This window comes from Tyto alba, unplaced genomic scaffold (assembly GCF_018691265.1).
Source record: "Tyto alba isolate M040663 unplaced genomic scaffold, T.alba_DEE_v4.0 Super-Scaffold_14, whole genome shotgun sequence".
Classification (NCBI taxonomy): domain Eukaryota; kingdom Metazoa; phylum Chordata; class Aves; order Strigiformes; family Tytonidae; genus Tyto; species Tyto alba.
In genome coordinates, this window is record NW_024881276.1 from 52,831,597 (window position 1) to 53,052,102 (window position 220,506).

Genomic DNA, 220,506 nt, shown 5'->3' on the forward strand with positions numbered 1-220,506 from the left:
TTTACTGATTTGCCTGTGGTTTGCATGAGAATTTATGTCTGCGGTAGCAGAGGAGGTAACTGGTTGCTCTGCACTGTTAAAGCAGATTGGTGGCCGCATATTCATGGCCAGTGTGCCACCTGGAATACAACTTGGGAGTCTCCTTGCCAGCCATAGACCTCGGATACTTGAGCAAGAACTGGCTCACCATTCAGCTGTGTCTGTTCCACCTGTATCTATCCCCGTCTTTTAAATTATTCAGCAAGTTTGATCCCTGCACTAGAGGGCAGTCAGAGTCAGCTGCACCAGCTGGTAGGTATGTCACACCAGCCCAGGAAAAGTGGGAAAACCTGTGAGCAGATGGGGCTGCCAAGTCTCAGGACCTGTCTTTTAGTCCTTCAGCCCCTTACTATTAGCCCTTTGCCAGGGCCAGGAATGAGCAGCACGGGCATGGACGTTTCTCATCATGAGTGAGAAACTGAAGTGCAGTGGCTGCTGGATCCCTCTCCATAAGGCATTCACACAAGTTGATCCCTCTTCCTTGGCTATTCTTAACCCCAACTTTGCATGTATTGGGTATTTTCTGGGCCCACCTCATAAACTTTTAGTGTTGATAAATCAAAAGGAAAATAACTGCTTATGAATGAAATGCTGAAAAAAATTGCTGAATTACATGATTCTAGTTGGACAGGACTTGGACAGATGTCATTGATATCACTAGACATTTTAGTGGCTGGGTTTGTCTGGAAAATCAGGTGTGATATGTTTACATAGTCCCTTACACCATTGTAGAAGCCATTAAAGCATTTCTGTCTCCTGCAAAGCTTTGCGCTATTCACAAGTCCAGTCAACGTGCTCCACATCACCTTCATGAAGGGCTACATTCACTTATTTGGAAGGTCTTGCAACGTGTCAAATCCTGTTTGAATTGTAAGACACTAGGAGTGTCCCTCCCCTCCCCTGCTTTCTCCCCAGGGTGGCTGAACATGCCTGGCTTCTGGCTGCAGTTTGGTGTGGACTGTTGGGCTGTGCCCTGTGGCATATGGGATGCCGAGGGCAAGGGATTTGGTAGATCCTTCTAGAAAGAGTGTGGGCTCCCTTGAGACAGAGTTTGCCTGACATTTGGAAAGGAAAGATGTTATGTGATTGGGGAAGTGTATGTGAAGCACAAAGCAGAGGAGAAAATTGAGTTTAATGGCAATAGGTCTGGGACACTGGTTAGCTGATTTATTTAGGAGAAAGGAATTTTTCTCCCTCATAGCTAGCACTGCACCATCCATGGCATTCTGAATTTTCCTCTTAAGAAGCAGGCATTGCCTGATGCCTCAGACAAAATATTAGACTTGGTGGTTGCTAATGCGACCTGGCCTAGCAGACCCTGTGGTGTGTTGAAGGGAGAACCCTGGCAACCATCTATTTGGAAATTCCTGCCCTTGTGTGCAGCCAGATTTACAGCACCACAAGCATGAGGAAAGCTCATTATGTGAGGAGCCTCACATAAATACCATGCTGTTGAGTGAATGGCAGCTTTTCATAAAGAGCGGTTGTCTTTGCAGACCATGCCCAAACAGATTTGGGGTTAGAGCTGTTCTTTTTCCATCAAAAAGCTGACGAAAGGCAGAGAAACAGACGGCTTTTTTATCAGCTCTGGTTGTGGGCCCATGCCACCAAACCATCTTGATGAATCCTCCTCCTCCCCTTGCACCTCACAGGCACTGCTCAGGGCTGTCTGTAGCCCATGAGCTGCCAAACCTGGTTTTCCACCATCTGCATTAGACAACCTTTTCTTTTGGCTTGCTGCTGCTGTTCATGGCTCTGGCAGTCTGAATGGCAAACATGGGTACAAGTGTTACCAAAAGCAAAGCCCCATGTGGAGGTGACTGTGCATCTGGAACTGGTCCAAATCAAGTAAGTCTTCATTCTTCCTTCACGTGCTTAAGCAGGAACCAGGAAATATCTTCAAGGGATTTTTTTTTTTTTTTTTTTCTAATTCCTGCTTATTCTATTCATAAAGGTCTGGCAATTTGTAAACATCCCCAAAGCATAAGGTGTGCTCTGAGCTTTTGCTTTCTCACATTTCATGTCTGTTTACACTACAATAAGGCTAAATAAATGAAGGGCAATAGTAGCATCTCTTTGGTTTGTTTTCTGGCTGGCATTTCTAGTCTGGTCTGGAACAGCTGAACCCAGGAAGGGATTCCCACTGTTGTCAAAGGGCTCTACATGAATATGTCCAGGGCCAGTCCTACATTTCTTTTATTCTGCATGCTCTAAACTCCCACCAGTTTCACTGGGTCCTGACACTTTTTGCCAACGGCAGCATCAGATCCCCCAGCAGGGATCTCCTGTGTTGAGGCTAGAAGAGATTTATGTCTCATTTCCCTGGACTGTGTGTAATCGCTTTGCTGCAGCATAAGGACATAGGGAGTACAAGGTCCTGCCAATGTGATTTCATAGTATTTCGCAACACCTTTGTACTCTCTTCTTTTCTGTAGGGGACTGCATGTGATGCAGGGTAGTGAGAAGGATTGCTAGGGCCTTGAGAAGTGTTTGTCCTGATCTCTGAGACTTACTAGCTCTTGAGCATGAACAAATTAATCCAAAGAAAATAAACCAAATCCTTCTTTAAAACGTCAAACTCTTTTCCTTTTCCTCCTTTCCCTTTCTCTTTCCCTTTCCCTTTCCTTCTTCTTTTTTTCCTTTCATTTTCTTCTTCCTTCCTTTCATTTTCTTCTTCCTTTCTTCTTTTTTTTTTTTTTTTTTTTCACTTTTTTCCTTCTCCTTTTCTAATTTCCAATGAGCACCAAAATTTCTTTTAACCTTCTCTTCTAAATTTTCAGACCGCTCTGGCCTCAAACAGGAGCTGATGTACCAAAACCCCTTGAGAGAGGTCTATTCTTGCTGTATTTCTGGCCTATTTTTGCTACGAAGAGAGATGGATGTCCTCTGAATCTTAGAATGGTGTCTGGAGTTTTGGATGCTTCCCCTGACACTGTGGCACTTGTCCATCACTGGTCCAGAATGCATACTCTCTTGTCTGTAAAACACTTATCTGCTTACAAGGGGAAGAAAAGGTCACTACAGAGGTGAACTGTTGTGAGTTTGGAGAGCGGAAGGGTAGGAAATGTCACTCTGTCTTTTGTGGGGAAAAAAAGTGGGAGAGCATATCATAAAATGAGCACTTGAAAGGCAGTAAGAGTAAAGGACAAAAGGACAGAACTTGCTCACATTTCATGTCAGCTAGGTGCCAGATTTTCCCCCATCCAAGGTACATTACTTGTTTCAAGCATTTTTCTTCACAGCAGTGTTAGTAGGCAGGGTATTTGATTTATGAGTAAGAAACTGAAAGACAGAGAGATATTTTGCTCCATAACACAAGGGTGGGGCTATTCCCAGGGAGAAAATGGTGGCTCATAGAGATGGACCTAAGCCACTTTTAGATGAGGCAGCAAGGTACTCAGTAGTACAATTCCATCAGCCTGGTGCTTACTTGGGCACTGACAATAAGTCCTCAGGTAGCTATGCCTTTGTCTGTAGCTCTGTTAACCAGTTTCAAACTAGCTTGTTTGTGTCTGTGCAGGCTGAGGTTGAAAACGTGACTTGGTTTGTGAAATAAATGGCAGACCAGAGACTGAACAACACTCCCGGGTGCTCCACACCATCTCCCTTCCCTGTGTTATCTAGCGCTGCATCTTGTGGGGCAGGAAGAAAGGAGGAGCCCCTTTGCACTGCACTGTGCCTGGCCCCACGGGCCGGCAGAGCTTTCCTCTGCCAGAGCTCACAGTCTGTCACCTTGTGCCAAAACTAACATCACGTCAGATTGATTTCTGGGATATCACTTTGGGAGCACAGCCGCATTGGCCTCTGTCACTGAATTTTATATAAAAATGAAAAGTATCTTATTTACAAAAAAAGATGGTCCTACAGTCCTCTAAACCCCTTAGTGGATCTGAACCATGTCTTCTACTTGAACCTTCTTAAAGGCTCTGCAGGTCAAATCCTGCCTCCTTGATGCTTTTTCCCATAAGTTATGGTGGGCCTCAGATGCTGTGGCTGATTTGGGAGGCAAACACCGTAGTCATGATGCCCAAGGAGGGAATTGCATTATATTGCCTTCATGGTGCAGAATAAATGCAGGCAAGGGCAGAATGGATGAGGGAGTGACAAACCCTACTGCATTTCACTGAAGTGAGAAGAGTTGCTGGAGAACCATTTCCATGGCAGCAGTTCTGTTGAGTTAGTAGTACTTTTGCATAACAGTTTATCAGAGTAGAACTGTAATTCCAAAGAAAAAAATGCTTATTAATAATTCCTGGATTTAAAGTAAGATGTATTTCACCTTTGTTGTCTCTTCTTCTTTCCTTTGGAAAAATGCCTAATGGAAACCATATGTGTCACTTGTAAACAGTAGTATATAAAATGAGAAAACTTTTCAGAAATTTTTCTCCTTTTGTTTTAGAAATCAATTCAGGCTTGTAAACTGATGCATTCTTCCCTGCATTAGCAGTTTATTCCGTTTTTAATCAGCCACATGATGCTATCCAAATATCATTTAACCTATAATCGTCTTTTGTCCAGAAGCCCAAATATTTGTATCGCTAGTAAGAACTCATTCAGGTGGCACTCAGATTTTTTTTTTTGTCCCCTGAATGCTGCCAAGTAGTTAAGTTATAATATGTTCAGATATTTGAAAGTCTGCAGTCTGAGTACTCTCCCTAGTTATAAAATTGCTATTCTAGGAACTAACTGTCCAATTGGTAGAATTACAATTGCTGTTTTCAGCAACAGCAGGTCCAGCCTGGTTCAAAGGTAAAATAACTGGTGATGTGTAATATTACAGTCTATATGGAAGTTCCTTTCTGAGGACAACTACGATCACCTTGAAGCAAGTACATTAAAAATCCTTGAAGATCTGTACTGTACATGGTGTAGAAATGTTGTATGCTGTTGTAGCATGCTGTACATTGCTAGAAATGCTGCTTTTCTTAAATTCTAATCTTTCATTTAAGCAAAAAGTTAGCAGGCTTTTTTTCTTCACTAATAGATTGTGGCACAGTGTAGGGCAAAGCCAGGTGAGTTCTAAAATGTCTGACTTAGCAGAGCTGAAGGGAAAGCCAGGAAGAACATGTGCCATGCATGGTAATCTGGAATTGTTCGCATTAGCAAATACTCTGGTACCATGGACATTTCAGATCTGAAATATGTGTGCAGCCTTTAGATCAAAGGATCCCTAAGTGTTTTATTATGCTGATCTATCTAATAGTATTGTGCAAACTCCAAAGTACCAGTATTTGGTAAACATTCACTTACCCACCTGTGATATGGAGCAATTGCAGGAATCAATCATAGTTACTGTCTAACATGATGCAACAAACTAAGCTCAAATTTGTGGCAAGAGGAAAGGAAGCTCCTACTCATGTGAAATGCCATGACAAATTCTTGTAGCTGATGCCCTTGCTGTAGTTTTATGTGTACATACCTCAGTCTCTCCAAAGGAGCTGAAGAGACTGAATGCCAGGTTAGGGGCAAGGTCTTGAGTTCTGCTCGGCTGTGGGGATTACCCTGGGGGTTCACATGGCAGGGGTGCACAAGCACAGGGAGACCAGAAGCAACTGAGATCTCCTTGAGGATATACAGAGCTGATGAAGAGTGACTGGGGGAGTGAACTGGGGAAATGGACCTTCAGCGGTGGGTGGGTGGGTTCAGGGAAGGGGAGAAGGGGAGGGTGAAGGAGCCTGAGTGTTTGCAAGATGATGTCTCTTTGCCCCAGGTCTGTCTGGTGCTGCACAGGTGGCTGTGCAGGCAGCTGTGGGGACTTCAGCACTTCTATCAGGTTTCTGTGAGTTTCAGCTACTGAGGGCACACTCAAATGGCTGGCACCGGGTCTGTGCACAGTGCCAATTGTTATTCAGGCTGGGAAGTGGTATCAGCGGTGTCAAATGGACCTGGCCTAGAAATGTCACTGCTGGGTTAGCCACTATTGACTATATTAAGACACAGGGTAGTGCAGCAAATGGCTATACGCTTGTCACAGCAGGTGATTGCAGAAGACTAGGAAGGGCAGCAGGATCACTAAAGGACAGGGCAGCTTGGTCTTAGGAAGGCAGAGAAATGGCATGAAACTGGTAGAGGAAGAGAAGGAAACACCCATCCCATATTTGTTGAAATCCCACTGGCTCCTCATTCATAAGGCTTAGTGGTATTGCCCTGCTTTTCTGAATTAGAATTGTGAAAGGTTCAAATGATGTTTTCCTGTGGTCAGCCAGAATACTGCAAATCAGCCAGAATTGCCTGGTTTTTTTTTTTTTCTCTGCCAGTAGGACAGAGAAGAATCAATTCTTCCTATTGAAAAAAAAGGAGTTAAGCTGTTAGAGCCAGGGTGATCTTTTTTCTAGGTGTGGCTGAGTTTAGGCTGGTTGCTTTTCCTCCATACTAAGCCTTTTCAGGTCTGTATTATTTTAGTTAGAACATGTTACTATTTTAATCTCTCATCAGCCCAAACCAGTGACCTACTACGTCTTCTAAGATAAAATGCATTATTTGATACAGGAAAATTTGTGTCAGTTTAAAAAAAAAAATTGCATGCTCACCAGTGACAGAGAGCCCTTAAGGATCAGGTCTCAGGTTCTGATTTGCAAATGAGTGCTGATTCAGGTAATTTGTTTTTTCACAAGCTAGTCAGCACCCCACAATGTCACACTGAGGCCCAAAATACATTTAATGCAGCTGTGTGCTAAGATCATGCATGTGCCCACCTATTTGTTTACAGAACTATCCTAAATACAAGGTCAAAACTTCACTGTAATTTAGCTAAGATTCTGAAAAGAAAGAAAATCCAGTATGCTTTCCTTCTTGATTTCAGTATATTATGTGTTAATTTTAAACTTTGCCATTGTCGTGGAGAGCAAGAAGTGAACTTGGCTAGAGGCAAGTAGTGAAGACAAAGACTCTGAATTGTTCTGACCCTGCAAAGAGAAAATCCCAAGCACACAAATCAATGCTACTAACAGAAAAATAAATCAAGTCCTTAACATTCTCACAGCTGTATCTGAGTCATGGCATTTTAATAACACCACTAAGAATGCTATTGCAGATTTTCTAATTATTCAATGAAGAAATTCCCCAGCCTAGGCTTTCTACCAAATCTCTTTTCACCATTGCTGGAGGATTGCTTCTGAGAAAGGCTGGCCTTACACTGGCAGAACCCTTGTGGAAGTCTGTGGGAGTTTGCTTTCACTGTGAGCTGCAGGAAACAGTTGGTGAAAAACTAAGTCTGATGGTAAGCGCTGTCAGGCAAATGGCCAAGTCCAAGAAGGAATACAGGCACCTAAACTCACTGATTTCTGTGGCAGGCTGTGGCTTACATTTCTTCAGGTGGCTTGTGCTGTATCTTCTTTTGTCTTTGAAGATTAACATACCAAAGTTCAAAAACCTGCTTATTTTCACAAAGAATAAGGAAGTGGTGTGTTTTCAAGAGCCGTAGGCAAACCGGGCAGCAGTGCAGAAAGGAGAGTCCTGGCGAGGACAGTGAAAAAGCCAGGGGCGATCTTACATTCCCTGACATGCAGATGAGTTATGCGGAATGTACAGTCCTTTGGCCATGCTGCATCGCTGGACAGAGGACGGCAATGAATGCTGGAGTATATGCAGTGATGCCTTGGAGCTCACTGATGGCAGCTGTGCCAGTGATGCAACAGGTACACCCAAGAGATGAACTAGTCCCAGGGCAAAGGCAGCCAGTGCACTGGTGGCTCCAGGTGTCTTATACAAGCATCCTAGGTGCCCCAGGTTTCCTAAAGAAAACTAGGGCATGGAAGGAATGAAATACCAGGGAGAGTCATACCCTCCAGTTATTTTGCATCTTTGCAGAAGTTCTCAGAGGCCACAAACCAAGTGCACATCCCTCACAATCTTTGAGGTAAGAAAATACAACCTGGCTGAAAAGGCTTTCCCTTTACAGAGATCTAGGAATGCATCCAGTCTAAGCATGGGTGCTCTACTGAATTGCAGCATATATAGCTTTGATTTAGGAGTCGACAAGCCAAGTCTCCATCAGTATCCACCACACATTCAGAGTTCCCCAAGAGCTGTGTGGCCTTTACAGGCCATGCCTCTTCAAGGTGTCACCACTGTCCTCACAGACACTGCAGCTTATTGCAGGGGACATACATACCATGCAAGCAAAATCCTCATATAGCACCTTCTTTGCTGTGCTTTTGCTTCTGTACTCTGTGTGGGAGGTCTATCAGACCAACACTCAGGTAAGGAAAAACACTGCACAAGAAACTAATCTTTCCCTGGTCAGGCACAGAGCAAAGAGGATTTGTTCCAAAACCTCTTCAGAAATCTAGAAGGTTAGTCTTCATGGCGATGCCACCTGAGACCTGCTCTTTCCCTAATCCCACCTTTTGTGATCCACAGTGCACTTTGTATTGCTTTGATACACAAAGCAGGCCTCCAGGGTTGGGCCAGCAACCAGCCCTCCCGGCTCACAGGAACACAGCCCTCAATAAAGTCAGCAGTTTTGCCTCCTGACTCAACACAAGCCTTCACTTCACTTGTGGCTCCTGAGAAACAACTTGGCTGTGAACCTAGCTAGGCAGGTTGAGCAGAAGTTTTGCTGTAGTGAGATTAGCAAGTTCAAGCCTTGATTAATATCTAACTTCCGGAAGTGGATGAGCTCTAAGGAGAAGACACCTAAGTGTTAGTTTTCTTTGTGAGAAGGTACAATAATATTTAATTCATTGTAACATGTCAGGATTTCTATTAGAATGAGAAGATTGAAGAGGAGTACATGCCTTTTTGAGAGAGGGAGACAAAAAACAGAAATACAAAGAACCATCACATATGTACAGCTACCGCAAACAAAAACAAAAACAAAAAAACCAAACCAAACCAAACCAAAAAAACCCCAAACCCTACTGCACACACACAACAGAGACTGTATCAGTTAAAAATTTTTAAGTGCAGCACTCATGTCTGAGGTGACCAATTACCCATCTTCTTTTTATGTCTTAGGGAAAAGTATTATAGTAATTGCAGGCTTTGATCAGTGGTAGATGAGTCATTTAATGATAAAACTGTGGCAAAGAGTCCAAACCTTTAAATTCAAGTACATTTTAATCTCCAGTCCTGTTTAATTATCCAGTTATGGCAACTTGGAGAGTGATAGACTGTGCACATCAAGTGACTTAAATTCCAGATTTTATTTGTAAACTATCAGTGAAGAGGGTGGTACGTAGGACTAGATCCTGACCTCTCCTGAGTGGTATTGCACTTATTTAACCCAGATGAAGAGTGTGGTGAGAAAGTGAAAAGGAGTTCAGTAAAACTTCAGTGAAACTGGAGAGTCATCACACTTTAAAAGGCAGAAAGAGGAATATCTGACAGCTTGCATTATGACCTAGAAACTCAGTCACTCCATTTTTATAACACTTCCGCACTAAAACCAGAAACATAGCCCTGTCCTGCTCCAGAAATTATAACTTCCAGTCATACAGTTTGTATGGAAAATACAAGTGTTCTCTGAACTTACTGTAGGCCATTGTTTTGCTTTACTTTTTATCTGCCTTGTTTTTCCTAGTCTTTGGTCTTCTGTGTTTGCTAAAGCTATTCAAGAACGCAGTGCCAAACAACACCCTATTACTGCTCTGCAACTTTTATATGAGAAGGTGACCTCTCAAATGTACCCATCCTAGGCAGTGACAGCTACCTTCACCCACAGTTAAGGTGGCACAATCATTTTCATTACAAGAGTCTTTTTTTTTTTTTTTTTTTTTTCAAAAATTACTTGCAACTTTACTAAACTCTATCATTCAGGCTGAAATTTTCCATGCCGAGTGTCTACCTCAGGCCTCTTCTCTTTAATGTAAAACAAAACAACTTAAATATCACCCATTTCTGAGAACAAGATGATGCAAAATGTGTACATCTACCCACATTAGAAATCTTACTGTCAACTGAGAAGCTCTGGTGCATTCACTCCTTCGCCTTACTTGGAGGTCAATACAAGGCTGCCCTGCTTTTTAGAAGTGCCTTTGTCATTACTGTGGTATTTCTTGAAATCTGAAAAAAGCGTAGGACTGAAGCACTTGGGCTGCGCCTGTTTAGAATGGACCTAGAGTTTGGAAACTAAATTCTGTAAAAATGTGCCAGCCTTCCCTGTGGAAACCAGTGTAAGCCTGAGTGTCACAGCAGTGGCAGCACCTGCCTGGCCTCAGGCAAAGAGTACAGGCACCAGAGAGAAGAGGGTCAGCCACGGGCAGAGGATTTTCCTCTCCAGATCTAGAACTTAGGCCTGGGTGTGTTGTTCGTGTTCAGCACATAATTTTGAAATTCCCTGGCAAACTAGAAACGTGGGAGTTCTTCTTAGGGTAAGCCTACAGATATGAGTTTTCCATCATGAGTAGTTTCTCTGTTATCCCAGGTGAGGAAAGACTGATGAGGAGCTGATGTTTCAGCTATATGATAAACCTTGTGAGAACTAAGGTGAAATTTTGATGTTGCCGTTGTTTAGTTTTCTTTTAATACTTCAGAAGCACTGTGGAATGTAATTCACACACCACCATTAACATTGCAGCCATTCAGAAGCCATGACTGTCCTTGCAACCATATTCAGCCCCCCTTTACGGCATAAGAATGGTGTGGAGAAATTATGATGTCAAGGTGACCAACTGGAGAGCTACATCCACCTCCGGACTCTGCTCATTAAACTGTCTCCTCTGGGACTTACGTCTCTTCCTTAAGAAACTTCAAAGTATTTCCATTTTCTTTATGTCAGGCTTCTTCCTCTCATCCCCTCTCCCTCTAGCTTACGTTAATGAAAGTACTACTGCACTGTGAATAAAGAACAAGGGCTAAAACTACACTGTGGCTAAAAGCAAGGGTTATGACGAGATATCAGGCCTTTCGTTGTAATAACCAGGTGTCAGAAAGAAAAGGCAAATGTGGGGTTTTTTGAGATGCATATATGGTTTTATCTACATTTTTCCACTTCTGACAGAAGCTGTAGGAGCAGGTCTGTGATACTGCCACAAGTCCAGAGCAGCTAGAGACACATCTACTGCAAGCACAGACAACGCTGGTCTGCCTGGGGCAGCAGACTGCTACGGGCTGCAAAGTGATGATTGCTAGCCACAGTGCCTGCTTGGCCAGTACAAGAAACTTGGGCTACTGCTGGAGCTGTTGCTGTTGCAGAAGGGGCCAGGGTCTTTCCCTGGAAGCTGCCATAGTCCCCAATGCATGAGGACAGGGTCTCAGCAGATTTGGTCCCTGTTCTCCTGCTTTTCCTTCCCTCCTTCTGCCCTGATTCCCTCCTCTCCTCTCCAAGCAGCAAGGGTAACCTTGCCTGTACTTCTCATTTAATTTGTTCTGTAAGAGAAGGTGGGGTTACTGCTGAAGCAATACTAGAATAAGATTGTTGAAAAAGACTTCAATTATTTAAAAATATTTAAGAGTTTTTCCTCTAAAATGCAAAACACCGAGCTCTAGAAATGAACTACATACCTGACTGAGAGTTTGCCACTCATGAGTGATGCAGTCATGTCAACCTCAAGCCATCTCATAAGTCTCACACCATCGTACATGCTCTTCAATTGTCTCCCCAACACACTTATATAAAAAAAAAGATGAAACATACAGAGACAAATGATGTCAAGAAATAATATACTTCTAACTTTTTTTAAGTATGTGGACAAAACCAGCGGGACAGTTTTCCGTATTTTCTAGTCAAGTTTGCTCTTTGGATAAATATTAAAAGACGGATAACCCCAGCAGCTTCAAATTTGACTTGTTTTCTTGACTACATCAGGATTGATCATCAAAGCAAGATCACAAGGCAGATCTTCAGCTGCACTCAACTTACAAAACTTGCAATGGGTTCATGAAGCTGGAAGTGTATGTGTTTGAGAAATCTGCAGTGCTAGTGTGGCTGTAATACAGGATCTCTGATACCGTGTTGATGTTGCTTAACTCTTAGTACTGATGAGTTTTAAGTGGCTTAGTTATCTTAAACTGCTCTAAAGGCTTAGACTGATTTAAGCAGTTTAGCTTATAGTAGTACCAGTCATGGTTCATAGGGTTGAGGGATCCTGATTGAATCAGTGTATGGTCAGGAAGTGTCAAGACATATAGTTCAGCTCTGATTAATGTTCAACATTTTGAAAAGGTCATAATTTTCAGTCTTTTTTCCTGATTTTTCTTGTAAGTAGAGGACTATCACATGTAAAAATAGAGGCTTTGCAGCATCGAGGTTCAGGGCAGACATGAATCTCCTAACAGTTCCCAAATATTAACTCTGGAACTAAGAGTTAATCTGAAAATCTGAAATGATATTTCAGTGCTCTTCAGCATCAGTAATTTGACATGTTACTTATTTTTGATTTTTCACTGGTGTCTTAGGATTTTTCCCTAGGAGTATATAATTGAAATAATGCCTAGCTCTGAAGTAGTGCCTCTCATCTGCTCATTGAAGTAGCTGTTCACATTGCTTGCTCCAATTTGAAGAAAGGCAAAACAAAAATTACAGAGGTTTGCAACACCTACTTTGTTTTCACCCTGACATAGTAAGAAGACACCAGTGCCACTCCTGTCCCCTTGGGGAGGGAACTCACTATTCCCATGAAACAAGACTGAACCAAGGCCTGAATCTAGAAAACCCAGCAGACTAGCAGTCGGCCTGGAAGCGTTTGTCTAAGAGGCAAAGGTGGGTGACCACCCTTTGCATCAGGAAGAGGCTCAGGGCACATGGAAGAGAAAGGGCAGCAAAGACCTGGGTTGGGCAGGGAACACAGAGGTCCCCAGATTTGGTGACACTGAGCACGAGCCCTGTAGCTGTGCGTTGGAACGTGTTAGCTCTGCTAATTGTCATCTGTATAGCCTAGCTTTTGCCAGCACCAATTGATTATAATTATATTCTGCATTAGCACTGTTTTACTGAAAGGCTTTCTGGAGCTCCAGCTACAAAGGAGGATGGCAGCCCTGTGTTTCTTGTCTAGTGTTGAAGGGGTCCACGGCTGGATGATTGGCCTCATCTTCCTATCACAACTCCTCACTCCTGCTGAGATTTTATTTGCTCATTGGCAGCGAGCTCCTCCAAGGAGTGATTGCTCTGCCATTGATTCAGTTGGAAAAGTAAGAATGGGCCTTGCCGAGTGAATATTTATGTCTGGAAGATGCTTAACATGCTTGGCACGCTGCTAGGAATACATCACTAATAATAACAGTAATACTGTCTCTCTAGTAAAGATCTTTACAAACACAGAAGAGAAGAAAAGCAAGAGAAGTAAAATACTACAGCTGTCTGTTCATCCTGGGGCATTTTCAGGAAAATCCTCCACCTGGGACAACTTTGAATTAAAAAATCCTTTATGATAGTGCCACAAGCTCTAACTGGTGAAAAGAAAGGGTCTGTGTGCATTTGTGCTGAAGAGATAATGATTATGTGTTCCTAATTTTTAGATAATACCACAGAAACACTTAAGAGGTTAAGAAATACAGCTGAATAACAAAGAATAAGACAATGTCAGTTGTGTTCCCGTGGCCTTTAGTTTAGTTTTTAGAGCATATCAGGCAGAGACACATTAGTCATAGGCACACATGATGTGTCCTTTGGGCTCTGCCTCGCTTCTGTCACTTTAGGATGAGCCTGGGAACATTTCCCTGCTCCCCTTTCTACCAGTCATTCCAGGTCCTTCAGCACCATCATCACTTCACATTAGAAACACTTTAGCAACTGCCTTGTGAGGAAAAAGACTGCTATTGTACCCATGTGATTCATGGGAAAATGAATGACAAGAGTATCAAGTGGTTTATCCAAGGATACACTGAAAATCTGGGCAAGTTAGGGAGCTGTACCGCTATCTTGCAAGTTCCAGCCTTTCATTAAGGCCGCTCACTGGAGCTGGCAGAGGATGCCTGAACTCTCCTAACAAGCTTGTCAACACACCTACTGAAAATCTTCAGAATAAATGCACATGCAGAAACCTGATCCTTTGTGTTAGATCAGAATTTAGAAGAAAAGACATTAACTCTTTAAATCTCAAATGATAATCGTTGCCTTTGGATAGCCACACTTTATTGCCAAAAGCTCTATGTTGCATATCCAAGTTTACCTGACATAAATGTGCAATCATTTCTGAAACACAGTGCAGTAGCAATCTTAGGGCATCCAGCAATTTTGTAAGAAATCACAGAACAGCTTATAAAAAGGACAGCAATGAGAGAATTTGTGTATTTGTAGCCTAGCTCAAGCTTTTCTAAAGAGCTAATGGGTGAGAGGGACCAGAAATTCAACCTACCTACCCTGTTCTTCTGGTTCTTAATTGTCCCAGCAAGATCCCTTAATTATGAGAAGTTGTGCAGAAAGCAAACAAAGGCACACAAAAAATCATATCTGGAATTGCAGAACAAAAGTGGAAAGCACACTGGGAATGCAGAGAAAAATATCTGTGCAATTAATGTGGAAGAAGAAATTGAAAAGCTCAGAAAAGGTTTTTCTGCTCTGCCGTTTGAGACAATAGGGATTTAGTAAAGAATTAGTCTCCATATAAAGGTGAAGGAGTAAGACTGCTGTCAAAGAGGAAAAACATGTCAGAACCAGACTCTTCACTTGGTCTGTGATGCCAACCTGTCTTTATAAAGCTGGGATGTCAGTGATGAGGTCAGCACAGTGTCTGGGTGACAGGTAAGACTTGGTTTTCTTTCACAGAAGAGCCTGAAGAAAGCAGGAGGATCAAGGCTGGCTGTGCAAAGGTGGTGGTCTCCTGAACTACCTCTCTTGCCACCAAGAGAAAAGATGGAGAAAAACAGGCAATGTAAAAGGCAGTAATGCTGGAAGGAAAAAGGGAAGTCAAAATTAGGTCCAGCAGACAGGGGAGCCCAGGAGGAGATTTGAGGATTTATCCCAGTGCTGGAACAAATTCTTGTGAACATGAATATATAGTAATCGTTCTTGGGCTGAAAAAGTGGATCCTGGAATAATTCTCTGAGGAAAAGAAGGTGATCTCAGAGTCAAAAGGGTTTTTTAATTGAAACTTGGGCTAAGACGAGACAGAAGTGCAGACTTGTTCTTAGCTTGACCTCAGCTTGTGATTGAGGAGGAGATTCAAAAGATGACTGAAGATACTTTTTAAGGGTTATTCAAGTTCAAAGAATGAATGGAGCTTGAAATAATTTGCTAAATATAAATACAGAAGGCTTATAGGTCAGGAGGGTACTTTCAGTCCATGTCTGCATCCGCAACTAGATGATTTCTCTCATTAAACCTTTGCTTCTCCTTTGCAGAGACTGGATGATAACCCTCACCTCTTGAAGCTGAAGTAAAGGACAGCATCTTCCAGAGTGAGCTGTATTCTGCCTTCACAGCTATTGGCCTTCAGTCATTTTAAGTCTCACATGGGAATTGGAAGAGAGAGACTGGCTGTGATTTCCATGAAGTAAATCTCCTTTCTAGAAAGTATACTTACTAATTCTCAAGGCATCCCTTGGATTTCTTCTCTCCCTGCAGACATCAGGCAGGACTTCTCTCTGAGCCTCGTGGGTGAATTCTGAATGCAGATTTATCCTCTGTTATTTGCAGATACATACCAGCAGGTTAATGGGGAGCTATGGAGAGGAAAGGACACACTATCTAATGGAGACAAGAGTGCCAGGGACTAGTCCCACAGTGAGCTGTGAAAAATCTATGCCACAAATCATGTCAAAAGAAGCAAAAGCTAATGTTTACCTCCTCTTCAGTTTAATGCTCTCAGCTGCAGAGAAACAAAGCAGAGGAGCAATCAGAAATAAAATCCAATCAGCCACCTGCTGTCAAATGGTTTCACCTGCTCCTGGGAGCACAAGTTGGCACAGCTGTGAGACACAGCCCCTACCACTGTCCTAGTCTGACAAAAGAATTGTGTCAGAGGGACAAGCATTACTGACAGGGGTTTTATGCCAGCTAAATAGGTAAGTGAAGTTATAATGGACTACGGTGTTTGTTTTTATTTTCTTAAGGAATTCCACTTTGTGGAAGATTACAAATTGTATTGATTGACCAGTTTTATTGAATGGAGAAAGACTGAAAAAAAATAATTTCCTTTAGATCTTAGACTGGCCAGCCAGAAAGAGTTAGAGTTTGTCATTTCTAAGACTCAATCCTACATGTGCAAAGCAGGGTTAATATCCTTTCCCCACCATCTCTCAGAGTTGGTTTGAGGATATGGCTGTTAATGGTAACAGAGCAAAAGTGTGCTTTCATGGCACGACGTAAGGCTACTCAGCTGGCAATAGCATGGCTATAGGACACATACATTGTTCAGAGCTGGCCCCAATAAGTTGGCCTAGGACTTCATTGTGCCATGGAGACCTGCAGCATGATACTGTGCTGGGAATACCGGGGAAGAAATACGTGCAGGGAAAATACCAGTTGTGTGTTTGTCACAGGATAGAAGTTGTGGAGATTCATGTAGAATGAGGACAGTAAGGATGAGCATGTTTGTTTATTTGATCCATGACTGTATGAGATGGTAAGTCCAATTCTAGGACCAGAGCAAATGAACCATGGCCGCATGATGCACAGTGCTGAAACAGTACATACTTACTCTGCTGTGTCAAATGCTTTTTAAAGAAGTGAAGGGACGCTCTGTTCTGGCAGATTGTATATCATGCACAGTCTGTGCTTCACTGACTTCATGATGAATCAAGTATGGTCTGCCCTTCCACAGCTGGTGTAAGTCCCCTATATGAATATAAAGCTTCCTAAATGCCAACTTGTGAGCTTTGGCTGAAATGATTATTAAAATGTGATTGTATGCATGCATCTGGTCCAGATGAAATTTGTCATGTGGTGACCCAGTAGTGTGCAGGCCACATATTGATGACTGTAGTGTCACTGTTCAGGTTCTTCAGTTCCCTGTGCAGAGCCTGGTGTGGGTTCCTCAGACAAAACAGCTTGTGATCCTGCGATTGGAGATTATATCACAGTGCCTTACCTCCAACAGGGAACAAAGGTTTCATAGGCAGTCCTAATCCTGGCATTTCCTACCTGTGAGTGCATGATTTTGTGCCCTTGGTGATGTTCTTTTTGTGTGTCATATGATCATAAGTCTGTGCTTGTGAGCATTTTCCGTGCACTACTTGGATATTTTGTCTATAACTCTTTAACAGTGTGCTTTTGTGTCTTCCTTTGCAGAACTTTTGCTACTGATCTGTTTGTGATCTTTAGTGATCAATTCTGCTATGAAACAAAGCAGCCTAAGACATGATTGCTTAAGCACCTACGATAATGAGACTAAATGTTTTGGCATTGAGGAGCTGCTGTAAACAGAGCTTCTTTTGTGATGGGTTCCTACTGGAAGTTATTGAAATCTCGTATCAGTATTTTTTGTTAAGTTTTGAAACATACTGCTTCCTTTATTACCTGCATCCCTAGCAATTCTCTTTGTCATTCAACAACTTAATAACACAGCTGTGTTAGGAGCCAGTTTTGCATCTGAACTTGAGGGTGACTTTCACCAGAATGCAATTCAGCTACGAATTGTGCCAGGTGCCAGGTGCTGGGGCCAACCTGAAGCAAATACTGAGCTGGTTTGTTACAGGGCTCTTGGAAGTGAGACTACTTCCATGACTCTGCCAGGAAGGGATGAGCAGCCTTCCTTGCTGTGAGGCTGCTCCCTACATCTCTAACCAGAGGCTGCTGGTGGCCATTGTACCATTAGAAGCTACAGCAGCTAGTCTGATTTTCAAATGGGAGCTTGCCCTTGGTAAGATCAAAAACCTTCTTGCTGCAAATTGAGTGCACTTTTAAATAAATGCAGTATCTCTCCAGAGCAGTGTCAGGTTTTCCAGTGCCATAGCAAAAGTGAATTTAGCTGCTGTAGGTATGAGGCACAGATACTGAGATCTACTCCTATGACAGAAAAGGGAAGGAAGGGATGGAGTATGGAGGGGGGGAGCAGTAGTGATTACCCTGCATAGAGATCAGAGGAGTGAGGATAGATTATGCTGCTCGCCCCGATGCTGGAAACAGCAACTGTCTGCGTACTCTGAATCCAGTCAACCAGAGGTGGTGGCAGCAGAAGACACTCTGGCTCTCCAGCACCCTGAAACAGGCAAAATAGGCCGCTGGGTCATAGCTGTTTTGTGTGCTTTGATTTCCTGCTCTGGGAAATGAAATGCTTTATTGATTCCTAGAGCCAGCCCTGCACCTGTCTAGACATGGCCTCTGTTATTTCTATTTGTTTGCATTGCACTGCTTTTCCCCTCTCACTGCTAAAAACCTGCCCATTCTTGTGTGTGGTCCGTTGAGAGGGAAAGTCCTTACCAGCACTTTTGTAACAAAGATGCTCTTTTAATTCAAATGGTAGCAGTCTCTGTGGTTGTACTGAACATCTTTGCTTCCATCTCCTGCTGCCTACTGCTGCAGGGTGGGCTCCTGCACACATTTCAGGTCTAGCAGTAAGATGATGGATTGTTTCAAAGCAGACATGGCTGAAGCATATGAAAGGGCAATAAGCATTCCCCCAAATTGCCAGTGAGGGTAGATATTAGCTTCGTTAGTGGGGATTTCTCTCTTTTTCAAGCCAGCAGGTCATTTCAGTGTTTCAACAGCATCTTTAGTTCTTGTCTGCAAACTGCTGAGGCAGTGCTGACTGGGAAACTACCCACATGCCTGAATCCAGGAGAGCAAGGGGAGAATTTTCCCCTGTGTTGCATCCAAACCCACTTTCTTCCAGCGCAGCACAAGCCTGATACACAAGCTTCATGCTAGAAGTGTTAAGAGAAGGGGATGGCAGACTCGGGAAAGATGGAAGCATGGCCAGACAGCTGGTGCCTCCGGTACCCCTGGTATGGAAGCTGCAGCTATCTTTCAATGGCAGCAGCAAAGCACAAGAAAAGTGAGCAGCATCTCTCTTGTCCCTAGCAGCAGACCAGCACCGACTTTAATCCCGATGATGTGATAGGGGGGCAGCCACAGTTAGAAGGGTTAGAAAGAGTATTAGGCTTAACAAGTACAGCAATAAAGTAGGGAAGCCAAGACAGCTCTCAGAGTAAAAACCAAGACATGGTTTAACTATATCATAGGCTTGCACAGAATTGCTTACTAAGTTGCTAGGCCTTGCTGTTGAATATGAGTTGCAAAGCTTTAAAATGCAGCTTCTTATTCTCTTCCCATTTTCTGATACACAAAGCACATACAGCAGGCTTATTTGGATCTCATAAAAGGCTGGAGGGGTGTTTCTGTTCCTCTGGAAGAACAACAGCAAGAAGTTGCCCACAGTGAGTTGTGGGCAGGTTGGATTGGAGCAGTGCCCCTGCTGCTCCCATGCACCCTGCTGTCCAAGCAGCCTCCCACACAGAGGGAACCGTGTGCTTGCACGCAGGGAGTGAGTGTGGAATAGCTTGGGTACTGCAGATTATTCCCTCCATCTTCATACATACAGGCTTTCATCACAGAAAGCTGAGCATCCACACAGACCAGAGATTGTGCACTACTGAGTTTCCCTAACCTGAAAGAGCCCTCTGAAAACTAAGAGGTGGTTACCCAGCCCTTTGCACTGGTTTAAAACTAATCCTTAAAAATTACTTAAAAATTTATTCTTAAAATCAATTTTAAACTTAAGTGGTGCAATTTTCTTGTGGTAACAGAGAAGAAAGGAAGGGAAGAGGACAGAGGTGGACCACCTCTGTGTGTATGTGCATGCTGCCTTCAAAAACAAGGCCTGGCTCAGGCATTTGGATGTCACTGTTCCTTTTCTCCTTAGGAACCAGTTTAGAAACTTTTATGAGCTGCTGACTATTGATAATATACCTGGGTGGGACAGCCTCGGTTTGCATTAGCACTAGTTACCTTCTCACTGTGATTTCAAACAAGACCAGCAGGGCAGAAGCATGCCTGGAGTTGAGAGAGGGGATAAACAGGTGTCAGCAACTCTTAAATTATGCTCTCTGCCAGTAACTTGCTCTTTTCCTGCGGACAAGTCATTTAGATTCTCTGTGCCTGGGATGGTGGCTTGATGACACAGAGTCTTCTTTGGTAATACAGGCTTCAGGTAGTGCTACTTTGCTGCCCAACATCACCATCCTCTCCTTCGCTTTCTCCTTCCTCCACAACTCATTCTTTCTCCCGTGCCACTGCATGTTACTGCCGTGTTCATCATCAGTCGGCATTTTCCCAGGAGGATTACCAGTCTGATAACTGCTGAGACCATACAATACAACAGCAACAACAACAAAGCATTGTTTTTTAGTTTTTCAGTCAGAATAGTTATACCATCTGGTTTATGGACTAGCGCACAGTTGAGGGTCGGCCTGTTGGGAGGTGGCAATGGCACAAGGAAGGAGTGAGGAAGAGGCAGAAGCAGCAGTCGCTGAAGACCTTGCTGCCACCACATTCTTCATATTGACGAACTACGGCCTCCGCCTCCATTTCAGCATTAAACAGCAACAAGAGAAAGTGCTGTGAGTCATCACTAAAGGATGTTTGCAGAGTGTTTTGAGATCCTTACAGATACCTTTCAGAGAAATGTCCTTGAAGAACAGACATATCTGTTCTTGCCCTACAAGATTTTCTAGGTGGACAGTAATAAACAAGACTTGTTGCAGGTCCTGGCTAGCCTTAGAGTGTGAACTCCCACTTGGGAAGAAGACACCTGTATCATGTAAGAATCGCATGTTTTGGGAAAAAGGAGGGAGGATGGGTTGTTAGGTTGCAGATACTTTTATGTTGTCTTATTACAGAAAGGTGGAGAAGAGACTTAAAGCTACGGGTCAGACTTTTGACCCTGTTCAGTATGCAGTGGGCTGAGCAACTTCTGTCTAGCAGTCTGCAGCTGTTGAGAGCAGTAAGGTTGTAATTTGCAGTTAGCAGCTTAAATGTTGTAATTCTCCCATTCCACCATTGTTGATTGTTGTCATTCTTCTCCCCCAACTCAGTTCTCCTGTCTGTGGTGCTGGCGTGAGCATTTATGTCATAGTGCTGTGAACCAGATAGCCATTTTGAGGGGAATGTTATTCTACATCCTGAGCTAATGCAGCAGCCAGGTGCATAAACACTGGGGTCAGCTCAAGCAAGAGTGAGGTGTAGGCAAATGAATGAATGATTAAAGGTGAAGAACACCAGGGCTTTTTAAGCCAAGTTAAGCAGCAGTGGTGTCTCAGTTCAACCAGAGAGAAAAAGGGAAATGAGCTCTTGCCTATCTTCTGGAAGTCTTAGCTTTTGCCTTTTTAAAAGGTGAATGAACAGAAAATATGCACCAAGACTTGACAGTGAGTTACAGCCAGGAGAGAAAAGGAGAAAGGGAAAACATAAACAAGTTGAGCAGAAAGATCTTATGAAGGCATTTTCTGTTGCAGAAATCTGTTTATAAAGGAACATACAGAATCAGCCCTCTTTCAGTCGGTGCCCTGATTTGCCTGCAAGCTCACTGCTCTCATAAAGTTCTCTATCCCCCGCTAAAGTACTGGAGAAATTCACCAACCGCTGCATAGCCCTGCTGCCACTTTGGGTCACCCAGCAAGCTGGATCCCCTTCCTAATCTGGTTGAAAACTTACTCAGCAGAAATCACTAAATCTAGCACAAAAGACGGGCTTGAATCGTGCAGCAGCCCAGGGGCTGAGGAGGTTAAGCTGACTGTGAAATGGCCAGGGCAGATCAGACACCTGCATTTCCCCATCCCATAGGATACCTAACGTGGGGGCCAGAAGATAGTGTTTAGTGAACACATTTGGCCATATCGTGCGCTATACATTATATTAGGCAGATGGTTACAACCAAGCTAGAGAAACACCAAGTTCAGGGTATTGTTGCATTAAATGTTTTTTACGTGAGACCAAAGTAGAGTGTCTCTGCTCTGAAAAGCCTCTAAGGCTTCCAAAACCAGCTCCGATGTGGCAGGAAGGGTTGTCATCTGCAAGGGACCATTCAGCATCCAGCAGGTAACGACTCCTCTGCAGTGACGTTGGTGCTGTTTTGGGGGGGATTTGAAATGGGAACTCAGTGAGGAAAGAGTTGCTTTCATGACTAGAAGGAGTTGGGGAAGAATAAGGACAAAAAAGGGAAGAGAAGTGAGAATCAGTTGTGGAAGGAGGTTGGTCTGAGGGGATCAGAAAGGAGGATGTAAGAGCAAACTTCTATTCAAGAAGAAATGCCTAATTTAAAATTGTAGAGACTGTGGATGTCATTGTGAGTACAGCTTTGAGCTTGCTAATGTGATTCTGTGTCTGTTCCTGCCAGCCTCCAATAAAATGACCTGTGCACCTGGCTCTTTGCAATATGTATTTTATCTTTTCTTTCCTCTTTTTTAACCACGCAAGCCTGTATGGCTCTAGGGTAGAAGACTCCCCATGGCTCTCTAAAGGGAGTCAGTCTTGTATAGTTACTGGGGTATGTGAGGAATATTTATTTTTAGGGGAGCTTTTGGAAGTGGAGGGACAAAAGAAGGGAGGACCTGTGCAACAGCAAAAATCCCTTGTTTTTTTTTTTTTTTTTTCATTTTATTTTACTTGTATGCTGCTGCTGTACACTGCTAACCTGTTATCCCAAATACGGCTGTGTTTCAGGAGCGGGAAAAGTCCTTGTAACACCCTGTGGGATCCCATGGGGTGGGATGCACTAGGCCAATGTGAATATTGTGCAGCACTTGTCCTTTAATTGCCAGCTTTGTCCTTGCTCATGGAGTCAGCATGCTCTTCTGACTGGTCTCCCCATAGGCTTTTTGCCAGCCCAGTTCTGTAGAAATTCTGCATCATTTTGTATGGTGGTGGCTTTGTGTGGCACAGCTTTAAACACTGCAGGGTGGTTCACATTTTTTTTCTTTATTGCTTGCTTGCTTTTATTTTGCCCTTTGTTTCTTCCACCGTATTGTTCATTTATTTGCACTCCCTTTGTGCCTTGTCTCAAGGCTGTGAGCGACATCTCAGTGCAGGGAATTCATTGCACTGCCACGTCGTATTGGAAAGAGCTCCCGTTCAGAGTTCTGAGCACAGGGAGTACTTTTTTAAAGGGGAAACCATGTTATCCACAGCTTCATTTTTGTACAGTGCAATGTACAAAGGCTGTCCCCTTTGGCACGACTTTATCTCCTACTGTTTATGACAAAGTATGAATTGAGGAAGAGAGAAATTATGACAGAGGAGCAAGTTGGAGCCTGTTGAAGGGGAGAGAGGGCAAACGGTGAATGTCCAATGCCACAGGCCATGGAGGGTCCCCATGGAGTGTAGCTGTGATTTGGTGCAAGACTTATAAACAAGTGGGTGGGAGCAGAGAGCAGGGTCTACTCCACTGTGTGAGATACCACATTTCTGCTCCTTAGCTGCTGCAGTTTACAGACAAATGCATTCGGTTGGATTTGATGATCTTAAGGGTCTTTTCCCACCTAAATAATTCTATGATTCTGATAACCTGGAGCTCATCTCAGTTTAAACTTGCACTCAGATGTTCATCTGTGAAATGCAGCAGCTGAAACACAGGTACATACCCCCTACTTCTGAGTGGTGGGAGCAGACAGTGAAGTGGTATAACTGTCAGACAGCTCTGCCAAATTTGTCCCTGAATATAAGTTATTGCCTGGGGTTTCCATGTGAGGTTCAAGGCAGTGGGGCCACTGGAGGAGCGAGCCATGTCAGCAGTGAGAAGATTAACTCCAATGGATATGATAAAACAAGGGCTAAATGAAAGAAAAAGCTCACCGCTATCAGAGTTAAAAAATATGAACAGGGATGCTTGGGAGGGAAGAAATAGGGATGCTTAGTTAGCTCTGCAGCAGTGCATTGGAAGTATGGTACGTTTCTGAGCCCAGACTGCCAGGTGGGTGATACAAGTCCCATTGGTACTTGCTGTAGTAGCTTAGAGCTGCACTGAGTTTGGTCTACTGGGGCTTCATGGAGAAACAGAAGGTGGTGGTGGAAAATGCAATGGAGCTGATGCCTATGGGGAAGGAAATTGAAGGAAAGGTCCTGAAACTAGGCAGAGTCATAGTCTAAAAAGCTTTATAAGCAAGGACCTGGATTCCATGTTGCTTTCTGTAGGTTCTTCTGCTGATACTGGTGTGCGGTCTCTGGCTCGGGTAGTACTCCCTCAGCCAGCAGCACATGTTGGAAGACAGGAAGGGGGGGTGGTTTGAGCTGGTGCCCTGTAGTGAAAGGAGAACTCGCAGACTTGTTTAATACAAGTAGAGTTTCATGAAAATGCAGCTTCCTATCTGCGCTCCCCCCATACAAGTACTTAGCAGTAACTGGCTGGCACTGCGACTTGGTATTGGTCCTTGGCAAGACTGGGGCCCTACAGCTGCTCTGGTGTAAATTCACCTGCTGACATTCACACCTGAACACTTAGATCTGGTTTCCAAGCACTGGTGCTGAAATGTGTAACGCACTGAAAGAAGCTGCGTGCAAATACCTGTTCCTTGTACCGGAATGAGCTTTTCGTGTTTGTTCTTCAGATGGTGGTTATTCTTTGCATATTATGAGATTCATAGCCTCCATTTTGGAGATCAGTGTGACTTCTAATAAGCAATTAAGTCCATGTCAAGTCAGTCACTCTATAATTAGCTCCAATCTGTGTTCCTATTAACTGCAACATCCTTTACCTGCCATTGAGCAGCCAGCAGTAAAAGGTGTGAAAATCCTTGTGACCTTGGAAACGAATCCAAAAAACTGAAGCAATCCCCTCTAGCCAGATACTTGCAGACTACTGAGAACACATAGCAAGAGTTGTCTGTTGGAAAAATACTGCTGAGGGAATCCTCAACTGTGGTATTTAGTAAAGCTTAGTTCTTTTTATTAGTCTTGAGAAACTATGACAGGTAATTTAACTGATGGGAAAGTAAAGATAAACAGTCCCCATTAAGGCACTTTTTCTCTGGATGTGTGTCAGCTTTGAAATAGCTCCAGCTTTACAGGCAGGACCAGATTTTTTGAAAACCATATAGTGATGTAAAGACACAGACACTTAATAGAATTTTAAGCTGCTACCAGGCACTGCAGGGAAGATAGATACCTTACTCCCACTAAATTCTTAGTTAGATATTGCATGAAGCAGCTTGCAGCTTGGGTTTGGTTCTCCCAGTGCTGTGCCTTTATGTATCAGTTACTTTGAATGGATCCTATCCAGTGTTTCTTTAATATGCCACAACAGAGGGATAAACTTGGAAGCTAGTTATTCTTCCCAGTAGTATTCTCTTGCTTTTTTTAATCATCTGATGGTATTTTCCATCAGAGGCAAAAGACTACTAAATGTGCATTGCCACAGAATAAATAGCTCTCCCGTGTTCCAGTTACCAGGTACCTCCTAGAGTGTGAGCAAAGCTAGACAGGCAGGATTGAGAAGGAAGGGTGTTCCTCATCAGTGCTTCTCCCCAGTGGTCAAAATTGCCACAGACAGAAAGACATTAACAGTGAATAGTCTGGACAGCCCATCAAAACCATTCAGGAGGTCTATACAGAGCATGGGTATCTATAATCAGCTCATTTTTAACTCTGTGACTCAATCAACTGTGTGCTGATAGCAGCATTATCCTAATAAGAGAAAAGCTGTTCCTCTACAGAGGTCCTTGGCTTCCTAAGTTGTCCTCCTTTGCATCCAGCTGCTGGCCCTGCTGGAAGCCACGTACCTCACCCTGGTTTGTGTGTTTCTGTCTCTGAGGCAACACAGGCTGCTTGTGCCAGAGCAAAGGGCCATCATGAAAAGGGGCAGAGGTTAAATGTGCATGGGGGAGACCTTACAGGCATGGTAGGAAGATTCATATGGAAAAGGTGCTGAGTGGGCATCTAGCATTATACCAAAGAGCAGCATACTTGTGAAGGGAAAGACTTCTGTGACAGTAACCTTTTACTAAAGCTGGGGCAAGGAGAGTAAAAAAAAAATTAATTTTATTCTGCAATAATTTTATTTTTGTGTGCGGTTTTTAGACAGAACCATAATGTTTTCCATAAAGTACAATTCTTCAAATGTGTTATTTAGGTTCACCAGGAGCATTCAGAGTGGCTCAGGGTGCTTTTCCTTATCACTGTTGACCTTTTGCTTCATAGAAAGTTTAAAACTGGAAAATTCTCTTTTTCTATTCTGGTAGACACAATGCCATTGTTGTCAGCATGTGCTCTTGCAGAGAGAGCAGAATTTTACCTTGTATTTTCCCAAGAAAAACATTTTGCTGAAATATGTTTAGGACTTTGCTGTGAATGGCTCATGCACACCCTGTGAAAGTTTTCATTGTATTATGGGGAGCTGGAAGGGTCAAGAGGAGCCTGCGATAGTTCCCCATGCAACAAGCAGTTTTCTGGGGAGATTTCTTGTGACTTAATTTACTGCATTCTCCTAGAGAACCCCCTCCTTTAATTTGCTGTCTCTTCCCAGAGAAACAGATGCGTTAGGGCCTAGACAAGTGGTCAGTGCGGTGGGTGCGGAACTGGCCGACCGGCCGCACCCAGAGGGTGGTGGGAGATGGGTCCTTGTCAAACTGGGCCGCCTGTCACAATTGGGGTCCCCCAGGGATCAATATTGGACCCAGTGCTGCTTAATATCTTCATAAGTGATCTGGATGATGGGATCAAGCGTACCCTGATGAAGTTTGCTGACGATACCAAACTGAGTGGGGAAGTGGACATTTTGGAAGGGAGAGACACCCTGCAGGAAGACCTGGACAGGCTGGAAGCGTGGGCTAATGAGACCCTTATGAAGTCCAAGAAGGACAGGTGTAAGGTCTTGCACCAGGGAAAACATAATCCAGGAGTGCGGCACAGGCTGGAATCTTCCTGGCTGGGGACCTGAGGGTCCTGGTGGGCAACAAGCTCAGTAGGAGTGAGCAGTGTGCTGCAGCGGCAAAGCAAGCCAACGGGGTGCTGGGTTGCATCGACAGGGGCATAAAAAAATCATTATCCCACTCGGCGCTTGTCGGGCCACACCTGGAACACTGTGTTCAGTTTTGGTCCCCACCATACAAAAAAAGATGTGGACGGGCTGGAGAGGGCCCAGAGAAGGGCCACAAAGATGATCAAGGGAATGGGAATCCTGCCATGGGAGGAAAGGCTGGGAGAATTGGGTTTGCTTAGCCTTAAGAAGAGAAGGCTTAGGGGAGACCTTATCACGATGTTCCAGTATTTAAAGGGTGGCTACAAAGAAGATGGAGACTCCCCTTGTACACAGAGTCACATGGAGAAGATGAGGGGTAATGGGCACAAGTTACTCCTGGGGAGATTCTGATGGGACACGAGGAAGATTTTTCACAATGAGAACTATCAGCCACTGGAATAATCTCCCCAGGGAAGTGGTAGATTCTCCAACACTGGACACTTTTAAGATTCAGCTGGACAGAGTGCTGGGCCATCTTGTCTAGACCGTGCTTTTGCCCAGAAAGGTTGGACCAGATGATCCTTGAGGTCCCTTCCAGCCTGGTATTCTATGGTTCTGTGATTCCATGATTCTGGCACTGGCTTAAAATGACCCAAAGGAAAGCTTGCCATTCACGTGGGGTGTCTCATCCAAGCATGAAATAAGGAATAGCTGCTGCCTCCTCAGGGCACCCCTAGCTGTTTCACAAATACTGCTCTTCATAGAGAGGTGCTAACTAGGCACTGCAACTGTTACAACTTGTCAGAGTTCCTCAGCAGTTCCCCAAAATTTCATGCGTCAGGGAACATGTCATATCTCATTACACCAGACAAACGGTTTTCAACCTTCTTGCAATTTGCCAGCCACTAAAAATTGCAGCAGAGGTGTAGGCTCCTATGGGGAGAGTAGCTTTGCTTTTCTTGGGTTTTATCCACGGACTCCTTAAAAATAATTCACAGACCCCTGGGATCTCACATACTGTGGGTTGAAAACTACAGTGCTAGATCAGTAAACAGATCCACTGGTGAAATGAACAGATCTATTCCTGGATGCAAGTAGTGCAGAAGTAGGGTGCGAAGTGAGTTCTGTTTCATTTGTTTGTTGTTAGGCAATGTGTTCTTGTGGATAAAGCACTGGTCTGGCAGTCAGGAGATTGGGTAGCAGACAGGACCTATAGTTGTGCAACATGCTCTGCAAAGCAGAAAGCATGGTTGATGCTTGTGGAGCGATGAGAGAGGTACTCAGCCCAATATTTTAGAGCTGTAGAAGAAATATTGGATAGAAAACTCGCTTCAGAAAAGAGCAAGTAATGAAGCATGGTTGTTGGACGGGAGAAGTTCTGAAAAAGACCTTTCCTGAGATACTGTGTTACTACAGAAAAACATTTTTGTGGGACATTAACAAAAGCAGACTTCCTAGAATGATGACAGTAGTAATAGTGCTGAAGATTTTGTGTTTCCATGTCCCAGTGCCACTAGAACAAATATTTCCTCTTCAGTGTGTAGAAGACCTGTTTCTCCTGTTTTACGGGAGGCAGTAGGAGCATAGTACTTCATTGAGAATTTGAGTATGTCTCCAGTTAAAACTGCATGAGCTGGCTGCAGTTCAGCCATTTAAAAATGCCATCAACCTTTTCACTTTGCCAGCAGGCTTCAGAAGAGCATCACATTCAGCTAATAAAATACAAGGGCTAAATTTTCCATTCTCCTTCCAAATTGCTGTCTGAATGCAACCTGCTGGTAGGACATTGTTACCACATCTTGCACCTCCTAAGTAAGCCACAGAGCTGATGAAGCTACCTGTAAGAGGTCATGAAAGTTTTTGCAAGGGTTTTGTGGAGAAGTGAATATCCAGGAGTAGGAGAAAGTCTCATCTTCCTACTAAACATGCCTTCAGCCTGATGGATAGAAATTCAGGAACCAGCTGGATATTGTTTTTCTAAGCTGGGATAGGTAAATGAGGGCTGCTCCCTTGCTGTTTGGATATGCCTCAAAATGCTGAACAGGATCCTGCGAAGCTGCTGTTAAGTCTTCATATCTCACAATGCCAGAATGTTTTAAGTGGTTCTTGTTGCTGTCCCGAACAGCCAGTGCTTGCAGCTGAGTGTTTGGAAAGCAGAGAGTTTGTTATTAGTGATCAGTCTTAACTGTGGACTTAACAAAGGTTTGTCCCAGAAGGGAAGACAGTATAAGAAAATCTTAAACCATTTTTATGGTTGGAAATGAAAGCTTCCAAACCTCTTCAGAAAGGACTTTCTGAAAGAGAAGATACAAGGAGGAAAGGACTATGTTCTATCATCTCTCCAAGGAATCAGTCCTACTGTGGTGGATGAAGAGAACGCCATGGTTGAGATTTAGTCTGTGTGAGGTCCAGAAGTAAGGGATGCAGGAGCATTGCTTCTTTTGTAAGTGCACTGAGTATTTCAAACGTGATGTCTGCTTTCTGGCTGTCCTGGACCAGAACGAATCCAGATTCTTTCCACTGCAGACGGAGAGACAGAACATCCTGCAGTTTACAGCTGAATCTTCATGTTTGGAGGCAATCGGGAACAATCCCAAACAAACCCGTGACCCGCTGCACTTGTATGCAGTTTTTATTCTACTTCACATCCATTCCATGTATCTGCTAAGTACTGCAGATGTCACACTGAGTCCTAGGACTTGCAAGTGGAGAGTACTCGTCTAATAATCTTGTAACTCCTGGAAGGCTTTTCAGGAGCAGGATGTTCGGGTCTGATATTGCCTTTAGTGTCTCTGGCCCCACCTCTCATCAGACATACTCATGGCATTAGAGAGCTGCCTCATAGCCTCTCCTCTGCTGGCATTCTGGTGTAGGTCCCTGCTTTTTGTTATGGAAACCAAATACAGTGACACTTGGCATTTACAAAACCATGTAGCCTATGCAGAGAATTGTCCAGATATGAAGCTGCTGACCCACATGCCATCTGCACGAATTAGGTCATCCTGGCTGTGTTTTGTCTTCATTGCACAGATAAGGGAAATAACTTATCCCTCTGGAAAGTGGGCTGGAAGTCAGTACAAGGATTTTAGTCCCAGCAGGACTCATGCTGCTTTATTTACCAGCCCTAAGTGGGGATAATAAAAACAAAGGGAGGGAAAAAAAATCATAAAATGAAAGGTGCACATTGTGCCCTAGAGAGAGGCTGTCGTGTATGAGCCAAGGCACTGCCTCTAAACAGAAGTCAGTATTATTTGTGATGATACTGGGAGATCCCAGCGAGAGGCAAGCCTTACTTTACTGATCTGCAAGTTAAATGCATAGGAACAGACCATTCATGCCCCACAGGCATTACCTTACATTTGCTGGGAGGAAAGCAGGAATAGGATTCAGCCCATGGAGAGCTGAGAGGAGGTATGACTTTTCCCAAGTTGTATTAAAACTTGTGGCAGAGCCAAGACTTAAACCCCTTCCCCCTTTCAGTGTTTAACCATCCCCTTTCCAAATGTCCCTCCGTGGCTGTGCCTGCAAAGCTGTCGCTCTGGAGAGCGTTAGGATCTGCCTCTGAAGTGACTTCAGTGCAGCTTCTCTCTTTCTCACCCCCGCACCCCCTCTCATTAGCTTGAAAACTCCTATTTATAAACCCGCTCAAGCTTGCTTGTTCAGGGAGGAGGAGCCAAAACGCTCAGCACACAGACTAGAAGACTCAGCAGAGATGCAGGCAGAGCTACTTCTCACTCAAAGGGTAATAAGCAGATGGAACAAGTCAGCAGGAAGAGTGCCTGAAATGTCACAGAAATGAGATCAAGCAACAGCTAGAGCTTTGTGTCTGCAGGCAGAAGGGGGAGAATCACAGGATCTCAGGAAAGAGTAAGAAAGAAGGGCTGAGTGGAAGCAAAATATTTAAGTGGATAAGCACATTGAACTAAATAGCCTAATCGTCTCCCCCGACCATCACACTTCCATTACACATTTTTGACTCTCTCTCCCAGCCCCTCTGACAATGATGAATGGGAGGCCTGTAAAGCTGGCTTGCTGTGAAAAAGTGTGCCAGGCCACTGACTGTGGAGTGACTTGTCACCTCTGTTGTTAAACAGCTCGCTTGCCTCCCCGAATCCCGCTGAGATGCTGTTTGTAAGCACAACACTTGTTAAACTAGGGCTTGCCTGCAATTTCTGTAGCACCTGGTGATTTTGTCCTGGCAAGCTAGAAAACAGGTTGATGACAACTTGAACCCCTGTGAGGGGAGAAGTGAGTACCTAAATAGCTGTCCTACATTGTATGGCACTATATACAACAGCCTGACTTCCCTTAGCTTTCCTCCTGACTATATTTCATGGTAATGATCCAGACATGACCCAGCTAACTCTGATTTTCTGAAGAACCGCAGGACAATTATGAAATACCAGACAAGCTCATCTGCTATGAAGAAAAAAAAAACAAAAACAAAAACAAAAACAAAAAACCACAAACAAACAAAAAAAGCCAAAACAAAAAACCCCAGTTCTTAAGTTTTACGCAAAGAATAAACAAAACTGCAGTAAACCATAAGGAGTTACATTCATGGGGAGAAACAGAATCACATTGTTCAGAAAATCAGAGGAGAACAAAGAGGTTCAATGAGAATCCAAGACCAAAGCCATTTCTGCTAAGGGGCCTGCATCCGCGTGCTGAACATAACCTCACCTCTTCCCCTTCCCTCTTACCAAGTGATTTCATGGAGCTCTTGGTGCTGGTGCGCAGGCACCTCCCTGAGCCGCCTCCCGTCCCTGGGCTTCTGAGCCAGCGGAGGGCAAAGGACCTGCTGGCCCGAGTGCTCTGCTCTTCTCCAGTCTGAATTCCTCCCGTTAGTCTCACTAATACCAGATTAATTCAACATCTATGCTCTTAGGTGCTTTGTCATCTGATACATTATTGTGTTACTTAAAAAAAAAAAACCAAAAAAAACCAGTTTAATGCCCACAGTCTTACCAGGCTGAAGTCCCCATGTATTAAGACAGTTCACAGACCTAGTGAAAGACAGTCATTCCCACAAAACGCTCACAAGGTGTCAAAGATGAGACACAACTGGTGAATGAAACAGGTGGATTGAGGGGTTGAGACCAATAGTTAGGGTAACAACAGTAATGTGATGGGCACAATTGTGGCATTTTTGTTCTGATTATTTTAATGATGGTGTGCTGAATGTATCAGAGCGCTGGGAAACTCTCATGATAATGTCAAAACATTCCTAAAGTGAAAGTTACTGAATTTGCCTATATGTAATTGCTCTCTTTGCTGGAGAAAACCTGATCCAGTTTATGGCATCATCTGACATATCTTAGGTATTTAAGAAGCTCTCTGCTAACATCAGAGAAAAAAAAAAAAATCAGCCTATCTAGAGCATGTCTCTGTGTTAGGCACAGACTGAAGTGGGTTTAGAAGTGAGCGATGAAAACTGTCACAGGTCTAGAAAACCTGGCCAAAGCAGAATGGTTGAATAAATTGGGTTTGCTGGGTTTAGGAAAAAGAAAAATGAGGGGGAACATGGAAAACTGTCTTCTAATGGAGCTATCAAAAGAACAGGGATTGATTGTTCTCTGTTTCTGTGGCAGAAGGAGTATGCAACAAATAGTGACCAGCTTTGTTTGCATAAACAAAGATTTTGGTTAAGTATCAGAAGTAGATTTATTCTGAAAATAGGAAGAGAGAAGCAGTGGGGCAGCCTTGAAGGCTGTGAAGTCTCTGTTTATGGAGTCCTTTAAGAACAAAGCTTTGTTAGTCAATGATGGTCTAGTGATGTTTACTTTGTTGTACAGAAGACAGCTCTGAGGTTCTTCCAGCCCAATATTTCTATGATTTCTACTGAGTCTACAGGTCTAACAGCAAGGCTGCAAGCTATAATCTCATTATATAAATAAAGATAAATGGAAATCTCCATTGGGTTCCCAATGACCAACCCTGAAAAGGGAAACAGGAGGTTTGGGGAAAGCAAATGCCACAAGAACCTTTTAAAGATTTATAGGTGTAATTTGACCCTGTAGTTTCAGGAGCATCTGTGAAGAGGGGCCTGGGTTGAGTGGGCTAAAGGGAGGTAAAAACCACACCATTCCTTGTCCTTAGTTTTGTGAAGGGGCAATCTGGAGGAGATGGGCTTGTCCTGTGTTTAAACAGGGGGCTTCAGGGCTGGCAGTGGGATCCAGCCTGCATTGCAGTAACTACACTCACAAATGTAGAAATAAGAGAACTTACAATAAAAAAAATGTTATTGATGGAAATACCCTGACATAGCTGAAGTAGTTCACTATTTGAGATCTGGAACAGAGAAAAAACTGTGAGATTAAGATGCCTATATTCCTTGTCCAGAGTCAGGGGAAAAGCTAAACAGCACACAGGTAAAATAGATGGATTTTAAATTGTGTTATCAGTAACCTATGGTATAAGCACTACATTTAGTGTTGTTGAATATTTTTAAACAGCATCCGCTGGGCTTGAGCTGAAACATTAGATTTACTTGAGTATGAGTCCTCCTAGTTAACAAAACTAGATATGAGTTGCCACTGTATATGTGAAAATCTAGTACGCTTGCTTTGAGTTAATTTCATTTTCTTTTTTCATCACAAGTTACTTCCTGATTGTTCACATTTCTGTGGTCTCAATATTTTTGGTTTTGCCCTTTTTTTTAAAAAAAGAGTTTTCTGTGTCAAATATAGAGGTTTCTAAACAGTCATAGACCATGACTGATGGTTCTACCTTAAGGTCTCAAGTATATGCATAAGACTTGAAACGCTGTGGGCTTAACTCTGGAAGATAAGAACTGTGGCTCCAGTCCAACTGTATTTATCCTGGGCATAGTCTGATTCAGCTGGACTACTTGCATGCTCCATTACATGCACCATGAAGGAAAGCAGTTAAATCAGGACCTGTTGGGATGAAGAGAAGCAGTTCAGTTCTCTTTGTAGCAATGAACTGCAGCCCCTTGTCTTTGGTGCAGTTGCTCTGATGTGTGCAAGAGTAAGTGAAACTGGATCTGGATCCATAAGATCCTTTCTTGCTTTAGACTCCAGCCTTCAACATGATCTCTCTCACTTGAAATAACATCAGATAATTGATAGTAGATACTGATCACTGGTTTATGACAGAAAGAAGTTGCTCAGGTTCTGTAAAAATTATTTATCTTTGTCTTAACAGAACCTAGTTAACATATCTCCTTCAGGAATATTAAGCTTGCAGTATCTAAAAGTCCTGTCTGAAGTCCACAGTGGTGAAAGGAGCAGGCCCTGTCATGCTCCTGTTGTTAATGGCTTGGAAGGAAGAACTGTTCAGTGGTGTGAATTGGTAAGTCTTGGTCCAGCTCGTGACAGACTATGGTTGGTCTCACAGCTGCTCCAGGTGAACATCCTTGCTGAGTGAGGGACTGGTTCTGGAAACCTTCTCAAACTGGAAGACTTAAAACTGAGGCAGTGTGCTAAGGCTGCTGTCCTGCTAAGGATTACAACTTTCATTCCAGACTCTGGGCATCCTGTGTTGTTACGTTAACAGAAAGATGATATTTTTCTAGGAGTACCCTGAGATACAGCAGGTTGATGTGACTTCTTAGCTGTAAAGGCATCGTGAGGAAAGTGCTTCATAAGCGCATTCATCAGATGTTCTTAGCCCGGGTATAACTATTGTAAGGATAAGCTATGTTGCTATTTATCTTTAGATGACATTTACTGTTATTCTTGCTCCCTGCTACCTGGTATCTCTTTTGTTTTTTCCATCCTGCCCCCCCTTCCCTATTCAACTCAGATCTGAAAGCAGTATGTTGTGACCCAGCAGTGGATAGAAGTAGCAGTACCACATCCACATTTAAACTGGGTGCGTCAGCGCAGCAGCGTGCTGCGGGGATCTGCGATGGAGCCCTGGCTCAGCTCGGCCCTGCCACGAGCATCTCTGTCCCATTCTCCACTGTGCAGTGCAGGGAAGCCCAAAACCTGACGGGACATCCACAGACCAAACTGTTTCAGAGTTCAGATCCATCCTAAGGTCGAGGTGTTTGTTGCCACTTCTCTGCACTTTGTTCAGTGTGGCCAGAAATGAATAATGCAAAAGACTATTTGAATCATGAGGCCTCTGCTTGCTCTCAAGTTTCTTGGATGAGTGGTAGTTTACTGCAATATGCTGCAGGACCACAAATGCATCTAGGACTTTTCTTGCTTCAGAGTATCAGGGCTTGGACCACTGAAAAAGCTGAATGAAAATGCAGAACAGCATTAAGTCCAGAGCGCCTGGCTTAGAGCAATGGACACTTTCTGTTTCCTGCCTTTTCCATGAAAGCTGCATAGCCTGGATCTAAAAGCTGGTTAGCCAGCCTTGCTGGAGGTCAGCTTTTGCAGTTAATCAATCCAAAAAGACCTGGCTTGGTGCACAGCTATAAGGCCACATACAGATGGTTACTCAGTAGTGCCTATTGTATGTTGACTCAAGAAGGTGGAAAAAAAAAAAAACAAAACAACCCCCCCCCCCAACAACTAACACGAGGTTGTTACAAACTGCAAAGTAAGAAGGAAAACCACTGTTCTTTCACACACCCTTACAGTTCTCCACTATTTACTGATATTTATTGCTGATCTCTGCTCCTTCCATTGTCTCCCATTGTGTAAAATAATCATCCTTACATTGCATAACTTACAGTGTTGATGTCACTGTGGAATTTGGTGCTTGGCTATTGGATTTTTTTTAATTAGATGTAGTGATTAGAATCTAAGCAGCGACTGTAGCTTTTATACTTCTATAAATATGTACTTGTTTCCAGTGGGATTTTCTTTGTATTTGTTACATATCTGCCTGATTCAGAACATTTATCATGACTTGGTAGAATGAGTGTTGTATGGAGAAGCATGGCAGGGGAGGTTTGGATTTAAAAGCCCAGTCAGATGGCTTAAGGGCAGCAAATTTGTGCTGTAGCATAAGATGCTTTATTTCTTAGGATACTGCCAACTGGAAAATAGCTTCCAGAAAAAACAGAAGATCTCAGAAATATTGGTAAGGAGGTATGATGTGTCTTTTCATTGCATTGGTGAACCAAAGTTAGCCCAAAGCCAGTCCAAAGCCAGTGAGAACTACTCCTGTTGAACTTGCTGGGAACTGTGGAAAAGGAGTTTAAATTCCAGTGCCTAGGTTCCCAAACACCAGGTCACCAGCAAAGGATTGGGCACCAGTGTCCACCTTTTCTTTACCTATGTGAGATGAGGACAGGTCCCAGGAAGAGGAACAAGGAAACTGCACTTCAAGTGAATTCATTTCTGTACATCTGATTCACCTCCTTACATGGGGATGAATTGGGGTATCCCACTGATGACAGTAGGCCAGGTCACAAACCTGTCCTTCTGTATGTATTTGATTTGTTCGGTTTTGGGTGGCAGTATCAAAACCACATGCCACAGGAAGGACAGTCTTGAAAGACCTAATTTTTCCACTAGGTTAAAATAGTGTTTTGCATATTTCATTCTGGTGTCACCTTTCCTTGGCACGTCTGGCTAGTTATTCCAGAAAAAGGAGGGCCTTTTTCTGGTTTAAGATAAGCCACTTCTGTACTAGGTTATAGGTGCTGTTCAGTGTTACCTTGGCCAGTGTCTCCAGTACTGTTCGCTCTCCTTTTTTATGACCACCTTGTCTCTTCTGGTCTTTTCTCTAGCTCTCTGCCTATATAGTCCTTGGAAGAGCCTCTTAGATGAGAAAAAGAAAGGGTTTTTTTTTGATATTTTCCAGCATGTGTTCCTGGGCACATGCAGCAGGTATGTCCTTGGGAGCTATCACCTCAGAGTCTGTGTTTCAAAATGTGTTCTGGGACACATTGTTCACTCTGGAGAAATCATCCACAGGTATTTCTGAGACACCTACACCTCGTTTATCAGTTCAATGTCATTTGACATTTTCTCTCATCCTTTCACCAGAAGAAAAAAAAAAAAAAACAAAAAAACCCCAAAAACGAGTGCACACAAAAGGGTCAATATTTTTGAAAGGTCAGTAATTCCAGATGAAATGCAAACCTAAGACTTTAAAAAAAAAATCTCCATTAAGCAATAAAGCACTTGGAGTTTGACTTTATTACGCAAGAGAGAAACTTTCCAGCTGGCTGGCAGCGGTTCCGAAGGGTGTCTAGATGGTTATTGATTAATTAAGTCTATTGTTACTCACTTCTTTCATTAATCCAAGTGTTTTCTCTTCACTTGTGTCCCTGCACAACCTTGTTTTAAAGACTTGGAATCTGTCAGAGACAACTGCTTTGAATATCAGGTTGCTTATTTGAAATGCTAATCTCTTCCTGTGTCGGAAATTTCTAGGTGTGGCATTTTAGACCTCAGAAAAATTAGAAAGCTGCTTAAAGTTGGAGGTGTCTCCAGCCTCATGTGCAGACCTGGAACTCCGTGTCCATGCATAACAGAGAGGAGGGCGCAAAAGGCTGGACCAGAGAGGTGGCTCCTCTGCTTTCTGAAGGTCTGTGCTCAGCTCCAGTGCCAAAACTCAAACCTGCTGAGGTGAGAGGCAGACACTTCTAGCGGGTTGACACTTGCTGTTTGGGATTATAAATCTCTGATGGAGTTGTGTGGAGGGTGGGATAGCGGTATCAGCAAGCCAGCAGTACTGTTTTGCTTCTCTGTATGCCCACCTCAACCCTAATGACAATTTCCAAGTAGCCTTATACCTACACAGTCCTCTGCTTATGGTCCCAATAACCAGAAACCCTGAACAACACCGCTGCCCTGGCAGGAGGGGGCTGGGTCTAAAAGCCCAGAGAAGAGCCCAGCTTTTGCTAAGACACCCGGTCCCTGGCATCCCTGTTTGCTGTACTGAGGGTACTTTGTTCGCTGGTCCCTGGCCCAGCGCCACTGACTCATGTCACACAGGCAGCTGAACCCCTGCCAGCCGGGGACCGCTTCTGGTCACCATCTCCAGCCATCGGGGCTCGATCGGAGCCTGCTAACCAGGCTCCTGACCTGCCAGCCTTGCAGGTCCCAGGCACCTGCTTTCCCTTTTGAGCCCTTGAGATAGCACAGCCTGTCCTGCTGGGATGAATGCAGTTAGGAAACGGCCAATACGAACTAAGCTCCGCTGGGTGCTTGGGAATTTTTAGCTGCAAGACTTCAATCCCAACTAGAAACATTTGCCAGAAACTAGGACGGACTGAGTTCAAGCCCAAGAGCAGGGCAGACCTCCTTGATAAAACTTCCCCACGGCAGCAACGCTCATTAAGAGATTCTTTATCGCAGCAGCCACAAGTCACTCCTGCTTCCTTCCTGCTGTATACCAGCATTATTTCCAGTGAAATACAGGGGTCATTTCAAGGGTAAATCTGCAGCCATCAGTCAGGTCAAAAGAGCACAATCTCCACCTTTCTGAAGCAGGGAAAGGGAGGAGACACCTTCAGTTTGTGACTATTTGGCTGCTTTATAGTTTTGTTTGGTAGAACATAAAAGAGACCTGGAAATTTCAGAGAGCTATTTTAGGAAATCCTTTGCAAGTTCCTTCAGGAGATGGGTTTTACCTTAACAATTCAACTAATTACAAATAGCCATTTGATCCTGAAAGCAGAAGGAAATTGTATCGTGCGTATTTCTTACAGGATTCTGTTTTTTAGCTCTCTGGCACCTGCTGTTAGTCCTTTTGCCTGTAATTTCAGCTGGCAATACCGATGCCTTTGTATGAGAGAAGTGGGCTTCCTCTTCTGAAGAGCTGAACAATAGTGTCTGCTGGCAAGCTCAGTTCTTGTAGAAGTTAGATGCAAACAAAATACATGTGGGTTGTTCTTTCAGTCCAGTCAGATATGCAGAAAAGATTTGTGCCTGGGGATGTCCATTTTCCCCCAACTGTATCGGTAGGTATCCAAGGATTACCCTGCTGACAACAGTAGATTGCCCTGGTTATAGCAGCATTGTTAATAAATGCTGCAGTAAACCTTCATGCAACATAGTACCAGGAAGGCACCTTACTTTCCCTAAAGCATTTAAAACTGGGGCTTCTTGACCATTTCCTAGCCGCAGCGATGTGTTGGCCGCTGTGAGGGTCCCTCCAGGGGAGCTGAGAGCTCGGAGGGGGGCTGGCACAGCAGATGGGGAGGAGCAGCTGGTGACGGCGTGCTTGCTTAGCAGCATAAATGTGTTGAGCACTGAGGAAAGTTGCAGTCAGTTTGGTGTAAACAAAATAATATATTTCAGCATAATTGCAGTAATTACGTGGGGCTGCTGCTTTTAACTAAACAGCTGTTACCTTTTTCTGATTGAATTATATAGTTATAAGCCTCCGAGGCTTGCTATTACTCTCTCTTCCTTTCTTGCTTAAATCTCTTCTCCTGTTGTCTGTTGTATCAATCAGTGATTATATCTAAGGATTTTGTAGTGTCTCTCTGGTCAGATTAGAAATGTTTGTGGTGTCCTCTCCAAAGCCTTGCACATGCAGGGCAATTTTCCTAGAGAAGTTCCTCGGCAGCCTCCGAAGTGCCATTGTGCCAGCAGCCGCCTGCGCTGCTCCGCTGCTGACCCCACCTCTGTGGAAGGGACTAATCCTGGAAATAAGTTGGTCCTGATCTGAATAAGCCTGTCAGCAGAAGCCGACGATGCTTTGCTACTCATAAAGCAGTCTCTCACACGTGGGAACGAAGGCTCAGCGTTTCCCGGAATTAGGGTGGTGCTTCACCTGCTTTTGCATTTGTGTTAGAGCCGCGTAAGGTGCTATGACCAAAGCAGATTTAGGCAAAACCATTTAACTGTACTCTATCAGACGAAGAATTTGACTGTTAGCGTCTGCCACCTGAAAAGCCACCACAAGCAGTGTGATGGGTGGTAACATTTACAAAGTGCCTGATAGCAGGGCAGTAGCAGGAGTGACTCTTCCAGCCTTGCGTCCCTTCAGATCACTTTCCATCGCTTTCTCGTCATCTTATCCTCTCTTGCCCTCAGTGTTTTCCTCACTGCACTCTTCAAATATTTCTTTGTCAGTGCTTCGGGTCACCTTAGTGAAGCTGGGAGAAAAACTACTTTTGAAAGAGCAACAGTGATAGTCAGCTCAGCAGCACAACTCCCGTGCATTCAACCCTGCTAGGTTCCCTCAAAGGCAAGTGCCTGGCCCCACCTGCCCTGTGGCCCCCCCACTCTCCTGTCTTTGTATTGGCCCAAATTTGCTGCAAACAGGTCACCCTATCTAAGAAACACCGTAAGAAAAGAATCCCAAACATTTTAATTCGCAGGCATTTCTGAACTGGCAATACCCTTGGACAGTGCAGGGTAGAGGTTATAAATAGCACTTGGAGTGGCCCCTGATGTCACAAGCCACAAGAGCGTCCGACTTGTGATTTACTACATCAGATCCTGGCTTGTTCATAGACTTGTAACCTGCAGCTTATTTACAGTCAGTACACCTACTATTATTCTTAAGCCAACCCAGTGTTGAGCAGATACATAAATGCTGCCTGGAATTGAAAGAGTAACAACCAGTTAAAAGTTTAACCTCTGCCTTTCCAATCTCTTCCTCTATTATTAACTGAGGATACTGTCGCTTAAATTAAGGTTGTGTGAGATAATGACAAATAGGTGCCCATGCATCACATTTGCACAGACAGTACTTGTAGATTTTTGGAGTATTTATGCTCAAAAATAATTTCTCATTAAAACTGCATTTATTTGAAGACATGTTCTTTCCTTTGTTTTAGTGCAAGATTGGTGTTTTACAAGATTTCCTAGAACAAAATAACGAAGGATCATTTCTAGACTTTAATGAAGGAAGAATTTTAATTCTTTTTGTAGTCCTTGGCACTGCAGACATACGCACATAAATCAGTTTATCTAAACAGCAGTTTACAAAACCAGAGTTGGATAATGCAATTAGGAAGGGAAAAGCTTGGTATTCAGATTAATTAGGCTAAATAACATTCAGATTTTATGTCACACCTTTCTGGCACAGGGGGAGGGATTGCATTCATTTTGCCCATGTTTTGGAAGAGATCATGGTTAAGATTTAGGTACGGGTACATACCTCCAGATTTAATCGGTCCTGAATATAATGATTTTAAGATTGGAAAATCCTTTGTCCTTCTCATGTTCCCTAGTATTTCTGAGTTCCAGGAATTACTTGGTTTCCAATAGTCCAGTCACAGAGAAAGGCACCCAGCTAGAAATCTACTGAAAGAACTAAGACATTTCAACCAACAGTTGTCCAACTAGATGCATTTTAAAATAAACAAAAGCCCACATCGAGAAAAAATGTGTGATTATATTCAGGTGTCTAAAAACTGGCATATCCTGGTATCTAAGAGCAGGCACAGGAGTAACTGCATCATTCAGAAATGCAAAATAGGAAATAGTTTACATAGCTACCCTCAACTGAGTATCAGTGAATCTCGCTGGTACACTAACGTGTCCTTTATCAAAGGTTACTGTAGAGCACTCCTAAATGTATCTTTGTGATCTTTTCCCTCTCATTAAAAAAAAACCCAAACCCATCCTCAAGTCTAAGGCTATAGGAGAAGAAAAGTAATTAGCAGTACAAATGTCCTGTAAAATACCTCAGTCTGTGCCTCACAGTTTCTTAGTCTGTGATCTTAAAAGCATAGCCTGTGTCCGGAGATCAGAAGCTCCTTTTGTGTTCTCATGGGACAAGGTACCCTAAAGCAGCTAGTCGTATGAGATCAAACAATACATGTCAGTGTGATTTGCAAGAGGGACACAAAGGAAACTTTTCTGTAGCCAGCTGGTTCTTTCTAAACGTTCATTTGTATTAATTAAAAGATTTACAATGTTAGCAGCCCTTACCGTAGGTGGGACAGAGGGCAGATAAGATGGTTCAAGGTGCATGAGAAATCTGGTTTATTGCAGTCTTCTCTGTACAGATATTACATTTTATATCTAACCTTGTTTAGTAAATAGTGAGTTGGCTAGCTAAGGTGTACTGGTGGCTATGAAAGGAAAATCTACTGCATAGCATGTCGGCAATATTTCTTCTAACTGGGTTTACATACAGCCATAAGTGACCTCAGAGCTGGTTTTTATTTATTTTTTTACTGCTTTTGAATATGAGTGTTTTCAGACTCTTGCTGAGGTATGCATAAGGCTTAGGGGAGATTGTGGGAGGGCCATGTGCTTGCTGTCTCTGAAAAGAAGAGCCAAGGTGCCTTGAATGTCAAGAAAAATGCTTATCTTTGTGCAAAGAAAAAATATTTGTGTGCACTGCTACTAATCTCAGGTGTTCAGTCATCAAGGAAGAGGCCTTCAAAATTTAGAAATCAAAGGATTATTGAATAAATAGGAAAAAAATCCTTTTTTATGCCTCTGGATATGGGTGCCACTGGTGCATACAGAAGTTCTGTTTCAGGCTTTTCTACGCAGTCATGACAGCTCAAATCCTGTTTCCCTTTGATCAAAGCAGCTATTCAACCCCTTGATACCAGGAACTGCAGCTTTAAAGAAAATATTGCAAAACTTTCCTGTATAGAAGTATGCAGATTTTTTGTAACGTTTATCATCCAGTTACTGGCACACTGCCCCTGGCACAGGGTAGTTCTGGGGGCTGACTGGGTGCCTTCAGCAATTATCAGTGTGTATTTTCCTGTGTCTTACCATCTCCCTGGACACGTGGTGGTAGCCACTGTCAGAGCCAAGGCAATGGCTAGATAAGCCTTTGCCCTGCTCCGCTGGGGCCTTTCTTACGTCTTATTTTGGATTTGGAAGAGTTAATGAATGCACAGATTCATTTTTCCTCCTCCCTAATTAGATCCCAGAGGAAAAACGCCACAAGCCTCAACTACGTCCTTAATCTCCTGAACAATAGAAACCATATTAAAAAAAAAAAAAAAAAAAAAAAAACCAAACAGCTAACTGTCTTCCTGGGAGGGGTGGATGCTAGTCATCGACCCGGAGCTGGGTTTCTGGTGCGAGGCTTGCACGGGCCAGCCGGAGGCAGGGAGGGTGGCCGCCCACGGCTGCGGGGGCATGGGGGCACCTCCTGCTTAGCTGGGCTGGGTTGAATTCCTGCCAGGCAGGTGTGTGTGGCCCCAAAAACTGGCAGGGCGCTTTGCAGCGGTGTGGAGAGGCGTGGGGAAGGGGGAGACGGGGGGGGCGGGTGGGCAGCACGCTCACCTCGAGAAGAAGCGGCTTCCCTCCAGGTTGGGAGCGCTCTGGCAGAGGGACAGGGTGGACGGATGCCCCGTGCTCGCCCAACTCAGATTCTGGAGAGGTGCCTTCCCTCTCCAGGTCTGTCAGCTCCCCAGCACTAAAAGTACTTCTCTGAAACGTGACCTCCTCTGCACGCAGCCGTGCGGAGAGCCCCAGCTGGGCTGGCAGAAAGCAGTCTCCTGGCATTTTCTGTGTACTTCAGGAAGGGCGCAATCAGCTGCCCAGGACCATTATCAAAAGAATTGGGACAGAGAACTGCACACCTTAACCCAGCCTCTCCTCTCTTCCTGCTCCCTCTGACTCAACAAGTGGTGTAAGCTGCAAACAGCATCCTTATCCAACGAGCGTGTGTTTAATTTCCATAACAAATTGAGGTATTAGGAATTTTAAACCCCAGATATTTCTCAGAGTTATGTAAACCAAGGGGCACCCAGATTCCTACATAAGAGCAGAGGGAAAATCCCTTTGAGATCCCGTGCCTGGCCCATGGCTGCACTGGGCTGCTGAGCAGTGTTATTCAAACTGTGAAGTACAACAGGCTGAGATAGCAAAAGACCAGGAAGACTGAAGTGAAGGTGTAAAATGATACACTGTTCCTCTTCTTTTTCCCTAAGCAGACTTTGGGAAAACTAAGATATACTACAATCATGGCTCCCAAATCAAGAGTCAGGTTCTCCTATGCATGAACTCAGGCAGAAAGCTAACCAGCAAAGAGAGGCCTAAAAGTCAAATAGTATTCAAAAAAAAAAAAAAAAAAAAGTAACAAGACAGGTAAATATTACATTCAGGGTTTCCCAACGTACTGTATTTCATTTTCCTCTCCTTCTTTCATTCCCCTTTTGAGACAGAGAAATGTCATCTAGAAACAAGGAAAAATTTCCTTGTTTTGTCACATTAAGTCATATAGGGAAAGTTTGAAAATGTTTAGGTTTTTGAAAATTATTTTCTATCTTTAGAACTACAACAACCACCAAGTCTGTTTCTTGGAGGTCTTTCTTGGTGAACTCCCGAGATGTTGACCAGGAGGTCTCTGAATTCTTAGAGAAAGTAGCTGGGACTTTATTTCCTTCCAACAGTTTATTTTGTCTGTTCAATCAAAAAGATATTAATGAACACACACTGTTAAAAACAGCTATTCCTGCCTCACAGTAGAGCTCATCTCCACCACAGCAGTTCTGCTGAAAAGAGGAAAGCAATCTGGTGTGCATTCAGTCCTGTGTGAGCTTTTGCTCTACTTCCTTTTGCGAGGCTCTGTCCCTTGCCCAGAACAGGCAGCCTGCCTCTATCTACCTCCCATCTGCCCTGGGATGTCCTGCATTACAGAGATCAGTGACATGACCTAGCCTTATCTTGTACTAGGAAATTATAGAGCTATTAGGAGTGTGGAAAATACCTTTTCTTTCCCTCTCCTCCCACCAGTCAACTGCAATCAGCACAAGTGTTAATGTAAATGTAGTGATAGAGGCAAAAGCAGCAACAGGAGGCTTTTTACTGGTGTGGCTGATTATTACTATGTGAGAAAATAAGCTGCAAATGCAATACTGAGGTTTGCTAGTTACAACATTGCCCCTGTAGCTGTACCTTGTTAGGTGGAGGCAAAGAATGAGATTTGAAACCGTGCAACCAGCGTGGCAGGAAAGTATTTTATTAAAAGCTGCAGTACCCTGAGGAGCAAAGGAGCTAAGGTGTAGGCACCTAAGAAAAGTACTTGATAATGTTTTGAGGACATCCACATGCACCGGGGGCCTTTCTAAGGGGAGCTTCACAAAACTCTATGTGTGTGGCTTCTCATCCCAGCTTGCCTCTGTTGGGATACCGAGAAATCCATGGCTGGGATATCACCCGGCCTTTCTGGCTGAAAGGCACCGACTGTAATAGTAAGTGGCTGACTCAGTTTCAGCCTAGTGGCCCCCTAAAACACTCACTATGTGCCAGATATAAGGAGCTCTTCATCATGCAGGTATCTCCAAAGAACCGAATTGAGGCCAGCATATCCTGACATACAGAGTACTTAACCAGTCCTCCGAGGCTGAGTCACCATCCATTCTCACCAGACCAGGTTTTGAATCAGGTCAAAGGATCAGTTGTTTATTGTCAAAATCCTTAAGCTTTCGATCCCTCCTTGCCAGTAAAGCTATTTAGCTTTCTGCCACTGCTTCAAAGCCTTGCTCTTTCAAAGTGGCCTGTGCTTGACTTCTCCTTAACGCTGCTCTCTGGAGAGAAGCAAACATGATGACACCCTCAGTCAGGGATGGGTGCCTTGTGTCCGTGACCTTTACCATGCTAACCTGCCCTCATCTTGCCCGAGAGCATTAATTGTCTCTTAGGGCAGCTTTGTCACCAGTTCTGGGAGGTTAAGACAGAGACAGCTCATGCTTCTGATAGTTAGGAACTAGTAATAATCAGTTTGGGTCCCAGTATGAGAGGAGGAGAGGCTGGTAATACCCCTGCTTCAGAGCCCAATTAGAGTGGAGGAATCCTCAAAATGTGGGTTAGTTTCAGCTGAACCCCCTCCCATGGCAGTCCAGCCTCTTCCCCATCTTCTGTTTCAGCTCTGCACCACTGCCCACGTGAGAAGGGCGTGATGCTATTTATTCTTGTTTCCTCCCTCTCTGGGATCCTATCAGAAACACCAGTCTGAGTCAGAGGCAGAGGCTGTGACTGAAACGAGAGAGAAAACTTGGAAATGTGCAGATTTTACCCCAGCTCTGTGAAGGAAAACTGGGCTTCAAAAAATGCGTGAGATACTCAGCAAAATAGCAGCTAAAGAAAGACTATGTGAATTAGAAACTGCCTAGCAAGCAGCAAAAAAGGAGTGGCTGGCTTGTCATAGGTAATGAACAGGATTCAGAAGAGTGTTGTAGCATGGGTGTTACGTGACCTTCTACCCTCTTGCAATATCTGCTATTTTTGGACATTTGCTGAGAAGAAACCCTCCAAGATCTCTCTTTTGGTTTATAGGGTGGTGATAGCTGCGTTTTCCAGCACAAATAGAACTGTGGTACAGTGAGAAGTTTCCAGCACAGATACTTTTTCACATGCATGTGTATGAGAAGTCATTTAAAAGCCTGCTCTCTGCGTTTGGCAAGTAGGGGCAGGGTACCACAAACCAACAACACATGTCCAAATATTCTAGTCCCAGACATGTAAATCTAGCTGCTTGCAATGTGTTCCCATTGTACATTAAGCAGCACAGACCTGGAAGTATCTGGAAGTACTGTCCACATCCAGATCTCCCCAGAAAGAACCATGTCTTGGGCAGGTTGCATTTTTACTGCCTTCACTGCCTTGCTCAGATGATATCCTGGCACTTAAGGTGAGCTGCGTGAGTAATGGGACTTCAGTATAATGGAGCCATTTGCTTCTGCTCAGGTGAACTGGTGCTTAATGGTCTGTACAGTGCTATGACCTCTGCTTGCAATCTCATCTGATATCACAAGCTAAATGAAGTGGATTCTTGCTGATAATGGGAGGAGAATGGAGAGTCTTAAGAGGGAGGGTCAGGATCTAGGGTATTGCCCAAAGTAGGGATGATTGGTCAGTAGGTGGCAATCTCATATCTGAAGCAGAAAAGGCCCCCACAGTGCTGGAAAAATCTGTGCGACTGGCCATGCCTTCAGTGACGTGTAATCATGAGGTCTGGACACTTCATGTAGTGCTTCTAATCATGTGGATTTATTTTTTCTTTGCTGTGTGTTAACCTTGCACCCTTGCCTCATCCCAGATGTTATGAGTTAGTTTCTCTTCCCTCAATTCTTCCATGACCTCTAGTTGTGTATCCGATAGGTTATATCCAGCCTTCTCCTTCGCCAGACAGTAATACAGGGCCAGACGTGTGGCCTTGATATTCGCAGCTAGAAAGCTGCTATGGAATGGAGGCACCATGCAAACGTAAGTCATTAATTATCTTCAGCCGAATCTGCTGTTCAGATGTGTGAGAGGAGGGCATCCTGGTCCTTGCAGAGATTAATGGCTCACGGGCTTCGCTGGCCTGGTGTGTCCGTGCAAATCCAGTCACCTGCAGCAGTCTGATCAACACCACCTTTAATTTGACACTGCAGATTAGGCATCTCTGCACGTACAGTGCTGACTTAAGAAATGCTTTCATTTGGGGCTTTTTATTATATACAGAAAAAGGTTCCGCAAACCATTTCCAGAGCATTTGACCTCATTTGCAACCTGTCAAGTGGGAGAGAGGTCGTGAAGCATTGGGACCAGGCAGGGAGTATGCAGCAGTGGAAGCGTGTATGATACATGCTGTCCTAACAACAGCAGCGTTCTCTAACCCAAGATTTCCTGTGTTAACATCTGGAAGAATCCTTGGGTATGGCCTGTTACCTGAAAGGCACTTCATGCACTTGTGGGGAGGGAGGAGGTGAGAAAAAAAAACTGCTGCTGCTGCTTTTTAACTCAATTTAGCATAGATAAAGAGAAACTTGTTCACAGCCCTGGAGCCTGAAGCTTTGTCTTACCCACAGGGTATGGAAAACAGTCAGGGCTGGAGTAAACATCCCTGTCCTGCATCTGCTCTGGGTGGACTGGGACCTTGCGCCCATGAGAGCGCGGGTGAAGTGCTGCAAGAAAGGGGCTAGTTAGTGCTAGCCAGTTCTTTCCTGTGGACCCTTCTGGGGTGCCTGTCACCTATAATGGCCAAGCTTCTTACAGGCCTCAGAGTACCAGCCCCCAGTACACTGCTGAAGTAGCGCTCACCCCAGTTTCAAGGAAGCAGGGTGAAGGAGCTAAAAGCTCGGTGACTTGGGCATGGTTACGTGGCCAGTCTGAGGCAAGGCAAGCAGTTATGCCAGAGCCCCCAAATCCTTGCTAGTTCTCTCAGGTTAAGGCAGTTTCAGTTGTCCGTTCAGATCTCAGTCCCATAACCAAACAGCTAATCGGGGCCCATTGCAAGTGAGATGTGAACCACTGAGGCCTAAAACTCATTTTTACTACCAGCGGTCACCGACTGGAATTTGACAGCTAAGCACTGCTAGTCTGCGCTTGATTTAAGCTGGCAGCCTTCTTGCTGAAGTCAAGGTCAACGGGGGTAGCACAGGCAGGTGAAGAGGCTATTACAGAACACAGGAGCCACCCAGGCACTCACATGAGGTTTGATTTCTCGCCCCTTTCATCGCACGGTTTTCACACTGCACATCCACGGATTTAGGTTAGAACCCCGAAAGCGTTTGCCGCAAGTTACGGCTCGGAGCACGTTTTGTCTGCAGCGTTTTGCACGGTCTGTCCCGCGAGCAGCCAGGGCTGTCCCAGGCACGCCAGCAATGCCGGCTGCCATGGCTGGACGAAGCTCCCAGGGAGCGAGCGGGGCCTTAGCTCCTGGCCCGCCGTAACCCGAATCGCTTCGAGTAGAAGCTCCCTGAAACCGAGACCTCCCTCGCGAGGTGTGCGCTCCTCGCCTGGGGCCTGTGCCTGGAGAGCCTGGGAGGCTGCAGCAGCCCGGATCAGTGGAGCACGGGAAGGAAAGGGCAAGCATCGGAGCTGCTCTGGCTCGGGCAGCTGCTCACACCCTGCCCACCGAAGCAGTGATCCGTGTTCAGAACCTGACCCAATTTCAGCCCCTGCCGGCTTCACGGGAAAAACACTGCGGGGCTTGCAGGAGGCAATTGAGCAACAGCCGAGACCAGGTGAGCTGCAGGCCGAGGCAGAGGCTCTGTCAGAGCAGTGTTGCCACGTGTGGTGCAAGGATGAGCAAAAGATATTGGCGTTGTGTGTCATGCATACCCAGCGGACGTTTTTCTCTTTCTGAATACAGTCAAAATGGAGAGGAGGGGGGGATAAGCATGGTTGTGACTTTAATATGCCAGTTATGAGTGGGAATGTGTGCCTGGCATAAAGTCAGTTCATTCAGCAATGCTTATGTTGCTTTTATGTTCATAGAAAATTTGTAAGTGGATCACCACCTAGAAAAGGCTAGGAGCCTTTGCTTTAAGAGAAGGGCTTTGACCTGGTGCTGTGAAATTTCTGCGTTTTGGAAATTTTCCCTTCATATCAGATGTCTGCTCTACATCTACCCAGGAGCTCTGACCCAAGCAGGAGTCTCTTGTGAAAGACAACCTCTAATCACATGTAAGCACAAGTGGAGGATAACGTATTTTCTTTCACATGGATGAGGAGGAAAAGCAGTGACAAACACAACTGATAGGAGAAATCCACTCCTTATTATAAATCAGATGTTGTCCAGCCTGGGGAGCCTGGAGTGGCTCACAGTGGAGTGGAGGAGTGCTGGGATGTATGAGGGGCTCAGAGCCACACACCTGGCCTGGCCCGGCCCAGTCATGCATGCTCCTTGTCACCTTTGGTGAAACACTAGCTGTGTCTTTCTGAAAGCCATTTGCTTTCCACCCACCTACCATGTCAGTCCTCAGAGAAGTTTGCCTTGGAAAAGAATGCCTGGTCATCAGCCTGGTAAGTCAGGCTTCACATCTCCTCTCTCTCTCTTGACCTTGTTCCCAGCCAGAAAAATATTTGTTGCAGCCCCACAGAGTCCACAGCAGAAATCTCTGCTCTGCCTTCCCTGGAACTGCGAAAAAACTAGAGTGGTAGAAGAAGGAAATGGGAGGAGGTGATGGGGCAGGGAGGTAGCAATGTGTGATCCCAGCCTACGGGATGGGTATGTGAAGGAAAGGAAGAAACAGAGCTTTTGTCCGTGCTAAAGAAGCTCGAAGGGAACGAACTAGGAGACATGGGAAATGTTACTGCAGAGGTCTCCAAAGCTGCAAGATGTCAAAAGGCTGTTACAAGGAGGAAGGCAAAACAGTGTTCACCTTGGAAAATGGGAGGCATAGGGATAGCTACGGCCCTACAAAGAGCTTCACACTTGTTTCATTAGGTGGCCCTTGCTTAATTATGCTGTGTACCCGTGCTTACAGCACAGCCCTGCTTATGCTACAACTTTAACCTGCGATGTTAGCAAGTGGCTGTAACGGCTGGCCCCAAACCGCGTGGGTCAAGGTGCTGTTTGGCTTTCCTCCTTGGCTAGCACCCAAGAAGAAGCCGTAGCAGCTCCACAGGTCCCATCCCCACCCCTCTCTGCCTGGAGGCCTCCCCATGTCCCCCCCACCCCCCCCCCAGCTCTGCATAGGGGCTGGGAGGACAGTGGTGCTGGTGTAACTGGTTTTGTCAGCATACCAGAGCAGAGCAGGTGCCAGACAGCACAGCACTGCTGCAGCCCCAGGGCTGCTCCTCAGGCGCCTCCTCGGGGCACGGCAGCAGCCGGGTGCCAGCACCCCACTCCTCCTTGGGCTCTTTGTGGAGCAAGGCTGGGCCGCGTGGGTGAGGGAGAAGGTTTCCACGGATGAGGGGCCCTGTGCTGGCAGATGGGCGGTGGGAAGCCAGCGGGGCATCCGAGCGAGCAGGAAAGAGTACGTACGGGCGCTGGGTCCAGCTGCGGGGCGGCCGGCCCAGCAGCAGCAGGGCTGTCGCGCGTTAGGTGCCTCTGCAAGGCCGAGAAGAAGGACAGAGGTGCTTCACGTCAGCCTCCAGCCCTGTGTGCACGGGGTCAGTGCACGGCACCACCCCGGGCACGATCAGGTGCTACGGGCTGGTTTGCAGGGGAGCAGTGTCCTTGCAGAAGAACGACTCTCATGGTCACTCTCTCTTGCTGTCCCAAGTTGCCCTTGAGGGTAGTGGAAAAACCCAAGGGGGAAGTCCTGTTGTGCAGCATTGTCTCCTTGAACTCCAGAAGGGAAGTTGATGCTGCTGTAAATGCAGCAACACACTTCGCCACTCAGGCATTTCTCTGTGGCTGACAGGGATTTTGCCTAAATGTCACGCAGGAGGCGAGAGAGATGTGGTCCTAGCCTTAACAGCTTTTTCTGCTCCTCCTGCTCTGAGGACTGGTATGAAATGATGAAAAGCTCATCAGGAAAGGACAGTTAACCCCTTTTTTCTACTGGCAATGTCTCAGTAGGAGATTCCTGCCCTGGAGGTCCTAAGTCAAGGAAGCCTCCTTGGAACAAGCAGAAATACCAACTCCTAAGACCTGAGCTGAGACTTGGTCTTCACCATTATCAGGCTGGAAGGATGAAACCACACTGGATTATTTCATTTTCTTTTTTAAATTCCATTCATCCTGAGACCCTGATGCTGTGGACAACAGTAGGAAACTTCCCCTTGGGCCCATCTTCTTTGGGCTTTTTCAAATGCTGCTTGTATCCCTGGGAGCAGACAAACTTTCCACCCCTCTTACCACAGACTGTATTTTTTTAACCCCTGTTTCCCGTAATTCATTCCAGTGAGAGATGTGTCCTGTAAGTGCATTATCTCAGATCATCCTGCCCTCCACAAGCCAAGACTTGTGGAAAGGAAATCTATTTAGGCCAGGAATGTGTTAACTGTTTGCTGCCTGCTCTCCCATCAGGGGCTATGTGCTGTGCCCAGGACTTTCCACCAGCTCTGCCTGTTCCAGCTTTTCAGCTGGGTACATTTTCCCAAAAAGGTGTGGTCTCAGAAGTGCCATCTTCACTGTTTAGTTACTCAGGTAAAGAAAATGGTTAGAGCATGATTCTCATACTGTCTCCTTCCTACCAGGCACTTGGCTTTATCTTTCATTATAACTGAGACTAAATCTTTTTTAAAAACTATGTGTCAGCACTGAATTATTTATAGTCATGTCAAACATTCCTGAGTATACGGGTAAAACCCAGGGTAAAGTATCCTGGTATGCCACTGATGACAAAGACATGTTTTGCCAGTCAGAGAGCTGACAAAGATGTGATGTAGACAAGGATGTTTTTCACCAATCAGGGAGGGGGGGTATTGTAGCAAAGTCAAACAATATGTTAGATTTTATGATTACCTTAATAATCACATATATATATATATATTTTTTTTTTTTCAGCAAAGGACTGCAGCAAGAGATAAAAGCCTAGAATTACATTTGTGAATTTGACTGGAGGAGGTTGCAGTCTGTTCCCAGGCCATGTTTGTTCTCTTCACCAAAACAAAGTATTACTGAAATAGAAGGCTAGAGACACTACACTGAAGCTGAAACATGACCCATTAGACATGCCTGAGAAACTCTAATTAAGAACTCAAGAAATTTAAAATAATTCATCCCAAATAAAACTAGGGGGAGGTAGTTGTATTGGTGTGTCAGTTATGAATCCAGATCTTGCTTTGTAGTTTCTCATTTTCTTCATATGTTATTTGCCCTTTTTAAAAAAATTATACAGGCCTTATACATGTGCACATAAAGTATACAAGAATACATAATTTTCTATTATAATATTTATTAATATTCTAATCAATTTATTAATTTTCTAATCAAAAATCTTCCAGCTTTTGGAGTGCTCATTCTTGTATTCAAAACCTGCTTGGCTTTAGCGGCTGCTTTCTCCTGTTCTCAAAATAATTAAGACCTCCACATCTCTAAATTTTTAACCTCACTTTTGTCTATGTTCAGGTGGCTATTGGCCAGCCCACTCTCACTGCCCTCCACTAGAGGAAACTGACCGCTAGATCTTGTCTTCAGTTAGAAAAGGTTTTTTGACCCTCTCAACATGGACATTTAGGAATTCTTACTCCCAGCTTTGCTCTTGAGTTCTTGGTGCATTGTCCACATGAATGGGCTGGACAGCTGTCAAAGGAGCGGTTAAATCTCAGCCACACCTGAGAAGGTTCAAGTGGCATCTCCAAGGGCAAGGAAGGATAGCCTTTCACCCATTTTGGTCTTCTCACTCTTATCATAGCAATATATTCTTGCTTGGTCACTCCCTTTCAAAAAAGTTGGTCTGCTGAAAAACTAGATCCTTTGGTTTCCATTTGAATTCCATTTGTCTTGAGGCCCTGATGCCGTGGACAACAGTAAGAAACTTCCCCTTGGGCCCATCTTCTTTGGGCTTCTTCAAATGCTGCTTGCACCCTTAGTCAAAACCAGTCTTGATTCCTGGACTTATAGAAATGCATACTTTTTTTTTCTACCCTTCAGCTAAGGAAGAGGGGAGAAAGAACATTTGAGCAAAACCATCTATAATAGTGTAATAGTTTAGATGTCTGTTTAATGGACAGCTACAGCAGTGAGGGAAAGCTCTTTGATCTGGGTCTTCATTTGGATTCCAACAACCCTGTATCTCCATTGGAATAAATTTATGCGTCGCTGACGAGTCGCTGCAGGGGACTCCAGGCACTTCGTGTTGGTTTTTGCTCTGAAGGCTGCTCAGCTTCTCCATTGTCCAGAGGAGTTTCCAGATCAGATTGTGATTTCTCGATGGTTTTGGTTCATGGGTATAAATTTATTTTCTGCTAATGCTTAGACAGAGGTAGAAACTTCCCTACCATAAAGGAACCATTGGCATCCTCAAGGTCCTGGGGGCTGAGGACAGATCACTGAATGGAAAAGTTAAACAGAGGAGGGAGAAATCAGAGTTACTGCTGCTGGCTCTTCAGTAGAGCTGTGTGACTTATTACACCAGGGTGAATACTTTTCCCTGGGTTTGTTTTTTCCTTGCTAAAGGGTCTTTGGTGATACTGGTAACATGCATATGCATTATTCTGCATTGAAAATTTTTGCTGGCTGGCTGGCTGGGGTATACTAGTTGGGAGTATAGGGGAGAATACACATCAAACTCGTACCAGTGCTGGCCCTGACATAATTTCAATTATGCTTGGGGAAAAAAAAAAAAAAAAAAAAAAAATTACACAGCTTAGTCTATTTAGGTAGCTGAGAAAATAACTCCTGCAGTGGTATGAATGGCATCTCCATTACTGAAATATTTTTGTCATGGCTCTAGCAATATATATATACATGTTGGAAAACTCCTTTTAGTGTAGACACACCCTAGAGGAACTGGGTGTCCAGCTCGCTGAGAAGGCCACCTAGGTACCTAACTCTTAGACACATTTGAAATCACTATCTAAAGCCTATTTTTTCCCTTTTGAAATGATGGTTTAACATGTTTCTCCATGATCCCCCCAGACTTCCACAAGGTCTCTACAAACAATATGGCATCATCTTCCCCAAATCCCACCTGCAGCCTACCCGTTGGTCACCCTGCCTTCAGCGCTGCCCCTCAGATGTACCCCAGGAGCAGAACTGGGGGAGAAAGCCTGAGCTGGGCTGGAGAGAAAGTGGAAGGGTAAGACTGGGTGTGTCAAAAACAGGCAGCAAAGCCAATGTTTTTAACTGGCAAATAGAGGGACATTTCCCTTTAGCACTAGACCTGCCCCTGTGATGCAAATGAAGTGGAGGATTTGCAGTGTTATACCAGTGGGTGTGGATTTCACTTGTTTTAAGATACACAAATCCTAAGCCTATTTTTCTCTTTCTTTTCTGCCTCTGGAGCTAATGCGTTTTAACTCTCAAAGAGGAGACAGCTGGTTGTTAGCTTCAGCTTCTCTTGATGTTCATTTTCTTTTTAAGCGAGCTTGCATATTATTCTAGCTTAATTAGATTTTTCTGCAGATAAAATCCTTGGAAGGGGTCCACCCCCCTCCCCCCACTCTGTTAGGTTTCTTGCTTGATTTCTTTCACATGTCCCTTCCCCAGTGAATATATCTGAATGTTACGTGGCGTTAATTAAGGATCTCAATTGCATATTCGTCTTTGCAAAGCTTGCCAGTGTGTACAGGCAACCGTGATTGATTGACAGCACACGAAGAACAATGGAGAAGCCTTAACAAAGCTTGGCAAAGCAATACAGTCAGTGGCGAGCATGCAGAGGGGAAGAGCTCCACACAAGAACTTCAGGAAAATCTGTGCTCGGTGACTTTTATTTCCTTAATCAGTGGCAGGAAACAGTTCAGACCTGCTGCAGCTGGTGATAAAGTAGCTCCCCCAAAGCCCACCACTAGATGAAATAACCACACGACTTGAGGTAGAACAAGCTGTTCTGGAACGTGCAGTTGTATGGTTATTCAGGGAAGTCTTAAGAAACTGTGATTTTTCCCAGCAATGGCGTGGAGCAGGGAGATTTTGGTGTTTGGCTCTGCAGCTGTGCCAGGACAAGGTGCTTGTGGTGCTGGTGCAAAGAGTCCCCTCCTAGACGAGGTCCTGCCTAGCTGACCCAAGGCTACACAGGTCAGGCATCTGTTCTGCTGACATCCTAAGGCAAAGATTGAGCAGGGCAGAAGAGACAAAGTCTGGATTTACCATCAGGCACCGTCCACGGGGCTCGCCTGTCTCACCTGCTGGGGTGGTTTCGGTACCATGAAATCTGAGCACCTCACAGCTTCCCTCGCATCTCTGCATTCTCCTCACATTCCTAAGGTGTTAAAAACCACTGCAGTCCCTGCTTTACAGATGAGAAGTGAAGGAGCAGAGATGTCACCTGTTCAGTTTCCTAAGAAATGATGAGAAATCCTGGGGCAGAATCAGGAATTAAACCTGGGTTTCTCATAGGCGTTCCTTGGGGAGTTACCTCAGGGATTTCCTGCCCACAGGGACAGGACTATGGCCGGCAGCACGCAGTAAGAGAGTGCAGTGGTTCAGGGAAAACACTGAGGAATCACAGCAGTCTAGGTTCTGTTACGTTTGGGAGCAGTAGCATAATGCAGCAGCATTAGAAACTCCATCTGTCACGCCTGGAGGAGCATTTACGCAGGCAGATCTCTATGCCAAGGGGTCATGCTACAGCACAATTCTCTGCCAACCATGTTACTGCATGTTTTTGCCTCACCTGTGTACACAAGTTCAATCCATGTTACAGCTCAGAGGACAAATTCCTTGCTAAAACAGAGTTTGACCTTATGTGTACCAGCAGTAATAACCAGTATTGCAGCAGGATTCCCGGGCATGTTCAGTTTTCTGTGCAGAGAGGACTGCTTACTCTGATGAAGAAGGATGCCAAAGTGAGGTGGAGGATGATGTGTCGACCCATAAAAGTTTGCAATATCTTTTTAGCCAATTGCACAAGTATTATTTCTTGCCTCTTTTACCACCACCTCCCTGTCCTGCACTGAGTTGAGAAGCACAATGGTTCAGGTGTTTGGGCACCAACAAAGCACTTGGGAGACCTGCCATCAACACCTTTGCCTGCTGCAATCCTTTGCATCTGAACTGGACAAACCCCTTAGGGTATGTCTGCACCAGGTGAACTAACTGCCTGTGAAGTCCTACCTTCGTGTAGGCAACAGCTGGATAAAGTAACCCAAGGAGAACATGGCATGACTATCTCCCCATCGATTTAGAGCTTGTCTCTTGAAGAGGTTGCCTGGGCTGCAGGGATGGCTCAGCTGCTTATGAAGCAGTTGGTGATCCACTGCAGTTAACAACCCTCATCACTGAGGTAAATTAGCACCAACATAGAAAGTTTTAAATGAAAAATGGTCATATTGGATCATTCTAAATGTCTGTCTAGTCTAATATTCTCTCTTCATTGGCGGTTGGCAGCAGATGTTTAGAGAAAGCTGTATTAGAAAGGCAAGCATGTAGTGGTAATTCTCTGGTGTATTTGCCAGGCTGTGGGTTCCTGAAAGCTTCCTAAAATCTTGCTGTTTAATAGTGCTTAATAGATCTGTCCGTGACTTTGTCAAACCATTTTTTTAAATCTATTTTTGTCATCCACAGCACTGTTGGCAGCAAGCTCCAGAATTTAACTCTGCATTTGATGAAATGCTGCCTTTTGTTAGCTTTGAATCTGCCACCTCATAACTTCATTTTATGCTGTTTCTTCTGCATATTCCTGCCATGTCACCAAGCTGCATGGAAGTCTTTCTTCAGTCACCAGGAAACTTTTCAGGCTAGTACCTGATCTATAGTTGCATGCCTGCTCAACTGTTGTGGTTATGTGTATGTATCAAGGGAAGGTTGTTTCTCACTTAACCAAGTCTGTATCAATATAACTCCCGATTTTAAATTCCATTACAGTAGCCTGAAGAGTTCTGCCTTTGATTTAACTCTTCTCTCTTCCTGGAAGTGAAAGCTTTGCCAATGTGAAGCACCGACATATGAGTGCGACCACGCTCATTCAGTGAGCAACTGTAGAGAAAAGAGCATGTCTTTCAGCCACGGCTTTGTTAGGAATGCTTTTCCAGCACTGGTGCGTTTTACGAGGGAGATGTTTCTGCTGTGGAGATGGCGTGTTGTCAAGGCTGTGCTCCCGTAACCCACAGGCAAAACCAGGGCTTTGCTGCGAGAGTGACGCCAGCAAGGCAGCTCACCCCTTTGCTGTCCTGACCGGCCCGTAGGCCAACAGAAGTCCTCAGTGATCCAGCCTTTGGGGCTGAACCAGCCTGATGGGATGCAAAGCTGTCCCTCAAGTCATTTGAAAGAAAAAGCACAAATATCCTCATGAGGTCCCTTCCTAGGAGTCTCCCCACCCAATAACTGTCCTAACGACACGATGTTCACTGAAGGCCTGTGCCTATGATTTGCATAAAAAGCCGTGTCCTCAGGACTGTATCTGACAGTCTGATAGAAGACTTGATTTTTCAGGAACCCTTGAGTTTCTATTAAAAGCAGGGAGAGAGATTGTGAGTTCTGCTCGTTTGAAATTCAAGCCATTTACTCAGAAGTCTAAATATGGAGTTGGACTTTTATTTTATGATATATTGGCCTTTGTCTTGGGCTGTCGTAAAGCAAACATGATAAGCTAACAACTGGCATAAAATTTTCAGTTACTTTCTGAATATTACAGCAGCAGAGAACGAAGTAGAATTACCAAAGGGTCAAAGGCATAGATTAGAAACATCATGAAGAATTGGTAAGAATTACTGATAAGTTTTAGTGTCTTTGTTTTATTACTTCCCTGTCTCAGCCAGGTCTACAAACATGCTGATTCACGCTTAATTGAACAGCTTCATTGTGAAACCTGCCATTCTTAGCTCCAGTATAGAAAATATCTTTAAAAACACCACCCCCGCTTTCTAACATTGAACAGACAAAGAATTACAGCTCATCTGCCATAGGATATACACTACAAGTGGCACCATCTTCCTCCAGTCTCGTTTTCCCCCCCACACGCGGTGTGACAAACAGCAGCCTGGGGACGTGCGTGCTCGTGTGTGCCTCTGTGCGGAAGGGCTGCCTTGCTGACAGCCCGCAACAGGCCCCCTGCTTCCCCCCGCCGCCCTCCCACCCTTCCTGCACCTCGTGTGTGTCCCTCGGTCACGACCAACGTCCCCCCGGGCCGGTGTCCCGTAGCTGCAGACTGGGGCAAGGCAGGCGACGCTGTGTGGAGATGTGTAAGGGTGACCTCCGCCTAAGTTCCCGAAGCCCTGCCCACGCTCCGGGTTGTGCAGAAGCAAGCACGCCTCCCATTTCCCCGAAAACAGCACAAAATGAAGCATGTTCTGCTTCCTTTGGCCATGGGCTATTGTGTGCTGCAACGTTCGCTACCTATGATCAATCGTATATCTTTGATTGCTCTCATGTAAACAAAAAGAATTAGCTGGCTCAGAGCATTTGGCCTACATTTCACCGTTTTGCTCGTGAAGCTGAGCTGGATAGGAGTGTGAAAAAAACAGAACTTGTGAAAGCCCCGGTGTTGACACAGTTATGTCAGCCAAAAAAAATTTTAGTCTGGATAACTAATTTCTTTTTGAGGGATGAGTTCCTTCGGTGCTCCAGGCTGCGGCTTCCGCTGCTGTACTGGCAAGCCCCGTCTCGAGTAGATCGTGCGATGTGTAGGTGATAGGGTGTACAGTCCAGCTTGGCTGTGACTTAGGCTGTATGGTGCTGGCAGCTATTCTATCTAGGTACTAGTCTGATGACCTTGGTGCAGCTCCTCGGAGCGGTATGCATCTGTTGCAAAGTCTAGGCTTGAGGAGAACGCGCGAGAGGCTTCTGACCTGCCTCTAGGGTACCGCAGCTGCGTGCTCAAGAGTGCATTCACCGCAGGTTATTTCAATTCCAACACACAGGGCACGGTGCAGGGGAAGATGCGGTGGTTGGGAGGAGAGCGGATGGTCCTTTGGCTCAGGTGACAGATGCAAGCATGCACACGGGATGGATGCCCTGTGCTATGCAGTATATCCCTATATCTGCCTTGGACCACGGGAGGTTTTACAGGCCCAGTGACACCATAAAGTTAACTCACCAGAGTGATCAAAATTGACTTAACCAAGACTGGAAGTGACAGTTTAGTACAGATAAGCCCTTCATTTTTAAGTTGGTTATTTACATTAGAAGAGCCTGTGTGAGTCACAGCGACTGACCTGAACAGCCCATTCCACTACCTGCGTAAGGATTTGTTTGACTCTGTCATTTTTTTGCCATTTTTAAACTCCTCATGCAGTCGAGACTAGCAGGAGGCTGGAAGCGTCTCTGGAACGGCGGCGCCCTCCCTCCTGCTCTCAGTTTTAACCTTTGGTCATTTTACTTTCAGCCAAAATTACTGAAAGTCCTTTTCTCCCAGTCTGTGCACTACAGATTATGGCAAGGTAATGAGAAAAGCTAAAATTGATTTGCTCAGAAAGAATAATTCCAACTCTCTCCTGTGGCACATGAGAAAATTAGGCAAATGTAATGCATTTGCCATAGACTCAGCTGAATATGTTATGTTTCATTCAGCTTCACATAAGAGTACTGTAATAAAGATCTGGGCGTAAGTCCCTGACAGGTTAGTGATGACTCCAACATTGTTTCTACAGGGCTTGTCAGAGTGCTGTAGTTTTCCAGATGGAGGACTGGCAGCCTGAGGAAAGGTCTGGGCCCAAGGGACCGTGGCAGTGGAGAAGGTGGGATGGGTGGGTATCTACGTATGTTGCAAGAGAGTATCATGTCCACAGACCTCTACCTAATGACTGCGCCCAGCTCTGCTGTGGACCCCGTGAGCTTTGGCCAGATGGGTCTATGAATCAGGGTGCCAAACATATTATAGCTATCATTTGACTTTTGGGTGTTGCCCCCAGTTCTCTAGTAAACATCTGTCTAGTGTGACCAAGGTCAAGTCGCTTTTCTCATCTCTTAGTTTCTGCCTCGAGAAAAGGTAAGAAACAGTGCTTCTTGTCCTTAGTATAGTGTTAAGATTCAGCACTGGAAGACTTCTTAGCTATATGTTTGGAATGTTGCTGATGATCCCAGAATGCTAAGACAGTGCAGCGTCGTAAGTCTCCTCTGATAAGACTCAAATATTTGTGAGTGAATTACCTACCCTATAGAGGTTATTCTCTATTTTTCTATCTTGCTTATTTTTATGCTTTATTCCAAAGTGTATTTGAGTCTCTCGGCACTGCCCAAACTCACGCTGCCATTTGGGCAGGGGAAGAAAAAAGGCTAAATTCATGGCTGATGTGACTGCCTTGAAGCTGCCCACCAGGTTCTCCTTCTGGTTCCTAGAAAGTGCCGGAGGCTGGGACCACCCTGTAAAGCTCACAGGCTTTGGTGTTCCTGTTTCAGCTCCTTTGCTGACATGGTGAGGTAGACAAACAGAGCCACTGTATGTCCTCAAGAACCTAGATATAGCAGTGACAAGAAGAGAGAGGTATTTGAGGTTAGTAGAAATTTGCATTCATGCTGGTGTAATAATTTCAGACCTCTGGAAAGAAATGGCGTTTTCCCTTCTTTTATTTTAAGGTGCTGAAGAAAGCAATGACTATGAATTTGTACAGAAAGGCATGTCTGTCAGAGGGGAAAAGATTATAAAAAAGTAGTTTACTAAAAGGAAAATTGGTTTAAATGAAAAACTCGCATCTGACAAAATGCCTGGAACAATTTGACTGCAGGAAATACCTGACTTTATGCTTCAGTCAAAGATAAGCTATCAGGCTGACTGAAGAAGTAATGGAATGAAATTATACTGTCTGTGTTATGATGGAAGGGCAGAATAAATGATCCTCAGACTTTGTGGTCTCAAAGGAGTGTGGCATTTTCATGAATTTTCTACAGAGTGATGCCTGCAGCCAGACAAGACACCTGCTAGCTTGCTCTTCCTGTCTTGCCTCTGCTTTTTGGGCCTGCTGCAAAATGTGATGTGGTAGCAGCAGATAAAGAGTATGGTAGGGCTAGATCCACAGAAAACATTTCCAGTGGTGATGGAAAGGTAGTGGAGAGAAAAGCTGCTTCCCTGAATGCTTGTGTACGTCTGGGCTCCCCCGCTTCTGCTCCTGGCACTTCTTTTGGATGGTCCTCAACAAGTGCTGCCTTCTCTCTCTTGAATGGCTTCTTTACAAAGGAAAACTGCGGAAAAAGTCATCTAAGTGAACTAAAAGCATGAATTTCAAATAGGCGAATAAACTGCATTAAAGTGGACACCTGTAGTAAGAATTGGGATGGGCTAAATGAAACGATCTTCAGTTTGCTTTGGAAGTGAAGTATACTGTGGAGAATAAACATACCTTGAAGTTAAAATGATCACATGGGGCTTTCACGCGACTTCGTTAAGTTTTTAAAAGTTCTGTTAGCTTGCAAAGTTCATTCAAATGAAGGTTTCTAGAGCATCTCCATGTAGGCAAACCCATAATTTCTCCCACTGACGAAATGGGGACCTTTCTACCTTAGAAAAGCGGTGCTGCTGGGCTCAGTTCCTTAATACCTAGAAGGCACTTTGCTCTGCGGGAGGCCCGAGGCAAGATGTGCCTCGCTCTCTCTCGTGAGCGCGGCAGACACCGGCCTTGGCGAGCCCCGGCTGCCGGCCGGCTAGCAAGGACCGTGCCGTCACCTGCATGAAGCCGTACCCGAGGCGGCAAAACACTGGTTCTGCTCTTCCTTCTGCTGCCAGCTCACCCCACCTGCTAGAAACGGGGCCATAACAACGCATCTGCATTTATTCTTTGACGTGCTCTGAAGCCAAGAGGGGAGAGAGGGATTTGCGGGCCCGTGGTGAGCACCTGACGTGGGTGCCTTTACTGTGCCATTACATTATGGGAACTCAGCTGCCACAGATTCCTGGAAACCTGATCCCTGAGATAAAGGTGGAAGAACTGAAACAGCAGTATCTGTCCAGTGCTTCAGACTTTCAGTTCAGAGGCAGGTCAGAGCCTCCCTGACCTGGAACAAGGCTGTCAGTATAAAGATAGCTGCTCTCAGTCGTAGGCACCCAGTGGGCCTAGGTGGAGGCAAAAGTTACATTAAACAGCCACACTGCTTTCAGAGTCACATGAGACCTACTGACATGCATTTTCTAAGAGACTGATGACATTTAAAGCTCTTTGAGTAAACTATTTGCTTTCCATTTATAACAGGATATTCATCCCACTGCTTGTCACGGGAATGAAGCACAATGATCACCATCCCAATGACCAAACGTTTGCCACCTCAAAAATATTCTCCTGGAGAATAAAATACACATCTTTATCATTAAATTCTGCCTCATCAGTAATGCTGGGACAGATTCTCTTACAAAGGTGTCAAGTTTAAGAGGGCACCCATCTTAGTAACGACCACATCACCCTTTTTCCAGATGGCGTTTTGAATACAACATAGACCAGGGGCTCTGCTAACCAACCCATTATCCAACTAATTAGCACTTATAAATCAAGTACGTGCCTAGCAGAGTCTGTCTTTCCATGTGGCAAGCCTCTGCTCGCAGTGCAGCAAGGGAGGACTGTGAGCCAGTGGGCCACCGCAGGAGACCTGCACGCCACGCCAGTCGGTCATCTCGACTGAAAAATGAGAGACGGTTCCCAGGTGCTAGGAGGCTGCACCCAAAGGAGGAGCTCAGAGTCAAAGATTCAGAGCTCTCTGTGTACTCTCACGTTACAGTTAGTATACGATGTTTGGTGGTGTTGACGTGCGAGTGACTGCCCAGATACCACCGTGACAGTAAGATGAGCACGTGGCTGGGTACCTCGCTCATCAGATACGCTACCATGTGTCCAAGTCTGTGGTCCACTTGTTACTTCACACCCCGTGGGCAGGCTGAGCCGTGGGCCCCCTGAGGCTGGTGGCGGCTTCCATAGCAAGACCAGAGGACCGCTTTAAACCGTCCTGCTGAACCATGATGAAACGTGTCGGTGGGAAGCCCAGCACAGGCTACAGCTGCTCGCGTGTGTGGCTGTGAGACCTGCCCTCACCTCCGCGCGGTTGCTGGCCTCTAAAGCTCACTCAGGTGAACTTGCAGAGGCTGCAGTCACAGCCCCGAGCTGCAGAGCAAGGTGCAACTTGCCGGATACAAACTGCTTCTCCAAAGTGAGACACAGATTAGGTTCGGGACTACGCCCAGTTTGCTTAGCTGTCAGCGTACTCCCTGGCTTGGGAAATCCCAAGGCGGCAGGCTGCTGGCGCCGGGGAGGTCACACCGGTCACTCTGTACTCGCCCTGCTCTTAGGCTCTTTTTCTAAATATTTGGCCACAGATGGAGAAGACATACTGGATTAAATGGACCTTTGATACATTCCAAGTATAGCCAGTCTTAACGTTCTTACAATTGACAAAACTAGCTCGTAATAAAACTGGTTAGCTGAGGCCATTTTGGTATTGAGCGTTCATTTGTGAAGTGCTTTGAACATCAGGCGATAGTAGTTAATCTTTGATCACCAGTAGTGATTGCTTTTTCAAAAGGAAATAGGGGTGGGGAGGAAAGGGAATTTCAGTACAGTTCCCGATCCTGGTTGCCTGGGGAATACTTCTAACATGCAGAAGAACAGATTTGCATGTTGGTATTTTGGGGATGTTTCCCAAGAGAAAAAAAGTGCGACTCAAAACTCTAGCTGACTTAGGGGGCTTGTCACAATTATATTCTCCAAGGGTTTGTGTTATTCAGCTGATAAATAGGGTTTAAATAACAGAAAACCAAAGGTATTGCGTTATGTAAATAACAACAGCATCACTGCATGCGTTGTCTTCCTCTGCCTGTCCTGTTGTTAGATCAGATGTGATGGAGTGGTTTGCTTATGGTGTTTGCTTCCCTCTGCCCATAACCTGTGGTGTCTTACTCAGTCAGAATTGAATAGTGTCTGAGAAACACCTGATGGATCTGTGGACACCAGTGACACAAGTGCCCAGCTCCGGTCATGCCTCTGCAGAACGGATCCGCTTTGACACGGGTCTGGCACAAACACCCATGTCAAACGTATCCGGGCTGTCTGTGCAGAAAGGCTGAACAGTGTAAGGTCAAAGCAGATTTTCCAAGGCACACAAGCGTCTGAAAATACAAGCTGAGGCCCATCCAGCTTTTCAAATCGTCCATACAGGTCAGGTCCTTAACTCCTCCTGATTACCATAAGACTTCAGTGCTTCTCAAACTCCTCTTAGATGTGTGTCTGCCTCCTTTGGCCTGTGTGCGAATGCCTCTCAGGCTGGGTGTTGTGCTGCGGTCTGCGCAGGACTGACTGGTTGAAAAAAGAAAAGGGAATTTCACACTCCAGCGTGGTTACCACAGGATCAAATTTATATCAGGGGAACGAAGACAGACGGTTCCCATCACAGCTGCACGATGTCTTTTGTCACGATAACTGGATGTTGAGGACTGGAGAGAGATGCTCTAGTCAAAATGTGCTTGGTTTTTATATGTATTGTGCTACTGTGTTGCAGGTGAGGGTACAGAGTTGGTCATCGCAGGACGCTGCAGTGGAACTGGACAACCCAAACCAAAGCAAAGACCACCAAGAACTTGCCCACAGTGGACAGCAGGCTTCCCGGTTTGCAGAATCATCAACCTTCATTCAGTCAGTAAGAATTTTTAGTGCGGACAATACTGGAGTAATCTTTAAAATTAACACAGACATCTGTGAGTTGTTTTAGGGAAAGGACCTCCCATGAGGAGAAGGAGAAAGGCCTCCGGCAGGCACTGTAAATCATGTAGCATCCCACTGTGGCCCTGACCGAACAATTAAAAGATGAAGTTTAGGAACAAGTTGAACCCTAACTTACCGTTCCCACTGCCAGCTCCTGTGTGGTGCTGTTTAGATAAATCTTGCTCCTGATGGCTAAAGATAGGAATGTTTTTCCACTCTGTTTTTGTTTTTCTTTTTAAACTCTATTAGAGCAGTCCTCAAAATAGTTTTGGTGTTTATTTAGTTCTCATTCTTCAACTTGGTTTCATGCTGGATGTCCCAGACTGGCTGGCCCTGGAGACAGCAGAGCTCTAACTGGGGCAGCCAAGCAGGCTGGTGCCCAAATACAATCTGCCATCAGAACCCTCTTACGAGCCATGGTTCGGGGGGCATGGAGAGTGAAGCCTTGTGATCTGGATGCCAAGACAGAAAACTAATGACGACCTGTTTTAATGGTGCATAGTGCTGCTATATTCAGTCAGAGCTGAATGAGGACCATATTGTTTGGGCCATCAGGGGTGAAGCCAGATCAGACTCCCAGACTTGCCACTGCTGGCTGCATCGGGAGCTCACGTAGCTGCCTGGGCTCAGTGGCTGTGTACTGGGAAGCTGGCGGCCGCTCCAGTAAGGGCTCCAGGTGCCTGCTGTCACAAAACATGTGCTGTTCTTGCCAGCTTCGTAGCTAGTTCCTGGGTAATACTCCTTCCCTGGTTGGCGGTCACTTCCAGACGTGCCAAGGACAACAGGGTGGATTTCGTGCAAGAAAGTATTTTCATATTACTTTCAGTGAGGAGATGAGAGTCTTTTTTCCTGCATCAGCCAAAAAGAGACACTCTGGCAATTCGGTTTGACTTCTGCTACCTTCACAAGTTGCCCTTGCCTCCATCAGAACAGTGTTAGTAGCTGGCAGGCTTCACTACTGGTGGCTGTGCTCACCCAGGGGAACTTTATACCGTCCACCAAAGTACTTAGCCCAGTTATCAAACATCAGGCACGCAGCACATTGTCTCCATCACATCCCTGGTTTTGGTGTCCCACCTGCCAGCCAGTCTACTCCAGAAACCACACTTTTTCCTCCACCTAGTCTCCCGTTCAACGTGAAGTAAATCTTCTCTCGATCACTGAGCGTATAGGCCTTCTCCTGCCAGGACTGGTCAAAAACTTATATCAATCGGTCATTTTTGCAGGGGAAAATGTCTCAGCTCACGTAGGTTAAACCAAATCAGGATTGAAGTCATTTACTGACATATTAAGGACATGTAATTAACTGTCAGTCTGTGAACTAGACATTCAGGATCTATGTCAGCAACGCAGCAGTTCAACTACAACGTCAGACACTTAGAAAACACTAGTAAATCCCTGCAAGTTCCTAAGCACGCTTCTGTAACTCGTCCCCAGAAGTTCTCACCCCACACACGCAGGCACCCACCCCTCTCTCACTGGCAGGGGGGTCACTTCTGGGAGCACGTGTCCGCCCCACTTACGCCCTGCTCCCACTGGGGTTGAGGCTGCTCCAGCTCCAGGGGTGCCCACCCTACTCCCTGCCATCAGCAAGTGCACCCGCTGGTGGGACGGCACCCCGGCAGGTCGCCCCCCCACACCCCCAGCGTGGGTCCCTACGTGCTGCACCCCACAGGGTCAGGCCACGTGCCGGGTGCTGGTTGCTGACGGCATCTCACAGGTGGGGAAGCTGCTGTGTCCGCTCTCGGCAGAGGTCGTGATGTGCCAGACTGGGTTTCGACTGCTGCTCTGCTCTCAGGCCGAGGCCTCTCCCTTCTCCGTTACAAATTTTTATGCTTCTTTTATGAAGCTTTTCGGAACAACTCGTTCTTTGTTTCAGAATTGTCTTTGTCATTCCCTGGTTACCGTTTAATCCAGCTGATGGCTGCCATCCTCTTTAGCATGATCAGTTGGGCACTGATGGTTGTTTCCCTCTCCAGCAAGATCAGTCTGGGGCAAATGCCCTCTCAGACGCTTCTGGGTTTTCCATCCGCACATGTTGTTTACACTCACTCATCTATCTCTTAAGCTGTTGTTTTCCACATCGTTTTGCCAAGGGTGAGTTGTGCAGGCACCCCCACAAGTTACGTTACACAATTATCAAACTGATATTAAAGAAAAGAATACCAGCCCCGTGGCTGGATTTGAGGAGAGGTTATTTCTATATATGTTTACTTCCTCAGTGCCTACTAGGTCACAATTTTTTGAACTTAGTTACCTCAGCTTGCATAGCTATATGCCATTAATCTGTTCAAATGCAGTCCTTGTGCTCAGACGACCAACCACATATGTCTATAAGCCTAATCCCTAGTGAGCCCACATCTGGGGAGGTGGGGGACAAGGAGGGGGGGGAGGAAGAAGCTATTTTTGTCATACTGCGTTCTGGGAGACTACAGACCCTGCTCGAGCCAGTGTAACGTGCAGCAGCCCCTGAGAGGGCTCCATTTCTCCTCAAGTGCCCTGCGGGACTGGGAAGCTGGCGTGGGGACCACGCGCCGGCACTCGCCTCTCTGGGACACGGAGGGCAGTTCTCGAGGGTCGCTCCTCTCCCCCTTCGAGGCCCCTGGCAGCGCCCAGAGGGATGTGAAATGCCCGCCTGCCACCCGGCCTCTCGCTCCCGGGCCGCAGGGCCGCGGCAGCTCTCGGCGCCCGTTCTCTTCCTCGCCCGCTCTCACCTGTTGCGTGCGATGCCGGCTCGGTGCCAAGCTCTTGAGCAGCTGCTCTTTTCCAGCGCCCGGGCTCGCCAGCCCGAGGAGGCCCGGCCCCATTTGTTTGCAGTGGCAGCCCATGAATAGTAACTACTTGAGGCCATTTTGCATGCTTCTGTCATCTTATAATTAGCACTTGGTCCCACAGCCTGTGAGAGTCCCTCCCCACCCCCGGCGTGCCTCTCTCCTTCCCCTGCTGCGTATCGCAGCATCATCCACAGCCACCTCCAGAGATTTTTCTAGATCTGACGTTACCCAAAGTTCCTGCGTGTGACCCTCAGTCGCACAGTCTCGTTTTCCCCTACAAATGGCACTAAAGGGCAGAACAGTCAAGCTGGACAAATCCTCGCTTTGCTTTGCTCTGCACTGGGACCTTCTCTTTCGCTGCTACGTCAAAAGTAATTGTCCATCCTCCTGCCCTGTAGTGAGACACCTCTCCTTGCCATAGGTGCTTCCTCCCTGTCTTGCAAGGGAGGAGACCGAGAGGAAGCAGGGATCTCACCGGTGGCTAGACCTAAACCCACCGGAGAAAGTCAAAGTGCTCTTCACATGCTAACTCCTCGGGGCAGCGAGATAAACCCTTCACAGCTCCCATCTCGCAGGCTGTTCCTTCCTAGGTGCCGGTGCACAGCTTTCCCCAGCCCCGTCCTTCCTCCTGCGGCTGATCTCCTGGACATGGATTGCTTTGCACATTTTGTTCTTGGCAGTTTCAAATGTTGCCTCAGGCCCTTATCGCCTTAAAAAATCAGATCATATAGTGGTGGCCTTAGAGACGGCCCGATTGATATCTGAGTAGCCAAACAAACAGTAAATTTGAATAAAATTTGGCACCCTGTTGCCTAATAGTTCTGCCGATTCCGAGACATAATTCACCGACATCAAGAAAAGCGCGTGTCCTGACCACGCATGGGACCGAGGCTTCGGGTGTGTGAGAGTTTGCAGGGGCAGTGTGCAACCCTCACGAAGGGCCTTTTGCCCATTCCAAATCCTGCACGCCCCAGCCTGGGCAGTCACGGGGATTTGGTATCGCTGGCCACTGCCAACCCAACAGGACTTCTCAGTGTATTTATACAGAAATACGGACGCTTGCAGGAAGAGGAGAGTTTCCCGGTGATCCTTAAACAAACACTGATGAAGCCAGGAGCTCCTGCAGCTCAGCTTCCACCAGCACCACTAGAGCTTGTAGCCACAGTCAGAACGCGCTCAGAGGAAGATCATGTTTCTGGGTGGCCATTTACCGTGTAATTGTGATACAATTATTCAGATATTCTCTAGCTGCTTTCTCCCAACTCATTCTCCGTGCTCTTAGGAGATAATGCTGTGGGAGAGCATACTCCCATTCAAATCTTCCCCGAGACAAATATCACCATGAACCTGCCTGAGTATCCCATGCCTGTTTTATTTTGGACGACCCCGTTGCTTGGGCAGAAGGCAAGGAGGGGAGGGCTGCACCGGCTGCCTGCTGCGTGCGCCCTGAACTGACTTGTGTAATCTGCAGACTAGCTGGGCTGAGCCCTGGCCCGTGGATCGTGCCAGGCACGGCGTCCGAGGGCCGGGCTGGCTGAAGAGCGGGCTTCATGCTTGGGTGACACCACTGCGCACCCACACGTGCTTCCCAAACTGCTGCCCTTTGCAGGGCAGCGCACGTGGGCCGTCGGTTGCACCCAGGGCATTAGAAGGGGAGGGAGTTGGTTCAGTTCCCCGGTGCCAGCGCAGACCTGGTGGCCCGGCAGCCGAAAGAAGCTGCCCAGTTGGCTGCAGAGCAACTGCGCTGAGGTCTGCGAGGTAAAAACGGGTGTTTTTTCCTCCAGCGGTGCTCGTCTGTTCATTGGCTTGATTGTAATCACAGCCACCTTAACTTGTAACTGATACCGTCCTCCCTGCAGCGTAGCCGGTGTTCGCTTGGGTATCAGATACTGCTGTCTGTGTTTGCTTTTGTTATCACCCACCATCAGCAGGTCTCTTTAAAAGACCAGCTCTGACCAGACACCGGGGAGAAAAGGCAGATGCCATCTATCCTCTTTCCTCTAGCCGATCAGCTCTTTCCCCATCGCCGTAAGTGCCACCGAGAGCCGATTCTCCCACCCCAGGATGAAAACCCGTGCGGCACGCGCGATCGCGCGTAACGTATGGCGCGCGGAGCGCTCAGCAAACCGGGTGCTCCCACCTGAACACACACACACACACACACACACACACAGACGGCTTTCTCGGCGCACAGCCTACCTCTCTGTGCCTGCTGTACGAGCAGGGTACCTGCAGGGCACGAGGCTTTGCGAGGTCTGGTCGTATGCCCGAACCCGAGGGGGGAGGCCGCCCTCAGCCGCTGCCGTGGACGGCGGCGTGACCTCGGGGGTATCTGGCCTGCGTGGACCCGGTGTGGCTCGGGTAGGCTGGGGCTGGTGGCCTAAAAATGCAGGTCGCAGTCAGCTGCCTCAGGGGCCGGCTCTGGGGTCGCTCGGGGAAGGGTGCCGCAGCACGACTTGCCCCCCTGACGGCTAGCCTAAAGGCTGGGGGAGGGCAGGAGGGGGTGGTGGCCAGGCTGCTTCCTCCCGAGATCTGAAAAGGGGACGCTGAGGTTGGGTGGCCCTCGATTTCAGGCTGGGCGATTCTTGCAGGTAACCTCCAGAACACGCGCCGGCTCGGTGGTGCCAAGCATACGGAGTCCCATACCGAAACCAACCAACCAACCAAACCAAAAACAACAAAAAAAAAACCAAGGAGGATGGAGTTAAAGTTGAGAGAAGGTATCGCTAGCTTAAGGGCAAGAAAAGTTGTGGAATACAATATTGCAACCAAATAGGAAAACCAGAGGCAAATCTTAAGAATGGCCAGATTTACCCATGTAACTTCAGCTGTCCTGCAGCGGTACCGACCGCAGTTACCGGATCACACAGCAGGTTAATGCTGCTGCGCTAAATGCCCTTTTCCGTGTTTTTTTTCGGTCCGTTTCTCCGCGAGGCGCGGGTGTGAAGACCGACGGGCCCGGGGCAGCGGGGTGCGCTCCGGGGCTGAGGTGCGGCACCGGCGGCTCCCTCGGGGAGCCCGGGGCGGGGGGGCGGGTCCCGGCTGGCGGGGTTGGGGCTACCGGGTGCCCCGCGGCCCCGGGGCCGGCAGAGGCGTTTGCGCGGCGCCCCGAGGGTCAGCCCGCACGGGCGGCCGCCGCCCCGCAGCCCCCCGGGCGCTCCGCAGCCGCGCTGCGCCTGAGGCCGCCGGGGCGGGCGGCGGCGGAGGAGGAGGAGGAGGAGGAGGAGGAGGAGGAGGAGGAGGAGGAGGAGGAGGAGGAGGAGGAAGGCGACGCTCGGCGCCCGCCCGGCCGCTGCTGCGGCGCTGCCGGCGCCGGGACCCGCGTGGCGCGGCGGGGTGGGGGAAGGCGAGGGACAGACGGACACGAGTGGCGCGGCGCCGCCGTGCCCGCGCGTGCAGGTGCGTACGCGCGCGGCCCGCACACCTGCGGGCACGCGCGTGCGCGCACGCAGACGCGCAGGCAGCGAGGGAGGGGCAGGGGCGCGCGCCCAGCGGCACGCACGTGCCGGGCCCGGCGGGGCGGGGCCGCGCTCCGGCGCGCGGCGGGGCCCTGCCCGGCCCGGCCCGGCCCGCGCGGCCGCCGTTGCCGCAGCCCCCGCCCCGCATCGCCCCCCTCCCGCCCCGCCGCGCCGCGCTCGCGGCCGGCGCGCCCCCTCACCGGGCCCCGCCCGCCGCCGGGCCCCGCCCCCTCCCCGCGGCAGGCCCCGCCCCCGGGGCCCTCCGCCGGCCCCCATTGGCGGCGGCGGCGGCGGGGCGGAGCCGGCGGTGTATATGAAGGGGCACGGCCGGCGGGGAGCGCGGCTGCTCTGTGCCCCGTGGGCTCCGCTCCGCTCCGCTCCACACGCCGCCGCGCCCACGCCCGGCCGCCTTCCCCCCCCCCCCCCCCGGCGCCCACGCCCGCCTCCCCCCCGGCCCCGCCGGGCCAGCGCCGCCGCCGCCGCCTGCCCCGCAGCGCGGGCGGGCGCGTCCAGACCTCCCCGGTGCCGCGGGGCGCCGAGCCCGGCCGGGGCCTGTCCGCGCCGCCCCCCGTGGGCTAGAGCTCTCCCCGCCGCCCGCCCGCCCGCCCGCTCGCCATGGCCCGCGGGAAGGCCAAGGACGGCGACGGCAACTGGAAGAAATTCATCTGGAACTCGGAGAAGAAGGAGCTGCTGGGCCGCACCGGGGGCAGCTGGTGTGAGTGCCGGGCCGGGGGCGGCGGGGCCGGGTGGGGGGCGGCGGCGATGCGGCGGGCACTGCAGCACGGACCGCCCCGCCTCCGCCGGCTGCTGCGGGGCTGCGGCCCCCGGGGCGGGGGGAGGCGGCCGGGGCCGGGGCCGGCGCGACGCGTCCCCGCGGGGTGAGGACTGAGGGGTCCTTCCCCCCCATCCCATCCCCCCCCCCCCCCCAGCCGGTGTTTCGGGGGGCCGGGGGCGCCGCCCGCGTAGGTGCGGCTTCAGGTGGGGCCGGGGGTGAGCCCGGGGCGGCCCCCCCGGCCCCGGGATGGAGCCCGGGGCGGGCCGACCTTGGCGAGGGCGCCTCGTCCTTGGGTCTCCTTCCCGGCCCGGCCCGGGGGCATCGCCGGCGGGGGAGCCGGCCCCCCCCCCGGCCCTCCTCTGCCCCAGACCTCGGAGTGGCTCTGCTTTTTTTTTTTTTTTTTTTTGCTTTTTTGTCCCCCTCTTTTTCTGGATAAAGGAAGTCTGAGCTCGGGTTGCTCCGTCGAGAGAGAACAATTGGCTTTTAACGCCTCTGGGAGAAGGAAATGGCTAGATGTGCATTCGTGATTAAACACTTGCGATGTATTTATTAGGCGCTGTACAAACAGCACTTAGGCTAAGAGGCTTTTAACGTTTTCTTTACGCAAATAGACAGTCTTCCAGTTGCTGCCAACCACAGCTGGTGTGCCACCCTTGCGATGTTGCATTCGGCTCCAGTTGTAATGGACCAGCCGGCGGTGCCACGACCGGAGCCGCCGGCTTTAGCGCGGGCGGGCGGGCGGACTAGGGCAGGCTGCTGCCGTATCTTTACGTGAGCAGAATCGGGTTGTGGGTGCGCACGGGTAGGTATTCTCTGCTTCCCGAGGCACCAGGCAACTGCGCAGTGCTTCGAACGCGGAGGCTGAACCGGGTCCTTCTCCCAGAGCGCCCGTACCTCTCTGCCTAGGACTGATTTCTATTTGCGGAGTCGATCTGCAGGCGGATGATCCGATTCCTCTGTTAGAAGCCTACCTGTTGCGGGAAGCTTTCTCCTTCAACCATGTTGTGCTCAGTTGCTAGACCCGCTGGGTATTTCCTGAGACCTCGGAGCGGTTTTGACCTTTAAGGTGTCTTTGGCGTTAAGAGCATCCTGGCTGGGAACCTGATTAAATAAGCTACCTCCCAGCGTTTGCCTTTTGATGTTACAAAACTCAAAGGCATTACGCTGCAGACAACAGCATTAGTGTTTGGTTTGTTACAACAGCACCTCCTATGACCGTGCTCTGGAAAAAATTTCCACACGTCCCTGACGTCACAGCCATTTGCTTTACGCTGCCTGGATACCAAAGAGTACTTTTAACTCCTGGAGCACCATGTTACCGCACCCAGCTCTGCCCTCCAGCCCGGGCTGCCTCCCCTGCCCCCGGCACGCGTGAGGAAGAGGAGAGGATGGAGCGCGTTTCTGGCAGCGTCCCGCAGCCTCCGTGTCGCTGGCTGTCCCTCCTGCTCGCCTGTCTTTCATAGGCTTGAAAAGAAAACAACCAGAACGCCTCGCTTTCGTCGGGAGGCTTCTCCAGTGATGGAGGGTTTTTTCTACAATGGGGCTAGGGATCGAGGAGGGATGCTTCCACCTACTGCTTCTTCCCCTTCCCTTATAGCTTGTCACTTCAAATAAACCACCTCTCTTTTTTTTTTTTTTTTTTGCTTGCAATTAGATGAGAACAGGGGGATCAAGCAGGCTCTCTTTCAAGTGCTCCTTGGCCTCTGCGCTGGCCTGCTTGTTCCTGCAGCCTGATTAGCATATAGTTGCTTGGCATGGGCTGGCTTCTTCCTGTAGGCGGCCTGGTGATGCCTAGTACGGCATGTTACTGTGCAGTTAATCAGTTGAGATAATCCTTGTAAACTGGTAACTGATACCCAGAGTCTGAGCTGTGCTGCGTCTCCAGGCTCTTCTCCACTTCCACCCCCGATGAGTCTAGGCGTTTCCCTCTAGACCAAAACTAAATTCAATCTTTCATTATTATGTAATTCACTTTTTAATTGGTGCGAGCAGTGCTGGAGTGCCTTTGTAGGCATACAAGGCTGGTACGCGTGCGGTACTGTGACACGGCTGAGTACTTGCCTACATTTGAGATTGAGTATTGGAGCTAATTCGGGCCCAAATTCCACTCCTGTTGTCTTTAATGGAGCTGATCGCCTGAATTAATAGGAGGAGATCAGGCTTTACAATTGCTTGTAAATCCAAATGAGACATTTACTCTAGCCTCTCCTGGAAATGGTTTTGAAGCCCAGGGCTTTGTGGAAGGGGTGACCCTCAGCACATGCCCCCATCGTGGCTTCTTGCTGCTGGGCACTTGCTTCACTGAAAGTCTCCCACCTGTGAGAACGTGCGAGGGTAGTGCTGGGTCAGCCAAGGGGTCCTTTAAAACATGCAAGAACGTGGCTTGCTTAATGTTCATGTTTTGCAATTCCAAGTTCTGATTCATGATTTCTAGGTTTTCAAGGGCTTGTGCTTCCAGCCCCCCCCAAAACTGGCACAAAGTGTATTTTTCTGTCTGCGTCAGGGCACCGTCTTACTGTTAGATCTGTGCCTCTGCAACGGGGCTCGCCATCTGCATGCCTTGCAAGTGGCAAAGGTTGGAAGTTTTGTCGTGGAATGCGACTGCCTTGAGGGCTTGATTTGATTCCTCTTTCTCTTTCTTTTCTCTTGCAGTTAAGATCCTCCTCTTCTATGTCATCTTCTACGGTTGCCTGGCAGGTATATTCATTGGGACCATCCAAGTGATGTTGCTCACTGTCAGTGAATTTGAGCCCAAATACCAGGATCGAGTGGCACCTCCAGGTAACTAAATAGGAGGCCTGTGTTTGACTTGGTGCAAGCTGTTCTGGGGAGGCGGGTTGGTTACTCACCTCAAGAAGGAGGATGAAATAAGCATGTCGTTGCTGCAACACATATTTGTAGGGGGTGGGTATGTTCTCAGCCTTCTGTGTTAACAGTACTGGGGCTTGAAGGCAATCCTGCTAGAATTAAGGGTTGCATCACATGAAATATGCCTCTGTCTGAGAGGAGCTCGAACTAGTATTGCTGCTCTTCTGTTTCCCTAAACCGAAGTGATGGAGTGAGGTTAAGGGGCTTCACTTGGGAATGAGCTGTATGAAGAAGCTGGGTGTTCAGTTGTGTGTTTTGTTTTTTTTTTTTTTTTTTCCCCTCTGTAGAGTCTGTGTTCCCATGGGTAAGTGAAGGGACAAAGGTAACATGTTAGCTTTACCTCAGGAACTGGGGTGCATGAGGAGAAAAGGGACAGTGCCAGTTCTGGGCGTGCTTACTGAATTGTGTTGGCCAGCACTGAAGGACCCTGTGTGACCTAGGGGAGATGGTAGCGTCGACCAACGCGTGTTTCAGCTGACCGCGTCGCGGCAGGCTAAAGGTGCGCCCCGCGGTCGCTGGTGCATGACCTGTCTTTACTAGGCACAGTAACTCCCTGCTCAAAACTCGGATGACGGCTTGAGCAGCGCCTGTGGCCAGCCCGCCCTGGCTGGGGGCCGGCGGTGTGACCAGCCCTTGCCGCGGGTTCCCGGCGCTGCCGCCTGCCCGGGCTCTGCCCCCCGATTCCCGCCGCAGCCGGCGGCGCCTCGGGAGCTGTGCAGCGGCTTCCCCACATTGCAAATGACCTTGGGGCTGCTTGGCGCTGGGGATGGTAACGATCTGTCTCCAGTTGCTCTGTAAAACAGTTGAGAAGCTTTTAATAACGGTGGTATTTAAGTGACAATTGTGAGGCTGATGGCTTGTGCCTGCAGAAGTTGGCTCCGGTGTCGCACGGTGCCTTGCAGCCCCGCAGTCTGCGGTGCTGTGCTGTGACTGTCCCCTGCTCTCAGAACACAGGGAACGTTACCATCACCAAATGCTGCTGTATCTCAGCAAAGAATTGTCTTTTTTCAGATAATTGCTTTTTCACCAGCACTTGTTAAAGACAGAACAGAGACTGGAACTGCTGTATTGGTGTGTGGCACTTCTTAATGTACCAGCATGGCTGGAGTAAAATGCTGTCTTAAGCACTGGAAGTGGCTGTTTGTCTCCCCAGTGGGCTCTGACATTTGCAGGGAAGACTAAACTGTCACTGCTACTGCCCAGAACCATTAGCTGCAGCTGAAAAGCCAACATGGCTAATGGTGGAGTAGTTGTTATTGTAATAAGGTGTTTTTCCCCAGCTGAAACCCAGTGGTCTCACCAGAAGTGAAATAATTAGCACAAAAGCCCATGGATCTTGGGTCCCATCCAGACAGACCTGCTGTTTAGCCTGATGTCACATAATTACTCATTCTAGATAAACTGTTTGCTTTCTGTGTAGCAGCAGTTTGTGATTCCGATTTCAGAGCAACTCTGGTAAAATTTCTAAGATTTCAGCCTGCAGAGGATTTTTACTCATATCTTAATCACATAGTGTAACAGTGTTTCTGGGGCTTATCCTTTTTTAACCAAAAAAAAGGAACTGAATTTCAAGAAGCTCTCGTAGTGTGTACCACAAATCAAAATGGAGGAAGAACGAAAAGGCTGTCGGGGATCTCTGTAACGAGAGATTTCGGGGCAGGTACTGAAATCAAGGGGAACAAAATCCAGCTCCCTGAATAGATGACGTTGGGCAGCCTGATAAACAAGGGCTTTGAACTGCGCTGTAATGGCACGCACACACAACTTCAAGGAAATAATTATCAGTTAATAGCACAGGGTCCTTTGCAGGGCATGATGCGATAAATCCTACAGACGTGGACGAGTGCGGGGTGAGGCGTGGTGGAGGTTGGCTCTTAGTGTCGAGTCCATTCCTCGTCCTGTAGCACAGCAGCCATTAGAGCACAAGGAGTCAAAAATAGGCTTTTACTGTAGGGCATGTTCACTTCTGTACTTGCTGAGCAGGAAACTCAAATTTTTTGTGATCTGGGACTCCTGCAGACTACGAACTACATAAAATGGGGTGTTGTGCAATGCTAATTTCTGGTGGGAAGATTTGCAAGCCAAGTAAGTATATTGGCAGCTTGATTAGAACCCTTGATTTTCTAGGAAGCTAGAAAACCTGGTTTTATCTTTGTCACAGTGCTCTGTCCTTGGGCAAGTCACTGTTGCGTCAGCCCAGAATGGCTGGGAAAGGGGAAACTATACTTCCCTTCAGGATTTTCAGGGGGAAATGCTGTAGGGGCTGCTATAATATCATTCTTGTTCTGAAATACGACAGATTTCATAACAGCGATGGAACCTACAGGATGTTTTACTGAGTTATTGACATGGGTATAACACTGAAAGCCATAAAATGCTGGTTTTGTAGCCAGGTGTCATTAATATGCTAATCGGTTTCTGCACCGAATGCAACAGGAATGTTACACAGGGCTTCAGGACAAGCTGGGGTTTGTGCCTTTCTGTGATACCTTTCTTTTCCCTCCCCTTTTGTCTTGGGGTGGGGGAAGGGACAGTGCAGCCCAGCCTTGCCATTGCAACAGCCCCAGCTCCCAGTTCCACGTGTGCTGCAGGCTCAGACCCTGCGTTAAGCACAGAGGACTTACCCTGCAGATAGGGGTGGGTAAGGACGGGGCCTTTTAAACACAGTGTACCGAGCGTTTAAGAGGCAATACTCCATTCTCCTCGTCCCCTTCCCCACCCCAATCTCAGCTGGGCTGTGTATCCTGCCATCTTGTGGTGTGCATCCTGTGAAACAGCATCCCATCGCCAGGGCTGCTGCAGGGGCTGGGGGGGGGGCTCACCACTGCCTCAAGCTTTATTTTTTTTTGCCTGAGTGGCAGCTGGGAGGAAGAATCCCTGCTCCATCAGGGGCATTTCGGGTGTCCCTGCTTCATGTGCTGCCTGGGCAGTGAGGGTGCTGTGGAAAAGGCTGCTGTGGTGTTACTGGGCTTGGGGAGTGGCAGGGAGGTGGCAGGAGGGCCCCCAGGAGCGTGTGCTGCCTCCCCTGCAGTCGTGCTTTTCCGCTTCTGTCTCTTGTCTTGGCACCTATGTTTGGAAAAATCTCCAAATCTCAAGCTCTAGGATGTTCTCTGCCAAGCAGATTTTGCTGCATTTGTAGAACACCTGTGCCTGCTTTTGATGGTTTTTGCACTTTGGGGATGAGGTAGAGGGTGACTGGGAGGACATTGTTTGGTTTGGAGGCTTTTAAAGTCTATCATTTAGTGAGTGGGGGGGTGGTGGTGGTGGTAAATAAGAATGGTCTAGTGATCACTCAATTTGTCATCTGTGTCATCCCAGGAGTGTTCAGACTCATTCTGAACCAAGATTACATGGTAGTTGGAAATGAGCATTGCATGATGAAGCAGAGAGTGATCACTATAGTCTTACACAATCATTCCTAATAACAAGCCTGACTTCCCACTTGTAGTTTCTTCCTCTTTACCCTCAGGTCACTGTTTTCCCTCAAGTCTTGCTCTTGCACCTTAGAATGATAAAGTCTACGTGGAAAAATCTGATTTTTAAATGAACTTGAATAAATGTGATTTTAATCTGCAGTGGTGTTTTGGAAGTAGAATTGTAGTTGAAAAAAAAAAAATTACTTTATATGATTTTTTTGGCTTTTGGTGTCTTTGTACATCCACAGAGTTAGAAAGCCAACAGAAGGTGGTGTCTGTTACCAAGTCGAGGCATCACTCATCATTTATGTGGACAGTGTCAGTCGGGTGAAGATACGAATCATATTGCCTAGCAATGCACCCTAAGAGCCAGTTGCAGAAATTTTCTAAAGTAGCTTGTCAGTATTTTAGTAATAAGTTACGTGGTATTTCCATGTGTGAAGAACAGCGTCACCACACACACGCCACGGGGGGTCTCTGGTAGTAGCATGAGATGCAGAACGGTGGCAAACGGATTGTAGCCAGAAGATGGGGAGAGGGTTGTTTGGACTCCAGGCTGTGCAAGCACTTGAGGCTTTGTTTCTTTTCCCCCACAGGACTTGCTTATAAATGGCTTCCTCATGTGCATGGAGCCCCTAAGAGGCTTATTCATGCCTGTGGGGCCACATACTTCCTTAGGTGTCTAGCAACCCATGGTAGGTAGCACTGGAATGGCTCAGCTTTGTAACTGTTTTTTCTTGCCCCTACTTGCTTCAGTTCCTGAATGGGGGTGAGAAGGTTTCAGAAAGGTTACTGAAGTGTTCTGCAGAGGTTGCCCTCTCTTGTCGTACCAAAGCAACACACTTTTTTTTAAACAAGATTGCTTAAGAAGGATTCACTGATAGTGCTGCTCTGATAACAGCACTGAAGCTTTTATTTTGGCCATGGGATGTACAGATGGAAAACAAGGAAATGATAGATCTGTGCTTTGTGTCAGCTGCAGGCAGGAGCGGATGGAGGTTGTGGTGGAAGCCAGCAAGACATTTTTAATTAGGATAAAGCTATTTTTCATAACAAGTGTTTCATCTTTACAAAGATTTACTTCCTTGCTTCATGAGTGGGAAGACTGATCTACACTTTCCTCTTGTCCTAAAAGAAGCAAGCACCTGCTGTACCAAAGCCTGGTCTGGTCCCTCCAGGTACCTGCAAATGCCCACGGGTGGGCTGGCGGCGGGGCAGCTCCCTCGCCCTGGCCGCCGGGAGTAGGTGCCCCCGTGGGCACCGCTTGGGTTTCGGTGCCCTTCTGCAAAGATCGGCACGACAGGGATGCTTTGGGATGGGAGTCTGTTCTCCCAACCAAGTCGCTTGCCCCGTGGGCAGAGGGTTGGCTTCGGGCTGTTCCGGTCGGTGGCCAGGCTTTCCTAACCGGAGAACAGGGATATTCTCGGCAGCTTTTACCCACTGCAGGGTGTGCCTTGCTGACCTTCCCTGCACCTTTGCCGTGCCTGCGTGGGTGCCTTTAATGCATCACCTTGGACAAGACAAAAACCAGAGGTGTGGGGGGGGTGGGGGTCCTTCATTTGAGTTCCTGAGCAAAACTAATAGCTTAACTGTGTGACCAAAGCTTAACAAGCCTGGCCAAGCTTCCATGAATTTTATATTTATACACTGGAATGACACACCTGTAACTTGAACTCTGGAAAAGGCAGACCCAGGAGAGGAGCTGTGGCCTGGCCTGCCTTCGCTGCAATTCCAGATAGCCACTTCAAGTGACTCTGAGCCTGTTGCTTCCCAGCTGAGTGGTAACGTGAGGAGGGTTTGGCAGGATGGAAGTCCCTTACTAAAATTGAACTTGGCTTATTTTATCTATGTATTTATAACAGTTTGTGAAGCAAGAAAGCAAGGAATTGCTTGAAAAGGGGTTGAAAGCCACTGCCTTTAGAGGGAAGGATGTAACTCTGCTAGTGGAGTAGTAACTCGCTCCTAAACTTGAAAGGCTAACCTGGTCAATTTGTACCGGAGGGAGTTTTGAGTGGTTAAAGCTGCTTCCTGGAATAAAACTTGAAACCCCTGAGATACTTGCTGGATGTGTCTCTGTCTTTGGTGACTAGGAGCTGCATTTAGGGGAACAAAACTAATCTTTGTCCTAGGTTACAAATTCCAACTTGAGGGGGGGAGCGTGGTGAGCTGGCTTGACGAGGGACTAAGCAGAAGCATTCAAGTGGCTTTGGAAAAATTGCTGGAGTCACAAGCTCCTGTGGGTTGGGGCCAGCCAGCTAAGCTGCCCGAGTCTTGCACCGAGGGAACTTGCTGGCAACAGGCCTGTTCTGAAAGCTGTCAAAGCAAATGCTGCTCCCCTGCTCCTTTTTCTTGTTCTTGCTAAAATAAAGATGACAAACTGAACAGAAGTCAAGACCTCAGTAATTACAGTGGCTGCCACAAAAGCAGCATGAACTCCAGTTCCCATTACTTAAGTTTAAAGCGCTAGCCATGCATTAATGCATTCAATTAAAATGTGACCTAAACATCACGCAGGAGCAACTACTTCCAAGCCCCATCATGGAAAGCCAAGGGGTTGGCACTTTTCATCATCTGTAGGCATTACTGGTATCTAGTTCATTTTCATCTCCGTGCATTCTCTTTTCTGTTCATCCTCCTAAAGTCAAAAGCGGAGCTAGTTACGCAGCCCAGAATCCAGGACAGTCTTTTAAACCTCTCTCCTGTGTGGTGGTATTTCCTACTCACCTACTAGGTGATGAGCCTCTGATTACAGAGCTCAGCAGGCTGCTATTTCTGCAATCAGAAATTCCTGCTTACGGAGTGAAAAGACCAGGGAAGGCGATCAGGCTGATGAATTTACTGAGTGAGAAAACTTCTCCTGCCCTGCATCCCACAGGGGAGACTGCTCAGAGGTGGTGTGGGTGCCCCTGGCAGAGAGTGACCATACCTGGCTTGGGGAACCTCTCCTCTTTTATTGCAAGGGCTCACGAGTGGACAGCTCTGCTGTATCCTAAACACAGAGAGTGTTTTGCAGACTTCCAAGTCAACCTGTTGGGGTTACAGGTATAAGAGTAGGCTTCTGTGGGGCTTTATTTCACGTGGTTGGTCTCACACACAGACAGCTTCCCTTCCGTCCTTGAGGAGGAAGCAGAAGTGGGCAGGGGACCTATGGTTGACTGTTTTTTCTTGAGGAAAACCTTGACTTGTAGCCTTCCTTCTGGATTCTGTGATTTTTATCTGCTTAGTGATGCAAACATCGTGGCAAATATTCCAGACTGTTGCTGGAAAGAGGAGATAAGAGCCTGTCAGAGCCTCCCCTCTAGTGAGCGTAAGCTGTTTTGTGCAAGTCCTGAAGTCTGAAAAATAGAGATTATTAGGATGAGTTACTTCTTGGTGTGCTTTGCATTGCCCAGAGGCTGTGCAGCTCTGAGGTGTACTTAATGTTTTCTTCCTGATTTTGCTTTTCTTAGGACTGACTCAAATCCCCCAGGTACAAAAGACAGAAATTTCCTTTACTGCCTCCGATCCCAAAAGTTTTGAGCCGTATGTGAAGAACCTTGAGAAGTTCTTAAAGGACTACAGTGCTGATCAGCAAACTGAAAACATCGTATTCCAGGACTGTGGGGGTAAGTCTTGATTGTTTCCTGCAGCTGAGGGCTCTGGCCAGCGCCCCTGCGCCAGGCCTGGCAGGAGCTGAGGCTGCGCAGTGGTGGTCTCTGTCTTGGGCTATTCCTTCTGTTGTAACCAACAGCACGCCGGTAAACGGGCAGGCTCTGGTTTCAGTCACATGGCTGCTCACTACATTAGTTTGGACAGACCAGACGTGGCCAGGGATGTGCCCAGAAGCTTGTCGTAGAGGTTATATGGTTGGGAATTCCCAGATTTTTCTTGGAGAAAGTTGCAGCTGACTCCCAGAAGCGTGTGGCGCTGACCTGATCCTCTCTGAAAGCCGCGGGGGATGTACTGATGACTTGGCTATAGCCAGGGTTAGTCCCTTTGGTGCAATGCAGCAAAACATCTGGGAGGTATTAACTTTTAATAGATTATATGTAGCAATGCGACTATCGCCTCACAATATGTGCACAGAAAATCTGAGGGGAACCTGTTTGTAAAAGCTGCCAAAAAAGCCCAGTCTCTGAGCCAGTGGATTACAAATGTGCGTGTTCTGTTGTCATCTGGAAGAATCCTCAGCTAAAAACCAAAACCCCTGCGAACTTGCTGGTCTGGGACCAGCCCACACGTGGCGGGTGGCTGGGTGCACGTCTGTGGCGTCACCTGTTTGGTCGAGGGGGAAATCCAGACCACACAGGGAAGTGTTACGTGTCGCTGTTCCTGACAAGTGAAAGGTCACGTTACACGTGGTTGTCTTTTCCTTTCCCCACTGTGACAGACATGCCTACCGATTACAAAGAGAGAGGACCATATAATGATGCCCAGGGCCAGAAGAAGGTCTGCAAATTCAAACGTGAATGGCTGGAAAACTGTTCTGGAATAAATGATCCCACCTTTGGGTACAGGGATGGCAAACCATGCATCCTTGTCAAGCTCAACAGAATTATCGGCTTCAAACCTAAGGCAAGTACCTCTTCCCTTCCTAGCAGAAGCTACTGATAAGGAGCCCAAGCTGGCTGCAGATTTGCTGTGCCTGCTTTTCTGTTTCTGGAGGGAGATCCGTATTAAACCCCTCCTGCAGAGGAGAAATCGTGAGATGATTTGAGTAACTGGCTTTAAAAATACTTTTCATTAAAAAGCAATGAAAACCACACACTGCAAGTTGTTAACAAGCAGCAATGAACCTCACAGTGTGAACTCCTGGTTATTTATGTGTTAACTGCTGAGACTGCTAACTGAATTGCTCTAACGGGGTATTTTCTTCAAGTGGTAAAACCCATCTTATGTTCCCGTGTGCTTCCATGGGACTGCCCCAGACTGACTCCATCTGTAGTAAAATCAGTACATTGTGTCATGCCCCGATCTACTCCGTGCTTTCCTCAGGCAGTGCAGAGTTGCCTCCCTTTCTAAAACCACCTAATTAAATGAAGTAGTGCTAATATTAACTATCAGATTGAAGCATAAGCTATAAAGTGTAAAATACATCTGAAACACAGCTTTTACCGTGAGAAAGGTGAGGAGATCTTTAGGTTACTTAATGCTGTTTCCCAGATGCTGTAGGATGTCCCTGTCACCCCTCACTCTGTGCTGCACCTGAAGGCACATTTGCAGTAATGCTGAAGGATGTTAATCTGGACAGGAATGGCTTTTACTTTTAGTTTTGGTTTGTGGTTTTTTGTTTTTTTTTTTCTGTTTTTTTTTCCCCTAATGCATTTAAATGCTAAAAAATTCTCCAAGAATGTAGTGGCAGAGCGCATGTTATTGAGTAAGGTGGTGTGTAAAACCTGCTGCTCCATCTTCTGGGTGGAAGACGGTGCAGGTGGTGAGCTAAGCTGCCCTTGCCACCAGCCGTCCGTGCTGCTGAGGACGGGGAATGGTGCTGTCTGGCTAGCAAGTGGTGAGGAATGTTTTTCTTCGAATGGAGCCTGTCTAAAAAAAATTTTTCTAAAAGAAATTTTGGCTCATCCGGTCCAGGGTGGAAACTGGGTGCATTTTAGCCACGATGTGCTGTGCTTGGTGGCTGTGGGATGACCTAAGATGTGCAGGTTTGCCTGGGGAAGAGAAGGGCTTGGTGTGTTCCTCTTTTCTTTGCCACAGAGTTCTGAAGAGCTCCAGACCGCCTCAGACAGCAGGGGCTGGTCAACAAACGACCTCACATGTTTTCATTTAGCAATGAGGAGGTCTCTATCCGAGGCAGTATTTGTTTTCCTCGTTCCATGCCCTGGCAGAGACCCTATAGCTCTTGCGTTGGGCAAGGCGCGTGTAAAGCAGGTCTGAGACTCGCGAGGCGGTGAAGCCAAACGACCGCACTTGTCAGGAGACCAAAGACCAGCACCAGCGTTGGCACTCCCACCCTTCCCTGACACTCGCAGCCTCTGTCCTTCCCCGCCTAGGTGGTGTCGAGCTTTGGCAAGGTGCGGCTGTGACTCCTGCTCTTGGTTTGGCCGGCGCGTCCCCAGTCCTGCCCGCACGCGCGGCCGGCTGGCGGCAAACCCTCCGGCAGCGTGTCTCCTCCTGCCACTGCCCCGGGCTTTGCAGAAACAAGCCCCGCCAGCTGGTGCTCTGCCCTGAAATGCTTTCCCCAGTGACACCACAGAATTAAAAATAGCCGGATTTGCTTGCCTTGGTACCCCACAGGACAGGAAACAGCTCTGCTTGGGTTAATAAGTTTCCCCATCTCTAGTTGCGTTATGCTGCTCATCTAGCCCTAAAACCATCGCCAAGAGCGGTCGTTGCTGAAACTTAGAAGGGATTTTGGTTAATGGCTGGGGAGGTTCTCCACTCTGCAGAAAAGTGCCTGGTGCGTAACGTCCCCTTGTTTTGGATTCCTCCTAGGCTCCAGTAAACGAGAGCCTCCCTCCAGAGGTTATGGCAAAATACAACCCGTACCTCATCCCTGTCCACTGCGCTGCCAAGGTAAGTTGAAATACAGTAGAGCAGAGTCGGGAAGCTGCAGGGGAAGACTGTCCAAGTCTTTGTCCCAGTGTAGTTACCCCCCCTCTCTGCAGAAAACAGGGGTGGTTCTTACTGGGGCTGTCTTCCCTCTTGGGAACCGGAGTTTGAGAACCCTGCTGAGGACAGATGACAGGTAGTGCTGCCCTCACAGGGAAGGGGTAAAAGTGGGGCCAGCTATCCTCAGAAGTAGCCATTTTGCTTCCAAGTGCTGTAGTGGAGCTCCTGGCACCGAGGGCTGAAGGGAGGACTCCAGGGAGGAGGTGTTTTACTTGGCATTGTAAAGCAGCTGAGAAACAGCAAACCCTTTTTTAGCCAAAGATAGTGGCGTGCTACGCCGGGAAGCTGCGGTGGTTTCTGAATGCATAAAGCGGTTGAGGTTTTAAATAAATAAAAGCCCTTTTCCTGGCTGACGGGTGCTGGGAGGCGCGTGCTGCCTGGCTGCACCACGGGGGACGTGCTGGTGCCGTCGGGGACAGCCGGGGGCTGCAAAACCCACGGGTGCTGCTAGGGAGGAGGGCTGCGAGAGGTAGAGCGTGGGTGATGGCCCTTGGTTGTGACTGGCATCGCCCGCCTTTTCCTTTTCCCACCTCTAGAGAGAGGACGATGCGGACAAAATCGGGGCGGTGGAGTACTACGGGATGGGCGGCTACGCCGGCTTCGCCCTGCAGTACTACCCCTACTACGGGAAGCTGCTGCAGCCGCGGTACCTGCAGCCGCTGGTGGCCGTGCAGTTCACCAACCTGACCTACGACACGGAGGTGCGCGTGGAGTGCAGGGCCTACGGGCAGAACATCCAGTACAGCGACAAAGACCGCTTCCAGGGACGCTTTGATATTAAATTTGACATAAAAAGCAGCTGATTGTAAGCACAACTCTCTTCCCCTCCACCCATTCCCCCCCTCCCCCGACCTTCCTAGCCATTTAAAAGGTTAAAAAAAAAAAAAAAAAAAAAAAGAACAAAAAAGAAAACCTACTAGTCTTGAACAAACTGTCATACGTATGGGACCTACACGTAATCTATATGCTTTACACTAGCTTTCTGCATTTACTAGGTTAGAATGTAAACAAAGTGTAGCAATAGCGACAAATATTTATTCTACTGTAAATGACAAAAGAAAACAAAATTGAGCCTTGGGACATGCCCATTTTTACTGTAAATTATGATTCCATAACTGACTTGTAGTAAGCAGTGTTTCTGGCCCCTAAGTATTGCTGCCTTGTGTATTTTATTTAGTGTACAGTACTATAGGTGCATACTCTGGTCATTTTTCAAGCCATGTATTGTATCTGTTTTCTACTTCTTGTGAGCAAAGACTTTTGCTGTCCAAGGTGTAAATACTCAATGGGACTAGAACTGGCATGATACTTCTCATTATTTTGTTCCTTTTCAAAGAAAGGCCCACCTGTGAGACTCTATTTAACAGCACTCCATAAGGCTTCTGACTTTTCTGTGGTGTTAGGGTATTTTATTTGGAGGGGTGGCAAGGGAAACTAACTTAAGTCATGTTAAAAAGGATAGATGATTGTGTACTGTGCTTTGTAGCGAATGCTGTCTCTCTCTCCACCTTTTCCCTCATCCTCCAGTACGTTGTGTGAGAGACTGGGTCAGGCTATCACTCTCCTCGGTGATAGGCATAACTCTTTGCTTTGTATATTTTCTTTCTTTTTTTTTTTTTTTTTTTCCTGCTGGAGGCATCGCACACTGTGGTGCTAATGTCTTTATTGAATGTTTTAACCATTTTCATGGTGGAAGAATTTTATATTTATGCAGTTGTACAATTTTATTTTTTCTGCAAGAAAGTGTAATGTATGAAATAAACCAAAGTCACATGTTTGAAAAATAAATCTTTATTTTAAACTTTATAAAAGCAATGCAGTACCCCATAGAATGGTGTTAAATGTTGTCTAAAGTGCAAAACTCTATGTTCTAACATGTAATAATAGCCAGGAGTACAGTGCTCTTGTTGATCTTGTATTTCAGTCAGGTTGAAACATTGGACAAATAAATGAATGAACACACCCCCTCTGTGTGCACGTCTTTTGCGTTGGGTGAGGCTGGAGGCTGTTAGTTGTCCAGAATCTTGAAGAAGTACTGTACCTATTTCCAACAGAAAATATATCTTTTTTTATTCCCTGACGGTCTCAGCAGAAGGTAAGCTGGGACAGGGACAGGGAGGCCCTACACTGTGCGTTCTCCAGGCCCGGAGGTCAGGCCACACGTTCTGGGAGTAACTGCAGGTAGCAATGGTTGCTGGTGGGGGTGGGTGTGCGCCCGGCAGCGCTGGGGCCAGGGCTGCTCGGGCAGGAGGTGGCAGCTGCCTTCCTGCAGGAGCCAGGATGGCTGCGTGCTGCAGGTTACTGGGGGAATTTCCCCGTGCAAAGTGACAAAACATGACTCTGTGCTAGAGCAAGCTGCTTGATAAAGCCTTCCTCGTCAGAACGCACGACACTGGAAAAGCAAGCTGCTGAACTTTTTGCCATCTGCTAGAAGGAAAAGCGTGAGTTACGGCACGCTGTGGTGGTTGGCGTGTGCGTGTGGCTGCCTCACGCCCTTCCCAAGGAGCAGGAGCGAGTGGAAATCTCGCCCTCAACTGTCTTATTTGCTGCTGTATGCTTCTAGCGAGGCAAGGATTTAGGAAAGACACTGCCACTAAAGCACTAAAATACTCGCTGAAGGAAGCTCCACCTGCACCCGGGCTGCAGGAAAGCTGAGCCATGCTGGCTCCTGGCAGTTGGGGGGTGTGGTGCTGCATGCCTCAAGGTTTGGTAGGATCAACTGCCCCTACAATTCAATTCCTAGGTGTATGGCCTGTGACAGGTTAAAAAAAAAAAACAAAACAAAACAACACACAAATCAACAACGCTGAAAAGCCCCCAAGCTGCCTGCTTTACAAAAGAGCCAACATATAATTAGATATAATTTATCTCCTAATTTACTATGGGAACGCAAAGTCCAAGCAGGAACTCTTAATAAAGACAACTGATTATTCCAGGGGTTGGACAAACATACGGTGCCTGTGTTGGCTTCGGCGAGTGAGTGTCTGAAAGGGCTCACAGAATGTGCTCGTAGCAATAGCAAACGGAATGAAGTGAACCCAAACCTCCAGGCGCCCTGCCCCCAATCACTTTCTAGTACTAAATCAGTGAAAGCAGGCCGGCTCGCTCTGATCACTAATTAACTAGGCAGTAACAGCAGTAGCTACCCCAGCCACTCACCCTGCAGCCACCCACTGAAACCACCCAACTCTTCACAGGCCTCCTGACAACTCTGCTACCACAGGGCTGCACCCCCCCACGCCCCCAAAAAATCCCCACAACCCCCCCGTGGCCAGACATGGTGCCTCCCCCTATTAGAAAGGCTGCTGTAATTTGTGAGACCTAGTAGAGCTACAGCATTAAAGGGCTGCAGGATGGTTAAGAAAACCCCAAAACATCCCAAACCCCCAAAACACCCAACCCTAGGCCCCCCAACAAGCAGGTGCAGACGCTGGGCTGGCCCAGCCCCCCCAGGGGCACACACACTCCCCACCCCCCCACCCCCCCTTTGGTATGCAACAGACTTGATGCTAAAATGACCTTTCACAAAACGCTGCTCCCAGAGCCTTGCTCTGCTAAGGGGCCCGTCTAAAGCTCAGGGCCAGGGCAGGCGGGGGTCGAGCTGTGACATCTCATTAATTTGAATTTGAAATTTGCATTGCTTTCAAGATTTTTTTTTTTTAAATCTGTGCTGTATTGCCTATGTACAAATTTATTCCCCTTGGAAAGGCATCACTTTCCTTACTGCCTCATAGGACATTACATTATAAACCGCCGCTTTGCACATGTTGTTCTCCCTGCCAGACTGGCTCAACGTAGTAAAGTGTAATTGTCGCCGTTAAAAGTGAATTTTATCTCCCTTTGTGCTGATACGGGACACCTGCGTTTCAAGGTGAAGAGGGACACGCCAAAATGCTAATAAAATCAAAAGCAGAGAAAGGCGCACGCACACGCTCGAGGACAAGACCCTCCACGGCCGTGTCTGCAGGCACACTCGCAGGACGGCAGAGCCTCTGCCTTGGTGGGAACAGCTCCCGGCCCAGCCTCACCCCGGGGCTCCCCGGGGGTCAGGGACAAGTCGCCCCTGCAGCTCGCACCGAGGCAGGTGAGTGCTCTCCTTGCCCAGCTCCTGCTCGCTCCTTAGTAGCGGCAAAAGGCATCGCGCTATTTCAGTCTTTAAAAGCCCCTTGGTTTTGTGGGACCAGTTTTTCCCAGGCCAGGCTGAACAACCTCAGCTTGCTTACAGCCCACGGAAAACCTCGTCCTTCCCCCTCAAATAGCGTTTATTGGATTGCTGAAGAGCCACACAGCCCGTACTGGCAAGGCTCGCACATCACAAGCAGCACACTACCGATTGTATAATTTGCAAAACTAGGTGCCAGTATGTTATCTTATATAAAATTATCCTTATGTGTGTCAGCTGCCACCCAGCTCCCAGTAAAACCAGTTAAGAGCTGGCACATCTGTGGTACACAGAAAGGATCCTCCCCTCCTCCAAGAACCTCACCCTCAGGAGCACAGCAGTGCTGGACAAGAAACACCAGAAAGAAGGGGCCATCCATTTCCCCACTCACACAACACATACGGTGTTTTGCAGAAGAACCAAGACCAAAGATTTCAGCACTACCAAGAGATTTGGGGTGTCCCTATCTTGGGAAGCCTCAGCTGGAGGCAGCTTGAAGAACCCCCTTCTAAAAGCACCAGGTCCTTTTCCAAGGGGATCCAGGACTTGGAAGTACTTACGCCAAGCATCCAGACGGGGGTTAGGTATTCCAAAACACTCTATATTTTAGGAAATACAGCTACTCTCTTTCCCAGGGTCCCGAGTACAGCACAAACCACAGAAAAGGGAGCTGTGCCTGTAGCAGACATCCCAACAAGTCTCAGACCTTACCTAGGGCAAGGTCAGCTGCTCTGAGCCAAGCATGCCTCTGGTCTCTCTACAGGACCCAAAGGTGGCAGGGGACAAACCCAAGACAGGAACTCATCTGAAACCAACCAATTGCATTTTGCAAACGCCCTTCAAACAACGTCAACGTTCTGGTGTGCTCACTCCTTCCCAGGGATGAAACAGGATTAAATTTAACATCAGTGCTCTCCTTACAGATCCCAGGAACCATCGACCTGCTTCATAGCATGGAGTTATGGCTGCCCTAGCTCCTGTTCAGGGACAAATAACAAGAATGCTCAGGAAGTAATAACAGGTGGGTGACTGTGACCTTCTGGCTCTGACCCTACAAACTGCTTCACCAAGGAGGAGCTGAGTGCTGCTTGAACTCCATGAAGTTTTGCTTCAGTCACACACCCTCTCTGCAAAACTCGCGTTAATGAAGTTGGCCGCTCCCTCCGGGTGCTTCCATGCATTACTGCAAAGTTTCAGGAGTTAATACAGCAGGCAATAACAAAATCCAGTCTAATGCCCTGGCTGAGCACAAATGATTATCATCTGAACAATGTGTGCCTTAAGAGCATGGAGAGGCCAGGCAAAATTAAATTAAAAAAACAAAACAAAACAAAACAAAAAAATAACCAAAAAAAAAAGAAAGAAAAGAGGGAAGCAAATCAAGTGAGACAGCCAGCCTTCCAAGGGAGAGCAAAGATCTTAGTAGTAACACAGGACCCAGCGCAGGCACTAAGTATCCTGAAGATTTCAAGCGTAAGAATTAGACACAATTTAATTCTCCCTCTGCCCAGAAAACAAAGCGAAGAGCAGTGCTGACAAGAGGTGCCAGCTGAGCAGCTCTGGAGTCAGAGCTTTTGTCTACAGAAGGACAGACCAAGGTACACCTTGAGAGGTACCAGCGTATCAGACCAGCAGTGTTGCAGCTTGCCTCAAAGAAAACCCCAGCACTGAACGGGAACCTCAACGTTCACGGTCCATTCCCCCTGTTCCCTTGGGCTGGCAGTTTTCGAGAAGAGACCCTGTGAGTATCACCCATGGCAGAAGCAAGGGGGCCGTCAGGGAGACATACTACTTGAGGTCACAGATTCACTTCTCATCCATCAGCAGAAAGATAATGGCAATTTCAGTCCTTCCTCGTCTCTGCCAAACCAAAACTGGCAGCTGGGAGACAGAAGGCTTTTTCATCTCTGTATTCATTTAGAGCCTGTCAGTCACCTCAGCGTATTTCGCGCAGCTGGACAGACAGCCACTAGTACCCTCTCGCCAAAATCACCACAAAACTGTATCCCCTTGGTTCAGCACAGGTATCCAGACACATGATCCAGAGAGTCTTTGTTGACCTAAAGTTTCAGCACCAGGACACTCTCCCTAAATGCTTAAGTCTTAAAAAAAAAAAAAAAAAATCTCTTTGCTCATTAATCTTAGCTTGTACATTAGCATGAACCTGCCAACTCTGTTAGCAAGTGCACTTGCTAACACCTAAAACGCATTTCAACTACAGTTCACGCCGCTGACTTGCACAACTAAATCATTAGATTAACACAGCAAAACCACATGGATTCATACCGCCCATCCTGCCACAAGCTGTCCAGAAATAAAAATGGTTGTCACAGAAGAGAGTCTACTTCCTTACTTCCTCACTCTATTATTTCTTCTGAAAATAAGGAATTATTTTCCCACATGAACCTAAAGAGAGTCTCATGAAGTTTGCTCAAAAAAAAAAAAAAAGGGAAAGTTAGTCACTCTTGCCTTTCTCTCAAGCGTCACGCACTAAGAAATAAAGCTGGTCAGGCTGCCCAAGGCAGAACAATTTGTTCACATGCACTTCAACTGGCCGAGTTAATTTCTTAAGTACAACTGGGACAAATACCTCCTATGCACCAAGAAACAAAACTTTGCAATGGAAGGTTTTATTAAAGAAACACTACAGGTTAACACAGAAACATTCTGCTTTTATGTCAGTCACCTCAAACATTGCATATATGGTTATAATCAACTCTGAAAATACAGTGAAATAGAAGGGCAAAGGAAGCTATTTGGAAATTGTACTATAAAATAAAAGATTAGAGAAATCTGAATTCCAAACAGGATGTAAATGGGAAGACAAGACAATCATTCATTCCACCACAATCAAAACACCAAGAAAGCGAGTCTTATGCTATTTATTCAGTAACACTACAAGAAAAATAAGTGAACTCAAAAACTTATTTGAAATACCAAAGTATTGTTTTTACATCGCACGTAACTCCTGTGCTGACCCAGACCACTGATTTCTGAAGTATAGATACTCGTAAATTTAATAAGAAGGTACAGGTTCACTGAATCTTCCCACTCCCCAGCATAAGCCAACTGCTCAGTAGCTGGAGCTGAACATATTAGCCCAGGACTCTCCCACCAGGTCCTCCTTTAGCAACATCTTTGGTCACCATCAGAAGAGATGACTGGTCTGATAGAGCCGCTGTAATGAAATAAAGTGAAAAGTCCTGGCTTCCATCACACATGAAAAACTACACCATGACAGGGAGTACTGCTTTCCCAAGGAGCTCATTCAGTCGCCAGGATCATTGCCTCTCCCCTTCACACTTATCTTGAGGGACACTTGCCTGCCTCAAAATCAAGAGCTCCTGTGGAGCTCTTGTACGATGCCCTTGGACCCGTCAGCTTAGGTACAGCTGAGACACTAGGCACACCACCACAGATGTCCATGCAAGCTGCAAACACGTCCTGAACACTGGATGAAAACACTGCAAAGGGTCTCTGCTGCTAGCACCTGAAGTATTTAAGTAAAGCCTGTCTTGGATGTGTTCATACAAGCCACAGGCTTTAGCCATGCTGAGCTAAGGCTCTCCAGCCTACTCGGAGAGGACTGACAGTCATGCTCCCCATGAGCTACCAGATTTTGGCCAACAGAGGAGAAAGCGGTCACAGAGGGAACAAGAACATGTTTCCACACACATCCCTGATTCAGGCAAGGATGGAAGCAACAAGCAAATGCAAGCAAAATAAGCCCAACAAGCTATACCTGACAGCAGAATGAAAGTTGTAACAGACAAGACAGTAACAAAATATCCCGGAAAAAAAAACAACCAAGCAAAATCACCACTCAGTCCACAAGTAGCCTTGCATGCATCATCACAAGCCCCTGTGCTGCTAGGAAACATCCCACCGAACCAATGGCATAAATTCCCTCAGCACTGTGCTCAAAGTACCTTCTAGGCAACATCACTGAATCCAGAAAGTTCCATTTCCCTGTGGAACGGGTCAGTATTAAGAAGCAAGAGCTCGTTTCAAGTCCCAGCGGCCCTCTGTGATTTCAACACCCCTGCTGTGTGCTAAACCATGTACCGTCATGGCAGGACTGAGCGGCCAAGCTCCTCTTTAATAGCTGGACTAAGGCAGCTGCCGGAGGGCCCGCAGGTCCTGGTTTGTGGGTGGATAGTCCTGGCACACTGTCTCTCCCCAGCAGAACAGCAGTAACCGCCACTGACACCAGCGCGGAAGGAAACTTGCCACTTAGCAACTCTGGCCACCAAGGAGAATCGCCTCTTGCTCAGACACTTGCCTACATTTCTCAGTATCTCTCAGATACGCCTGTAGATACATCACTCCCACATACATGTCAATGCACTGAGGGTTAAAGAGGAAGAAAGAAGATCCAGCTCTTGCTGAAACCAGGAGATGCTCGGTGACTTTGAGGAGCCCTAGACTTTCAGGTGACCACGGCCATCCTGTTCTGCTTGCACAGCTGCTAGCACAGGATCACAGCCAGTGTCTAAGCCCTCAGTATTTTCACAACATAAACTCAATACTGGTATGACACCACACTTTGACTAACTAGTTATTATTACTTATGAAAGAGGAAGTGGTTTCCAGAGCTCGGCAAGCTCTTAACTCAAGATATCCCATGGTGTTAGCATCTATGAGAGACAGAAAATCTTGTTAACAGTCTTCTAGCCATATTAACACGTTTGGCTTTGTATCTTAACTCCCATGTTCCACATACATTTCAACACATGTATGCAGATAGCTGACTGAAATTCTCCTCTTAATTACTGCTAGTTTACAGTAGCCAGTCAAGGAGGCTGCACGGGTGAGGGAAGAGGAGGCCCTATGCAGGAAGTACCGATACAGCTAATCATTTGCCTATTTGACCTCTGAGAGAGAGACGGGAGGTGCAAGAGACTGAGGTCAATAGTAGGAACCACGTAAAAATATATTTGCATTGCACGGCAGCGTGCGATACAGGCCAACAGTGCTTCTCTTACCCCAAAAAAGGTGCAGGACCCCTTGCTCAAGAAAAGAAAAGAGATTCTGAGCTTCCACATGACTGTGTAACTACAGTGTCCCATTACTGCTTTTGCTGTATAAGCTACTCCCCTGGGCTTTTTTCTCTTTGTTGCTGTAGTCTGCCCATCATGCAGCTGAGTTGTAGCTAAACTGTTGCTACGCTTCAGCGGGAGGAAGAGGGGTAATGGAAAGAGGACCCGGGCTTTTTGGTTCAAAACGACAACGTGCCGAGGGAAAGAAAGAAGGCAGCAGCCTCAAAGACACAAACTGGTCCTCAGAAGAGTTATCAAGAAGTGTCACGCCTTCCCTCTGCCTTGACCTCCCCTCCACAAAATCACCTTGCTCAGCGCAACACGAACACGTGCCAAAAGCCAAGCCCTGTTTATCACATAGGCTACCTCCAGGATCAGGTGAAACTTCAGAGAGCTCTGGGAGCTGCTTGGTTCACACTCGTTAACTGCTTCTCTCTGGCACTTACAAACCTCAGACTTGGCAGAACAAGGGGCAATTGGACCTCGGATCTTACCCAGAAGTGGAAGCACAAGAGATGAACTATTTCACAACTCTGTTTAAACAGGTTTCTAGTTTAGTTTGCCTGTCTGGCCCGCAAGTATAATAATTATACAACCTATGTTCAAAATTAGGCTGCAAGTGACCTAATAATACCATAATTTTATTTTTTTTTTTAAAAGAGAAATCACCAACATGTGTTCAAAATCCATTCCTCTATTATTCCGGTTTTTAATTTTAATTTCTCTTCAGATAGGCTGAGGCAAAGAGATTACTTAATTCTCTGTACAAGTATATATACAGCATCAGGAAACACTGTGAGACAGAATTCCAGTGCTGCTGCCTAACATCCTCTGATATGCAAAAACACCACCAAATAAGATGAAGTTTTCCTACACTCCAGATTCTTTCCAACCTGTTCCCACAGCTGTTGGATAAAAAGTCTCAGAAAGTTAAAACAGAGAAGCGCCTGAATCATAATAACCATTATTTGACAGATCATTTTGTACCAGGGGAGACTGAAAATTCCAACTGACAGACAAAAATAGCTACTGCTTTGATGAAAACTTGAAAAAAAAAAAAAACCTGCCAAAAACCAACCTCACCCAAACCCTCAAATTATTTATTTCTTTTCACTGGAGATGATTAAAAGCATCTTACCCTGGATTATGCAGCTCAATATGGGCCCCTAATAAAAGACTTCACTGCAAAATTGCCATATGACTGAGAAAAACAATGGCTTCTTTATTAATCTTTTAAAGACTCCCGAGGGAAATGCTGTACAGCTGAAATGCCCTCAGTGAAAGGTTCATTGCCATGCTATGCACTTCTGCTGTGTAATGTTTTACAAGCTGCGCTGCCCTGTGAATGGGGAGAGTTAGTTCTCAGCTGGTAGAGGCAGCTTGCATAATACCAGACAAGTTAATCGGTAACAAGCAATGCAGGAGACCTTTGTTCCGAGTGTGACATACACAAATTCCACACTAAGCACATTGACGCTTCTGAGAGTTACTCATTGACATGCTTTATTAAATTGCTCGGACTATACCTTGATGCACCAAAAAGGTTAGTTTAACAGAGCTGCATCCCTCTGATGCCCCCCATCCTAAACTCTTGCACCACAACCTCGGCCCACGGATCAGCTCGCTGCTGGTGCAGAGGCGCTGCCAGGGTGGACGACAGCAAGCCCCTTGCAGCACGCCCACGTGCCGAGACAACGGCGGCAGCGGGCAGGCGAGGAAGCAGCGAACAGCAAAACGCAAGCTGGCAGCCAGCGGGGCGCTTCCGTAACAGGACTCCGTTCTGATGGAAATGTTTATGGGAAGCGCTTGTCATGTCCCCCCCGCTGCAAGGGGAGTGCTCCCCTGTCCCCTCTGAACAGCCTGCTAAAACACCGCCCTCCCCACAGCCTCCCCGAATGCTTCTCTTGGCATTATCTGGAATGCCAGACCGACGACAGCTGGCTTCTAGCAGGTGGAAGACACGCTGCACCAAAAGCCCAGGAATAGTACAGCTCTTAACGTTCGCCAGAGCATTTAGTTAATACCAAGTCTGAGGAAAACGACGCTGGTTTTCATTGCCCACAGCACTTGTCTGGACAAAACACATCTGCTGAACTGGCCTGTCCCGTCACCACTTATCATACAACATCACCTTCCCTCCCCCTGAGGCTGGGTCCAACCAGCTGAACTTCCAGTGCCAGGGCTTGTGCGAGTCCCCATCCATCAGGCTGCCACAGCTGATCTGTACAGTTAGATGATATTACTCGTTTGCTTAAATGCCTTAGAAGCAGTAAGCCAGCCTCACTGGTGCGAGCCTCCCTGAGCAAGGGAAAGAAGAGTATGTCTGTCAGTCCCCACACTCACACGCCACTGTACAGCTGAAATTCAAAGAAGTGATAGGGAAAAAAAAACCAACCATCATGACAGCTCTCTCGGAAGACAGACAAAACCCACTCTTCTTTGATAACAGCAAAATCACCCCCCTTCGATAGGCTATTTTCATGTCTGCGGATGCCACAAATAGCTCTGAGGCAAGGGAGAAGGCCAGCAAACGATACTTGAGGAGGTCCTCGCTACTGCCTGGCTGGAAAGCTGCCCGTGACACTGAAAACTAACACATTTCCCTCCACAGTCCCCCAGCCCAAGGCAGAGCCTGACGGCACCCAGCAGCCATGCGGGGCCACACACGCGGCTCCCCGAGGCGTCGGCGCAAAGCGTGCCCGTGGGGATGCAGGACTGAGAAGGCAGTTGGCACGTCCTCCACGCCCAAGAAAACTGGCTTAAGAGCCCACAGTTTCACACACAGCCTACCAGACATGCAAAGGCACAGGTAAGCACGCTCCCGCAGCAATTGCCACGTTATTGTCCACTAGAAGAATTAGTCACCTAAAAACAGCATCTTCCTCGGCAACAGGGAGAAGAAGGTTATTTCACCCAGAACTCAAATTTTACCCACCCCAGGGCAAAGCCTTTTTCATGCATATCTTACGGAGGGCAGCATCCTCTCCCTCTACGTGTAAGTACCCACAGACATACGCATATACATGTATGACTATTAAGCATTTTTTAGTTTTGCTAAGAAACCTCATGAGACTGAGCGATTGCCCGACCACCACGGCGCAGGAGCAGAGCTGGCATGGATGGCTCAGACACTGCAGGCTGCACCTCAGCAGAGAGACCCCAGATGTGTGGAGCCCATCATCCCCGCAGTGGTTTGCTGCAGTACAAGTGCCCTTATGGAACTGCCCACAAAAAAAATATACCTTGAACTGCACGGTATGAGCAACAATTTATAGGCAGAGCGTGCCAACACACAGAAATACTGGTTTTGTTGTAACTGCAAGTCCAGGCTTTTAATGGTTGCAGGTTATGTGGATTTCTGCATAATCTGAAAGGTACTCGGCCACTTGAGACGCAGCGAACTGAGGTGTGTGTACAGCACCACCTCCTGTGGAAAGTTTTACTCACTGTACTTCCAGTGATGTGAGTAAGGCCTTCACTGACCAATTTTTAATTTGCCTTCACTTCTTTAAGGAGGCACATGAACCGTGAAGTCTGGTAGCCACACCACCTTGTATCAAGTCCTGTGATTAAAACTAATCCAGGAATGACTAATTTCAAGGAAACTTGTTTTGTCTAGAGAATGATGATTCATCAGAGCCAATGGTTTGCAAGCTTCTATTTCAACAAGATAGGTATCAGAAATATTCCTCAGGTCAAAGACGGCGAGTTGAGAAACAGAATCATCTTTCACCATGTGTACATAACAGACACAAACACAAAACCGTACCTAGTCTCTTAAAGAGAGCACTTGGCATATAAAATGTTCATGTTCCAGTCCTTGCTCTACCTGACTCAGAAGGAATGTGAATGCAGGTGAGTACTGTAATTGTTTGCTTGCTCCAAATACTACCTACTTTACATAAAATAGAAAAAAAAAAAATGATGAGAGGTAGAACAGTACCTGCTTTGGATGTGGGAAACAAATGGAAACCCCTGCTCTGAATGCTCTATGCAACATCAGTTGATCAATAAAATTAAGAAACTGCTGATTTAGCCTTCACTCATGAAACGCCATCCTCTCAAAAATACTCCCTTCACTATCAGACTCCCTTCTCTACTTCCTCCTTTCTTTCCTCTCCCCATTAAAATGGGAACCTGATGGCAAGGCTGAGAAAACAGACAGTTCTGAGCTACTCGTGTCTATCCATTGTCAGATGTGAAAATACATTTTGTACTGATACAAGGACACACAAGTCTATGCAGTGAATAAATAAGTGCCTGACCCAGTAAGCCAAAGAGATCATCCAAGAGGCTTCAGGTCAATATTCACCCTCCTACTGTATCACTAAACTAGGAACAAAAGAAGCAGTTACAGCTTTACAACTGAAAACACATAGATTTTTCCATTGTGACCAGCTGCGTTTTAGGCTCAACTGCATCTCCTCCTCCTCTCTTGAACCAAAGTGAGTTATTCATTAATTCTGGTATGCTTTAGTCACTGCCTAAGTCATGAAGTAGTTTGTAGAACATAGACAGGAGTTAAGGATCAAACTGGTGGGAGCAAGTGCTCATATTTGCTTTTGGGGTTTGTTTGTTTGTTTGTTTGAGGGGTTTTTAAGATTAAAAGCAAACTTTCCTTTTTCCAGGTCCGTAGAAAGGAGGTCTAACAAAAAAAAACATTGAAAAACTGCTGTACTACATTAATTAAATATAGTGTTCTAAAACTAAGCTGACCCTTACTTAGTTAATTAGTCCTTGCTGTTCCCAAGACAGCACTGTTCTCTCCTTTCCCCAGTACTCCTTGGTCATGATTTTGGGGAGAAAGGTCACTACCTTGCCCTTCCTAGTGACTGTGAACTAAGTATGGACCACCAAAGTCACCTAGTTTGGCTATTTAACTTCATCAAGCATTTGATCCAGCCCTCAATGACCTATCTCATCTCCTTTAAGAAGTCTTCATTTGTGGACAATCAGACAACAGCTGCCATTGTGATCACTTTTCAAATTTCAGTTAGCTCTTAAACTGTGGGTGATGAAAACTGCAGAGAAAGGTGGATAAATCTTAAAATAAGCAGTATCTGGCATGAAGGATACCTAACTGAGTTCTCAGGAAAGCACTGGTGCGTTCCCTACTACATAGGAACACACCTTTATTGTGCTTTCATAAATACTGTGCATTTAGGGCCCATGAGAGGATAGCAGGTCAAGCAGATATCTCCCCTTTACATCTCCATTTGGGTCTGGAAGTTCAGAAGCCACAAAACCAATTAACAGACAGACCAACCTATTCAGCTTCCTACGCACAAAGTGGCAACAGCAGCAGTTCCTTTGACCATCTTGCCTCCAAGGTCCTTTGGGCACTGCTGACCCTGCAGATGTACACACAGAACACACGGCCACAACAGAGCCAGGACTGTGGCAGGCACCTCTAATACGCTGCTTTATCATTAACAGTGTAAGTACTCCACACACCAGCCAACAGGCACAGCTAAGGCTTTCTTTGTACAAGCCCAGTGGGCTCAATCCAAGTTCAGAGATACAGGGACTTCTACTCTACAGCCCTTAGACCTGTAAGGAGAGGCTGCACTGGAAACGGGAGCCTCTGGAAAACGATGATTCAGCCATCAAACACGGTCAAGGTTCTACAGAAGCTCTGAATCCAAGGCAGTGACCATCTTTATTCACAGTGTACCAGACTGGTTCTGCCTGCTTTTTGGCTGTAACTGTTCCCTCAGGTCCACCTCTCTGGTTTAGCAAGAGTTTCAGAAAGCTTACATCACATCATCCGCTCTCCAAGACAGTTTACTGGGTTTCAGAAGAGTAATCAACCTATTTCCTATTCTAGAAAAAAAACAAACCAAACACCAAACACACACACCCCTGATCAAACAAACAAATAAAAAGCAAACCAACCAACCAACCAACCAAAAAAACCCCACAAAACACCAAAACCAACCAACTAACCCAATCAAAAAGCCCCACCAACAGTGGAAACTGGGGGAAAAAAGTGTTAGAAATTTTGTGTTATTGTTTGTGATAACGATTCTGCAGTTTGCTTTCTAAAATGTGTTGCATTTAGGTGTTTTTTTTTTTTTTTTTTTTTTTGGAGAAGAGAAATATAAATCAGAACATCTTTATACAGAATTTCAGAGCCAAACACTTTCATGCCAAAATTTGGAAAGTGTCTTAGGCAAGCTCAGATCAAATCAGCACAAGAGTTATAAATGAAACTCTGGAGTTCCTAGCACTTGTGCCTGAATTCAGATTGCCAAACATACCTTTCATCAGCAAAACAGGAGTGCAAGAATTTGCATATATGCTTTTTTTTTGGATCTATACTGGGTAGTAACTGCAGCAGAGTATTAACACTGTACAAAAACTAATGACAGGTGAAGAAAGGAAAGAGACTGGTCGGGATGAATTAATTCTCTTTGGGGTTTTAAAAAGGATCCCTCATCTTTGTAGTATAAATCTAGATCACATTTCTCTCTGAAGTTTGCTCCAGACTCCTCCTCTACTGATCAGTTGTCCTACAATGATACTGTACAGCTTTTATAGCAACAGCAACTTCTCCTACTAGAACATGGTCATGATGAACACATGCTAGCTCCGTATCAAAAAACAAGTTTCACTGTGCCGACATAGCCAAGGTCATTCTCCTCAATGACAAGTGCCTTACCTATCCCTGAATTCACCTCCTCTGAGGCTGAGAATAATTGCTCTGTTAAACTCAGTATACTAACATATTCCGTTATCCATTAGAGAACGTACCATTTACTGAACAGCATACCACTTTAAAATGTTAGCATGACTTAGTTTCTTTCTGCGGTTGTCTTGCATGCCACACAGGCACGCTGCTCTAGCCCAGCACGTACAGCGCCTGTTACAGGTATTAGGGCTGAGGTGGGAGAAAGCTCTGGTTTCTGCTTGCCAGCAGATGAGACCTCTGGGACTGGATTTGAGCTCCTCTCACAGAAAAGCTCACTGAGAAAAAAGTCCTTCCAAAGGATGATCTCTGTGTATACTGTATTATTCCTTTCTCACCAGTTGCGACAAGCCCTTGCACTTCAGCAAATCCACAGGCTATTTTTCTTTTTGCTTAACCAAGTTTTCAGTCAACTACATTTCTCACAGAACACAGATCTAAAGACACTCCAGGAATTAAACTGTTATCAGTAAAAAGGTTTCTATAGTTTACATTATAATGCTTGTTTGCTGAACAATCGTAATGAAACATTCACTGCTTTATTTACTTATTAAAGAACATTGATCGATGTCCTTTACAACTGCTGGCTTAACCTGGACTGTTATAGAAGAAACTACAGACAAATGAAGAGACACATTCTGTGTACAATTATGCCTATGGTAAAAAAAGATTTTAGGCCACTCCTCCAAAAAAAAACAATCAATAAATGACTGTTAAAATGACCAGTCTGCAATAGGAACTGCAAAGTGTGTAGTCAGAGTAATGCTAGATCAAGCTTATGATTCAGCTGTGGGATTCAAAGGACAAACGCATGTAGTGGAGACCTTGAGAAAGAACTCAAGCCTCAATTTTTGTTCTGGAGAAGCAATTCCACTGCTCTGTCCTGCCCACCTCACTTACAGTAGCTGTAAACTCAATTTAAACAACCAGCAAAATGGGGTCATACCTGCTTTGCACCAGCATGAAGGAGATGGACTGCAGACATGAGGGAGAATTCTGCCCAGTACTAAAATGCTCTGTGAGTGTTGGTGAGACTTCCATTTCCCCCTTGCAGGCTGTGCCTTTTTTCTGTTGCCATTGAAAAGCCATGACTGAGGGATTTTACGCATGTGGTGACAAATACCTGTTTGTTTAAATACAGTCCCTTTGGGCAGAGACTGGACGTTGAAAACTTTTAATGACAGCTTGGAAATGGTTTAAAAAGCTGCAACTTTGTTGACACTGGCTGCCATTCTCAGTGTTGAATTTCACTAGTGAATTCCCTAAACTAGATGCGATTTCCTGGCAAACAGCACTTTAACCCACAGATCTGATTTTAGTTCATGAAAGGAGATGGTGACACAGTTAGCTCTTCCACTCCCCTCAATGAAAACACCACTTTGGCAGTGTAAAATTACCCAAGCTAGGAAAACTCCTGCTGCTCCATCATTCTGCTATAGTCTGACAGCAAAACACTCACAAATACATGTAGACAGTAAAACAGAAGCTATGCATGTGCTGGAAAAACATCTGCATTGATGCAGAGATCCATCCAAGCTATGCTTACACACTGCTTCAACCCCCTTGTACAGACCTTAGTTTTGAGGCATGGAATTAAGTGAGTGAGCTTGTTCTGGTTTTCATAGTGAGTACTTCTGTCTTTATAAACTCCCTTAATTTAACATTTTCCTATTTTATTGGACTTTAATGTAAGCATACAAAGCCAAATCAGGTAATAATTAGTGAGTTAATTTAAAACAGAGGAAATACCTACTGATGTGTGTAATTATGACTGTCTACAAATAAGTCTGGACCCTATCTGGAGAATTTGAATCCCTAGTGCCTGTAATATTCCATGCTCCACACAAGCTCACCATAGAGACAATGCAGATCAGGAGTCATGGTGGTCATCGAGAAAGGGCTGAGAAGGTGTCCCTGCAGAAGCACTGTTAAGTGCTGATATCTAATCCCAAGGACACATTCAGCCAAAGAGAAGACTCTTGACTTTGATTTCGTTAATATTTCATTGTACTATATTCAGTCAAGAAAACTGTATTAATTAATTTTTTACAGTACCAGTATTAATAAATTCTTTGTTGATCACTGGCCTCCAACACAGCTACTCCACATATAAAACACTTCAACAGCTTAAAACTGTGTCAAGTATAGCTTTTCACGTTTGTCTAGCAGGTCTTACCTCCAAAAGTCCATCTTCAGGTAGGTCTGTGCAGTGGACAGCATTCTGAATCTTGTTCTTCCCAAAGACAGCACGCAGAGTTCCAGGTCGGAGATGACGAGCTATTTCCTATTGAACACAAGAAAACCAAAAGATTGTTGGGAACCACACTGTTGCTTTATGTTGTGGATGCAATAGTATCTTATAAAGCAAAATATTATTGTGCTATCAATATATGTGTGGTACACTATAAAAGAAAACAAAGAGGGGAATTCCAGCTTGTACTACACACATATACAGCTGCTGAAAAACCATGACCAAGATTGTGAAAACTAACTGCTTGAAACTGGGCCACTCAAGCCACCTCAGGTGAAATGCAGAACCCTTCGTATTACATATACACCTTCCTGGCACCTGTATTAATACAACTAGCCAACGTTAACAGCTTTGCAGCTCTCAAGCACAGAATGTGCTGTCCTTAGCGAGCAGACACAAGTCTATCAGCTCGCAGACTGACGCCTCTAACACTGAACTATTTGCCTCAGAATCTGACTTTTTGTGAAGCCCAGCCACTGAACAGCCTCTGTCTTCTCCTCTACAGTGCTTCTCTGACACTGTGACTAGTGCCAACATCTGATCCCCTCTGAAGATCAGTCCAGATTCTCTCTACATCTTTCTCTGTTCTTTGAAGTTGACACTTCAATACTATTCTTCATCTAGAATGACAAACACCTTCTTGGCCTCTCAGAGTGTTTCTCTTACTACTAGCAGATACCACTCAGGTCCTGATATGATTCCTCCCCTACCTCTTTACTATGGTATATCTCCCATCTTATACCACAGAGGATTGCCTTCACTGGCTCTCCCCTCCACTATGCTCTGTCTTTCAAGGCATAATGCAGTCCTTTTGTACTTCTCTGCACCATCACCTTGCAGTGCTGTCTTTTAACCCCTTTCCTATGCCAGCTGTGATACACCTTGTTGTCGTCTTCCCATCACCCTGTAGCTCTTCTCCAAGCCTACTTCATACACAGTGTGCCTCCTTTTAAAATTCCGTGGTGATGGCAAAACCCAGTTTTCCTTCCTTAAGAGCCTTTGAACATTCTTCCATGAATGCCTCCTGAGCACTGCTGCCTGTGAGGGGACAGGCTGATGACAGGCCCAAGCTACAGCTACTGAACAAAAAAAAAAAAACATTCTTCCTTGCTAACAGAGCCTACATCAGCCCCTTTCAGAAAAGGCACTGGGTACATTAGGGTGTAATCACTTTGGAAGTGGCCAGCAGAGTTTCACTGTGCCACTCCCAGGTGTTTGTTTCCCTGTCACAGCCGGAGGTTACTGCCCCCGCAGCCGAGTCACCAGCCTGGATCGCTCAAGCATTTCTTAACTTTCAGTGTCAAGTGGGTTCAAGGTGACTTCAGTAGTGGCTCTTGGATGACCTGGAAAACTTTGCACAGGTACAGATGAGGACTACTTGCATGATGCACACTCTCTTTTGGGATGGTAGTGAATGTTTTAAGGTCGTCCCAAAAGACCTCACAAGAGCATTATCTGACTACTTTAGCCACTTGCCAGCTTCACCCACTTGTCATGTCTCATTACTAAACTAAGACAATGGGACTTCAAGGCCAAGATCTTCCCTTAGCCCAGCCAGTCCTAGATATTTTCCTTTAATAACAATTAACAATTATGGTGATCTGTTACCTAGAAACCTACACCTGTTACCCACCTGGAAGATAATTAAATGGCTTTAATGCTTGGAGTGTGTCTAACCCAAAACATGTTACGAGGAGAAGTTTCAGTTCCCCATTGTTACTGTGTGTACATCACACATTATACAGGATATTTGGGTATGGATGTCAAGGATATTTGAATAAGATACACTTGGCATCAAACAAATTTTGCTTCAGAGCAAAATTCAATAGTTTCACTTAAAAAAAAAAAAAAAGCCTCAAGGAGAAAAAACCCCTCTTCCACAAGGTCCTCAAAGACTTGCGATAAGAAAGTCTGCTGGAGAAACAGAAGTCACATGCCAGTTAACTATAGTTATGTGACACTTAAATAAGGCCTTCCTTGAAACAATTGTTGATCCCAGTAACAGCAAGCTGTCAGGAAGCTAGCAGTAGCATGAGGCTTTCAATTATTTTAAGTAAAGTTTGGGCATATTAGAAAAAAATACTGTGGCTATGAAACTTTTGGAAATACTTAAGCAAGAAACAGCTCAGATCTAAAAAGCTAAAGCTTGGTATTTCATATTCTGTTTTCTATCCACTCTTTTGCTCAAACTGTTCCATCCTCCAACAGGTCCAAAAATGCTGCTTCTCATGAAACTTTCCAAAGTTTTCCCTTGAGCCATCTTCCTCAACAAACCCACTTTTCTTAATTTTTTCTTCCTTTAAAAGCAGCTCTGGCCTCCTTACTTATCATTTGTCCTGAGCTCTCATTTCTACTTCGTAACAGCAGTCTTCATGTTTCTTCTCTCAGACTCACTCTCTTTCACCAACACCAGCAAAAACTCCTACTGTTGCAGTATGCAATCTCCTTCCTTCAATTTTTCAACGCAAGTTGCTGTGCATTTTCCTGCCCTGGCTGAAACTCATCAGCCATCTTGTGCAAAAAGGGACTCGTTCTGTGCTGCCTGGCACTGCATTAGATCAGAATCACACAAGGGTAGGTCCTCCAGCACTTTACATTGTCAGTACTTGATCAGTAAGAATCTAAATTAGCCTTTCTTGCCATCAGTTAACAAACAGGATGAGAGGTAAAGCAGTCTCTGCTTATAGTTACATAGGCAAAAAAGGACAGTAATTGTCAATTCATTAGTTTTACTGTTCTGTTGCTTTCTTACTACACCACTGAGGAACCCTCCGGGAACAAGGTCCCTGTAAATGATGGAGATGCAAAGAGCTGTATGGGTCACATACATGTGTCCTTGTGTATGTATGGCTAGAAAACTTGGAAACATTTCAGGGAAGGAGGAAGAGAGTGCCTTACAGAACTTATTCCTCATAGCACATACTGATAATACACTCACTCTTCTGCTCCACAACAGGAAGCTTGCCAAGCATTTTATTTATAGGGCCTCATCTGCAACAACAAATATAATAGTGGGGTTTAGGTTAGTTCCCTCACATCCCTCCACCCCCTTCTAAATTTCTTTTTTCTAAGCTTTCTGATGAGTCTAGTTTCCAGAGTATGTATTTTGTGTACTGGTTTTCAAAAACTTTTGGAAAGGAGTCGAGAGTGGGATGATGGAGGAGTTAAGAGCAGCTACAGCTCTACCATATGCACGAGAGGAGAGTAACGTGTGTACACTGGAACTGCATGTGCGTGTATAAATAGGGATGCCATGAACTTGCACCTCACAAAAAAAACACTCTGCAGCAAAACAAACCAGGGTTGCTGTATTAAAAGGCTTCATCCTCTTTGGTCTTATTCAGCATTTGATTATACCTTATAGGCTGGGCTTGGATCTACAGCTAAGCTCTTTGAAGACCCTTGTCCTACACAAGATACAGATGCATATATTTCATGTTTCTATCTATCGTATAACCGTGCCCAGTGCAACACTGCCTGTATGAAGTACTTAGCACATTCTAAAATCTTTCTATTTCTATAAAAGTGAAGGGAAACAAAAATGTCACCAATGCCTATAATATGTCAAAATCAGACTGAAAAATCATAAACACACTCCTGAGCAAACCTCATTAACTGCTTTTCCTTCAAATGGCTGTTTTTTCATGAACTGGATGGGAAGTTATGAAGAACATGTATTACAGCCAAAACTGAAGATTTCAAGAAAATATGGCCAGGTTTTTAAAAGAATCTGCCCTGAATACCTAATTGAGTATCTAGGAGGGCTGAAAGGCCACTGCCCTTATTTCTGCATGCTTTGTTGTTGTTTAAATGGCATTCAAGGAAAAGTCAAAGAGGTGGCCACGGACACTGTATAGCAACCACTTCTTCATTCCTCAGTGGGAAAGAGCACAAACACAGAATGGACCAAAAACACATAAATGAACTTTTACAGCCTCAAACTTTGTTCTACTTGAACATGAACGAGAACAAGTCAACCTTGAATATTTGTTACTGGTCTTCTTGAGTGAAACAGAATAAAAATAAGAGTTTGTGATCAAACCCCCTCCTACCCACAGTGTGCTCCCATGGCAGGTTCATTCTTTTAGGTTTGCTTACAGGCCAACAGCATTCAGAGGACTTCTTGGGCTGCAAAAAACTGCACAGTCCCCTCTAAGCCCTCAGTAAGACACCTTGTTTTTCTTCTCTATTCAAGCCCTGACTGCTCATCTGCTCCTTGCTCTTCTTGGTATTCCTAATTTATCATTCTTTCTGAAGGTTTCATGTTGACTCAGTCTCCCCAACTCTGCTTTCCCCACCCTGCACTCTTGAAGTTTTTTCTTCTGCAGTTCTCCATGCTCCACTGCTGTCATGAAAGAGATGGTCCCTCTTTCCCCTTGAAGGTGCCAACTGATCCAGAAGGCAATAGCCAGCCTCAAGCAAGTCCCCTTCTTTTAAGGACCAGCTATGCCCTTGTCAAGGGAACAGAACACACATTAACTGTGAACAAATAAAATAATGTAAATTCCACTGCTCACTGTGGAATTTGTCTGGCTGAACTTTAGTCATCAGAAAGCTGACTGCCTCATCCAAGTGAGGCACCTGAGCTTCCCCTGTAGTGAGCAGAGGCTGATAAGCCCTTTCAGGAAAAAAACCCACCTCTTTCACAGTACAACGGGTATTTAAGGTAGTAGGATAAGTGCCTCTTTCTCCTCTTCCCATCACCACAGCCCTTCAGTTGCCTTTTATTCTCAGGGGATTTTAGCACCAGTCGTATCACACACTGCTGGTTGCTGCAGGGAGCCACACAAAATACTCATTCCTACACAAGCCATCAGCAAGAGATAAAATGATAAAAGCAGCACAGCTTCTCTCATGCAGAATACCATACTAGACAAGCATCTCCTATAACGCTTATTCGAGCTAAGAAACACCTTAACACTACTGTTACTGTGGGAACAACCTCAACTGATTGGTCTGATACATCCTTCACAGAAGTTTGCATCCAAAGACAAAGGCTTAACACTGTTAGAATGAAATCTGTAGTCACAGATGATCTTGTGCACGGTACCACAAGGGCTATCTTGCCTCAGCTTGCTTCACATGTTTTCTTTGCAGCCCATGCTCCTTCCAACTCTAGCCAAACAATTTTGATATGAGTGCTTCCCCCATTGTCACCTCAGTTTTAACCTGGTTTATGTTGCCCAGTTTCATGCAATGAGCCACCTTACATTCAACATCACCTGCTACAGAACACAGCTATTTTATACTCCTGCATCAATCTGAGGTCCATTTGATCAACCCTAAATGCAGTGCTAAGCCTTCTGTCTATATTACAGAGAAAAATCTACATAAGATGGTGCTCTTGCCACTCTAAATTTAACCAGGAAAGAGCACATTTTGCCCTGAAAACTGGGGCCCACCTGTTGAAAGGTACTTCAGAAAGTTTCTAAATACAAAACCAGGTCAATGTTAAAGAGAATGCAATAGGTTTCCACCAGTTTACATTTCACAAACCAATCCAGAACAGAAATCTCTTGTTCACAGAGTAATGTGTTTTCTCTTTCTTTGTGTTCCACACAAGCTGCAGCAATGTACCATGTACAAATATGGTGTCAGTATCAATGGCCTTATGCCCACTTCCAAGGGAGTCAGTGTTATCAGAAAGTCTTTTGTACTTTCCACATATCACAAAAAAGTAATCAAACCAAAACAACCCCCTCCAGATTAACCCTCTCCACACTAAACACCCCTGATCTTTTAATCTTTTTCACAAAACAAACCGATAGACAGGTTCTCAAGAATTTGTAAAGGTTGCATTGAAAGTCTTTATAATATTTAGTCTAAACTTCTATCTCCTGAACACTGTGCATTTGAGCTAGGCATTCAGGTTGTTTTCTCCCGACTGATGGTAAAATTTTTATGCCTCCAATCACTTACTGGCCATCCTGACAAGTTTCTTTTAACTGAGCCAAATCTGCGTGCATATAGTTACGTACTTGAAACAGAGTGGTTCTAAAAGTTTGTTCAGCAAATTAAATGATCTGATCCAGGCAACCGCAGTCAAATTTTCAATTGCAAGACTGTGAAAGGTGCATCTAAGGCTCACCTTCTTCCAAAATCAAATCGTTTTGCAACAGTAGCAGCATGTAATCAAAGAACAGTTTATTTTGTTACAAAAGCCTACACTGGCCTGAGTAAAAAAAAAAAAAAAAAACAAACAAAAAAAAAAACCAACCCCCCCAAAACAAACAAACAAACAAACAAAAAACCCCCTAAAATTCATCTGCTTTTCTGTTTATTTTAAAGTCAGCCTACCTCTGAACTACCAGTCTGAAGCCCTGTATCTTTTGGAAGTTTTGTTAACGGACCTAAAATTATCTTCCATACTCCAGTGTTGGCATTTTTTTTTGGAAGCTCACAAGTCTGTAGAAGTTGTTACACGGGCTCCTTCTCAGCCTCCATCCCCTGAGGCACTTTCATTCTCTCTGCCTCACTCCTACACGTTCCCTACCACTCCTCCTCTCTGGCAGCCTAAAGGTGCTGCACCAACTCTCCACAGACTCTCTGTTGTGGGCAGCAAACGTGGCACATTTGCCAGCCTGAGATAGCATTTTTACTGATCTTGGTGCTTCTGGTTGGTGCTTAAGCAATTCTTATAACAACTGCCCTGCTCCGGAACTTACTTACTGTTGTGTTTGTGTGCCTGTCTAACATTGCCAGTGGACTGAATTCAGGTAAGAGGAAGCAGCCACGCTTCTGAGTTAAGTGTAAACTAGGTTGAACGGTGAAGTCTTAAGGATAACTGACATAACAAATCTAAGTTGGTCACAAAATAGGAGTAAAGATAAAACATATAGCTATCTTGTTGTGTTATCTGGGTGCAATAAGGGATATTACTTGACATTGGAGAAAGGAAGCATTTAAGAACTGAAAAGCAACTAATCCCACAAGACATCAGAAAACACAGTAGAACTGTAAATTTTATTATTAGCTGCTTTACTTCAAGCTTTAAAGGTGAAATACTGGTCCTACTGATGCTTTTCCAGTGCCTGCAAGGCATCCAGAATTTCATCCATTTATTAATTCACCTGTAGAACATGGATAAAAAAATACTAGGCTGCAAGGGATATTTGGGGATTTCACTAATTCATGTTAGCAAAATATCTGGAGAGCCTCCAGTGAAAGTCACTATGAAGTTGCAAGACATTATTTTTAGTCTGCAGATATCTTGGCTGAGTTTTCCCCTGCAAGAACAAGAAAAATTATAAATTATCTTCTCCTCCGAAATTCCTGAGATGAAATTTTACATTTGCAAAAGCTGTCCAGATAGCTGAGCTTTACACTTTGCAAAGCAGAAAAAACTGCTTCAAAGTTCTACCGAGACTTCCCTAGCTGAACCCACTTCGGACCACCCACCTCAACAGAAGACACAGACAAACTGAAAGACAAAACTCACAAGTCTGCTGTGAACCCCAGAGTTCCTTCTCATTTGGGGCTTAGCATAGATGAGAGCTTTCCCTTCCACTCTGTGCCCTCAAGCCTCTCCAATCCAACAGCAAGCTTATTCTTGGAGGTGGCAGTGCTGCCATCTCCTCCCACACGGTTGTGAACAGTCCTGTCCTGATGGAAGGAATCACTCGTTATTTGTGTTACAACTGCTTTTTTAAAGCCTCTTCTGTGTTCAGAACTAGCTCTACTAGTCAGTGTTCCTATACATACTAAGATACAGCCCTGGAAAACCTACATGAAGACACAAAGAACAGAAAATAGGAGCAGATTGGACCCCATTTTTTGGAGTAGGAAACCAAGACGGGGAGATAGCAATTTCACAGGGGCACAAAGAATACACATTTCACAAGGATCACAAGTTCAACATCCAGCTCTTAGCTCAGATCTTTTGAATGCCAGACCAGTTTCTCAACTATTCTCTCTCCCTTACTTAATGCTGCTTTAACTCCTGATGATAAGCCACTGGCCACAAAACTCAGGCCATGCCAGGTCACCTAGGGGAACCTGAAACCTGCCACGAGAACATAAAGAACTGCTGCTCACCCATCTTCAACCCTGACCTTGTTCTAGTTCCTTGATGTAGGAAGTCAAGGGATGCAGAGAAAAATTCTTAGTAGGAGTATCCAAGGGAAGTCTCATGTGCATATTGGATGCAGTCTATCATAATGTAAGCAAAAGAAGCTGCTAAAAATTCTGCTCAGGTGGCCCTGCAGTAGGACAGAAAATGCTAGCCTAAACCAAACAGACCAGCCAGCAGGACCCCAAATTATTCAGCACGTTCTCAGCATTTGAAATAATCATTTTATATCCAGGTTTTAAAACGTCTCTGTTGATTAGTTAATAGTGTCCACAGTCAACGAGACCAGTGGTACAGAATTAAAACTATTACTGCAGCTGTTCTCATGGCTGTCAGAAATTGCAGACAGGAGGATTTAAAAGAAAATAATAATACCCATCATCATCATAAATACAAAACCAGACTACCTACTACTTGTTATTACAGAAGGGAACGCTTAGGCCACAGTATTTGTTTTCACCCACTTTGAAGCCTTCAGTAATATAGCTCAAGCAGAAAATAACTGTGCTCTGGCCACATCATGTACTCCTTGCATTACTACAATAGCATGCAACACACCTGGGGAATTTCAGTCCGCACACCCCACTGCAATGTACAGTACAAGGACACCACCTATGCCAGCTAGAAAGTCAACTGATCCCTCTTAGGGGAAACCCACTTGAGAAACTGATAGATCTCCTTCCATCAGTGATCAGTTCCCTTCAGAACAAACTCTTTTGTGTATTAAATTATCATCAAGACCCCATAAGATACACTGTGATCTGCAGCTGCCGACTGAAAGACATGAAACCTTTTGGGACAGCTACAGTCAACTTCAGGATACTCAAGTTCACAACATCCTCATGATTATATGGAAAATTAAGTGCCCTGCTGTCCTTTTCTACACGTTTATAACTTCTTCTATTGCACATTTTTAACAAGCACCTTTGTTCAACAAGCACTTTTGTGCTGACTCTTGCTAACTGCCTTCTATAGTGCTCTAGAAAAAGCTCCTGCAGCCTGTTTTACCAAGTTCTACCTTGGTTTGTGTCCTGGATTTGAGTGAGTGGTGGGGTTTTTTATTTGGTAACAGGGGAGGGGGCTACAGGGGTGGCCCCCTGTGAGAAGCTTCTCAAAGCTCCCCTGGCTCCAAGTCAGACCCACCTCTGGCCAAGGCCGAGCCCATCAGCTGCGCCTCTGCGATAACGCATTTAAGAAGGGACCTGGTGAGGAGGAGTGGGACTTGTGAGGAGGAGTTGCTGCAGCTGCATGAACACCAAGGTCAGTGGAGGAACGGAGGAAGAAAGGAGGGGGGAGGTGTGCCGGAGCAGAGACCCCCCTGTATCCTGTGGGGAGATGGCAGGGCGGCCCCCCCTGCCACCTATGGAGGTCTACGGTGGAGCAGACACTGATCTATGGCCTGAGAGGGGCCTCGCATGCCCAACCAAGGTTCTGTGCCTGAAGAAGGTCGGGGTCTTGTGGGAAAAGGTAGCCCCCACTGTTGCAGTTCAGTGCTGGGAGGATTGCAGCATGTGGGGGTGTCCCATGCTGGAGCAGCTCGGGAAGGGCTGCAGCCGTGGGAGGGACTCCAGTCGGAGGAAGTTGGTGTCCCACACTGGAGCAGTGTAAGGAAACACTGCGGCTCATGGGAAGGACTCACATCGGAGAAAGTTTGTGGAGGACTGTCTCCTGTGAGAGGGGAAGGAGGATGGAGCAGGGGGAACAAGTTCCGGAAGCTCCCCCCACCAAAGATGGAAGAAGCAGCAGCACTGACTGCACCCCCCCATTCCCTGCCCCTGCGCCGCTGGGGGGAGAAGGTAGAGATATCGGGAGCAGAACTGACCCCGGGAAGAAGGGAGGGATGGGGGGAAGGTGTTCTCAACATGTGGCGATGCTTCTCACTGTCCTACTGTTAAGTGTTGTTGTTAGTGTCTGTAATAAGTGTATGTTCTTTTTTCCTTCCCCTAACGAGTCTGCCTTTTGCCCGTGACCATAATGGGTGATTTGCCCCTCCTGGTCCTATCTCGAATCCCAAGCCTGGCTCATCTGTCCCTTCTCATCGCGGGGAGGGAAGGGAGAAGTGAGCAGCTGTGTGGTGCTCAGTTGCCCTCTGAGCTCAAACCACAACAGTTTATTATTTTCTTAATATTTTTTTACTGCAGATATCATTAGTATTACTTCATAACTTGAAGTATATGTAACAGCACTACAAAACTATATGTTCCAACAATAAGTCAGGAATAATTCAAGCAAAGGACAAGGCTATCTATAGTCAACAAAAAGCTGAGTCAGGCATGTAAGCAAATGCTCTCAGTCTATTCAAAGATTCTGCAAACACACAAGGTCACTGTGACCAGGATGCTAAGAAAGTAAAGAAGGAGAAAACAGTTGTTTAGTGCAGTAACAGTACAATTTTCTTCTCCAGACAGAGTGACTGCAGCACTTCCCATATCTTCTGGAAACACTGCTCCCTTTTTCCAAGGAAGGACTGAGGTTATAGATAATTCGGTTTTTGCTTGAATGCTTCTTTTCAGGGATTAACTTCTCTCTATTCAAAAACATCACTGTCCAATATAAAAGAGTGATTTGCTGTCTGCTGCAACCAAACAGAACACAAGGGAAGCAAAGAAAACAACCACATAGACTTAAATTAACTCCGAACCATCTTGTTCTCAAAAAGGCTCTTACCTTGTGCCTTTATGGACTGAATATATTAATGAATGTATTCTCAGAAGCCTCAGCAGCTACAGCAGAAACATAATAGAACAGTCCAAAGGAGGAAGGAAAAAAAAAAAAAAAAAAAAAAGAATCAAAAAGAATCACCAAGGAAGGTAGAACTGCTGTGACCACAGGAGCAGACTTCAACCTGGGAATTCTAATGAGCAGCTCTGTGTCTTACTGACAGTGTATTTTCACAAGAGGGAAGAACACTTTGATTCATAAAAAGTGTTAAAACTCTCCCATAGGCAAGGTAAATTGCATTTTAATCCAGTGTGGCTGGGAGAAACAAGCCCTAGAGAGAACCCTGCAGAATACCTTTGATCAGCCCACCTGTGTTAAATTACATTGTGTATTTTCCTGCACCAGGCTGTTATCATACGATCGCCTGATATGTTAGAAGCCTATCTTTTTCTACAGTAGTGAGAAAGAAAGCTTTTCTCCTTAATCCATCTAAGATATGTAAGCAGAGATACAATAAAGATATGGCATTAGGTAGCATTATTTAGAAAAACAAAACAAGCAAATGCTAAAAAAAACTAGGCAAGCAAGCACTTTTAAAACTTTGTGTGGTCACCTTTTAAATAAAATATGATCCATCTATATGAGATACTAAATCTGTAACATCGCTCTCTATAACTTGGCATACATTCAGAGCTTGGAGAGAACCTAAGCAGGAAGATGCAATACAAACAGGATATGGAAGCATTCATTTTGCAAAACAAGACATGCAGATGGACAGTTATAATCCAAACCCAGCGCAACCTGAAAAACCCCAACTCCTTAAGGCTGAATAGACAAATTTATGTAACTCATAGCATTTATAAGAATCTTGTGTTCATCACAGACGCTTAAAATACCACTTTTTTAATAACACCCACCTACTACTTCGGGATGCGTTCAGTCTGAGTGCAAAGGGAGCCTTTATGATCTCTAAACCAGTCTTCCAGGCTTCTTTCCCACCTACCTGTAGGTACAATTAGTCTTTGTGATTTCAGATTAGGCTAAATGTCTTTGTGTGTCTGCAAAGCTGAATGGTACAAAGTCTTTGACCAAGAAATTGAGTTTTCTTAAAAAGTAAATCTTCTAAGTGTGGCTTAAAGCCTTAAAAAAATGGCTAGCCTTATGGCGCTTTGCAGGGAAAGGCCTAAAAACCTAGCTCCAGGATACCCTGGCATGTTACCATTTTGGGGAGGGGGTAGGACATCTCTGTGACAGCACAGCAAGTCAAGGAAGATCAGTAACCAGTGCTGTTAATGCCCTGTGGCACATCCCTGCTTTCCTTCAGCCTCCGGGCTCACCCTCAGCTTCTCAGATCTTGTTAAAATAAGGCAAGCTATTCCAGCCTGGAACCAGACACAAGAAGCCCAGGAAGAACCAGTTCAAAGCCAGAGAGAGCCCATCATAGGGGAAAGATGGGAACACAGATGGGAACCCAGAGGCTTATAAAGTTGAGGCTGTTTTCCAGGAGGGCATACAAGATTTATGACAAAATGTCAGCAACTTCCTGAAGATGTCCAGAAATCAGTTAAGAAGGTTCCCTGACATGAGAGGATACTAAAATATCATAGTGACAGGTAGCAGAGGAAACTACAAAACTCCTACATAGGCTAGAGGGGCTTTGGTAGCCAACTGGGGGGAAAAAAAAAAAAAAAAAAAAAAAAAAAAGCCTTGCAGCAACCAGAAAGAAGATGCAAAAGTACTCCAGTTTCAGTCTTCTCCCAGAAGTCCCCAGAACCTTCTTTCCAGAGGATGAAAGCAGCAGACTCCTCCAGTGTCATGACTCTGTGGTGGTAGTGAGCCTGGTATCATTATCTTTTATTATCTACTTCACCAAATGACTGTAATTTGTGACCACTGAACCTAAGTTCCATGACCTCCCATCCAGGATTTATTTAGGCACTGCTGACATGTTCAAGTCTCGTAGCTCTGGAGCCTCAGATGAGGAGTGGCAGATAAAAGGGTTTTTTCCAAACTGTAACCTTGCCAACATGCCTCAGTCACATTGGATTTATAGCAGAGTTCAGTCTTGAGGGCTCTGTCAGTGTTTAGCCTCCTGATGGAGACTGCCAGTCACCACTAACAACAGCAATTTTCAACACATACACTTACCCATCAAGAATCAAAGTGAGCCTACAAGCTCCAGTTCCACATGACACTGAGCAGCCACTGTATGACAATAACCTTCAGGCAATAACAAGCTGCATTTAAAGCAAACCACTTGCAAGCAAAAGGCTCCTACTCCACTAATAGTGCTGACTTTTGTTCTAATGTCCCCACAAAGATGTATTTCAGTGAGGCTGAAGTCCCTCGTCTAATCAAAGGACTAGCCATCACCTGCAGAGGAATGGCTTGCAGAAGACAGTATGCAAGAAACGGAGCTCTAAGCAGGTCACCTCAAAATTGTAACCAGATCATGCACATGTGCCACTACAAAGCACGTACACACACACAATTAAAGCAAACAGGGTGGCAGGGGCTGGCAGAGCTCTTCAATACCCATTCAGAAGCAAGAGAAACACATCAGGAGAACTTACTAAGAACACTGAATTCCTGCCTGTAAAAACTAATTATTGGATTCTTGACTCTCAGAGGCTCCCAGGGGCTACACACAGCTTTGACAGGAAGAACAAATATGACATTTATGTGTCAGTCTTGTTTCTGGTGCAGTCAGTGCAGACTCCATCTGTTTTAAACCAGTGAAAGCAACTCACTGCCACGGGTGTGGTGTTTAGCATCCACACAAACACAGGCTTGCCTCTGACAACAAGCTGCAACGCTTTGGCGTAAACTTCAAACCATACATATTGACAGTCTAAAGCAGTGGTGGCAACTCACGGTGACAGTCACATTACAGCTGTGGGTCATTAGAGCACAGCTGTCTTAACATTTCCTTTCTTCTAGATCCAGTCTTAATAAGCCCCCTGCCCATGCACAGAGGGGGTGACACAGAATAAGCCCCCTGAACCCACTGAGACTTCGGGCTTTATGAGCGACCAGTGTCAGCCCAGGAAAAGGGGGCTACGCTAGAGGGTAGAATCTCCCTCCACAGATACACTCGGTCAAAAATTACCATGTCCCACAACTAAGAGGCCTTAGCACTGTCTAGAACACATTTTCATTAGACCTGCAGAGGCTGATGTGGAAGTTAAAAACTGAAAGGACAGAGTCAGATGACTGACCTTAAATAACATCTAAGCAATTAAATCATGTCTTTCCCATTGCAGGCTTAGACAGCAGGATATCGTAATTGGCATTGATCGACATGTTTGCTACTCTAGCTGATAATGGTCTGGCACTGAATGAAAATTTTTGTTATTATTACATGACTCAGGATATCTGAAAATCTTCTTCATCAAAGAATTATATTAATAAATCTTATTTCTCTTGAAACACACTATGTACTTCACTGTCAACACTGACCAAGGCTCACTAGGTTATAGGGAAAATCCACACCGAAACAGCTATGAAGGCATTACCTAAAAATGAATATTTGGGAGATCAAAAATAGTGCTTTTTTATTTCTTTGTACCTTCCACTGAACTCTTTTTTATGTGATGTAATATGAGAATGTCATGTTGTTAATGTAGTTCTAGGAATGAACATGAACATTTTTGGCCTCATGTGTAGATATTTTTCAGTGCTAGAGATTCACAGGAGGTTTATACAAACAAAAATCTCACAGCAACAGCGCTCTTTGGCTCATACCGTTATCCCTATTTAACTGATGTGATAACTGAGGTAGAAACATATTGAACTTTTTGTCCAAGGTCACACAGTGAGGTCAGCAATGGAGCTAAAGCAGACCCCAGCTCTTTCAGTTCACTGCTTTGTTTTAAACCATCTAATCTCCCTTTTAGCTCTTTGGTGTTGAAGCAAAAGTACAAAAGACTATTAATACACTGTTACCCTTAAAATTGCAAATCCTCAATGTAAAAAGAATAATGCAGGTTAGGATCTAAAGCAAGTATATGAAAATCCCTTTTCAGCCCACTGGATGCTGAAATATTGCAGCATGTCCCTTCACTTTAATAATATCTCACAGCAGAAGGTACTTGAGTCACTTTTAGCATACTGTCAATCCTAACTAAAAGCTCTTAAGTTATGCAATCAGCCACGAACATGTAGCTGATGTAGACTCCTGGAATTACATGTTATAACCAACCTTTTAATTTGTGTATGAAGAAAGTTTAAAAGAAAGGTAAAAATAAAAAAAATAAAAGCACTATATCTAATTTCTACAGCATTTTAGAAGTGTCTTATGGCTACTATCTAATCACCTTAACAATTTCATGACAAAATGCTACCAGCAACTATTTCAACATAGAAGCTGCACGAATAAGATGTGAAAACTGTAGCTGTAGCTTCAGACCTAAATAATAACAAAAGGCCTCTAAGTGCTCCAGAGGCCAAAAATACACAGACACCAATCAAATGAAACATCGACGCCAGGAAGCTCAAGCAATTACAGGATTCCCTGGCCACTATCCCCTTGTTCCGAGGTTTGCCATTATAGCCTTTGCTTCCTGATTCACGTGAGACAATGTCAAATCAATGCAGAATGATTTTCTTTTTTTTTTTTCTTATTGCAATTAAACAAAGCAGCTTTCTTGACAGTTCACACTGTGCTTCATTTACCCCTATCCCTCCCAAGCACTTTAATTTCTTTACAGCGAAGAAGAAACATAGCTTCTTTTCTGTTGAACTCTGGTTGCGTTTAGGAACTCCTATTTCTAAGTGATATCATGTATCGAAAGTTCAACATGTTTGTCTTCTGTATTAATCTAATTTAACTTTTTGACTCCTCTTCCTAGTTTCTAGAGTAGTTATCTATTTGTCACTGGAATAATTCTTTTTCTCTCTATGTCAGAACTGCACCAGTGGAGACAGAGTGAAATAGCACCCATCATGAAAAACATAATTTAACAACCTGCATAACAAGATTTTATAGTATGTTTTGAAAAATGGCTTAAATGATTCAGATACACCATGGAAAATCAGTGGAATTCAAAATAATTTCAGAAATCCCATTCCTATTTGAAATTTAAATATCCAAATAGAAGTGCTCAGCTGCTCATAGGATCTCAATATCTCAAACCTCCTAGCTTTGGGTGCATAGTAGAGGCTATGGGCACTTCCCCTCCTTGAAAAGCTACAGTCTTCTGTGGAATCCAGAGATCTTTTTTAAACTGCCCTTATTAACACTGTAAAGAAACAGTATTTTCAAGACAGGCATCAGAATGGCTACTGGCCTTTTATAGGGGTGCTGCAACAATAAGTAAAGCGTAAATCTTTTCATTACTAAACCCTACACATCAGCCACAGAGACATTCCAGGACAGAGAGAACGAGGCGCAGAGCAACACCAAGAGCAAGTCACAGGAGTAATCTGGGATGTGGCTGTGAGGAACAGCTAAGCTAGAGGCTGCAATCAGAAGACAAGAAAAACAAGCATCACAGCTGATCTGAAAGATTACAGAAAGGCTGCAGGTGAGGCCATCAATGCCACAAAAACATCCAGCTGCACTCCAGGAGCTTAAGCCAAGTGTAATTAAAGATGATGACAGTTCACCAAGAGTGCATTGACCCAGCTGGCCACTCACTAGAAAAGTGCCAGTGTACAACAATAATGCAAGCAGCAGCAAGAGCTCCAGAAAAGCATTTCTCTTAGTGTATATACTATCCACCAGGGAAAAATGTTTCACAAGTCTGCAACCTGTGACACTGAGCCCTTCAATCAGGTCACAGTAATTCTGAGAGTGAGTATGTCCAATGCAGCTCTTTACAGACAAGTGTTTTTACCTCACTGCCTGCTTTCCAGATTTGGTACGCTGTTTGTACACTACTTGAAGAGGCTCAAAACAGGTTTGGGGTTAGTAGTATTCCCTACTACCATATGAGAAGGTTTAATAAAGTATTTATAAGCTGATTTATAATAAGGATATTTCTGGCAGAGAGCTTTACTCTCCTGCAGTGCTAACAAAATATTACCTAGTTATTGCAAATAGCACAAACGTCCATTTAAATTTTAGCATTGTACACTTGATATAAATTTTTATCTTATCAAAGTATAATCCTCAAAATGGAACAACTCTGATTCTTTCTTCAGCCCTAAACGTCAGGGACTTGGACAAAAACAGATCTATTTTCAAATGACATCTTGCTTTGATTTGGGAAAATTTGTATCACCTCTTTTTGGATGCCTTTTATCAATGGGTACCCCGACTGTCTCCCTGCAATACCAAGAACAGACTGAAAGGGCTGTTAACATTCATACCCAGTTTAGCTATCTCGCTTGCCACAAAGTAATTATTACATTTGCTTTGTATCTAACATATAATCAACAGCACATGCGATTGAGAGAGATTCATTATATAAGTCTAATTCCAACACCTTTACTCACTTCAAACAGTGCCTTGCTTTGAGAGTAATTCCAGTGGCACTACTTGCCAAATAGGGTACTATTTAACAGGAGCCCAAGTGACCCAATCAGGTACATTTTGCAGTAAACTTGCTCTTCACCTGTGTTTATAAACAGGCTGTACACACATCAGAATCTAGCACATATTAACAAACAAGTTAGATTTAAATCTCTCAATGATGATACATGATTTGCACGGCACTTAGATTTACTTTAACCACTAGAATATCAAGTCCATTGGATTTTCATAGTCTGTATATAACCTTGCTAGATAATGGAACTGCTGTTAGGGTTTCTGCTACCCCTATTTGAGACAGATATCGTAACAATGAAGTTCAGTTGTGAGCTTCTCTGACGATTCCGGTTGGAAATGACAAAAGACAACTGAGATACCTTAGTCTCTTCTTCCTTAACCACAAGTTACAAACGCTACCTGAAAAGCCAGATAAATTTCACGCAAAGATCACTATTGAGAGCAGCTGTAGTTACTGTACATACACTTTATGTGCCTGAAGAATCAATTAATTTGCAATTCTTATAGAAAACAGTAGACAGAAATATATAATACAGCTGCCTGTCTTCCAAACATACCATTAGTGTAACCGCTATGAAGTCAGCGTCCAAAACTTACAGCCACCTGCTTCCACTAGAAGCAGGCAGGTAGTCATTTTCACTTCACAAGTCACACAGTTAACCATTAAAAGGGAAACACAAACAGCATAGTTAAGTCACTAGCAAGATATCTGTGAGACAGGAATTTAGTTCCCTCCTTTGCTGTTTTTTTGTGCTACCCAGAGAAGCCATCAGTTTATGCATCCCTCAGTTCCTTAGCTCATCTACAATGCCTTCAGTCACATGCATGTTGTATGGCTACAACAGAGCTTTTCATGTGATATAGTAAGAAAAACAGAGAAATTCCCCTTGCATAGGTACACTTGTCTTTAATAACCTAAAGCAGCTGTCATGTTTGCAAACATATTTTGATTATAACGTATCAGGCATTAAACAAGCAGAAACATGAGAAGGATAAAATAGGCCCAAATAAAACAAATTCATCTTTGAAAGTTTTAAAGACCAGAAACCTCAAACACAGAATTTGAAAGAAAACTGAAACCAATATATCATCCTGCTGTTCAAACTAAGTCAGATAAACAGGTTGTGCTCTGCTTACAAGATGCTATCCCAGCAGAGAAGCATTTGAATGTTACCAAACAGAAGGGGAAAAAAGGGTTTGGATAATGCCTTTAACTTGTGCTTTCTGTAACGGAAACTCTGGATCTGAAGAAAAATATATCCTGAACAAATTGTTCTCCCATTCAAATATTAATCTGTGTGATTTTTCTCCATGGAAACTGGTAAACCCACTCAGTCTGCAACTAAAACATCAAATCATAACAAAAAAACCATACAAACCCTGACCTCATTGCCTCCATCTCGGTATTTCATCTCATCGTTTCTGCGTGGTACAGTAGCCTTCATTATTTAAGAAAAAACTGCAAACTTTGAGACAGCACTTATGCTTGTCTCCAGATTGCACACAGTATCACGCATATCCAGTTAGTCACCTCAAGAAGTTAAAAATGAAAGCTAGAAGAATTAGCATAACAAACAGGTACAAGAACTTTTATACTCTTTTTGTTCGCTTCCTTCTGAAAAACAAAGGAGCCAATTCTCCTTTTACAGTTTCATCCTAGGAGAATGCCACAGACTGAAGTGGACTAACATTTGATTTACACTGGCATGCACAAGCAATAACTCTTTGTTCCAGAGCTCTGAATCTTTGTGTTAGAATATTTATGAATCTTTAACTGAGATTTTTGTCTAGATAGTTTTCCTTTCACATAAATATCATCACAGTATTTTATCATCTGGTTCAGGTAACATCAGAAACATTGCCAGAGGATTTGCAAATTGGTCCACTAAGACTAGCATCTGACCTCCATAATAAGGTAATGCTTACATGTTTCCAATGAATGCAGCAGGTACAGTGCAGTCATACCACACTTTGGTATTTTAATTCACATAGACAGCACATCAACTTTTTAAGTATTCCTTATCACTCAAGCAAGTACTTACAGGGTCAGAAGGACCACAGAAGTCTCTGAACACTTTTGTAGACTCAGGCTGTATAATCTCCATTGCTATGGAAGGGCCTGAACACAACTCTGTGACCATCTCCTGGAAGAGAAAAAAAGACAGAAACAAACCTGAGCTTCTCTGGGCTTTAGCAAGGGTTATATTCCTCCCTAAAACACCCAAACTTAAAGGACAGAAACAATTAAGAAATATTGGTGCATTTAGGAAATTAAAGACATCACTAGTATTCACAACGAAATAAATGTTTTCCATTTTGCTACTTGGTTTAAAAGGTGGAGATTGAGGTAAATTGGATATTCAGCTTCATCAGGATACTGAATATCATGCAACAGCATCCACAATACTTTAAATTCTTTTGTGAGTACATCCTTATTGATCTGGACCTGGATTTCACAGCAGTATCCCATAACTTGTCAAACTAGACTGGACAAATGGAACACACTTTGCTGGGTGTAAGCCTGAAAAATCACACCATGTTCAGCCAGTTCCACAGGCAGCAATGTACTTTGCAGTGTTCCCTACAGGGAGCATGGTACACAGCCTGTATTTGTTTCCAAATATACACCCATTTGGTGGCTTTAAGTCACTAAAATGTCTCTTGGGCTTTTGGTTCTCACTGTCTTTCCTCACGTATTACTACAGAAACTGAAACACCTGTGGCACAACCTGTTAGGGAAAGGGTCCTTGATCTGGCAACATTTTTGGAGTGTACTGTTACTAGAATCTCAGTTACACCAAAATCATCTGTTTCCCTGGAGCCTCCTGGAGAGTAAAGAGACATTGTGAGTTCTGAGTGGGTGATGAAGATGGGTCTTAGTTTTCATAAGCTTAAATTAACTCTGGGCATTAGTGCCAATTTGGAGGTTTTTAATTAGAGGTATAGGTTTCACAAGCAGAAAGAATCTATTTTGATGTTCTAGTCTGACTTCCTTTTTTAAATCATGCCTTTATAATTGCATACTTGTCTAGAAATCTGGGCAGACAAGTTTTAAACAAATCAGGACAATTAAAAGAATCAAAACCAATGAGGCAAGAGGAAAGGAGAAAACATTCACAAGACATAAGGGAGGACAGGGAAGAACAAACAAGGTACTGCAATCACACCCACCAGCCATGGGCAGGTCAAGGATGAGCCATGGCAAAGAACCAGAACATGCAGAGTGGGCAAAAAAGCAGTAGGAAAAGAAAGATTAAGTCCTTCTCTGCCTTTTATGAATAGTGATGGAAACTAAATAAATAAAGACTCCAAGTCAAGCGGCATTGTTCCAAAGACTTGCTATCTTCATGACAAATTCCATGTGGAGAGCATGTGCTTTATCTCCCCACTCTGAAGCCAACAGGACAGAATTTTAGCTGAGTGCCTCTATCATCAACCTGATCCTAGGAAATGTAGGTAGAAGTATTCCTGAAAGGACATGAAAGGAGTGCAGACTAGTTTCATGCTCTACATCATCAGTAAATATTTTAAAACTGTCTTATCATGATCCTCTGTTAAGAACAGGTCAAAGGGCAATATATTTATTTCCGTTAAGAAACAGTAAATTGTCATAAAGTGACTACTCTATAATTTCATTGAATTCTGTCATCTAAGTAACTGTTAACAGGAAAGTGGAGAAAAAAACCCAGGCTTTTAACTTCAGTTGAATGAACTGAATTCCTTCCTGCAAACTGTGTTTTTTCTTGTTCCTCCTTCTTCTATTGTTTCTGTGTCAGTACCGACATCCCACCAGCACCAGCAAACAAAGTGACCAGAGTTACCCCTGACTCCTTCATTACAACATAAAGCTGAGGACTGAAGACCAGCTGCCATCAACTACAGCACAGAGGCCGGCGGTACTGTGTGAGACAAGCTTGGTCCACCTTACACAGCCTCATCAAGTCCAGAGCTGAACTTAAATAGCAGACATTGTTTCTGTGGAAAGACTCCTAGTTACAGATAAATCAACTTTTCTTTAGCAAATAGTTTATTCATCAAACAGCATGGTTTGTGGTCAACCATTCCTGGAGTTGGATCAAACTCAAGAATTTTTTGGTTAATAAAGGAGATTCTGAGTGGACCCAAAATAATCTCCATCCTTTTTTCCCCATTTTCTATTTTGGCTACAGGAAGAAATACAAAGCAAAACAGCACAAAACCTAATCAATAGTATGCAAAATCCCATGCAGGAGATACCAACAAAGCTAAAATTTTGGGCAACTGTTCAGCTTTCTCTATTCACAGAGAAGTGCTTTATATACAATGTCAAGCCTCTATCTGACTGACAAGGGGTAACCAGAAGAAATGGGACTATAGTTTTTGAAAAGGATTTCTAGATGCCAAGTATCATCTGTGCCAAGTTATTTTGGAATGTTAAATAAAATTCAGATCAAAACAGACGGTTCTGAGTCACAGATATAAGAGGTCATATTATTTCTCCAATATCCTATTTCACAACATACTTCTTCCTATTTGGACAATATCTATTGCTGTTCCCATATGTGCCATCTCTGGATCCCTTTACCATCATGATTAGCTTTCCCACGTTTTCCTGTTTCGCAGATACCCTGAGTGCACGGAGATATTATTTTAATTTAATTTCAACTGAGTGTATCTAGCACATATGGCTTTCAGGACAGAGCCCTAGATTCTCACTCTTCAAATCCCATCTAAAACTTATCTTCTTTATTGATTTACCCTGTTTAAATGTCACTTTCCCTTCTGAGTAACTCTCCAATTACATTATATAACTAAAATTTGCAACTTACTAGGGGGTCAGAGACTGTACAAAAGAACTGCAGAAGGTGGTAGAGAATTTCCAATTTGGTTCAGAGCAGAGACTTTTGCAGTATCACGGGATTCTTTGGGCCCTGAAATACTGGGCAGATTTTACCATATTTTAATTCTGCCACGTACCTACAAGTCTGCCTGTCCAATCTTCCTTTCATCCTTGTCAAAACCAGTGTTATCAGAGGAAATTTTGAAAGTATTCCCCAATCTGAGAGTGGACTAACAGTACTCCTAACCTATTTAAAGACAAATCTACAAACCTTATTGAAGTAAGTTAGACTAAACAATGTTGGGGTGGGGGGTGGGGGTGGAGAAGGGAGAAAATAGAAATGTCATTATCAGAATAATATTGGTAACTGTCTGGAGTAATATTAGTAACTATATAGACAACTTTTAATAATGTAACCATTTAAAAGTTAAGGATAATTTGCATAGTGCATTGCATGGCAGTGAGGCTACTCATTCCTATTTGTAAAATGAACCAAAATCCTCTGACAGGAGGTGATACAGAAATGCAAGGTCATCTTCTTGTATTCACATTGTACTATCTACAGTCAGGCAGTTTCATGTGACAGTACAAGGCATAATAATATATAGACTCTTAAACATCCACTGGGAGTACAGCATAGCTTAAACTTCTTAAATTTTCTGAAGATCCACTGAAGTCAGATCAAGAAACTCAAGCTGTGATTAGAAAAGCATTCAAATACAGCAGCCCCATTGTACACAAATTGATAAACATATATTCCGGTCCAAGCCACTGCTGCAATATCAAATGAAACAAAGATACAGGTGTGACACATTCTCATAGCTCTACAGCATTAAAGTAACTTATCTGAGGGCTGGTTTTTTTTTTCCACTCTGTTGTATTTTATTAATTCCTTGGCTGAACAGTCTTCACAAAAGACTCTCTTTGCTTACAACATACACAGCACAGTTTTCAAGATGAGTTGGTTTATTCAAGAACAAGCTAGAACTGGTCAATACCAGGTTCCTGAAAGAAATCCTATCACACTCCCCAAAAAGGAAAGATGTGACTGCTTCCTCATTTAATCATATTTTATTTTTAAACAGATTCTTCTCAAACCTATGCTTACCATGTATTCAGCGACGACACCTTTGTAAATCTCATAAAATTCTTCCACATTTGCACGCTCCAGGTTGAACTAAGAAAACAAAAATATTAGCCAGTCTGCCTTAAACAACAATAAAAAAAAAGACAGACACCCCTTCTTAACCAGCAAACATTTAGAATACTCTTTTAAGATTTATGAGGTAAAAGGAATGGCTTTAAAGCTGCAATATGAAGTTTGTCAACAATTTAGCCAATGATGCCACAGGCCACATAGCACACAGTATCTTCTTCCACTTTTAATATAAGTAGACAGTGTAGTGTTGACTGATGCCACTAAGACATGCAAGAGGATCTGCTTGTTGCACAGCAAAGGAAAGGGGCTATTCTTCATTTGTGGTGGGGATTTGAGTCATAGGGGGATTTCAGATCTTAAGACTTTCACAAAAATCAAAAGGCAGGCATTACAGGACTACTCTTGGGAACAATCTCTGTGCTAACTTCCTTTAACTGCTGAGGGTGATCAGAGTATCAAAATCTATTAAGTATCTTTGAAAACTTTCCCCTAAATTCATACTAAATATATATTTTAAAAAAATGAGGAAGTATATTAACAACCATTTCTCTAATCTTAGCTAGTACATTTTGTAAAGATATCTCAAATTGCTCTGGAAGAGACAGGTATCATTATCCCCCTTCTAACTATACGGAAACTGGGATACAGAGAGGTAAAGTGTCTTGGCACAAGGTCACCCAGCAACAAGAAACAGATCGGCTGATCAATCAAATAATAAAGCACAAATATCACAAGGACAGTGCAGATCTCAAAACATTGCTACACAGTCTGCACAAGAGTTTTGTATTTCAGGAAAACGCCTGTGCATTGCTGTGAAGCGCACACAGCTTTTATCCAACTTCTGTTTATCAGAAAAACATACACAAAAGGAAACCTACCATCTGCAAAGCTGAGATCTGAAATCCTTCATTGACGATGGCTTTTATAATCTTTCCAGCTAGCCCTGAAGAAACACACAAAAGACAGTACTTCTTTTTAAAGGGAAGAATTTACAACTGGAAGGTACTTATGCCAATATACCACTTATTTTCAAACCAAAAAAACCCAGTGTTTGTATAATGCTGTGAGGAGGAGCAGAGAGCAGAGCTGAGTTCACATACTCTTAAGTTCTATCTAAATTGACATGTCGATGATTTCAAACAACTAAATTCCATGCAGCTGTTGAAAAGAATCTCTACCAAAAAAAGGTAATTAGTGAAGCCTCTGCTTTTCTCAGATCAACTGCAAAACACCCAGTTGCTTCAGGATCAAGATTTATATTTTTAATTAAGCTACACTGGCAATACTGATGCTTAAACAGTAATCAATTCAGGGCACAGCCTGCCTGTTTTGCTGTTTTTATACAGTGTTCACCAGAGTGGGGTTCCTACTTTAAGCTAGAAACAATGCAGGATGATAATAAATTTTCCCAATATACCAGCAGAAAAGTTCCTATATTCTATGGGAAAAACACAGTAGTGCAAAATAACCTACTGCTTCTAAGGTTATAACTCACAAATATGTTATTGCTGATCACACTGCTTGCTTTATTCTCTCCATAATGCATTCTCAAAGACTGAACAACATTGTAAAACAAAACACTAAACTTCAGAGAACAAGACCCACTGATTTTCCACTGAGTGTGTATTTTAGATTTGCCTGTGCTCATAAGATCAGGCTATTTGAAAGATTATGTCAGTCTGGCATAGTACTCTGTATGAGTGAATTTCATAGAATCACTGTTTTTACAGAACGCAAACACCCGTCCTCTAGTACAATATGCAAGAAACTAAACATTTCTGGACATTTATTCAGAGCAGAATTAATCATAGAAAAATATACCGTAATGAATGAAAACAGCAGGATTTGACTCCTTGTCATTAAATCCTCTTATTAACTAGTCTTTAAATTGCAAGACTTTTTAGCACTGCGTAAGTTTAGTAGATGAGAATAAAACACATCTGGTATCTGGGCTCTAGCATGCTCAAGACCTAAATTGTACACAGTCTGCTAATACTTGTGGCATAGGATTGTTGAACTTCCTGTCACCTTGAAAGGTCAGTGTAAGCTCTGAGTAAATGAGATGGATAGTTGGGGGGATTCCAAAAATTGTATTTAAAAATGCAAATTAAAAAAACTGTCCCTGAAGTATCCCCCACCGTATTTTCACAATAAGGTTAATGTAGAAAAACTTTCCACATATAGAACAGTGCATACTTCTTCAAAAAAACCTTCAAACTACTGAAGGGAAAACCTGGAATTTTGGTACATACTCACTCCATGCAGCTCCTTGAGCTTACAGAATGTAGAAACAAGCTGAGGCAGGTGCAATTCCTGCCATCCCACTATAGTGTTACACCTTTGCTACTAGCACTGATAAAGGTTTCCTTATAACACTCTTGTGAAACCAGTAAAATATACTTCCTCTTTGTTTCAAAGTGAAAGAAAATAATTGCAGCAGCAAAATGAAGGGACTTGGACAGGTTTGACCAGGAAATGCAAGACTGCGTCGGAGAGAGAAACCAGACCTCTAGTTTCTTTTTGTCCACACTGCTGGAAAGGCTGAGCTGCTCAGACACTTCCACACACAGGTCCCAGTGAGGCAGCCAGCCTACAGTCTTGACTTCAAAGATGAATGGCCAGTTTATGAGGAGATTAAGTGAGTGGCTGGGGATCATTCAGGAAATAAACAAATGAATAAATAATCAGTGACAGAGCATGAACATTTTCTCATTCTCAATTTTCAGAGCCAATACACCAGCCAACAGCCACGACTTCACAAGAAACCAACAGAGGGAAGAAAGGGCAGTGACAGACAAATGGCAACCGCTGACTGCAGGGACATGGGTACCTTGGTGCAAGATAGCTGCTTGGCATGACAGATCTCCGTTTTACACTTTATCAAGAATGGGCCACTCACATAGTTCCAGAAGGAATGTAATTAAAATACTCATCAGGTATCAGGTTCTGGGGTACTATGGAGATCTGCTTTTTACAGAATTTTTGTCCTCTGCAGTTTTATGAGCTGCAAGAAAAATCCATGTTTTACAGAAACAAAGGGGAACTCAAATATTCAGCTTTCTGGGCTGTTTCTCTACTGAAGTCATTAAGATTTCTATTCTCTGTAGAGGAGACAGGCTCCTTTAATAATAAAAATCAAAGTAGGAATGTATTTTGCATAAAGTTGTTTAATACAAGGTTTATTTAATAATTAACTGTGATAAACCTATCAAAATTTCCCTGTACATTGTATTCCTGAGTACACTCTCCCTCACCAGAGCAACAGAGCACCTTGTTGCTCCAGACAGATTGCCCATGTCTGCAACACCCAAAAGGCCTAATCAAAGGATTGCTGTCACCAATGTACACAGACAGATGCCTTGCCAAAAAAATCCAAAGTGCCTCGAGGGAGAGGCCTGAGATTTCATTTATGTTTGCAAAGTGGGATGTTAGTTCCACTTCCCAGATGTGGGAATTGCAGCACAGTAAGATAAGCGAGTTGCCAGGGGCAGCGCAGATCTACAAATCCAGTGACTTGGCCTCCCTTGCCCCAGTTCAGGCAATACACATACCACTTCTCCCAGGGACACTTTCCTTTCAAATTCTACCTGAACCAAAATAGAATCAAAAAGCATAGAGGCAATCCCCAAGCAACAGAAGAGTGAAAGCTCAAGGCTCGGCTTGGGATCTGTTGCAGGCTTTCAGCCAGTTTCATGACTGAACTGGGACATGTCCTCTCCTCTGTGGGCAGATAAGGCTGAGGAAAAGAATAACAAATTAGATAGAGTGCCATTTCAGCAGCTTTCAACAATTTGTTTTCAACTTTAAAATCTAGATCGGTAGTGAAAAAACAACTTTTTAAGGACCCTTCAAACAGAGCAAGTGTATGTTTAAAATGTGATTACAGTAAGAACACAAATCAAAGCTGCAGATCAGGCAACAGTTATGATGAATTTTCAGTCACAAAGCACAAAAATATCATAAGCATTACTAAATACAACCGGAGGAATTTAGTACTAATCCTAACAAGAGAGAGAGAGAGAGGGCAAGAGAGAGCATGCACATCCTTTATGTCTCCTAGGCAGCATTATGCTACTATGCACCTAATACAGGACAGATGATCTTCCAACATATTTTAATTAAATAAAATGATAAGACACCAAGATCTCATCGGTTACATTAATCTTCTTCAATGTGTTGCTTTACTACACACAATGTTTGAAAATTGTACTTCTTTAAGAAGCAGAAAGTAGCAGGGAAGATGTCAGACTGAAAAATGCTACAACTGCTTGCAGAATTATGGACTGGAATAAAATAAAACAGTTCATGAAAGTCACTTTTAACCTAACAGCACTTTAATTAATGGGGTGTAACAGCTGTATTACTGGGACCTGCCAGTCCCAGCGCACTATGAACCACCAGCCCTACGAGCAGGGATGTTGCATTCTCTTCCCTTTGTTCTTGGCCTGTTTCCCAATTTAACCATGCCACTGTTAAAAGCTTATTAGGCAAGACAGCAGACTGCCTTCAAAGCAAATCAAACACTAGCTTCCTCATCTCAACCTTTATATGCCATTTTTTTAATACCCTTCCAATAATTAAAAATAATTCCTCTGGAACAACAACAGTTTTTTGACAGGAATAACAAACTGCTGTGACAGATCAGATCAATGATCCACCTAAACCAATAACATATTTCTAGAAGTAACAAGTATCAGACATTTAAAGCAGCACTAACTGTAAGTAGCAATTTCATTTCATGTCTATTTTTGACTTTTTAAAATGCAATTTTGCTTCACAGTAGAATAAAATTATACAATTCCTTATTACCAAGGGTTAAGGTCCTGTCCCAAAAGTCTAGAGAATCAAATCAGGCTTGATTCTGAGCGAAGTCCTTTTTGAATTCCAAAAGAGGAAAAAGTGGGACTCAGAGCTAGGCCCTCCTGTGATGTATTTCAGCTGAAATTGTCACTAATCTTTGATTCAGACAACATTGCAAAACACTGTGCAGGAGGAAGCTGACAGATGTCCTTCTCAAAAAGTGCACTTCTTCCCATCTGTTGATCAACCTATCCCTTGAAGAACATAGTTTATCTATCTCTTCTCTTAGAGAAGAAAGTTTTTTCTACTTAGAAATAACGCAACTCTAGGCATTCTTACTATGCAACATAAATACATTATTTCTAGACTCCCCAAAAGTCTGGCCATAGTGATAATCTGCAGTCATTGATCTCCCAGCCTCGCTGTGTACTCCATGAAAAAGGATATCAGTCATTTTTGTATCTGTACTCTGGAGCACAAAGAAATAAGTCACAGAGGGACAAAGGCTCTCCTAAGTGACACACACAGGCCCAACAGAGAGAAGGGGGAGCTCAAAAGCTACCCAGCCTAATGACGAAGGGAAAAAAGGACAAGTGGATGTCAACAGAAGATAAAGAGGAACATGTGAGGAAATTATGACAGAATATTGTTCCCAGTGATGAAATCCAAGATTTTCCATCATTCCTCATTTGTCTCTAGGCACTGTCTTGAAAAAGAACCTTAAGAAGTTTGAAGAGCAGTTTTACAGGTATTTACAGAGAACACTATCAACACTGCAGCACTGGTGAAAATCTTTACAAACAACATTAATTTGAAAATATTAAAATGGTGAAGACAAAAGATATCATCGCTGCTTTACTGAAGAATAGAAGTTGGCATTTTGCTAGCACAAGAAATATAATTCACACAGAGAGCAAATCTTAGGGGACCTTGAAAGTAAAATGCCTGAGCATTTGATGTGATTGAGAATGGGAACCAATAAAAGTTTCAAAGCGGGTGGAAGGTTCAAAGGCTTAATCCCAGATGCAACTTTCTGAACCACTATGAACAAGGCAAGACCCCACTTGTGTATGCCAGATGGGGCATTGAGACACAAAATGATGGAAACCTGTAGGAAAATAAACTGTTCTGGGAGTTCCTGCATGGGAATAGATGGGAAGAGTCACACTTAGAATTTAGACACAAAAACCCATACAGAGATTCAAGTCAAAGATCACAACCAGGCTACCGAAGGTATCCAGCAATTTGGCAATGAAGTATGTGCCATTTGAGAGGGGAATTTGAAGAAGAAATAAAGATGAAGAAGGAAAGATCAATATCTCTGCAACATTTATGCTGAACTCAAACCGGTGGCTCTATGTTCACAAAAAAAACCAGAAAGCCTTAGGTTTCTGTCATTCATTGTTCTTGTGTTAAGAGAAAGCTTAATAAGAAATATCCAGTTTGTTTCTCTTTTTACTTCTTTCTTTCAAGTTGTTCATTATCTTGTACTCCTTTAGCTCATCCACTCTGATTTTCATTCACTTCAAACGATTACGATCAATCACTCTAGCCAGGAAAACGTTTCTATGGCTATAATAAGTTTCATTTACTTTTGCTTATTTCTTGTCTGTCAACAAAACTAAACATAGTATTTTAGTTGAGGCTGTATCACTGGATTATATGATGGCATTCAGTATTATAATTTAAATCATTTGTATGCTTGCTAATGTTTCTTTCTCTTTCCTGGTTATCCCTACTGAGCACTATGCATGGGACCTTTCACGAATGGTTACAGTTACAGAAAGGAAATGGTTAAAATTATGCCTTGTAGTGTGCATTAGCCCATAATTATAAACAATAATTTTAATCTACTATTGCGCTGTCAATTGACTTAACTCTGGAGGTTAAAACCCTCAGGAGATCCCGTATACTCTGCTCCAGCCTTTACTAATTTTATATTTCACTTCCTGTGGAAGGTTTGCCAACTCACTGTCCTAGATCAATAGTAAATACACTGTAAACTCTATAATTTATTTTTGGCTTGGCAGAAGACTATCACATATTCCAACATCCTGTGTCTTGGCTCTTTTCAGACCCAATACCTTGCCTTTCTCCTTATGCTCCGATTTGAAAAGGGCAGTAAGAGAAGGGACTTGAAGATATTTATCTTTTGCTCCAAGGTACAGTAAAGTTGGACTATACATGGCTGAATTTTTTAAATTTTTCTGAAATGTTCTCAAAAACATCTGGTAACAAAGGTTCCATTACATCCCTAGATATCAGGCCAGTGATATACTTTGAAGTTTTCCTTAATGATTAGGTTAAATCTTCCTTCATCTAAATTAGTACATATGTACATATTTTCCAAATTTACATGGGGAAAGCTGTATATCCCTGTCTCCTCCATCTCAGGTTACATAAATAAAACCCTTCATGTTTTCATTGATTAAATCTCTTATTCTTCTTGCTCTCAGTTGATTATAATGTTTTTTAAATGGAGTGCCCAGAAACTGGACATGGTACACAAGTTGGGCTCTCACCAGTACTGAGCAGAACTAGTTACTGAAAAAAACCCTAAACAAAGTGTGTCCAACACTGTGAATGCTGATTGTGCTTATGATATATGTGCACATATATCAGATGCTTATGACATATCACAATTCCAACCATTTCTCTACAGACTTTTCACTGATGCCCTGACAGTTCTCTATCTCATATTTGTGCATGTATTTTCCCTCCTCCATGGTAGTGCTATGCAGTTGTTTATATTTGGTTTCATCTTCTTCACATTGCTTCATTTCTGCAGTTCATCAGGAACGTTCTGAATTCTGATCACATCCTCCAAAACTGTAGTAGATGCTTGGTACCACGTTCAAACACCGCAAGCACGCTCGGTCCTTCCCCATCTGAGTCATTAATGACAATATTGACAAGAAATGGTCCAAGGATGGGTGACAAGATTTTACTTGTAAAGCCCTTTTAATTTGATGTGCTCATGTCCAGTCCAATGTTCAGGAAAACATTTAAAGCTATGCAGATACCTATGATGCACAGATCTAAACGTATGAACTACTGCACTAAAGGAAAATTTTAGTTTTCTAACTGCAAGGGACTTTGACAAAGGTACTGGTATTCAAGTGAATTATACTATCTGGCTCTGGTTTACCTTCCTTTATGGAACGCATACTCAGAGAATTCAGAGATCAGCAAAGCATATTTTCCTTCAAAAAAGACATGCTGGTAAAAGCGCATCACAGCATCACTATCTAAGTAGTTTAATATAGACTCTTGATTCATCAGTTTCCTTGGTATGAAAGAAGTTTAATTAGACTGAAATTCCCCAGACCACTCTTAGAATTAACTTTTCTCTAACCTTCTAAGACTGAAAATCCCAAAATGCAGTAATAAAACATACATTCCTAATGTTTTGGAGTTTCGGTTTGTTTTTTTTTGGGAAGGGGGGGGAGGTTGGTTGGTTGTTTGATTTTGTGGGTTTGGGGTTTTTTTGGTTTGTTTTTTTTTTTTTTTAATGCTAACACCATCATCCCTGCATGGAGATGATTTTCAGCAACAGGAGCACCATTAATATAAGTCTACTGAACACTACTAGGAAACACCCTCTTTCCAGTAGTAGAATACTTATAAGCTTCAGTAAGGATTGGCTGTGCCATTTGATCTGTTTTTTTCTCTGAAGTATACCTCCTCCTCTTTCTTCCAGTCTCAAACTGTCAGAAAGGATTTCCAGATTCAGTTCACCTCCTCCTCTACTTTAATCAATTCAAATGTAAAATATATTTTTCATACTTGGAAAACATAAATGTTACTTCCCCACTAGACACTGAAATCCAAAGACAGTTTAAGTTGGGAAGCCAGTGCCAAGCTGCTAAAACTTTATGCAGGAAATAATCAAGAAACAATCTAGTCTTGGTTTCAAAAACAAACATCCCAAGAAAGGAATATCCAGCATTACAACTACATCAAAGTAAAACACAGATGGAAGTGAATTGACTACAGTTCTCATGGAAGCTAATTTTTTTTCTAAAAAACAGTGATAAAGTGGTAGAGTAGGTCACTTTTATTTTAAACACTTTTTACTAACTTCTCTAAACAGAACAAAAACAAAGAAAAAAAACCCTAGCACCATCAGACACCACCAAACATTTCAACACCCCATGTATAATATATTAAAGGAAAACATAAGAAACGAAGTGCATTTAATTTTGCATAAATATGTCTTCTGCCTGTGCAAATCCGTCTGCAAAAAAACACCTACTTCTGAAAGAGTATTGCTTTACTATGTAGTTTTCACATGGTTGTAGCACCTAAGATTGCCATATTGCATGTGGGAATATCCAGAGGTCGCATCTCAAACAATGTACTGCACTTCTTTGAAGCACCTGCGATCATTTGTTTTCATCCCACTTTCTCCATTTCTGGATTCTATCTTCAAATAGTTCCTTCCAGACTTCCAATTGTTAAGTATTTCAAGGCTATCACTGATGCCCTGTTGTACTCAACCCTGTAGACAAGGTACAAAGAAAAGTTCTGCCTATGATGAGGTGAAGTCCACAGCATCTGCACTTCACTATTCTATTAAGAATACTTATCAGAGACAAAAGATACACTTTCAGATTACTTATTAGAAAATTGCTTTCCTCATTTTTTTCTCAAAGATGAGAAAATGTATTTCTGAAAATCTTGTTCTAAGTTTCCTGAAAATCAAAATAAACTCATGTCTAAAAACCCAGGGTGAAAAAAAAAAAACCAAACAATTTCCAGAGTTTGTTTACAATTTTTAAAAGTTTTATTTAATGAATACAAATCATCGTGATAAAAAACAAATTATATAGATACCTAGTCCTGAGAATGATGACAGATTTGCACATCTTCTACCCCATCCTCTTTTCCAGTTTATTTCCTTTCCTAACTACATGCCACTAACTATACTTAGCACACTATGGAGGTCAACTGGACATTTTGACAATGATGCGTTCTAGCTTTCAAAGAGCAACAAGTATATTGCATGTCAGGAACAGCAGTTGTTTGCACTCAAACATACAATCTATTAAAATGTTGGATGTTAGTCCTTCTCTACCCACTCTCTCTTGTAAAGTAGCTTTATTTGAGACCCTACATAAGTAAACCCTGTTTCTGTACCTGTTTGAGACTAAACTACTGTCCTTGGCAACCTTTTTATCAAAGTTAGGTTTGTCTCTGGAGCAAGAAACTATTCTCTCAATTAAAATTTTTTTAAGACTTTGCATAAATAAGGAAATATGATTCTTATGTTTACCTGTCATGCAGCACTTTGTTGATCAATACAAAGGTCTATGAATTTCTAAAACAGTCCAGTAGGTATTAAGTTAAGATAGGAGCACTCTCTAAGATTTACCATTCACTCAGAACAAGCCTAAAACCACATTTCCATAGAATATCTTTTCCACTTGGGAAGAACCCACTCCGGCTCCTTTTGTTTTCTATGAGACTTAAATTTTAGTTGAAGAATAATGTGGAAGACAGCACTGTAACTTATTATTATTACAAAAGAGGGACAAGGGTTTAACTCACCAGAAGTATTAGAACAAAATCTCAAGCCTAACACATACTAGGTGAACAAACCTGTCTGGGTAGCCAGTCCCACGTCTAGGAGCCCTCAAGATCTTAGAGGCTTCCTGACCTCTAGGCAGGCCTTTCAGTTTGCATCAGGCCCAATGAATTCCTGACTAGCAGTTTTGCTTTTCAAGTTCATGGCACAGTTCTAGCCCCAAATTTGTTTTTGACAAAACTCTGACTTTAGGAGAACCCATGTCTCAGCTTGGGAGTTCAGAAAAGGAGGGTGAGATTTTGCCTCCCAAACTCTGTGCTGTAACCCTAAGTACAAAATGTGAAATATAACAAACTTCTGATCTCAGCCTCTATAGCCTGATCATCACGACTTTCATAATCCTTTCCCTGCTTGTTTGTCAAAGGAATTAAGTAAAAGCCACATCAAAGAAACTTTAAACCAGTCATGAGATACCAAATTCTAATTCCTACAGCTAACATGACTAAACTGTTACGCATAAATACATTAAAGTTAATCCCACCCAGTGATCTACAAGATGCTATTTCTGCTGACAAAACAGTCGAGTCATAACTGTGCTCAGGGCATTAAACTAAAGTTCATCCATTTTGGTGCATTTACAGTCTTGCCTTCTGAGCACTGCTGCTAATACCTCCAGATCTAATAACATGAGGCGAACTACAAAAAAAAAGTGTCTGAACGATTGCAACTGTGACCTTGTACCTGAATTATCAGAAGCTCCAAGCACAAGAAGCAGTCGGGTTACAGAACACAGACCCACACTAAAACCCTCCGATTATTAAACAAGCCTTACAATCCTAATCAACACACTGAGGAGCTGTGCTTACTAGTTATGAACCTCCTCACCTGAGAACTGGTCTCAGGAGAAGAGAAGGAGGAGGCTAAGACACTGAAAAGTGTGGTGGGTTCTAGAGGGGTCAAACCTCTAGACACAGCCCTGGTCAGAACAAGTCCGCGTGGAGTAGCGTCAGGTTGCTTTTGCACTCTTTCAGCTCCCAATAAAGAGGAATTGGACTGCTCCTGCAAACCTCCTTCAGAGTTAAAATACAACCACCTCACCACTTTCCAGCCAACTTTCCCGCCAGCCAGGGAAGTGCTTCACCGCTACCAGGAGATGCTGCTAGAGAACGAGCCTGAGTGGTCTAGCCCTGAGCACTGGGCTGCATCGCCTTCCGTGGCCTTCCCAGCTGGTTTCCCATCTCTGATCCTCCACAGAAGACGTTATGCTGACACCAGACTGACAAAACAGCTATTGCCTTGCTTCTTTAAGAGGCGCCTATCATACACATTCCTAGAGGGCCAGCGATACCACCACTCCAGCACTCCCAGCATCCTTGACAGCTGAAGTTAAACCTCGCGTAACTCCCTCGACAGCCTTTATCAGGCCGCAGGGTTCCCCCGCAGCCTGCCAGGCACTTCTGGCACTCTCACTTCCAGGACTCCCCACACGCGTGAGCGCTGCGCCAGGTCCTGCTGCAGGTGGTCAGGCTGCGCTGCTGCGGCTCCCCAGCAACACGCTCCTGGCAGGAGAGGGTCAGCAAGGCCAGAGATAAAACCCACAGTGATTTTCCACTGCTCTGTCACTGGATAGGAACCCTATAAACCCTCTAGAGTAATCAAAGTCGGTTTCTAAGCAAGCACTCTGCCCGAAAATTAACCAGCATAAACTAGAGATTAGATCCTGGCTTTTGACAGCAAGGTAAACTCGCTGAAAAGTCTCCCAGCTTACACCTGTGGTTAAAGCAAACCATCTTCCAGGATGAAAAGAGAGAAGATTTTTCCTTCTAAGAGTCAGTTATGAAATGGACTCCTGAGGAAAAGGAAACACTGGGAAAAAGGACTGGAGAGAAAAATTCAAATCATGAATTTGGTCAAATGTTTCTGCAGAAGTAAAGACTAAAGCTCCGTATAAGCTCAAGTATGTGAGTGAAACTTCACATAATTGTAAATGTGTAACGAGTAGATTATATTCATGGTAAATTAGATAATTAAGTTCAAAGCCTCAGCAGCACTTAGGAAATGGCAAAAAGGTTTATTTTTAGATACTCAGTACCAAAAATTTGTGGAGCGCAAATCACATCTGCAATGCATAAGAGACTCTGCTGCTTTGACCCACATAAATTCCTCTCCATGGCTCTGCCTCTGCCAAACCAACTTTTCACACTGATGGCCACACAGGATTTCCTTTCCTCTCCAGCTGCCGTGTTTCCACTCACATTCTCCTCTCCAGAAACAGCAGGATGGACAGCCACAGCTAGGAGCACTCTTGCTGGGGGTAAGCAAGTTGCTTATTTTTAAGACCATGCAGTCTCCTATATGCAATTTTGCCAAAAGGGCAGCTCACTAGTTGCTATAGCACCTACTTCAACTGAGATACAGGAGACGTTGCTGGTATAATCAGAACGTTTCAGGTATCACTGAACGCAACTGCTAACAGCTGTTAAAAGGGAGACAAGATGAGCAGGGCCTCCCCGCTCGGTCGTGTATTGCTGAGCCCAAACAGGTCAGCCCTTCCTTTCTCAAGCTTTCTGCCTACAGATGCACAATCCATGGGGCCAACCTGCTCCACTGCCATGTCTCTGCTCTCTAATCCCTGAAGCTGGGCTTCTCCCTTCTTCTCTGCCTGTTTCAGCCAGGCAGCTGGCAGTTCTCCTGAGCGGGTTGTTTGGTCCCCCCAAACCCTCCCAGCACTCTATTCTCTGACTCCAAAGCAGTCTGCACAGGGAAGGAGGAATGGTGGAATTTCTGTAGAGACAGCTTGCCATTGCCACACAGCATGCTCAACGCTTTAAAACCCTTAAAATCTATAGGAGGCAAAGGCTATGTTCCTTCAACTTTAAAACTGGCAGTTTAATAGTAGGAGAGTAAATTCAGAATTAAGACTTCCAAAAACTGTTGCAAAGCTAGCTCACAGCTCTCTACCCTGTTGCACATGGTTCTTCCAACTGTGACAATGCAAAGTGCTTTCTAAGGAGACCAAGCATACCAAAAGAGATGCCACTCAGTGATATTTAGGCTGAAGAAGATTATGAGAAAGACAAAGGAAGACAGAAGAGGACAGCCTAAGAAAGCCAAATCCGTGCCGCTGCAACACTCCTGGCCCATTGGGTTGATGTTGGAGAGTTCCTGCAACCCTTGTGAAGATGGACTCATCTCACCTCAAACTGCAGACTGCAACAAGTCCAGTTGCAATATGAAGCCACACCGGCGCTCTCAGACAAAGAAGGAGGCCACCACCCAGCCACAGTGACTCTTCCCTTCCCTAAGCCCAGCTCCCTGTTGGAAGCCAGACTTCTGGAAAGTTTTACAAGACCTCCTCAGTCTCATAATCTCTTTAAGAGATGCAGCACCTGTGACTTTTGAAACATTCAAAGTAACATTGGAGAAAACAGGCAGGAACAACAGAGCTTAGTAAGGTAAAAGCATAGCCAGTCCCTGAATTCCATCATTCTTGATACTAATTTAAAATTGGTAAAATGCTTTGCTGACTTAGAAAAAAAAAAAGATCAGTTTTGATTTCTTCATTCTGTTGGGCATCGTAATCAAAGTTGTATGGATGGAGAACGCTCGCACAACGTACACTCTGTCTTTCAAATTTTAGTTGCTGTTTGACAGCCGTGGTCTGCCTTTCCAGTCCTCCGTGGTGTGAGAAAAAGGACAATATAGTGGATATTAAGTTCAAGTTTAGTCCAGTCTTTCTAGTGCTCACATTGTAAAGCTGGGTGTGCACTTACATTTTCTGTTTACCTGTGCCCATACCAATTTCTCTATTTCTCTCTACCCCTACCTCCTCTAGACACTCACACTCACAGAGGGGAATGCAAATAGGGCCAGAATTTGTCCTTTGGTGATTCAGAAAAATTCTGAGAAGCTCAAGAAAAAAGAAAGAAAGGAACAGACAGGGCACTGTGAAATCTACAGAAACGAAGATTAAAAGCAGGGAGGGACAACCTGAGCTCACTAAGAGAGAGTGTGAGCCCCTATATGTAGTAGAAATTTATCTTAAGAAAGCACAGCCCAAACAATTCACTTTGCTATTTTCACAATCAAATGAAGGGCCCTGACAATCCTGTCACAGAAAAGGTTGTCCTCTGAAAACATTTAGCTAGGTAAGATCATAGTCCCAGCTGCTGCCCATATTTCTGTAAAAGGAACATCTGTCTTTGCTGCATGGCAGACTTATCAGTAGGAGATACCGTACAAGGCCTCAAAGAGATAACAGGCATATTATCAGCAGTGAGTACGAGACTCTTTCTTGTGAAAGCCATTTTTTTTTTCAGCAAGCTCTCCAGACATCCCACTTGAGGTGTGAAAGGCCTGGAAACTGCTAGGGCCACTTCTGCTGTTTCCATTTCAGCTATCCACTGAGAAGTGATTAAAACGCTGCAGTGTGCTCTGCATCTTACTAAGAAAAATCTCAATGCTTTCACATGCCAATATTTATTCTGCACTCAAAAATACTGTTGCAGTGCCAGAGCCAAAATATTTTACTGCATTCACTGCTCCTATACACGCTCCTCGATCTAAGTTCAGGCCACAAAAGTGAGATTATTTTTGCATGGTAACAGTTGGGCGTTAAACATTTCCAATACTCATATGGTGAGCTCACAGGGCATTCTCCAGCACAGAAAGCATCATGGAGTCCAGAAAATGCTTTAGGTCTTTGGCTCACTTTCACAGAGTAAACAAGCCTTTTCTACTTTCCATTCTCAGTGCATTCAGCAGTACAAGATTCGTATCAGCACAAGTTTCCCTTTATGAGTAGTTTTAATGTAATGTGTTACTGCATGAGTGGAAGGGCCTGAAATATGGCAAGATGTCCTGCTTTCACTGTGTCATGAGGATGCTAACCTCCATCAGATGAGCGTAGTGGGCAGACAGGAGCAAGGACATGGTAAGCTGTCACAGTAAGATTCATCAAATCTCATGTATATTTTTATACTTCTTTTGACTTCTCCCTTCTTATTCTGAAATGAATAAGTATCCACATGGAAAGCCCGTGACCCACTCTTCATGGAACTGAACTACAGAAGCACTAAAGGTGTATGAAAGGCAGCATATCTGCATACTTCTGCACATACCACGAAATATACCCTGTGCTCTTGCAGTCTCATTCTCCCAAAAAAGGGCACAGGAATGATCACAGATACAGTGAAGCACACATTGCTTTCATCTCCACTATCTGCACTGCTTACCTTCATTAACCGCATGAGGCTTAATAATGCAGCAAGTACAGTTTGTGAATTTTGCACTGTTGACTGGTCCACGACCTCCACTGGAGGGAAAGAACAACTCCAGCTCCTGAAAACAATTGTAATTGAATACATTTTAGATCGATCTAGCTGCATACATCAGCTTTCATCATAAGTAACAACATTCGAAGTATCCATAGTCATGGAAGAGAAACCTTCATTATAGATTTTTTCGGCTACAAATACTTTTTCCCCATAATATTCTCTCAAATATATCTTTCCCTCTCTGGCACAATTGCTACAATCATTAAAACTTGATTTGTGTATTTCTTGCAATGCCTTCAATGTCTTTCACTTCTGCAACACAATCCATTTCTATCCAGAGCATTCAAAAAGCTGCTGCCATGATTATTTGGTAGATGTGTTCCCAGTTTTGTGAATTCTCTCTTTCCTCAGTATCTTTCACAAATCCACTCTCATATATACATATTTTATCTTCTCTATTTTTACATCATCTTTTCCATCATATGAGCAAAAATGCAACTACCATCCATTTCTCACTATGTTTTCCTTCCATATAGAAAACTGACCTTCAACCCATTTGTTCAGAATTTTTTTCCTTTTGCCTTAAGCAACTAAACTTTCTCTAAAATGAGTAGCTCACTCCTCATGCCTTATTGACCCTATTATTTACTTTTTATTTATCTTACTGAATTGGAGCTGATGAACTCAATTGCTCTGATTTCTGGGATGAATCAAAAGAACCTCTTTGCCCCCAATCACTTCCTTTCTTCCCCCCCATCACTATTCAAGTATCATATAGCTTGGGTCTTAGATCATACTGGGGTGAGCTTGACAGCCAGGTTTCTTTCCTCAGTGTCATTTTTTTCACTGTTCACTGCCAGATTCACACTTTTTCCATACCATTTATTCACATATGTTACACAATCTGCCAATTAACATTAGTCAAATGCTCAAAACACAGATTCCATTTCAGACCTACTGGACAAATTCAGCAAAAGAATTTACAAATTTCTATTTAAGGGAAACAATAATATCCTAGAAATAATACTACTGAATCTGACTTTTTCCTGTGTAACAGTAGCAGTGCTAAATGCCACTTCCTGTGATTGTCTCATTAATCTACTAGCTCAATTCAGATGGAACGGACTTAGCTATCTCCCAGTCCTTACCTCATGGCATTCTGACAATTCCTGTAATCCTTACTTGAACAATTATACAATTCAAACTAATGGATCTTTCAATAGAAGGGGAAACAGTTTGAGTTTTCTCCTAGTAAATAATCCACATTTTAAGTGGGCATATCTGAGGCAAAAGTGTTCATTTCCTACATCTTTCTACTGATAAAATGTTGCATGCTTCAAAGACCTTGTCCCACTTTGTTGACTAATGTTTACTCTAAACAAAGCATCCAGGAAAAAGCAGCAAAATTACACTTTGTTTTATCCATTAAAAGTCATAAGAGGAAAGTAACTAAATAATGCTGAAGGACTAGGATAATTAAATGCCAAACTATAACCAAGTAGAGCCTTAAAAATAAAATTATTTTCCTTTCCTTTTATTCCCGAGCTAAAGAAATTCCAAAATTTAGCCTGCAGAGGGACACAGTTTAAAGTATACCAGGGACATACTTTCACTTGTCATTTAGATCCCAAAAGAGCAATGCAGTCTTTTGTTCTAACTGTTCATTTTACAATATATTCATTAAATGTGTTTGAGACCAGTTTTCCTTCAGAAGAGTCCATTAAGGTCCCTTTATCTTGTATTTCCTTCTTTTCAGCAAAGCTTCTGCAAGGTGCAGCCAACTAGTTTCCATGGCAACTGCTATACAGCCATATAATACCAGGCCTATTAAATTAAAATAGGCACAGGGATATTAAATTCACAATTTTGGTTGATTTATTGAAGATTGGTATCAATAACACCACAAAGATGCACACACCTGCGAAAGTTCAGCAAAATAATCCCAGAGTCACAAAAATGCTGCAGATGAGTGGGGCCTTCATACAGCATTTCAAAAACAATGAAATATAAAAAGAACAACAAATTTAAGCCAAAGCACACACTTATGCTTCTAATCAAAATTTTATGCTAATACTCTTTCCTACACTCTTGGTTCAAAAGCTGGCACAGTTGTCATGGCAGTACACAGGAACAAAGAGAACTTTCCCCCTTAGATATGAAGACATGTAGCTATTCAATCAGAACTACAGAGACTTTCCTGACTACAGTTCTCCTTCATCAGAAAAGATCAATTTTATCCAAACTTTTTCTGACTCCAAACCATCAAATCTGACAGCAGAAAAAGTACTTCAGGCCCAGCATATGATTTCTTGTCAAAACCAGAGGCACTGGCAGAGGATCCAGCAGCCCAGGCACGGTGCAGGTAAGCGAGATGCGTGCTTAACCAGCAGAAAACTACTCACACTTTGCAGTCAGCTTGCTATGCCACACAGCGTAATAGCCTGCTAGAAGAGGCCAACCAACTCAGCCCTTATCACCAGGATATAATCTCTACAGATATTTTCAAGTATGCAGTACTTGCCAGCTTATTAGGCATGCCAGGGCAGGTCTCTCCAGCTGCGCTACTGCAGCTGTTCCAACTTAAATAGAGGAAAGACTAGGATCGAGGAAGCAACATCTGTTACCTTTTGCCCATCGCTCTACAGCAAAGATACCACAGCACAATACCAATCAATCATGATGTAAACTTTATTTCTGCCATCATTTATCAGCATATCTACCCCACAATGATGCATGTAAATAGTCACCTCAATTCTGTAAAAATGCTGGTAACATCTGCCACCCAGTCCCAGGGCTTTTTCTTAGCACTAAGAAAAGACACACTGCAAACAAAGCAAAAGAGAGACAAACTCCTCAAAGCCAAGCCTACTGTATTACCTCTCAAAACACAAAGCACTATAAAGTAGCCTGTTTTCATGATTATTCATTCTGAGCAATAACAGCAGAGGAAAGTAGGCTGCAAGCAGAGGACTAGTGAGGACTGTGGAGAAGGGATAAGCAAAACACAGAAGGGTGCAAAAATATTTAATTGTTTAACCCATTCCTTTTTATGACTGACTTTGGTAGACTATAGGTAGATTACACAGACTATGCAATTAATTCAATGTTTGTGATGGACAGAAGACATTAAAAATGACCAGGCATGGTCTTCTGATCAAAGTGTTCAAGCTTCCCCTTTGTGACAGATATTCAAGATTTCTGTTTTCAGGCAGTTTATTTTTCCATGTTAAAAAGGATCCATGAAGAATATCTAAACTAGTTCTAAACTCAAGTGAGGAAAAAAATCAGGAATTCATGATCCAGCTGTTACCAGATAAAGTAAAAAAAAATCTCAGTCAACAAACAGTCAAAAACTTACTTGAGCAGCTGAAGCAACTGAATCTGGGCCATGAGCTGCATTTCTTAGGCCATCATGTCCAAAGTTCGCTCTAATGCTGTCTGGTGCATCAGTCTGAGCCACTGCAGAGTTTGCTGGTCCCAGTAATGTTTTCCATTTACAAACCGCATCATCTCCTAAGATTTCCATAGCAACAATGGGACCACTTGTTATAAACTGGAGAAGCTCACTGCAAAATGGAAACAGAACATGGTGATCCATGCTACAAATTAAACCCAACAAAAACATATGATCAAGTGGATATGCTTAGAATTCAACCTGACATGGCCTTAAGTAACTGTATTTAACTAAATTGGCTCTGCTTTGAAGAGGAGGTTGGACTAGGTCATGTGTAGACATTCTCTTCTTATTATGGTTGTAGAAAAAGAACCAGACCAGATAATACAAACTCACTCAAGCTACTGCGCAGTATGTTAGATTTAAAAAAAAAAAAAAAAATTAAAAGGTCAGTACTGGCAACAGTGAAAGAGATTCTGCTATTTGTCTGACAGGAACAATGCCTAAGCATGTCTCTTCTGCACAGCAGGATTTCAGGATTCTCACACATGACCTGTGTATGTTCCCCACTGACACAACTTCAGCACTGCTGTCAGGACGGATTTTTCCACTGCCTTGTGAGTCTCCCCTGTGGATTTTGCCCAGCCAAAATCCAAAGTGGGAGAGAAGGGAGAAGCAAGATTTGGAAAGTTTGTTGTGGAGAAGGGACTTAACCACAAGGTGAGTTATCTGCATAAGCAGAACTCAACTGCTTTTAATGGGATGAATCTGAGTAAGGAGAAGAGATTGTCAGGGGCAGCTCGCCTCCTGCCTTCACCACCTCACTTACACAGAAAACAGCCACCCAAAGTTGGAAACCCAAACTTTCTATTTAAAAACTAAGCAAAACACCATAACTATAATTCTATATCTTTACAAAACATGCATATCAACAAGCCTGCCTTTTCACTGTGTAGTCTGGACAACACCATCAAAGGAGAAAGTTGACTGCTTTCTGTACCACTTTCTTTAAAAAAGAGCTTTACACATTTATAATTGTGGCTGTACATGCTTCTCCAACCATCTTCTTCCTAATTAACATTTATGCAGATGATCAGTGGGCAAGAAGAGAAGAGAAATCCTACTATTTCTTTGTTAAGGGAACGATATTAAAACCATGAAAAGTTACATATGCATAAAGAAACTACACAAGGAAAAGCTATTGGAACTCAGGTTCTGTTGGTCAGAGACTGCTTGTTTAGGATATAGTTAAATGACTTATACATATATACTCCCAAGAAAATAAAGATCAATTTCAACAGCACTGCTTACTGTGCAGACTAATCCTGAATATTAAATAATTTTTTTAAATTAAATTATTTAATGTGAAAAATATCCTTTTCCAAACAAGTAGAATTGTTATTTTTCCCTACTATTCACTAGACTTACATTGATTAGTGAATTTGCAAACTAAATCTGAATTTAAAGACAAGTAATACAATGCTAAATATAAATGAGTTAGAGATTTTACATTTCACTGCCTTGAAGATTCTTGTTCTATTTGATTTGTAATGCTTTATAACTATTGGTTTCTAATTTAGAGAAAAATCTTACACAGAATATATAGCCAATAGGACTGTAGAATGAGAGACATGCACATCACAGTGGACAAAGGCTACAATTCCTCAGATAATTATAATTAGTGTAGATAGACATCTGTGAAATAACACTACAGGCAAAATACTTGCTCATTTATCAACATACTCAAACAGGTTTACTCAGCAAAGAAAAGGCAATTCTGAATCTTCCTCTGATCTCCAGTACGGTCAGACATAGCCTGGAGCCATGTCTCCATGAAGGGCTTGAGTTTGGATCCACAATAAATCAGTTGCTGTAACAGAAGAGCAGCTGGCAGGTCCTAATACTCAAGCACTTCATGATAGTGCTGAAACCAGGTCCTTTGACCGAGTCAGTGCAAACCCAGATTCCAAAATAGCTGAAAAACATGAAGCAGAGCTTCACCCTCTACCTAAAAGAGCCAGACCACCAAATCCAGAGGGAAGAAAAGAAAGTTGTTTGTTGGCACTTTCAGGCAAAGCAGAAATGACACAATCTCTGGGTTATAAGCGTCCATCTGGTCAGTTATGGAAAGACTAGGATTTTTCATGTCAGGTGGAGCAGTCTAGCATCATGGAAGTTTGACGTTTTGTCTAAGGGTAGCAGTACACTAAACAATTGCCCCATGCACTATTGTTTCAGTTACTCATGATTTGGGGTACTTGCTACCAAATCAATACTCACAGCTAAGTGTTCCCCCCTAATTCTCATTAACTGCAAGCTCCACCCTGATCCTGAAGATGCTCCTTCCCTTGGCTTTGAAGTTTTGCCTTGCTAGGAGCATTTTCACTTCTGAGAGACCACAGAGATTCCCCTGATATCACTGGGCTGTAAAGAGTAGCTGAAATAAGGATCTGTCCCTGGAGGAAGGTGAACAGGTTGCATACTTTGCAAAGGGCTCCACTTAACTAAGACAAGTTCTGGTTTTCCCATGGTCCTGTAGTATCAAATACGTTAAATGAATCCTGTGCATTCAATAAATAAGCTTAATACATATCAAGCTGAAATTGATATACCTACTTATAAAAAGGTTTTGAATGATGGTCTACATAGAAATCAGCTGCTTCTTTTCTGGAAGAGTAAAAAAACACAGATATAGTTATATAGATATACACACACATATCTATATAAACTCCCCTGAAAATCACAAACTATCATTCATCAATGTGTTTCTACAGGTAATGTCTTCCCAAGCTGGACAGCTTGTGGGGTGTTCATGCCTAATAACAGAAACTACATTCAAATGTCTGTCATATTTTGTGTGACTACAGGTGTAGCTTGTAGCTGACTCCTCCTTATGCTCCTGCTCTGGGAAGGAAGTAATTACTAAAGCCCATAGCATGGACTTTCAGGGTCACTGATGGTCTTCACATTCTCAGGTTGAGAAATAAATGCAGCAGAGTCACCTTCTTGCCAAGCCATTTGCTGTTATGTTGTTTTCATTTTTCATCTCAGCTTGAGTGTATGTGTTGGTTAATGAAGTTTGGTTTTAAAGCATAAATAAACAATTTATCTGCTTCACTGGAACTTATTTCCTTATCAAGGCTAGTGTTTGATTACACTGGTGCACAACAGAATATTGCATAATACAGTTTCTATTCAGTATCCTCAAATGTTACAAGTCACATAGGCAGCACAATGCTCTCCAGCCTAAAACTTGATTTCTGCCACATTTTCCTTCTCGAAAACTCAGTTTGGTCTTGCTCTTCCTGTCGGGCAACACAGCAGTTACTACACACTGCCTTCTCACAGGGCAATGGAGTTTCTGTAATGCTGAGGCCTCCTTACAATGCCTAGCTAATAAAGATCAGCAGGCATACACAGTATGTCTGTACCACAGCTGTTACTTAGCCTTTACTCAGGTACTAGAAGCAAAAAGATACCCTTTCCAGACAGGGTGGTGGCCCTCTCCAAGCTCTGCATTGCCACAGCCACGCTGCTACCAGCACTGGGCTCAGCCACCCAACTACACAAGTTTCAGGGACCATGGTGCAGACCCATCATCCATCACCTGTGACAGTGGCTTTTCGGTGGCTTTTCACCCCACCACTCCCTGCAGCTAGCCAACCTACTCTCTTCCTTGCTTTTTTTTCCAGCTGCTTCTCATGTTTAACTCTTGCTTACTGCACTGCTTTTTCTGCATGGCAACAGCTAGAAAAATCCATGGAGGTTTTCAAGTAATTTTGCAGCTTCAAAATTCCAGTTCAGAAGCATAGGCTTGGTCTTGGCTTGCTCCAAATCCTGGTGTATACCAATTTCTGAAGCTGGAATTTGTGGAGAAGGACAAGCTCCTCAGGAGGATTGACAGGTGAAAGGAAGCAATTTTGCTCACCCTTAGTCTGGGTATATCAAATTCATAAGCTTATAATCAAAGCAGAGCTGCAGGGAGACTAAAAGATTCCCACTTGGAAAACTGTTTTTACCTGTAGAAACAGTCTCCATGATTTTGCTCACTTTGAACAGCTCTCTTTACTAAAAGAAATTATCTGCATGTTTTTCAAATAACAGATTCCAAGTATGAACAACGTCACAGTTCTGTCATCTGCAACAGAATTTTTCACATCTCTCTCCCACATGCAGTCCAGACTTAAGCCCAATATTGCTAGAGGAAAGAAATAACCTCAAGGGGAACCTAAGAAGAATTTAATTTTCCTAACCTTGACAAATATTTGAACAGTCACAACTTTCTCCAGTTTTTTTATCAAAATGACCACCTGCTCATTGGAACTGAATAATTCCTGGTTTGTTGCTTTCAGTTCAGTGTAAGCATGAGCCCTTCAAAACTCAGAAGATTTTCACTGACCATACAGCTAATATGCTTTCCTTCCATTTCATAACTGAGGCAGAAACATAATTTAAAAATTATGCCAGTCACAGGAATTCTTGAAGTCTCATGCTTCAGAATTACACTCTGCAAATAGCCTGAAGTTTTTGCTTACAATTCAGTATTTTACCAGGAAATCCTCTTCTGAAACTAATTCACCAAATAATTTTGGAAAGAAAATACGAAAAAGGTATGCAATCAGATTAAGTATTATAATTTCTGAACATTAAGAAATATTTGAGGGTTATATTTTTGTAACAAATTGAGCTCTGCTACTCAGCTAAGAATTCCTATTGCAATAAATATAAAAATGCAGTTGTGCTGTGTAACTTAGTTCCTTTTTAATTTCATCTGTCTCATTAGTTCTCTGCTTTTAAAGATTGGAAAACAGTGCTCATCTGGGAATAACAGACTGAATTGACATATGATTAAATGAAGAGACCAGAGAGCTGACTTATCAAAGCAGGTGCCTGCGCTCACTTTTGTATCTTGGCTACAATTTTTGCAGAAGACATGAATCTACTTAACAGTGATTGCCAGACAAATGCCAGTAATAATCCCTTTAAAGAAAGCATTAGATGATGATGCTGGTTTGAACAAGCATGCCTGCAGAGATCTAAGGGTAGAAGACTTTGGCAAAGACATAGTTCTATCATTTTAAAATGGCACAGTCCCAAGAAACAGAATATATAGTATGCAGAAAAACCACAAATACTCAACACATTATTTTAAATATAGCCAGTATCACAGCCTAATCTTGTCCTTATTAATAATTATTTTCAATTAAACAAAACAAGCAGAAATTTTTACATAGCAATAGGCAGTAAAAGTTCAAGTTGTAAAGTTTCTTCCCTTCAGTGTGAGTCAACTCTAAAGCACATGGCTTGGCTCAACAGTTCTTCAAGTTCTCAGACAGACACTGAAATAAAGAACCACCCAACACAATACTCCAGGATCAAATCTCTCAGACTGCAGGAGAGCAAGCAAAAAAAAAAGGTGGCTTGAAAGACACTGTGAATTTTAAATCAGCATTAGAAACCTGATTGAACTCATGGAGTTGTTTGAAGGAGCATGTGGGACCAGTACTATCCAACACCGCAGCAGGTAAATGCAGAGACAAGACGAGGAAGTCACACAGTTGTTTTATCAGTATTTCAGAGACCCAAAAAGGTTTTGAGGTAGAGAAAAATTGTTCCTGACCTCACACACAAGCCATAAGAACACATGAAACCAGTATTATGCAGGACAGATAGCTTTTCTTTGCAAAGACTTGTCATATATAAACAGGTTTGGCAAAGCAGCCATGGAGAAATAGTGCAGTAACTCTGGGGAAATCTTCTAAGGTAAATTAATTATGTTTTATTTTTTCTGCCACATCTTTTTTAAAATCTTGTGGCTCAATGAGATAAGTGGAGAACAATGAAGGTTGGGGGCGATTAGGAAGATGCATGAGTAAAATCTGTCCAACCCTGCAACAACATCAGAAGATCACTTGCTGTTCCTGGGACTTCCAGTCACTAAAAAGCAAACAAGTTTGGGTTTTGAGAGCACAAATTAAGACAACAGATCTACTGAGAGCCAACAAACTAACTACTTTAAAGACAATGCTGTTACAATCAGCAATACGGTTTGTATCGGAAAGCCATGAAGTGAGGACATACACAGCTGTCAGTAGTAAACACTGATGAATTGCTAAAGCTTTGGTAGTCACCTTGGATTCATAAAGAGACATTACATATTTAATCACCCATACTCATTGCACAGAACTTTTAATACTGAGCTTAATTCTCAGCATGCTTTCATAATCCTACATGATAATGAAACTGATGAATCTTCCCTCTATTACTCACTGGAATGGATTTGATGTGTGGAACAACACAGGATAGTTTCAGAAAAGGTTCTTAACTGCAAAAAGTAGTATTTAGATACAATAGAGCTAACCTTAAAGATTCCTTACCTCGAAAGCACCATCATTTTGGCCTTAGTTATTGTAAATCCTGCATTAATAATGATATCAATTAATTCTCCAATCTTGGTCGTTGCATCGGGTTTAATCAAAGCCAGTGTTCTGAGGGGGGAGGGAAAAAAAAAGGTTGAGAGATACAGCCAACACTACTTTCCTTAGAGGATTTGGTGTGCATGTTAAGTTTATATTCAGACAAAAAAAAATCACATCAAAGAGAGAAATTCTGCCACAGTCAAACATCCTAGTCCCAGTGTCTCATCAATTTCCACGCTGTTCTTGAATGCCTGCGCAAGACATTATTCTGATAAGAACGAGCTTTGTACATTACAATTTCCTCAGCTTTCTAACCCAAGTCAGCCCATAGTATTCCACCAGCACTCATTATTTACTGCCTTCTTCCTTCGCTATCAGAGCAAACAATTTGACCACTTCTTCATTTGTTAGTGTGTATCTCTACAGCTCCTCACTCATGGCTCTGGGTTAGAACACAACTGATTTGTTAATGTCTCCCTACACTTGTTCAGCTCCCTTTTTTCCTAATGTTAAGTATTATATACAAATGAAGCTGTTAAAATTCCCTGCTTAAAAATACTACTAAAACGTGCCTCTTTCATAAAACTCAAAGTGAAATGATTGTTTTATTATTACTTTTAAAATACTTTGAGGCCTCAGTGAGAAGAAGGTCCTGTTGTGTTTGGTACAGTACAAACACTTCATGGTATACAAGTTGTACTCTAAATAGCTGACATTGTTAAAAGACACAATAAAAGGTTGGCAGAGGAGGTATTACGTCTCTTACAGTGACTGACAGCTATATTCTAAGGGAGACCAATACAAAAATCTTTACACTTTCCCCCCCCCATCTTTGTTTCCAAGTACATCCTGTCTTCTTGATAATTATCTTTTTACACTGTACATCCCCAAGGCCAGGACTGCTTTATTAGTGTGCTTTGCATAGCACCAAGTACACCATCAGCACTAAACATATTATTAATCAAAAATAACAAGCACAAAAAGAAGGTCTGCAAAATGGCATTTTCTATTTGCATTCATCTTGTGGTGAGTCAGCTTCAAATGTGCTCAGCTTACAAATCAACAGATTTATTCAACCCTGTATCTCAGAAACTCCACATCTCTGACAATCCTAAAGAGCTCTTTCCATCTTTTAGACTGTTTCCAGTAGCGAAGGGTACCCAAGATAGAATTTTTTATTGCAGTATTTCCCTAAGTGAAAGGCAAATTATTGAAAATTTCTCATTTTATATACTAGCGTAGCAAGAAAAGCAGTCTTTAGGTTAGCAGCAATATGTCCTAGCCAGGGCAAATACACTGAGGTTACAGGAGATGGATGAACTTCCACTACATTTATTTTGAACCTTAAATGACCCCAGATGGACAGATGCTTTGGGAACAGACAATCTATTTCACAGCAAATCTAAAGGAAGGGAGGTGTTAGGACCAGGAAATGTAAAGAGGAAGATTTGAACATCTGAAATTAAGGGCGAGACATTGGTGACCGTCAGACCTCAGAAACAAACAGAGATTTCTTCAAGCATCAGGAAGCCCATATACATGGAGCAGATTAGGCCCAGATCTATTGGAAAATATGACACAAAAAAGACTGATGGGCTAAGGGTGTAGACAGAAACTGCATGAGAGTTGTCAACCAAGCCGATGCTTCAGTCTATTGCAGTGCAAACTAAAGTTGCTTCAGCCCTATCTTCAGATGAGGAAAGCCTGACATCTGGCCAACACAGCTTGCCAGCATATTCTATGCAGCCTACAGTCCGTAGCCTGTTCCTCTCTGCCCCAGGGATTTCACAGCTCCACCTCATTTTGTGATGTTATTTATCATATGACAGGGTGTGCCATGTGCACCGGGGCACAGGAGGGGGAACAGCTGCATGCTTGACCGATGACATGTACCCACCCAGTCACACAATGCATGACCTGCATCCCAGCATAAGAGATTCTCAGCTCTGTCATTTACCATGAACAGTAAGGACCAAACCACTGGAACAAGGTCTCCAGTGCTGTCTGCATTTCCTTGAGGAACAATTTTTTGAACCTATGTTATTACACAGGCTATTTGAAACAGACTGCTAATGATAGTAATAAATTGTCCCTTACTTTTCTAATTTCAAGCTTTCTAGTAAAACTGTAATTCCTACCAATATGTAATGAAATATTGCATTATGAAGCAATTTACCTAGAAGACATTAATACAAACTGCAATAACCAACTGTTACAACATCTTTTCTGTTACACTGACGTATAAACTTTAACATTTCAGTGTGAGCTTCTCAGAGGTATGCAGGATAAGAAAAGCATAATTCAGGATGCTGAAGACTGTTTCTGAGATTGGATTTTGATTCATGTGCCCTATTTTTAGCTTTAATTAGGAATATGTTTCTTGTTGTTTGACATGATGCAGTTTGCAAAGTACATTTTGAAACAGTTTTATGTCTAGGAACAAAGGAGAAAGAATTAAAACTAAGCTAATTTGCTTACATTTTCAGAGGGACTGTATGACAGCACTGCAATGAGTACTGAAACAACAGAAGATGGGAACTGATCAAAGGAACAGTGCACAAAGCATGCTGTGGCTCTGCTTTTGAGATCTACTTATTTCTAATAATAGGACTGTTGCATGTACAGTAGCTTATGTCTTGTAAGGGAAGAAACACTGATTATGTCAGTGACTAGAAGCACAAGAATAACATATCCCAATCAAAAAAGAATTCAAATATTTCTGGTTGAGACACAAGATTTCTAACACCATTTTCAAAACCAGTGATATTAACTGACTCTAAGTATAGTCTACTTAGATGGGATGCACTAGTCAGACAAATGTTTGCCTCAGGTTACAGCCACCCAGGATCACAAGTGAAGGACTACAGAAACAGAAATCCCTGTCCCCCTCCAGTGATTCCTTCTGTGGTACACTGGTTTTAGTCACTGTTTGTGATGGTTGCCTTATCATACACTGGGAGGGAAGCAGGGAAGAACACTCAAATATGTCTCTATTTAAAAATTGACCCAGAAGTTAAGAAAAGTAGGTGTAGAAGTTGAAACTCCATAGAAGTGTCTTAGTAATTTTAGCCTAATTCTAGAAAGGGCCTTAAAAAGGCCCTACAATTTACAAAATCTAGCCTCTTTTTACACATCTATTTTGTACCTCATGTACCTAGAATCACATTCATGTGATTTACTGACAAAAACAGAGGTCCCTAATTCAAAACATACAAGATTTTGTATATACATTTCTCAGTCTCCTTCAAAGGCCTTTGCTGAGCCTGCCTGCATACATATTGAGTGACCAAAGGATCTATTTTCAAAGTCAAACTAAACTGCTGATAGTCCTGTACAGCATAAAGGAAAGAAAAAGATGGAGAAACATTCTGCCTCATACAACATCCTTTAAATTATTAATAGAATTCCAACTACAGATTATTTTAGGAATTATCATGTACTGCAGAAATCTTACTATATCTATTTAACTAATAACTGCTGCAAAACCTGCTAGGAACAGGCGAAAAAGACAAATACCTCACATGCAACTGTTTTGCTCAAGGACTCTTATTGTGACCCTGTTTACCCAGTGAAAGCTTCTGTGAAGAAACTGGATTTTGAGGAACCCTTGACTGTTTAAGACACCTTTCACTATGTTCCTTTGGACTATTCTGAATATGTAACACCACTTGCATATCTATGTTATCTTTCAGATGACATTCCTAAAATGTTTTCCAAACAGCTGACATGTCATAAATTCCCTTCCTTCCTTCTATAGAGCAGTACAAAAATTCACCCCCTCCCAGGACCACTTCATTGACACAGCTATAGCACTGCTGTATAGACAGCAACTTCCCTTACAAGAAGAAGAAAATGTTTTTTTATCACAAGTTGCCTTTTCTTGGTATAACTGGATCAGCACCAGGGCTTATGCTAGTTTAGGCAGAGCAGGAATATAAAAGTTACATTGATATAAAACCCACAAACAAGACAGATGTAATCTACCCAAAGCTCCACTGAGGAACAGAGTAGCCTCATACACAGAAGCTTTCCTCTGGTCTTCTCCAACTCCTTTGCTACTCTTCCACCATGCCCAACCCCAACTTGGAGACAAAGTACTAGAACTCCTGGAAAGATATTACAGCAGTCATTTCCACAGCAATGCTTTTGTGAGCTTAAGACAAAGATGTGTGTTAAAACTTGCAACTCTTCCTGTATGTCTGGTTATGTACAACTCTCCAAAAAGAGTTCAAAATAAGCCCAGTTAGTGGGAGGGAGCAAGAATGTAGGTGAACAGGGCTCACTGGAACATCATACCTAAGAAAATATTCTGTGTTCTTTTCAAGAAAAGCTGGGGTGAATTATCAAAATTTATTAATTTGCAAATTCAGAGATTACTTGCACTGCAGTCAAACCAGATTCCTTGTAAATTAATCTTATTGTCGTTTTATTAGGTCTCTCTGGATATTTTTGTTCTTGGATGGGTTCTTAAAGTCTTTTCCAAAGCAAGTCTTTCAACCAAAAAGATGATGAGTCTTACCTTCATCCGTTATAAATGAAATTTGTCTTAACAAACAAGCCTATGGGTTTTACTGACATCCTCACTTCCTGTCCTCATGCACACAGAGTTTAGGAGATGCTGAAAAAAAATCTCAGAAAAAATCCTCCATAGTGGGAAAAACAACTAAGAATGGGAATGAGCCTCTCTCACTCCCGTTCCCAGTTTTCGATTACTACTACTAACACAGAGTAGATCTGATTGGTAAGGCTCTAGGCTTCTGCACAGATCCCAGAGAGACAGATGCTAGTTTTGCAAGATCTAGGCCTTTCGAGCCCAGCGCACATCGGGGTTACAATATCAATTGTCCTAAGAAATCAACTGCCCTAAGAAAATCCACAAATCACAAGAATCCTACTGATGCCTGCCCCCAGGGAAGTAACAAAGCTGAAGAGGACCCTCTGCTTTCTCCTCCCCTTCTTCTCTCCCAGGAGACCTAGAGGAGGCAGCAGTTGGCACCATGGAAAAGCTGGCCTTGATGATTTATCAGTAACAATGGCAGTCATGGGTTTGCCCACAAGCAGGGGCCACTTTGCTTCTCTCCAGCTATCAGTATGCCAGATCACTTCAAACTGCATGCAAACTTGTAGCTATCTCCTCCTCTCCTCATAGTACAGAAAACTTACCTAATTTCTGACACAGAACAACTACTTTGAAACCTCAACCACAAAGGGAGATTTCAAAAAATGTGCTTTCTTACCTTTCTTTGCGGCTCCCCAGCTTGCGAGCTGTATATTGATCCCCATAGTCCACTAAGGATAGATGACGGGAAAAAATAGTAATTTTGTTGCCCACAAATAGATCCTCAAGGTGTAAGCTCTCATACTTGGTGCGCTTCAGAAAGGTGCGATGGTTCTTCACATCATACTGCAGAGAAAAGAAGGTTAAAATCTACCCGTGAGAAAACTCAACATAATTTTTACTCTACCTTCAGAAATTTCCATAGTATTCTGCGATTGAATCTGATCACTAAATTGATTTAATTCCTAACCCTTTGAACTTAGAAGTGTGCCAGGAAAGCTTAGAAAATTAAACCACAATTACAAACTTATTCTATTTAAATAGTCTTGGGCTGACAGCTATCTCTGCGTTTTTTATTTCATCATTTTCTTGTGCTAATTCAAGCTGTGATAAATGGTTCAGGTGCCTAGTGGACACCTCTGCCCAGTCTCACTGAGAGTTCCCCCTAGCAGATCTACGCTGTTTCACAGACCAATGGCTCACACCAGGAAAGATCAAGATACACACTGTGGCAGGTCTCCTCTTCAGGGCATCATTCCAGTGATACTATGCTTTATTTGACTGTGTAAGACTCAGAATTAGGGACGCATGGATGATCGCAACACTAGGTTGAGAGGTTCTTACTGCCTAGAGCTGCAATCTCAAAAGCCTGCCAAGACAATTCAGCTATATATCATCATTCCAAGCAAGAAGCAAGATGTTAATGTGTAGTTTTCTGGGTGGGCTGGCAAAGCACAAAAGGCATCCTGCTGAATTTTCTTCACTGCATGTAGATATTACAGATGCCTTCAGTTTCCTGGGGCAGTAGAATACTGTGAAAGGAAGAGTTTTGTCCTCCTCAGGCCAAACTTCCCCTTCTCTGCCTTGAATTACATGTACTATCCTCCATTGCAATTGTATATAGACTAGAATATCATTAAAAGAAAGAACATAATTCCCACAAATTTTGGACAAAAAAAAATTAAGAGCAAAATTACATACTCCTCCGTGTTCTGAAATGTGTGAATACATTCCTCTCCTGTTAGAAGGCTAGAAGAATTGTAAGTTTTTCCAGAATAGCCAAAACTTTGCAGATCAGAGAATATAAATTATTTTGATACCTCCTTCTGCTGAGGCAGGATTATAAGGAAGAATCTTTCCCTGCTGAAATGTCTTTAGTCCCTCAGATGTGCTCCTACTAAGCATCCTCTACTCAAGTGTAGTAGGAAATGAAATGACAACATGCTGGGAAGAAAAAAAAAAAAAATCACTTGAATTCAGATACTTGTTTTTTCCTGGACTTTGCCAGGAAGTCTCTTAACTTTCTTGACCATATTCAAATCCTTCACTATCTTGACTAAAAATCTGAACATTTCCTCTGTTATTTCACTAACAGTTGCTAGAAAGGCACCCTAAGCTGTTTCTCTCTTCTCAAGCAGAAGATAAAGGTGGGAGGAGGCATCTACCTGTGTTAAAGAATTCTTCTTTAGAGTGGAATTTTGGATCTATTTAAAAGAGCTTTTTATAAAGTGAATGATAAGCCACAGCAGAAGAAACGTAAGATTGTTTGTATTGTTCCCCTCCTGCCCATGTACATGCAGAAGTAAACTACCGAAAACAAAATAGTTCTCTGCTAAGTATCTGACCCTTTTAAAGATTTCTTGTCTCTTTTTAGGAAATCTCCGGTAGAAAGAAAAGTTGTTCAGGCTTTCAGAATTCTCCATGAGAGCTATTAACTATGGAAAAATAAGAGAACAGGGCATCTCTTTGTCAAGAGATCCAGTTTTATCATAAGAGTCGCTTGCTGTCCTTGGACAAAAACCTGTGTTGTCTTCTTCCAGCTGCAAGGCAAGCTGGAAACCTGTATCATTATTCCCACTCTCATTTTTCTTCACAGGAACCAAGACATGAAGGACTGAGAAAGTAAAGGAAAGCTGGGGACTTCACATAACACAAGCCTTCAATAGCTCTGCTCCACCCTCTGCTGAGGAGCGTGATAAAGGAGAGCTATTGTAAAGGAGGTGGGAAACAGGATGAAACATCTTTCTCATAAGCAGAGAAAAGCTGGCTCATATCCATTACCTCCTTCTCCTCAGATACATTAGAGGTAAGAGCAGGCTGTTATCCCCTTGGGAAGATACCAAAAGATGCAGAAGAATTAGGCAGTAATAAAGAATCATCAAATTCTGCAGAAATTAAAAAAAAAAAAAATCCAGAAGAGAATTCTAAATTTAATCTCTGTCCACAAACTCACCTCCAAAATTGATTTTGAGATATTCTTTTTATAGAGGTGTTGTATGCATTCTTGCTTTTTAAACTCCTGTCTTGATTACACACAGCCCATATACACTCATGACTGTGTACACACCATACTCTCTTAACCTAAGAGCACACTAGCAAAATGCAAAAGTCTACCAAGCCATCCGTAGGTGTTTGATGCTGAATGTATTAAGAAGCTCAAGAACACCTTGAAAGCTCTTGGTTTTGGAAAATCTAGGTGAAATGAACAACAATTTTGCCAGCCTACACACGGTTGTGTAGGAAGATTATTACGGCTCCTGACTGATTAGCTAAACTGTCTCTGGGAAATAAAAAATAAAAATCATCACATTTTGACAACTGTGCACACACAGGCATCATACAAAGAACTAATTTAAAAGGGACAACATCATGATGGAGTTTGTTTAAAGAGACTATCAGTAAAAAGTACAAAGTATATCTCCTCACAGAGGTGAGTACCATGGTTTCAGTGAGCAGTACTTTGGGTAAGAAAAGGCAGATTCCACTACGTTTCTTATTTCTGCATTTGATATTTATAGCAAGAAAAATAAAATCTGATAACGAAATTACTAAGTGTGAATATTCAAATCTAGGCTATTCTTAGACCTTTAGGTCTTCATTAAAAATCAGAAGAGACTAGTCCAAACCGTTCACTCATTCCTAAAAGGAAGCACAAAGCATTAGCTGATTTATTAGGATTATCTTTAAAGTACACGTTACATTTTTATATAGATATGCCTGCTACTGCAAAATGCTTAGCCTACTATCAATAAACAACGGGAATTAGTTGCATGAACCACAAGTCAGAAAGGTCTGTACAAGCACCACTGATGGAAAAATTTAGGTCCCACTGTCTGAAACATCTTTCGTTTCATTAAAACCAAATTAAGAACAATTTACCATTTCCTCTACTTTAGTAAGATTCTTTTATATTTTATTCTTCAGAGACTTCTGGAATTCCTGCTGAAGCTTAATCCCGTTTGGAATCAGCTTCAATTTATGTTTCTCAAGCAGTAGGTCAGTGTTGTTCAGTTTTAATTCTGAAACCCAAGCACAGATTGAATGAAAACAGATTTGTGAAAATGTAGCTCCTCCACATGCTTCACTGTGAACTTGTATTTTTGCTTTTTAGAAACAGAGCAAGATATGTCTTAAATTACATTTTCCTTACCTGGAAAATTGATAGGCATAGGCAGTGGCTTGCCATTTTACAGACTGTTTAATTGGATATTACACTTATAGTAATAGATATTTTTTGTTTATTCTTACCATTTCAACTGATCCATCTTTTGGATAATACAGAAGTTCATAACGCCGAAACAGTGAAGCATTTGGATCATACCATTCAGCAGTGAAAGCAAATCTGTCATCTTGACTCTGGAAAAAGAAAAGGGGGAAAAATGGCTATTACAAAAAGCATACATGTTTTATATGTAAAAACACACAAATAAAGAATTTTTCCTTGCATTTGTTATCAGAAAAGGAAAAAAAGAACCACTAGTAAATGCACTTGCACGCTCTGCATATCATCTTCTGCTTAACACAGCTGGTGACGTCTTTTCACTTGTTAACTATCATCTTATCATCTTTTAATTATGATGGAAACAGCATGGCAGTTTTCCAGGCAATCTCAAAACTCATTCTGATTTTATCAGTCATGAAATGTGGACTGCTGTAAAAGTTATTAGGCTTCTTAACTTTGTGAAAGTATTTGATTTACTTTCATTTGTTAAAAAGAATGTGTTTGTTCACAACTAAATTACAGAATCGTAATGCATTCTCAATACATCCTACCAGAAAGCACTTTCCTCTTCTCGAGTAGTCATATTTGAACTGCTACTGATGAGATAAACATATTCAAGTTAAGGACAACAGTTTGATTCACTACTTCCTGAAATTTACATAAAGCATAAATAGCCCTATCTCATTTACAACTAATTTTCTGCCCCTAAGGGCTGTGACAAGAAATCTAAACTGCAGTAATTCTATAACTGTAACTACATGGGTAGCTTCTCTCCCCTCCTCATCCTTCAGAGGATAACCCCCTACAGGAAAGTAAGCACTAAGGTGCTGCAATTCATGTGGATGTGCAGCGCTATCACCTCTTGGTGGTATATGCTTGTTAGCTACTGATACTGCAATATCAGTTATTTGATAGCTGTTAGATGGAGCTCTAAATTTTTATTTTCCACACCTCCTCTAAATCTGATCGCTACTCCTGAGGGTAAGCACGGTCCTGTCACAGGCTTCCACTCTTTAAATATATCTGTACCCTTCTTATACAGCTTAAACTTTTAGGTATCACTGCGAGTTCAAGTTGAAGCCACTTAGGTGTTTTTAGTCCTTCAGATTTTAGAAAACAGCAGCATTTCAGTTGTTTCAAAGACTGCTTGATAAGCAACAGGACAGAAAGAGTTCCTGTGAGCTTCCATGACTATTCTGGAACACCAGCAGGAAAAGGAATAATAATAAACTTCCTAGTGAGTGCAAGCCTATAGACATATAGACATTTAAAAAAAAATCTAAACTAAACCAAAACAGAAACCCAAAACATCCTGCTTTTGTTGTCAGGGCACTTTTCTTTCAGCATCTTCAGCTTAAAATTGACTTAGAACCAAGTGCTTTTGCAGGCTGAAGTCCTAACACAAGCAGCAGCAGGAAAGAATGCGATAGTGAAGAACAATTTCAGAATTCTACAATGTGATGAATACTTGTACCTATTCAGTTAAAAGCATCATGGCAAGTGCCCCATCCTCCTGTCAGTCCGTATGGTACCCCTACACTGCAAAACGAAGATAGGATTCTATCACAGAAACACTTACGCAGCGGGGGCAGCACCATGCTCTCTGAAGGATGCAAAGCTTTCATTTCTAACTGTAGAAGTCTGTACAGCACTGAAAGCCTTATTTACGTGAGCTCCTTTAACTTCTGTGTTATCTCTACACTACACACTGCAGCCTTTGACAATACCTAAACTCATGCTTTAGGTGCAGCATCCAGCACAAAAACTCCCTATGGACTTAGCCTGGTTTCTGGCCCTTACTTAAGCTAGACATACTTGTGTCTTCATTGCTACTGATGTAATTTTGGAGATATGTAAGCCAGAACAAACTCTTTCTTATGTCAGAACTCAGACCTTAATTTTTCTATATAGGCATATTGCTGGCAATAAGCAATAATAAGGGTTGGCAGACAATAATAAATGACTGATTTCAACCTTGATCTTAAATAGTGCTAGAAGACAAGACAAAATACTTGATCGATTAATTTGACCATCATCTTGTCAAGGATGGGTGTTATACAGAAGCAACCTCTCTGCCAAAGAGGTTGTCTAACATGAAAAAACAGTCCTGTTTCTAGAGTACTACCTCCAGAAGTTAACTAGTGATATATGAAATAAATAAAAAAAAAAGATGCACCACCCTTAATCAATACCTCCCTCATAACATGAAGACATAGATAACTGCCTTACTTTATGTTACTTTTTTCATACTACAGCATCGCTTTCAAATAGTTTCTAGGTAGCAGTTGCCAGAGAAGCTACTAATTTTCATTTAAGCAAAACTTCAAAAGTTCCCAAATGCTTACTTGTCTTGGGGAAGTAATATATTTATGTGAACAAGCAAAGAAAACACCATTAGATTTTTCACTTAGTCACCAGTATCAGTCATAGGCACCTTCATGTTCACAGCGAGAAACTACATTGTTCATCTTCTCTGGTGAGGAATTGGTCTGCTTTTTTTTTTTTTGTTTAACACAACATAGGTTTTAAGATCTGTTTGAAATTCATTTTATAAGATCTTACTTAAAGTCTGAGCTATTAATATTTGTTATTCAGCAAGCTCTGCTGGCCACTGATTCTTATTCAGCTGAATGGCAGAAATTACCACTCTGTATTATCTTCTTTTAGCATTGTAAGCAAAGGCAAGGTAATACATGCTACTTAGACCTGAAAAACACTGCAGAGCTAACTTCCACATGCCCAGTAGCATTATCGGTAAGCAGAAAAATTTGAATTGATTATTATCTTGTATCTGGAAAAATATGGAGAGCTAACGGTTTTCTAAAATGACTGAAACAAATTCTGCAAAGCTTCTCCTGGGCCATAACTAGAAATTCCTCTGCTTTATGGACATAATACTATCACAATAAATATTTCTAAATACAGAGAACAACATCAGAAGACAACTTAATAGCTTATGGGAAACACTGTAAAAATAATTGGAAACAGATTATGTTTGTGAACAGGTGGATTGTTGCAGAAGCATCCACTGCAAAGTTAAGAAATTCAATATTAAAAGCAAACTGAAAACCCTGCCAAACAAGTATAATGTAAAAACCAGTAGGACTGCAATTTTACTATTGCAGATTCATGCAAATAGTCTTAAAACAGATAGAAGACAATCCTGGATACAATCATGGCATGGAGTAATGTGAACACATTCGGGTGAGCCCATGCCAGGCATCACTGTAAAACTGCCACTCCAAGTCATTAAAAATACCAACCAAATTAAAACCTTAAATTTTAAAAAGTGAGTACATTTTAAGATCATAATACATCTTTTTAAATGAGAACTGAAACTTTTATTTACTTATTTAATGCAGGAGTAGGATTTTGAAGGCAAAAACCACACACAAAAACCTGTCCACTTCCCATCACATATTGTAAGGATTGCAGTAAAATTTTAAGCCTTCACAGCCCTGAAATTATCTTTTCATTTACTTTCAACCAATTTACTGCTCAATTAATAGAACCGGTACAGCAAACAACTTTCTTACATACCCTTTCACTAGTGTGCCCTAAACTGCAATGTGCGAAGGAATCTCAAAGATGAGAAAATGCAACGGGAGACATGCTAAATTTCATCCTTGGATTCTGTTCATCCTCCTAACGAAAGAAACTCAGAGAGACAATAATTGTCCAGAGCAGACTGATGAGACACCAGCGATGACCTGTCAGGCGGTATCGTGTTCAGTGCACCACACTGCTCCGGACCAACACCGAGTCCTGAAAGGGGAAGATTTCACAGCCCTTGACCAGAGTCCCGGCACCTCATTCTCCCAGGAAATGGCTGACACACGTTAGTCACTAGTGACAGTAGTCACTGAAAACAGCTCAAGTAAAAAGAAATCACGTTATTCTATAAATACATTATAACTCAGAAAATTCTTGCTTTAAAGCATTAGTTTCCATTCTTCCCTGCACTGTACCCTCATTAAAATCACACATAGCCTCTGCTCTCATGACCATGCAATCAACCAAACAATACCTAATGGGGGAGAAATTATTTTTCACAACTTTTCACACCAGTGGAAAAATTATCAGTATTAAAACACCCAGCAATGACAGCGTACTTTATATTTACATACTAATAGTTTTAGAGTAGCTGGCTTAAGCTCAATTTTTACAGACCCTTTCCAGGGCCATGAAATCAGTGATGTCAAGAGTTCACCTACTGTGAATATGGAAAGAATAATCTTTTTCTTTCTTCCGCCTTTTACTAGCTGCACAGAAAAACATTTGGATGCATGTGTAGGCTGTTTTGTTTATATTAGTACGTGTGAATATGAAGTAGGATGGCTCTGTGCACATGAGAAACATTTATTGAAGTACAGCTGAATTAAAAAAAATAAATTTTGTACTTAGTTCTGAAAGTGATGGGGGAACCAGTCGTTCTTATCTAGCAGGGGACTAAGTTCTAGAAGCTAAACCCAAGCATTTATGAAAGAACTGTGCTCACAAAAAGCTCTGCTGTAGAGGGAAGCGGTTTGTCTGGAACACAGCTGCCAAGGCAGCTCGTAACCAGAAAGCAGAACATATTTTTACTAAGATCCTACCTTTCACATTACTTTCTTTTTTCCACTATACATATCATTCTGTCCCATCTGTAAACCTGAAGTTAGTATTTTTCTGCCAGTTTGTCACATCATGCTTTTGGGCTGTAATCTCTGTGATCTGTAATTCACTGGAAACAACTACCTGTGCTTAAAACTAGTTATCAGCCTTCAATGTATCATAACCCCTTTAGCCTATTACTCAAGAAACTTCACATGAAACAGTATAAAAATATTTCTTAAAATTAGAAAAGCCCTGAGGTATCTAGAAAGTGAAATTTTACATGCTATTAGCAATCTGGTCTCTATGAGGCTTATACCGGGAACTTCAACATGCACGAAATATTTGATACAGGCTCACGGCCTGTTGCCCACATATTTACAAGTTTAGGAGTCTTGAAGAGTATTGCTACGTTTTAAGAAGGCAGCTTCGTGTCTGCTGCTCCTTCAATTTTCTCAGTGACTCAGTGACTCTGAAATCAGACCAGAGAGAAAAAGAATCAAAGGACCTGATTCAACTCCCAATGAAGCAATAAAAAGACTGCATAAACCTCAGTAAAAGCTGAATCTGAGCCAAAAGGATCCATCTTGATATCAGTATTCTGTATTTTGTAAAACTGTGCTGTCACAGGGAAATCTTGTTCTAGGGAAACAAGGAAATCAAGCTGTTTCTATGAAAATTACTGGAAACATGATGGACCAGCCAACAGGAACTATTCTCTTAATACACACACACAAAAAAAAGCCTTTCTGAAAAGATTGCCCTGAAACTTCCTAAAATTCTGGCAATAATTTTAAGAGAAGCATTTATTTCACAACCTGTCCCCCCCAGCCAGGCTGGTGGCACAAAAATATTTCAGAATAGCAAGAGTATTTTTATAAAAAATTAGATGGTATCAAAGGACAAGCACACAAATTATTTTTAAACTTTTATGTGAAGATATCATGAGGCTGACTGACTGGATCCAAAATCAGTTAGTCTGCTTATGCATTAACATGTACTTACCTTACGCTTTTAGGAAAAAAGATAATCACAAATGTGTGTGAGTTTGCTGACCACTCTCTCTGGCAAAAAATACAATTTGTTGAAATGGCCAGCCAACAGGTATCTTTCTCCTTGCTTTTCCTCTTTGTAAGTTTTACCAAAAAATAACTATTGCCATATGTGTTGGTGCATTCCTTAGGCAGATGTTGGCCTCGTGTTCTTCAGACAGTGGGCTGAAGTGGGGAACCTGACTAGCTGCCTTCATCAAGCATATTATTCTCAGAATTGTGTCCAGAAGTTAGTGCTGTAGATGTGTGATCAAACTCTAACAGCAGGTATCTACGTCCTGTTATGAATTATTTGAAACAGTTCCTCCAAGCTCATAAATCACTGATCGCTCATCTTCCGGACCAATCATCACTTTAGACTTAACTCTACTTCCCAGTCCTGAAGAGGACTTCAGCACAAATGAAAAGAAAGTCACCGATAACTGCTAGTCTGAAGAGCAAGAGTCGCAAATTTCAGCCAGATCTATCTCCATCTTCCTCAAAGGCAGCTACTCACAGTCTTATACTCCCCCAGCAGGCCACAGATACAAGCATTGTCTCACTATCACCTGCTTTTTTAAGAGCCCCAGAAATATTATTTGATTGCTTTAAATGGTTCACTTATCAGCTTTCCTGTTCTCCCATTCTAACATCCGGCTAGCTTTGCTTTATTTTCACCTGAATGCTTTTAGGTGCATCTGTCTAGGGAACTGTGCTGTTCCCTAGCCCGACAGTATGCTCAGCTTTCCAAGTAGCACCAAGTGCTTGCAAATTCAGACCACCAGACAAAAATTGTAATTTCAATTAGCTTTAAAGATGGTCTCAACCAGTGGGTTAGGAGTGCTCTTCTTTCACATAAGGACATCTTAATTGTTACAGTCCCCTGCAGATAAAGCTATAAAACTGAAAAAGGAAAATCAAAAACATTTAAAACAATAGGAATCTCTAAAAAAAATGTTACATAAAATGTCAAGACATCAAATGGGACACATCAAGTACTTCATGGACTTCTGTGCAATCTCAGACAAGTCAGCTTAACCTTTTGTGTGTCCTTTTCTTCAGCTGTAACAAAATCCTTATTCTGGGAGAGCTTGCCACTCTGAGCACTAGTAAATAAAAGGGATATTTGTATTGTAAGAGCTGTAAAGCAATTATAGCTTATACAAACCAGACAGCTTAACTTCCTCTTATACAGTCTATGCCTGGACTGCTACAGTGAGATGCATCTCAGAGAGCAAAGGAATAGTTAGCAAAATAGATGGTGTCACTTCATCACAGTGCAAAGCACTTGTTTTTTATCAAACATGTCTATCTTTGTAGCTTACAGGCACTTTATGCCCATCAGTCTGACTGAACAAGAAGGACAGTATGTTTAACGACAATAGGCAACAATTTTAAGCGAGTAAACTTCCAAACCACTATCCTCTGCCTTTCTTTAGGACTACTTGTCATGACTGAATGACAAAGACTTCTGCAAGCACAAGAAATAATGAGGCCTGGTTCTCTATACTCATGTTTCTCATCCCTGACTATTTTGATCACAAATTCTCTTCAGCTCTGGCATTTAATAAAGGCTCATACCCACCTGGATTCTCTGATGTCTAACTAGGGTTGAGCACATACTGAAATCTTTCTTTAAAGACACTTTAGAGGGTTCCTTCCCCCTCCCCATTCTTGTGAAACCTGGAGAACATCATTATTCCTCTGCCAAATCTGAATAAAATCTGCCAGTAAACTCCCAGCTTCCCAGGGGAAAACTTAGTGGTCAGATCCACACCAACAGACCGTGATCGCACAAACTTTGGTTTTCTGAAGCAAACAGGCTGAAAGCAGCTGTATGAAAAGTCTTATATGCATACTAGAAGTAATTTTCCATCACCAGTAATTCTTTAAAAGAAAAATATCCATTTGTGAAAGAAAAGGGAAAGGAAAAAAAGTGCAGAAGTAGCTAAGCCATTAAACGTTAGCGACAGTTTTGCAAGACAGAAGCAAGAGACTTCAGACGTACTGGTGGTATTTAACAAATAACATTCTGAGTGTCAGAAAGTGCTCTCATTTTCAGCATTGTAATGCACCTTAAATCCCAAAATGAATCCTCAGCAATGCACACGTATTCTGGTATTCAAACCCTCTTCTACCTTCACAATGCCTGTAATACAGGATATTATCCAGGATTTTTCTACACTGTGTAGATAGAGCACTCAGTTAGCTCTGTCTCTTAAAACTCATTTTCCTCCTCTTCTTCTATTCATGTTTCTGACACACGAGCAGGTACAATTTTGAGAACTCAAATTTTGCAGCCCCCTCGCTGCTGTTGGACCTCCCACCACTTTCTCAACAGGCTCTTCTTTAGCCAAAAAGTAAAATCAAAAGATCACTTTTCAAAGGCAGAAACATCTGGCAACTGCAATTTCCATGACAATGTCTTGACTACAGATGATTCTCAATCTAAACCTCATATTCAGAAGCTCACTGGTGAATTCTGTAAGCATATCTCTTTTTATCCTCACCTTGTAGAAAGCAAATCCTGCCTATTGAAAATTTTACACAAATTGTAGACAACTATCTCAAACTAACTAACTATTGATTGAATTATTAAAATTCTTAATCATCTTTGGAAATCTATTGAGTCAAGCATCATTCACATTTACCTTCCTGCAAATAGGTGCTACTGGTACCTAGGCTTCTCAGATGCCTTTTGGACTATGTATGTTCACATGGCTATTGCTGTCTGGACCATCTGTTGCCAAGTAACATGCGGATACTTCTGTCTCTGTAGCATTAACCAAGTGAATCTTTCTCTTCGACTGGGATCTCAGTTCAGTAAATCATCCCCATATGTTCAGGGGCTGTGATGAACACAGCTCGAAAAGGCTGAAGACCCAGGTTTTCTTCTCAGATTTAGGAATCTGCAATCCCACCTCACATCAGTTAAATTATCTTGCTGTTCTGTCAATTTACTAAGCAAGAACTCTTCCTTTACTACTAGATTATGTAAATTCTGCAAGCTTCCTATGAAGTGTGTAGGCATGATTAGTGTAACCTGTTCTTTTTTTCCCAGTCTCTGATATATAAGAAAATCAAGAATACAAATCCTCAACCATTAATTCGAGTTCTCTGCAATTACATGTTATAGTTAAGTACTTAGTTACAGGATTCATGTTATTTTTCTAATTATGGAACAAATTTTCTGAAACACATGAAGGATGCCATACTTCACTGCTTTGTGAAGACAGATTTAGCTTCAGAAGACCAGCTAAACCTTGTCTTTAGGGGAATATGTCCCCATTTAATGCATGTTTATAAAGCTGCAGATCATAAATTACATTATTGCACTCTTAATTACATGATCGCAGGTAATTCCTATAAGAGAAGTCAGTAGGGCTCAGCATGTGCCTATCTGCCTCCACTAACTCAAGAAGAGTCTGACAGTGATTTTAGTGAAAGCAGAGCAGTTCCCTGACTCAGAACAGAATTTTCAACACAAGTCATCTCAAATAATTACATCTGAGCATAAGGTTTAGCTGTTTTGCACCTAATCAGTCAGTAGTGGCAGAACTAACGCTGCCATGGTCAGCTGCTGAATGCTGGGTCTCTGACTTTGAACTATGAGGTTACTGTCTGCATGTGATCCCATGAAAGGGAAAAGGGGACTACACATACATTAAGCTACCTGTGTATATCCTGTTACAAGATCCAGCCTATATTGTACTTACAGGAAAAACATTTTTGAAAGGCTCAAAACTTGGTGCAACATTAAAGTTGATTGCAGTACTCAAAGGTAGTCTTCTTTTAAAGAGATCATTTCTCTGGCAAACTTTCAGCTTTCAATTTCCAATCCTCAGAACTAAAGCTCCTCAGAGGAACACTGAATTTATTTATTTTTTTTTAATTAGGATTCTGAAATGTTTTATTTTTTTTCCCCCACACATTCTTATTCAAGGCTTCCATTACATTTTCAATCTCCAGTAGAATCTGGGAAATTTCAAGCAGAATGGTTAAAATTTCAGAAAGTTACAAGCAGCTGGAAGTAGAGATTTGGAAGAAAACACCTACAAATCCTCATACAAAGCTGTCAACAGCACTTCAAAGTAGTATAATGCCTACAGCATCTTCAGATTATCTCAGCTCATAATAACCTTCTGAAAAGCATTTTTAACAAGAATTGGTTGGTTGCCTTGGAATCACAGCTAAGGGAGAAAGGGTCCTTCAGCCAGCCAATATCACGAGCACTAGAATCCAGGAGTTTGTGTGACTACTCTGAAGACCACACATGCTGCATCTACCTTGAACAGTCAGAGCTTATAACAGTCAAGTAACAACTTTCAATTCTATGAAGTAAACAACTCTGCTGACACATTTCTCATTCACCACTGTGGGCAATTAAAGCAAGCATCTTGTCTACACTTGAAGTTAAAATACTACTTTTTCTCAGACTGTGTCAAGTATTAATTCTAAGGTAGTTAGACTAAATCCACATTTCAGCTAGCACATATGTCATGGCCATATATCCTTTATTCTGAAGTCAGACTAATGGCAAGTTACATGTGAACAGAAGTTCTCATGATAAAAGCTGTTCTGCAACTTCCCATTATTAAAGCTGTCAAAAATTAAAAACTTCTGTGGGGTAGAGGAAGCAAAGTGGGTAAGTATAATCACGTTCTCAAACTCTGCCAATCCTAACAGGCTTTTATAGGTTCATCTTATAAAGATTTGTCCTACATTTCAAAGATTTATTTCTCTCCCTGAGCATAGGACTTTTGTCATCACGGTTTTCAGAAGACTACATTATTCCACAGAGATGCAAAGGTCTCTGCTGGATGCAGACTGTGACTAAAAAATGCCAATCCCATACACAATTTTGGTCAGGTTGCTTAGTTCCACCTTCACAGCTGCCTCCTGTATTAGTGCATTTGACGTTCAGCACTCTTAGAAAAAGGAGGCTACATTTCCCACTTTATCCATTTGTACAACGGGAATAATCATCATCATTCCTTTCACAGAAGGATAGCAAGATTTAATAGCTAAAATATCCATACTATTTAGGCATCATGAATCCCTCTTGGTTTTGCCAAAAGCACAGCAGAGGCGGCTCAGTTCATTCTCATTCCTGCTTCTGCAGACCCTTTGTGGCAGCACAGGAACCAGACACCTGGGACAGGAGTTAGAAAGGGCTGCTAAGGCTGCCCGGCCCACTGCCCCTGCAGTTGCCACCAGGAACCACAGCTAGTCCAGAGCGTCAGGAGCTGCAAGGATTGGACCTAGACCACTGTTCCCCTTCTCCTCCCCAGTGATGTAGGGATGTTCAGACTTAAAGGCCATGGTTCAGTTATCAAAGACTGTACCTTAACAGGGAACATCAGACAGGGTGAGGACAGCATTGCTATTATGTAACTAGAAAACACAAAGCATAATACAGTCCTGCTCCTAGATATTACAGTAAGAGTAAAAATACATAGAAAGGATAAAAAAAGGAGGGATAATAAGTTTAGTGAAGGATCGTACTTAAATGTGCATGTGTTCATGTGGAAGAACACAGCCTCAAGCACTCATGTCCACATCTCCCCCCTTCCCATGTGTAGACCTCTCTTATATGTGACTCTCTTGCCAAGTGTATTAGAATATTCTGGAAAAAAAAAAAAAAGTATGATTTTTTAAAAATAACTGAGGTAGTTACAATTACTGAAGAATCCCATGCAAAGAAAGAACGTGCAACAGGCTCTCTGGAACACATCCCCGGAGAGTCACTTCTTTGCAAGCACAGGAGCACCCTCTGGTGCTCAAAGACAGGTTGAGCACTTTATTTAAACCTCAAGAATTAACTTCCGAAATGATCAGTAAGAAGCTGTCTCTGCTTGCTATCTCTTCCCAGTGCACTATGCCTCAAAATTAGTAACCTTGTAAGAGGAGGTAGAAATGACTAAATTAGAAAGCACAGATCACCACAGCCCGGGTGACAAAGTCCTTTTGCATAGGAAAACTGCTGACACATGGGCATGTGGCCTTCTTCAAAAGTCAGCCTCCAAAAATGCCAATGCCATGTTTTAAATGAGTATCCAGGACAACTTGCAAGGGCCACCTCACCGAGTTTATCTCATACTGGCAGCGTACTTCTCTATTGGGCATTAGTGTGAGAAAAAAATATTTTCTACCTTTTGTATCTGCTTATCTGATTGGGGAATATTCTCAATATACATGCAAATACTTGCTAGGCTCAAAATATTAAGATGCAGCACTGTGTTCCAGAGCCCAGCTATACAAAATTTACTCCCTTTATCAAACCTTGTCCTGTTTTTTCTTTCCATTTTATTGGCTGGCAGTTGTTACTGTGTTCCACTCACAAAACACTACTGAGTGACCTGTGCATGTTGCTTAGGCACCAGTGCCTCTGTTTTCCATTTGTGTAAGGACACAAGTGAACACAAAATAGTTTGGGAGGGTTAGGCCAAACACAGTGCTTGCTTCCAGGAAATAGTACTTTTGGTGATTATTCCTGGTAGCCACAATTATAGTTAAAGGTCAATGTTCATGGAAAAAGCCCTCTTCAAACTCACAGCAATAGGTGTTCCCTTCTACTGCTATTTCTCACCAGCCAGTTAATGCTTAACAAACTATCCCACCTGGATTTACTAGATCACCATAATATTTTAGAAACTGACACTAAAATTCTCAACTGAACAGCCAAAAACACTTTTCAGAGGCACACTATTCCTTTGGCTTAAATAAAACAGACACTATAGAAAATAAAAAGACGAAGGGTCAGGGTTTAGTGATTAGCCACCAGCCACCAAGACAGTCAGGGGCTGGAGAACACGACACGTGAGATGAGGCTGGGAGAACCAAGCCTGCTCAGCTTGGAGAAGAGAAGGCTGAGGTGACCTTACTGCTGTCTACAAGACACCAAAGACACCAAAAAGATGGAGCTAGACTCTTCTTGAAGGTGCGCAGTGATAGCAAAAAAATGCAAAGGACACAAGTTGGAACATGGGACATTTCAGTTACATATTAGGGAAAAAAAAATTACCAAGAGGGTGATCAGACACTGGCACAGGCTGAGCAGAGGCGGTATGCAATCTCCATCTTTGGAGATGTTCAGAACATGCCTGGGCACGGCCTGGAGCAGTCTGGTCTGGTTCAACCTGTTTCAAGAAGGTTGGGAGTCCTTTCCAAACTAAATGCTGATACTATGAATCTTATTATAGCTTGGCAGCTCCTTGCCCAAAGGTAAGATCCATCCTTCCAAGCTTCTCCAGAGCCGACACAGATCTGTTGGGTTCATATATTAACAATGGTCTAGATGTGTTTTAAAAAAATTAAGAGCTCTGACACAACATTCTTAAGTATAAATTCTATCCACATCAAATCTGCATGGAACAATTCTCCAAACCACGGGCTCTGTCATCAAATCCTATTAGTTTTTTATTGCCAACTGAAAGGAAAGTTTGTAACTTTTCTTTATTCCTGGCAATGGTTCATTAAGCAATTCCTGAATTTCTTCAGTTTCTGATAATATAAAAAGAAACCCAACATACAATCAGAACGGATGTGGCCAAGTCATTAAGAACTGCACCTACAACTTGGAGGATCTAGAGAGACAACTCTGTGTCAAAAAGGGAGATTAGTATCGAATTTATCACTAGGTAATGCTAGATAACTCTATCATAGTGTCAACTATTTGAGCCACTCTGTCAGGAGAGCCATCAATGCATCTAATTACTTTTAGAGATATGGCAATTTCTGCAAGACAAAGCCAAGACTTGGCTAGAGTAGGAAGCAATTTATCCCATGGATTCTGACCCTGTCAACTTTATGTTTGTAGGGTGGTATTTTATATAGCACATAATGTCATAAAGATGGCAGCATCAAACCTAAAATGAGCTCTTGGAATGAAGGAAAGTTATATATTTTAGCAGTTTTAATTTGGCTGACAGTGGGCCAAAGATTCTGTTATTTTATCAGCTACATCTTCTACAATGTACACAGCATATCTGTGCAAGAAATAAATTAGTATTTGGAAACAGTAGTTCAAGAAGAAACTATGTCATATTTTGATGCTCACAGGAAGACTCACCATGCAATAAGCTACCCAATAGCATTTTGCTTATTTTTTCCTCATGCTGCATACAGTGTTTTAATTTTACCAGTGATGAAATGCTGAAAATTACAGTTAGCCATTAAGTAAGAAAACTTCTTTGTGGTTGGTTCTGTCATGCAAGCCTACTGCTGAAAGGGTCAGGCCACTTTGCAGCTGAAAAAAAATCAATGTAATCACCAGCAGGCACTCTAGTGAAACTGAGTCTTGTTTTCAGACCAAAGAAGCAAATCTTCTCAAGCATTTGACACTGTCCCACATGACATCCTTGTCTCTAAATTGGAGAGACAAAGAATTTGATGGATGGACCACTTGGTGGATAAGGAATTGGCTGGATGGTCACACTCAAAGAGTTGCGGTCAACAGCTCAATGTCCAGCTGGAGAGCACTGACAAGCGACGTTCCTCAGGGATCGGTGTTGGGACTGGTGCTGTTTAACATCTTTGTTGGGGACACGGACAGTGGGCTGAGCACACCCTCAGAAAACTTGCCGAGGACACCAAGTTACGTGGTGTGGTCGACACACTGGATGGAAGGGATGTCATCCAGGGGGACCATGACAGACCTGAGAGGTAAGCCCAGAAACCTCATGAAGTTCAACAAGGCCAAGTGCAAGGTCCTGCACATGGGTCGGGGCAATCCCAGGCACAAATACAGGCTGGGTGAGGAGTGGCTGGAGAGCAGCCCCAAGGAGAAGGACTTGGGGGTATCAGTGGATGGAAAACTGTCTGTGAGCCAGCAATGTGCAGTCACAGCCCAGAAAGCCAACCATGTCCTGGGCTGCAGCAAGAGCAGTGTGGCCAGCAGGTCGAGGGAGGGGATTCTCCCCCTCTACTCTGCTTTTGTGAGACCCCCCCCTGCAGTGCTGGGTCCAGCTCTGGGGCCCCCAACGTAAGAAGGACATGGACCTGCTCAAGTGGGTCCAGAGGAGGCCACGAAGATACTCAGGGGGCTGGAGCACCTCCCCTGTGAGGCCAGGCTGAGAGAGTTGGGGTTGTTCAGCCTGGAGAAGAGAAGGCTCCAGGGAGACCTTATAGCGGCCTGCCAGTGCTCACAGGGGGCTACAGGGAAGGTGGGGAGGGACTCTTTATCAGGGAGTGTAGTGATAGGACAAGGGGTGATGGTTTTAAACTGACATAGGGTAGATTTGGATTAGATATGAGGAAGAAATTTTTTCCTGTGAGGGTGGTGAGGCACGGGCACAGGGTGCCCAGAGCAGCTGTGGCTGCCCCCTCCCTGGAAGGGTTCAAGGCCGGGTTGGACGGGGCTGGGAGCAACCTGGGCTGGGGGAAGGTGTCCCTGCCCGTGGCAGGGGGGTTGGGACTACATGATCTTTAAGGTCCCTTCCAACCCAAACCATTCTATGATTAGGAAAGTGTCTTTTGGGGAGAATCTGCATCTTTTCCTGGAAGAGTTAAAAATGTCTTTTATTATTATTAAATGGCAACTATTTTGCAACAAAAAGTACATAATTTGAAAATTATTAAAAGAAAAGTTATTTCATATGTGTGTACTTGTTCAGGAAAGTCTATTCACAGCAAAGAGTTTTATCTGTTTATATGATCAGCTCTGAATGACAGCTCTTCACCAAAGTTATCCCACTTTGCCAGCTAATCCAGTATGGTTGAGATTCCCGGTTCCCACACAAAACTCCTGTAAAGCAAGGTATGTTCCACAGCTGCCTCATGACCTGAATTGCCTTTATAAGTCTTCAGCTGTAAAACTGATCACACCATGGTATGCTGGACCATGATTAACCATGGACTCACTGTTGTCAAGTTTTAGAAATGGCTGATTCGCTTCCTATTTTCTAAGATCCATTTTCCAAAACATGAAGTAAGTCTTTTCCACAGGTGGATCAAAGCATTTAAAAAAATTACCCATTTTTCTTCCCTGTCTAAACTGAGGATTTCCATGTTGATATTCTCCAGGATGGGGTTTTTTTCAATGAACTGATGATAATAAGAATAAACCCATAACATACAAGTTTTAAAATTTCTTACTGAAGTCAGCTGAACTGCTCATCTCAAGATATATTCAAGATTGTCATCAAAATTATAAGACTGCAAGCTCAGGCAACCTACTCCAGGAAAATCTACTTCATAAATATTTTCCCCCAAATTTGCAAAAAGATCTAAGGTAGTTGGATACTCAAATTCTATTAACCATGTGCTTCTACATCCACAAAATCAAAGCCAGATGGCATCATACTGGACAAGTCACTTGGTTTTCGAGTGCCTCAATTCATTTACGGGCAACATGGAAATAATATCTGTCTATCCCGTTGTTCAAAGAGTCTGTAATGTAGGCTGCAGTTGTCAGATGTGCAGGGGTAAGAATAATTGTTTTAAAGAGTGGAGGGGAAGGAAATCATCCAATGCACCTAAGTACAGTCTCTCCAAGTGCAATAAGGCTCTGTACCTGTGTGACAAGCTGCTTGCATACAGAGGCTATTGTTTTCTTACAAATACTGTATTTCTATATCTGGAACACTTTCAAGTGTCAGAGTGCACCAGACATTAATAGAATTAAACTAACGTTAAGATGATGGTCCAATACGCCTCTGCATGTGATTGCATGAAAGGTACCATTAAAGAATAATGCATTCCAGCAGCCAGGTGAGACAACATGTCTCAGATGGAGATAATCAAGCTCCCCTTTGGGAATTTACTGCTCACCATCCACAGCAGCCATGTGTCACACAAGAACAATCCAGATGCAAGAGTGCCTTAGAGCTGATTTGAAATACTGTCACCTGACGACAATGAAAACTGTTTCTCAGTGACTAGCAGACCTTTAAACCAAAGTGCTGTCTTAGAAAGACAAACAATGGCAGGATATTTCAGAACATTTCTCCCTTTACATTAGCTTCCACCATGGTTATGTGCCCAGTTTTACAATACATACAACTACCTATAGTGTGCTGCTTCCATATGACTGAAGTAAATGATCTAACACAAATATCCCCCAAACTGATTCTACTAAAAGTTATTACACTTTTCTTCCTGTGGCCATGATATGACTTGTAACAGCTTTTTTCTGAGTAGGTATGTATGTTAATACTAATGCAATCTATACGACTGACTGGAAGCAACACTCTACTAAAGGTTGGTTGGCCAAGTTTTCTAGCAGAATATTCACTACTTGCAGAATATAATTAGGTTCCTGAGGCTAAAATCCATCTTGCAGATCAGTATTTGAATCCACCAAAAGGACTCTTTTATTTTTGATTCATAGTTCCTGAGAGAAGATGTTTTGAAAATGTTTGAGATGGATCAGGTGTGTAAAGTTGTGGTGTCCAGCAGTCACACAACCTACCCCTTTCCCAGGATGCTGTGTCCGTACTTAATTGGACAGCACACATTTCCAAAAGATTTATTTTCCCATCATCTTCCAGCTACCAAATTATTCATACTGTATTTTAGAAAACTGACAGGAGGAAAGGCACACAAGTGGGAAAATTGGTGGCTTTTTAAGCATAAAAGAAACAAGTAGGACTCTGTAACACTTGAAACACCGGAGAAAACCAAAAGAGGTCCTGGGGCACTGGAGAAGAGCGAGAGAATCAGACAACCTAACTGCAGTCTTTGGGAAGCTAATGGAACAAGTTATTAAGCAGTTAGTTGTTGAGCATCTAAGATGACAATATGATAATAAAAAGCAGATAATGTGAATTTGTCAAGAACAAATTTTTGACAAGAACGAATCTTCTTCTAACACAGTGAGCAAGGGAGAAGCCACAGATGTGACAAACTTGGTACTGATTGGATTTTTAATCTAAGTCACCTGAGAATCTGACAAGATCCATAGGGAATTATGGCCTAAACTGAAGAGCAGTTATGACTACTACATGACATAGTAATTAGGAATACTTCTCTTGCAAATTGGGAGTCAAATGGGGTTCCATAATGATCTGCCACACACCTAGCTTTATTTCATATTTTCCCTGTTACACGGACAATGAAACTTAGAAAGCACACTTTCAGAATCTGGGCTGATAACTAAGCTGGGAAAGATTGCAAGCAGTTTAGTAAACAGCACTCAAAATGATTATCTGAAAATTCTACAGAGGCAGACGCAAAGTACTACAATGATGATCATGAAAACAAATTAAAATATAAGGGGAGAAACTAGCCATACAACAGAAACACAGGAAAAAAACCTAGAAAGTTACAGTGGGTTGCAGTTAGAGTGAGAGTAAGAGTGCAATGGGGTACAGCTGGGAAAAAAAAAAAAAAAAAAAGGATGTTAAACTCGGCACTATGAAGATCTATGTCACAAGAAACAAGTATTTTGCTCTGCTCAGCAACAGTGAAACATACAGCAGTTGGCAAACAACGTACAGATTAAACGCCACCTTTAGAGAAAACTGCAGACATAGTGGAGAAAAATCTAAACTTTAAAACTGCATTATCAGTAGGAAAATGCTAAGAGAAAAAAATTGGTTTAGTGTAGAATAATGTGGAAAGACGAAAGGGTGAAGTTATAATCTTCAAGTTCTTCTCCATATAAAAGACAAAAATGGAATATCTTTATACCCACCAAGGATAGAACAAGTATTCACTGGCATCATTTGCAGCACAAAATATATTAGGGAGAAAATCTCACTAGAAAAATCATCATGTAATGGAATTACATCAGCAGATCATGCAGTTCCTGTCACCGAAACTTTTTCAAAACAGATTAAACAAATTCACCATGAAACATTTTGTTAGAGGTTTCTGTAAGATTCAACACAATTTTAATGAATGTTAACTTGGTGCTACTTCAGAAATAAAGAAAGGTTAGAAACATCACGCTCACATATATATATATATGTATATATAAAATAGCCAACTACAACAAAGTGAACATTTTACTTCAGTGACATCTGTGTGAACTCACAAAGCAGGACTTCTGCTGATGTGAATAAATTCAATACAGGAATTGAAAATCACAATTTTGCCTGGTTTAAGCAAAAGACCTGTAACTCCTGTATTTGAAAACAAACAGTGGTATTCCAACTTAAGAGGCAAATGCTGATTAGTGGTCTGAAAGCAAGGTGCAAACAAAGCTGCTACACAGGCAGGAGGAGCTGGGGCAAATCTGAGCTGCTTCAGGCAGGTATTTAAAGCTTAGCAGCTGCACCGGCCAGGCTCTTACATGTATGTTGCATACATGTTTGAGCACAAAATTAATTCAACGATGCTGGTTTGTAATCAGCTCAGCAACACTGTTTTTTGCATTCTATCTTCGGCAAAGGGGACTCAAGTCAGATGTTTATCAGTGTAAACTCTTTTTTCGTGCGTACCCCGCCCCACCCACCCCCCCCGCAACGACATCCTATCATCTTCCTTGCATTACTAAACAGAAGATTCAGGCAAGAATAAAGACTGTCGCACCTGAAACCTATTCCCGCCTTAAAATCCACCAGCTGCCGTCCCACCGGGTCCCTCACGAGTTTCCGAACTAGCCCGTTCCCAATTCCGGGCGGCTCGGCCGCGCAAACAGCTTTCCGTTTGGCTATCAAGGAGACCTAACGGCAGTTTACAGTTCTCCCCTCGCCACCCCTGCCACGACCCCACCCTCCGAAGGGCGAGAGGAAGGGCCGGGGCAAACCCCGAGCCGGGGCAAACCCCGAGCCGGGGCAAACCCCACTGGGCCCGCACGGGCAGGCGGGGGGGCAGCGGCGGCCCCTTCCCGCCCCTCAGGCCGCCTGACGCGCCGAGGAGCGCAGCCCCTGAGGGGAGCCCCAGGCGGGTGTCGCGGCCGTTTTTCCGGCGGCTCGGCTCGGCTCGGCCCTTCCCGGTCCCGTCCCGCCCCGCTCACCATGGCTCTGGCGGCGACACGCTGCCCACCTCTCCCTGCTACCGCGGCGTGACGCCACGCCTGGCAACCGAAGCCCCGCCCAGGCGCGCCGGCTCAGCGATTGGGTGAGGGGACGGGAGGGGCGGGGCTGTCACCGGGACAGCGCTCCGCCCGCCGGAGGAAGCGGAAGTGAGGAGGTGGCGGTTGGGGGCGGTTGTGGCGGCCGCGGGGCTCCGGGCCCCTCCAGCGGGGTGGCTCCTCTGCCCGGTCCGGTGTGCCGGGGATCGCGGCCGGAGCTCGGCGAGCGCTGGACTCGGTCCTTGTTGGCCGGTAACCGCTGTGGGGCGAGAAACCTCTTTTCCAGAGCGACGGGTAACGCCCAGCTCTGGTTTACCGGTAAGGTGCGGGGCTGAGGTGAGAGGGGGCTCCTCCGAGGCGCGGCGGGCGCTGGTGCCCGGGGCTGGGCCGCTGGTGGTTTTCCGAGGCCCTCGTGGGTTGTGACTCAGCGGTGTTAATACAGGATTTCCTCGCGTTGTTTGTCATGCGGGGGGTTTTGCGGGGCACGGTGTTAGCTGGGAAGTGCAGCGGTTAACGATTCAGCCTATGAAGGAGTTTTGCCTATAGGGATGTAATAAAAGGTGGGGTGAGGGGTGCAGAGGCTTACACCGAGGCTTTGAAAGCAACAGGACAGTAAGAACACTGTAACAGGAACAGTGAAGGAGCAAGATCATCAGCAGATGGTCTCAGATGAAGCAGGTAAGATCAAATGCTCATAGTCAGTTTCTTAGTGAGTATTCTTGTCTCTGAGTAGCTACATTTTCATTCTCCCTCCCCAAACAAGTAAAGATCCTCAGTGAAAAATGAATAACCAGTAGTGGTGATGAGCATGTCATGGTCTTAAATGAGCAAAAATGTAACTCCAACTGTAGAAGCAACAGATAGCAAGATGTTCCTGTATCTGTTGTTTGGGAAAAGTCCAGGAGGGAAAGTAATTTCTTTTGTCTTCTAGTCATCACAAAAGATAAACCTACCTTTCTCAAAACAAATCATGAATCTATAAAGCTGGTAGTTGCATTTCACTGCTACCATTGTATTTTCAGAGCAGAGAGCAGCAGCAGTGGAAGTCAAAAAAGTCTTAGTTAAGCCTTTTTGGTTAGTAGTATAATAAAAGAAAGCAAGGGCTTTGGGAGATCTCCCTTGAATAGCAGGGAGAACTAAAGCAAAAAAAAACCAAACAAACAAACAAAAAAAAACCACAACAACAACAAAAAAAACCAGGATATAGCAGTCTCAAATTAATGTAGTTAGTGACTGACCCTAGAAAAGAGAGGTGAGTTGCCTGGGAAGTTTGGAGTGGATGGACCTGTGGATACAGGGAGGCTATGGTCGACAGAGTTTGTGGATAGGGGAGAAAATGGCCAGAATGGCAGTTTGGGCCAGACTGGGGGTAAAGATTTAATGTTGGCTTAAACTAAGCATGTGTAGCCACTCAGGGCACTGATTCCTGCTTTGGCTGGGAACTGTCTCTGTTAAAAAAAAGTTGTAAAAAATTGCCACAGTTTCCTTTTCACCTCTTGATCTGCTTTAAGCACAGTGTGGGAATTCCCTTTCTTGTGGTTCTGTGATGATCTTAGGGTATCTCTGAATGGTCATGCAGTTGTATTCTGGGAGCGTTACAGAGTTCTAAAGGGTAATATGAGGGCTCACTGAAAGGAGGAGGGAGACTGAAAAGAGAAATTTGAGGAATGGAAACTGGAACTGGCTGAGGATCAAGAGATAGGAGTCAAAGTACAGCTCTTAGTGAAAAAAGAAACAAGTGCCAGAAAATCTCATAGGCCTTCCCCTTTTAACTCTTGGTTCTGGTGTGGTTTTTATAATTTGGGGACTTTTTCCTTTGTTTTGGTGTGCCTTTTTTCACTGTGCTACTAAACAGGAGTTTAGAGGCCATACTAGAAAATAAGGTAATCCAATATTAACTGTCACTCTTACCTTGATAATGATTTTTGGTTTTTTCTTCCTCAGATGTACGTGGTTAGGAAGAGCTAACTGCTGAAGAGAAAATGACCTCTCTAGAAAAAGGTAGGTAGTTCACATGGTGTCTCAGCAGACTGGTCTAGAAGTACTTTAACTTGAATTCTAAAGATCAGAGTTACATTGTATGCCAGGCTCCATTCATTTGAATTTATTCCTTTTATGTAGCTATTAGGAAGTAGTTATGTGACTTCATTATTGCAGTGAAAACCAGAGCTTCCTGGATGGCAGAATTAATTGTAGTTTTCTAATCCAGCTTTGTATTGAAAAACAAGTTTGTCGCTGGTACTGTCATCTGTATGTACGCTTGTATGTCAACCCTCCTCTAGTATTTAGAACCTGAAAAGGTTGCCAACTTGAAACCAGGGCAATATCTTGGTGTTACTACAGCATTTTTGAAATTCATTATTTGGATAGAAGACGCAGGCTCCCATTAACAGCCTGCAGTATGAAGAAACAGCTGTATGTGTAGCTACGTTGTAAGAAACTTTCTTGCCTTTGTCCCTTGCAAGGAAACTTTGCTACAGTAATATTTTATTCAGCTGAAGACTTAAATTTTACTGAAATTCATTTTATTTAAGTTCACTGTCACGCATATTGGGCAATTTAGAGCAGAATGCATCATTACTGGGAATACCAGGCTGTGTTGATTAGAAATGAAGCAGAACTGGCTTGTTGGCTTTTCTTAAACCTTCTCTTGGACTAGATTCAAGGTAGATAGTACTTAAAAATCTGCAAAACTCCTTAAGGTGTTAGTAGTTATGTAGCTAATAGCAGCTTTTCATTTAATTATTACTTTTAAAATGAGACTGCTCTGATTCTGTCAGCAGCTTCTAGAACCTGATTTTACTTTCAGCCTATGAGTAATATTGTCAAGAATTTTCTCCATATTAGCTCTTTTTCATGTCTGTGTTTAATCTTGTATGTCAGCAGGAAATTAGGATTAATGCAATTCAGATCAATGTTTGTGTCTTGTACTATTAGTATTAATGAGCAATACACACTTGAATAAGGACTTTTCTAACTTGTGCTTGATAACTGCAGCTGCAAAGGACTATTTTACACATGCAGTGTGCAATTAAAATCTCTAACTTTGAAGTACGGAAATTAAGTGAAGAGTTACAGTGAGACTATAACAAAGTGAAAGGTGGTAAACTTTCCCTCCACTATTTTTAAATTTTAGTTGATGATGCCTCATCACCCATCCGAGGACCTGGAGATGGCATGGAAACAGAGCAGACAGCTGAATCAGTGGAAGTAATCACGGGAGCCAATACTACGAACCATCACATCCATCACAGCCCACATAAAAAGACAGTCTCTTCCCTGAGTCCCGGAGTTCTGCAGCTAGGGAAAGTACATGCTGATAAATCAGTGGAGATTGAAGCGATTCGTATATTAGTACCCAAAGCAGCTATCACCCATGTTGTTCCAACTAAAAATGCTAAGGTTGCTAAATCAGTGGGACATAAAGGAGACACGTTCCATCAGTCAGATGGAGACACAGATCCCAAGAAAGAACAGATAGAGCTGAAAAATGCAATTGAAAAGCTAAAGAATTCAGAAAAACGGTTGTTGCAGGATAAAGAAGGTCTCTCTAATCAGCTACGTATACAGACAGAGGTAAGAAACAAAAGGTATTTTCTCTCACACAACTGAGCTGCTTTGGTTTATATAAGCGGTTTGTGAATGTGACCAAAGAGCTGTCCTGACACTATAGCCTTGAAACAAATAGTTTCCCTTTTGAACTTACCAGCTAAGATACAGAGTATATCTAAGTAATCCAGTGCTGCTTGTTTGAGAACAGATGAAAGAATCAAATGCTTGAAGCTGGGAGAAATACATTAGAGGGCTGCAGGGAAATTAATTTTTCATGAGGAAAGATTCTGCTCCTCAACTCAACTGCTATGTGAAAAATGTTATGTCATAGAAGGGAAGACTATGCTTTTCTACATGACATAATCTGTTAATGTTTTACCTAATCCTTTATCTTACTGATTCAGGACTTGAATGCTACTGAAACTTTCTTTGTTTTTTGTAGCAGGCTTTCATTTTTCCTCTTTGATCTCTGTTAGAATTTTGATGAACATTTAACACGTTTGCATTTGTCTCAAATGTTTATGCTCACTAGAGTGGATCGTGAGGCTTAATATACTCTGCATTGGATGTGTCCCATTCTGGAAAGAGAAAGGCCATTTATTGTTAGCAGTCTGCAGTAACTTGCATTGCATTCTGGAAGTAGGAGGTGTTTCATCCTATATTGATAATTACAGGACAGTCTGGTCTCATTCTAGGTGAATCGGGAGCTGAAGAAATTACTTGTTGCTTCTGTTGGGGATGATCTGCAGTATCACTTCGAACGGATGGCTCGTGAGAAAAATCAGCTAATCCTAGAAAATGAAGTCCTGGGCCGGAATATGTCTCAGCTCTCTGAACAATTAGAGCGCATGTCTATACAGTGTGATGTGTGGCGAAGCAAATTCCTAGCAAGCAGGTACTGCCTCTCCCAGAGCTGTTGTAACAGCATTCTCCTTCAATCTTTTATTACGTACACCCATCGCAATGCCTGGCAATGTGCTTATGTACACGGGGGACGGCCACAATAGCTATACTGACACCTACTATCAAATCTGAGCATACAGAAAATATACAAAGAAAGTAAGCTCCTTGTAAATCTGAATAGCTCTGCATTTCAGAGCTAATACAGTGGGTCCTAAATGTCCTAAAAGCTTAACTATGGTTCTTGTCAACATAGCAAGAGAAGTTCTTAATTCTGATACTGTGTGCAGTTTAGGGTTTAAAAATGTTTTTCAGGACAGCTGTCTTGATGTGTCTTAAAGGTAATTAGCTTGATTTTCATCTTTGCCCCCCGGTAAGATATAATCATCTGTTTGTGAAGAGGTTGATTTGCTTAAGAACTCTGCTTATAGTGATTCAGGGATCTTCTGGAAGAGCAGCTCAGTATGGAAGAGTGAGCAGGGAGACCTCTTCATTAAACACTGGTTGTGCTACTGCTGAGAATCCTACTGTTACTCTGTAATCATGAAAACTGGTCTGAATGTCAAAATCTCATTTGACAATGGATTAGACTTGTAACTGGATAAGTGTAGCTGTCTTACCAGATCTGTAAATAGTGTTCTAGGATTTTTAATCTTCTACTGTACTCAGATATAACTGACTAAATTTTAACTGTGATGCTTAATGCATATTACAAATGACCTTACCGCTTGAAGAAAATGGTAATAAAATACAGTCTCCTCCCTTTAATTTACTGGTCTTAAGAAGTTGCAGGATATTGAGTGAATGATAAGTACTTGTGATAATCCTAGCTAGGCAAGAGTTACTATCCTAACTTAACTTGTTTCTTTAGCATTAACAGCAGTTCCGAGATCAGGGGCGCAAGTCCCTGGCGATGTGCTTAGAGTAGCACCCTTTGATATTGTAATGTTCTGGTTCACTGAGAGCTCGGATTTTCTAGCTGCTGTTGTTTAAATGTCATTCTGGTTTCTGCATTTGCAGTATTGCAGGCATTTGAAATACCTGCTTGAGGGGTCAAGGCCAAGCCTTATGGCGTAGGAAAATGTGACAACTGTTGTCTCATTTGTAGCTCTTAAATGCTCTTATCTGGTGTATGTAACTTCTAGTTATTGCCCCAGAGAAAGGCAGAGGTGAATGAATGCAGTCTGTAGCCATAGCTGTCATCTTTAGAGAGCATGAAAAGATGTGATCACAGCATACTTGTGAGAACCGTGTTAGCAAAACAAAATGTATTTAGCTTTTTATCTCTCAGGATCCTTGTCCACCATGTTCACTTACCTAAGGTATTTTGAAATGTCTGGTACTAGATTTGTATTAAGTGACGTAATTGTTTAAACTCAGCAAGTCAAAACATAATCTTGCACTTATGCTGACTCTAATTGAATAGAAATTATTTTTAATACGTGTCCTTTGTAGTTAGGTTGATATAGGCTCTGTATGAGGGAGGGGTATTAGAACAGCAGCTTAATCCTTAGTTTGAGCTGACAAATTATGGTCTGTAGTAGAATAATGGTAACTCACACTGCTCGCTCACAGTACTGATTGGCGATTTCTCTTGCAGGGTTATGGCTGATGAGCTAACCAATACCAGAGCAATTCTTCAGCGTCAAACCAGGGATGCACAAAGTGCAATCCAGGACTTGCTGAATGAACGCGATCAGTTCCGTCAAGAGATGATTGATACACAGAAGTAAGATTTTTCTAATCCAGACTACCTCTCTGAAAACGTAATTTCTGTCAGTTTGTTCCGGGCTAGAGAAGAACCAAGTAACTTCCCCTGTTCCAGTGATAGTCAACAAAAATCAATTATCCAGCTGGATAGCATGGTCACTTTTCAGTTTCAGAGCTGAAAGAGCTGAAGTAGCAGTAATTCTTTTTTCAGTCCCTGAAGGTGTGAGGTCTTAGGGGTAATATACTGTAGAACTGACATCCCTCGTATCCTCAGGCTTTCTCTGTTTAATCACTTACTGTCATGACTTCATCTCCTCCGTCTCCTTCCAAAACTTAGATTCTTCTACCTGCATGGACTTTTTAGTGCTTATCCTGCCAGATGTCAAATAAGTTTTACCAGTATTAAAATACTGTGTTGGTGAGGCCTTGCCTTGGAGAGTAACTTGTTTGCCTTCTTGTTTTTAAACACTACTTTTTTTTTTTTTTTCCCATTTTTTTTGTTAACATTTAGCTTGTGCAGTAAGTGTTGGGAAGGGACGATTCCTCAGAAGTATGCTGTGTGCTTTTTGTATAGAGTACAAAAATCACTAATAGTGCTTTTTTCCGTTCTGCACAGGCTGTTGGAGGAGCTGATGGTTTCTCTTCAGTGGGGGCGACAACAGACATACTATCCTAGTGCCCAACCTTATACTACAACAGAGCTAGCAGCTGTGAATTGTAAGCTAGCCAAAGCTGTAAGCTCACATCTTCTTGGAAATGTTGGCGCTAATAGTCCAAAAAAGACTTCAACAGCTGTGGAGTTTTGCAATACCCCTGCTGAGAAAATGGCTGAAATGGTAAGAGCTCTTCGTACAACTCAGTCTGTCAGCACGGAACCTTCTTTCCAGAAGGAAATGGCTTGCTTTGTGTTAACTGCTTAATATCTTGCCTTTTTAAAAAACTATATGCAGGGCAAACATGCTGAATAGAGCTGTCTGTTTCCTTCATTAAAAAAAAAAAAACCTACACCCTCCCCAAAATCCAAACAGAGAAGCCCCACACAAAAAAACCCAAAACCAACCAAACAAAAAACCTTGGGAGAATAAGCAGAACAATATAAATAATATAATGATACATACCGTTTCCTTCTCTATCCCTAGCACCACAAATGACTGGGTCAAAATCTGTTTAGAGTTAGTTTGTCAGAAGGAAGACAATTGAAAATATGTAACTGAGTTTAAAAACTGAGTGGGAGAAGAAATTCAGGTAGGAGTAAGTCATAACACTTCAGTTTCTGTTGCCCTAAAAATCAGTTTTGTTGAAAGTGGGTGGAAACAGAGAGAGAAGCTATATGATTATCTTTCAAGATAAGGTTCCACTGCAGGAAGTTTTATGTTTAAGTGGCAAATTAGAGTAACAGTTTAGTCTGGAAGCAATTGAGTAATAGTTGAGCAGGAGGAGGGTCACAGTGCCTACTAATTTGTGTTGTTCCTGCCTGGTTTTGCTCAACTCTGCTAAAAAGATTAATTTTTTTTTATTAGTCTCAAACCATACCTTGGATTTCTGATGAACATTACTAATTTTATAAACAGTACTTAGTGTCTTCATCTTGAGAGTCTGAATAGGTGGGTATTTGGTTTTCAGCTTGGAAAAAAATTGAAAAATTGCTTTTGAGCAGAAATCCTTCCTAGCTCTTAGAGAAGGATAAAACCTATTAAGTTTAATAGATACCTCTTCAGTTTCAATTTTTCCATCCTTAGGTGCTACGTGTACTGGATCCAGCTGCACGTACAGAAACATCAGCAGAAGTTTCTTTTTCGGAGACTTCTCCATCCTCCTTCCTTTCCACAAAGAAGAGTATTGGAAGGTTTCACCCATATACAAGATACGAAGATGTAACTTTCAATTGTTGCAATCGCTGTCAGGGAGAGCTGATAGCCCTTTAAAACACAGTTGCTGCAACTGCACATGCACTCTGTCTGAAGAATTACACTAGTTGATGTTCAGCAGGCTTCCTTTTCCCCTGTTTCTTTCCATAATGGGTGGGTTTAACATTGAAAATGATGCAGTTTCTGCTTCTCTACCTCTTGAAGTTAGGGACAGACAGGATTTCCTTAGCCTCTGGGTCACTTCTACTACTTTTCAGTCTGGAAAGCTACTTATTTTCTTCTGCAAAGGCAAGACCAAAAATGTTATGCTGGTCCAATCTGTAAAGCATAGAGATGCCCTTGACTATTTAAGGTTTACAGTTTTACTAGCAAATCTCAATGAATTTCTCTTTAGAGGGAGACAAAAGCATACAATGCCAAGGTAAATGAAGTGCTGATGGGTTATGTTTTTAAAAAAAAAAAAAAAAGTGACTGAAAACAGTCAGCTCCATGCTTTTTTTTGAAGCTTAACCAAGGTGATGAACTGTCTCCAAGTCTGTGTTCAGCCTTTTAAATTTAGTAATAAAAAGGAGTATGTGCAATGATTCTTCTAAGCTCTGAAAGTAAGAGCATATATGGTGTTACAGCCCTCCTGGCAAGAAGGGGAAAGAGTTTGATTGAATGAACTCTAGCTATAATGTAGAAGTAGTAACTGGTTTGAAGTGGATTCTGGAAAACTCTGGGGTGAGATTATTCTTGTGTTTCTACAAAGCTAAAATAACAGCTTTTCCATCTATTTCAGTTACTAGAGTGAAGCTGTTGCATAGCTGATCCTCAGTAAAGACACACTGATCCACCTCCTGTAGTACATAGTGTTGAAACCTGACCTAGCATTAGAACTCGGTCCTTGCCCAGGGTCTTCCTGGGTGTTATGGGAAGCTGAAGACAAGCACTAAGTTTGCACAGGTACTGGTAAAAAAAAATATATATATTTTTTACTCATATCATTTTCTAACCTTGATGTAGGTTCCAAGAGAACTTTTAGCAGATAGGCTGCCTTGGATTTAGCAGATTATTTAAGTTGCAAATGTAGAGGAAAGGTGGGAGGATGCAAATAATGCATTTTAATGTCTTGGTTTCACTCCCGAATTTATCCTATGTAGCTGTCTACTTTGAGGAAAGGGTTTCAGAAATGGTTGGTTTTCCCCGTTTTGCTTCGAATCTCATACCTTGATCAGAATATGGAAGTTTAAGTTCTTGCTGTTGCAGGCCATGCTTTGGTTTGCACGAAGAAAGCTACAATAAACTTTCTTTGCTTGCTTTCAAGTTGCAATTTTGGATTCAGTATAGCTGTATTTCTGACCTTGTTTTCTGTGCAGCATAAAAGGAACTAGATGCCATTGAATTGTAAAACCCTTCACTACGGGTTTGAGGTAATGAACCAAGAGGCACTACTTTTGCAGCTTAGGGAGATAAGGTGAACCTTTGCAGACTTTCCCCCTGCACTTGCTTGCTAGGCACAAGAAGCATTTCTTGCTCTGGGTGTCCAGGGGAAGGTACAGGAAGGAGGAAGGCACCTGTTACTCATGTTTCCTATTGGCATGTGAAATGTGTGTTTCACATCCACACCCTTTATCTACGCTGGCAAAAACTGCACCACAGCACCCTCCAGTCAAACACCAGTACTCCTCAGTATGTCAATAACTATCTCCAAACATTGGAAGAGGAAAAATACTAATGGCACATTTGCTTTGTGTCGTCTACACTTCTGTCTGTTACAGTACTTCCCAAAAACATTGTGAATGTAAGAAAAATGCCAGATCATGAACTCTGCTGGACAGGGAGCTGGTCAGAATGCTCCTCACCTTCCTCTAACTTAATGATTCCATGAGTGACCTCAGCATATTCTCTGACAAGAATTTACAATTTACCTGGGTAGGGTAATGTAGTTTATTATAATTAATTTAGCAAACATGAACACGTATACAAAGAATCCAGCTTCCTTGATACTGGTAAAAGTCATAATTCACACCACCTTTTAATGTCATGGAATAGAAAACTACTGAATATGACTCACAGAAATAAGTTTCAAAACCTGTTGCACATTCACATACCTGTTAACCTTCAATGACTAAAATAAAATAGTCTTCCAGCCTAGCCTGAACTAACAGCTGGTCAACAGATCAATACAAAGTGGTACAAGAAACAGCATTTTCCAACAACATGACACCTTGTACAGTATTCATCACAAGCAGCAGCAAACAGCAATATTAATCCAGCAAAAATTCAACATTTTTCATAATAGCCTGCATCCAGGAATTCATGGTGGTGTTGAGTATAAAGTGCCTCTTAAAGACAGGAATGTGTATTTGCCACCCTCATATATAGATCTCACACTCATTTAGATTTGGTCAAACCAAGAAGATCCCTGAGTTATACATAAAAGCAGGCTTTTCAACAAAATTACAAATAAATAGATAGTAAAATCATTGTCAGAGAAAGTGATCGTTAAACTTGCTTGAAAGCTTTAAAAACACCACAAAAAAGTTTGTGGCTGTAAAGAGCAAAAGCTCAAGCCATAGAAGTTATGAGGGTTGCCACCAATAACTGGTTACATCAAACTTTCAACTGTAATGGTCTGTGAAGCGGAAGGATTTTGTCTCTGAGCTAATACAGTGGATGTTCTGCATCTGTTTTGCTCTTCGGGCTTCTAATCTGAACTGCCTTGCTCTCTCTTTAGCAGCTAGTTCTTCCGCTCGTTTTTCTTCTCTCTTTCTTTTTAGCCATCTGTGGAGAGAGGAAGAGGACTAGAAGTACTGACAGTTGCAACTGAATGTTTTACATCATCCATTCAAAGGAGACTGTTCCCCGTTTAACAAGTCACCTTGTCCTCTAGGATAATGTTAGGTGTCGTGGCTGAGCCAGTCTAAAAGCCTGACGCTCCTAAACTTGGGAAGCACTGCTTTTCCATCCCACTTCTCCAGCTTCTGCATCCACCTTTACCTTCCCCCTTTTGTTGAGCTGATTTAACTCACAAACTCGACGAAAAAAAAAAATATATTATTGGATTAACTTCCTGCTTGTTTAATGAACTGAATCAACCAATCAACCCAAGCCTGCTCCAGAACAGGCAAAAAGGGGTAGGGGAGAAGAATCTCCCTTTTTCAGCAGAAGTAATTCACCGTTTCAGCCCAGGTTCTAACAAGTAATTTCACAACAGTGAACAACCAGCATTAAAGAGCTGATGTATTTTTGCTAGGGTGTAAGTTTATGAAGACATATTTATGCAAAAAAAACCAACAAACCAGTAACAACTTCAGCAGTGAAGAGGTACCATATAATAACTACAGTCTTAAGATGGCAGACTACAAAGTTTTCAAATATGATTCCCTAGGAATGACCCTACTCACTCTTTAAAGGCTCTGTTGCATTCCTCGGTTCTTGGAAAAAAGGCAATTCCCTCAGCTTGGCGTCTCAAAATTTCTATCTGTTTTTCTTTCATGTGTTCTTGGTGCTTTTTTTTAAGCCATAACTTGAAGGCTTCTTCTGGATTCCTGCTTCTCTCCTGTTTAAAAAAAAACAGACGTATATACACAAGGCTTATCATTAAATGACCTTTATATTAATCACGTTATAATAATTTTTGGAACTCTGCTGGCATCTCCCATCCACAAAACATACTTTATAAGCAAGCTAGAGCATATGCTAATCTGGCATGGACTATATACACGAGCAGGCATCCAAAGCGGTATGTTTTAAAAAATACTGAATTTAACTTTTCAAGCCCATCGCTGCAAGAACTTTAGAACAGAGCATCTGAATCTTCAGCTTTTGCTCAGGTCACGTGCATTAACTGCTTGCCAACAAGTTTAGACGGTAAGGACTACACTTCAAAGGCTTTCTGGCTGCTTGTTTACCACAGGGTTCAATTAAGTAATTCTCCTGATAAAAAGGAGCTCCACTGCATCTCCCGTGACTTGATAGCTATGACGTTCATATATGCAGCTCCCAGGACACAAGCCACCCTGCCCAGCAGAACAATCCTAAACACGGCAGTCAATCTAGCCCTTCACTGAAAACAAGGTAACAAAACCATTTCCTATGGCTGTAAATTTTCCTATGCTTGGCTAAGCACAGAGGCTTAGAATTCGTTTTTCCTGTTTAACAAGAGCGCTGCAGATCCCAGTCCTACACTGGGGAGATCATACTTTGCTGTTCAAGTCTTCCAGCTCCTTTGCACGACGAATTCGCTTTTCTTCTTGCACTTGTTCTTTCTTTTTCTGTAACCAAGCTTTAAAAACCATCTCATTCTCTCTTCTCTTCTGCTCTTCTTGTTCCCTTTTCCTCTCTTCTTCCTTAAATGGAATGAAGAGTGAATAAACTTGTTTTTTTGTGAGAATCATCTTAAATCTGTGAAGGCCTTCATAGACAATAAACCATTTGAATTATGTGACAGAGACACAAAATTACTGAGGAAAAAGGAATACTCAACGACTTCATCATGGTTGATACTACTCTTAGGAAGAAACGGGTTTGAGCACTCCTGTGGCTTATGTTACATTCAGGTACTTTCAGTCTAACCAACCCCTTCAGTGATTACCTCCATTTCCATGATACTCGTAACTCACAGACCTTTCAATAGCAACAGGTGAAGACTTCTAAAATTAAGCCTGCCCAATAGCTCTGATTAGCTTAAAATCAGTTTAAACTGATGCGTTTTTAAAATGAATGCAGTTCTTGGGCTTGATGGACCACTAAGCCCTAAAAGATATTTAACTACCTATGGACTGCAGGCACTACCTTAGAAATAAGGATTTTTTTTTTTTTTCTGGACACGAAGCTGTAATGTATTTACTTGAGGAGTATGAATAGCTTAACGCTTTTTTCAAGTTTACAAAATGAACTGATTTTTACAAAACTGAGATAAGGGTTTTATTCATTATTAATCACATTTTAGCTAATGACAAGTATCTGCAAGGAGAAGAAAGGTTTTCAAACAATACTTCATAAAGCTGATTAGGACATTTTATGGGGTTTTGACTCTTTGACACACAAGCTACAATCCCCCTGCTCATTTCTGAGAATGAGACACTGGGAGAAATCTATTATTCTTGCGAACAGATGATGATCCTCCCACACACACACAACTTTCAGACTATCCTCCAAATTTACAATTTGTAATTTAGTGAAATGAAAGAAACCCCACCAAAATGAAGCAGATGGATTCCAGTAATGTCAATAAATGTTTCATGCCTGTGAAATCCATCACAGAATGGAAGAGCTCCATTCAAGAATGAAGAAATAAGGTAATACATTCTTACCTTTTCATAAGTCAGCCAACAGAGGAAGAGATTTAGCACACACTGTTAGGAAAATAACCTTCCTTACCTCTACCACTACCTTTAAATACGTAGAATATGGTGTCAAGAGATCTAGTCTTTTGTGTACAAAGAAAACACATCAGTAACTCCTCACATTTCATACCCCTCGTTACAGAGCTAAGCCTCAGTGAACTTTTCAAATAAAGCAGGCTAGACATATTTCCACAGATAGGAAGCAACTTTTTAAGCTACTTAGTCAGTTTACTTAGAACATCACTGCACAGAAAAATGCTAGATGCTTCATGCTCTTTTTATAGAGCAACACACATAGTAAGTTACCTTTTTGTAAATGTATTATCATAATACAAAGCAAAGAAAAACATCTAAGTTTTTAAAATCATTGGTAAAGATTTTTGAAGTTCCTGTTACAGTTGTCAGAGGCTGATTCTATTAACTATTTTTTTTCCTCAATAAGGAGCTGAGAAAGAATTAAAAGGGTTTTTTTTTTCCCAGTAGTACACAAGATACTGATTTGATTTTCTAAAATATAATCTTTTTTTTTTTTTTCTTTTAAATTACTGTGCTTTATAGGTACTAGAAGAATAATCTCAGTACTGGAAATATTTTCTTCTTTTCACTTGCATGCATCTTAAGCAAGCAACAAAGCATGCCACTTTCAAAGTCAGCTCTATCTTCCATACATGTTAAACACACTCCTCTTTGTTCATAGTTCTCACAGTCATTCTCCTGTGTAAATCTTACTTTATGACTGAACACTCTCCCTATGATAACTGCCTGTTACATACTTCATGAGCACCCAAATGTGCACCTGCATCACTGTGGTTAACGTTAACTTCCTACATTGCAGTGTAACCTGTGGAGGTGCGATACCATGTGCTACGTTCCAGTAAACAGTGGGCCTGTAATGGAACCTAGGCAGAAAGAGAGTCAATAAGCAAAAGCAATAATCACAATAGAGCAGAAGAAGGCCTGTTTTTATGAAGGCTATATTAAACAAATACTTAATTTCTCCTGTGAGCAAGGCAGGATCCTATGCCACTCTGTGCAGGGTTTTTTTAAGGAAAGGAGTTCTGAGAGATTCTGTACAAACTCCAGAGAATTATTGCTACTGCTGCCTCTTTTATCATGGAAAAAAAATGAGTAAATGCCCTGACCACGTGGTCTCTGTGAAGCAGAGGAACTGGATGGTCACTGTGATCTACTTGTCGCCTCGATATCTTTACCTCTTTCCTCAGTTTTTCCTTCCTTTGCTCCAACTGCTTCCGCAATTCTTTTTGTCTGGGAGAAAGACAGTAAGTAGAGCTTCTCACAGGCACATTTGCAGACTGCGCCCTCTGCGGAGTCTTCCGTTTTCCCAGACCTCTTGCAGCACTGATAGCGGAATTTGGACGACGCTTAGGGTTAGATGGAGGCTTAGGGAAATACACACGCTCTTCTCCACCAGGAGAAAAAGAATGTGCTCCTGGTCTTACTGGTGGTACTTCTTTCATTCGAGAGACAGTGCCAAAAGGACCGTAGTGTGAGGATTTTGGAGACATCTGTTGAGTTTCAATATCAGTAAAAGAAACGCTTATTGGGGGCAAAAAGCCCTGGCTTTCAATATCACATAAACTTAGGAGTTCAAACTTCCCATCTTTTTCCACTAGGATTTTACCATCCTTCTTTTCCTCATCCTTGCCAGCACGTGGTGAAAGTGATGTGCTTTCCTGTCCCATTTCATTAGAAATATGCAACCGAGATAGCCTATTTGAAACATCATCTCCTCTTGCAAGGTCAGTTTTGCAAATTTCAGCATCTTCTAAAGGAGGAACTTCAAGATCCACCAACTTATCCTTAAATTTTAATTTCCGTTCTCTGTTCTGATCCACAGGAGCCTGATTCTCTAGCAGTTTGTTGGCCTCCTCAATCTTTTCCAAGATGTAACGCTTTATTTCTTCATCTTCTTCCTCATCCAGTTCCTGCTGCTTTTCCAGCTTGGATTCTTGGAGAGAGCTTTCACTATCAGTATCAGATACACGGTCCCCCTGTTTAATATCAGAACTGGATTCCAAATTTTCTTCATTGGAGGGTCTCGCTTTCACATCTACATCTGCCTCTGAAAGCTGATTTGGATTTTCTTCCATTTCCTCATTGTCTTCCTCAAAGTTGTCCACAACTTTAACAATTTGTGCTTCAATATTCTCTTCATTTTTTTCAGGATTCTAAAAAAATTAAAATAAACTAGTCTATTCTCCCAACAAAGAACAGTATCAAAGAAAGAAAAAATAACGAAAGAGAAGAGCAGTACTAACTGCTCTAATTCTAAAACTGGCTGTCAAATAGTGCTTGTCGTAACTAATAGCTTTTTTTGCTCTAACAACTCTCCTGCAGTTTCTCCACGTTCACATCTGCACAAAGTTTAACTAACCATGGCTTGCACCGTGATCAGTGACAGCATAAAACCAGAACAGCGTGTGCTGCACAGACACTGAAAGGAACCCAGAAGTGCTTTTGAAACAAACATATCGTTTTCAATGAACACAGAAATTACTGGTTTAAGGCAATTATAACCAAACTAACCAGTTCCCTGAATTGTTTTTCACTATAATTCCAAATAATCTTCCTTGTCAAAATTCAGTGAATGTACCTACGCATTTCAAACTATATTGAATTTTGTGCTTTTGATTCCACATATTAATCAATTTTGTCTTCTATGACAGACAACTGGTATTTACTATAACAAATACCTCTATTTCACCAAGGTTTTCTTTTTCTTCTTCATTAATTAGCCAGTCGAGGTCTTTTTCAAAATCATCCTCATATTCTCCACTTTCTGTTAAATCACCCATATCCGCTGGATCTCCTTGGTTTTCCTTTTCACTCATTTTGGTGACGTATTAGAGTAATACTACAAAAAGGAGAAGGGAACAAAAATGTTTTCAAACTCTAGTGACCCACAAATATAGAACTTTGATACCTCTTATGCCACTGTGCTACAGCACCTCAGGACTAAGGACCACCAATGGTTTATAAACATGAACAGTTTTGGCCTTTCCAGCTCTGTCTACGAGGGGAAGATTTGAGTTAAAGCAAACCAAGGTGACTTAATGTCTTGCGTTGAGTCACTGACAGAGCTAAAACTTGAACTCATGATCTCTTAACTATTAGTCTGGTGTTTGGATAAAAAGACAGCTACTTTATGTTTTTTGGAAGTACTACAAGCTTTCATTGCTCCCAGGTGTGTTTTACATTGTTGTTTTGTATCTGTCTGGCCCATTTTCCTTTAAAGAAATCGTAACTTGTTTCGAGTTACACTATAAAAATGGGGATGCACAAGTCCTAGAAGATTGATGCCACAGCTTACAGTAGTTCAGATTACCAAAAAACTTCTCATAATGACATCTTCAAATGAGAAAGCATTCACTGGTTGGACTCTTGACAGAAACCTTCTGCTAGAGTGACTGAACATTTACAAGCAGCTAGCTTTCAAACCATATCACCTCCACTAGTGTTAAGGGTAAAGAAAGTTACACAGACACCAGTTGAGACTGCTGGGAAGTGGATTCTGTTCCAGTTTGAATTTCTGAGGAGGACAACAATGGGAAATACTGAGTAGCCAGTTAATCGGGCTGCATATAGTCATATTCATGATAAAACTGAAGAGAAGCCACTATAAGGATTGAATCCTTTAAGCAATCTTTGGATTGCATAGCACACAGGTGCCAACAGCTCCTGAAGGACTGCTTGAACACCAGTGCTTGGGGCTCCAGGCTGACTGCCTGCCGCCCCTCACCCAACAGAAGGCATCTGTCTCCATTTAAAGACACAAAAGGGTTAAAGACATGTGGAGACACACATCAGCCTGGGAAACTGATTCTGGTCTTTTTACAGCTTTAGCCACTCATTATACCTTCCCTAATTTATTACTGTTTACAAAACCAACATAAAAGAAGGAAATGTTGATTATTCAAACGTTCCTATTCTCTTTGTACCCTCTGCTGTAGGCTGGAAGGTGCCACTTCCAAGTGCCTCTCTAGTAGGACAAATCTGTGTCATTTACAACACACTAAAAGATCACCATGTGAGCATTAGCACATGGCAACGCAATACTGGATGTAAGAGTTAGCTCTGACCCTAGATGGCCCCGGAACATCAAGACAGCTCTTGCTGTGTGACCATCCTGCCCTTCCAGACAAGAAGGGTTGCACCTGGACCTCCTGATCTAAGCATTTTGTAAAAACCCTTCTATCCAGAAGATGTTGCTTAAATTCCTTCAAGCTTTTAAGTTCTGATGAACATCTCCCAGTTTTTAGTTATTTATTCTCAAGAACATCAGCTCCACTTCTTAAAACACTGCATTTCATGCTTGACAAGAGTGCTGCTCTTTTAGGTCACAAAATTTACTCAAGATTTGTTTAAGATGAAAGAATGGTAATAAAACTGGGCAATTTTGTTGCAAGCTTGTTTGTATAGAAAATCAGGCAAGTTTTTACTCTTAATTAGCTTCTTTTTAGCCACCATTTGCCACGAGAACCGCTCATTCACATGAGATTTCTCCAAGTTTAAATTTTCAAAGCTTGTTCAGACCATTGCTTTGGCTTCATGTCTATTTCCATCATGTTTTTTCCTGCAGCTCTTCTCATAACATCTAATAATATTTGCTGGGAAATGCCCCTTCCGTCATAAATATCCTTGGTTTGGAGGTGTTATGTACCTGGGTTCTTAATGGAGATTTCTTTGCTCTAGTAATATTCAGCACAAAAGAACTATTTCTCTTTAACTTCATCATCATGGCAAGCAGGCTCAAAACCTACAAAGCTGAATGGTGCCTTTAAGAAAACACGCTCATATCAGCCCTGAGGCACTCAGCACAAATACCAAAAGCTGTTCAATTAGGATACGTATAATAAAGGGGAGCTGCATAAAAATCAGCCTCTTCTGTTTTAACATAAAGTAGTTATGGCTGAAGACAGAGTTTCAGTTTAATGGCCTTGTTTTGGAAAATCCTGCACTGGCTCCCATTCTATTTAGGGTCTTACGAATTAAAGACTAAAGCGCTTAGGCTTTAATTGGGAGCAGAAGTGTACAGAGAATCTCAGGTCTTCATTTCCACCTGCTCCTGTTCTAACGGGGGGCGGGGGCGTGGCGTATCCTGTGACCGAATTGTTCCGCAAAGCTCCCCAACACCTCTACGCGGTTACCCTCAGGCCCAGGCACCACAAAAGGAGGGATACAGCGACGGAGCCCGTTGCCCCCGAGCGCACATCCACCCAGAGAGAGAAACCCGAACCCGGGCGGGGAACGCGCCGCCCCCGGCTCCCGCACCTCACGGCGGGCGGCTTCAGCCGGCGGAGCCCGGGCACGCGGCGCTGCCCCGGCGCCCCAACCGGCAGCAGCCCCTCACCGGGGCCGGGGCGGGGAGTGGGGGGGGGACCCGGCCGGCAGGTGCAGCCGCCATTCGCCCTCACCTCAGCCCGGCCCCGCCTTGCCCCCTCGCCCCGGACCTGAGGGAGGGACGAGGTGCCGCCGCCCGCTGAGGCCCGGTGCGCCCGGCGACGTTGCCATGGCAGCAGCGGGGGCGGGCCGTCCGTCCGTCCGTCCGTCCGTCCGTCCCCGCTCACCTCTCCGCGGCGACGCCGCCCGCCGACGGCGGCCCCCGAGGGCCGAGCCCCGCCCCTCCCCGCCGCCGGCACGAGCGCGCGCGCGAGGCGGCACCGCCCCGTCGCCATGGAGACGCGGCCCTCTCCCTCCCGCCCCGCGTTTCCCCCCCCTTTTGTTGTCCCCCATTTTCAGCTCTGAGGGCCCCTGAGGAGGGGGAGGCGCTTTCTCGTCCCTTCGCGTTACACAATGCCATCTACACGCGCGGAAATCAACGCGAAGCTGAAGAGGGCGAGGGGGGGGGGGGGGAGGCCACAGACGAACGCCCAGGCGAGGGGCAGCGGCGCGGCCGGCGGCTTTCCCTGCCCGGCTAAAAAGCATTTGATGCTGTTAAATTATGCAGTTGTTTGGGAGCAGCCTGAGCGTCGGCAGTTTTGGTGGTGTATTATTCATGCTCCGGCTGGTGACGAGCAATCTGATCAGACTGACAGCTAGCAGTGTCAAAATTTGAGCTTTTGTTAATAAGGATCGAGCCGCGCCTCCAAAGAGGCACCTCACTGCATTAATCACACATCACTCCTAGGACTTTGGCAGAAACCCACACTAAATTCATTCCTTTCTGGAAAAAATAAGCCCCCAAAACCCAGCACCCTGAGTTACCTCCTGGGAAGGGGGAGCTGGTGGAGGGGTCAGGCTTCCTCAGCAGAGATCTGGGAGGGGAGGTGGCAAGCCACGGCCGCCTCTGCGGAGGACCAAACAGCCCCACGGGTCACGGATGCTGTGATTAGCAGCCCCACGGGTCGTGGAAGCTGTGATTAGCAGCCCCACAGCAAGCCCCGTGACCACCATGGAGCGCAGAGGGCTCGCCGCAGGGCAGGGAGGCCCTTCTGCGAAACGCCGGCTGCGGTGGCACCAGACAGGGGCTGCCATCGCCGCAGCCCGGCAGGGCTTTGCAGAGGGGGAGAGCTGTGCTGACCAGCCTCGGAAGAGCAACCGGGGGATTTGGAACAGCTGGCTAAACACCTTGGTAACTTCTGAAAGGCTCCCGGTAAATGTGGTGGTTGGTGTTGCCACCAGTTACCACAGAGAGCCGCTGGCTCAACCCCACTAGGTGTAGTTCAACGGGAAGCAAATGCGCTCGCTTGCTAGAAAAAAAACACGCATCTCAGAGTGCAACATGCCCCCTGCACTAAAGGGTTAATGCTAATGAAAGAAAATATGGACTAGAAAATAGCGATGAACAAATTTAGCCAGGGTGTTAATAACTCTCAGAGTAATGCGGGTAGAGTTACCCTTTCACGCAAAGTCACGCGGGGTAGAAAAGCTAAACCCCTTCAAGGTGGGGTTCAGGAGGTCTCTGAAGACATCTGTAATCATAGGCCACATGCCACTGGAGGAGGTTGGACTACATGACCTTGGGGTTTCTGCTAATCCTACGCCATACAGCCAGAAAGAGAAATGGGTTTTGACATTGCTTTCAGTGAGTTGGAAGGGCTCCCTGATATTTACCCAAGATAACACCCAGGCACCTGCTTGGCAACGGTTCCTGCTGTACCTGGAAAAACTTCAACCACTGACCTCACCCAGGGTCGTGCAGTTATCCCGCTCTTGAAGACAATATGCCAAATTTCTGATTTTCCACATTTCACAGACAGGTGGCTTTGACGAGTTCATAGCAGATTAAAATAAAGAGAACTGGGCACAATATCAAAGTTTTTTTGCTCTGCTTTTAACATAAGACTATCCTTCATCTTACAAGCCAGTGCTACCCCCTTCATTCACAAGAGATGCTTTATCTGACTAATTACAAATCACCATGATTATAAGACAAGGATTAGACCCCATTGTTGGAAGATCAAGATGTGATGCTTGCTAATGATAATTTCATGATATCTTAAGGTCAATCTAAATTAATGTGTGCATTCATTAACCCGCACGTCATTAAATTTATGTTTTCAGATGTTCCTGTCTGTGAGGGAGCTACAGAACATGGTTATGAAAAAACACAATGGAAACCACAGCTGAGCAACACAGGGCTCCAAGGACATGTTGGTTGCTCTTTTCCATGTCACTAATGCATCAGACACTGTGTCTAGGGAAAACCAACTCACGCAGAAACGAGTATGTTTAACAGAGAAAGGCTGTGTAACACCTCCAGAGCAATGTTAAACAAGCACCTTGACACCTTTTGTATGTTGTGTAGGAAACAGCTGACGCTGTCAAAGAGTAAGGGGGAAGAGGGGCCAGAGGTGCCAGTCTCCTGCCCCTTCCACACCCAAAGCCCCTCTTTCCTTCCCAGCACTTGGCAATGATCACACCAATAGAGAAGAAAACGTAACCACTTCCACACAGAGCCCTTCCCTTTCCCCGAGAGCACTGCCAGAGCAGCCGGCTGTTTCACACCTGCGCGCACACACACAGCCACAGCACGGTTGAGTGTAACCCTGCCATGCCTTGGTGGGCTGTCACAGCCAGTGCTAGCCCAGGGGGACAGCAGTGGCGGCTGCTCCTGAAACAGCAGCCTCTGGCAGATCTTACTATTCCTCCCTTTTTGGACAGCACAAGCCCAGCACCTGGCCTCTCCCCCTAAACAGCAATCCTAAAGCCCAGGAACTATATCACATTTTACCAGCATCAAAACAAGCCCGGGGCAGGACACGCAGATTCAGTGGTAACACTCACCTCCAGCAGCCCCCAGCATCGACTGGAACAAAGAAACAGCCACAGCATCCCAGGCAGACGCCCCAGCCGTGTGTAATATTTATCTCATCTCCATCAAACCGCACTGTGTGCCGTATTGGTAACACCGGAATTCAGCTCCTTGGCAGCAGCTGGGTGTCCCTTTTCAGATCTCTTAGCTGTACGTGGTGTGGCAGGATGCGATGGGAGGAGCGAGGAGGATTGTCACAGTTCACGTGGACCTGCTTCTCTTGCAGGCGAGAGCGGCCTGAGGGTTCTTGTTGCAGCACTTCTCACCAGCACCAGGGACGTGAAACACTTCAATCCACTTTAAGGGATAATGCTATACCTGTACGAGCTACCTTCCTTTCATATGCAAGCAGAGATTTTAATCCCTCACATTGTCAAGAAGCTCATCCCGGCACAGCTGACTCCTGCATTCACCCGGGGAAGGCAGATGAACGAAATTAAAAGCAAGCCTGACATGCTGACAGTCTTATCCCTCCTGCTTCAGCAATAAGGCTCTCAAGGAAACACGTGTAAGAAAGCCTCCCCCCTCCCTTCATCCCCAGACTACTCCTTTTCTCTTATTTTTGGTGTTGTGCAGAGGGCCTGTGGGGCTACTACCCACACTGGCAGCACATGCTAAGACACCACTTTGCCCTCCAGCCCAGCCTGTACTACCAGGTCCAAGCCCTCTCTTCTAGGAGCATCAGACAGGGAGAGCTTTCCAAGGCAGTCCAGGGTGGGTGGGGAGTTCACGGCCTTTCTTCCTTAAGGCCTCAATTTTGTAATTAGGTCAATGTAAATAGGAAGGTCCTCCTGCATAGCGAACCTACACCTGCTTTCCCTTACAGTCACCCTCAGTGGGGCTGACCCATCCCGACCAGGGTCACCCTGCACCAGTGAGTGAGCTTCTCCCTCACCGGCCCAGTCTGCCCTGCAACTACAGAGTGGTATTTCTGAACTGCTCAGCAATTAAGGATCCTCGGTGCAAGACACTTGCACGGAGTTCTGCAAACCTACACAGACCAGCCAGCAACTATCAGCTTCTTGAAGACTTGCTTCTTTTTGCACGTTTTGCCCTGTATTTTTTTCCTCTTTGCAACAGAGATGCTCCGAACAACCTGCAGCAGCAGTGCTGTGGATTAGCAAGGTATCGGAATTGAAGACAAACACTGGCCACGCAGGATACCTCGGAGTATTTTTATTTAACAAAAATAGCTATTCAATTAGAAAGCAGCAATGTCAACATGTTTACAGAATTTCATAGGCATTAGGCTCTGTAGCCACCTCATCACCACAGCAGCAGCACAGCATAGGAACCTGAACAACGTCCAGGTGTGGCTTCCATGCACTAATAGGCCTGAAGACGTACACAGTGTGGCACGCCTCTCTACTGCAGTTGCCACAGTTTCATTACTTTGGTAGAAAAATCAGTATTATTGCTGTAATTAGTTAATTTTTGACTTGCTTTTAAATAACTGGGGTTTTCCCCCTCAAAGATTTGTTCTCTATATGAAAAATGTGATTAAAATTGAGCTGCTTCTTTCAGCCACTTGCCATGGGTGCTGTACACCCACTCCTCGTGCCTTGCTGCAGCCGTCATCAGACCAAGAAACTCAAAGGACAGGATATGCAGGATATGCACTTACAATCCCTTTCCCAGGACAGTTCATCAGCTAGCATCCATTAGCTTCAGATTTTATTTTTTTAAAATCAAAAAATAGTGAACAAAGGAATATATACATGGGTGGCTTCAAGTTTCCGTTTCAGGATAAGGCAGTTAAGTTTACATGTGTAAATGCCAGTACAGCTGAGCCCCTCTTTAGGGGATTGCTTTAGGAGACGGGCTGCAAACACAGAGCAGCTTTGGGGAGTGGGCTCCCCTGAGCAGCCAGCCTGGAGGGGCTCCCCAGACCCCAGGCAGCACATCCCAAACACATTAATCATTCACCTTGTGCAGTAAAGGCTGAGGCTCACAGAAGCGATGAGAAAGGCCGTACCTGTCCCAGCCAGGGGAGAAACACCTTCCCAAACCCAACGCTGTGAAGTCTCCATGGTACTAAGAGCAAGCAATGAACCAGAGCTGCTGCTTCAGGCTCTGACTGGAAGAAGCTCTAACCAGCACACAGAGAGAAGGCATGGAAGGAAGCACGCTGCATTGCGCCTTCTCCCTTGCCAGCTCTCCTGTACATTTAAACTCACCACAACCTGCACAGCAACAGGGACAGTCCAAAGGCCATTTCCACAGTGTATGGTACTATGGACATTTGATGCTGTGCTGATTGTGGTGCCTGAGCATTCAGGTGCCTGAATCCAGGACAACTCTGTGCAACTCCTTCCCTGTGCTGAATAAATTTGGAAAAAATAAATTATTAAAAAAAAAAAACCAGGTATGAGGCAATTCCCAAATAGCTTAGACCGGACAAAATAAAAACTGCTTACTCCAAACATTCATTGTCCTGCTTAGGTGGAAAGAAGAGGTAGAACTAGTGGACAAGGACCCACCAGAAAGGCATTTTAAAATAAGGGGAAAAAGCTGACAAACCAGAAATCAGCATCTTTCAAAACCTCAGATAGTCATCCTGCTAATTACCATATCTATTTAGTCATCAGAGTCACGGTTCTCCAAGGTCACAAAGAATAGCTTAAAATCCTGCAAGACACCTTCCTTCTCAGCACTACACTAACATCCACCATCCCACCGAAACAGCCCAGCCCCCAGGATTGTGAGGCAGTGACTCCTGTAACCCCAGGAAGCTGCAGTCCTAGAGGACAAAGGCAAAGATGTCCAAGGGTCCCTTGAATTAGCGTTTTGACTACTTAAACCCCCTCTAAGCTTCCCTTCCAGCCTTACAGTGCCTTGGGCACAGGCCTTCATGGCATAATTAGTGCTGCTGGTAGCAATTCACCAGCGTCACAAGTTGCCCCAGGACACAGGCTTTTGGGGAAGCACTAGGTTGAACTATGGTAAAACTCTGGCAGCAGGGGTGACAGACAGGGAGAGCAGAAACAGTACGTGTAACTCAAGGAAACATGTGCAGAAACGTTGAGTGTACTCGTCCTCAACACAGAGCACCCAGCATCACGGGGCGACCGCAGCGAGGCACACTGCGGAGCACAGCCCTAAGGCCACCTCCTGTCCCAGGCCTGGGGCTCTCAGCAGAGAGGTCTGTGAGGAGTGCACCCTCCCTTCTGCCCCGCGGCAGCACCTCAGTGACAGAAAGTGTAGCAGCTGACTAGACAGTCATGAAGGTGCCTTCTCCGTGGCAGCCTCCAGGTGCATAGTCTTAGACTAAAACCTCCCAAGGCTTTTACTCTTTGAGAAAACTTACTGTTCTTTGTTGCACATCCCATAGATGCAACGTAAGAACAACAGGTATTTTAGAAATAAGATATTTGTTCTTACTTGTGTAAGAGCTAATACATTTACCTCCTAAAATGTGCTACTAACATAGTATAAATATGGATCAAATACCATGCCTTAGGAAAAAAAGGCAGAGATTAAAAACCAGACCTATATCTTCATATGTAGCCACCAAGTTTTCACTTGATGCACTACTGGCTTTCAGGAGATCTGCTTTGCATCTGCTCTTGTCTTCTGTAAGCTCTCATAATACTGTATATGCCACTGCCCAAGAACACCAGTGAGATGGCCGCAAAGTAAGAGGCATAAATCATGAACTGCAGAGAAGGGGAGAGAAAAAAGAAGTGGTTAAACCAAGCAGTTACCAAATTTGTAAGAAGGTTAACACGTGAGCTCCCTTCCTCTTCTAAAATATCAGGAATCAGTGGTTATTTCTCTGTCAAACCCTTGACCCAGGAGCAGGTAGCTGAGAAGCTTTATAGCTTGGTTTTTACCTTCCTCCCTCCCATCAATAAAGCCAAGAGAGCCCATCGTACCTGGGTGAAGATGTCCAACCCAAGCCCACTGGCATCCACAACAATCAAAGTGAGCAGAGTCTGAAGTGCCAAGGCAATGAAAGTATTGACCCCAAACACCAGGGCATACCGCTCCACGCTGAGGTTTGTAGCGATCTGAAACCTACAAAAAAAGCAGGAAAATGCAGGAATAGGAGGAACATCTCTGGACAAGACGACTGTGCAACCTGAAGAGTTACATAGACTGGTTTGGCATTTTCCACAGCTAAATTACCTTGCACCAATAGCGTCCTTTTCTAAATAGGATCATGACAGACTAGCATACAAGCTAGAAGAGACTCCACAGACACATGTAAAAAGCTTAAAAACCAAAACAAAAGAAAAAAAAAAAAATCCACTTTGGGAGCTCTGTGGATTTCAGTTTTACTGAAGCAGCCCTTCTGTCCAGTGCAGCTAAAGGGACTTGTCACACAGAGAAGATCCAACACAGTGATCCCAGAGAGCTGTTAGCAACCTCAAAGCATCAGCCTACTGCAGTCTTCTCCATAACTTCCCACATCCTTTTAACCAGAACTCCTGGTTAGAAGTTACCAGTTTCAGCATCACCCCTCATATTATGCTTGAGCTGTCTTGTAGCAATTATGCACGTGTGGTTCAAGAACAGCTGTGTGTTTCCCCCAAAATGACAAATAACACCGATGAAGTTTTCCTCCTGAAAGGTTAGGAAAAGTTGACAGTTCAACACAGGCAAAGCACTGTCCTCTCTTCATCTGTTAACACTTCACTCCAGACATGTTTATGAAAAACATTCCCCTGGCAAGCAGCACTATCTAACATTTAGAAGTAGTCACTTCAGTGTCATAAGACTTTTAAGCTTGGGCAGACTGCCAGCAAAATATATCTCCGTGCCTCTGTTTCCAACCTGAATCACAGCACAAACCCTTGCAACAGACTTCCCAATTCCTGTTAGATGAGACTCTAGTTACACAGAAAATGTGTCACCTTTCACACCAGCTGTAACCTTGAGAGCAATATACCTTAAAAAGATACTCACGTTGCTATCGTGATTAGCAGCATGTAGATAATTCTGAAGACAACATAGGATGCATAGCACACCCAGATGTTACGAACAGTATCCATGATATATACAGCAGCAGCAATAAGAAAGGAGAACAGGGCAAGTGCCACTTCACCCCACATTGCCCAGGATGTTTTGATGTGACCCACAACAAACACTGCAACAGCTCCTGTGAGGGGAAGGAAAGCACAACTGTTAGTAATTGCAACTGGAGCAATTTGGAGATGGGGTATTAGGAGATGTACAGCCCCTAATAGCCAAACACGATTGAAGTAGAGGACACTAACATGCACACCTTACTGCCTCTCCTTCCTGGCCTCTCCCTCACCTGAAACCCTGGTGTAAACTCCCATTTTTTTTTACAGGAACAGGAAAAAAAAAAAGTAGGTCAATGCTGACTGTTTCTGAAGTCTCCTCTCTGGCTTCAGAAGCACGACAGCCTCAGGACCCAGACCACTGACACTCAGTCCTCTGTGCCTCACCATAGCGGTGTTGTCACCTGGGCTTCAGAGAAATGCAAATCCTGGCTCTTGAAAGCACTCCGCTAATTATTTTGTGGCGCTTTAGAGGGGGGAGGAGGAACGAAGACACTGCCCACTTTAATACACAGCTGTTAAAGCTCTCTCCCAGGAGGCAGGAAAACCTACATTTACTGTCATCTTCATGCTGGGCTGTAAGAGTAAGAGCAAGCAGGGGTCCAAATCCACGTCTCCCAAGGTGCAGCCTAATCACAAGCTACAATCACGCACTGTTGACTGTGCAAGAACAATCCTTTATGACCAGAACAGGTTTGTAATTCCTGCTGGATTTTATGGAGGGGGGATGGGAAGAGGAGGCAGGTCACAAGATGGAAAGAGCATGATATTTCATGCACCTCAACAAGCAGATAAGGTGTGTTTCCATGCACTATGACAGCTGTAACTACAGACAAGCCCAAATACGTATTACATGGAAAGAAAATGCCCATTTGAAGTAGGCCTTGTTCTGCAAACAAGCCAAATAACAACCAACAGAATAACAATGCTGCTGTACACAGCAAACTAGACAAACAGCGTACTGACAAAATGAGGTTTACTGGAGATCTCTGAAAAACAGGACTGTATTCAGCATTTGACCACTGTACAGAGGTGCTACAGTGCAGCATCTAAGCTCTTTGTAGCCCTTAGCTGGCCTGCTATCTTAGAAATCCTTCAAGCACATGAAGACTCCTTATGTACCACCAGTGTGTACCCTGTCAGACCTCACATCAATCTTGCAGACTAGTGAAGAACGTAGCTATGCCAAGGGAAAGGAATTTATTTCCCCCCTCCAAATTCTTCTTTCCAGTGCCTGCTGTCACCTGACTGACGTTTTGCTCTTTGAACATCTGTCTCCCCCAGTAACAAAACCCTGAGATGTAAAGAAAAGCTAAGTCCTAGAGCCTTCTTGCTACTGTCTCAGCAATTCTGAAATTTGGGAACAGACATGACTCTCTGAGGGATCTCATGGCAACTCATGAAGTTGTACTCCCCCTACGTCTCAAGGTTATATCAGCCTGACACGTCATCATGGCAATATATACAATCTGTCTCCTACAATGAGACAGCTACAGCTGATCCAGTGGTTTCACAGCCCAACCTGATGAAGGATTGCCACATTCCCAAGAAGGTGCAGGGATGGAACTTAACAGTCAGCTGACCTCACTAGAGGGAATACCATTTATCTTGCCCAGGACAGGAAGCTGACAGCCACATGAGTCACCATCTCAACTCAAACCTTTCTGCAGGTACAGGCAGGATGGCAACAGCACCTTACACAAAGGTTGCCAACCATTGCTCGTAACTGAGCACAGAATGACTAAGAGCCATGAAAATGGCAAATTGGATCTGGGAGGCCTCAGGAAAGGTATTTCTAGTAAAGGGAGAAGAGCAAACAATATGTTCTTCTAGAAGTCTGAGGCCTCGCTGAACAAAGATGAGTGCAGCCCTGGTCATCCACCTTCACCAAGAATGCAATTCAAATCATGTTTGGTGCAAAGAGGGCCTAGTCAGATGACAAAGTGAACAAAGACCTTAACTTTACCAAAGAACAATTAGAAAAACTTGGTTTCTTTGTCCCAGAGCAACAATTTTGTGCTAAAATACAACCTTGGCTTGACAACAGAGATAAATAAACTGCTCATTAATAAATTCAGACTGGAAATCAGAAGGAGTTAGAGCACTTGCAGTAATGGCTAGGAATTGGGTCACTGGATGCTCATCCTTAACAGGTGCCTTTTAGTCTTGTCATACACTTCAAGTTTTCAGTTGAGATTATTACTCGTTCCAAGAAATGAATCTGTGTCAACTGGAAGGATTTTTGGTTCTGCCTTTTGAGCAGTTCAGGGACAGAGGCAAATTTGCTTTCAGAAAACATCGTCCAGAATGATGCAACTGGTTATAAATATGATACTAGAGGGAAAAAAAAAAGAAATCAAAATGGGTAACTAAAAACTTCAGTTTTACATGAGTTTAGTGCCAACCACCTTTTCTTCCAATAGGTCCATTGTTCACAGGCCTTTTAAAAAAAAAAAAAAAAAAGGACCTTGAAATCAAAGATGTTCATAATAAGGTTTGAAGAATACTCCTCTTCTTTATTTTTTTTAAATCTGCTGACATTTGGCCACACTATGGGTCTTCTGTTCCTTGATACCGATTCTTCCCCCTCCTGGGACCAAGGCAGGATGGTAAAGGAAGCCAAATCAAACAAAAGATAAGAGCCACAGCATTCTGCTAGAGTGGAGGAACAGGGTACGACTGCATGCTGTGGAGGTGCAGGTTTAGCACACCAAAGATGATTTCATAGCCAAAGCCTTCAGAATCAAGTTGCCAACAGCTTCAAACCCAACTGACAATGGGCAGTAGACCAGCTTTTAGATCTATAAGCCAGCCACAGCTTCCTACTGAACGCCAAGAGGGGGCTGAGCATGTCCAAGAAAGTACTAAGCTTTCCTTGGTTTCTTTTTGCCCCCAGGTAGGTGATGCCCACAGCAGATGGCGGAACGATAACTCCATCAAAGAAAAGGAACATACTGCAGTCCCCTCAAACCACGACATGCAGCAACACCTAGAGAGCCTCTGTAAGAGTATGTTAGTTATATTAAAAGGTATTATCCTACTTCTAGTAATGGAACAGTATTAAACAACTTAATAAATAAATGTTTGTGTTGACTGACCTACCTATCCCTTTCAAGTCAAGCACCTTCTTTCATCTTAATAGCTTTTCTGCTTAACAGTGCTGAAATGACTAAACATGGCTCACTGCACGCTGCGCGTGTACAGGAAACCTTCATATGTTCCCTGTGCTGCCAGAGGGAAAAACAAAGCAATAAACCCACAGGACCCTTAGTCTGACTCGGAGTGATTAAAACAAGCATAACCCCACTGCCATAGTGACAACAAAGAACACATAGTCAGCAGCAGGCCTGGAGCCTTCTGGCAAATATCTCAGAATGAAGACTGACTTGGGAGGCTCCATTAGACACCTACGTACCGGATTACAAGAACGAGGGCTGTGTGCAGCAACTAACTCAACACTGAGCATCATCCCTGTGCACGTCAGGGAAGACTCACCCCGAATGGCGGCGTTGCCTTTCCTGCATGCTTGGGTGAACGCAAGACACTTCCAAACACTTCCAAAGTCATCACTCTGGTGACCTTGAGGGGCACAAGGCATTTCTCACAGCAGAGCAGGAGCTACACCAGAAGCTTACCTAGCAGTGTCGAGGCTGCCTCCACAGCACCATTGTAGATCTCCACGCTATGAGAAGGCAGCACCATCTCCCAAAGGCCCTGAACATAGTTGATGACCTGGAAGTAGCCACAGGTAGACAGTGCCCACCACACAGACCAGCAGAGCAATGTCCGAGAGGAGTAGCACTGCAGGAAGTCCCGCCAGAGATCTTTGAGCACTTTCACGATGTCTACTTTCCGCTCCTGCATAGACTGGAGAAGGAAGGGAAGAGAAATGTTAGTCTTTGGTTATAAATACTTCACACTCTTCCACAGAATTGCCCCCTTTCAAGTGGTTTGATCCCTGGCAAGTGACAGTACCACTCTTGAACACAAACCTCCACGGAGTAATGAATAAAAAGCTTCCCCATCCCATGGCCACAGCGGCTGGTCTCTGCTCTAACAAGGGCCGTTCCTTTATGTGCAGAGGAAGGGCTCAGTCCCAAGCACCCCTCAATCTCTGGCTCTCTCAAGAAGAGAGCAGCAACTGCTAGGTGTTGGAACTACTACATGAGGAACTGAAGGGTACCAAAGCAGAGACACAGGAGAACAGGACATGATATCCAACTTAACAAGGCAGGATCAGAAGCCAGTCATTCAAATCATAAAGGCAAAAAGCATCACTGACACTTTTAAATTAAACCAAATTTGGTAGGGCAGAGAACATGAAAGCCACCAGATGAGTGTATTTCCCCAAAAATAAGTTGATTTTCTTTAGTACTATTATTCAGGGATTATAAATATTCAAAGAAGCAATGTCATTATGCCGGGCTCTACCCCTGTTAATGTTTGCCAAAGCTCTTGAGAAGGTGAGAGATGTTGCCTGGGGATCTGAAGAGAAACAGAAGCTACTTCCACTGGACACTGCTATTGCAAATGGTGGCTTCTGCATATACAAGTTCTCTGACAAATGGCATGAGATAAAAATGAAGCTTTCCCCTCCAAATCTTTCTAGAAAAAGCATGAAAGGGCCAGATCCATTAAGCGGTTTGAAACAAAAATTTCAAAATAGAACCATTCTAGCAACAGGGGATGACAACAAACAAAAATAGCTTTTTACATACAAGCGGTTACAGTCCTGTTCCTAACCACTTTATGCCAACAGCAGTGGCGGAAACAAGCACATCTTTACTTTGTAGACAGAGCTGCTGATTACGTTTGCTGCAAGCACACGCCTACAGAGCCTTTGTAGACAGGCAAGACCCTTCTTGTTTCAGTCAGAGCAGTGGTTACTTCATAAGAGACTGGGCAGAGGCCTCAAGGCCCACCCAGCACCTCTAGCCCCTGTTAACTTGGATTCCCTGCAAGGAAACACAGAGCACTGTCACAGTAGTGAGCTATTGCACGCTGTGCTGTTGCATGTCCAGTTTCGGAGCGATTTCCAAACAGCAGTGGCATCTTTGGGCTCTTGGCAGCACGCCCTTTCCCTGGGGGAACTGTGCACTGTGTGTCTGGGAAAAACTGTTCTTGACGAGCAATAAAAGCCACTTCATGGTGTTTCTACTAAAGCCCCCAAAGACAATAGCCTAACTCTGTCCTGAACTCCCTTTTCTCCTCCCCTCAAAGCGTCACCGATTTCTAAGCATCTTTATTATACATCACATTGTCCTGTTGGTGCTTTGCCAATGGCAAAACGGTAGCTCCACATGTGGATGCTGTTCCTCCAAAGCTCATCAGAACAACCTGGGAAGAGGTCAGCTTGTGCCAGTGTGACTCTAGCAACGTAACTCCCACGCAGAAGGTTTCGCACGAAGCTCAAGTTTAGGCACGGGAAAACCAGGGAAGGGAACTGTCAGACGTTGCAAAAACTGCTTTGGCACATCCAACCCAAGCATGTGCCTGACAAGCCAGAAGGGCCCATCCGCCCTCCCACCACCTGGCAGTGCTGCTTCAGTACAACTATTCGTACAGCCGTTCATTTCTGTTCGTGGAACACGGCTGCCGTTACCTCAGTAAGAAGGACTATCATCACATGCCAATGCTTCTGAGCTTTTGGTACCTGGCTGAATTGAACTCTGGAGAGTTATGCAAGTGTGCTTGCTCCTTTTTTTTATAAATTTTCCACCATCAGCTTGGAACCACCCTTGCTCTCACAGGATAGAGGTGAGATAAACAAAAAGGGACAGGTAAATTATATTAATACATTAGCTATTATTGGCACAGAATTTGTCTTGTTCAACAAATACCCTTCAGCATACAAATATAACATGGTTAAAAATACTTTTACTCACACAAGATCGTGCTGGATGGGGCAGGATTAGGTCTCTGGAATGTTAAAACCTTTAATTCCCAGCTGGAAGAAGCTGAAAGTGCCCCAGGATTCTGCCTCCCCTGGCCCAGCTAACCAGGGCTAACTTGCTAATTGAAATACCCCTTAGCTGACTAACCCAACAGCCGCGCTTACCTTCTGGCTTGTCGTCAGAACCAGCACAAGCTCCTCCTGACCGCGGGACAAGGCTGGCCTCTCCCGAGGGCCTCGAATTCCCCCCCCTCCCCGTGCCACGGGCTCTCCGTATGGGCATGCTACCCAGGGCGGCGTGGCAGAGCCCTGCCCGGCCAGCAACTGCACACACGCATCAGCCCTCAAAACCGGAGGCCACTCGCCCGTCACCTCGTGGGACCCAACACGTCCCAGCACCAAACAAGGGCGCCCGCACGCTGGTTTCCATGCAAGTGGCTTTGTTAGAGGCTATGTAGCCCCCAAAAGCCACACGGCAGGGCGCTACCTCGGTGCGCTCGTGGGCCACGTGAAGCTGTTACTACACAGAGGTGTTTCCTGCAACTTATTCACATTCTGTCCATCTGTAACCAATGTCAGCCTGTAAGTGCTCTCAAGGACTACTGCAGTTTCCTTCCTGGATCGGTTTCCTTCCAGGGTCATAAGATAAAACCCAATTACTACACAACTTATTACCGCGCAAATTGCACAACAGTTGAAGTAACAAGTGCTTTCAAAACACGAGTGAAGGAAGAATCACCTCTTTTCTGCAAGTCACAGGGTTCATCTAGAAACACCCAAAGAATTTGGACATACACACAATTTTTAGTGCCTCAAAGACGTCCCTTGCTTTGTACCGCTGAACAGCAATTTGATGCCCTGAGAATTTTAATCACAGCTTTGTGAGGCATGCAGAACAATTTCTGAAAAACTAAGGAGCAGCCTAGCAGGCTCAATCAGCAAAAGGAAAGCAGGAATAAATTCTCCTGTGCCATAAATAAGGAAGTGGGGTAAGCAAAGGGATACTTTTTGCTGTTGGATACTACACGTCCACTGCTGTGCACATACACATGACAACCACATCAGTATTGCACCTTCTACTTATATAATAAACCCAGAGCATAGCTCACCTGTTTCTCTGCTGAACGACCCTCCCCATTTAAGGGAACTTTTGTCTCATCCTCCCAGCCGGGTGCCTTCTGCACATGGGGATGATCTTGGACAGCCGATCCATTTTTGCAATCCATGACCTTCATTTCCCAACCGAGCTGCTGAGTCGAGACGTGGTGAAAGAAAAGGCTTTTCTGCGGCATCGGCAGGAACCACGCCGTGCCAAAGGCAACGGATATGCTGGTTAAGGAGATAATGTTCAAGCTGAAGAGGGACCATCCTGCCACCGACACGAGGAGCTGCCCGGACACGGAGCCCACGGTGTAGCCCACCAGGGTGGCACTGCGGCAGTAGCTGGTGACCTTCTGGTACAGGTTGACGGCGACGACGCTGTAGATGTAGGAGTAATAGGCAACGTCGGTAGCGGTCCCCATCCCATAGAAGAACTCGAGGAACTGGACAGCCCGCAGCCCCTGGGCGTACAGCAGCATGAACCAGGTCACGATGAGGCTCAGGCCCTGCAGCAGGACCACGGGCTTGTACCGCAGGTAGTCCGTGGCCAGGAACACCGGGAAGAGCAGAGCCAGGTAGGAGTAAGTCCACACCGGGTAAATCTCGTTGAACACCTGGGGGCGGGAAAAAGACGGCGGTAACCCCCCCCACACCCCCACCCCAGCGTCCACGCACCGCGAGGGAAACGCGGACACCCGCGCGGGGTTGCGAGGCGGCCGGGGCCGCGGTACCTGGGTCTCGGAGAGGTTTTTGTGCGGCCCCAGCAGGTACCGGGTGAGGAAAGGCTCCGAGGGCCGCACGCTGCAGAAGAAGCCGTAAGCGCACAGCAGCCCCGTGGGCAGCGCCCAGCAGCTGCCGCCGCCGCCCGCCGGGGCGCAGCGCCGCGCCGGCCGCCCCCCCCGCGGCCCCGCCATGCCGGGCAGAGGGGCGGGGGCCGGGCGGGCCGGTGAGGGGTGGCGGCCGCGGGCCCGTCCCGGGTCACCCCCCCCCCCACACACACACACCCGCCGCCGCCGCCTCCCGACAGGCAGCTCTGGCCCCCGGCCCGCGGCGCCGCTCTTGAACACCATTCGCCGGCGTGCGGGAGGCGGGGCTGCGCGCTGCGCTCTGATTGGGCACGGCCGCCTCCTCCCCGGCAAGGCCGGCCAATGGGGAGCGGGACGGCGCTGGCGGGAGAGGAGCGCGTGTGCGCGGCGGGGGCGGGGGGGGGGGGAGGGAGCGGCCGGTTGACGGACACCCCCCCCCCCCCCCCCCCCGGGAATGGCGTGAGGGCGGCAGGCGGGCCGCTGCCTGCCTTAGCGGAATGGCGCCCCTCGCCGGGACGGGCAGCACCTTCAAAGCCCGCCGGGACGGCCCTCTGGCGTAGGGGCAGAAGGAAAGCACACGCAGCGTGGCACAGCTCCAGTCACTGCTGAGCTGTCGCCCCCCCCCCCCCCCCCCCCCCCCGTACGTCACTCTCCCCCCAAAATTCCTCATCTCCCCCTTGCCCCGAGGGGAAGGCACTAAGCCTTTCCTGAAACCCATCGCGACAAAGAGATCTTGTTCCTGCTGCCCTGTCCTTGTTCTTTCGTTCCTGGCCCAAACGCATTCGGCAGCTGACCTCTGCCGCTTTCCTCCCCTGAGCAAGATAAGAGCTGGAACCACTTCTGTGGTTTAATAAAAGCTGCACCTTGTTGTCCAGCCAGAAGAAATATTAGACAAGAGGGGAAAATTATTACATTCAAAGTAATTATCTAAAGCTTCGCCCAGGCCTACTATTCTTAAAGCTTTGCCAACCCCTCTCTAAACTACTTGCTGTTCTGCTACTCAATCTATCCCACACTGTCTTTCTATCTACCTGCTTTGCCTTTCCCCATGCTCCACTCCCTCGATCTCCACCACGTTGCTACCACTGCTCGGGCCTTTCTACTCTATACCTATTCTCTATTCCTACTCTATTCCTACTCTATACTCTCCAGATTGGCTGATGCCGTGGAAAGTTCTGCACCAGGGGTCAGGCCTCCCACGTACACACCTGCAGACCCTGCCTCCTACCTGGGGTCAACGCCTGAGGAAAATAAAAATGGCAAAATAAAAGCCCTCAGAAAGCACCTGGCTATACACAGTTGGATGGGCAAGAACAGCTTCCTCTCAGCCCCAGAACAGATTCCTTGAACTGCAGAATTTTATTACTACCTCCATAGCATAATAAACATAGCTACAAAAGGTTTTAGGGCCATAGGATTACTCAGCTCTCTGTAAAACACAGCTAAACATTTTGGTCTTCTGGAATCAGTGGTTTGTGGGTTTAGCAAAATTTCCTTTCAGCTGTACTCAGGCCATTGCTCCTCAGCATCTCCATGTTCTCTTTTGTTTGCAGGCTTATTAGAAAAAAAGGAAAAAAAGATGACAATTGCCATTTCACCACGCTTTAGCGTTTGAAACAAAACTCTAAATAGAAAGAATCAGCCCGTTAATACTGGCATCCGTCTTAGCCATTTACGAGGAGCTGCTGATCTCTTAAAATAGCACCATTAGGGTGAAATGAGCCGAAATGAGAACTGATAAACAAGTTGCCATGGGGAAGAGAACAGAAATACACAGTTCCCTCTCACTTGGCTCTTAGCAGCCCCTCTGTTCTGCTGGCAGGTGGCTCTGTAGCAGGTAATAAAAGGCTATGCCCTGCTACCGTGAGGGTAGTGCATCTTCTTACCCATCTGGGTCACTGCTTCACACGGAGCAGAGGTAGGAGGAACGAGTAAAACCTTGGAGATCCCATGCTGCTCCCTGCCCAGGGGCAGCAGTTCCCACAACTTCCAGGCCGCTTACAGGATCTGATGGGAGGCCTCGGTCCTTTCCGCAATGACCTCCATGCCTCTTCCAAAAAGTGCATAAGGAAAAGAACCTGCAAAGTTTTGATTTAATTACTCCAGGTTTTCTCAGGGTTTCTTTCGTTTGCAAAAGAGCTCACTTTACTTTGTTTTCACATATTTTCAGCCTTTGGAAACAAGATAAAATTTTATTCCCTGAATTTTTATGTCTATCTTTCCTTCCTTAGCCTTCCTCCCCATCTCCTCTCTGATCTCACCACTCTACTAGAAAAAGTAAGGTAAGGTTAAAGGCATTTGATAGTAAAGGAAAAACCTGAAAGCTTCCAATATTTTTTTCCAAGATGGAAGACATAAGCTGTGAAAAGTAGGGTTCCTCACACTATCTTTCCTTAATCCTACCTGCTCACTTCCTCTCTCAACAAGCACACACCTTTTTCAGTGGAAAAGAGGAGTAATAGGAGGTTTAAAAATAAATAAATAGGAATAGGGGAAAAATTCCTACCCTTCAACTGTAATTTTTTAAATTCCAAAACCAAAATGACCTTACAATTTACATTAGCATTAAAAAATGACCAGTTTCATCCCAAAGCTACGTGTTTGTTCATTTCTAGCTTCCCAGTCAGGTGAGGTGAATAGCATTTTGAGAATCAATACATTCCACACAGGATGAAACCATTTTCCAGAGAAAATCATACTCTTACCAGAAAGATTTGACCAATTTGAGTGATTTCTCATATTCTGAACACTTCCACATAAGTAATATTACATGGAAATAATTATAAAATCTTTCAGGACCACAAAAGTCTGCCAGAGAGGTAACACCTGCACATGTATGATCCGAACTGATTAAGTGATAGCTGTAGCATGAATACATGGTGTGATGGCTGCCCTTTACAGACACAACTCTGGCTTCAACATTTCCTGAACATTTCCCAGCAAATAACATTTTATACGATGACACAGCTCATGCAGTAGTATTGGACAAAACTCCTCTGTGCTGGGTTACTCAGCCCCTCAGAACTGCCTTCAGAGCGTACGAGTTTCCTCAAACAACATCTTGATCAGAAGCCTCAACCTTCGTACAACTCAGGACTGTCATACACTAGAAGGCTCTCTCGCTGGCCAGGGGACATGCTGGGTGTGTTTTCCTGCTCCTCTGTCGCACAAGGGAAGCTTGAAGCCTGTCTGTACGTGTCCAGAACTCTTCAGATTTTCAGATCAGTCTCAAAAATTGCTGCTGGCACTTTGGAAGAAAAGGATCATACTAAGCCCTTCAGCAGGGCACCATTGCAGCTTTCCTTAGTGCATCCCTTTTTGTCTGAATCTAGAGTGGAATCACCCCTAGAAGATGCTTGATTCACCATGCTGTCCAAGCAACTCATCTAAATGCACACGTCGGTCTCAGAGTCAACAATGATTTAAGGTCACATCTTATCCACACTATAAACTCTGACAAGTTTCACCAAAAAATGCACCAGAGGTGAGTGCTGTTAACCAATTCTGGCCTGCAGTTTATTATGGAGGAATTTATAAAATGTATGTGCAAGAAAAGTTCTCTTAAAGTCTTGCCAAGTTGTTTGGAGTAAAGCTTCTCTAAGTTAAAAACTTTCTGCACTCTCGTGAAGCCATCCTTCAGGGTGCTCAGAGAGCACTAAGATGGTACAAGTACCTTGGAAACTCTCCTGAAGGACGGAGTAAAACATATTTGTCTTTTGCTGAGCATGGAAGGAACAAAGACACATAAATGTGAGGAAAAGCAGCAACTGATTTCTTTGTTTTATGCTTTTGGCCATTGTAATTAATTTGTAGAAGTAGACTCTATTTACTATTATATATGTTGGAAGGAAACATGAGAAAAGTAACGAGAACAAAAAACCACACAGATTATTTCTGAAATGATGCAAGATTAGTTTAAAACAAAGCCTATAGAATGTAGCTGTAAGAAAAAAAGATTGGATACAACCTTAAAGGTCCGTGCCTTCTAGTTCCCCCCTGACTGATCCTTTGATAATGTGGGGGCTCTGAATGGGAGACTTACAAATATTTTTCAGCCATGAAAGATTAATTTAAAAGCTCTGGCATTGATTACTTTATTTAGATAGTATGCCTGCATTTCTGTTACTTCCTATTCTCCAAGGGTTTGCTAGTCCCAGACTTTTAAGATGTCACATGTTGAGTAGATACGAGCCCAAATTCAAGAGGATAGCCCTGTCCTACAAGCACAGAGCATGTTTCCCTGGCATCAGAACCAAGGGAATAAGGCAATTTCACCGGAGGAAGGAATACAGTGTTTTCCTGTACCAGGACCTCAAATAGTAAATTACTGTTTCTAAAAAAGCCTTAAGAAAGACAACAGAGTTAATTCAGCTTCTTGATCCCTTCTTCTTAATTCCTTTAAAATCCCTTCCCTTATTAAAAAAATAAAGATGTCTAAATTCTTCTAGGATATTCTTTGAAAGCCACAGCTTTTTTTGGAGCCATTCTAGCTTTTTAAGAGCAAGAAAACTCTCAGAGGTAAGTTGTAATTTTATATTTTAGAGAGGTGAAAGGAGAGTCAGCAGTCATTGTCGTAAATATATTGCTATAATCGGATCAATTGTCTATGCCCTGTAAGAAAAGGTCCCTTACTAAAAGAATGCAACAGCTCTCCTCTGTAGCATGGACAGAGCGTATTTACTGCTTCTGTTTTACTATACACAATCTGGAAGTCCAAAATATTTTGGTACTCTAGTTCAACACAAATTAATCCTTTTTATTTTTCTGAAACTTCACTTTTTTTACCTGTAGTTCAAGCCTTGATGTCCACACGTTCCACCGTGTATCTACTCCAGAGCTTCCTTCACCACCTCTAGTTCCATACATGCTAGATCTCGTGTTCAACAAGACTGGTAAACCAAGTATGTCCTGAAAGCTGTGCATGGGGGGAAAGAAGGCAGCACTGCGGTTTACTGGAACACAGCTGATAGAGAACCCGGTGTAAAAGCCAAGCTATCAAGACCGGCAGAAGCCTTAGGACAAACAGCAGCCAAGGTACAGGAGCTGTTAGGAGGCAGGTTGCTGTTGAAAGCCTCTAGCAGAGAACTTTGCTTCTGCCCCACGCACCATAGCACGCTCTGCGTTTGGCACAAGGCAGAGTGAAGCACACAGTCATTGGAAAGAAGGAGTTTATGGCTGAATTTGTGGAATCGCTTGCCACAGGGTGTCAGATTAACTCTAGATCTAAGATGGATCATGTTGTACAGCACTATGCATTTCAAAAATATTTTGCAGTCAGCTACATGGGGAAAAAAAATGGGAAAGTCAGTTAAGTCTGCTACAAATGGGGACACTGATGGACAAATTTTCATGGGAAATGCTAAAAGAGAGTATAATAGAAGTGTTACAAAGTAAAGCAAGAAGTGGCTGGAGTAGACTTAGGAGGAGAAACATACCCTGTGCTTTTACTAAATGTAGAAGCACATTGGTCGGTCTGAATTACTCGGTGCTTTTAGACATATCTTGGTCACAGTGAGCTTAACATAGTATTGCTCCCATTAGGAACGGTGTTACAGATGTGCCCAGGAACCCTGAGAATGATCCCATGGCCTGTTTTGGAGAGTGCTGTACAAACATTCAAGAAGATGGTGTCCCTTCCTGGAGGAGATTATTGTAATTAAAGCATGATGCAAGTACTGGGTGTAACAAACAAATGGAGAATGGGGCACGGTAATGATAGGAAAGTGTAGGTGGATAAATGGGTTATGATGTACAGCTAGCATGAATAAACATTTTAAAAAACAAATATAGGAGCAAGAGCAAGAAGAGGAATATTCAATACTAAGTGGAACAACTAACTCGTACAAAATGGCAATTGGTCACCCCACGACAATGTTGCATCTCATTTCTGTGGTGCTAAATAGTAACATATACATACATAAACAGTCTTCCCTAGCACATATGTGGACATGGGCACAGTCTTTACCTTTCTCCCTCTGGTACATGTCCAAAAAAATCTTTTCTCATTGTGAAAGATGCCTCATGACCATCAGTGCTTGTGAAGTTGCAAGCCCTCTTTTTGCCCTTTAGCACAGTCCTAAAATACTGATTGGCCCACCAGTGTTCACGGACATTTCAGGGGGCGCTGGAGGGTGCTCAAAAGGTTGGGTATTTGTCTGGAGTCCTGACCAGGTTCCCACTTGATTCTCCTGTGGAGTTCTCCTGGCACTTCACGTGGACGTACTTCTGCCACACGTGCTCACTGCTGTCTCCAACAGGTGAACTGCCCCAAAGCCCAGATTCACCTTTGCATCTGTGTTGATGCGCAGCTCAGGAGGTTCCTGAGGGAGTGAACACAGAAGCACGGTCTGCATTGACTTTAATCCATGGGTAATCCGCAGGTTTCTGTCTCCATTATGCTTTGCTATGCCAGTGGTGGAGGGAACCACCCAGTTTGCAAACTCCTGGAATCCTTGGTGAAGGTGAGCTGGCTCAGCTTCAGTCCAGCTACCCCTTCAGTACTGCTGCTACAGTCAGAACTACCAGCAGAAAAACTGGCAAAACCAGAGGTTACATCTACTGTGTAAGCAAGAAGTATGCTTACTGATTCACACAAGCC

At 43.8% G+C, this 220,506-nt stretch overlaps 5 protein-coding genes across 10 annotated transcripts; 2 read left to right on the plus strand and 3 right to left on the minus strand.

The window, feature by feature from the left end:
• Positions 1–71,110: 71,110 nt before the first annotated feature.
• Positions 71,111–86,292, plus strand: ATP1B1 (ATPase Na+/K+ transporting subunit beta 1). Its single transcript, XM_042788393.1, has 6 exons — positions 71,111–71,382; positions 74,095–74,223; positions 81,176–81,331; positions 82,096–82,280; positions 84,153–84,233; positions 84,866–86,292. Exons 1-6 carry the CDS (start codon positions 71,283–71,285, stop codon positions 85,130–85,132), a joined length of 918 nt encoding a protein of 305 aa, XP_042644327.1. The 5' UTR covers positions 71,111–71,282; the 3' UTR covers positions 85,133–86,292.
• NME7 (NME/NM23 family member 7) lies at positions 85,927–179,460 on the minus strand. Its single transcript, XM_033005147.2, has 12 exons — positions 179,387–179,460; positions 159,889–159,996; positions 156,320–156,486; positions 151,041–151,151; positions 147,280–147,330; positions 144,628–144,835; positions 141,228–141,333; positions 126,545–126,609; positions 125,616–125,684; positions 121,731–121,832; positions 102,395–102,502; positions 85,927–86,370 (listed from the first exon to the last, which is right to left on the minus strand). The coding sequence occupies exons 1-12, from the start codon at positions 179,387–179,389 to the stop codon at positions 86,338–86,340; spliced, it is 1,131 nt and encodes a 376-aa protein (XP_032861038.1). The 5' UTR covers positions 179,390–179,460; the 3' UTR covers positions 85,927–86,337.
• Positions 179,461–179,560: 100 nt separating this feature from the next.
• On the plus strand, positions 179,561–188,778 carry BLZF1 (basic leucine zipper nuclear factor 1). Of its 3 annotated transcripts, none has more exons than XM_042788980.1 (8): positions 179,561–179,761; positions 180,046–180,121; positions 181,388–181,444; positions 182,580–183,019; positions 183,691–183,890; positions 185,496–185,624; positions 186,222–186,441; positions 187,345–188,778. In XM_042788980.1, exons 3-8 carry the CDS (start codon positions 181,426–181,428, stop codon positions 187,528–187,530), a joined length of 1,194 nt encoding a protein of 397 aa, XP_042644914.1. In that variant the 5' UTR covers positions 179,561–179,761; positions 180,046–180,121; positions 181,388–181,425; the 3' UTR covers positions 187,531–188,778. The 3 variants fall into 3 exon arrangements, with proteins under 3 accessions (XP_042644914.1, XP_042644915.1, XP_042644913.1); XM_042788981.1 differs by having other exon boundaries at positions 180,052–180,121; XM_042788979.1 differs by lacking the exon at positions 180,046–180,121.
• Positions 188,779–189,388: 610 nt separating this feature from the next.
• CCDC181 (coiled-coil domain containing 181) lies at positions 189,389–201,425 on the minus strand. Of its 4 annotated transcripts, none has more exons than XM_033005200.2 (6): positions 201,054–201,420; positions 195,521–195,681; positions 194,018–194,995; positions 191,661–191,807; positions 190,863–191,017; positions 189,389–190,239 (listed from the first exon to the last, which is right to left on the minus strand). In XM_033005200.2, the coding sequence occupies exons 2-6, from the start codon at positions 195,656–195,658 to the stop codon at positions 190,077–190,079; spliced, it is 1,581 nt and encodes a 526-aa protein (XP_032861091.2). In that variant the 5' UTR covers positions 195,659–195,681; positions 201,054–201,420; the 3' UTR covers positions 189,389–190,076. The 4 variants fall into 4 exon arrangements, with proteins under 4 accessions (XP_032861091.2, XP_032861093.2, XP_032861092.2 ...); XM_033005202.2 differs by lacking the exon at positions 201,054–201,420 and adding an exon at positions 198,278–198,384; XM_033005201.2 differs by lacking the exon at positions 201,054–201,420 and adding an exon at positions 198,242–198,329.
• Positions 201,426–202,242: 817 nt separating this feature from the next.
• On the minus strand, positions 202,243–214,016 carry SLC19A2 (solute carrier family 19 member 2). The gene is made up of 6 exons (XM_033005221.2): positions 213,834–214,016; positions 213,111–213,716; positions 209,744–209,975; positions 205,990–206,182; positions 204,957–205,098; positions 202,243–204,737 (listed from the first exon to the last, which is right to left on the minus strand). The coding sequence occupies exons 1-6, from the start codon at positions 214,014–214,016 to the stop codon at positions 204,612–204,614; spliced, it is 1,482 nt and encodes a 493-aa protein (XP_032861112.2). The 3' UTR covers positions 202,243–204,611.
• Between the last annotated feature and the right edge of the window lie 6,490 nt (positions 214,017–220,506).

Bases quoted from the DNA above. Each gene is read 5' to 3' on its own strand.
- ATP1B1 (XM_042788393.1), top strand. From the start codon at position 71,283: ATGGCCCGCGGGAAGGCCAAGGACGGCGACGGCAACTGGAAGAAATTC. The intron at 71,383-74,094 runs GTGAGTGCCGGG...TTTCTCTTGCAG, and splicing joins CCGCACCGGGGGCAGCTGGT to TTAAGATCCTCCTCTTCTAT. The intron at 82,281-84,152 runs GCAAGTACCTCT...GATTCCTCCTAG, and splicing joins TTATCGGCTTCAAACCTAAG to GCTCCAGTAAACGAGAGCCT.
- NME7 (XM_033005147.2), bottom strand. The intron at 156,487-159,888 runs GTAAGAATAAAC...TTTTCTCTGCAG, and splicing joins AAGATGGATCAGTTGAAATG to TATGATGTGAAGAACCATCG. The intron at 102,503-121,730 runs GTAAGTACTTGC...TGTGTTCAATAG, and splicing joins TCTGTGGTCCTTCTGACCCT to GAAATAGCTCGTCATCTCCG.
- BLZF1 (XM_042788980.1), top strand. The intron at 183,891-185,495 runs GTACTGCCTCTC...TTTCTCTTGCAG, and splicing joins AGCAAATTCCTAGCAAGCAG to GGTTATGGCTGATGAGCTAA. The intron at 185,625-186,221 runs GTAAGATTTTTC...CGTTCTGCACAG, and splicing joins GAGATGATTGATACACAGAA to GCTGTTGGAGGAGCTGATGG.
- CCDC181 (XM_033005200.2), bottom strand. From the start codon at position 195,658: ATGAGTGAAAAGGAAAACCAAGGAGATCCAGCGGATATGGGTGATTTA. The intron at 191,808-194,017 runs GTAAAGATATCG...ATTCCATTTAAG, and splicing joins AGGAAAAACTGAGGAAAGAG to GAAGAAGAGAGGAAAAGGGA. The intron at 190,240-190,862 runs GTGAGTAGGGTC...CTCTCTCCACAG, and splicing joins TGCAACAGAGCCTTTAAAGA to ATGGCTAAAAAGAAAGAGAG.
- SLC19A2 (XM_033005221.2), bottom strand. From the start codon at position 214,016: ATGGCGGGGCCGCGGGGGGGGCGGCCGGCGCGGCGCTGCGCCCCGGCG. The intron at 213,717-213,833 runs GTACCGCGGCCC...TCCCGCCCCCAG, and splicing joins AAAACCTCTCCGAGACCCAG to GTGTTCAACGAGATTTACCC. The intron at 206,183-209,743 runs GTAAGCTTCTGG...TTCCCCTCACAG, and splicing joins GGCAGCCTCGACACTGCTAG to GAGCTGTTGCAGTGTTTGTT.